General features: G+C 40.6%; 1 protein-coding gene across 2 annotated transcripts; it reads right to left on the bottom strand.

Annotated features, from left to right (window-relative positions):
• Positions 1–17,735: 17,735 nt before the first annotated feature.
• LOC126481470 (ADAM 17-like protease) lies at positions 17,736–165,416 on the bottom strand. 2 transcript variants are annotated; one of them, XM_050105247.1, is made up of 13 exons: positions 165,249–165,416; positions 149,892–150,030; positions 149,356–149,456; positions 113,098–113,219; positions 98,460–98,601; positions 62,168–62,358; positions 58,661–58,855; positions 45,704–45,842; positions 34,201–34,436; positions 23,079–23,287; positions 21,927–22,165; positions 21,007–21,122; positions 17,736–18,178 (listed from the first exon to the last, which is right to left on the bottom strand). In XM_050105247.1, exons 1-13 carry the CDS (start codon positions 165,337–165,339, stop codon positions 17,861–17,863), a joined length of 2,238 nt encoding a protein of 745 aa, XP_049961204.1. In that variant the 5' UTR covers positions 165,340–165,416; the 3' UTR covers positions 17,736–17,860. The 2 variants fall into 2 exon arrangements, with proteins under 2 accessions (XP_049961204.1, XP_049961205.1); XM_050105248.1 differs by lacking the exons at positions 149,892–150,030; positions 165,249–165,416 and adding an exon at positions 149,667–149,773.
• Positions 165,417–243,083: the final 77,667 nt, after the last annotated feature.

The raw sequence follows: 243,083 nt of genomic DNA, 5'->3' as shown, positions 1-243,083 counted from the left end.
ATCCTTACGAACGTATGTAATTGCCTGCTTTCTCACCGCTTGGAGCGCTAGTGTCACTCCTACTGTCATATGGTAACAACCTTCACTGACAACACTGCGTGTCGTGACAAAGTATATACTGTGGAGTCGCACCCAGGTATTTGTATGAGTTGGCTGATTCCGTCAGCGACTCACTGACATTATAGTCATAGGATATTGTGTTTTCCAGCTTTGTAAAGTGCACAGTTTTACATTTCTGAACATTTAAAGCAAGTTGGGAGTCTTTGCACCACTTTGAAATCTTATCAAGATCTGACTGAATATTTATGCAGCTTCCGGACAGTACTTCATTGCAGATAAATGTATCACATGCAAAAGGTCTGAAGTTACTATTAATATTGTCTGCAAGATCATTAATATACAATATGAACAGTAAAAATCACAGCACATTCCCCAGGGGCACACCCGAAGCTACTTCCAAGATAACACGCTGCGTTCTCCTTACCAAAAAGCCCTCAATCCAGTTGCAAATTTCACTTGATACCCCATATGATAGTACTTCTGACACAAGCGTGTGTATGGTACTGAATCATATCCTTTTCGAAAATCAAAAAACAGTTTTGTAGATCAGTTCTACTACTCTTCTTGTAGAAAAGTGACCTATGCTTTTTTCCAAGAACTGTGCTCGGGTTTTTGTACGAGGGATCTACGATCGTTTGTAGGTAGAAGAAGGGCTAACTCAACTGCAAATTCAGTATAGAATCTGGCTGGGACTCCATCGGGCCCTGCAGCTTTCTTCAGTTTTAATGATTTCAGCTGTTTCCCATCACCACTGACACTTATTTTTATTAACTTACTTCATATGGCTTTAAATACAGCATCAGATTGCATCAGTAATACAGCATCAGATTACGTCTGGTACATTTTGAGATAAAAAGATGTATGTACAGTACATACTGATTATAAGATAAAAAACTGATAACGACAAATGTATAAAGTATCAAGTCACATACAGTAAAATAATAAGCGAAGTATAATTCCATAAGGTGACCACGCAGTTTGCATACTGTACCGCTCAAGGATGGATGTCCAGTCCTTTCAGCCGGGTGGTAGCTTCTGCCTTAAGCAAATGAAGGCCCTGGAAGGTGCCTTTGAATTTCCTGAAAGGGCATTCAGTGGCAATGTGCTGTAATGTCTGTCTGTTGTGTCCACAGTCGCAGTCAGGTCTATCAACCACTGACACTAATACTTTCAGTGGTAAGAGGATTAAATTAGGGCAATTATCATGGGTTTTCCTTTGTAAAGGAACATTTGAAAATGGAATTAAACATTTCAGCTTTTGCTTTGCTAACCTCAATTTAAGTTCCTGTCTCATTCAGAGGACTGGACACTAACTTTGATGCCACTAACAGCCTTTGCATATAACCAGAATGTACTTGTGTTTTGTGAAACATCATTTGATAATATTCTGTTATTGTAGTCATTGAAAGCATCATGCATTGCTCTCTTGACTGACAAACACATTTCATTCAGCATCTCTCTGTCTAAACTTTGTTTTGCACTTAATAAGCAGCAATCTCTCTTTCTTTAGATGTTTCTTTATGAGGTGATTGTATACCACAGAGGTTCCCTCCTACTATGTACATATCTATCCAATGCATGGTCAACTATTCTTTTGAACTTGAGCCATGGCTCTTCTACATGCTCCTGCCCTGTCCTGAAAGTTTCAAGTTCCTCATTGGGATACGACGTACTGATTTTTTATCTAGTTTACTCAACATGTGTATCTTTTTGCTTGTTTTTGCTGTCCTTTGTACTTTGGTAATCACTGTTGCCACAACAGCATCATGGTCACTGATACCAGCTTCGATGTAGTCATCCTCAAAAATATCAGCCTTATTTTTGGCAACAGATCCAATATATTTCCACCCCAAGTGGGGTACCAAACTGCTTGTTATAGGTGGTTTTCAGGTTTTCAGAGAAGCCATTTAGTAATATCAAACAATGGAAAATCCAGGATGGAATGTAACAATATTAGAGGTGGAAAGTTGCTACTCACCATATAGCAGAGATGCTGAGTCACGATAGGCACAACAAAAAGATTCATACAATTATAGCTTTCAGCCACAGAGGCATTTGTCAGCAATAGCCCCGCACACACACACACACACACACACACACACACACACACACACACACACATACACATCTGCAGTCTCAGACAAGTGAAACCACACTGTGAACAGCAGCAACAGTGTATGATGGGAGTGGCGACTGGGTGGGGCTAACGAGAAGGCTGGGGCAGGGAGGAGTAGGGACAGTATGGCGGATAGTGAAGTGCTGCAGTTTAGATGGAGGGCAAGAGAGAAGTTAGTGGATGGGGGGGGGGGGGGGGGGGGAGGGGAGAGTAAGTAGCAGAAAGGAGAGAAATAAAAAGAAATGAAAAGACTGGGTGTGGTGGTGAAATGACGGCTGTGTAGTGCTGGAATGGGAACAGGGAGGGGTCTGGATGGGTGAGGACAGTGACAAACAAATGTTGAGGCCAGGAGGGTTATGGGAAAATAAAATGTATTGCAGGGTAAGTTCCCACCGGGGCAATTCAGAAAAGCTGGTGTTGGTGGGAAGGATCCATATGGCACAGGCTGTGAAACAGTCATTGAGATGAGGGATATCATGTTTGGCAGCGTGTTCAGCAACAGGGTGGTCCATTTGTTTCTTGGCCACAGTTTGTCGGTGGCCATTCATGCGGACAGACAGCTTGTTGGTTGTCATGCAGATAGGATTATAAGGCCGGGATCAGTTTTTAGATGGTGGACTGCGGTTCTTTTTGGGGATGTGCAATCAGTTTGCATGTTGAGGGATTTGGAGAACGATGGTGAGACAAGGTTCAAGGTTAATTCTGGAAAGTTAACAGGGGGTGGTTTGGAAGCAGTGGGGGTGGATCACAGTTGGATAGAGGAGTGAACTGAGTTAGGAAAGGTTCAATATTGGTCTTTGGTTGAGTCTGATTGGTCTGGTTGGTGGCGAAAAAGTGTTTCCACTGTAGAGACTGGGAGAAGGTCGTTAACTATTCCTGCATGATTGAATTTGGGAGTGGGTCCTGTTAACTTTACAGAATTTCTTAACCTCGAACCTTGCCTTACCATCATTTCCCAAATCCCTCAACATGCAAACTAACCTTACATCTGTAGAACGAACTGCAGTCCACCATCTAAAAACTGATCCCATCTTATAATGCAGACAAAGTCTCCACCACTGTTGTTTTGAACCGCAAGGATTATGTGGCGGAAGGACTCCATCAGAATTCAGATACTTACACCTACAAACCTTGCCACAGTGATGCCATTCCAGTAATCCAGTAGGATCTCCAGTCACTACTCAAATCCTTAGGCCCATCCCAGAACCTCTCCCCACAGTCCCTCTCTCTACTTACCCCCACCACTCCCCAAAGTGCCACCTTCTAAATGCTTCCTGAAGTCCATAAACCCAACCACCCAGGATGCCCCATTGTGGCCGGTTACTGTGCCCCCACTGAGAGAATCTCTGCTCTCATAGACCAACATCTTCAACCTATTACCCGTAACCTATCCTCCTATATAAAAAATGCCAACCATTTCCTCCAACGACTCTTCACAGTTCCTGTCCCTTTACTACATGGTGCCCTGCTCATCACTATTGATGCCATCTCCGTGTACAGTAACAGTCATAATGCCCATGGCCTTACTGCTATCGAACACTACCTTTCCAGACGCCCTATGGATTCCAAGCCAACAACCTCCTTCCTAGTCGCCATGACCAACTATATCCTCACCCATAATTACTTCTCCTTTGAAGGCATTACCTACAAACAAAGCTGGATACGGCTATGGGCACCCACATGGCACCATCCTATGCCAACCTATTCATGAGCCATCTAGAAGAATACTTCCTAACAACCCAGAATCCTAAACCCCTCACCTGGTTCAGATTCATTGATGACATCTTTGCTATCTGGATTGAAGGTGAGGACACCGTATTCAGATTCCTCCAGAACCTCAACAACTTCTCTCCCATTTCCTTCACCTGGTCCTACTCAATCCAACAAGCCACCTTCCTAGATGTTGACCTCCACCTCAGACATGGCTACATCAGTACCTCCGTCCATATCAAACATACTAACCACCAGCAATACGTCCACTTTGATAGCTGCCACCCATTCCATACTAAGAAGTCCCTTCGGTACAGCCTAGCCACCCATGGTCATTGCATCTGCAGTGATGAGCAGTCCCTCTCAAAATATACCAAGGGTCTCACTGAAGCCTTCACTGACTGTAATTATCCTCCCAACATTGTACAAAAACAGATCTCCCGGGCTTTATCTTTCCAGTCTCTCACCACCTCCCAAAGTCCCACAGTCCGGCCACAGAGGAGCATTCCTCTCATAACTCAGTACCATCCAGGACTGGAGCAACTGAATTATGTTCTCCGCCAGAGTTTCAATTACCTCTCGTCGTGCCCTGGAATGAGAAATGTTCTGCCCACTACCCTTCCCACCCCTCCTACCGTGATATTCCGCCGCCCACCAAACTTACAGAATACTCTCATCCATCCTTACACAACCCCTGCTCCCAATCCCTTACCTCCTGGCTCATACCCCTGTAATAGACCTAGATGAAAGACCTGACCCATACATCCTCCTACCACCACCTATTCCAGTCTGGTCACTAATATCACCTATCCCACCAAAGGCAGGGCTACCTGTGAAACCATTCATGTGATTAACAAGCTAAGTTGCAATGACTGTGCTGCATTCTATGTAGGCATGACAACCAACAAGCTGTCTATACGCATGAAGGGCCACCGACAAACTGTGTCCAAGAAACAAGTGGAACACCCTGTTGCTGAACATGCTGCCAAACATGATATCCCTCATCTCAATGACTGCTTCTCAGCCTGTGCCATATGGATCCTTCCCACCAACATCAGCTTTTCTGAATTGCACAGGTGGGAACTTACCCTGCAATACATACTACATTCCCGTAACCCTCCTGGCCTCAACATTTGTTAGTCACTGTCCTCACCCATTCAGCCCCCTCCCTGTTCCCATTCCAGCACTACACAGCCTTCATTTAACCACCACACCCAGTCTTTTAATTTCTTTTCATTTCTCTCCTTTCCACTACTTACCCCCTCCCCACCTTCTCTCCTCCCATCCGTCTAAACTGCAGCACTTCACTGTCCGCTACCATCACCATATTATCCCTCCTCCGCCCTGCCCCAGCCTTCTCGTTACCCCCACCCAGTCGCCACTCCTATCATGCACTGGTGCTGCTGCTCGCAGTGTGGTTTCACTTGTCCGAGACTGCAGACATGTGTGCAAGTTGCATTTGTGTGAGTGTGTATGTGTGTCTACTGCTGACAAATGCCTCAATGGCCAAAAGCTATAAATGTGTAAATCTTTTTGTTGTTCCTATCACGACTCTGCATCTCCGTAGGATGTCTTATCAGACTCACCACTAACAAAACTGTAATTTTCGAAATTGATTAAGGGGTGATTAAAGTCTCTACTGATGATTACAGTATGATTGGGGGACTTACATACATTAAACAGGGAAATTGTAAATAGCACCAAATTTCTGGGAGTTTGGATCCAGGATGACCTAAGATGGCAGAAATACACACAACACCTGTGTAGTAAATTAAATACCATTTATTGTACTATAAAAATTCTTGCCGGATTCACATGAATGCAAGTCATAAAAATGTGTAATATGCCCAAGCAGAATTGCTACTAAGATATGGTTTAATTTGCTGGGGAAATTCACCACCCAGCAAAGCTCTTTTATTGCACAAAAAAGAATTATAAGTGCCATGGTAGGCACAGCAGCTCGATCTTAATGCAAACCATCATTTAAAAAGCTTCATATTCTTCCATTACCATGTGTATGTATCCTAGAAACAATAATGTTTATAAGGATTAGATGAAAATAACAAGATTGCTCCGAAAAAACCAAAACATCCATTCATACAACACAAGGAATAATCAAGATTTACATATGCAATTTTCACATACAACACTAAAACAAAAAGGACCCATGCAAGCAGGAAAAATACTGTATAACAAACTACCTAAAAAAATTAAGGCAATAACTGGCATGCATAAATTCAAAACTGCAGTGAGTGACCACTTGCTACAGAACTGCTACTATAGTGATGATGAATTTTTGTCTAGATTGTAAATATGTGAAAAATTTAAATAGTTTATACAATTAAGGCCAAAATAAGAAATTTGTACATGTAGATTTATCTGTGTATTATACATGGTCTATTACATATATGTGAGTGTCTGTATAAACAAGGCCCAAAGTAAGAAATGTGTATGTGTAAAATTTATTTGTGTATTTGTGAAATGTTATTCCCATATGTTAGACTTATACTGCTATATACTGGAAACCATTAAACATTTTTTCTGTTAAACTTTATTGCAAACTATTTGACTTGTCCTATATCATTATGTACCCCTGTAAAATGTATGATTCACAGGACCAATAAATATACAATACAATACAAGTGAAGTGAGGTTTCCTCTGAAGTTTTCGGTTACATCAGGAGATGAATCTGGCGGGCAATAGAAGGATCTAGTTGTCATTTTATACCTACCCATGATACTGAGTCTTGCCCAAACTATCTTACATGCAGCTTCTATTTCTATGGATTTGAGTTTGTCTACTGCGACAACTACACCACCTCCATTTCCCAGTTGCCTTTCCTTTCGATATACACTTAAATTTACCCAAAAAGTTCAACTGCTTTCAGTTTCAGGTTTCAGCCAGCTTTCTGTGCCTAGTATTAAGTTCCCCATTTCATGGAAAATGGAAATGAAGTCCCACGCTTCTTGACAGAGCGTAGGGGAACAATGCAGGAGACCTGCGCCGCCTAATGGAGGTTGTTTGTCATTGCCTTCCTCGGACCATAATGGGGATGAATGATGATGAAGACAACACAACACCCAATCATCTCAGGGCAGGTGAAAATCTATGACCCTGCAGGGAATCAAACCCAAGACCCCAAGCTTGGGAAGTGAGAACACTACCGTGAGACCATGAGCTGTGGACTTCAAACTCTGGCACTTCGTTGCAAATCGTTTGGCAGTTTACAATTAGGATTTTAATACTCTCACCCATGGGAAGCACTTCTTTCAATTTTACACTGTTACTTCTGGGTTTCCTACCTTAATCATTATCTGGATTGGATAAAAATTCGCCTAATCTAAAAAAAAAAAAAAAAAAAAAAAAAAAAAAAAAAAAAAAAAAAAAAAAAAAAAAAACATTGTTTGCACCCCACACACAGTCAGCTAACTCAGTAGCCCCTCTGGAGTGTAGTACACGTCTGATCCATTTAGGGGGACCATATAGTTCTCTATCCTATGGTGCAAGTCCAAAAAGTCACAGCCTGGCTTGTCACAGAACCTTCGAAGTCTCTGGTACAGTCCTTCCGCTTGACACAGAACCAGAGAGCTGCAATCAGGTCTGGGGACAATGCTGCAGCTTATGAGCTTCATTGAAACTCCAAGTGCAAGGCTGGTCTTCTCAATCTTCTCTTCCAGTCCCCAGAATGACCTCAGATCCGAGACAACAAGCATCATTTGTGCCAACGTGTGCTACAATCTGCAGTTGGTTGCAACCTGTTCCCTCCTGTCAGACTAGCCTCTTCAGCATGTTGAAAGAGGCACCCAGGCACACATACACTGAGTGCACCTAGTGTCCTTTACTGCCTCTTTCTGCCATTCCACTATAAGGTACCATCATTCACTGTATGTTTGAATGTGGTGATTAACAGACCCCTACCTTTCTGCGTTTGCCTCCACTTGACACTGGACGAAACAGGTTTCCCCAAATCATGTGAAGTTAGTCCCACTGGCTCAGTTTCACCTTCAGTGCAAGACAACATCTCAAACTTGTTGATTGGGGGATCAGTGCAATATCCTGACTCCTCCCTTGTCCCCGTCCACCTTGCCCCCCCCCCCCCCCCCCCCTGCAGGTCTGGGGATTGGAATCGGCCTGAGGTATTCCGGCCTGTCGTAAGAGGCGACTAAAAGGAGTCTCTCATGTTTCGGCCTTTATGTGATGGTCCTCTGTACGGTTTGACCTCCATTTTTCAAAATTTTCCCGAAGAGTGAGCCCATTGGGGAAGGGCGCCTTACATGGTGCATACTGTCCATCATACACTGAGACCTCTCACATCCTTCATCGACATGGATCTGCACTTCCACTCATTCTCCAGCTGTTGGGTGAAGTCACCCTCCTAGGTGTGTTTTCCTCTATCCCCTGTGCAGTATCACTTTCTGCACTGATGACGATAATGGACTTCTTAGTTTGTCTGTGCCTGATATCCAGCACGGTAGCCAGTCCATTGTGGTGGGGCTGCCATGTACCCTGTTGGTTGTAGCCCGCTGACCACCCAGGAATCACTCTGCTGATGCCTGCACTGTACACTCCCCACATATGTCAAGGAGTAGATGCCCATCACCCTGGGGCATCGGGACTCCCGGAAATGGCATTCCTGCCAGGTGGCCTTTGTTGTGGCTGGGTGGCACCCGTGGGGAGAGCCCCTGGTTGGAGTGGGTGGCATCAGGGCGGATGACACACCGTGAAATGTAGTATATGTGGTGTCACCGCCAGACACCACACTTGCTAGGTGGTAGCCTTTAAATCGGCCGTGGTCCATTAGTATACGTCGGACCAGCATGTCGCCACTATCAGTGATTGCAGACCGAGCGCCGCCACACGGCAGGTCTAGAGACACTTCCTAGCACTCGCCCAAGTTGTACAGCCGACTTTGCTAGCGATGGTTCACTGCCAAATTACGCTCTCATTTGCCGAGACGATAGTTAGCATAGCCTTCAGCTACGTCATTTGCTACGACCTAGCAAGGTGCCATTACCAGTTACTATTGATGCTGTAAAACATGTACCGTCAAGAGCGATGTTCACCAATTATGGATTAAAGTTAAGAATTCCAGAAGCTACGTACGTTTTTTACTAGTCTCATTTCCGTGTCCTGTTCCGGACCTCATGCCAGCCTGCGTGAGCTTAAACGCGTGCCTTTCGGCTTCCTCCTAGTGGATTGGCTGTCTTGCCAGTCCACAACAGTATATCATATCTTGCTGGTGGTCAAACACCAGCAGTCTCTAAGCGGTCAAGGTCTAACTTCAATGCTAAGAAATACACCCCCAAATTGTAGCAGTGAGAAACCTAAAAAGAAAAAGAACCCCAAGAACCACGACACTGTTGTGGCACACCACCACTACCTACAAGCTTTGTGCCCGAGGATGAGGTGGATATTCTGATGTCCGCTGAGGACCTAGATCTTGCTGGGCCCTCAGACACAGTGGATGTCGATCACAGAGGTACTCATCTGGTGGCAGCCGGTGACCTTGAGGTGTAGACTGCCTCATTGAGTGTTTCGTACCTTCCCAGTCTCACGATCACGTAATCCTCCAGTGGAATTGCAGCAGTTTTTTACACCACCTGGCTGAGCTATGGCAACTGTTAAGCTATACATTTGCTTTCTGCATTGCCCTACAGGAAACCTGGTTCCCAGCAATGCAGACTCCTGCCCTCCACGGCTCTAATGGACATTACAGGAACCATAGCGACTATAATAGTGTGTCAGTAGAATTTGTGACTATGTCCTGAACTCAGTATGTATTGAACCTATGCCCCTTCAGAACCCTCTTGAAGTTGTGGCTGTCAAGATAAGGACAATGCAGGAAAAACCTGTCTGCAATGTGTATCTTCCTCCAGATGGTGTAGTACCCCTGAACGTATTGGCTGCACTGACTGATCAGCTCCTTAAACCTTTCCAACTTTAGGGATATTATAACATACATAACCCCTTATGGGGTGGCACCATGTTTCTGGCCAAAGTAGGGTGATCGAAAATGTACCATCATAATTCGACTGTGCCTCTTAAATACAGGTGCCCCCACACATTTCAGTGTGGCACATGGCACATATTCAGCCATTGATCGCGCGGTTTGCAGTCATGGCCTTCTCCCATCTGTCCACTGGAGAGCACATGATGACCTTTGTGGTAGTGGCCAGTTACACATCTTCCTGTCACTCCCCCGACGTCATGCCCACAGACACCTTCCCAGATGGGCTTTAAACAAGGCAGACTGGGAAGCCTTCACCTCTGCTGTTACCCGCTGAATCTCCCACACATGGTGCCACTGATGTTGTCATTGAGCAGGTCACTACAATAATCGTTTCTGTATGGAAAACATGATCCCTCATTCTTGATGGTGCCCCCAGCGAAATACAGTCCCTGGGTGGTCGCCGGAAATCGCTGAGGCAATTAAAGAGCATTGGCGAGCTCTACAGCGACAAAAGTGGTACCCTTCACTAGAGCAACTAATAGCCTTTAAGTGGCTCCATGCCCGTTTGCCAACTTATAAAATGATGGAAACAGGAGTGTTGGGAGAGGTATGTATCAACCATTGGGTGCCATAAGTCACCTTCTCAAGTCTGGTCGAAGATCAGATGTCTTTTTGGGTACCAGACCCCAACAGGAGTCTCTGGCATTAACATCAATGACGTGTTATCTGCTGATGCAAACGCAATTGCCGAGCACTTTGCTGAGCACTACGCTCGAGCCTCTGCATTGGGGAACTACGCCCCAGCCTTTCGCACCCTCAATGGCAAATGGAAAAGAAAGTCCTCTCGTTCACTACATGCCACAGTGAACCCTATAACGCCCCATTTACAGAGTGGGAGCTCCTCGGCACCCTTGCACGTGGTCCCGACACAGCTCCTGGGCTGGATCAAATCAGCAGACAGATGATCAAGCATCTCTTGTCTGACTACAAGTGACATCTCCTCATCATCTTCAACTAGATATGGTGCAATGGCATCGTTCCATCGCAATGGCGGAAGAGCACCATCATTACGGTGCTCAAACCCAGTCAAAACCCGCTTGATGTGGATAGCTACCGGCCCATCAGCCTCACCAACTTTCTTTGTAAGCTGCTGGAACGTATGGTGTGTCAGTGGTTGGATTGGGTCTTGGAGTCACGTGGCCTATTGGTTCCATGTCAGGGCAGCTTCTGCCAGGGTCACTCTACCACTGATAATTTGTGTCCCTCGAGTCTGCCGTCCGAACAGCCTTTTCCAGATGCCAGCATTTGGTTGCCTCGCCCCCCCCCTTTTTTTTACTTACTTACGTAAAGCATACAACACAACCTGGCAACAGCATATCCTTGCCACATAGTATGAGTGTGGTCTCCCGGGCCCGCTCCCGATTTTTTATCCAAAACTTCCTGTCGCTCCATTCTTTCCGTGTCCAAGTTGGTGCCTCCCATTGTTCCCCCCCAAGTTCAGGAGAATGGCATTCCATATTGCTCCGTATTGAGTGTCTCTCTATTTTTAGTGACTATTAATAGCCTAGCAGCAGCTGTAGGGCTGTCAGTCTCATTTTCTCTGTATGCGGATGACTTCTCCATTTCACACTGCTCCTCCAGTACTGGTGTTGCTGAGCAGCACCTACAGGGAGCCATTCACAAGACGTAGTCATGGGCTCTAGCCCATGGCTTCCAGTTTTCAGCCGCAAAGTCGGGTGTCATGGATTTCTGTCAGTGTCACAACGTTCATCCAGAACCAGAACTTTACCTTAATGATGATCCACTCTTTGTAGTGGAGACATATCGATTCTCAGGCCTGGTTTTCAATGCCCAATTGACTTGGCTATCTCACCTTCGTCAGCTTAAGTGGAAGTGCTGACAGCACCTCAGAGCCCTCCACTGCCTGAGCAACTCCAACTGGGGTGCAGATTGCTCTACACAGCTGCAGATCTACAGAGCCCTTGTTCAATCCCACCTTGACCATGGGAGTCTGGTTTACGGTTCAGCGGCACCCTCAGTGTCGTGTTTACTTGATCCAGTGCACCACTGTGGCGGTCACATAGCAATGGGAACTTTTAGAACAAGTATGGTGACCAGTGTCCTGGTGGAGGCTAGAGTCCCTCCACTGAAGGTTATGCGTGCACAATTGGTCGCCAGTTACGTTGCACATGTTCATGATTCTCCTGCACATCCAAATTACTGTCTCCTTTTCCCAAACATGGCAGTTCATCTCCCACATCGGCAGACCAGGTCAGGGCTTATGATTGCAGTTCGTGTCTGGTCCCTTCTGTCTGAACTGGAGTCCTTGCCATTACCACCTCTCGTCAATGTCCATTCATGTACACCTCCACGGTTTAGACCTAGGCCGCAGATTCTTCTGGACCTTTTGCATGGCCCTAAGGACTCCATTAACCCTGTGGCTCTCCGCTATCACTTCCTCTTGATTCTCGACATGTACCGGGGCCATGAAATGGTTTACACCGACGGCTAGATGGCTGATGGTCACGTAGGCTTTGCGTATGTTCATGGAGGACATACTGAACAGCACTCCTTGCCAGATGGCTACAGTGTTTTCACTGCAGAGCTGGCAGCCATATCTCGTGCTCTTGAGCACGTCCGCTCATGCTCTGGCAAGTCATTTCTCCTGTGTACTTACTCCTTGAATAGCGTCCAAGCTATCGACCAGTGGTACCCTCCCAGGCAACAAACTTGCCGACAGGCTGGCCAAACAGGCTATGTGGAAATCGCTTCTGGAGATGGGCATCTCCAAAACTGACCTCCTCTCTGTCTTATGTCACAGGGTTTTACGGTTTTGGGAGACGGAATGGCATAACAGTATGCACAACAAACTGCAGGTCATTAAGAAGACTACGAATGTGTGGAAGTTTTCCATGCAGTCCTCTCGCAGGGACTCAGTTGTCCTCTGCCGGCTCCGTTTTGGCCATACGTGGCTAACGCAAGGTTACTTCCTCTGTCATGAGGACCCACTTCGATGTCACTGTGGCTCACAAATGACGGTTATCCATCTCTTGCTGGACTGCCCATTTTTAGCCACTCTGTGACAGACTTTTAACTTTCCCAGCACCCTATCTTTGGTGTTGGGTGACAATGCCTCAACAGCAGCTTTAATTTTATGTTTTATTCATGAGGGTGGGTTTTACCATTTGAGCTAAGTTTTAGTGCATATCTTTTGTTCCTCTGTGTCCTCCACCCTGGTCCTTTTAGGGTGGAGATTTTAATATGTTGCAGAGTGGCTGGCTTCTCCTTTTTATTCTCATGGTCAGTCAGCCATGGTAATCTGCTCTCTTGTTTTGAACTCTTCTACATGTTTCTTGCATCTCTCTGTGGTTGTCTTGTCTGATTTTGTCCATTTTAGCGTTTGTTGCCCTTCTGTCATACTTGTTGTTTTCTCCTTCTTCCAGTTGCATTTTGTATGTCTCGATTATTTTACTCCCACCCTTGTGGAATTATTTTAAATGGGACAAGGGACCAATGACCTAGCAGTTTGGTCCGTCCCTCCCTCCTCTTTTACACCAACCAACCAACCAACCAACCAACCAACCAACCAGCCCACCTTGTACAGGATGCCCAGATCTACCATTGACACATCACTTCCAGTCAAGGGATGAGTAATGACAGATCCTGTACTTTCTGCAGAGGGACAGAATCCATGGGAAAGGGTAGTAGCTGAGGTACCTAAGATACTGGTATCACAAATACACGACTCTCAGGAGCTATTCCAACAAACCGATTTGCAGCAGCTGCCAATTGTTTGACAGTAGTCAGGGCGACTTCCAGCTGCTTGTGAATATCAATCAACTCATCCTATGTTTGAGACCAGCATTCACAGTGGGGCTGCATTTTGGCCGGTGCAACATATTACAAGACAGTGAACAAATCACTTTAAATTAAGCCCACTGGTTAAGTTTTAATCTGTTGAGCTAAAAAGTTTTAGGCAAATACACAAAAGACAAATACACAAAACGAGATTTCTATAAAGGCAACACAAAAAGCTGTGATAAAAATTACTAGTGACCTAAAACATTTAGAGGTTTATTATAGTTGTTATCAAACTTGAAAACAGAGTTAATTTACGATAAATGCAGATAATTTATAGAGCTACACCTCTGTAAGGGAAAACTGGAGGTAACACAATATGTTTGTTAGAATATCTGCTACAGTAACTAAATCACAAATGCCAACGTACTACAAATTGCTCAAAGGTATGCTTCCAAAAATTCTCAAAAATGCACAATTATTTGAGTTGATACATAATGAAATTCAGGGGAGATGTATTCTTTGGCAGAACTATGAATCACAAATGCTGATATGCTATGAAGTATGTTACATATCCAAAACATCAGTACTGGTGACATACAAAAATATAGTTTTGTAAGCATCTGAAAATTCTAACCCTCCATAAAATAGGCCCCATAGTCTCTTGGATGGACATTCTCCTGAACTGTAGTGGGACCGAGTGTAAGTGGCAGTTTAGGTTTCTATCACTCTGTAGTGAGACGTATGAATCACTCACTTCACTTGTTATTCAGTTCGCCATCACATGATTTCTGTGAAAAAGTTTTACACTTACCTACATTTTTCGTAATTTATCCTAGATATTAGTAGGTAAACATTTCAACATGTATGTGTTTTTGAACAGTAAGGTTTAAGTTTAATAGTTACAATCAAGCCCCTTGATTTAGATATTTAGTTAAAAATGTATTCTGTACAAAACGTAGGCTTCAGTCATGTAAACTGGAATTGTTTAAACTGGACCACTTACTTTGTCATGTTTAAAGTCTGCCTGCATTAGTGCACACTGTTATTCTCTTGCTGACTCCAAGAGGATACTAGGGAGGGTTGATTGAAGAAAGTGCAGCCCTTCTGAAATCACTAAAACTATTGAAGAAGTTCAAAAACAGGTAAATTTGAAGGAGGCCAGTAAACAGCTTAATGTTTCAAAAACAGCTTTTATGTATGTGTCCAATATATAGTACAGTACACCTGAGGATGCAGTAAAAACAAAACAGACCTACAATTTTGGGTAAAGATCTTGAAGAACAGCTGGTTTAGCACTGTCTTACTATGGAAGCTTCTTCCTTCATGCTTACTCACAATGACTTGTGAAGAATGGCAGCAAAATTGGCAGAAAGGAATAATAATGAACCTCCTTTCAGAGAGAGTTAGTCTTTCCCCTAAACACAACAAAACCAAACTCTCAAAAAGATAGTCTACAGGAACTTCACATATAAGAGCTGTTCAAGAAGAAACAAGCCGGAGGCAAAATTACAGAAACCAGTACCTGTATGTTAGAAGTATCGACCCTGACTGTTGAGACACTTGTCCCACTGTGACACAAGGCAGTGAATGGCTGTCTTATAAAATTCTCAGGGACGCGATGTTAACCAGATCCGCATGTATAGCTGAACGTTGTCGTCCAAGGTGAATCGTTTACCTCTCAGAGCCTTTTTTAGGGAACCAAAAATGGCGTAATCACAGGGATAGAGGTCCGGACTATATGGAGGGTGACCGAGAACCTCCCATTTGAATTTCTGCAGGAGTGCCGCAACTGTGTTGGCCGTATGAGGCTTTGCATTGTCGTGCAACAGAATGACCTCACGGGTGAGATTGCCTGGTCATTTTGATTCGATGACTTGGTGAAGAGTGGTCAAGGTCTGCGAGTAATGCTGGGCATTCACTGTTGTCTTGAGCTGTAGGAAGTAAATCAGAAGGGGGCCATCTTGGTCAAAGAAGAACATCAGCAGAGGGGCAAACGATTCACCTCAGGTGACGACTTCCAACTGTATGTGCGGAACTGGTTAACATTGCAGCCCCGGAAATTTTATGAGACATCCATTCACCACCTTGTGTCACAGTGGGACAAGTGTCTCAACAGCCAGGGTCAATGCTTCTAACATACAGGTACTGGTTTCTGTAATTTTGCGTCCAGCTCGCTTCTTTTTGAAGATCCTTTATAGCAGAGCTCTTGGATTCAGCAAAGAGAACACAGGGAAATTCCATAACCTTCAAGAAGATATTATATGTCCTTTGAAACTATATTATGTTCTCTCTAATGTAATACATTTTCCTAATTTTTTAGTATTTTTCATTATTTTTACAAGAAGTCCAATTTTGGCAGCTATTTTTGAATCTTGCTAATTGTAAAGTTCTCTGTGAAAATAATTTTTTCATAACAGCTTTTCATTGTATTTTCTGTTACTAAAATGTATATGGAGCATAACAATATAAATGGTACATGCTTTTAAAGAATAATTTATTATTTTCTATTTTAAAAATAAAAAATGAAATTGGGGGTCTACTTTTAGGCACTCTCTTCTCTTCCAGCTCCCTCACTCGTGGTAATTTAAGCTGTATTCTTAGCTTCCTGCCTAAGAACACCCACTGAAATCATGACATAGTTGGGGTGGGGGGAGGAGGTGGGGAAGGGAGGTCAAATGTTTGTGAAAAGAAGAGTTCAAATATCACTGCTGGTCACCTAATCAGCCACAAATGCGAAGGTGAGAGGGGGGGGGGGGGCATACAACAGGCCGTGAACCTGTTTCCTTTTCCACGGTAAAATGACATCTGTAGTCACATGGCTATAGTGTAAAGTATAGGTTCATAACGAAGGTATTCTTCATGTTAGGACCTCCTGATGATTAATCGTTGATGCATCATTGACTGATATTTGATTATAAGAAATTCTACCAAAGGTGACATGTTTATGATAATTCTTCAATACACCAAAAAACAACTTTAGTAAGGAAATGAATAAAAACATATATAGGAGTGAATCGTAGAGCTTTCCTATTGGTCTTCCAGTTCTGACTTTTCTTTGGTCGCTTGGTTAAAGCTCAGATGGTGTGGTGGGGCACTGCTAAACTCTGCATTGCTTGTTTCTGCTGCTTTGCAACTCTCCAAGGATTTAGTAATGTGATGCAGCAGCTTGTGGCATTTGTAGTTGCACTGGGAGCTATCATTTACTTCACATAAAACACCACAAATTCTGTGTTATGCAACTGTGAAACTACAGATTAGGTATTCAAAATGCCTACATCAACGAATACAGTACGGTTCTAAAACCTTGGAAGAGTGGCATGTCTGCAGATGATATTTGCATGTCTACTGTTGGTTAGTTTGCCATATCAGACAAAATTTTCCTTTTCGACTTATTTCTTTCACAAAATTGTTTGTGGCCCCTGATACATCCTTGCACAAAATCTATTTTCGAATCCAGGATTTGGGTTTCACCTTCCTTTTATTGAAATCTTTGTCACTGGCCCATTATAACTACAACTGACGCCCTACCGAAAGCTGTGCAGCTGCAATGAAGAGCGAAATAAATTGGTACGTTTGTCACACAAGAAAAATATTTCCTTTGTTATTTATAATCCAACTTCAAACTTGAAATTAAAACATTCTCGAAGGTCGTGGAATCCCAAAGGCTCATATCTTGCCAGTATAAATTTCGATAACAGGCAAAACTAGTCGAGACTCTCAATTCCCGAAATGGATGAACTGTCTATATACATAATTAAGTTTGTATGGAATCCTCAGTGCACGCGATCTACTCGCACAAGGCCAATTTTTATTATAATTTCAAAGTGTTCTTAGTTGCATGTGAAATGGATTGCTTTAAATTCTGAAACAGCAATACTAGTGTCTGATGCATTATCAACATCTAGGTTATTAGCAACAGGACAGCATTTATAAAAGAAAAATACAAAACTGTGTATCCGCTACAGATGAGGCAACAGCTCAAATGGAGAGAAAAGAGCAGGGACTTACCTTGTTGGAGTTATACCTACTTTCCTCTAATGAATTCTGTGCCTTAACCACTCCATCATCTCACTTGGTATTAGAAAAGAATGTCGCTGTTTGTTCTCAATAAATATATTTATGAACTTGAGGCTTACAAAAATGTGTCTACATTACTTCAGTACAAATCCAAAATGCAACAATGGGGAAGAACCACCACATTTTCACACATCTTATCTTTAGCTTATTGAAGTGATGTGGGAATATGATGCTGTGGTCCATTCTTCTGCTTTGTGATTCTCATATGAATAACACGATAACTGTCATCTCTAAAAAATTCACTACTGCGTCTCCATTCAAAACGTTCGTCATCCCTGATCCTACGACGACGATCTACGTAGCTCACAACACAACTTGCAGGAACCCATATAAGTGCAGTTATTAAGATGACCGTGCCAACTATGTTATCACGCAAGAATAATAAAACTTTATTTATATTGATGTCCTCTATTATATCCCAGAATCTTTCTACGACATCCTGAATGGTCTTCTCACACAAACCCTGAAAAAAAAAAAAAATGTTTTCTCAGTGTAAAGTGCAACACACAACACTGCATCAGTATTAAATGAGTAAAATGCAAGTTACTAAATAGATGGGCAATGTGGAATTTTGCCTGACAGAGGCTTAGCATGAGTTTTGCCTGGTACAGGGTTAGCATTTGTTATGTTAGGATATGCTGGGAAATAATATGAGTTAATTATCTACTTGACCTGCAGAACAGAACTTATTAAAATAGTCATGTTTTGTCTGTTTTGTTCAAATGGATAGCTTGAAATACCTTACTGACATAAACACCTTTCTTTGTTATGAATGGCAAATCACCAATCGAAATTAATCCACAATTGGCAAAGGATTAAAATTCATGTGAAGGATATCTCAAAATTTCAATAAAAAAAGAGGCCACGAAAGAAGTTCACAATATGGCATTGGATTGAATACATTTCAGGAGCACAAAACAAGTGAGTTTGCGTAAAGATTTGCTACTGTGAAAATACCAATCAATCAATATCAAAAATGAAACATGAATCAAAGAAGTGGGTGGAAGCAAGGTATTGGGGGGAGGGGGGGAGAGTTGGGTAGAAGCAAGAGGTATTGGGGTTAGAGGGGGAGAGTGTCTGCTCTATGAGTAGGTGAAAAAAAACGTGAAAGAGAAACTCATATTTCACCAGGACACTGTATCTGTCCACAAAAACGTTTTGACAGTAGGAAGCTCCAAAGTTTTGGGTATTAACTGTTAGAATATCAACCAAACTTGGCATCCTATGACTTTCACTGGTTTTCATATATGAATAAATTTTTGACTGGAAACATTTTGAGTCCAGTGAAAAGATTATGGAGCCATAAAAGAATACTTTGCTGACTCTCCAAAACCAGGGATGAAATCTACTCACTGAAAATTTGTTGAACGGAAGACATTAAACTTAAGGACTGTGTTAAAAATAAGTGTATCCTCTGCCTACAAAATACTGTCCTTCAAACTGCCAGATGGGAAACTTTGAATCTTATACTCTCAGGGACCCATTTACAAAAACATACACAAAGAGAATGTTCAAAAAAGATATTTCAACATCTATATGCATGCCCTGCAAAACCACGTGAAGTGCATGGCAGATGCTACTTCCTATTTTACCACACCTTAGAATTTTTTTCCATTCCATGTGTGTATGGAGTGCAGGAAGAATTACTGCTTAAATGCCTTTGTGCACAATGTAGTTAGTCGAAGACTATCTTCGTGACTCTTATGGGAGCAATACATAGCCATAGTAGTGTATTCTATATTCCTAACTTAATTCTGGTACTACAAACTTTGTAAGTAGGCTTTCATGAAGTAGTTGTCATTTTATACCATTTTTGTAAACATTTTTGGAACAGTGATCAATAAAGTATTATATTTTAACTAAAGTTCAGTCTTGATCACAACACTTATGTCTCAATAACATAGGTGACCGATTTCGGTTATATTTATATAACCATCTTCAGACCCATGGCTTCCTTGGAGGATGGTAGGCGGAACTCTACTCAGTTGACTTCGTAGCAGCTGAGGAGAGCTCCGCCTACCATCCTCCATGGAAGCCATGGGTCTGAAGATGGTTATATAAATATAACCGAAATCGGTCACCTATGTTATTGAGACATAAGTGTTGTGATCAAGACTGAAGTTTAGTTAAAATATAATAGTTGTCATCTATTTTCAGGTGCCTGCCATTTCAAGCCTAGTGGTATTTCAATGATGCTTCCCCATTAATCAAACAAAAATGTTACCATTTTGCTGTAAATTTACATACCAGTTCAATATCTCCTGTTAATCCTTTATATATGGATAACATTCATTTAAGCAATCTTCCTGGATGCATTGTCCAAGTGTTCTGTAAGCAACTTGCTTTGTAGACAGATTACATTTGCCAGTATGCTACCAACCAAAGTCTGCCATCTGCTTTACCTACTCTGACTGTGCCTGTATGATCGTTATTTTCACACCAAAAATTATCACTCCCAGACATTCATTTGTCTTGACTGCTACCAATTGTGATCCACTGATGTCACAGCTGCAAAGTACTATTTCTTTGGATTTTGTGAAGAGTACAATTGTACATTTATGATAGTCTGAGCAATTTATCAACCTTATTCATGCACAGTTTTTTCAAATTGTGCTTTATTACAGATAAAGCGATCATCTGCAAAACATTATGTATCCACATAATTTCCTTGGTCCATGGCTTTCAGGATGTCACATGAGAAAAAACACAAGTTAGGTTTCCCATGAATGCTGGTTTCAGAAGTTATGCTGGTCAGCTTCAAAGAGTCATTCTATTACAGATACCTTCTGATGTTCTAAAATTTACAATGCTATTGGACAGAAGTTCTGTAGATCACTTTTGCAACACTTACTACAGAAGGGTTTGTCCTACATTTTCTTCCAACCACGGGGCACAGTGTCACAGGATCTACAGTATATTTTATTTAATAAAGGAACTAATTCTGTATACGATCTGGCAAGGGTCTATGGGGCCATAGCCAGTTTCAGGAATTTCAGCTGTTTTTCAATGACAATGACACTAATACCTGTATTATTCATCCCTAGAATGAACTGTCCTACTAGATATATATTGATCATGTGTTTAGTGTCAACGTTGTTCTTTTAAACTTGAGCCACAGTTCCTCTACAAGTTCTGGTTCAGAGCTATGACACTATTGCCTCTTTATCTGGTTTACCAAACATGTCAATCTTTCTACTTGTTTTAGTTCCTTTCACTTCAGCACATTCAGCAATAAAAATTTAATTCTGGTTTGTGAATAAGCAATGTTATTTAATGAAAATCATATCGCACCTTGTTGCAGAATCCCTGAATACAAGGTGTTCCATCTGGAAGAATATCCATTGGATCCACAGGAAAACAAGTGTCATTCAGATTCATACGACAGCATCGTTTACAGGCATCTCCAACTGAAAGAAAGAGGTTTTGCGGTTTTATACTCTAGAGAGATGACGATGAGATGACACAATATCACAATATGAAAACATATTTTAGGTTCCCAAGTACTCTATATACAGGTGCATCATTATTAGTAGTGAAAATTGACACAACTGAAAAATAAAATAATAGAAGCAAAAATGGCAAACAAATAACACTGAATTTGGCAATACCGAATTTGGCAGAAGATAACACTACATTTGGCAAGAAATAACACCACATTTGACAAAAAATAACACCACATTCGGCAAAAAATAACACCACATTTGGCAAGAAATAACACCACATTTGGCAAAAAATAATACTAAATTTGGCAAAAATGAACATTACATTTGGCAAAAAATAATGCTAAACTTAGGAAAAAATAAAGCTGAATGTGGCACAGAACACCACAAAATGTGGCAAAAAATAGCACCAAATTTGGTCATAAAATAAAACATTTTTTTCCTGTGTCTAGTAATCACACATCACAAATAACTTGTGTACTGACCAATGTTTAATAGAATGTTAGTAGTTATTGTATACTCTCACCTGTCTCAGTTTTTGTTAATTGTGATACACCCTGTGTAACACTACTACACAGCACGAAAGATAGATAGAGGTAGATAGATAGATAGATAGATAGATAGATAGAGAGAGAGAGAGAGAGAGAGAGAGAGAGAGAGAGAGAGAGAGAGAGAAATGTGCTTAATAAGTAGTGTGTGAATACTTCAAGATGGCAGTGAATCAATACTGCAAAATGCCTGTGAATATAATGAGTATGAATAGTGACTCACTTGTGTCACACATACAGCTTTGGAGGCCCTGAGTTTCACAGTATGGAACACACTTTCCACGACGACACTGGCCCCTTTCGAGGCAACCAGTACCATCCTCCATAGGAGGACTACGAGGACATTCAGATGATGTTCCTGTGCAGCGCGACTCTTGCTCACATGTGGCGTACTGTGCATCACGACACTTGACTGCGACAGGCATGTACTGGCAGTTTTGGCAGCAAGGCGAATTCTTGTCACTGAGCATATAAGTAAACAACAAATGAATGTTTTAGTTGCAACAGGGTCTCCGGCCACCACAAATTGCCTAAATAATAATGTTCTACTACACTGGCTGTCACTGAATGTGTAAAAATATCTGCTTGTTTTGCTTACATTACTGCATAGTTATGGCTGTGCAGTCACTCTCTTATCCAAGAGCACCCATTTTCAGACTATTTATTCATAGTCTTTGACCACAATTTAAAAAAATACATTTTGATATGTTATACTATGCAACCATTTGTGAATGGCTTCACAGCTGAAACTGTAGACATGAAAGCAAAATAAAGTGATATTTTTATCCATCCATTGACAGCTAGTGTAGCAAAATGTTATTGGTAAGAAAATAAATGAATGTATAAAGATAAAAATCTTCACCCTACAGTTTCCAGATTATATTTATTCATACTTCGGCTTCAATGCATTATAACCTCATTCTCAACGCACGCAATTCATTTCTTTCATTTCAGGCTGTACAAGTGATGTAAATTCAAATGAATTGTTTGCACAGAGTGTGTACTTATAATGATATAAAACCAGTATGAAAATAAAGACATAAGCTAACTGCAGGGTGAATTGTTTTCTGTAATACAATGAAGAAATACAGTTTTGGGACCAGTTCCTTCCACCACAACAGAAACATGGAAAACGAAAAAGCGTTCAACGTAAGATAATTTATGAATTGAAATATGCAGAGAATTAGATGGCGAGAGAACTGTAAGGAATTCATACTATTTCATGCTTTTTTGTGGTGTTTCTTTTCTGTAGCACTGTTCCTCTGTGATTTGCCGCATAATGTTTCATGTGTTGTAATACAAATGCATGTTTCAACTGCCTGTTAACAAGGCCAATGAAGCTGGGGTTAGAAATATTTGTTTGTATAACACAAACCTGCAAACTGCTCCCTGATTACGACGGAGCTTGCAATTTTTATCACAACAGGCATCATTATCTTCTGTGCCCAGGAGACCAGCATCACATTCTTCATCTCCTTCCACTCTTAAATTTCCGCAAAATGATTCCTCTGGCTCAGAGAAACAACGGCCAGATTTAGCTTGGAGGACTTTACGAATGGAACGTAGACTGCAGGGTGAAAATCTCTACAAAAGTAAATATGAAGGCAGAAATGAAAATATATCCTTCTTAATACATGAATTCATTGGCAATATTTCTTCACATGAAGGATTAAGAGTCCATAAAAATCTACACACAAGTAGAGCAACAAAACAAAAAGTAAGTAAAACTTCATTAACAAAATGTGCAAACAAGTCAGACTCTCTTTTTCTATTCCAAAAATATGCATCACAAAACAAAACATTTATCTTTCACAGATTCAGATTTGCTTTCAAATGGTGTATTTTTATAATACAGTGTAAAGTACCCTAAGATGTATAGCTCCCCTGTGTTTTACCACTTTTGTTGTTATTGTCCTCGTGGCTTTCATTCTTAAGAATGGTTTGATACAGCTTGTCATGCTAATCTATTTTGGCAAGCCTCTTCATCTCTGCATAATATGTGCAACCTACATTCAGCCTCATTTACTTACTGTACCCACATCTTGGACTACCTCCACAGTATTTACTGTCTACACTTCCTTCCGTTACCAAATTCATAACACCGTAGTGTCTCAGGATGTTTCCTCTCAACTGATTCCCCCTCCCCCCCTTTTTTAGTCAATTTGTGCCATAAATTTCTTTTTTGCCAGTTTGATTCTGTATCACTTTGTTACTTATATGATCTACCTATCTAAACTTCAGCATTCTTTTGCAGCCACACATTACGAAACATTCTATACTCTTCTTGTCAAAACTGTTTATCATCCATGTTGAGCTTCCATACAAGACTACACTCAGTTTAAACCTGATGTTGAAATGTTTTAAAACTCCATGTTCTGCGGCGGAAAATGTTGTTGCTTTTTTTTCTCAAACAAACTTGTTTCAACACTTATATATCACTTTCAGTGGGCCTCGTTTTGAAACTGCATTAGTTTTAAAGATGGAACTGTATGGGCTGACTTGCTTCCATGTGTTTTATGGCTTGGAAACATGCCATGTTTTCCACTATATGGGATATCTCTGATGGTTTTTTTTCATGAGTTGTAAATACACACAATATTTTTTACATCTTTTTCATCATCTATGTCTACATCTGTACTCTGCAAACCACTGAAGTGTATTGCAGGTGGTACTTCCCTTTGTACCAGTTGTTAGAGATTTTTCCCATTCCATTCATGAACTGAGTGCAGGAAGAATGAATGTTTAAACACCTCTACGCACACTGTAATGAGTCTAATCTCATCTTTATACTGCCTACAGCAACAATATGTAGGGTGTTGCAGCATATACCTAGATTCTTCACTCAAAACTGGTTCTTGAAACTCTGTAAGTAGGCTTTCATGGGATAGACTGTGTCTATCTTCAAGCATCTACCAGTTCACTATCACTTGGTATGTAAATTTTCACACACAAATGAAATTTTGGAAAACTTGTGTGGTCACATTCATCGAGAAATGTCAGGTTGCATTATATTTCAGAAGAGCACTCTTGGTTCTCTAGATTAGTATGCAGTTCTTAGTCTGTTTGTAATGTTAAGCCCCTTTTGAAGATGAGACCCTGAATCCTGTTGAATATGTTATGAGGAGTGACTGTGACTTAATCTCTTCAAGCCTGTCATAGATCTGAAGTGCATGTTGCTGCTTAGCACTCAAAAGTTTTTAGTAAAAGACTTCCATCACACATTTTCCATATTGCAGCAACTTATTCAAAATTATCATCAATATTTTTGATGAAAAGCAATGGCTTTGTTGTTAAAAAAATACTGTCCATCAGTTCCGGAGCTTACCAAAAACTGGGTAAATTGTCTACATCAATTTCTTCTTGCCTGGGGTTCAGGTCATGGCAGGGCCAAAGGTGAGAATGCTATGGGGCAGTAGGGCTCTGCACTGAAATATTGTTTTCTTTCTGATGAAAAAGCCATGTTGACATAGCCACCTATATGAGTGAGTTTGATGTGTTTCACTGGTGATCATATACCCAGATGCTAATTACTCTGATCAGCAGCTCTTCCCAAGTAATATAATGTAATGTCCCATGGGTGCCACCTCAGCTGTCAAAACAGAAGCTCATTTCAGACTCCTTTTGGTCACCTCTCATGACAGATACGCATTACCATGGACGTATTCTAGCCTCAGATCCAGAGTAGGCAATTTTACACAAAAAGTAAGTCACACTTTAATTAAAGATGGCCAACATTTTATTACTTATAGATCTGATAACTGTACACTGCCTTGCTGTGCTGGTACTGCATACGGCTGAAAGCAAGGGGAAACTACAGCCATAATTTTTCCCGAGGGCATACAGCTTTACTGTATGGATAAATGATGATGGCGTCCTCTTGGGTAAAATATTCCTGAGGTAAAATAGTCCCCCATTCGGATCTCTGGGCGGGGACTACTCAAGAGGATGTCGTTATCAGGACTCCTGTCAATTGTTCCCTTATGCTCTCCCTGAAACTTTGTACAAACTTTGGTTCTATCAGTTTATTCAGGTCCCATCTCCTTAAATTCCCACCTTTTTGCAGTTTCTTCAGTTTTAATCTACAGTTCATAACCAATAGATTGTGGTCAGAGTCCACACCTGCCCCTGGAAATGTCTTACAATTTAAAACCTGGTTCCTAAATCTCTGTCTTACCATTATATAATCTATCTACATCTACATCTACATCTACATTGATACTCCGCAAGCCACCCAACGGTGTGTGGCGGAGGGCACTTTACGTGCCACTGTCATTACCTCCCTTTCCTGTTCCAGTCGCGTATGGTTCGCGGGAAGAACGACTGTCTGAAAGCCTCCGTGCGCGCTCTAATCTCTCTAATTTTACATTCGTGATCTCCTCGGGAAGTATAAGTAGGGGGAAGCAATATATTCGATACCTCATCCAGAAACGCACCCTCTCGAAACCTGGCGAGCAAGCTACACCGCGATGCAGAGCGCCTCTCTTGCAGAGTCTGCCACTTGAGTTTATTAAACATCTCCGTAACGCTATCACGGTTACCAAATAACCCGGTGACGAAACGCGCCGCTCTTCTTTGGATCTTCTCTATCTCCTCCGTCAACCCGACCTGGTACGGATCCCACACTGATGAGCAATACTCAAGTGTAGGTCGAACGAGTGTTTTGTAAGCCACCTCCTTTGTTGATGGACTACATTTTCTAAGCACTCTCCCAATGAATCTCAACCTGGTACCCGCCTTACCAACAATTAATTTTATATGATCATTCCACTTCAAATCGTTCCGTACGCATACTCCCAGATATTTTACAGAAGTAACTGCTACCAGTGTTTGTTCCGCTATCATATAATCATACAATAAAGGATCCTTCTTTCTATGTATTCGCAATACATTACATTTGTCTATGTTAAGGGTCAGTTGCCACTCCCTGCACCAAGTGCCTATCCGCTGCAGATCTTCCTGTATTTCGCTACAATTTTCTAATGCAGCAACTTCTCTGTATACTACAGCATCATCCGCGAAAAGCCGCATGGAACTTCCGACACTATCTACTAAGTCATTTATATATATTGTGAAAAGCAATGGTCCCATAACACTCCCCTGTGGCACGCCAGAGGTTACTTTAACGTCTGTAGACGTCTCTCCATTGATAACAACATGCTGTGTTCTGTTTGCTAAAAACTCTTCAATCCAGCCACACAGCTGGTCTGGTATTCCGTAGGCTCTTACTTTGTTTATCAGGCGACAGTGCGGAACTGTATCGAACGCCTTCCGGAAGTCAAGAAAAATAGCATCTATCTGGGAGCCTGTATCTAATATTTTCTGGGTCTCATGAACAAATAAGGCGAGTTGGGTCTCACACGATCGCTGTTTCCGGAATCCATGTTGATTCCTACATAGTAGATTCTGGGTTTCCAGAAATGACATGATATGCGAGCAAAAAACATGTTCTAAAATTCTACAAGAGATCGACGTAAGAGAAATAGGTCTATAGTTTTGCGCATCTGCTCGACGACCCTTCTTGAAGACTGGGACTATCTGTGCTCTTTTCCAATCATTTGGAACCCTCTGTTCCTCTAGAGACTTGCGGTACACGGCTGTTAGAAGGGGGGCAAGTTCTTTCGCGTACTCTGTGTAGAATCGAATTGGTATCCCGTCAGGTCCAGTGGACTTTCCTCTATTGAGTGATTCCAGTTGCTTTTCTATTCCTTGGACACTTATTTCGATGTCAGCCATTTTTTCGTTTGTGCGAGGATTTAGAGAAGGAACTGCAGTGCGGTCTTCCTCTGTGAAACAGCTTTGGAAAAAGGTGTTTAGTATTTCAGCTTTACGCGTGTCATCCCCTGTTTCAATGCCATCATCATCCCGTAGTGTCTGGATATGCTGTTTCGAGCCACTTACTGATTTAACGTAAGACCAGAACTTCCTAGGATTTTCTGTCAAGTCGGTACATAGAATTTTACTTTCGAATTCAATGAACGCTTCACGCATAGCCCTCCTTACGCTAACTTTGACATCGTTTAGCTTCTGTTTGTCTGAGAGGTTTTGGCTGCGTTTAAACTTGGAGTGGAGCTCTCTTTGCTTTCGCAGTAGTTTCCTAACTTTGTTGTTGTACCACGGTGGGTTTTTCCCGTCCCTCACAGTTTTACTCGGCACGTACCTGTCTAAAACACATTTTACGATTGCCTTGAACTTTTTCCATAAACACTCAACATTGTCAGTGTCGGAACAGAAAATCTGGTACCTTTTAGTATCTCCAGGGTTCTTCCATGTATACAACCTTCTTTCATGATTCTTAAACCAAGTGTTAGCTATGATTAAGTTATGCTCTGCGCAAAATTCTACCAGGCGGCTTCCTCTTTCATTTTTTAGCCCCGATCCATATTCACCTATTATGTTTCCTTCTCTCCCTTTTCCTACTCTCGAATTCCAGTCACCCATGACTATTAAATTTTCGTCTCCCTTCACTACCTGAATAATTTCTTTTATCTCATCATACATTTCATCAATTTCTTCATCATCTCATCATATGGGTATATATTCTGATAAGTCTAAGCTATGAACATAGTGTTCATACACTTCATAGTGAAAAGTTATGGAATCATCAACAATTAAATATGTTATTTTGGTATGCCTATCAGACAGTAATATTAAGTTTGCTACTATCTGTATGCCACTGAGGGCGCCGCCTGTGTATCATTCCAAATACTGCAGTAAGTGCCACTCTCCTCGCACCACATGAAACAGCTGTGGCACTGGTCTGCGCAGGAGCCAGTTCTTCAGCTTGCAACCAGTGCTGTGTTTAACATGAATACTGTTTGTACCATATTACCATGCCACTTATCAGATCCTCACTAACGACTTGTTTTCTCTTGGAATCCAGTTCAGCTGTTTACTTGTGGCTCTGGTCATGGAACTGAAGATCTATCGTTAATACCAGAGCTATCTCTCAGATTGATTACAAAACTTCCAATCTGCAATACAGCAGTAACTGGTGACCTTGCAACTCTTTCTGAAATTCTCTTTATGGTCTATCATACTACTGTAGCTCTTATGGAGCAATTGATGGTGTTTCGGAGATCACTTCCCTTTAATACTTCAGTGAAAGTTTAGCCTAACTACTAGAAACATTTCATTTATCTGGATGGGAAAGCTTGTTAATGGACACCAGTAGCAATGTCAGTTACCAAGGGCTGAGAGATCTCCTAAATGTGCTGCAGAAGCAACTATTTGCTGCTGCCTTGAACAGCCAAAGAACTGTTGGCATGTCCCTGAATTCTAACTGGAGGTAAAATGCTGCCTATAAATGTGGCATGTAGACTGTTGGATTGATGTGTGATCTTAGGCTATCCCAGTTTATCATGATCTTGAACTGCTCTTGGGTTTTCAGCAGGGTGGAATCTCCCAGATATTTTGGCAAAAGTCTTGCTACTATCCTCAGACTGAATGTCTTCCTTTGGGTGCCATCTTATACACTGATAATCCAAAACATTATGACCACTGTCCACCGCGATGTTGGATGCTGCCTGGTGGTGTTGCGGGCACGTGACACAGTAACAGAAGTATACAAGTAGAGCAGACACAGACGTGGGATCACCCTGGCAAAGATGTGGGCTGCAAATGGGAAAACCTGTTGAGATAAGTGATTCTGACAAAGGGCAGATTATTATTATGCTGAGCCTGTGAACGAGTATCTCAGAATGACAAAACTGGTCGAATGTTCACATGATATTGTCATGAGCATCTACGGAAAGAGGTAGAAGGACAGTGAAACTACTACTAGGCACTAATTGTTGGATGTCCATGACTCTTCACAGAACATTGGGTTTGGAGGGGTTTCTTCCCTGTAAAGTAGAATAGATAGTGATATGTGGCATCTGTTGAACATGGAGCTCCGCAGCAGACCATCCCTGTGTTCACATGCTGACCCAGCAACATTGTCAATTACAATTGCAGTGGGCGTGGATTCATCGGGATTCGACCATCGATTATTGGAAACGTGGTGGCTCTTCTGGTGAATCACATGTTTGCTTCATTAGGTCGATGATTGTCCTCACAAATGCCATCATTGAGATGAACAGCAGCTAGAAACACGCAGCACACCAGGATGGTGAGAGCAGTATTACGCTATGGGAGACATTCTCCTGCACTTTCGTGGAATCTGTGGTAGCAATCGAAGACATGCTGACAGCTGCGAACCACCTGCATTACTTTGTGCTTGATGTCTTCCCCGAAGGCGATCTCATCTTTCAGCAGTATGATTGACCATGTTTTGAGGCCGGAACTGCAATACAGTGGTTTGAGGAACTTTATAGTGAACTCATGCTGATGTCTCAGTGACCTGATGTAAATCCTATGAAACTGATCTGGGACGCTATTGGGTGCCATCACCATGTACACAAAGCAGTAGCTCATTATTTACGTGAATTACAGGACCTGTGCTTAGACATCTAACACCAGTTACCTCCACAAACCTACCAACAAACTGTCAGATCCCTGATACACAGAATCAGTGGTGTATTTTATTCCAAAGATGGATTAACAAGCTATTAAGCGGTCATCATTATGTTTTGGCTCATCAGTGTATATATGCATGCCACTGCTGTCAATCCTAAGCCCCCTGTAGCTGGTATGGCTTTGTTGACAAGGCAGAGGGGAAAGTGTGCCATCAGGACATGAGCTGTGGCCATGTCAGATGCATGCTTCAGCAGCATGGTAGATGGAACTTTCAGCATGATATACCTATTCTTGGATTCTGTTTCGAGGACCTAAGTAATCATTTTTCCAACTTGCTTTCAAGCATTGTTCTGTTGACAGATCACGCCAAGAAGTGAAGTGGTAACTGGGCTGTATTGTCAACTATTTCCCGCTGAGCTGTCTTGCCTTGAAGCAAGCTGTACCAGGGACTAGAAATCTCCACAAAGGAAAAGGGGAAGCTTTATGTTTAAGTTGTTAGCACCCTGGTATTGTATATCTTTGTTCCTTCTATGTCTGTCTCATATTCAGAATGGTGGTGGTGGGACTTTGGGGTTCACAGAATGATGCAGTTTTTTCTTCAGTCATCATTCTCAATTTAATTACTTTCTGATCTGTATTTGTCTTCAGTGTCCTATGGGTAACAGTAGGCATAGCATTGCCTGTGTGTGTGTGAGTGTGTGTGTGTGTGTGTGTGTGTGTGTGTGTGTGTGTGTGTGTGTGTGTGTGTGTGTGTGTGTGAGGGGGGTGGTGGTGGTGGTGGTGGTGGTGGTGGTGGTGGTGGTGGTGGTGGTATCACTATTTTGTTTTTTGCAATTCATTTCATATGCAAATAATACAGCAAATATGTTGTTGTAGCAACTCCTGAATATTCTTTTCCTTGGAATATGAATTGTGCTTTGTTACCTTCAACCACTTCAATCACTTTTCTTCTAGGAAAACTGTTCATGGTTTTTCTTCAAGGAAAACTGTTCATTCCCTATTTCACATCAGACTGTTCACCTGTTCTCTAGCTGAATTATTGGAGTGTTTTCATATGGGCACTGAAAGTAATTTTCCATAAGTATTAAGTGAATTATTTAAGACAATTTAGTCTTAGCATTCCCATGTTACTACCTTCTTGATTTGCATTTTAAAAAAATATATAGAGGGAGAGACAAAAAATATAGAAGACAACTCAAACTTTAGCGATGTTTAGATACCCAAAAGATTCAAACAGTGGCTGTGATAGGAAGATGACTAAGATTGTACGTTAAATGTGTGCATGGCCATTGACAAAGTGTGTGATGGGCACAGGAAGAATGCATACCTATTGCAAAAGTCACAGGTTTTAACATGTATAATTTGCAATACACATGTCCTTAGATCTAAATTTTGTACAATTCCCATAAAACATTTTCCCTGTTCTGTCATATATTTTAAGTGATTTTCACATTCTTGATAGAGAAAATTTATTTTCATTATTTGACCCACACTGCCACAGAGTTTGGAAACAAACATGAACATGAAGTGTTTGAACCGATAAATGGTAGTCAGTTCTGGGATTATGTGGAGCTCTTAAGACACATGGTCTTATTGAGAAGAATATATCAACAAAAGAAGGTGAACTGGGAAAAATTCTTCTGTGGCACTGAGGAGTCTTTGTGGAGGGGAAGGGAAGTAGCCAATTAGAGAGAGATTATGATACATAAACAGTTAACTGGACAGTTACAGAAAGATATTCAAAAGTCTGAGGAGGTACACGGGTAAAGACGTCTGGTAAGTGGTAGCAGGAAATAGGACCCACAGAATGAAAACAGATATGGAAGAGTGACCGATAGAAGTCGTCGAAACGAGGACTCAGCAGGCTTTCAAACCAATTGTCTCATAGGAAACATAATGAAGTTCATGGAAGAGGAATAGACCAGAAACTGCAAAAGTAATTAGTAATGAAATACCATGTCACATGCTTCTTCAAGCCAAATGTATGTTTTAAGCCAGGTAAAGCAGGATAACTCCATGTAGATACTTTTCAGAGGAGGATTGTGTTGTTCAAAACAAATTATCTTACTGTACACAGAGTACATGCTATGGTGAAATATGTGACAAGTCTAAACAAACAATGGAAAGTATGTTTGATTCCATTTGGAAACAAAAGAGAAGACAGTGTGGACCTGTTGAAGAAGTTTGAAATCTTCTGCTGTCAAGCCTCATCTTTGACACTGCTTAATGAGCACGTAGCCACGTGAAGCTCCCAGTTTTGGGAACAGTTTGAAAATCATTGAGATTCAGCTCCTATGCACTGATCTCAACAGACACACTGATCTAACGATAATCACCTAGTTATGAATACAGCCCTCCTACATTGCATATGAGTACCAAGTTTACAGAGGCAAATGTAAAGTATTTCTCACATTATTACATGATGTAGAAAATGGTTCATTAGTTTTAACACCAAACTGAGTAAATTACAATGGATTTGTATATGAAGCTCATAAGAGAGGACCGCTAAAGCAGACGTGTTTCTGGTCTATCAACATATTACTGATAGTATGATGACTTGTGGTAGCAGTCTTGTCTGTTCCAATTCCTTTAACTGCACTTAGTATGTAGCACAGTGTTAAAATTTTACTGATTTAAATATCTGAAAAAGATGTTTTGTTTTTTTAAAATTATGTTCAGCTGTAAAATGTGCATTAGTAACTGAAGCCACTGGCTACTTCACACAGTTATCACCATGTAAAACTGTAAAACATTAGTCACTGCTTTTAGTTACAATTTCCTAACTTGCCTTACATACAAAAGTTTTTTAAAAGTACAATAATAAATAAAATGATAACACATATGAATTGCGAAGGTAAAATAAAGTTAATATAAACTGTTAACGCGTCATACATGTACGGAGGATGCTGTAGATTGGTGTAACGTACATTGACACCAGTTGTGGTGTTAACTGTAAACAGCAGCCTCAGTGTGAACTCAACCTCTGCCATAAGTAGTGTAGTTGGGACTATGTGCATATACAAGTGTTTTTAATGCTTCAGTTTACATTTACTTACATGTATTTTATGACTGACTTCATTTAAAGCTTGATAAAAATAGCTTTGACAATGAGCAGTATATATGTTCCATTTATACTCATTTTGAGGCTTGTTGACTGGACCCAGCTGAAAATACATCAATACTAATTTGCTACACCTCTGTCATTAGTGGCAAGGATTGTCTTTACTCCATTAGAATTTCTATCTCCTTGTATGGGGGTGAGAGTTCACAATCACTGTGAATATGCTATTTCTTCACCATATCCTTTTTTTTTTCTTTCTTTCCTTTCAGGAGTACAAGTCCCGCAAGGTATGCAGGACACTTTTGTGAAATTCAAAAGGTAGGAGAGAGCTACTAGCAGAAGTAAAAATTGTCAGTGTGGCTCATTGAAATCTAGATTTTTGAGGCAAATGTTAAGGACTTGGCATTTTATACCATTGCTTTCTATTTGTTACTTTTAACAGAAGATAACATACTTAAAATTTGTTGATACACCAGGATGAAATGTTACTCAGCTTATTGTAGAATTTATCTTTTTTTCTGAAAAGCATTTGCAAATGTACAACTCAATTTACTACCAAACAAAAGAGCATACCTAATTTACTACCAAACAAAAGAGCATACCTGCTTGAATACTATCTGAAAGACAATTCTTTATGCCTAAAATGTTCTGCTTAGTTTTCTTTAGTTTCACCTGCTAACAGAGTTGGCGTAGAGAACCATAAGAATTGCTCAGTGAACTGTCATATCAGTAAAATATGCTTAGTTGGATGTATTTTTATAACACAATGTAATGGATCATTGATCTACATTATTATTTGTGTCTACTGAACATCAGGAATTAGAGAAACCTCTATTCTACAGAAGACTGAAAACACATTATTAGTGGATCTGGTGAATCTTCTAGAAATTGGGCTATAGATACTGAATGTTATACTCTGAAAATGTTTTCCATTTTTTAAATGCCACAGCTATATGCTGCATTCATCTTTAGTCAAACTCACCTTGTTATTGACATCATATCCACTGACACTGTATGTATACATCAGATATGATCCACCTTGGCTTGCACTGGGACTGCATTCTGGTATGTCAGGATCATGTTCTGAGCCCCAGTTATGTCCAAATTCATGAGCAGTAACGAGATCTGCTTCTCTTGTAATGACTCTTTGACCATAATGGTTACGACTTGAACTCAAACCTGAATTCAGATAGAGTGTGTAACCATTCTTGAAATATTCTGTAACAAAATAGTAGAGCACACTTTATAGTACTGATACCTATAATTACACAGAGGAAACTCCAGGAAGGAATATCAACAATGTAGGAAAGGACAGATTGCTATTTACCATAGAGAAGACACGTCAAGTTGAAAAATATGTCTTTGTATAATTTTATGCTATTAGGTGAAAGCATACAAGTACTCAAGTCTTAATTCATTGACAAGAAAGCATTCCTTCTTTATATATTAACTACAGAAAAGAAACTCATAGACTCATAGAATATGTGCAGGAAAATGATGTGTACATCATATTACCTACTATTCACTTTAATGGCTGAAAGCCATTAAGCATGTTCAACACACAGAAAGTGTTCACATTATGTCAAGTCTTTATCTCATGATTGTGTTCATTGTATACTACTGCCATGCAGAAACTGATAAGATGTTAGGAACTCAAATCACACATGCAACTGGAGTTCTGTTGTAGATTGACATTTAACTAACAGTCTAATATAATTTTTTTGATACAGCATTGTTTAATATGAACATGCAAGGGGAAATATTCAGATTCCTCTGTTAACTTCTTCCCTGTTCTACACTTTTTACCTTAAGACAATGCTACAAGAAAAATTGTTCAATCCAGCCTTGTTCCATGAAGTTCAGTCAGAACTTTGTCAAATACATCACCTTATGGATGTTGTCAATGCAAGAGGATGAGAAGTTGTTTCAGATGACTCTGAACACACTCTGAGCACACCCTACACATCCTAGTTTTGCAACAGAGTATGTGAAGGGTTTACTTCCACAACAGACTTGAACGATTGGGAGTCACCATCCTCAAGGATTGAATGTATCTGACAAAATGCAAGTCCACAGAACGTTTGAATATTTCTATCAATGCACACACCTCCAAGCGTCCACTCTAACCACTTTAATGCTTCATATATAAAATTTTGTAGCTTTCCTCCCACCCCCTTTCTACATGTGCATCAACTAGATCAGCCAAACTGCAACATGAGTGACAACATTGGGACACCAATTGTATATCTATCTTTTTCCAAATGTCAACACTAAAGACAGAGGAAGCACCATAAAGGGAAATATGGTCTCTCCTCATCAAGGTGCAAACCACTAAACCACAGTTCACTGTCACATTCCTTGTGTAAGTGTCTCTGCAGTACAGCATTTATGATGCTACTTTCCTTGGCTGCCCCAGAAAATCTGTTCATCCTTGAGGGAAGGTTTTTTGATGAACACACGTAGAACTCACATGCAATGCTCAAAACACTTGTGATTCCTTCTTGTCTCAAATTTAAAACAGCTCAAATTTTTTCAACTTACACACATCTGTGATGGAGGAGCATGTGTGGAGGCATGGGAGTCTCTCTGGGGGATGAAATCTTGTGCACACTTCTCTTCACTGATTTTTAAGGTCACTGTAGCAGGAGACCAGGATGGTGGTAAGTACACGTTTCAGAAGTAAAAAGAAGAGTATGAAATATGATGCCTCACAATTACCTTAACAAAAATAGAATATCTGACAACAACATGGAGTATCTGAAGGTTGGAGCCAGTAAGAACAGGGGATGTAAGTATTTTAAGTTCTGGGGATTATGATATCATCAAATGGAAAAAGTGAAGATGACATAAATAATAAAATAGAGCACGGCAATTACAACTGAACTCTGTCCTATGGAATAACAAAATGGACCAAACAAGTGATATATCATTCAGCTGTTGATAACGTCACTATGTAAAGAGCAGAAACATGACTAATGAACAAGTATCAGAGAAACAAGTAGCTTGCACTAGAGATGGACTTTAGGAGGTGAAGTTGTGGCATCTCCAAGCTGGCCTATGTACCAAATACCAACATAAGAGAGCCTATGGGTATCGATTAATCAATAATCAACACCATAGGGATGAAATGTCTAAAACTGTATGGGCACTTAGAAAGGGTGGATTAAAACTGATGGCCAAATAAAGTATGGCAGTGGAGCCTGGTGGATAGAAGAAATCATAAACAGCCTATGACAAGTTGGAGTTGCAAGGTCCAGGATGCAATGGATGCCAAAGGATTACAAGAAAGAGAGCGGCATCATTGTAGGAAGTGGAATACAGGAAGCGAGAAGAAGCACCAGCAGTAGAATACTCATAAGGTAGTGGTGGTGGTGGTGGAGACAGTAAATCAAGGAAGACAATAGTTCTAAGTTTACTGGTCTGTATCCTGAACTAATCAGCTGTTTTTTAATGTCAGGTATGAACAGTTAGACCGCTACCGATTTGAAATGCATAAGCTGACAAGTTATGTTAACAAGTATGCTGGCAGTCAAAACTCAGTGAATTATGGTTGATGTGTATGTTACTGTAGGACTAGCAGTTTTTGAAGACATTGCTTAGCATATCTATCATGCACTATGCACATTAAAACTGATAAGAACAGTCACAGCAGAAAAGAAGATATATCAATACTCAAAACCATAAGCAGTACAATGTAGTTTGCACTTTCTGGTCAGTGCAAAGACAATTTGTATTCCAAGATAACACTTTTGGTGTTGGTCAAGCAAAGACGCTGTGAGAAGCAGATAATTTCCTTAATTTATGAACAAATTTTTAATATCTAGGTAAAACGGGGTGTGGATGTTTATTGTACTGCTTCGATCAATTATTTTTTGAACCTGTTCTCATCAGAGTTCAACATTAAAAATTGCAGAGAATACAGAGGAAGTGTCAAGTGTAAAAATTAAACATTCCTCAGAAAATGTGTTTTTTTGAGCCCTTGGTATTTACATAACTCTTAATCAAAAATGGGTATAGAAAAAAAGTATCCTGATTTCAAATGATGACTCTGAACAATGGACAACTAGCTTTTTCATATTAGTAGGACACTGAACTCAAAAAGTAATTTATTGTTTGGGTAAACAGTGCTTCACTGGAATCTTTAAAAGTGAAGTTATTAGTCATGTTCAATCTTTTGACTTACTGAAACAGAAACTTCACTTACTTACGTGCTATACTTAAGATATCTTTACTCTCATTTGTGTGTAGCTCACTGTTACAGATACTTCATTCACCACTTAAATTTTATATTCATTCACTGATTGTGTTAACTCATTACATATATGAAACAGAAGAAGAATACCTGCATTTTTCAACCAGATTTTCGTTCACACTGGAACAAATAAATGATTGTAAAGGTAAATGAGAAAATTAAAGAATTAACTAGCAACTATAGGTAAGGCAATATGTCAGTGGATATACAGTACAAAAATACAAAATTGTACCAGCAATAAGCAAGATTTGAAAATCCGAGAAACCAAAATCTGCAAGGAGGGGAGTCAGGTCGAAGACATGGGAAGGAGACTGGCGTGCCGATGAAACAACAGTATGGAGTACCAAAGAAAAAGAAATGGCATAGGTAAGACAACAACCACATGAACAACAGAAAATAAAAATGGCATAATAAAAGGACTATACAAATTTGAAGGATGAAGAAGATAAAACAAAAAATGAAATGACACCAACAAGAGATGTCAGGTGATCAGTAAGAACTAAGCAACCTTGCTCTGAATATCTGGAAGGAAGTATTCAAACTGTTACACGGTAAAGCAGATACACTACGTGATCAAAAGTATCTGCGCACCTGGCTGAAAGTGACTTACAAGTTCGTGGCACCCTCCATCAGTAATGCTGGAATTCAATACGGTGTTGGCCCACTCTTAGCCTTGATGACAGCTTCCACTCTCGCAGACATACTGAACAATCAGGTGCTGGAAGGTTTCTTGGGGAATGGGAGCCCATTCTTCATGGAGTGATGCACTGAGGACAGGTGTCGATATCAGTTGGTGAGGTGTGGCATGAAGTCGGCATTCCAAAACATCCCAAAGGTGTTCTATAGGATTCAGGTCAGGACTCTGTGCAGGCCAGTCCATTACAGGGATGTTATTGTCGTAGGTCTATGGGTAAGATAGATACTGCCCACAGGACAATTAAAGAGACTTTTGGAGAAAAGAGAACCACTTGTATGAATATCAAGAGCTCAGATGGAAACCCAGTTCTAAGCAAAGAAGGGAAAGCAGAAAGGTGGATGGAGTAGATAGAGGGTCTATACAAGGGCGATGTACTTGAGGACAATATTATGGAAATGGAAGAGGATGTAGATGAAGATGAAATGGGAGATATGATACTGCGTGAAGAGTTTGACAGAGCACTGAAAGACCTATTGTAAGACATTTCCAGGGGCAGATGTGGACTCTGACCACGAACTATTGGTTATGAGCTGTAGATTAAAACTGAAGAAACTGCAAATAGGTGGGAATTTAAGGAGATGGGACCTGAATAAACTGAAAGAACCAGAGGTTGTACAAAGTTTCAGGGACAGCATAAGGGAACAATTGACAGGAGTGGGGCAAAGAAATACAGTAGAAGAAGAATGGGTAGCTTTGAGGGATGAAATAGTGAAGGCAGCAGAGGATCAAATAGGTAAAAAGATGAGGGCTAGCAGAAACCCTTGGGTAACAGAAGAAATATTGAAGTTAATTGATGAAAGGAGAAAATATAAAAATGCAGTAAATGAAGCAGGCAAAAAGGAATACAAACGTCTCAAAAATGATATCGACAGGAAGTGCAAAACTGCTAAGCAGGGATGGCTAGAGGACAAATGTAAGGATGTAGCGGCTTCTCTCACTAGGGTAAGATAGATACTGCCTATAGGAAAATTAAAGAGACCTTTGGAGAAAAGAGAACCACTTGCATGAATATCAAGAGCTTTGATGTAAACCCAGTTATAAGCAAAGAAGGGAAAGCAGAAAGGTGGAAGGAGTATGTTAGAGGGTCTATACAAGGGCGATGTACTTAAGGACAATATTATGGAAATGAAAGACGATGTAGATGAAGATGAAATGGGAGATATGATACTGCGTGAAGAGATTGATAGAGCACTGAAAGACCTGAGTCGAAACAACACCCCTGGAGTAGACAACATTCCATTAGAACTACTGACAGCCTTGGGAGAGCCAGTCCTGACAAAATTCTACCATCTGGTTAGCAAGATGTATGAGACAGGCGAAATACCCTCAGACTTCAAGAAGAATATAATAATTCCAATCCCAAAGAAAGCAGGTGTTGACAGATGTGAAAATTACCGAACTATCAGTTTAATAAGTCACGGCTGAAAAAGTCTAACACGAATTCTTTACAGACAAATGGAAAAACTAGTAGAAGCCGACCTCAGGGGAAGATCAGTTTGGATTCCATAGAAATGTTGGAACACGTAAAGCAATACTGACCCTACAACTTATCTTAGAAGAAAGATTAAGGAAAGGCAAACCTACATTTCTAGCATTTGTAGACTTAGAGAAAGCTTTTGACAACGTTGATTGGAATACTCTCTTTCAGATTCTGAAGGTGGCAGGGTTAAAACACAGGGAGCGATAGGCTATTTACAATTTTTACAGAAAGCAGATGGCAGTTATGAGAGTCGAGGGGCATGAAAGGGATGCAGTGGTTGGGAAGGGAGTGAGACAGGGTTGTAGCCTCTCCCCGACGTTATTCGATCTGTATATTGAGCAAGCAGTAAAGGAAACAAAAGAAAAATTTGGAGTAGGTATTAAAATCCACGGAGAAGAAATAAAAACTTTGAGATTCGCCGATGACATTGTAATTCTGTCAGAGACAGCAAAGGACTTGGAAGAGCAGTTGAACGGAAAAGGACAGTGTCTTGAAAGGAGGGTATAAGATGAACATCAACAAAAGCAAAACGAGGAATGTAGTCGAATTAAGTCGGTTGATGCTGAGGGAATTAGATTACCAAATGAGACACTTAAAGTAGTAAAGGAGTTTTGCTATTTGGGGAGCAACATAACTGATGATTGTCGAAGTAGAGAGGATATAAAATGTAGACTGGCAATGGCGAGGAAAGCGTTTCTGATGAAGAGAAATTTTTTGACATCGAGTATAGATTTAAGTGTCAGGAAGACGTTTCTGAAAGTATTTGTATGGAGTGTAGCCATGTATGGAAGTGAAACATGGACGATAAATAGTTTAGACAAGAAGAGAATAGAAGCTTTCGAAATGTGGTGCTACAGAAGAATGCTGAAGATTAGATGGGTAGATCACATAAGTAATGAGGAGGTGTTTAATAGGATTGGGGAGAAGAGAAGCTTGTGGCACAACTTGACTAGAAGAAGGGATCGGTTGGTAGGACATGTTCTGAGGCATCAAGGGGTCACCAATTTAGTATTGGAGGGCAGCGTGAAGGGTAAAAATCGTAGAGGGAGACCAAGAGATGAATACACCAAGCAGATTTAGAAGGATGTAGGTTGCAGTAGGTACTGGGAGGTGAAGAAGCTTACACAGGATAGAGTAGCATGGAGAGTGGCATCAAACCAGTCCCAGGACTGAAGATCACAACAACAACAACATTGTCGTGTAACCACTTCGCCACAGGCCATGCATTATTAAATGGTGCTCAATTGTGTTGAAAGATGCAATCGCCATCCCCGAATTGCTCTTCAGCAGTGGGAAGCAAGAAGGAGCTTAAAACATCAATATAGGCTTGTGCTGTGATAGTGCCATGCAAAACAAGGGGTGCAAGCCCCCTCCATGAAAAACATGACCACACCACAACACCACTGCCTCCGAATTTTACCGTTGGCACTACGCACGCTGGCACATGACTTTCACCGGACTTTGCCATACCCCCATAACCAACCCCCCCCGCCATCAGATCGCCACATTGTGTACCGAGAGTCACCACCCCACACAATGTTTTCCCACTGTTCGATCATCCAATGTTTATACTCCTTACACCATGCGAGACGTCATTTGGTATTTTTCTGGCATGATTTGTGGCTTATGAGCAGCCGCTCCACAATGAAATTGAAGTTTTCTCGCCTCCTGCCTAACCGTCATATTACTTTCAGCTAATCTCGATGCAGATGAATATCCAGAGGTGAAAGCCAGAAGGCACAGAAGTTGTTATACAGAGATCAGTGTGACACACACTAGACATAAAGAGGATTTCGACAGCTTGAGTGCTGCAGTGGTGACCTTTATTTTCAGTATGTTGCTACTAGATACACCTGTTACCTGAAGTGTGACTAAAACTTCACGGCCCTGTGCCTGCAGTGCAACATGATGCTCCATTTCTCTGGTGAGTGATTGCTACCAATTGCACAAACATCTCCGGTGCTGTGGTTGTGGTGGTTGTTATTGTGTCCGTAGTTAAGGAATCATTCCCAGCATATTTTAAGCTGTTGTTGTTGTGGTCTTCAGTCCTGAGACTGGTTTGATGCAGCTCTCCATGCTACTCTATCCTGTGCAAGCTTCTTCATCTCCCAGTACCTACTGCAATCTACATCCTTCTGAATCTGCTTAGTGTATTCATCTCTTGGTCTCCCCCTACGATTTTTACCCTCCACGCTGCCCTCCAATACTAAATTGGTGATCCCTTGATGCCTCAGAACATGTCCTACCAACCGATCCCTTCTTCTGGTCAAGTTGTGCCACAAACTTCTCTTCTCCCCAATCCTATTCAATACCTCCTCACTAGTTATGTGATCTACCCATCTAATCTTCAGCATTCTTCTGTAGCACCACATTTCGAAAGCTTCTATTCTCTTCTTGTCCAAACTATTTATCGTCCATGTTTCACTTCCATACATGGCAACACTCCATACGAATACTTTCAGAAATGACTTCCTGACACCTAAATCAATACTGGATGTTAACAAATTTCTCTTCTTCAGAAACGCTTTCCTTGCCATTGCCAGCCTACATTTTATATCCTCTCTACTTCGACCATCATCAGTTATTTTGCTCCCCAAATAGCAAAACTCCTTTACTACTTTACGTGCCTCATTTCCTAATCTAATTCCCTCAGCATCACCCGACTTAATTAGACTACATTCCATTATCCTTGTTTTGCTTTTGTTGATGTTCATCTTATATCCTCCTTTCAAGACACTGTCCATTCCATTCAACTGCTCTTCCAAGTCCTTTGCTGTCTCTGACAGAATTACAATGTCATCGGCGAACCTCAAAGTTTTTATTTCTTCTCCATGAATTTTAATACCTACTCCGAATTTTTCTTTTGTTTCCTTTACTGCTTGCTCAATATACAGATTGAACAACATCGGGGACAGGCTACAACCCTGTCTTACTCCCTTCCCAACCACTGCTTCCCTTTCATGTCCCTCGACTCTTATAACTGCCATCTGGTTTCTGTACAAATTGTAAATAGCCTTTCGCTCCCTATATTTTACCCCTGCCACCTTTAGAATTTGAAAGAGAGTATTCCAGTCAACATTGTCAAAAGCTTTCTCTAAGTCTACAAATGCTAGAAACGTAGGTTTGCCTTTCCTTAATCTTTCTTCTAAGATAAGTCGTAAGGTCAGTATTGCCTCACGTGTTCCAGTGTTTCTACGGAATCCAAACTGATCTTCCCCGAGGTTGGCGTCTACTAGTTTTTCCATTCGTCTGTAAAGAATTCGCGTTAGTATTTTGCAGCTGTGACTTATTAAGCTGATAGTTCGGTAATTTTCACATCTGTCAACACCTGCTTTCTTTGGGATTGGAATTATTATATTCTTCTTGAAGTCTGAGGGTATTTCGCCTGTTTCATACATCTTGCTCACCAGATGGTAGAGTTTCGTCAGGACTGGCTCTCCCACGGCCGTCAGTAGTTCCAATGGAATATTGTCTACTCCGGGGGCCTTGTTTCGACTCAGGTCTTTCAGTGCTCTGTCAAACTCTTCACGCAGTATCGTATCTCCCATTTCATCTTCATCTACATCCTCTTCCATTTCCATAATATTGTCCTCAAGTACATCGCCCTTGTATAAACCCTCTATATACTCCTTCCACCTTTCTGCTTTCCCTTCTTTGCTTAGAACTGAGTTTCCATCTGAGCTCTTGATATTCATACAAGTGGTTCTCTTATCTCCAAAGGTCTCTTTAATTTTCCTGTAGGCGGTATCTATCTTACCCCTAGTGAGATAGGCCTCTACATCCTTGCATTTGTCCTCTAGCCATCCCTGCTTAGCCATTTTGCACTTCCTGTCGATCTCATTTTTGAGACGTTTGTATTCCTTTTTGCCTGTTTCACTTACTGCATTTTTATATTTTCTCCTTTCATCAATTAAATTCAATATTTCTTCTGTTACCCAAGGATTTCTATTAGCCCTCGTCTTTTTACCTACTTGATCCTCTGCTGCCTTCACTACTTCATCCCTCAAAGCTACCCATTCTTCTTCTACTGTATTTATTTCCCCCATTCCTGTCAATTGCTCCCTTATGCTCTCCCTGAATCTCTGTACAACCTCTGGTTCTTTTAGTTTATCCAGGTCCCATCTCCTTAAATTCCCGCCTTTTTGCAGTTTCTTCAGTTTTAATCTACAGGTCATAACCAATAGATTGTGGTCAGAGTCCACATCTGCCCCTGGAAATGTCTTACAATTTAAAACCTGGTTCCTAAATCTCTGTCTTACCATTATATAATCTATCTGATACCTTTTAGTATCTCCAGGGTTCTTCCATGTATACAACCTTCTATCATGATTCTTAAACCAAGTGTTAGTTATGATTATGTTGTGCTCTGTGCAAAATTCTACCAGGCGGCTTCCTCTTTCATTTCTGTCCCCCCAATCCATATTCACCTACTATGTTTCCTTCTCTCCCTTTTCCTACACTCGAATTCCAGTCACCCATGACTATTAAATTTTCGTCTCCCTTCACAATCTGAATAATTTCTTTTATTTCATCATACATTTCTTCAATTTCTTCGTCATCTGCAGAGCTAGTTGGCATATAAACTTGTACTACTGTAGTAGGTGTGGGCTTCCTATCTATCTTGGCCACAATAATGCGTTCACTATGCTGTTTGTAGTAGCTTACCCGCATTCCTATTTTCCTATTCATTATTAAACCTACTCCTGCATTACCCCTATTTGATTTTGTGTTTATAACCCTGTAGTCACCTGACCAGAAGTCTTGTTCCTCCTGCCACCGAACTTCACTAATTCCCACTAAATCTAACTTCAACCTATCCATTTCCATTTTTAAATTTTCTAACCTACCTGCCCGATTAAGGGATCTGACATTCCACGCTCCGATCCGTAGAACGCCAGTTTTCTTTCTCCTGATAACGACATCCTCTTGAGTAGTCCCCGCCCGGAGATCCGAATGGGGGACTATTTTACCTCCGGAATATTTTACCCAAGAGGACGCCATCATCATGTAATCATACAGTAAAGCTGCATGCCCTCGGGAAAAATTACGGCTGTAGTTTCCCCTTGCTTTCAGCCGTTCGCAGTACCAGCACAGCAAGGCCGTTTTGGTTATTGTTACAAGGCCAGATCAGTCAATCATCCAGACTGTTGCCCTTGCAACTACTGAAAAGGCTGCTGCCCCTCTTCAGGAACCACACGTTTGTCTGGCCTCTCAACAGATACCCCTCCGTTGTGGTTGCACCTACGGTACGGCTATCTGTATCGCTGAGGCACGCAAGCCTCCCCACCAACAGCAAGGTCCATGGTTCATGGGGGGGTATTTTAAGCTAGTGAAGGGAAACCTAAATGAGGAAGGCCACATGGGGTTTCAAACATGATTACTCATAAATATGAATGTGGTGCACCAGTGTATCTTCTTACTTGGTCTGTTTCAGTTGTTTCTGTCATCTATTATAGGTATCACAGACAGTTAACTCATCAATGCCTTCAACTACTGTCAGTGAAACTATTTTACTGAAGTATATTAAATTACTATAGTGAAAATACTCAGGTTATTAATACAGTGGGTTGAAATTACACTTAAAAAGCACTCATCATGCAAGAAAAAACACAATATCTGACTAATGAGAGTCCATTATAAATGACATTCTCAATTCATAACTATAAGATGTTAAATGGCCTCTGTGTTAGAAAATTAGTTTATCTTTTGCAGATACTTTGTGTGGTATCAAGCATTGTGTGTTGAACATCTTGTTAAAACAGTGGAAAAATATGCAACTATCAGAAAGCACTAATTCAAAAATCAGCCCATCAACAATGATACCAAATGTTGAATTCTCTCTCTCTCTCTCTCTTTTTTTTTTTTTTTTTTTTTTTTTTTTTTTTTTTTTTTTTTTTACACATTTCCAAACTAATTTTCAACAAGACAGCCATAAATTGTTGTAACTACAGCTTCATTTGGTGTCTCAATAAACATGCTCTGTGCTGAACTACAGTGGTCTAAGCAGGCTTACGGAACAGGAGTATGCAAGCTGTTTAGTGTAGTCAGAATCTAACCTGGTGTGCAAATGCCTCCAACTGAATTCCTTCTTGGTGAACCCACATATGCGAGCCCTAGGATACCTCCTTCAAACTTTAGGTCAGTGAAAAGATGGGCTAAACAGAAGTCCTTATGGCTGTATTCACGACTAAAAACCTAAACATTACACCTCAATCATAAATTTATCTACAACTATTTTCAAACAGACTTCAAATTTAGAGACTTCAACATTAAAAATCCAATGATTTTTTTTGTACAACACAGAAAAACAATCACTCAGGTACCTCCTGGATGTATAAAATTAAGCAACATAATGAATGAAAACTTTTGAGGTATTTAACAGGGTGCCACAAGAAAATCATATGTAAGTGAAGAATAAAACAATGGAGATCTGTTAATATCAGAAATGATAAGTAAGAAATGAAGGATGAAAACTATTGATTCCCTGGTCCTCCTTTCCTACAATTCACTCCTGAAGCAAAGGTCAACATTCTTGGAGGTAACAAATATACACCTGAAGCAAAAAACTTCACACAAAAAAGAGGCTCTAATTGGAATAATTTCTGTTATGACATCCCACATACATTTTTTTTCAGATTAAGTCTTTTTGCTGTGTACCCTCTGTGCTGTGAATGTATGATCCTAATACTTTTGCTACTAAGATGCTGCACTGTCATATTTAGCATTGTTTATTGTGACTGTATGACAGTGACTTTAAGCTGATCTGAGTAATGCATCATATTTGTTTCACTGTACAAGTAGTTACTATGATCATCACTTTTATTCACAATGGAGAATCTGTACATATTTTGTAAGTTTACAGCTTTCATTTCTGCTTAAGAATACAGTTATTGCTTTCCAACAACTTAAATTTCATATTGTTGCATTTTTCTCCAATTTTTAAGATATTCCATCAAAGCAATGGGCTCATACCACATGTGTCTCATCTGAATAGGAACTACAAAAAATGTGCAGGAACAGGAAAATACCATTATTATTATTTATCGCATATTACAGGTAGCATATGGTGATTTTCTGCAGGTTTTGAAGTTTCACAAATGTGTATGGGGAATGTTACATGCAGAAAGCTTGTAACCATTCTGCCTTCAGTATATGCACCACTACCACTACCACCACCACCACCACCACCACCTTTGGAGACAGCACTGTGTGTGACAAATTTTGCCAGTGGTTAAATGCTAATTATTATTTTCTCGTGTTAGTACAATTTACTGATAACACTACAGTTTCAAGGCATCTTGGCTACAGCTTAATTTATTTCCACTGTTTTGTGGCCACTCACTACCAACATTAGCAGTAAAACATGCAAGCCACCTCGCCACAGTAAGTTCCATGGTTGACAGGGAAGATGATAAGATAAGAGACTCTCAATGCAAATGAGACTTGTTTTCAGCATCACAGGCAGCTGTGTCCATTCTAACAGCCACACTATGGAAACTGTCCTCAAATGTACATCAAAATAAAAGGCTCCTTTAAAACTCTCAACAATCAGGTCTGAGTTCCTTAATTTCCTATCTTATTGCAATTTGTTTAGCTTTAACCTTCATTTTGTAACTAAAAGATTAAGGTCAGAATACAAATTTGCTCTTAGAAAGGAGTTGCAGTTTAAAATTTGGTTTCTAAATTTCTGTCACCACCACATAATCTGACTGAAACCTTCTGGCATCTCTAGATCTCTTCCACAAATACAATGCTCTTTCTGATTTTTAAACCAATTGTTAGCAATGACTACATTGTACGGTGTGCAAAATTCTATCCAGTGGCTTCTCCTTTCATTTCCCCCCCCCCCCCCCCCCCACTCCCTGTCAACATTCATTTATTATTTTTCCTTTTCTTCTTCTTCTAAGCTTCTTCTTATTTCCACCCAAATGGAGGATGAAACATTCCACACTCTAAACTGTATACTGCCAAATTTGTTTCCTCTGATGACAGCATCTTCCTGAGTAGTACCTGACCAAAATAAAAAAGGGGGAGCTATTTTACTTCCAGAATGTTTTACCCAGCAGAATATCACCACCAAACACACAGAAAAGCTATATAAATCCACCTAGCTTTATGTTGTCCATAGTACTAACATAGAAAACCCATACTGGCTAATGTTACAAGCTCAGATCAGTCAATCATCCTGACTGTTATCCCTGAAAATATTTGAATGGCTGTTGCCTCTTTTCAGAAACTATGTACTCATTTGGCTTCTCCACAGACTGCAGATACTCCTCCAATGAGGTTGCACCTGGAGGACAACTACCTGTTTTACTGAAGCAAGCAAACTACACTACCATGAGTATTTCCATGGTGCACGAGAGGATGTTTGATTACTGTAAAAACAATTTAAAGACTATTGGCACAGCCATCAAACACCGGAGAATTGACAGAACTTTTTGAAAACTCAGAAGAAAACATCCAAAATCATCAGACAAATTAAACACACGCACCATCACAAACAATTAGAGGAAACTGATAATGATTTTAAAAGAAACAACACGAGAAACTCTTATAGGACATTTAGGGAAGAACTAGCAACCTTCAAGCCACCCTCTCTTTGTTTGTGGCACCCTGACGGAACACTTGAAACGAACACAAAGGCAGATTGTGAAATCCTGAAACAGCATTTCGAGGAGTTACACAACTGTGAACCACCAGCAGACAAACTTGACTTTCATGTTGCGACCCCAAACCAGGATTCAGCTCCACCTACGCATGAGGAGATACGAAACATTTTATCACATCTCAAAAACAACAAAGCACCAGGGGAAGATGGTGTAATTGCCGACATGCTCAAGATTGAAGGTGAACTCTTGACTGACAGACTGAAAACTATCATTGCAAATATATGGGAAAGTGGAGTCATACCAGCAGATTGGAAAACTGCTTTGATTCACTCTCTACACAAAAAGGGTGACAAGATTGATCCCAACGACTATCAACTCATTTCACTCCTACCAGTTGCTTACAAAGTGCTCTCACATGTTCTTCTCAGCAAATTAGAACAACGGACAGAATATACGATCGGTATCTGTTGAAGTCTGCTCAATTAATGAAGTAGTTTTGTTATCTACATCATATTATCTGCCAACATCAATCCTACGCAGAACAGATCTGGAACCTGAAGATGATACTGCAACGCTGTCAGTCGAACAGCACAGTAGTCAGCTTCGTAGATTTCAAGAAAGCATACGACTCAATTCATCGCACCAGTCTGTTCAATACACTTCGTGAATATGGTGTAGACAACAAAACTACTTCATTAATCGAGCAGACTTCAACAGACACAACCTCAAAGTAAAATTCATGGAAGAAGTTTCTGAACCTTTTCAAATTAGGGCAGGAGTGAGACAGGGTGATGGGTTGTCCCCACTCCTCTTTGATCTGATACTGGACAAGATTATCAAGACATGGGAAAAAGAAATACCTGGAATAAATATGGGAACAAAGAACAAACAAATCAACATAAAATGCCTTGCTTTTGCTGATGACCTAGCAATAGCTACACCATCGAGAAACTTCATGAGGTTGCCATCAAAACTGGTCTCCAAATTTCTTACAAGAAAACATAATTCATGGACTCCACTAGTTCAAACCTGAAACCACTTGCCACAAAATATGGTGACATCAAACAAGTTGAGAACTTCAAGTACTTGGGTGAAACGATCAGCAACACTGGCAATGAAAAGTGGCTCACAAAACACAAGCATAAAAATTACGTAAAGCTTATACAATGACCTGGAACAAATACAATAAGAAATTGCTATCCACCCAAGCCAAACTTCACCACTATCATACAGTCATTCTTCCGGAGGTGCTCTACGCAACTGAAACATAATCATTAACCATCAACATCAAGGGCATTAAGAAAATGGAAAGGCAAATACTCAGGAAAATATTTGGACCCAAGATTCAAGGTGGTACCTCGATGTTCAAAAGCTCTGAAGAACTGTACTCAAGGACTGAATGTTTCACGTCAGTTGCACAGAAAAGATGATTGAAATTCTACAGACATTTAGCAAGAATGGACACCTCTAGAATTACCAAGAAAATCTTCTTTATCATCAAAGGAACTCGCCAAACCAGAGCACGCTGGCTAACAGAAACCCAAAATGACCCCACGGAACTCAGTATTGACCCACTAGAAACCACACGGGCTGTGTACAGACAGAAAATCAACTCTAATAAGTTCAAAACGAAAAACCTCACAGAAAAGAATCTGAAATTGAAAAACGCACGGATACAAGAAAGAATACAGGCCCATAGTGAAAGGATGAGGACGTTTTGGGAAGAAAAGAAGAATAAGAAAGCTAAGAAGACCAATGCTAACTAATGGTTCCACATGCTCCTTAGACTGTGAACTGAATAAATAATAAATATAATAAAAAGACTATACAGTACTTGATGGTGAAACAAAATACATGAAACATCATGTGCATAAACACCATGCAAATGAAGATCAACTTTCAGTGTAGCTCCATCCGAAAGAAATATTTTTGAGATAACATATTATGGATTCACTTTTGATCAACATTGTGTGTGGGTCAATGTTATCACTGCTGTGACTTGTTACACGTGAGGCATCAAGTTGGAGCCCGAATGACTACATCAAGACTGAAGATGCCCCCCTCTCCCCCTTTCCTGCTCCTCTCCATCCAGTGTGTGGGGGAAGAAGACAACTTGACACAGCCAAGTTGACACAGAACCTGTCACAAAAGACCAGAAGATGACAGGAGTGACACTCAATGAAATATTCCATCTTTTGCAATGAGCTCACCCAATTGAAAAGAAGAAGATTTCCTCTGCTGATAGCTAAGGTTTTCTGGGATGAAAAAGGGATTATTCTTATCTTGTTGAGAATAAAATCCTAATTGTCAGTTACTTATGCCAGTCACATTGAAAAAAGAGAACTGTCACTCATCATGACAATCCCCATGCTCACAAAGGTGCTTTAGCAATGAGACAACAGAAGAATTTGACGTAAGAATTGTTGGAACCTCCACATGTGCACCAAATTCGGCATCCCCTTTACCATCTACATTCAAGTAAATTTGTGGCCAAGATATATTTCAAGTCTAATGGAATGTTTATAACAGTCACACTATCCAGAATCACACCTCTGGGTTAGATTCTAATCACTGGAAAGAGGGTATAAAGGGCATGTATCTAGAAGTGTACTATGTCAAAAACTAAATGTATCACTGAGATAAGAAAGATGTTAAGTGAAAAAATTTTCTACCTTTTCTCTTTCACATAATGCTGGTTCCCTCATATACATTGATGAACCAAAACTTTAAGACCACCTGCTTAATAGCATACTGGTCCACATTTTGAACACAATACACAAGTGATTCTTCACAGAATGGTTTTGACAAGTCCTTGCTAGATTTCCAGAGGTATGTGGCGCCAGATGTCTACAACCAGGTTACACAATTTCCGTAAATTACGGGACGATGGTTTGTGAGTGTGGAGTTGCTGCCCGATAGCATCTCAGATGTGTTCCATCATGTGTAGCTTAGTTGAATTTGGGGCCCAAGGCATCAACATTAGTTCACTATCATGCTCCTCAAACCATTGCAACACAGATTAGATTACATTAGATTAGATTAATACTAGTTCCATGGATCATGAATACGATATTTCGTAATGATGTGGAACGAGTCGAATTTTCTAATACATGACATAATTAGGTTAATTTAACAACATACTTAAGTTAATATAACAACTTTATTTTTTTTTTGTTTTTTGTTTTTATTTATTTTTTTTTCCTTAATTTATATCTAAAAATTCCTCTATGGAGTAGAAGGAGTTGTCATTCAGAAATTCTTTTAATTTCTTCTTAAATACTTGTTGGTTATCTGTCAGACTTTTGATACTATTTGGTAAGTGATCAAAGACTTTAGTGCCAGTATAATTCACCCCTTTCTGTGCCAAAGTTAGATTTAATCTTGAATAGTGAAGATCATCCTTTCTCCTAGTATTGTAGTTATGCACACTGATATTACTTTTGAATTGGGTTTGGTTGTTAATAACAAATTTCATAAGAGAGTATATATACTGAGAAGCTACTGTGAATATCCCTAGATCCTTAAATAAATGTCTGCAGGATGATCTTGGGTGGACTCCAGCTATTATTCTGATTACACGCTTTTGTGCAATAAATACTTTATTCCTCAGTGATGAATTCCCCCAAAATATGATGCCATATGAAAGCAATGAGTGAAAATAGGCATAGTAAGCTAATTTACTAAGATGTTTATCACCAAAATTTGCAATGACCCTTATTGCATAAGTAGCTGAACTCAAACGTTTCAGCAGATCATCAATGTGTTTCTTCCAATTTAATCTCTCGTCAATGGACACACCTAAAAATTTGGAATATTCTACCTTAGCTATGTGCTTCTGATTAAGGTCTATATTTATTAATGGCGTCATACCATTCCCTGTACGGAACTGTATGTACTGTGTCTTATCAAAATTCAGTGAGAGTCCGTTTACAAGGAACCACTTAGTAATTTTCTGAAAGACAGTATTGACAATTTCATCAGTTAATTCTTGTTTGTCAGGTGTGATTACTATACTTGTATCATCAGCAAAGAGAACTAACTTTGCCTCTTCATGAATATAGAATGGCAAGTCATTAATATATAATAAGAACAACAAAGGACCCACGACTGACCCTTGTGGAACCCCATTCTTGATAGTTCCCCAGTTTGAAGAATGTGCTGATCTTTGCATGTTACGAGAACTACTTATTTCAACTTTCTGCACTCTTCCAGTTAGGTACGAATTAAACCATTTGTGCACTGTCCCACTCATGCCACAATACATGAGCTTGTCTAGCAGAATTTCATGATTTACACAATCAAAAGCCTTTGAGAGATCACAAAAAATCCCAATGGGTGGTGTTCGGTTATTCAGATCATTCAAAATTTGACTGGTGAAAGCATATATGGCATTTTCTGTTGAAAAACCTTTCTGGAAACCAAACTGACATTTTGTTAGTACTTCATTTTTACAGATATGTGAAGCTACTCTTGAATACATTACTTTCTCAAAAATTTTGGATAAAGCTGTTAGAAGGGAGATTGGACGGTAATTGTTGACATCAGATCCATCCCCCTTTTTATGCAAAGGTATAAGAATAGCATATTTCAGTCTATCAGGGAAAATGCCCTGTTCCAGAGAGCTATTACACAGGTGGCTGAGAATCTTACTTATCTGTTGAGAACAAGCTTTTAGTATTTTGCTGGAAATGCCATCAATTCCATGTGAGTTTTTGCTTTTAAGCAAGTTTATTATTTTCCTAATTTCAGAGGGAGAAGTGGGTGAGATTTCAATTGTATCAAATTGCATAAGTATGGCCTCTTCCATTAACAGCCTAGCATCTTCTAATGAACACCTGGATCCTACTATATCCACAACATTTAGAAAATGATTATTAAAAATATTTTCAACTTCTGACTTTTTGTTCGTAAAGTTTTCATTCAATTTGATGGTAATTCTGTCTTCCTCTGCTCTTGGTTGACCTGTTTCTCTTTTAATAATATTCCAAATTGTTTTAATTTTATTATCAGAGTTGCTGATTTCAGACATGATACACATACTCCTGGATTTTTTAATAACTTTTCTTAATATAACACAGTAGTTTTTATAATTTTTGATAGTTTCTGGGTCACTACTCTTTCTTGCTGTCAGATACATTTCCCTTTTCCGGTTACAAGATATTTTTATACCCTTAGTAAGCCATGGTTTGTTACAAGGTTTCTTACGAGTATATTTAACTATTTTCTTGGGGAAGCAGTTTTCAAATGCATTTACAAAAATGTCATGAAATAAATTATATTTTAAATTGGCATCAGGTTCACGGTACACCTCATCCCAGTCTAACTGCTGTAGGCTTTCCCTGAAATTTGCAATTGTTAAATCGTTGACTGAACGTACTACTTTGGAGGACTGTTTAGTATTGCTGAATGGAGCTATGTCATATATTGTAACTAGCTGTGCACCATGATCAGAAAGACCATTCTCAACAGGCTGAGCATTTATCTGGTTAAACTTATCATGGTCTATAAAGAAGTTATCTATCAGTGAGCTGCTATCCTTTACCACCTGAGTAGGAAAATCAATAACGGGTGTCAAATTGAAAGAACCGAGTAATACTTCAAGGTCATTTATCCTATTACCCTCTTTCAGAGAATCTACATTGAAGTCCCCACAAATAATAATTTGCTTCCCCCTGTCTGACAGATAGCACAACAAGGAGTCCAAATTTTTCAGAAATAGATGAAAATTTCCTGATGGGGACCTATATACAGTTACAATTATAAATGTGCCTTTATTTAATTTAAGCTCACAGGCACATGCTTCTATATGTTTCTCTACACAAAACTTTTTTGTTTCTATACATTACTGGCTTTGTGACACAGGCAGTTATCCTGCTGGAGCCTGCCTTTGTCATCGAGGAAGACATCAAGCATGCAGAGATAGAGGTGACTCGTAATAACAACACTGGCCAATAGTAAAAATGTAACTGGGATGAAATAAATATTTGTTAACTATGCTGACCATGCTGATAATGAAAATGACAATAAAAACTTGAATTAGCTCTTGTTCCTAATTTAAAGACGAGTGCTATTTATTACAATTATATTTTATTAGCATTCACGGTCAATCCCTTACCATACAGGTTTCAAAATCCAGCTGATGGTAGACAGAGTGATGAAGTTTCTGGCAATAATAGCTATGTGTATTTTGTTGCTATTTTTAGCCTGGGCCCTTAGCAACAAGGGGAAGGGGAAGAGGATGAAGAAGAGAAAGGGAGGAGTGGAGCATGTTTCTTTTAAGCATAGTTTCAGTCTGTTACAAGCTGTGTTGTGTTTCCGCGCTGCAATAAGAATGTGTTACTGAAGTGTAATCATTGCATGTGGTTACTGTAATTCATGTGATTGAATTTGCCTCACAAATGGGTAAGTAGTTCTGACAATTTCTGGTATATTTGTGGACAGACCACACTGCAATCACAAAGGAGGCCACTAATGCTATGTAAGAGGAAGGTGTACAGACTGTACTATTGCTATTAAATCAGGGAGCAGGACAAGCCCTGGGCTCCTCATGTATGTTGCGTTCGTGGTCAAATCATAAAAGATCTTCCACAGGTTTTGCAACACCCATCATCTGATGAGAACCATCAAACCGAGTAAATGATTGTTACTCCATTAACACATGGTATTTCCTAGAAGGAACCGTCTTTCTTGACATATCCTAACATACTGCTGGCCATGAGACCACTTCCTCATGGAGACGGACTGGTCTGTTCCTGTCCCACCTGATTTGTAATAGTGACGAGGGTGGTAGTGAAATTAATGCTGCACCATCACCTTTAAAACCCAATTCTTAAATTTGGGGTGTAATGATTAATGTACAGAGATTCACAAAATAACACAATGTGACCTTAATGACCTAGAGAGAGATCTAGAACAGCTGAAAGATAAAGCTAAACTGTTTGTGTCTTACTTGGGCTACAATACAGCTACACCAAATTCTGTTGCTTCCTACGTCTCTGGGATAGCTGCACCAAAGCACTTTATTATAAAGAGACAAACTTGCCTAAGCATTGATCACTTGAACCAGCATCTCACAATCTTATGCATGAAGCATTTGTTAAAACAAAGAACATAAGCCTCCAAGTTCTTCACATAAAATTGACCTAATGAAAAACTTCATTAAGGCCATGGACAAAACTGGGGAAGCATTTATCTATTTGCACAAGAAATGTCTACGTCTTAGTGAGGTGAAAATAAAAGAGGAAATTTTTGTCAGTTCCTGGATACACATACTGTGCAAATAAGAGCATTTCAACACCACCCTGACCGGTGATGAAAAGTTAGCTTGTGATGCCTTTGTCCAAGTGTCAACAAACCTTCTAGGAAATAAGAGGGCAGAAAACTGAAAGGATCTTGTAGCAAATCTTCTGCACTGCTACGATAGACTGGGGTACAACATGTCCTTGAAGTCCCATTCCCTAGATTCCCACTTGGACTTCTTTCCTCACAACTGTGGTGCTGTAACCTATGAGCATGAGAACATTTCTACCAGCAAATTTCAGACATGGAAATGAGATGCCATGGAAAGTGGAGTGCATCAGTGTCAGCTGATTACTGCCGGGCGCTAAACAGGGAATCACCAACAGGCAAAGCGGTTGCGCCTTCTCTGACATTCCTCCAAGGGATAGCACAAAAGCATAAGCTTATATAGGCAATAATGTTAAGTTATCATAACTTTGAAATAAGAGCTAAACTTATATTTTCAATAACATTTTCGCTATCAGCATGCCTGAAAACATAAAGATTAGCTGTTTTCATGCCAGTTACGGAAAAAAGTGAAATTTTTTCGGCGAGTGTAATGTTCACATAGTCCATTGCTCTCATGATGCCTTTGCTTACTACCCTTAGTCCATTGCTGTCATGATGCCTTTGCTTACTACCACAAGCCCCATGGAAGCCCTGGTGAATGTTCTCTATAGCATGATGCCGCCCCCAAAAGACTGCATTTGTGGCGAGGTGCCTTTTTAAGCAGCAGCTATTTGTCTGGATGATGGCATATCAGGGCATGACCATCGACATGATGTAACAAAAATCATGATTCAACCGATCAGGTGACTCATTTCTACTGATCAGGTCCAGGCTTGATGATTCCATGTCCATTGCAAAGGTAACTGACAATGTTGCTGGACAACATGCGAACACGTATGGCTCGTCTGTGCGGAGTCCTATGTGAACAATGTGCACTGAATGGTGTGCACTTGCACTTACACTGGCTTTGTACTACGTCATTGTATTTGTCACAAATTATCACTTCTTCTACTTTACACAGTAGCAAGCCTCTGACCACCTACTGCCAGTTTTACCATCTGACACCCACTTTCCATACATGCTCACAACATTAGCATGCAAACAGCTTGTCAGCTTCACCATTTCTGAGATGTTTATTCCCAGGTTCCAGGTCAAAACACACTGCCCTTTGTCAAAGTCCCTTATCTTAGTGGATTTCCGCATTTGAGACCCTTACTATCACTAGAATGATTCCCCACTCACTTCTGCTTCACTTATAGACTTTCCTTAACATGTCATGTGCCATCAAAACCACCAGGTGGTACTCAGTTTTGACTCATCACTGTATATACTACCTTCTTGAGGCCACATATGCTTAGCAGCTGATGAAGTCACCTCTAGAATCTTCTGTAAGAGGAAGCCATTGTTGCAGTGTGGCCAAGGCCATTTGAGAATATAATAGCCAAAAGTCACTGGCACGTGTAAATCACTGCCACTTGTTGTGCAGATCTTCTGGATGTTAAGTCGGTGGTTGCAAGTTGTGGTCATAGTCTATTAACAAAAAAAGGATGAACATTCAATTGCCTGGCCACCTGCCTAAATCTGACCAGCCTCCAGTCTGCCTACAGCTCTCAATACAGTTTTTTTTTTTTAATCAAACTGTTCTACCATGCTGGCTATGTCTGTTGCCTTCTATCAGTTTTACAACATCAATTGCTGTTCTATTCTGAAATATTTAGTTGCCTGTTTATATATAGATGACAAGAATATTACAGTGCAGCTGACTGGCGCATGGTGTTTTTATCTAGGACTGCTGTAGAAACAACGAACTCAATTGTCATGTAAACTGCTTCATGGTTCCCACATTTATGATTACATTTTTGCCTTATCCATAGTATTTGGAAGCTAGTGCACATTAAAAACTATTCACTGGTTAAGAAAGAAATCAACTCTGATTTGGATATAAGCTGGCAGCCATCTGGCCATTGGGTTCCGTTATGATGGTAAAAGTTACCTACCATTCATTTCATGACTGACACTAAAATTATGAAGCTCTCAGTCAATACCACAGAATTATAAACAACAAGTGCTATTAAATAAATGTAAACAAAAATATAAGGAGTGTTCAAATGAAAAGGCACGAAACCCTGTAACAACCAAACTGGTTGAAATTTCCATGTGTGGCTTTGGGATAACAAAGCGAGACATCTAAGGCCATGAATGTAGTGTGCAGCTTGGTTGCACATTTGTCACCTCCCCCTAAAAAATTCAAAGCTGTACCCTCAGCAGGCAAGGTGATGCTCACAGTCTTTTTTGACATACAAGGTCCGATACTCATTGAATTCCTCAAGCATGGCAAAACCATAAATAGTGACACGTACTGTGGGACACTTCGTACACCATGCAAGTCCATCAAGAGCAAATGGCCTGGGCTGCTCATGGAGGGAGTTATTACCCTCCATGATGAAGTATGTCCACATGTCTCCGAGGTCACACAAAGTATAATGGTCAAGTTGAAGTGGGAGCATCCGCCCTACAACCGGGACATGTTGCCCTGTGACTTCCATGTCTATGGTCAACCTAAAAAAACATCTCAAAGTGAAGGGCTTCAACATGGATGACAAATTGAAGGACACAATGGATGACTGACTTCTGTCACAGACACAAGTATTTTGGAAACATGGAATCCTCGTGAAACAGTGGGATAGTTGTGCTCAGGCCTGTGTTAATTACTTTTGAATAAAGACTTCAATTATAAACACAGTGCTGTTTCATACCTTTTCTTTTGAACACTCCTCGTATAAACATAAAAAGTTTCCTCTATCATGAAAAGTACATTCCTTCTTCCCAGGTATTAAGACACCTGGTTAAGGTAATAATGACACCAAGGTCCAAATCATGACATTCTTCAAAATTTAGAGAACACAGAAAAATCTGTAATCACATAGCTATAACTTTCCATGCTAATTTTACACGGCAAAGCATGCTGAACATCACATTTTGCATTATAAGTTAAACTATCATTTCAAAATATGAAGCAACATGTATATGCCACATTCTATGACTGACACTGCAGTAAAACAATATGAATCCACTATTCGATATTAAAGGCGAACACTAAAACTAACTACGTACCTCCAATAAATTCCGGACATCCCATTTCTCTCTAACCATATTGTAATGAGCTTCTCCACCACGCACTCTGGTAGGTTCGCTATGGACAACTATCTTCTTTATTACAAATCCCATGCCCTTGAAGCCATCATTTTCTTGGCGGTCATGCCATGTTGTGTCATTGTAAATCTTATGAACTCTATCTATCAAGCTAATCTGGAAAAAAGAATCCCTAGTTGTTATAACTGCAACAAAGAAATTATGATTTTCTACAACTGACTAATTCCATTAAATATTTTTTTAAATCCAGATATTTGGTATCACATTAAATATTTCTATAGCAACAACGTGGAAAGGCTAGATTGCTGTTCATCACATTGAGGGGGCATGGAGTTGCTGACAGGCACAACAAAAGGGGATACTAGTATTCTTTTTTGTTGTGACTATCTGAAACTCAACGCCTCCTCCATGTGGTGAGTAGCGATCTACCCTTCCCATATTGTTGGTATTCCATCGTCTTTCAATACTATAAATATTCGTATAACTGGCCATGCATGCCACAGCAAAATTATTCTGTTAAATACTGCTGTTTACTGTGTAAAATCTGTAGCTTTGTGGCTTAGTGGAAAGTGTCAGACTACTAATTTTTTGACACTAATTGCTTCTTTCACCTCTGCTTCTTTCATATATGTAATAATGCAACTTTTGTAAAATGAAGAAACTGCACAATAGTTGCTGAATTGACAATTTTTTACTGCATAAACATCCAGTTTCAGAAAAATCATCGGTTTTTGGGATTTTTCAAGCTCCCCCCTTTTTACCCCTTTTGTTCAATGACCGCATTAGGGCGAGGATGACCTCATATGGTTAAGTGGTTTTTTTTGTAAGTGATGTCCTGTTCTCTCTTATTTTATTTTACAAATTTTAACTGACTTTTTTTAAAAAGCTTGAGGATCATCTTACATTGTCTTGTAACACAATATTTTAATTATTATAGTTTACACCAGATGGAACTTTAAGTGTTTTGAAATACATCATGGATGCAATAAAAGATAGTTAATTCAGCAACTGTTGTGCAATTTCTTCATTCTGCAAAATTGACTTGCACAGTTATGGCTGCCCCACAGGAAGAACTCTTAGTAAAAATGCAACATTACAGTGTGGTATGCATTTCATGTGAAACTGTAGGTCATTTTAGTCCTTTCCACCCGAATTCACACTTTCATGGTGTGGTTGGTTGGAAAGGATAATATAATGTTGTACTGTCAACAATTATTAGTAATGCCATGTCTATGCGTAGTAATTTTGTGTTAAGTTTGTGCTAACATGACTGTGTGAGTTAGGTGTTTACTGCACAACTTTGGTCTTGAATGGACACTGTCATGTGCTAACTCTATCACTATTTTTCATGCATTTTTTTTGTGTGAAACTTTAGATTCACATTAGCTATGTTACATTCAGGTCTAACAGAATATCAGATTACTTCCCTGTTAGAAGATTCTGATCTGTGAGGCATACTTCCAGTGTTTACTGTAAATAATGTATCTTTCAGTGGCCCTTTGCTGGTTTTTGTAGAGAAACTATTGTGGTGAAAACCAGACTGTGAAAATGAGCATCATGAATCATCTTAAATTTAAGGTGTCTTTGAGAGAGCCTCATTTGATCTATCCAGACAGAAGGAGGAGGGCAGGAGAATGTGAGTCAGTGTTAGACGATGAGCTAGGTATCTCAAAAGAGGCAAACATATACGAACCTCATCCAAAACCAGGTCTGGACAATAAGCCCATAGTGGCTGATATTTTGTCACAACAAACTTGTCAATGGCAGAACCAATACAGAGTGCATAAAATGCAGCCAGCGCCTGCCATGCAAAGGAAAGGGACTGTTTCTACCAGTCTTCACCATGAATTTTTATTACAAAAGTTAAACAATGGAAAAGTCTGGATGGGATGGCAACAATACGAAAGGCTACATGTTATTCATCGCATACAAGGAGGCATTGAGTGGCAGACAGGCACAGTGGAAAAGATTGTTAGATAAAATTCAGCTATTGGTCTAAGTTCTTCAACAGAAGCAGACAACCCCTTGGCTCACGGCTCTTATCCATGCAATAGACTGATGCTACACATGTCCCTTGCATTCACCCACTACCACCTACTGCCGTCCTGTCACAGGTGTCTCCTACCTCATCAAACGCACAGTCACTGTGATCTACAAACTTAGTTGCAACCACTGTGCTGCATTCTACATGGGCATGGCAATTAACATGCTGTCTGTCTGTACAAATGGCCACCGTCAATGGTCAGGAGACAGCTGGACCACCCAGTTGCTGAGCAATTTGCGCAACACAAAGTGCTTGATTTCAATGATTGCTTCACATCCTGTGCCTTCTCTACTTCTCTCTCTACCCATTTGACCCTGCCTGAAACTCCAACCCCTCAGCACAGCCTACCAATGCTGCATCTTGCAGCTCACTGTCCTGTCCCCACCATATACCTGTATGCTCCCATATGCAGCACTGGCACTTTTCCCCACCCACACCTGCACTGCTCCCCACCCAGCACCTCTTCTGTACCCCAACTACTCACACCAGCAAAGATTGCTGCTCAATTCAGATGCATTCGCAGCTGGCCTCAGTGCCTGTAGATGACAGCAATCATGTGGTTGCAAGTTGCGCTTGTGTGAATGTGTATGAATTTTGTTTTCTACGACTTTCGAAGGACTTAGTCCGATAGCTGAATTTTATCTAGCAGTCTTTTTCAATATGCCTGTATGCCCCTCAATGCCTCATCTATGTGGTGGGTAGCATCTATCCTTACATACTGTTTCTGTTACAAATGTTACAAATTTATGTGATTACTACATGCTTATGCCATAAAATATAAATTGTTAATTGTATAACATTTGGCTAGCACTTCTGCGAAATAAAAGTAAAATAAGAACAAGCTTTTATTCATTACTGATCTCAATAATATTAAATATGTTGCAGAAAGTTAGAGGACAACAGAGCTGAAATAAAATCTGACCCTACACACTAATGTGCTAGTGATTTTTCCATTAAAGTTTCCATAAAAGAATATCTTGACTATATTTTTTCATCATCTAATATGACAAAATATTCAGAGAATTCAATGTAAAGCACATTTTTTTTTTTTAAAAAAAAGGTCTCCAGAATGGAAAGGGCAACATATAATTGAGGAAAATAATTAAAAGGTTGGAGGAAGACAAGAGTTTATCATCTCCAACTGAATCATTTCTAATGGGGTGCAAGGTGTTCAGACCTGCAGGTCAACAACAGCTTTACCCTACATAATGTCTACAGATAACAGTGTATATCTTATTAATGGCCCCAGAATGTGTTCTTTACTGAAATGGCACAAATAAAGTTCAATTCTGGCATCTCATAATAATGAAGGGGATTAGATAATGTTAATACAATTCTTCTGTATCATCTAACAAATATTTCTTAAACATAATTCACTCCTAAAATATGTATTTCTATGACTATATTAGTCTGTAAAAACAAACCAAATAATTTATTGTAGTCTTTGTATTACTGCCTCCCATTTCCTGATAAAAACGGTAATCTGCAACTAGAAGCAATGGACATCTTGTCTTTGTGGGTGTGTATTCGTATTGCTCCGCCTGGCGTTTGTATCTGACTACTACTTCTTCTTGCTCCTCATCTTCTTCATAATCATCATCATCATGGCTATGTCCTGAAAGGAAAAAAAAAAAAAGAAAAAACTTTCTTTATGAAGATAATGAAGACATATTTAAATGAAGTAGGGAAAAAAATTTGCTCAAGATTTACAGTCAGTGAGTATTCCGTCAAATATACATTGAGCTTGTCAATGATATACTGACAACAAGACTTTCATATTAATTTTACCCCAGAAGTTTATGTGTACAACAATTCTATAGTTTCCCAAAGAAATTAAGAAAGGTGTTTAACTGCATTGCAAGTCACATAAAATTTGATTCTTTTGATCACAGTCTGAATCACGAAAAAATATTTACTTTCATGTCATAACTTTCTTCAGCTGATGAGACACGTGTGAATAAATTCTGATAAGTGTGTAGGACCGCAGAGATTTTTCCACGGGAAGGCAGGATTCTAAAATCAACATTTTCAATACAACTGAGTCGGTGAGTTTAAAAACGTGTCATACTAAATTTTACATGACACACAAAACTGATAATTATCCACAAAGTATTTTTTGTGGGTAGATTAGTTTGTACCTAATACATACTCCACACTGAACATATTTTTACATTATTACTATCACTATACATTAAAATCACCTTTTTTTTAACTTGATGATTTAGAATTACATTCTATAAAAATGCATACATCAAGATGATACAGTGTTTTTGTTTTAAATTATATTATCACATTATTAAATCCAGCATATACCTTACCTAATAGTCAACAGGTTAGGAAATAAAGATATGAAACCTTTATAAAAGATATTTAATAATAATGTTACACTGACAATGAAAATAAAAAATTTGTGATAGAGAAAAAGCATTAGAACTGAAAATACTGTGTAAGATATCATCAAATATAACTAACAAAAAATTGCCATGACTCATTCACATTGGAAAAAAAAAACAACTTTGAAGTTTATAGGCAACAAGTTCAACAGAAATAGAGCACAAGCTCGAATCTGGATAAGAAGCTGCCCGTGGTCTTGTCAAAATTTCACGTCAAATATAAGAAATATCCATTGCCAGTATTTGGCTAGCAAGAGAACAGTAGGGAAAATGACGGCTTAAAGTTCCTGATCATAAGAGTAACAAAAAGTCCAGGCAATGCACTAATTTTGATGAACTACAGAATTATGGTTGTTTAAGTCATTGCTCAAGGTAAACACTCAAAATAAGGAAAAATCTGGAGTGAAATAACAATGTGAATAATGATAAATTGTTACTCACTACATACAAGAAGTGTTGAACAGAAGAGAGAAACATAATATAAATAATTTAGATCAAAGTATAGGAAGAACCCACCTAATGACTCGACGTGTGCCATGGGACAATAGTGCTCGTATATTGAACACTTGTGAGGAAAACTGTTTGGGTTACTCCTTCAGTTGATGTATTCTTTATAATTGTATGTTGAATGTAATAAATGCCACATAGCTTTAAAATCCTGATATTCATTTGGAAACACCCAGTATTCACTGCACTGGAATGTCATAATAAGCAAAACCTGATTTACCAAATATTGTTAATTATGTGGTTATGTGTTATGTGACTTTTATATTATTATTTATGTTGATTGTCTTGATAATGTAGTCTCACTTAATAACTACTTTAAATATAAATTAATTGTGGTGATGTAACCTATATCACATGTACAAACATTGTAGTGAAGGAGTTGCACAGAAATAGAAAATCACCAAAAACAAACACATTACCATGCCTGCTACAGCGTATGAAAGTCGTTAAGGAAAACAGCTTCCTGCCATCTCAGAATGTATAAATATAGTTCTTGTGTGGTACACAAGTGATTCTTATACCATTCTTCCTGCTAAACAGTGGAAACTTACGATGATGATGATGATGATGATGATGACGATGGAGGTGGGTACCGATCTTGCATTATTCTCTCCAAATTAGAAGACAAAGGCTCATTTATATTGAATTCTGGAGACTGGTGGCCAGGGGAGAGCAACAATTCGTCCTTGTGCTCACAAACCAGTTCTGGATGCTGTGACAGGGGTCCTGTCATCTTTAAACACATCACCACCATTGGGAAACAAATATTTTACGATTGGATAAATCATTGATAGTAATGAGACGTTGGAGAGTAGTCAAGGTGCCCATGGAATACCGTGATATGGCAGCCCAAATCATTGCCAGCCCCCCACCACACTTGTCTTTTGGGATGTAAACTCAGCCAGAAGTTGGAAATAGCATGATATAAAACATATATGATCAAGTGACTTTTTGCATTTCCAACAGTCTAGGTTTTATAACTTCAGCACCACGTTTTCCTGTCACAGACATCTGCATAACTGATGATCAGTTGTATAATTGCAGCTCGCCGTGTAGTTCCCTACTTGTGGACCTCACTTTGTGCTATTTGATGCTTACAAAGTTTTTGAATGTGACATTCAGTTCTGTAGTGACTTTTGCAGCTGTCCTCTTCTTTTTGCATCACAAGCCTCTTCAGTGGCCTTCGGTCATGATTACTCAATACACTCGTTCTTCCATGTTGTGGTTCAATGGGTCATGTTTTTACACTTTCTATGTATGCAGTATAAATCTTCAATATAGTGCCTCTTGAAAAAAAAAAAAAAAAAAAAATTTCAGCTGCATTGGTTATGAGGTACCCACTATATGAGCACTAACAATTGGCCCACTTTCAAATTCACTTAGCTCACACATAATGCATTCACAGCTGAACATGTCATAGAATGAAATAATCAAACAATGGAAAATCCAGGATGGAATGTAACAATATTAGAGAGGGAAAGTTGGTACTCACAACATAGTGGAGATGCTGAGTCACGATAGGCCGAAAGCTATAATTGTGTGAATCTTTTTGTTGTGCCTATCGTGACTCAGCATCTCCACTATATGGAATGAAATAACACACATATGGCTGTCACTCCCACCTGTTGGCTGTTTGCTGTACTAACTAAGGTTGGATTTGAAAGTTATTTATTGCATTACTCAGGGCAGTGATCCTCCCATAATCCCGATTTAAGAACAGCTAATTGCATGCCAACACTGCCATACATTTCCAAATAATATGGCAGATTGGATAAGGTGGGCTACAATTTGGAAGCATAATTATATGCCCTAAAGGGGAGAAACATGAGAGAAAGAGTGATCATTCTGCACTTTGTCACAGTAGTTGAAAGGGTGTCAGATGCTGCAGAACTCATGGATTGTAAATGCTATAAAGCGAGACTACAATGTTTTGGGCCAGTTCACTAAACCAGATGAGGGGATCCTCAATCTGTTAGACAATGATGAATACGAAGCAAATGTTCAAAAATGTGGAAAGTACACAGATACTGCGAAACTCACTATTTCTCAAATGTCATGTCAAATAGCGGAACAGCTTTCAAAATCTTCTGCAAACTTACACATTCTGACGCCCCCACGGTACAATATGTAATGCTGATACACAGCTTTGCTTTGTTCCCCGACAAGAATAGAACAACATAGTGCAACAGTAATGTATGGTTTATATATAAATACAAAGGCCTTTCACAAAATGTATGAGAGCACCATAATAAATTATTTCATGGTGGCTAAATGACAGCAGTAAAGAAGCTCTACCAACCAGATGTAACTAAGGAGGAGAAGAAAATATTACTTTAAATAATTATAAATTCTGATGAAGTCACACTATCAGAGTAAATTTACTAAATGAACAACGGAAAAAATGTTTACTGAAGTCATACAAGAAATTTAATTATTTCTTAAAAAAAAGTCTAATGGATTTCGTTCGATAACTAAAAATCTACTATGAAATGTGCCAGTATAAATACAGAAAGGAAAGCTCTGGCAGGATACTGACAATCCAATACTTCTGGTATTCACTGAGAGCCAGATGTGCATTATCTCAATCCGTGACGTGTGTAGTTGTGGATGCATTATACGGAGCAAAGTGAATTCAAAAGTGGGCCACTTGTTGGTGCTCATTTAGTGGGTACCCTAAACAATGCAGCTGACGTTTTTGGTGTTTCAAGAGCCACTACATCGAAGATGTATACTGCATACACAGAAAGTGTAAAAACGTCACCCACTGAATCACAACACGGAAGAATGAGTGTATTGAGTGATCGTAACAGAAGGTCACTGAAGAGGGTTGTGATGAAAATAAAGAGGACAACTGCAAAAGTCACTACAGAACTGAATGTCACATTCAAAAACTTTGTAAACACACAACAAAACAAAGGGAGGACCATAAGCAGTGAAGCATGGTAAGCTAGAATTATACAACCGCTCATCAGTTATGCAGATGTCTGTTATAGGAAAACATGGTGCTGGAGTCATAAAACTTGGACTGTGGGAAATGCAAGAAAGTCACTTGATCATATATGTTTTGTATCATGCTGTTTCCAACTTCTGGCTGAGTTTACATGCAAAGAGAAAAATGTGGTGGGCGTATGACAATGATTTGGGGAGCCATATAATGGTATTCCGTGGTCACCTTAATTACTCTCCACAGTCTCATTACTGTCAATGATTGATAGACCATTCTGGCTGATCTGGTCCATCCTATGGAGCAATATTTGTTTCCCAATGATGATGCTGTGTTCCAAGATGACGGACCCATGTGCATGTAACTCACATCATCCATGACTGGTTTGTGAGCACAAGGATGAATTTTTGCTCTCCCCTGGCCACCGGTCTCCAGATTTCAATATAACTGAGCCTTTGTCTTCTACTTTGGAGAGAATAATACAAGATTGGTATCCACCTCCATCATCATTACCATAAGTTGCCACTGTTTAGCAGGAAGAATGGTATAAGAATCGCTTGTATACCATACAAGAACTGTATTTATCCATTCTGAGATGACTGGAAACTGTTTTGCACACCAATAGTTTTCCTACGCTGTAGTATGCATCATAATGTGGTTTCTTTTTGGTGTTTCTCTATTTTTGTCCAACTCCTGTACTACACTGTTTGTACATGTGATATAGGGCACATCGCCACAATTAATTTATATTTAAATAAGTTACTAAATGATACTACATAATCAACACAGTCAACATAAATAATAATGTAAAAGTCACAAAACACATAATCATATAATTAACAATATTTGGTATATCAGGTTTACTTATGATGTTCCAGTGCAGCAAATAATGGGTGTGTCAAAATGAGTATCAAAGTTTTAAAGCTTTGTTGCATTTATTACATTCAACTTGCAATTACAAATAATACATCAACTGAAACAGCAGCTCACACAGTTTTCCTTGCAAGTGTTCAATATGAACTCCATCTGTCACACTGCATACATAGAGCCAATAGACGAGTTCTTCCTATACCATGATCAAAGTATCTGGAGTAACTGTTGCAACAACTGCTTCAATCCCATTTCTTAAGTTGGGCATATCAGCTGGTAGCAGAGGCACATGCCCAAGGTCCTTTATGACCTGAATGTAAAAATCAAATAGAACCACATCAGGTGAACGAGGAGGCTGTGCAAAACAAGCTCTGCCTTCTGGCCCCATCTGACTAATCCAGTGGTTGGGTACTCCATCGTTTAACCAATCGTGCTCTGAGGTGGCATACCACCCTGGTACCAAATAAAGTTCTATGATTCAGCTTCTTCCAGTTGTAGAAAGAGCCATAGTTCTACTGGATTGAGGTAAGAAACTCCAGCTGCAGTTGCTTCACCAAAAAAGGAAGGCTCAAATGTTGTTGTTGTTGTTGTGGTCTTCAGTCCAGAGAATGGTTCAATGCAGATCTCCATGTTACTCTATCCTGTGCAAGCTTTTTCATCTCGCAGTACCTCCTGCAACCTACATCCTTCTGAATCTTCTTAGTGTATTCATCTCTTGGTCACCCTCTATGACTTATCCTCCATGCTGCCTTCCAATACTAAATTAGTGATCCCTTGATGCCTCAGATCATGTCCATCGACTGATCCCTTCTTCTAGTCGAGTTGTGCCACAAAATTCTCTTCTCCCCAATTCTATTCAATACCTCCTCATTAGTTATGTAATCTACCCATCTAATCTTCAGCACTCTTCTGTAGCACCACATTTCGAAAGTTTCTATTCTCTTCTTGTCCAAACTATTTATCGTCCATGTTTCACTTCCATACATGGCTACACTCCATACAAATACTTTAAGAAATGACATCTTGATATTTAAATCTATACTCGATGTTAACAAATTTATCTTCTTCAGAAATACTTTCCTTGCCATTGCCAGTCTATTTTATATACTCTCTACTTCAACCATCATCAGTTATTTTGCTCCCCAAATAGCAGAACTCATTTACTACTTTTAGTGCCTGATTTCCTAATCTAATTCCCTCAACATCACCCAACTTAAATCGACTACATTCCATTATACTCACTTTGCTTTTGTTGATGTTCATCTTATATCCTCCTTCCCAGACACTGTCCATTCCATTCAACTGCTCTTCCAAGTCCTTTGCTGTCTCTGACAGAATTACAATATCATCGGCGATCCTCAAAGTTTTTATTTCTTCTCCATAGATTTTAATACCTACTCTGAATTTTTCTTTTGTTTCCTTTACTGCTTGCTCAATATACAGATTGAATAACATCGGGGAAAGGCTACAACCCTGTCTCACTCCCTTCCCAACCACTGCTTCCCTTTCATGTCCCTCGACTCTTATAACTGCCATCTGGTTTCTGTACAAATTGTAAATAGCCTTTCGCTCTCTGTATTTTACCCCTGCCACCTTTAGAATTTGAAAGAGAGTATTCCAGTCAACATTGTCAAAAGCTTTCTCTAAGTCTACAAATGCTAGAAACGTAGGTTTGCCTTTCCTTAATCTTTCTTCTAAGATAAGTCATAGAGTCATTATTGCCTCACGTGTTCCAATATTTCTACGGAATCCAAACTGATCTTCCCCGATGTCAGCTTCTACCAGTTTTTCCATTCGTCTGTAAAGAATTTGTGTTAGTATTTTGCAGCTGTGACTTATTAAACTGATAGCTCGGTAATTTTCACATCTGTCAACACCAGCTTTCTTTGGGATTGGAATTATTATATTCTTCTTGAAGTCTGAGAGTACTTCACCTGTCTCATACATCTTCCTCACCAGATGATAGAGTTTTGTCAGGGATGGCTCTCCCAAGGCTATCAGTAGTTCTAATGGAATGTTGTCTACTCCCAGGGCCTTGTTTTGACTTAGGTCTTTCAGTGCTCTGTCAAACTCTTCAGGCAGTATCATATCTCCCATTTAATCTTCATCTACATCCTCTTCCATTTCCATAATATTGTCCTCAAGTACATTGCCCTTATATAGACACTATATACTCCTTCCACCTTTCTGCTTTCCCTTCTTTGCTTAGTACTGGGTTTCCATCTGAGCTCTTGATATTCATACAAGTGGTTCTCTTTTCTCCGAAGGTCTCTTTAATTTTCCTGTAGGCAGTATCTATCTCACCCCTAGTGAGATATGTCTCTACATCTTTACATTTGTCCTCTAGCCATCCCCGCTTAACCACTTTGCACTTCCTTTCAATCTCATTTATGGGACTATGTATTCCTTTATGCCTACTTCATTTACTGCATTTTTATATTTTCTCCTTTCATCAATTAAATTCAATATATCTTCTGTTACCCGAAGATTTCTACTAGCCCTTTTCTTTTTACCTACTTGATCCTCTGCTGCCTTCACTATTTCATCCCTCAAAGTTACCCATTCTTCTTCTACTTTATTTCTTTCCCCCAGTCCTGTCAATCATTCCCTAATGCTCTCCCTGAAACTCTCTACAACCTCTGGTTCTGTCAGTTTATCCAGGTCCCATCTCCTCAAATTTCAACTTTTTTGCAGTTTCTTCAATTTTAATCTACAGTTTATAACCAATGGATTGTGGTCTGTGTCCACATCTGTCCATGGAAATGTCTTACAGTTTAAAATGTGGTTGCTAAATCTCTGTCTTATCATTATATAATCTCTCTGAAACGTTCCAGAATCTCCAGGCCTCATCCATGTATACAACCTTTTTTCATGCTTCTTGAGCCAAATGTAGCTATGATTAAGTTATGCTCTGTGCAAAATTCTACCAGGCAGCTTCCTCTTTCATTCCTTACCCCCGTTCCATATTCACCAACTATACTTCCTTCTCTTCCTTTTCCTACTATCGAATTCCAATCTCCCATGACTATTAAATTTCCGTCTCCCTTCACGATCTGAATAATTTCTTTTATCTCAGCATATATTTTATCAATATCTTTGTCATATGTGGAGCTAGATGGCATATGAACTTGCACTACTGTGGTAGGCGTGGGCTTCGTGACTATCTTGGCCACAATAATGCGTTCACTATGGTGTTTGTGGTAGCTTATCCACACTCCTATTTTTTTAAATTCATTATTAAACCTGCTCCTCCATTACCCCTATTTGATTTTGTATTTATAACCCTGTATTCACCTGACCAGAAGTTTTGTTCCTCCTGCCACCGAACTTCACCAATTCCCACTATACCTAACTTCATTCTATCCATTTCCATTTTTAAATTTTCTAATCTATCTGCCCAATTAAGGGATCTGACATTCCATACTCCGATCCATAGAACGCCAGTTTTCTTTCTTCTGATAATGTCCTCCTGAGTTGTTCCCGCCTGGGGAGCCGAATGTAGTACTATTTTACCTCTGGAATATTTTACCCATCATTTAACCACAAAGTAAAGCTGCATGCCCTCGGGAAAAATTACAGCTGTAGTTTCCCCTTGCTTTCAGCCGTTCACAGTACCAGCACAGCAAGGCCATTTTGGTTAGTGTTACAAGCCCAGATTAGTCAATCACCCAGACTGTTGCCCCTGCAACTACTGAAAAGGCTGCAGCCCCTCTTCAGAAACCACATGTTTGTCTGGCCTCTCAACAGATACCCCTCAGTTGTGGTTGCACCTAAAGTACGCTATCTGTATCACTGAGCATGCAAGCCTCCCCACCAATGGCAAGGTCCATGGTTCATGGGGGGAGGCTGAGACTGGGCACAAAAAATCTTCAATTTAGGGGAGTCTTGCTACACCTGTACCATCCCGTGAAAATTTTCTGATCCCCGATGTGCACATTATGTGTGTTCACATTTGCACTTAAGTGAAATATTGATTAATCGTCAAAGATGACATGATCCAAAAAATCTTCATCATACAACAACATCATGTTTCCAAAGCTATGACATTAACTGCTGTACCTTGGGGGATCAGTTATATCTCTTATTAATTTATTGGGAATAAATCTCTCAATTGCTGCTGATATTTCTTCTTTGACTTTAAGCCACATCTGGTCTGCGCTTACATAGTTAGTTTGGAAGGAGTGAACACTGGCACTTAGGAAGGTGTCAGGCAAATTTTTATCTGCATCGCTTTAAACATATATGTTTTGCATGTATTTTTGGTGGATTTGGGTATTACAGTATTTATTCTCTCTACAAAGATCCTGTGGTCAATAGTCCCTGTATCCATCATGGTATTCCTCATTTGTTCACGATTATTTGTTGCTAAGAGATCGAGTACGTTTTTGCAACCATTTACACTTCAAGTGGGCTCCAAAAATAATTGTTCAACATCATTTTCAGAGAAAGCTTTTAGTACAATTTCAGATGACATTTTATGCCTAAGTTTAATTTTAAACATGTATTTTCACCAACACATTGAAGTCATCACCAACTATAATTTTATGAATTGGGTACCTGTTTGAAATGAGACTCAAGTTTTCTTTGAACCTTTCAGCACTTGTATCATTTCAGTCAGGTGTCAGCAAAAGGAATCAATCATTAATTTATCAAAGTTGTCAAGTGTAACCTCTATCCATAGTAACTCAAATGACATACCTTCTTCAATTCACAACAAGATGAACTACTTCTAACATCAACAAATCTCCACCACCAACTGTATTTAATCTATCTTCTCTGAACACCATTAGGTGCTTTATAAAAATTTCAGCTGAAATTATCTCCAGTGTTGCCAGCTTTTATTTCCTGTAACAATTTGAGCTTCAATTCTTTCTACTAGCACTAGGAGCTCTTGTTCTTTCCCAATATAGCTGTAACAATTTACAATTAAAATAGCGATTGTTGCTATGTCTACACTCTTCCTGTGTTTGACTTGCACTCTTTGAGACTAAAGCACTTTTCGCATTTTCCCATGACCCTCTATAACCTAAAAACAGCTCAGTCCACTCCACACATCCCCCGCTGTCTGTGTAGCCACCTTCTATGTTAAATCGACCCCTGACCAACTAAGCAGAATCCAATATCCCACTACCCTATGGTGCTAGTCAAGGGATCTGCAGCCTAAATGGTCGGAAAGCTGTCTGAACCTCTGAATCAGACCCTCCACTTGGCTTTGTATCAAAGGCGTGCAATTGGTAGTGTCAATGATGCTACACACACACAGTGCCTACTTGACTTCTTCTCTCCTTGACAGCCATATCTTAAGAGGGTCCATTACGTGCCTAACATTGGAGCATCAATCTACTAGTAACCCCACCGTCTTTGAAGTGCCTGAATCTTGCATGCTGGGAGGCTGCTTATGAAACTGGCCAAGAGGGACGCATTTTGATTTGGCTGCTGGAAAGTCTTTCACTGCCTACTATACCTTGAAATTACCTCCCACTTAACCATGGGTGAGGAACCAAGCTGAAGGAGAGGTATAGCTACTGAAGCAAAGCTAGGGACTGCTTCACACATTATGATTTCTGACAAGAACTGAAGGTTATAGAGCAACAACCAATACAACTAGTTTTCACTGAAAGTTGGCAATATCTCATCAGAAGAAAAGGGTAAAAACAGGAATGAAGAACACGGTTTAGCATCCGGTCAACACTATAAATGGAGCACAAGCTCAAACTGGGGTAGGAAATTAGCTGTGCCTTTTGATTAGACCATCTCGGCATTCATATAAAGCAACTTTGGGAATAACTTTGCTTCACAGGAGGGAATAGTGCTCATGTTTTATAATTTATGAACATACAATGCATATCATGTAATTTTTTTATTACTGATGAATTCTTCTCGGGTTATCAGCTGAGTGGTGGCATCGTCTTGTCGCAACGTTTCAATGAGTTTCCTATCCATCATCTTCTGACGAAGTGATTATTATTTTACTGAATGGTTTCAGCTGAGCTACACCATAATCACATACAAAACTGGTTGGTTGGTTGGGTGGGTGGGTGGGTGGGTGGGTGGATGGATGGCTGGTTGCTTGGTTAGTTGGAGGCTGGGGAAGACCAAGCAGTGAGGTCATTGGTCCCATGATCCATGGTGGCAGAAACTATGGGAGGAACAATGCCAACAGCACAGTCCAATTGATGGGAAAGGAAAACAGGCAAACAAAGAGGAAGAAGGAATCTCAGAGTGGTCAGAAGAGTAAAGAACGAGACGGGGAGGGAGAGTTGGGGAGGGTGTGGGGTGAGGCCGCTTGAGAACAGTTACATGTGATGGGGCACTGGCACCACCGCCAACCCATCCTGATCCTCACACCATACTGGGATCGTGACAGAACGAGGTATCATCAGAGGAAGAAGACACAAGAAAAGATGAAACTAAGTGGCACAAAACACTAGACTAAACATAGAGAAAATATATATATATAAACAAAGATGATGTGACATACCAAACGAAAGTGCTGGCAGGTCGATAGACACACAAATACAAACATACACACAAAATTCAAGCTTTCACAACCCACGGTTGCTTCGTCAGGAAAGAGGGAAGGAGAGAGAAAGACGAAAGGATGTGGGTTTTAAGGGAGAGGGTAAGGAGTCATTCCAATCCCGGGAGCGGAAAGACTTAACTTAGGGGGAAAAAATGACAGGTACACACACACACACACACATATCCATCCGCACATACACAGACAAAAGCAGACATTTGTAAAGGCAAAGAGTATCTCTTTGCCTTTACAAATGTCTGCTTGTGTCTGTGTATGTGCGGATGGATATATATGTGTGTGTGTGTGTGTGTGTGTGTGTGTGTGTGTGTGTGTGTGCGCGCGCGCGCGAGTGTATACCTGTCCTTTTTCCCCCTAAGGTAAGTCTTTCCGCTCCCGGAATTGGAATGACTCCTTACCCTCTCCCTTAAAACCCACATCCTTTCGTCTTTCCCTCTCCTTCCCTCTTTCCTGATGAAGGAACCATTGGTTGCGAAAGCTTGAATTTTGAGTGTATGTTTGTGTGTCTATCGACATGCCAGCCCTTTCATTTGGTAAGTCACATCATCTTTGTTTTTAGATATATTTTTCCCACGTGGAATGTTTCCCTCTGTTTTATATATATATTTAAAAACAAAGCTGATGTGACTTACCATACGAAAGTGCTGGCTGGTCGATAGAAACACAAACAGACACATACATACACACAAAATTCAATCTTTTGCAACAAACTGTTGCCTCATCAGGAAAGAGGGAAGGAGAGGGAAAGACGAAAGGATGTGGGTTTTAAGGGAGAGGGTAAGGAGTCATTCCAATCCCGGGAGCGGAAAGACTTACCTTAGAGGGAAAAAAGGGGTATACACTCGCGCGCGCACACACACACACACACACACACACACATATCCATCCGCACATACACAGACACAAGCAGACATTTGTAAAGGCAAAGAGTTTGGGCAGAGATGTCAGTCGAGGCGGAAGTACAGAGGCAAAGATGTTGTTGAAAGACAAGTGAGGTGTGAGCGGCGGCAAATTGAAATTAGCGGAGATTGAGGCCTGGCGGGTAACGAGAAGAGAGGATATACTGAAGGGCAAGTTCCCATCTCTGGAGTTCTGACAGGTTGGTGTTAGTGGGAAGTATCCAGATAACCCGGACGGTGTAACACTGTGCCAAGATGTGCTGGCCGTGCACCAAGGCATGTTCAGCCATAGGGTGATCCTCATTACCAACAAACACTGTCTGCCTGTGTCCATTCATGCGAATGGACAATTTGTTGCTGGTCATTCCCACATAGAAAGCTTCACAGTGTAGGCCGGTCAGTTGGTAAATCACGTGGGTGCTTTCACACGTGGCTCTGCCTTTGATCGTGTACACCTTCCGGGTTACAGGACTGGAGTAGGTGGTGGTGGGAGGGTGCATGGGACAGGTTTTACACCGGGGGCGGTTACAAGGGTAGGAGCCAGAGGGTAGGGAACCTGCCTACACTGTGAAGCTTTCTATGTGGGAATGACCAGCAACAAACTGTCCATTCGCATGAATGGACACAGGCAGACCGTGTTTGTTGGTAATGAGGATCACCCTGTGGCTAAACATGCCTTGGTGCACGGCCAGCACATCTTGGCTCAGTGTGACACCGTCCGGGTTATCTGGATACTTCCCACTAACACCAACCTGTCAGAACTCCGGAGATGGGAACTTGCCCTTCAGTATATCCTCTCTTCTCGTTACCCGCCAGGCCTCAATCTCCGCTAATTTCAATTTGCCGCCACTCACACCTCACCTGTCTTTCAACAACATCTTTGCCTCTGTACTTCCGCCTTGACTGACATCTCTGCCCAAACTCTTTGCCTTTACAAATGTCTGCTTGTGTCTGTGTATGTGCGGATGGATATGTGTGTGTGTGTGTGTGTGTGTGTGTGTGTGTGTGTGTGTGTGTGTGTGTGTGTGTGCGCACGTGAGTGTATACCCCTTTTTTCCCCCTAAGGTAAGTCTTTCCGCTCCCGGGATTAGAATGACTCCTTACCCTCTCCCTTAAAACCCACATCCTTTCGTCTTTCCCTCTCCTTCCCTCTTTCCTGATGAGGCAACAGTTTGTTGCGAAAGCTTGAATTTCATGTGTATGTTTGTGTTTGTGTGTCTATCGACCTGTCAGTACTTTCGTTTGGTAAGTCACATCATCTGTGTTTTTAGATATACTTTCCGCACGTGGAATGTTTCCCTCTATTATATTCATATCATTAATTTGAACCCAACAATTACGTTTGTTATTGTCACTGTTGCATTTCGAAATCTTTCCTGTCATCTTATTTTCTCTTTCTGTTTTTGCAAGTACTTTCACTTTGTATTCAACTTCTCCTCTTTACCGAATCTACCATACAATTTTATCCCGCCCATATATACTCAATAATACGTAACCCATTTCCAAACCATAACCAAAAAAATTTTTTCTTCTTCCGCTTTCAACAATACTGCTGCTACAAAATCCACCGTTTCCAGTTCACAAACAGTTCCTTCAGCTATTAAACAGCCATTTCGGCTAGTTCCAATAACTTTCGCTTTTTTTCCATTTCCGTTTTTCCCACATCACTGATCTTTTTTTAGCCACTTCCCACAGGTTTTAACGTCATTATTTCTTCTTCAGACAATTGTTAGTCTCATTTTCACAATCTGCCACCACAAAACCACTCCTTTCAATACATTTACATGCAGGTTTTTCGAAATTTTCCCGAATTGCTCCACCCTTTAACGTGTTTTGGCGGCAACACAACCACATAACCTTTGTGCACATCGTTGTCTACCAACCCAAATTCACCACAGGATCAACATAGCCCAGCTATAACCAACACCTTTTCGCCTTTTTTCATACCAGATCTCCAGTTGCTTTCAAGTTCACCTTATCTCTCACCATATATTTTTATTTTCATTTTCATTTCAGCCTCATGTTACACTTTCCACCTTCTAATACCATGTCACACTCACAACATCCCCACAACGACCCCATTAAGTTTTATTTACATTCCCTCCACAAACATGCCTTCGCCCTAGCCAGATTACACTCCCATATTTTATTTTCTCAGGCTTGTCTGACATTTGGCATTACCCCCAAAGGCCTCACACTTAAAGTCCCCATCTCTGGCTGTAATCCTTCTTTCCATCAGTCCCTATACCAGTTCCAAACTGAACAATCCATTGCCCTCACCCACCTAATCCTTCACCTACACATCAACTCAGCCAATGAACACACCCGTCAACTCCTATCCTTATTAAGAGTCCTCAATCTTTCCTCTCCCACATCCACACCAGCTATTCAGAGCATCCTCCTACAGGCCAACCACAAATTAGAACAGCATGCCACCCTCCACCTCAAAAAACTATCCAATCTCCTGGTTTCCCACATCCGGAAAGGCAACTCAATCACCCTTCACAACCTTTCCAACAAACCTCAACCTCCTCTCATTGCACACAGACCCAGTCTCTCCCATCTACTCAATCTCCCACTTCCAGCTCCACTCCCCCCAAAACCTCAAAATTCCAATCAACACAATCTGGAACCACAACACCCTAATTCAGTAGTTAACCTTTCCTCCAAACCTCCCCCCAATCCGAAACCTCTGTCCTATCCAAAGGCCTCACCTTCAGCCCCACTCCCAGATTCAACCAAACAGCCCTTGTCAAAGATTTACTGTCCTACACCTGAACTCTCTGCTGGAAATATCACTTTGCCACGAAGAAAAATGTTCCTAATCCTAATCCTACTCCTAATGGTCCAGCTCCCCAAGACACTATCCAAATTGAACCCTGCCTGGAACAGTTCCGTCCTCCGTCACAGTGGGACCCACCTCCTCTTCCTCAAAATCACCCTCTCCAAACTTTCCAGGAATTTCTGACTTCCAGCCTTGCCTCTCAATCCTTCTTAAAAAGCCTTAATCCTACTCCCAACATCATCACTGCTGAAGCCCAGGCTATCCGTGATCTGAAGGCTGACCGATCCATCGTCATTCCTCCGGCGGACAAGGGTTCCACAACCGTGGTACTTGATCGTCGGGAGTGTGTGGCTGAGGGACTGCGTCAGTTTTCAGACAACACTACATACAAAGTTTGCCAAGGTAATCCCATTCCTGATGTCCAGGCGGAGCTTCAAGAAATCCTCAGAACCTTAGGCCCCCTACAAAACCTTTCACCTGACTCCATCTACCTCCTGACCCCACCAACACCCCGCACCCCTACCTTCTACCTTCTTCCTAAAATTCACAAACCCAATCATCCCGGCCGTCCCATTGTAGCTGGCTACCAAGCCCCCACAGAACGTATCTCTGCCTACGTAGATCAACACCTTCAACCCATTACATGCAGTCTCCCACCCTTCATCAAAGACACCAACCACTTTCTCGAACGCCTGGAATCCCTACCCCCAGAAACCATCCTTGTAACCATTGATGCCACTTCCTTATACACAAATACTCCGCACGTCCAGGGCCTCGCTGCGATGGAGCACTTCCTTTCACGCCGATCACCTGCCACCCTACCAAAAAACCTCTTTCCTCATTACCTTAGCCAGCTTCATCCTGACCCACAACTACTTCACTTTCGAAGGCCAGACATACCAACAATTAAAGGGAACATCCATGGGCACCAGGATGGCCCCCTCGTATGCCAACCTATTCATGGGTCGCTTAGAGGAAGCCTTCTTGGTTACCCAGGCCTGCCAACCCAAAGTTTGGTACAGATTTATTGATGACATCTTCATGATCTGGACTCACAGTCAAGAAGAACTCCAGAATTTCCTCTCCAACCTCAACTCCTTTGGTTCCATCAGATTCACCTGGTCCTACTCCAAATCCCATGCCACTTTCCTTGACGTTGACCTCCAACTGTCCAATGGCCAGCTTCACACGTCCGTCCACATCAAACCCACCAATAAGCAACAGTACCTCCATTATGACAGCTGCCACCCATTCCACATCAAACGGTCCCTTCCCTACAGCCTAGGTCCTCGTGGCAAACGAATCTGCTCCAGTCCGGAATCCCTGAACCATTACACCAACAACCTGAAAACAGATTTCGCATCCCGCAACTACCCTCCCGACCTGGTACAGAAGCAAATAACCAGAGCCACTTCCTCATCTCCTCAAACCCAGAACCTCCCACAGAAGAACCCCAAAAGTGCCCCACTTGTGACAGGATACTTTCCGGGACTGGATCAGACTCTGAATGTGGCTCTCCAGCAGGGATACAACTTCCTCAAATCCAGCCCTGAAATGAGATCCATCCTTCATGAAATCCTCCCCACTCCACCAAGAGTGTCTTTCCGGCGTCCACCTAACCTTCGTAACCTCTTAGTTCATCCCCATGAAACCCCAAACCACCTTCCCTACCCTCTGGCTCCTACCCTTGTAACTGCCCCCGGTGTAAAACCTGTCCCATGCACCCTCCCACCACCACCTACTCCAGTCCTGTAACCCGGAAGGTGTACACGATCAAAGGCAGAGCCACGTGTGAAAGCACCCACGTGATTTACCAACTGACCTGCCTACTATGTGAAGCTTTCTATGTGGGAATGACCAGCAACAAACTGTCCTTTCACATGAATGGACACAGGCAGACAGTGTTTGTTGGTAATGAGGATCACCCTGTGGCTAAACATGCCTTGGTGCACGGCCAGCACATCTTGGCACAGTGTTACACCGTCCGGGTTATCTGGATACTTCCCACTAACACCAACCTGTCAGAACTCCGGAGATGGGAACTTGCCCTTCAGTATATCCTCTCTTCTCGTTACCCGCCAGGCCTCAATCTCGGCTACTTTCAATTTGCCGCCACTCACACCTCACCTGTCTTTCAACAACATCTTTGCCTCTGTACTTCCGCCTCGACTGATATCTCTGCCCAAAATCTTTGCCTTTACAAATGTCTGCTTGTGTCTGTATATGTGTGGACGGATATGTGTGTGTGTGTGTGCGAGTGTATACCCGTCCTTTTTTCCCCCTAAGGTAAGTCTTTCCGCTCCCGGGATTGGAATGACTCCTTACCCTCTCCCTTAAAACCCACATCCTTTCGTCTTTCCCTCTCCTTCCCTCTTTCCTGATGAGGCAACAGTTTGTTGCGAAAGCTTGAATTTTGTGTGTATGTTTGTGTTTGTTTGCGTGTCTGTCGACCTGCCAGCACTTTCATTTGGTAAGTCACATCATCTTTGTTTTTAGATATATTTTTCCTACGTGGAATGTTTCCCTCTATTATAACCATATCATTAATTTGAACCCAACAATTACGTTTGTTATTGTTGCTGTTGCATTTCGAAATCTTTCCTGTCATCTTATTTTCTCTTTATTTTCTCTTTCTGTTTTTACCAGTAGTCTCACCTTGTATTCACCTTCCCCATTTTACCGTAATACAATTTTATCCCGCCTATATATACTCAATAATATGTAACCCACTTCCAAACCATAACCAAAAAAATTTTTATTTTCCACTTTCAACACTACCGTTGCTATAAAATCCACCGTTTCTAGTTCAGTAACAGCTGCTTTCACGTCTTAAACAACCATTTCGGCTTGGTCTTTAAATATGTCTGCTTGTGTCTGTATATGTGTGGATGGATATGTGTGTGTGTGTGTGCGCGAGTGTATACCCATCCTTTTTTCCCCCTAAGGTAAGTCTTTCCGCTCCCGGGATTGGAATGAATCCTTACCCTCTCCCTTAAAACCCACATCCTTTCGTCTTTCCCTCTCCTTCCCTCTTTCCTGATGAGGCAACAGTTTGTTGCGAAAGCTTGAATTTTGTGTGTATGTTTGTGTGTCTGTTGACCTGTCAGCACTTTCATTTGGTAAGTCACATCATCTTTGTTTTTTATATATATATATATATATATATATATATATATATATATATATATATATATATATTTGTGTGTGTGTGTGTGTGTGTGTGTGTGGGGGGCGCGGGGGGGGGGGGGGGGGGGGGGGATCGGCCAGTGCGGAGGTGAGGTCGACAGCCTCCTCTCCCAAACCAATTTCGATGACAACCGAGGGACTTGAAATCTGAAAGGAAATTCAGGTACTCCAATATAGAAGGTTGGGTTGGGTTGTTTGCGGGAGGAGACCAGACAGCGAGGTCATCGGTCTCATTGCATTAGGGTAGGATTGGGAAGGAAGTCGGCCGTGCCCTTTCAAAGGAACCATCCCGACATTTGCCTGGAGAGATTTAGGGAAATCACGAAAAACCCACATCAGGATGGCTGGATGTGTGATTGAATCGTCGTCCTCCCGAATGCGAGTCCAGTGTAATAGTCACTGCGCCACCTCGCTCGGTAATATAGAAGGATAAACCACTTTTGTGAAGAAACCGAGGTCAGACATAACCATGTGAGGGTCCTCTGCTAATGCCCTGGACAAGGAGAGTGAGAGGACGTATTGAGTGCAAAGGACCAAATGATGAGGGTAGACCAACAATGTGTGGAGCACTGTGAGGGGGTGTCATGCAACTACAAAGGGGTGGCAGCTCGTTATGGAGTCAACCTGTTATGGCTGATATGAAGATGGCAGCGGATGATAGATTCCCACCAAGAGCATCAGAGGGAAGAACACCACATGGAGGGAGTCCCTGTAATTGCACGAAGTTTATTGGGCAGGCAGTGACCCCCCCACCCCCCTCCAAGAGTCAGCCAACAACTCAGTGAAAAGGTATTTGATGTTGATGCCAAAAATCTGCCCGCAGAGGGGTCACAGATAATGGGGGCAAGGGCTGACCTCCCAACCCGAGTCACGTGACCAGAAAACACATTACCCAGTATACCTAAGTGGCCAGAAAACCAAAGGAAATCAATTGGACAAACAGCACAGTCAAGATTGGTGAAAAGATCATGGATGTGAGACACTAATGGGTGCTGGAAAAAGCACTGGACAATGGCCTGAAGCCCATTCATAGACAAAAGTCTAACGAGGGAGGACCATTTAATAAAGAAGAGAGTCCAAGAAATGGCCTCAAGTTCTGTGGTAAACACCCTTTAGGTGGCAAGCAAATGATAGTGTTCCATGTAAAAAATAACAGCATCCTGAAGCTGAAAGAGCTGCTGGAACAAACAACGAAGCACTGGAGCGATGGAGGATTTTGAATCCCGGAAGAGATCTACCCCAACCCAGAGCTAGAGGAGTGTTTGGGACAGAATGGTGGGAATAGGACAAAGAGCAAATATGGAAATGGCAACAGAGAGAATTGAGGTGATGCTCAACCAGTAAATGCACCTAAGGACAGACGATGGTTTGGTGACATCCCAAAACATGCAAAGAATAGGATAGGAAGAGGACCAGGGAATGAGCAGATAGCAACAGCATAGAGTATCAGGAGTTGGTACCACTGAACCTTAAGGGGTGAGGAGGGGGGAGGGGGGGATCCCCCAACATCAATCAAAACAATCGACAGGACTTGTGTGAAAGGCACCATTGGTCAAATGGATACAACGATGGTGGAGGTCAAGATGAGTGGTGTGGAAGGGCAGCTGAACCATAAACTTAACAAAAATAGTCCAGACAGGACAAGAGTAAGGCCTGATAAAGGTGGAAAAGAGCCAGAAGATCAGCTTCCCAAGAAGTTTGAGCAAGGAATCAAAAGGCACTGAGTTTATGGAAATTGCCACTCTTCAGCTGGCAGATATGGGGCAACCAAGTAAGCTTGTTGTCAAAAAGAAGACACAACAAATGGAGCTTGGGGACCACAGTTAGGCATTAGGCATCTAGGCAGAGTTCCAGAACAGGATGGATCACAGTACGGAGACAGAGCTACACCACTGCTGCGATTTAGGAGGGGAGAATTAAAAACCATGTGATACAGCTCACACAGAAGTGCACCAGATGACAGCCCAGAGCTGTCGCTCCACGGAGGCCACCAAGTGGGAACTAGCCCAGATACAGAAATTGTCCACATACATAGCAGGTGTGAACAACAATCCAACAAAGGCCACGAATCCATTAGTAGTGATGAGAGAAAGAAGTACACTTGATGCAGATTCCTGTGGAATGCTGTTCTCCTGGTTCCCTGGACAGTTGAGAATGGTGCCAACACGAACTTTGAATGACCGAAGGGACAGGAACTGGTGAATATAAATTGAGAGAGGGACCCGAAGACCCCACTCATGGTGAGTAAGTAAGATGTGATCGCCACAAGCCATGTTGTAGGACTTATGAATATAAAAGGAAACTGCAACAAGATGGTGTTGATGAGAAAAAGCCTGCTGAACTGTGGTTCCTGATTGAAGCAGATGATGAATCAGAGGCTGTCCCTCCCAAAAGTTGCACTGGTAAGGAGACAAAAGATCCTGAGATTCAAGGACTCAACAGAGACAACAAAACACCACCCATTCAAATAACCAATAGGGGACTCTGGTCAGACAGATCGGCCAGTAACTACTGAAGGACAATGGCTACTTAGTGGACTTAAGGACAGGAATCACAAGACTGTCCCTCCACTGACAGGGGAAAACAACTTGGAACCAAACATGGTTAAACACCCGGAGGGGATATTGTCATTGTGGAGGGCTGAGATGTTGAAGCAATTGGCTATGGGTGGAATTGGGGCCAGGGGCTGAATCATGGGAAGAGAAGAGGGCCAAAAGACATTTCCATTCAGTAAAAGCTTCATAGTAGGATTCCACCTGACAAGGGTCCTTTGTTAAATCACTAAGTGGGTCTAAGGCTTCCATCCAGTCCCTTGTGTGGCAGTTGAAGACAGCAAAGCGGAAGCCAAAGTTTTAAATTTCACTTTGAAGAAATCATTCACACAGGAGAATCATGCCATTCACCTAAGGACAGACTCCCGTATGGATGACATAGTAATAAGCATACCTAAAAGTGAACTCTGTCCAAACAGACCATAAAGGCCCAATGCTACCAACCAGCCTCCGTGTCACCCTCAGCCCACAGGCATCACTGGATGTGGATATTGAAGGGCATTTGGTCAGCACACCACTCTCCCGGCCGTATGTCAGTTAATGAGACTGCAGCTGCTACTTCTCAATCAAGTAGCTCCTCAGTTTCCCTCACAAGGGCTGAGTGCACCCTGCTTGCCAGCAGTGCTCGTCAGACTGGGTGGTCCCCCAACCTAGTGCTTGTCCAGCCCGACAGCACTTAACTTTGGTGATATGATGCAAAACAGTGTTGCCACTGCAGCAAGGCTGCTGGCAATAAGCATCCCTAGTGTAGAGAAACAGCTGAAAAATTTGAAAACAAATAAATCAACAGGTCCACATAATATTCCAGTTTGCTTTTACAAGGTGAACACTAGAGCATTGGCCCTTTACCTCGCCTGCCTTTATCGTGAATCTATCACCCAGCAAAAAGTCCCAAGTAACTGGAAAAAAGAGTAAGTGACTCCTCCAGTATATATAATAAATAAAAAAATAAAGGACCTGCAAAGTCAAATACGAATATCACTATCTTCAATTTGCTGCAGAATAATTGGACATATTCTCAGTTTGAATATATTAATCTTTCTTCAGACTGAGAATCTCATGTCCACTAATCAGCATGGTTTTAGAATGTATCATTTGTGCAAAACTAAGCATGCCCTTTTCTCACCCGAAGTACTGCGAACTATGGATGATGAGCAACAGGCAGATTCCATATTTCTAAATTTCCAAAAAGCATTTGACATGGTGCCGCATTACAGGCTATTAAGGGAAGGTATCAGCATATGGTATAAGTCCACAGCTAAGTGAGTAGCTCAAAGACTTCTTAAGTAATAGAACCCAGTAAGTTGTCCTCGATGGCGAGAGTTCATCAGAGAAAAGGGTATTGTCATGAGTGCCCCGGGGTAGTATGACAGGACCACTGCTGTTCTCTATATACATGAATCATTTGGCAGACAGGGTGGGCAGCAATCTGCGGTTGTTTGCTGATGATGCTGCAGTGTACGGTAAGGTATCTAAGGAAGATAGAAGACAACTCAGATAAAATTTCTAGTTTCTGTGATGAATGGCAGCTAGTTCTAAATGTGGAAAAATGTAAGTTAATGTGGATGAGTATGAAAAACGAACCTTTAACATTTGGTACAGTAGTGTTAGTGTCCTTTTTGACACAGTCAGGTACTTTAAATATTGGGTGTAATGCTGCAAAGTGACATCAAGTGGAATGAACATGTGAGAACTGTGGTAGGTCGACTTCAGTTTATTGGGAGAATTTTAGGAAATAGTGGTTCACTTCTAAAGGAGACCACATGCATGACATTGATGTGACCTATTCTTGAATACTGCTCAAGTGCTTGAGATATGTACCAGGTCGGACTGAATGAAGACATCAAAGCAATTCAGAGATGTGCTAGATTTGTTACCAGTAGGTTTGAACAACACATAAGTGTTACAGAGATGCTTCAAGAATTCAAATGGGAATCCCTGGAGGGAAGGCAATGTTCTTATCGAGAAACACTATTGAGAAAATTTAGAGTACCAGCATTTGAAGCTGAATGCCAAATGATTCTACTGCAGCCAGAATACATTGCACATAAGGACCACAAAGATAAGATATGAGAAATTAAGGCTCATACAAAGGCATACAGACAGTCATTTTTTCCTCGCTGTATTTGTGAGTGGAATGGGAGAGGAAGTGACTAGTAATAGTACATGGTACCCTCCTCCATGCACCGTATGCAGGCTTGCAGAGTACCAATGTAGATTTAGAAGTAGATGTAGAAGGGGCAAAGCATAAGTGGAAAGCTTCAGCCCACTGTTTCTGGAGGAGGAAGATGCTGATGCTGAAGCCAGTGCAAAAGGGATCGAAGTGTTTCACGAGAACCATTGGATCCACACAAAGGCTCCTGGGTGTGCAACGTCCACAATGGAAAATAGCCATTGACAATCTTGGGGGGACAGAGTGTGGTCCATACCCATGACAAAGAGAGAGAGATGGACCTAGTGAGGAGGCAAAGCGTTCCCAACACACCCACTTATTCTTTCAGCTTTAGTGCGAATGCATTTAAAGTTAGTAAGACCAATGGAGGACTGGTTCTGCTTAAGGCACTGCAAGGCTTGATGGTGATCATGGATGCCAATGGCAATGGCCATGCTCCACAAAGGGACTGGTGGTTGGTGGAAAGAGGCCTGTTGAGTGGGGGACGGCAACGTCAGTGATGTAAATAATTGTACTGGACATGTCACAGGCAGCTTCATCATTACAACCTGACAAAGAGGTGGTAAACATAACCTGGGAGGTAGATAGAAGCCAATCAGTGAGAAAAATCTATGACAGAGAAAGTGTCATAGGTGGCATTAAAATGTGTAGGGGAACCATCATTAACGAGGCACAGGTCATGGCCCACAAGAAACTAATCTATGAGGAGACCTCTGATAATGAAAAAGCACTGTTCCACAAGGGGTCATCACAATTAAAATTCCCAAGGAGCAGGAGAAAGGAGGGAGTTGCTGAAACAGGACAGTTAGGGCAATCCTTTATTGTATGACTATATGATAGCGGAACAAACACTGGTAGCAGTTACTTCTGTAAAATATCTGGGAGTATGCGTGCGGAACGATTTGAAGTGGAATGATCATATAAAATTAATTGTTGGTAAGGCGGGTACCAGGGTGAGATTCATTGGGAGAGCGCTTAGAAAATGTAGTCCATCAACAAAGGAGGTGGCTTACAAAACACTCGTTTGACCTATACTTGAGTATTGCTCATCAGTGTGGGATCCGTACCAGATCGGTCTGACGGAGGAGATAGAGAAGATCCAAAGAAGAGCGGCGCGTTTCGTCACAGGGTTATTTGGTAACCGTGATAGCGTTACGGAGATGTTTAATAAACTCAAGTGGCAGACTCTGCAAGAGAGGCGCTCTGCATCGCGGTGTAGCTTGCTCGCCAGGTTTCGAGAGGGTGCGTTTCTGGATTAGGTATCGAATATATTGCTTCCCCCTACTTATACCTCCCGAGGAGATCACGAATGTAAAATTAGAGAGATTAGAGCGGGCACAGAGGCTTTCAGACAGTCGTTCTTCACGCGAACCATACGCGGCTGGAACAGGAAAGGGAGGTAATGACAGTGGCATGTAAAGTGCCCTCCGCCACACACCGTTGGGTGGCTTGCGGAGTATAAATGTAGATGTAGATGGGTGTAAGTGGCCTAACAGGAGGGAGATAGGGATTGCAAACTGTGACTGCAGAGTCCAAGTGGACCCAGATGGCAACCGCTTCCAATGTGACGCAAAGGGGGATCCACTACTAACAATCTTCATATGAATCAACATGAAAACATCACTGAAAGCCCTAAAAGGGCCTATCCAGTTCTGACAGAAAGCATGGAGCCCACAAGGATGGAGTGACATCCATAAACAGGAGGCTGCATGGGGAACTGACCTCTGGGGGTACTGGAGGGACCTTGTCCTGGGACTCGAGTTTCTTCTTCTTCTTCTTCTTCTTCTTCTCCTCCTCCTCCTTCATAGGTCAATGAGTGCAGGGCCCAGAGAGAACACACACACACACACACACACACACACACACACACACACACACAGAGAGAGAGAGAGAGAGAGAGAGAGAGAGAGAGAGAGAGAGAGAGCCAGCCCTGTGACCAACTCGTAGCAGCAGGCATCTAGTGTGGGAGACACAGAGGGGGGAGGAATGGTGTGCGGCCCGTCACTAGCTGGCACCGAAGGAGGGCCAGGCAGTGGGAGCAGCACCCACAGGGGAGCACATGGAAACTGCAGTGGAGCAGTGGAGACGGAGAGGGAGAGTGAGACTGGGATAAGGAGGAGGGAGGAAGGGGAAGTACAAAACAGAGGCAAAGTTAGATATCATAGACACAGGATGAACAGAGTTATATTACTGATGAAATTCTGTGTAAGATACATAATCAAAGGCCTTATACTCCTGTATCTTCTTTTCCTTCTTATAAATCAGGCAGTCTGGTGAGTGTGGAGAGTGGTGATCACAAAAATTAATGCACATGGGTGGTGAAACACTGGGCCTTCCCTACAGAGTGAGTTACTATATTCACCGCATAGACAGTCCACTATACAGTGGGAATACTTGTGTCCAAAACGCAAACACCGAAAACACCCCATGAGTGGTAGGCCATCACACTGATAAATATAACCTTGATCTTCTGCAGGATGGTAGTCTCCTCAAATTCCCAATTTTTCTTATGGCCTTTCTGAACACGCCGAACAAAATGAATGTCCAGCTGTTCCAGACTGGCCCAGAGTTCCTCATTGGTTTGAAGGATGAGGTCTGATTGGAAAATGGCTCCCTGAACCATATTCAAAGACTGGTGAGGAGTAACGGGCACTGGAATGTCATCAAGATGGTCACAGGCACATAGGGCCACAGACTGGCGGCACAAGAATTTTCGATCAACAGCGAACCCTACCACATCTTTCTCTGAGAGTTCACTTTATCAAACATGTCTTTGACAGTTTCTATGAGAAATAATGACTTGGTGGCAGTGAAAGTGACCTCTTCAGTCCTGGCGCAGACTGGGTAGTAGGAAAAGAGTTTTTCTGTAGCTGGCAAGCCTGGCCCTCCTCCTAGGAGGTAACCAGGAAGGGAAGGTAGGGTCATCATATGATGCAGCATTCAAAGATCCAGTCCCAACTAAAATGATGGGCATAGAAGAATGGCCTTGGAGCTTAATGCATTTCATACACAATGTTTGCCCTGATACCACACACTCCAATCAGAGGCTCTCCCCATGGAGGCTGTTGCCGAGAGTCCCAAACCTCCAGAACAGAATGACAAGCAACCACTCCTAGGCATACAAGGGGAGGTAGCAGCTCACGTATTAGAAGTGTAATTGCTGTGTAGTCAGGGGGCTCAACCAGAAGGGTACACAATGACCCCACCACATGGACTGGCTAATGAGCTGGCTATATAGCACTAATGGACAATGGCCTCAAGGAAAATATGGAAGAGGCAGTAGGGATACATGCTGAAGATGCTACTTAAGGTGTTATTTCCCAGTCAGCTCACACTATGGAGGCAAAATAGAGAAGAGATCAAAACCAAAAGGGGAACCAAAGATGCTGGAAAGGGAAGGGGAAGAAAGAAACAAGGGGAACAAAACTGTAAAAGATGGCAGAAACCAGGAGGAGAGCCAGGCTGCGATAAGCAAGGAGAGAGAGAGGAAGAATGAGGCAAAGGAGAAGGAGCGAGGACAGGGAAGGAGGCACAGGGAAGGGAATACACCCTGAGAAGGAAGAAAGAGTCGTAATAGTGAGGGGTTCCGTGTACAGCACGCACAAACTCTCAAAAGAGCTGTGAGTCACCTGGGTGATAAAATATGGACAGAACAGTACCTATCACTGGCATCAGTTGTTACATGTTGTCAAAATATCGAAGTTTTGACAGTACACACCAACTGATGTCTGTGAAACCATTTAATTACAATAAAAAAGTGATCTTGATAATGCTTTATTCATCAACTTGTTTTCAGATCCATCTACCTTTAGTTATATTGACATAAAAGTGATAATCAACAGGGGATGCCAATGCGGCAAAGTGTACACTTGGAAGATATTACACACACCTGAGAAAGTCGCAAGAAGCACAAACACCACCACCATCACTAGCACCACCAACCCTGTAAATCAGCCACTGTGGGGCATTGCGTAAAAAACTGGTAATACCAGGGACAGTGAAAGAAGCTTATAAAGACAGGGGATTCTGTTCCAGCAAGGTTATGGACCCTGATCTTGGCATAGTGACAGCAGAGAGTGAAGTTGGATGTGGACTGAGTGATGGCCCCTTCAACAACTCCCCCCCTTGCCATTCCTCACAGCACTCACCAACTGAGAGCAAGGTCACAGAGTGTTCCTTAGCAGTCGCTTGACGTTAGCAATAACGTTTATTGTTGGAAATTTGAACAAAAATAATTATTCAACCTGGCAAGACACCTGACATCTGAGAAGACTTCAAACTATCCTCTCTGGTGAAATCTTCAATAACAATCTTGTGCTTCTTGTAGATGACTCTTATCAATGAGAAAATTCTATGTGGTGAAAAAGTAGAGCAATATTCAGCTAGATCTCAATAAAATATCAGTCTATCACTAAAGACTGCTACTAGGTCTTAACTCAGAGAAATGCAAAGTTCAAATGTAATAGCGTAGCATTGTGTGACTACAGGATTAATGATTAACAACCAGACTCTGTTATGTTATACAGTTATATGGGAGTAACAATGCAGACAGATATGAAGTGGGATGACCACATAGGCTCAGTTGTAGGCAAAGAAAGTGGAAGGCTGCAATTTACTGGCAGAACACTGGGCAGTTTGACTACATACAGAACACTTGCAAGCCACACTTAAATACTATCAAAGTGTATGGAAACCACATCAGATCATTAGCAAGGGACACAAGGATATACAAAGAAGGACAGTGGAAAGAGTCATTGGTTGTTCGAGTGGCAAGAGAGTGCAGTAGAAAAATATCAGCTGGTAGACAACAGGAGCAAGATACAGTACATCTCAGAAAAACTGGACTAGAAATCTTCAAGAATTATCTTTTGGGGCAGAAATTATGAAGTTTCTTCAACCTCATACACATTTATTCTGAACAGATCATGAAAAGAAAAGTTAGGCATATAATAGCTCACACAGTATACAAACAGTTTCTCTTCCCATATTTCATCAGGGAATTGAATGGTATGAAACCCCAGCATGATAAACAGTATCCCCTGTCACAAACTTCACAATGATTCTCAAGACTATAAGTGTAGATGTTCGGAGAAAACACGTGCCTCTGCAGCAGCATTGTAAGTCCTGTATACCTTAAAAGACAGATGAAGGTAAAATTGAATGGAAACTAATATGACGTAGTCAAGTGTTATAATTTCAACTGCCAGTAAAGGTCTTCTGTCTGTTACCAGAAAAATGAAAAGAAGGCACTAAGAACAAAAAATAAATCACTATAAGAATAAAGTAATAACAGTCTAGGGCATTATTAAACAAGACTAATAACAGATGAAGCAAACAAAATCAAGTTCCAAAATGACAGAAGTGGTGGTAGTCTACACTGAAATTATTGGCTACCAAATTCAGTGATTATTTCTTCAAAGTGAGAGCAACCACTGTACCTATTACAGATGCCTTGGATTTTTTTTTTTTTTCAATGATACTTTTCACACTACTTTCCAAAGTAAAGCCTGTAGTGATCTTACAAGGAAAACATTAAGCCCCTTAAAGATGCAATTATTTTGGCTAAGATGAACCATGAACCATGGACCTTGCCATTAGAGGAGAGGCTTGCATGCCTCAGCGATAAGCATAGCCATACCGCAGGAGCAACCACAACGGAGGGGTATCTATTGAGAGGCCAGGCAAACTTATAGTTTCTGAAAAGGGGCAGCAGCCTTTTCAGTAGTTGCAGGGATGATTGACTCATGGCCTTGTAACATAAACCAAAGCAGCCTTGCTGTGCTGGTACTGCGAACAGCTGGCCTTGCTGCGCTTGTACTGTGAACGAGTGGCCTTGCCATGCTGGTGTTGCAAACAGCTGAAAGCAAGGGGAAAAACAGCCATAATTTTTCCCAAGGGCATACATCTTCACTGTATGGTTAAATGACGATGGCATCCTCTTGGGTAAAATATTCTGGAGGCAAAATAGTCCCCCATTCGGATCTCTGGGCGGGAGCTACTCCGGAGGACATCGTTATCAGGAGAAACAAAAATGATGAGAAACAAAATTGATGTTCTACGGATCAAAGCATGGAATGTCGGATCCCTTAATCAGGCAAGTAGCTTACAAAATTTTAAAAGGGAAATGGTTAGGTTAATGTTAGATACAGTGGCAATTAGTGAAGTTTGGTGGCAGGAGGAACAAGAATTCTGGTCAGGTGAATACAGGGTTATAAACACAAAATCAAATAATGGTAATACAAGAGTGGGTTTAATAATGAATTAATGAATGAAAAAATAGAATTGCGAATAAGCTACTACAAACAACATAGTGAACACATTATTGTAGGCAAGATAGACACAAATCCCATGCCTACCACCTTAGTACAAGTTTATATGCCAACTAGCTCCACAGATGATGAAGAGATTAAAGAAATGGATAATGCAATAAAAGAAATTATTCAGATAGTTACGGGAGATGAAAATTTCATAGTCATGGGGGACTGGAATGCAGCTATAAGTAAAAGGAAGAGAAGGAAAAGTAGTGGGTGAATATGGACTGGGGTTAAGAAATGAAAGGGGAAGCCACTTGGCAGAATTTTGCATAGAGCAAAGCTAACACTTGGTTTAAGAATCATGAAAGAAGGCTGTATACATGGAAGAGGCCGGGAGATACTGGAAGGTTTCAGACAGATTATATAATGGTAAAACAGGGATTTAGGAATCACGTTTTAAAGTGTCAGACATTTCCAGGGACTGATGTAGACTCTGACCACAATTTATCGGTTATGAACTGTAGATTAAAACTGAAGAAACTGCAACAAGGTATGAATTTAAGGAGATAGGACCTGGATAAACTGAAAGGACCAGGAGTTGTAGATTGTTTCAGAGAGAGTATTGGTGAATGGTTGAGAACAGAAGAAAGAAATACATTAGTAGAAGAATGGGTAGCTTTGAGAGCTGAAATAGTGAATGTAGCAGAGAATCAAGTAGGTAAAAAGACAAGGGCTAATAGAAAGCCTTAGGTAACAGAAGAGATATTGAATTTAATAGATGAAACAAGAAAATATAAAAATGCAGTAAATGAAACATGATAAAAGGAATACAAAAGTCTCAAAAATGAAAGTGACAGGAAGTGCAAAATGACTAAGCAGGGATGGCTAGAGGACAAATGTAACAGTACAAAAGCATTGTCATTAGGGGCAAGATAGATACTGCCTACAGGAAAAGTAGAGAGACCTTTGGAGAAAAGAGAACCACCTGTATGAATGTCAAGAGCTCAGATGGAAAACCTGAAGGTGGGAGGCGTATCTAGAGGATCTATACAAGGGTGATGTACTTGAGGACAATATTATGGGAATGGAAGATGACATAGATGAATATGAAATGGGATATATGATACTGGGTGAAGAATTTGACAGAGTGCTTATAGACTTATGTCGAAAAAAAGCTCTGGGAATGGACAACATTTCATAAGAATTACCAATGGTCTTGGGAGAACCAGCCAGGACAAAACTCTTTCATCTGGTGGCCAAGACCTATGGGACAGATGAAATACCCTCGGACATCAAGAAGAATATAATAATTCCAATCCCAAGAAAGCAGGTGTTTACAGGCATGAAAATTACCAAACTATCAGTTTAGTAAGTCACAGCAGCAAAATACTAACACGAATCCTCTACAGGCAAATGGAAAAACTGGTAGAAACTGATTTCGAGGGAGATCAATTTGGATTCTGTAGCAATGTTGGGACACACGATGCAATACTGACCCAACGAATTATATTAGAAGATAGGTTAAGGAAAGGCAAACCTACATTTCTAGCATTTGTGGACTTAGTAAAAGCTTTTGACAATGTTGACTGGAATACTCTCTTTCAAATTCTGAGTGCGGCAGGGGTAAATACAGGGAGCAAAAGGCTATTTACAATTTGTATGAAAACCAGATGGCAGTCATAAGTGTCAAGGGGCACAGAAAGCAAGCAGTGGTTGAGAAGGGAGTGAGACAGGGTTGTAGCCTATCCCAGATATTATTAAATCTGTATATTGAGCAAAAAGTAAAGGAAATGAAAGAAAAATATGGAGTAGGAATTAAAATCTATAGAGAAGAAATAAAAAGTTTGAAGTTTGCTGATGACCCTGTAATTCTGTCAGAGACAGCAAAAAGCCTGGAAGAGCACGTGAACGGAAGGGGCCTTGTCTTGAAAGGAGGACATAAGATGAACATAAACAAAAGCAAAATGAGGATAATGGAATGTAGGTAATTAAATCAAGTGATGCTGAAGATATTAGATTACGAAGTAAGACACTTAAAGCAGTAAATGAGTTTTGCTATTTAGGGAGCTAAATAATTGATAATGGTCGAAGTAGAGAGAACATAAAATGTAGACTGGCTATGGCAAGAAAAGTGTTTCTGAGGAAGAGAAATTTGTTAATATCAAGTATACATTTAAGGATCAGGAAGTCTTCCCTGAAAGTATTTGTATGAAATATAGCCATGTATGGAAGTGAGACATGGACGATCAAGGGATCATCAATTTAGTACTGGGGGGAAGCGTGGAGGGTAAAAACTGTCAGGGAGACCAAGATATGAATACACTAAGCAGATTCAGAAGGATTTAGGTTGCAATAGTTATTTGGAGATGAAGAGGCATGCACAGGATAAAGTAGCATGGAGTGTTGCTGCATCAAAAAAGCCTCCGGACTGAAGACCACAACAACAACAACAACAACAACAACAACAACAAGATGCTGATGCCTCTAGCAAAATATTATAATACAGTGCAGACTTGATAGGACCACTCTCGAGTTATTTTTGTAGTATCATTGACTCAGGGCATATTTCATACATGCTATAGTTAACACAATATTATAAAAAAAGGAATGAGCAGATAACTCTAATTATGGCCTAGTTCCTTCTCATCTTTTCAGAAAGTTTTGTGAATATAGATTATTATCTTTGTCTAACTTTATTTATATATGACGTATTGGTAGAACCAAACAACAAAAATTATGTTGCCTGCATATTCCAAAAACTTGTTGAGGCCTTTGATTGTCTGGACCATAAAGTTACACTTGTTAAATTTAAACATTATGGCTTTAGCGGCAACCTTCCCGTATAGATACCGCATCACCTTCATAACTTATTTGCTCTTTTTCCTTAATACTTTAAACAAAGCATTTATGTGCTTCTACACACAATCTAATATAATTTGTTTTTTTTTTATTTATTTACACGTCAAGTTCCATAGAACTAAATTGAGGAGGAAATCTCCAAGGTCATGGAACATGTCAGTACATGAAATTACAATGTAAAAGCAATAACAGATCAAAATAAAATGTTTATGAACCCAAAAAATGTCAAGCCATAAGTTTAAGTAAATGTAATCAAGAATACAACAAGAATAAGCTTTATTTTTTTAGGAATTCCTTGACAGAATAGAAGGAGTGACCCATGAGGAAACTCTTCAGCTTCGATTTGAAAGCACGTGGATTACTGCTAAGATTTTTGAATTCTTGTGGCAGCTTAAGGGAAAATGGATGCAGCAATATACTGCACACCTTTCTGCACAAGACTTAAGGAAGTCCGATCCAAATGCAGGTTTGATTTCTGCTGACAATTAACTGAGTAAAAACTGCTGATTCTTGGGAATAAGCTGATATTGTTAACAGGAAATGATAGTAAAGAATACATATATACTGAGAGGGCAATGTCAAAATACCCAGGCTAGTGAACAGGGAGCGACAAGAGGTTCGCGAACTTACACCACTTACTGCCCGAACCACGCGTTTCTGAGCCAAAAATATCCATTTGGAATGGGAAGAGTTACCCAAAAATACAATACCATTCGACATAAGCGAATGAAAATAAGCAAAGTAGACTAATTTTCATGTTGAACGATCACTTACTTCAGATATTGTTTGAATAGTAAAAATGGCAGCAACAAGTCTTTGAACAAGATTCTGAACGTGGGCTTTCCATGACAGTTTACTATGTATCTGAACACCTAGAAAATTGAACTGTTCAATTTCACTAATCATATGCCCATTCTGTGAAATTAAAACGTCAGATTTTGTTGAATTGTGTGTTAGAAACTGTAAAAACTGAGTCTTACTGTGTTTCAGCGTTAGTTTATTTTCTACAAGCCACGAACTTACGTCATGAACTGCAATATTTGAAACCGAACCAATGTTGCACACAACATCCTTCACTACCAAGCTAGTGTCATCAGCAAACAGAAATATTTTAGAGTTACCCATAAAACTAGAGGGCATACCATTTATATAAATAAGGAACTGGAGTGGCCCCAACATTGATCCCTAGGGCAACCCCCATTTGACTGCACCCCACTCAGACCCCACATCACGCTGTGAATAATGACCTTTTGCTGTACGTTGCTAAAGTAAGAGGTGAACCAATTGTCAGCTACTCCCTGTATTCCATAATGGTCGAACTTCTGAAGCAATATATTGTTATTAACACAATCAAACACCTTAGTTAAATCAAAAAATATGCCTAACATTCAAAACCTTTTGTTTAGCCCATCCAGTACCTCACAGAGAAAAGAGAATATAGCATTTTCAGTTGTTAAACGGCTACTAAGGCAGAACTGTGCATTTGATAGCAAATTGTGTGACATAAAATGATCAATTATCCTTACATACACAGTCTTTTCAATAACTTTAGCAAACACTGATGGCGTAGAAATAGGTCTAAAATTGTCTACATTATCCATTTCTCCCTTTTTGTGAAGCGGCTTTACTACTGAGTATTTTAATCATTCAGGAAAGTGACCATTCCTAAAGGAAAACTTACAAATATGGCTAAATACAGAGCTAACATGTGCAGCACAGTACTTTAACATTCTGATAGGCACTCCATCATATCCATGAGAGTCCTTGGTCTTCAGTGACTTAATTATTGACTCAATCTCCCACTTGTCTGTATCACAGAGGAGTATTTCACACATCAATCTCGGAAAGACGTTCGCCTACAGAGTTATACGATTCCCTTTAGAAACTAAATTTTGATTTAATTCACCAGCAATGCTCAGAAAATGGTTGTTAAACACTGTACATATATCTGATTTATCAGTAACAGAAATATTTTTACTATGAACTGACTTTATATCATCGACCTTGTGCTGCTGACCAGACACTTTCTTCACAACTGCCCACATGGTTTTAATTTTATCCTGTGCATTAGCTATTCTATTTGCATACCACAAACTCTTTGCCTTCCTAATAACATTTTTAAGCACCTTACAGTACAGTTTGTAATGGACTACTGGAGCTTGATTGTAACTACTTCTTACATTTTTATATAATTCCAACTATGTTCTATATGATATCCTTATCCCACTAGTCAGCCATCCAGGCTGCCTTTTACTGCTAGTACCCCGTTTAAAATGTTCTAATGGAAAGCAACTCTCAAAGAGCATGAGAAATGTGTTAAGGAAAGGATTATATTTGTCATCTATATTATTGGCAAAATAAACACCATGCCACTTTTGTTCCTTGATGATGTTTAAGAAGCTCTATTGCCGTTGGGTTAACTTTCCTACACAGTTTGTAATTATATGTGACATTTGATTGAGTACAACAGCATTTTAGTGCTAAAATTTGTGCATCATGGTCTGAATGCCATCCACCATTTTACTAACAGTATGCCCATCTCGTAATGAAGAATGAATAAAAATGTTCTCTAAGGCTGTGCTACTGTTCCCCTGCACCCTAGTTGGAAATGGCAAAGTTAAAACCTTTTTAACATAATTGAATTGATGAAAGGAGAAAATATAAAAATGCAGTAAATGAAGCAGGCAAAAAGGAATACAAACGTCTCAAAAATGAGGTCGACAGGAAGTGCAAAATGGCTAAGCAGGGATGGCTAGAGGACAAATGTAAGGATGTAGAGGCTTATCTCACTAGGGGTAAGATAGATACTGCCTAAAGGAAAATTAAAGAGACCTTTGGAGAGAAGAGAACCACTTGTATGAATATCAATAGCTCAGTTGGAAACCCAGTCCTAAGGAAAGAAGGGAAAGCAAAAAGGTGGAAGGAGTACATAGAGGGTCTATACAGGGGCGATGTTCTTGAGGACAATATTATGGAAATGGAAGAGGATGTAGATGAAATGGGAGACATGATACTGGGTGAAGAGTTTGACAGAGCACTGAAAGACCTAAGTTGAAACAAGGCCCCAGGAGTAGACAACATTCCATTAGAACTACTGACAGCCTTGGGAGAGCCAGTCCTGACAAAACTCTACCATCTGGTGAGGAAGATGTTTGAGACAGGCGAAATTCCCTCAGATTTCAAGAAGAATATAATAATTCCAATCCCAAAGAAAGCTGGTGTTGACAGATGTGAAAATTACTGAACTATCAGTTTAATAAGTCACAGCTGCAAAATACTAATGCGAATTCTTTATAGACGAATGGAAAAACTGGTAGAATTCGACCTCGGGGGAGATCAGTTTCGATTCCGTAGAAATGTTGGAACACGTAAGGCAATACTGACCTTACGCCTTATCTTAGAAGAAAGCTTAAGGAAAGGCAAACCTACGTTTCTAGCATTTGTAGACTTAGAGAAAGCTTTTGCCAATGTTGACTGGAATACTCTCTTTCAAATTCTGAAGGTTGCATGGGTAAAATACGGGGAGCAAAAGGCTATTTACAATTTGTACAGAAACCAGATAGCGGTTATAAGAGTCGAGGGGCATGAAAGGGAAGCAGTGGTTGGGAAGGGAGTGTGACAGGGTTGTAGCCTCTTCCCGATGCTATTCAATCTGTATATTGAGCAAGCAGTAAAGGAAATAGTTGTATTGCATATATGATTATGTGACTTACATGACGTCAGCCATGTAGCAGCTCCATTATCCTTTTGTCTTACCTTCCCCCTCTCTAATATAGCCACATGTCCTTGGCCATGAAGTTTCATCTCCTGCATGCTGAGCCCAACTAAAACGAACATCTGATGCCCGATAAGCAATCATAGACTGCCTTTCTTCATCAGGAATGTGCCGCCAGGCTGGCTACAAATAACAGAATTAACATAATTTTCATCAACCATATTTATTTATTTATTTGCAACAGTACAATTCTAGAATCTATCAAAATTTTAACACATGTTCAGTAAAAGTGATGATTATGAAAAAGCATATAAAAGGTGCAGTTCACAGAAAAATGCTGATAAGCATAATAATTGTCAACAGATCAGTTAATGACAAATATGATTTAATGCAGGTTTTGGTCAATACTTTTTCATCCCAAATCTTCCTCCAGTCACCTGGGACTGTCCACTGTATGAGAAATTCAAGCTATGGGAAAAGTTAATCACACAACACAATCAATTCAAAATCTAACACGAGTTCTGTCTGTTTCTAGTGATTTATTTATTGTATTTTATCCATAATGGATGCAGCTATTTATTCCCACCAACTTCAGCTGCTTCTAAAAACTGGATTTGTTTGTAAAAGTTATTTGATAGTTTGTGACACAGTCAAATGGCAGTGTAATATTATTTTATCTTCTTCAATAAAATTCTTCAGGGTATCAGACCGCATCGTCATAATTTAAAATGCGCCAACGTTTCGGCCAGCGTTGCAGCTAGCCTTCATCAGGGCCTTACGTTAACTGCTAAATGAACACACTTGGTTCCTTAAATAGCTGCACGAGAAAACCTTGTCGTTACTTGATTGGCTGTAAAAGGAGGAGGAGGAGGGGTGAAAGGTATGCTTTATTGGTGTTTCCTTTATTATCTGTCATTGGCTGAAATAGCTGTTTTCTATTGGTCTTTATATTAATCCACCCCATTGGAGGAGACGGACGAATAGCGGACAGGTGATGGCTGTGACGTCACACTGTTTCCATGCTGTCCAGAAGCCGGCTGCGGCGTGGCATTGCTTTGTGTGCTCGTGACCACTACTGCGGCTCTCCGCGTGTCTGCATGGGCCGCCACGGCTCCGCCGCCGCTCCGTAGCCCTGCTATTGCAGGCAGCCAAGACCTCGGAAGCTTGTACCCGTCCTCTCTATTCATGTTGGCGGGTCTTTTGGCTATTTCTATCGCCTCTCTAATCTTTCTTTTGAAAGTGAGAGGCTGTTTCGCCAGAACGAGGGCTTCTTGAAAAAATATTGGTTTCCCGCACTCGTCTCGGTGTTCCGCCACTGCTGACTTAGTGTGTTGTTTCAGGCGGATGTATCTTTCATGTTCCGAGAGCCTTGTGCTAATCGGACGTCCCGTCTCACCTGTGTAGGCTAATCCACACGCACAACCAATTTCATACACGCCAGCTGTGTGTAGTTTGTCAACTGCATCCTTGGTAGAACCGAGCATGTCTGATATTTTGTTTCTGCTTCGGAAAATTGGTTTGATGTCGGCTTTTCGTAGAATTTTGCCAATACGTTCGGTGACCCCTTGTACATATGGTAACACACCAATGCTCTGTGCCTCCTTCTCCTCTTCCCTATTAGTCATCTCCCTTGTCGACATGGTGCTGTCTATCATCTGCTTCCCATAGCCATTAGTTCCGAAGATGGACCTGAGGTGTTCAAGTTCTGTCTTCAGATGTTCTTCGTCGCTTATCCTGTACGCTCTCTTCGTTAGAGTGTGCAGGGCGGACTTCTTCTGCGTGGGGTGATGGTGGGAGGAGGCGTGAAGGTACCTGTCCGTATTGGTTGGTTTCCTGTACACTTTGTGGCCAAGTTTACCATCAGGTTTTCGATAAACGTCCATGCCGAGAAAACGCAGCACCCCGTTCTTCTCTGTTTCCATTGTAAACTGAATTTTCCTATGCTGTTGGTTAAGGTGCTTGTGGAAGTTCTGTAACTCCTCTTCTCCGTGCGGCCAGATAACGAAAGTAATCGACATAGCGAAGCCAACAATTTGGACGTAATAGTGCAGACTGGAGGGCTGTTTCCTCAAATGCCTCCATGTAACTTGTCAGTACCTCTCACAACAGCAATTGTTAACCATGCATTGCCACTAACTACTTCTGTTGTAGTACAAGAAAATTGAATCTTGCAACCAACAAAAGTAATACGTCCTTGTAGTAACTCCTGTTGACCAGTCTCATTTGCTGTAATTGAAAATGTATCCACTGTCTTGTACACTGGAAGTCTGCTCCTCCTCATGTATCTTCTACGGCGGTACGGCATGGCGATGTGTAGCGTGCGGCTGCCTCGAGTCGAATGAGCCTGCAGCTGCCTCAGGACCGGATGACGCCACTGATAAGACATGACAGCGCCAGTTATCAGCGCCGTTGCGCAACGACTTCCTTATCGCAACTTGATTTTCCAGCAACACGGGCCTAGTAATACTAGGGCCCGTGTTGCCCGGCTGCCTCGTCCAGCGGCTAAGTCCCACTCAAGGTCACCCGCCTTACACGGCGGCATACGACCAGTGCAAAGAGTTACAGTAACTCTTTGCACTGGTTGTATGCCGCCGTGTAATGCGGGTGACCTTGAGTGGGACTTAGCCGCCGGACGAGGCAGCCGGGCAACTGTAACTCTTTGCACTGGTCGTATGCCGCCGTGTAAGGCGGGTGACCTTGAGTGGGACTTAGCTGCTGGACGAGGCAGCCGGGCAACACGGGCCCTAGTATTACTAGGCCCGTGTTGCTGGAAAATCAAGTTGCGATAAGGAAGTCGTTGCGCAACGGCGTTGATAACTGGCGCTGTGACGTCTTATCAGTGGCGTCATCCGGTCCCGAGGCCAATATTTTTTCAAGAAGCCCGCGTTCTGGCGAAACAGCCTCTCACTTTCAAAAGAAAGATTAGAGAGGCGATAGAAATAGCCAAAAGACCCGCCAACATGAATAGAGAGGACGGGTACAAGCTTCCGAGGTCTTGGTTGCCTGCAATAGCAGGGCTACGGAGCAGCGGCGGAGCCGTGGCGGCACATGCAGACACGCGGAGAGCCGCAGTAGTGGTCGCGAGCACACAAAGCAATGCCACGCCGCAGCCGGCTTCTGGACAGCATGGAAACAGTGTGACGTCACAGCCATCACCTGTCCGCTATTCGTCCGTCTCCTCCAATGGGGTGGATTAATATAAAGACCAATAGAAAACAGCTATTTCAGCCAATGACAGATAATAAAGGAAACACCAATAAAGCATACCTTTCACCCCTCCTCCTCCTCCTTTTACAGCCAATCAAGTAACAACACGGTTTTCTCGTGCAGCTATTTAAGGAACCAAGTGTGTTCATTTAGCAGTTAACATAAGGCCCTGGTGAAGGCTAGCTGCAACACTGGCTGAAACGTTGGCACATTTTAAATTATGGCGATGCGGTCTGATACCCTGAAGAATTTTACTGAAGAAGACAACGGCCACGGAAGCCTAAGCTTACATTATTTTATCTGTTGCACCCTGACATCACTTCTGATACACATGCAACATTCATGCAGTTCTGCAGCCTGAAAATGTTCAAACCTTCAAACTTCATGAAACACATATCACAGAAAAGGTGACAAGCAATCACACAAATGTAAAATAAATCTAGAAGTATATTTCTTTATATGCACAGAATAATGATATGAATATAATAGAGGGAAACATTCCATGTGGGAAAAATATATCTAAAAACAAAGATGATGTGACTTACCAAACAAAAGCGCTGGCAGGTTGATAGACACACAAATTGCTTGTGTCTGTGTATGTGCGGATGGATATGTGTGTGTGTGCGCGAGTGTATACCTGTCCTTTTTCCCCCCTAAGGTAAGTCTTTCCACTCCCAGGATTGGAATGACTCCTTACCCTCTCCCTTAAAACCCACATCCTTTCGTCTTTCCCTCTCCTTCCCTCTTTCCTGATGAAGCAACCGTTGGTTGCGAAAGCTTGAATTTTGTGTGTATGTTTGTGTTTGTTTGTGTGTCTATCAACCTGCCAGCGCTTTCATTTGGTAAGTCACATCATCTTTGTTTTTATCTATATCTTTATATATGTCTTTAAATATGTCTGCTTGTGTCTGTATATATGTGTGTGTGTGTGTGTGTGTGTGTGTGTGTGTGTGTGTGTGTGTGTATACCCGTCCTTTTTTCCCCCTAAGGTAAGTCTTTCTGCTCCCGGGATTGGAATGACTCCTTACCCTCTCCCTTAAAACCCACATCCTTTCGTCTTTCCCTCTCCTTCCCTCTTTCCTGATGAGGCAACAGTTTGTTGCGAAAGCTTGAATTTTGTGTATATGTTTGTGTGTGTTTGTGTCTCTTTCGACCTGCCAGCGCTTTCGTTTGGTAAGTCACATCATCTTTGTTTTTTGATATATTTTTCCCACGTGGAATGTTTCCCTCTATTATATTAATATCTTTATATGCACAGTTATAAATGCACACTGTTACACCAGTTCACAAAAATCTTTGGAAAGTTTACATTCTCTTTTGTGTGCACCTGTCCACAACTCAATGCTTGTGCTATTCAGTGACCGGTCTTCTTTATTCCTAAATTATTTACTTTCCTTACTATATTTGAACACAGATATTATATGCTCAGAAATTCATCTGTGGAGTAGATGAAGTTCTCAAGCAGAAATGATTTTAATTTGATTTTAATAATGTTTTAACAGTGTGACAGCATGAATTCACAAGGGAAGTGGTCAAATAAGTTTCATGGCTGCATACTGTGCTCCTCGGTGAGCTATAATAAGGTTGAGTTGTTTATACTGTTGTATTTATGAAAGCTACTATTCTATTCAAATTTCTTCACAACAAACTTCATAAGACACTAAATGCAATGTGCACCTATTAGTATGCCTAGTTTTTTGCCTGCAAGAGGTTCAAGGATGGAACTAGATGCTTTACTTACATCAGATTTCAATATAATGAATATTTTGCACCTACATGTGGAATTGATCCAGCATTATACAACATTAATAAACGAAAGCAAAGTACTGAGTGACAGACAAAACTATTTGCTTTAACACAATAAAAAATATAAAAAATTTCATTATGAATCTGTTGGTAATCTATTAAAACAGACACACACATTATTCAGATATAAATTGATATTAATTACCATGGTGATCGCAGAGGCAATATCTGTTTCTGTTATGCTGTATGCTAGAAAGCTGCCTATTGTGAGTTATATAGATCTGTTCATAATTAAACACTGTCTTCTTTCTGCTTTAAAAATAATATTCCTTCCTAACTTATTGTAAGCAGAAGATGTGTCCAACATATGCCTTTAGTGATACTTGTTTTACACTCATAAACTAGACAGACACAAGGAAAATCATGGATATTTAGTATCACACGATCCAGAAACACTACATTATTTCCAAAGTTCCCTAACTGAATACATTGATGAGACAAGTTCATCACCACTTATAATATTTTTATATGTAAAAAACTATGCAAATTATAGCAAATTTAATAATTGTAATTTACTTATCAAATTCACTGCATGACAACCTGAAATGCTAAGAAAATAAAATGTATCTGTTTATATTATGGCATGTGAGTGCAATGTTTTAATTCACCAATATTACAAGCAAAAAAATATTTTGCAACTAAGCAAATTAAGCCAAAATATACACTTCTCCTCAGTATTATGAAATCAGAGCAGTGTTGGCACATCCATTATCTGTTTCCAGACTCAGTGACATTAAATATTCAGTGTTTTAAAAGTAATGTTTAATTAATTTAAATCAACCATTAAAAAGGCTTTTACCACTTGAGTATGGTGAATTTATGAGTTTTGTGGCCACTAGATAGAAGACTGTTGAAAGAAGATTTGGAATTACTGGCCACATAATTGTTTTATTAATTTTAAACATGTTTTCATTGAATATAACAATTTGCAAAAAGGTTTCAATATGAATTTTGTCAGTAACAAGAGAGCCAATAGAATTCTAATGTGGTTTGTAGGTGACAAATGACTGCAAGAAAGGTAGCTTATTTCTTCATACATGGAGAATTTTACTGTTTTATCTGCAAAATGAAAATGGCTGCAGTATAAAAATTTTCATTGTAATGAACAAGGCAATGTGGCATCTGTGACACTTTATAAGTAGATGCAGCAGTGCTGTAAGATGTTTTGTGTCTCAGTCGCAGTCTTGGCAGTGAGGTCAGCAAGGAGTACTGGAGACAGAATATTGTGCCACCCATTGGCTGCACAGAGTGTGAAAGACTTTAAATTTTATGCTATCTTTATTCTTTATTTGCTGGTGATATCCATTCGCAGACTGCCAGATGGGGGTTAGACACTGAAGCCAGCTGAAACATTATGTTTCGCAGTGAGTCACAATGTGCTGCAGTGAACTAAAACCCATTTCAATTAATTTCTCATGCTAATAAGAAACCAAACAGAAAACTCTGGATAGTTTCTTTTTTTTCTTTTTTTATTTTTTTTTTTACCACTTTTCAATGATTACAGAATCATTTAATGAAGTTTAATTTACAATTTTCATTAAATTAGTGTGCTTTCAGATTTTGAAATTGAGTATCCACATGTGATGGTCACTTAGTACGGTAGTTCGTTGTGTTCATCTCCAATGTACTGGTCACTTTACTGCAGGCCTATGTGAAGTATGCTGATGAACTGTTAATGTCAAAACTGTTTTTATTTATTTCTTTTCTGTGAGGTCACCATTCACAAGTAAATTCAATTTTATTTATTAAAATAAACATCTTTCAACCACAAATATGTTTCCCTTTCTATTACTTAACCATCCCTTTTTTTCATTTTATTTACAAATGTTTCTGAATTTGCTATCTCGTCAACTGCTGGGAACCTTACAAAAAAATCTAATGATTATACAGCCAAGTTAACCATAGTGTGATAAATGCAGCAATGCGTTACCACGCCTTTGACAAGTGTTCAAACGAAAATTTCAACTTCTGCTATTTCGACCACAAGTTTTAAGATTAATTGCAATAGTCAAAAGAGAGAGGAGAGCCCACAGAGTGAGGTGGCACAGTGGTAAAACACCGGTCCTGTATTCGCACAGATGACAGTTCAGTTCTCCATTCACACATCCTAAATCAATTAAGGTGAAGGCTAGAGTGGTTCCTTTTAAGGGCACAACTGATTCCTTTTCTAGCCTTCCACAATCATAATTCACACTCTGTCTCAAAGAATCTCGTAACTGACAGAGTATTAAATCTTCCTTACTTTATTCTAGTTACTTTTTTTTTGTATAATAAAAAGCATTTGCCTGGTATGGAGTTATGCCTGAATATTATCTTGTACGACACCAGTAAATGAAACTGTGTGACATATATTAACTTACCAATTTTTATATCCATATGTTGGCAATTACTTTTATAGCAAAAGCAGTTGAACATAAATGTTCCAGTAAGTGTGCTATAGGGCTGTTACAGTTTTTTTCCTTCAATATGTACTTCCAAGAATGTTCTTGCCTTCCTCTGAGAATGCCAGACAGGCATAAGAAGATATACAGTTTAACACGTAATTTAAAGTATAATTTTCAATTTTTTACAAGTACAATAGAGCATAGCTACCTGTGGATGACATATCTGCAGTGATAAGCACTCCCTTGCCCTGTAATCTGAAGGCCTCACAAAGGCATTTACAGATAAGCAGTACCCCTCAAACCCAGACCACAAACAGGTTTTCTGTGCAAATCTTCACACACTCCCAATCCTCCAGCCACCCCCAAGAATCTGCTGCAAAGGAATTCCCCCTCATCACCCAAGTCACTCTGGACTGGAACAACTGAACTATATCCTTTGTCAGGACTTTGATTATATGTCACCCTGCCCTGAAATGAGAAACATCTTGCGCAAGATCCTTCCATCACCCACCCAACCTCTACAACATTCTAGTCCATTCCTATGCCACCACCACTCGCGACCCCTTGCCACAGGGGCCATATCCCTGTGGCAGACCAAGGTGCAAGACCTGTGCAATACACCCACCAAGCAACTCTTACCCAAGTCGTGTCGCAGGCTTATCTTACCCCCTCAGATGCCAGGCCCCATGTGTAAGCAGTTATGTCATACACCAATCCTGCTGCAAACACTGCATAGTCTCTTATTTTGGTATGACTACCAACCAGTTGTCCACCAGGATGAATGGCCACCACAAAACTGTTGTCAAGGGCCAAGTTGACCACCCAGTGGCACAACATGCAGCTGAGCACAACATGCTCAATTTCAGTGCTTCTACATCCAAGCCATCTGGATGCTTCCCTTCACCATCAGCTTATCTGAACTTGGGAGTTATCATTACAACACATCCTTCACTCTCATAATTGTCCTGGCCTCAATCTCAGATAATCCACTATCCCTGCACCCTTCACCTAACAGTTTCCCCTCTCTCTATCCTGTCACCTCCTCTTATCCTCATCCACATCTCGCCTTCAGAACGTGGCACTTTCCACTGGCTGCTACAACTGTACCTGCCACCCCTCCCTTCCACATTCCTAGTCAGCAAACCGGCCTTCGTCCGAGCTGCCAGACCCAGCCCCAGTCTCTCTCCCTGACTCCCGCCTCCCTCTCACTCTACACACCTCACCTGACTCTACCCCCATGACAAACAGCCCAACTCTCGTGAAATAGCACTGGCACTGTCTGTCTAGCTGGCACCGTTTAGGAGCACAGTAATGTGCATGCATGTTGGGAATATGTGTGTCTTTGTGTGCTCTAGCTCGTCAAAGGATGACTTCAAAAGCTAGTTTGTTTTTATGTGGGCCTATGGACAACCCAACGCTTCTGGTTTTCAGTGAGCAGTCCCCTTTAAGCCTAAAGTATTTAATTATATTGAAAGAGTTAGCTACATTCTGTCTGTTTCATGTAGAATAAGATCCAGTTTAATATGTCAACTTCTTGCAAAAATTGCAACACCAAGAGGATGCATGCGACTGATATGAACTTGATTCATTCAATCATCATGTACAACACGCACTCGCAACCGCAACTCGCAAACATGACTGCAGTCTCCGGCAACTGAAACCAGTGTGGTTTCAGTTGTTTGGGACTGCAGTCATGTGTGCGAGTTGCATTTGCGTGAGTGTGAGTGTGAGTGTGTGTGTGTGTGTGTGTGTGTGTGTGTGTGTGTGTGTGTGTGTGTGTGTGAGAGAGAGAGAGAGAGAGAGAGAGAGAGAGAGAGAGAGAGAGAGAGAGAGAGAGAGATCTATTCTTGCCGAGTCCAATGATCGAAAGCATTGTTACATTCCATCCTGGATTTTCCATTGTTTGATTAAATTATCATGTTCTGTGGATCCCATAAAGAACAACCTTCAGGGATATTGAATAAGACAAGGTATACATCTATAATCTGTCTATGTATTAACAATAAACTATCACTACAGTACTTGCTGCTGTTCCTGCTCAAGGTAAAACTGTCATAAAACAAAAGGCTGGTTTGAACACCACAGTGATTGACTAAGGGTGGTCCTACTGAAGGTGATATACATGTGCCTTCTTTGAACATTTAAACTGACTTATCCAGTCAGTTATGGTGGGAGGTACAGTTTGATGTGAACTCAAAACCACAGTGCAACTCGGCCTTTGTGACATTAACAATTACTGTCAGAGGATTAAAGAAGTGATGGTGACAGATAAACATCCTAGGACCAGGCAATGAATCTGACACCTTTGCATCCACAGTCTGGCATTTACACACTGAGCCACACTATTCATGCCTATGACCCCTAAATTTAATCAAGTAAACTGTAGAGATAAGACTATCGCTTGATAACAGCTGTTGCCTACTGAGTTACATTAAACAGCTTTTGTTTGTCTCCTGTTATGAGCTTAATATTTACTTTATTACAATGGTACTTTTATCTCCTAATTTTTTTTTTTTTTAACAATTAGCTGAAAGAATTTCCCAGTCCCTGAATCTAGGCATACAGATAACCTGAAAAAGAGATGCTAAAGAGAAATTTTTAATTTTCTTTTGATTTGGTAGGATTCCCAATTTCTTGCTTTATATTAGGTGAGGGATTGTTAAATAGCTTTGCATCAGAGCACATAATTATGGTTTGAATCTAGGTAAAGAGGCAAAGACTCAATGAAAATTATTTTTGCACCTTGTTTTCAGATTGTGTACACCACAGTTCAGCTGAAACTGATTTTTGAATCAAAGTATTGGCAAATTTCAAGATCCTTAAACAGATTTCTGCAGAAGTAAAGCTGTGATGACGTGTCATGAGCTGCGATGGGTAGCTCAGATAGTAGAGCACTTGCCCACAAAATACAAACGTCCCGGGTTTGAGGCCCAGTCCAACACTCAGCTTTAATCTGTCAGGAAGTTTCACATCAGCACACACACTGCTGCAAAGTGAAATTTAATTCTGTATACGGTAATCTATTTGCACAATATTCTTGCTGCTCACTTCTGCTGAATACATGCTTACTTTACTTAAAGTGCACTATCCTAGATGATAATTACATGACAAAGATTGGGTAGGCCCATATGACAGTGCACAAATGGTTGTGATTAGAAATCTGTATGTAGTCCCTCACTCTGAGAACTCATTGTATGTTTAAGTACATATAAACTGTGATCGGAGCCTCTAAATGCTTTGACAAGGAAGGCCTGTGGAATTTCTCTCCATTGGTTTGTATGCTGTTACATAATGCATCAACAGTGGTTACTGGAGGATATTGCTTAACAAGTTTGTGACCATACATGTCCCAATCATGTTCAATGGGCAACAGGCCAGGCAAATAAGATATCCATTGCTCTTCAATATGTTTGCTCAGTCTTTACCACAAATTATCAGACATCATTCTGCTGGAAGATAATGTGATGACACCTGATATCTGTCCACAATGTCATTAAATGTCATCACTACTGTTGTGTTTAATAGGTAAATGGCAACACTTGCAGAGCAGCTTCTGGGGGTCACCACTGAAAAACCTAGATTTTGCCATTAAGCTCACCAGCACACTGTTGCCCAAAGCAGTGGAAGGTGGAAGGAATCTGCTGAATACACAATTAACTTTACTTTATGTGCACTATCCCAGATGATAATTCCTTAATAAGGAATGGATAGGTCTATTTGACGCCAAGCAACCATGTACAGGACTAGCAGTTGTCAAGTCCCTTATGGCCATATGGACAAGAGGCAGTCAACCCACTCACAAGGGGAAGAAGGCCTCAGACACGGCCAACCGATTCGGCTCAGATTTGGTAGGTCGCTTGTATACAACCTAAAATGAAGGACTCTAAGATATTTTAGATCAACACCCCCACATTTTTGAGAAAATCATCCCTAAAGGTTATGACAAGCAATCGACTCAAAATTGGCGGGATCGATAGATAATTGTAAATAAAGCATTTTTCATCATCAGGTATGGGGTCCGAAAACACATACTTTTCCAGAAATCGATGCAACAAACTGTTACAGCTGCCGCTTCTGTGCCCACATAGTAAACTCTTTTCGCCCACAGTGGCGATAGCGCAACAGCAAGGTAACTGCCAGGGAATCGGAAAACCTGGGTTCGAATCTCGAAAAAACCTACTGGATGTTGTTCTTTTCGTTTGTATTTTTCCATATCTCAATTGATAGGGATATGGGTTACTAAGGTAAGTAAAAATAAGGAATGATAATAATAAGGTAGGTAAACTAATTTCTCAAACGCCATGAGTTGTGTATAGTATTAAACTTTTACGTCTTGTCACATGAAAACAACTCCGAGTAAAAGTGCTGTGAATTCCTCACGAGGGATCACAGACAGCCAAGCCGGCGATGCTTGTTTACAGCAAGGTATGGGACAGAATGCACGCGAGGAGAATTATGTTGTCCCAGTTGCCTCTTCGTCATATAATAGCTGTGAACCTGGAGGAGAGAAGGTGTCCAGCACGAGCCTTACAGAAGTCAATCAGAAGTAGTTGTTTTAGTCATTAGGCTCCCACGAACCGTGCGGATACTTGTAGTAATTTTTCCATTGTTTATGCGCCGAATGAAATGCGTTTTGTGAATGAATACAGTGTTCTTCTGTAAGTAACATATGACGAGTACTGTATGTAGTTTGTAGTAATTAGCTCATCTGTTTATGCCGTAGTAACTAGTTATTGTTTGTTGTGTCATATCTTTCAGGTGCATAATCTGAATAATGGAGGACGTACACCCTTCGACTAGCGCTGTAATATGTAGTTGGGAGCCTGTCACAGACGATGGCAAGCGGTAAGTTACCGACGCTGTGTTTTGGTTTGTAAAAGTGTTGCAAGACAGATGCATTACCAATGCACTACCGGAAGCTGGCAGTTCTGTTTCTCGGCATTCCAGATTGATAGGAGCGGCTATCGTCAAGCGATTTTTGGAGCTGATGAACAAAATGACTTTTGTTGATACTGAAGACTAAGCAGAAAGATATCCCGACTAGTGAATCGCAAAATGGCCACAACACTTTGGAAATCTCCACGTCACTGGGAATATGTACTTCATCTGTTGCCAATGAGTATTACAAACCGATTACTAAACGATTGAACTACGGCACTATACCCCTTGAAGTAAAAGTAAAGGCGGTAACGCTATCCATGTATCATTGGAACTTACAAACACTGCAAAAGAATGGAGCAACAACAGCCCTGAAAAGGAAGAAGAACTTAAAAATGTGGGAAAGTGATACCGTGAAAGGAGGGACAAGATAAATAAATGGATATATGACCGATTTGTCGAATCTCGTTGTTGTAATGAGAATGTAACAACGAGAATACTTCAGGAGTGGGCTGCAGGTGCAGCACTTCAATATATGGCCAACAAGGATTTTACGTTTGCTGCATCATTATCTTGGGCAAGAAATTTCAAATCTGAGTATAAAATTCGTCAACGGCACGTCACTAACTACATCTCTCATAAGGAGGCATAAAATATAGAAGATATACAGAAAGTGGCAGCTCTTTTCAGCATGCAAACGGCGTCACGTATGACCGGTTTTAATCGTGATTATGTGATCAACACCGATCAAACAGGATGCGAGTATCGGCTGAACATTAGACGCATGTTATCACATAAGGGAGAAAAACGAACCCTTGTCGCAGTTGGTAGTAAAAACAAACTAACACATTCGTAGATGGCGCAGTATGCCATCACAGCCACTGGAAAAGTGTTGCCTAAGGTTTTCCTGTGTTTACAAGAAACAAATGTTACATTTGGTCCTCAGGTTATAGAAGAGATCAATCGTTTAACCGACTCGTTGAAAAATGTTTACATTACCTGCTCCAGATCCGGGAAACTGACAAATGCGATTTACAGAACATTTCTTGAGAATGTTTTAAAACCATATGTTTCTGATAACAAGTTTTGTCTAATATAATATTGGATTCCTGGAGTGCAAAAATTAATACTACAATATATGACACATTGTTCATAGATGGCGAGGGTCAGCTGACGTGCACAGTAAAAGTAATACCACCAAACTTCACACCTGTGCCGGCTGTGTGATGTTTATTTCTATCACCAGGTTAAAAACTTTATTTCCCAGTTTCAAAATTGCAGTGTGCTTCTGGAAACCCAGCGGGAATTGCACAACCGCACGTATGCAATAATATTCACAGCATAATTCATAACCAACTTTCAGCACAGATTTTTCAGGCAATGATATCGTATGTGTGATATGCATCAAAATTAATTCCCGAAAAAGACATATTTTTAAATGTAAACCAAGTTTATTTTCCGCCGACTCTTCGGAAGGAACAGTGTAGCTGTCGAAAGATTGGGTTCATTAGATGTTCTTGGTGCCGTGAGTATATTTGTTTCAAGTGTTTATATGACAAATACCATCCATCTAGTTGTTCGAAGAAAAGTAAGGACACGTAAAAGTGACTGGAAGAGCCGTTGTAAAGTCACCTGGAGCAACATTTTAGTTGTTTACTATCCCAAGAGGTTCGAGCAATTTATTTACCTACGTTATTATTATCATTCCTTATTGATTTACTTACCTTATGAACCCTCCTATCCCTATCAATTGAGATATGGAAAAATACAAACTAAAAGAAGAACATACAGTAGGTTTCTTCGAGATTCGAACCCGGGTCATCCGATTCCCTGGCAGTTACCTTGGCCTTTGTGCTATTGGTGCTGGCAGCGAAAAGCGTTTACCCTGAGGGTACAAAAGTGGAAGTTGTAAAAGTTTCCGACATCGATTTCTGGAAAAGTATGTGTTTTCGGACCCCATACCTGATGGTGAAAAATGCTCTATTTACAATTATCTATCGATCCCGCCAATTTTGAGTCGATTGCTGATAATAACCTTTAGGGGTGATTTTCTCAAAAACGAGGGTGTGTTGACCTAAAATATCTTAGATTCCTTTGTTTTAGGTTGTACACAAGCGATCTGCCAAATTTGAGCTGAATCGGCTGGCCATGTCTGAGGCCTTCCCCTTGTCAGTGTTCAAATTGCACAGTCCAATTCCAGCCAGTTGCCTGACATCAACATCATCTATTCACTGATTCCACTCAAATATCATTGACCTTGAAGATTGCCTTGTTTGAACCAAAATGTCACACATTATTATCAATGTTCCAGTCACTGATTATTCATTTCTGCTCAAGCTTGCTCATATGTTAGCACCGATTTGTGAAGGGCAGGATTCATTAGAAAATCACAACTTTTACTTACCTCTATATGATACGTTTCATCTGCAACATGGACTGTAGCAGTCATCATTCCATCCTCAAGATGCGCTGTGACATCAGAAGTTACTTCACCAAATACTCGTCCATGATAAAAATTTTCATGATCTGGTAAAAGAAAAGTGTATTTCAGCATTGACTATTTACAGCTGTATGAGGACACACAGGTAGGACATTCATGGTCACAGGACATGTACATTAGTATGTTCTGCAGAAATGATAAGTATTTGAACCACATAGCCTATGGGTTCAAGGTCAACATCGGTATCACAGCACAACACTACCTACTGGTAAAATGTGCCTGCAGCTCTCATTGTTGCCATAAACTGAAGATAATGGATCAATGTGACTTGAGCAGATGTGCAGGATGCCGTGCAGATAGGCACAAAACATACCATCAAATCAGTGAGTTTGAAAGAGGGCACACAATTGGCATGAGGGAATGTGGTGCTTCCTTCTGGGAAATTGCTGCTCATTTGGGATGAAGTGTCTTGGGAGTGCAACGGATGGGTGTAGAGGGGTTTACAGAAGGCCGCGAACATGATGAGATGGATCAGGTTGGACCAACCAGATCACCCCTGAGAAGATTGACATCTGATCCAAATGGCATTGCAGGACAGATCTACATCCTCATTGGCTCTGGTGCAACAATGGAACAGTGTAACACATCATACACTATCAGGGGAGACAGTCCATCACTGTTTATTATAGCATGGGTTACATATGTATCATCCATTTCTCTGCCTACTTTTGACGAATGTGTAGAAGCATGCTAGATGGCAATGGTGTATGATATGATGTCACTGGGGCCAGAAATGGCATCATATAGTGTTTTCGGACAGATCCAGATTTTGTTTGTTTGAAAATGACGGCTGCTTCTTGGTTTGCCACAGGCAGGGGGAGTGGCATCACAGTGACTACATTCACACACGACATACAGTGCCAACTCAAGGTCTTAGGGTTGGGGATGCTATTGCGTTCACCCACAAATCACAGTTGGTGCTTGTCAAGGCCACTGTGACTAGTGTGACCTACGTGAATGACATCCTTCAGCCTGTAGCTGTACCCTTTCTGCACAACACCCCAGATGCCATTTTTCAGCAAGACAATGCATGTCACATCTTGCTGCATGAACGCATGCCTTCTTGGTGTCACAGGATGCCGGCCTTTTGTCCTAGCCTACCAGATCATCAGCCTTGTCACCAATCGAAAATGTGTGCGGGATGGTGAAACGATGGGCACAGCGCTGTGACCCAATGCCAACCACCACAGATGAACTTTGAAACCAGGTGAATGCAGCGTGGATGGCTATACCACAGGATGCCATTCGTGCATTATACATGTCAAAGCCATTACACATGGAACAAGTTACTAGGGCCCATGGTGGACCTGTGCCTGATAGGCAACAGGAAACATGCTGAACCGAGGTGACTGAAATGCTAATCATTTCTGCAGAACATGCTACTAATGTACATGTCCTGTGAATATAAATGCCCTACCTCTAATCATTCAAAGTGTTCTGTCTTTTCTGAACATGAGTGTACACACTAACTAATCAGCTTTTGTGTTTCCATACCCATGATGGAGAAAATCTTACAGATCTATTGCAAAGCTTATGTATATGTGAACTTCACATTAATAACAATATTGAAAGATTCAACTGGTTATTAATCTGTAGCATTTTTTTCAGACTTTCAAAAGTGAGAGGACCAACAGTTAAAATACTGGACTCTCAGAAAAAAATTCTCTTCCTATTTCAGATTCTGACAAAAACTCAGTATTTCAATGACTATCCACACTTCTATGTTAGCAGCAAGGAAACCACTATTTCAAATAAAGCTGTTGCTTTCTCACTTACATTAAATAGCTTAATATTCACATGACTCCATAGGTACTTTCCAAAGAAAGTATTTACCCACTCATGTCACAACAGAGATTTGTTTACAGTACACTAAGAGTTGTTATGCAGCTTTAGAATGAGCATGGCTACTTGCCATGAAGTTAAAAGTGGAGAAACAATATACTAAATTCTGGATGAATGGATGAGAGTTTGAACCCTGCACCTCCTGAATGAGAGACCAGTGCCTTCGCCACCACTGTCACCTCCCTCAGTAGGAGCACTGAGTAACATATGACTTACCATAAACAGAGAAGGAAATACATCCGTATCCATCCACTTAGGAAAAGCAAAGTATGTTGCAGCTAGTTGTAATTCTCATGAAGGCTTTCACTGGATGTATAGCAATAAATATCTGGGACAATTTATTCAAAATGTTTCACAACGTATATTGGACAATGTCCCATTCACAAAATACAAAAACATGGAAATATCAGCAATGGTTGGTCAAAAAAGTATAAACCGTTTGAATGTTCTCTGCCCAGCACAGAAAGAGAGTCATATGGCATTGTTAGCTGAGAAACCTGCCAAGGGGCTGGTTAAGCTACCTAACTGGAAAGTACTATCAGTGCACAATGGCCCCTTTCCATTCTATTTGTAAAAGTTGAGTCTTAAGTGTATCTTTGAGGGTAGGTGCCTGTAATGGATGTCTGTGTTGTATGATGAGAGAAGTGATAAGATGAAACCTACAGCCAGCAATCAACCTACTCCTCTTGAATAACACCAACAATGTCACATGTCCTCATTTCGTGAGACCTGTGTTGAGGTTTGGAATTCAATCCAGGACAATAGTTTGGTGATATTAACATGCAAGGTCTATATAATAAGATAATGTTTTGGAGAATGATTCCCATGTGTTATTTAAATTTGCTGTTTGGTACATATATCACTCTGGTCTTTAGATTGCATTAATCTATGTAGATTCCATAGGTTTTTTTGCTTTATTTGTCAGAACTCTTTGAAGATGTTTTCTGACATTGTTACCTTATCTGATACCTTTATCAACACCCAATGGTGATCAACAATGGCTGTGCTTATGACCAGTACTTCCTATCTGTATTGCAGTATATGGTAATTACACGATCTATTAATATCTCTGTACCTCTACTGCACCTTGTGGGATTATTTACTGGTAGATTAGATAATAAGTGTTGATTCGATCACTGAAATTCCTTGTATAACAGCTTTCTTTCAGTGTGTTAATATTTAGATCACCTACAACTATTATGTATGTGAATTGCCTAACAGCATTGTCTAACAGAACTTCAAGCTCCTTTAAAACAAAACATTTACCCAACTGTCTGGTGATCTGTATATCCCTAATATAAATCACTTTTCCCCTTTGAATGTTGTCCATACTGCTGCTGATTCAAATAGTATTTCTATACAGTTGTCCACTGCCCATGGTATGCTATCCCTCATTTCATCATGTACACATACTGCAACTACTCCACCTTTATGTTGACATCTGCAGTAGTAGTCCACTTTTTCATATTCTTGTATGTTGTAAACAATAATTTCATTTTCTTTTACACCATGTTCTGTCACAACAAATATATGTGATAATTATACTGTTACTAGTACTTCTATCTCATCTAATTTACGCGAAACATTGTGTACCCTGTTGCCCAATACCGCACTCCATTTTGGTTAAACAGCCACCATGTGGAGAAGACTGACACCAACATGATAGGGATCATGAGAATGATTAGTGGCTGTCTAGAGAAACACTACCCTACATTGGCTACTAGTTTTGATCCATATTGTTGCCCCTCATATTCACAGACAAGAAAAGTAAGTAAAGGAATTCAACCAAATTTGAGGCAGTCCCCATATTCCACTGCACAGTGACATGGCTGATGGTTCTGTACAGAGGGTAAAGTCATGTCCCCCCCTCCCCACCCACCCCCTACCATTAGCAGAACTATTTTTGAGGGACAATTTCGCAGTTAATGACATGTGGAGGAGAACAGTGAAAAGTCTTATAACTGGCACAAGCTCAATCTATTATTGACCCTATTTCACTGCTACCAGAAATGAAACTGCCTCACCACATACGGAAAACCCTCAATAAAATAATAATGCCACATGGCATCTATTGTGACTCAACCTACAAATGCGAAAAAACAGTCACTGAACCACAACTGCAGAGAACCTCCTCGCCTGTTAATCACAATGTTACTGAATGCCCTGTTACAGCATAACCACAAGAAAAAAAGTGATTTCTTCGAAGCAACGCACTCTGTACTGGACTGGATTAATGGCTTCAACTTTAAAATTTAAAATTATGTATACACAGTTTGTTATGATTTGTTTTATCCTTGTGACTACACTGTGAAACTTTGTCACTTTGTTTTCTTCTTCTTCTTCCTCCTCCTCCCCCTCCTCCTTTCACTTCACCCTCTTTGGAGTATGGTGAATCAATCATTTCTTTGCATGTTTCCCCTTCCTTTGTGTCCAGTATTTCTTCATTCTCTCTGACCTCCTCCTCTCCATTTCTCTTCTGAGATGAAGGATTTCAACTTCATTTTAAATCTGCCTTGGAACCTTATTTTTGTCTTTAGTACTTATCTGAGTTATTCAATCGAGTAATGACTTTTCTGAAACTTTTAATTGTCTTAGGACTTTTTCAATTTCTGTAAACCAATTAAGTTTGGTTATTCATTTATGGAAGAAGCCAAAAAATCATTTAGTTATCTATTGAAGTTCATTATGAGAAGATGTACATAAAACTTGTCTTTTTTCGCACAGTATCTAACAAGGGAACCTCCCCATCGCACCCCCTCAGATTTAGTTACAAGTTGGCACAGTGGATAGGCCTTGAAAAACTGAACACAAATCAATTGAGAAAAGAAGAAGAAGTTGTGTGGAACTATGAAAAAATAAGCAAAATATACAAACTGAGTAGTACATGTGCAAGATAGGCAACATCAAGGATGGTGTGAGCACAGGAGTGCCGTGGTCAGTGTGAGCAGCTGCAGAGCGAGAAGTCCTTGGTTCACGTCTTCCCTAGAGTGAGGAGTTTACTTTCTTTATTTTCATGAAGTTATGATCTGTCCGTTCATTCATTGACATCTCTGTTCACTGTATTAAATTTAGTGTCTGTGTTTTGCGACCGCACCACAAAACCGTGCTATTAGTAGACGAAAGGACGTGCCTCTCCAATGGGAACCGAAAACATTTGATCGCAAGGTCATAGGTCAACCGATTCCTCCACAGGAAAACACGTCCGATATATTCTATATGGCACTGGTGACAGCATGTGTGTCACATGACAGGAATATGTTGTCGACCCACCTAACTTGTACACTTGGCGAATGGGTAAAAAGATTCTTCTATCTTGCCCGATTTAGGTTTTCTTGTGGATGTGATAATCACTCCCAAAAAACTGATGAAAACATAAGTGTGTCACATAAACTGAAAATAAAAAATTAAACTTTTCACTCGAGGGAAGACTTGAACCAGGGACCTCTCGTTCCGCAGATGCTCACGCTAACCAAGGGACCACAGCACTCCTGTGCTCACATCATCCTTGATGTTGCATATCTTGCACATGGATGACTCAGTTTGTATATTTTGCTTATTTTTTCAAAGTTCCACACAACTACTTCCTGTTTTCTCGATTGATGTGTGTTCAGTTTTTCAAGGGCTATCCACTGTGCCAACTTATAACTAAATCTGAGGGGGGTGTGATGGGGAGGTTCCCTTGTAAGAGTTTCTCAATTTTTTTTGAGTGTTTCATTCTTAATCTACACTATTTCATTATTATGAAATTTTGTTCTTACGATTTTTCTTACATTTTCTTTTATCTGAGATATTGGGCCCTGGGCTTGGGACCTGTAATAGCACGTTCACTTTCTTTCATATACATTACTTTTATGTGTTATACCTAATCTATGTACGCCATATACTAAATAAATAAATCATTATTTGAAAATAGGTTTCCTCATAAACTAACAGAAAGTACATTAAACACTCAAGAAAAAAAGGGGGTGGGGGTAACTAGAAGGATTAAAATAGCTTGTGAAAGGAAAAGTGAACCATGTGTGCACTCATATCGATTCTGGCCACTTGATCTTCTCTAGCGATTTTTAGCAACAGTTTTCCTTTTGTCCTATGAGGAAGCAGCCTCACAGGTCTTTGAAGGATTTAATTACATGCATAGCTCTCTGCTGCATATTGCCTTACTGGCTGTTCCACATGGAAACAAACGGTCACACACCCAGCATCGAGGCCCGCTCTGTGTTGTGATTGGCGACAATTTAGCATGCAGAGTGTGGCAATCCTGTCTGAAGAATCACTGCTTTCCTCTACCTTCTTGTTGTGGGTGGTCAGTAGTTTCCATTTCTGTTATCTTAGTTAATGTGACTGCCAGCAATCCTTATTTCACCATGATCTGGCAAAGAAATAAAAGGTGAGCACCTTGTTTTGTGTACCTTTAAGTGTTGGAAATCTCTCTTCTTTCACTGAGGCCTTCTCACTAAAATCTGTTTTGGATTCTTGGCCCAGCTCTGTGTAGCTTTCTCTAGTGGTTGTTATTTTGGCCTGTATTTTTAATGCGGATCAGCATTCATGGTAATCAGAACTTGCCCAATTTATTCTTAGGATAGTTGTAAAAGGACGCATATTTAGTCCAGTTCTAGTTCAGTTACTACCTGATTAAGCAATGTTTCTTTAATTGTACGTGTGTGTTATTTTGAATGCTCAGATGTTCAAACTCATAAAATCTTCTGTATTTAAAGCACCCATTTGCTGATTCCTAAAAATTGTTTGTACATTTTATTCTGAATGTTTAGGTGATCAAATTGTTTTAAGAAATTTCTATTTTCAATTGTCTGTTTACCTTAAAGCTCTTGTGGGTTCAACGGGCCCAGTTTCTTTTGCTTTAAATTTATTATGCCAAGGTCAGAGACCCATGTACAATCTTTAATTTAATTTTGTTACATAATTTAATGAGTACTCTGTGTACAATTTACAGCCTGAGCTGAACCAAGCAACTGTGTGATGCGTAGGCTTAGGTCAAGCTGGTAATCTTATGTTGGCTAATGCATTCATTTTCAGCTCCTTGTAATTCTGTTTCAAAACTGTTTAACAGTTCATCTGTTTTCTGTTCTTTTGTCAATTCATTTTCTTATCAGGTTATGGAAATTAAAGGATTGCTTGAGTTACATGTTTCCAGAACTTTAAAATTTTCCACACAAATTTTAGTATTTTCTTGGAATGTTTTTCAAATGGTGGTTATTCTATAACATCATTCTAAATAATTGCAAATAGTCTTGAGTGCCTCTGGGGAAAGTTCTTAACTTTTTGAGATCTCTAACACTTTCTAAAAATGTAAAATAAATAAATTAATTAATATTATGAACTGATTGTGTTTGGTACACCCAGCACCTTACCACTTCCAGATCCAAGCTGTCTACCATTTCAATGGCAGCAATTTGTGGTGCTGACTGTGTGTGATTTTATAAATAAATAAAAATTATGGTAGGGAATAGGCGGTTTTGTGTTGGCAAAGTGTACCGCTTGTTTTGCTGGTTTCAGGTGACTGTAAAGCTGGAATTGGCCATGGACAGGAAACTGTACACCGAGGTACTCTACTTCACAAAAAACAATTTCAGTATGAGCTTGTGATACGCGGGTTACCATTGGAAGGCAATGTGATTGAGTTAAATTAACACTTGTGTGGCACACTAGACCACCACCCCTGTACTACGTCTGATAACACAGGCAAGGTATGAGATAGGTTCCATACCTTTACAGGCTGAAGTTAAAATATCTTTCAGGGGAGCTAGTGACATCTGTCAGTAGATTCACACGAGAATTGCAGACCACTACTAGCTTCATTCGCATGATGACACTCGTTTGAGTAAGATGTTTCATTTTGAGGTGCTACAGTGGATAAAATCAAGTATCTTGCAATGTTTAAGTTTCTGACAAAAGAATGACTTGCACCAGCTGAAATCAAAGTTCGCTTGGATGGTGTTTATGATGATGCTTCCCCTTCATACTCCACAGTGAAGGGATGGTCTAAACAGTTTTGTCTAGGCAGACAGAGAGCATTCAAATGTTTTTTATTCCAGTTTTTGATCACAATATCAATTCTTTTGACAATGATCGGTTTCATTCCATGATGACCATCCTCAGATCTCAGTACTGATTTTCTGCTTCAGTTTACAGAGCCTTTTGACTCAGTTGCAAGCCGGGCATGATGCTAGTTTCACCAGCTGCGATATAGTCGCATATTCAAACAGTGATCCAATACTGTCAAATGTTTTTTATTCCAGGCTGGAATAGTTGCTAACAGAAACAAGTGGTGAGATTATAGACCTCTTGTGGTCAAATGTTCATTTACCAAACCCTGGGCCGAGCTTCTTCAAATGGCCAATTCTGTGATATTTCAAATTATTTACCTGTTAGCCTGTGGTAGACTGAGCAGAATTATAGTAAATGCTCTTGTTAAGGGTGAGTCTTTGGTTCACTTGTGTAAAAAAACTGCTTGACAAAAGTTTATTAGTAGAGTTAAAAATGAACTGGCCAATCAACATTTTTATTATGTTCAAAATCAGAGTGAGCCACTTGTATGATATATAGTGGATGTTCAGACAGCCATATTAGCTGTTTGCTTTAGGATTTTTGAAAGAGAAACAGTAATATTCTAGCAAGTATGCATCTGGAAAACTGGTCTTGTGCACTTTCCACTAATAAACCAGATACCTTGGCCAAATTAGATAAGTGGTGAAAGATATAGAGAACGTTCAGTTTAGTGGTGATAAGCACAGCACTTGTGAACAAATGTTTGAGCACTTTTTGCTAGAAACATGTCAGCTCATAATAAGGGAAAACAGTTTGAATCTGATAGTAGGATTAGTTTCCACTGTAGTCAGTTAGGTCACCTAGATTGAAACTGTCTAATACTGCAAGACAATGTAAAAACGAGCTGATGCCATTGGTCGGTAGCTCATGGTAGGAACTGTGGTGGGCAACGGAAGGTTTGCAATAAGGTAATAGCCCTTTGTTAGCTCAGGTTTATCCTTTGTTTGCACCACCTTAAACCATTAACCGTAGGCCGTGCTTGATTCGAGTAGCTATGTTTCTCTGCTAGATTATCAATAGTACTGTCAGCATGCTCACATCACTAAATTATTTTCCTTACAACTGGTTTTCAAGCAATGTGGTGCTGTAATGGGGGATCATTGCCTGTGTTAGGTAAAGTCTGCGCAGGTCTAAGTATTAATGGGTTATCCTGGCCAATAAGGTTTGCTGTTGTGAAAGGATTGTCCACTGATGTGTAGCTAGACCGTGACTTTATGCAGAAAACAGGCTGTGTTTTAGATTACATGAGCAAACAATATTATTTTAAATTCCATCCTCACAAAAGACATTTGTTGTGTAATCATGATAATATCCAGGGTGTTTTAGTGCTGAAGATAAGGTTGTTCCTTTTGATGTGGCTCATCTCAATGAACCACAAGCTCACAATTACTCGAGTTACTTAATCTATTTCCCTGTGTCCTTACCAACAAATTAGGGGTCACAAATAACACTGAGTACCAAGTTCAGCTTATTGACCAAATTCCTGTCCATCAAGCTCCCTATTGTTTCTCTCCTCCTAAAATGAAGAAACTACATAATATCATAGATCAACTTTTAACAGATAGGCTGAGGCTATCATTTCTGCCAAGGATGTCTCGTTTTTCTAGAGTCAAAGCCCAACAGCACAGGTCATCAATTGGTGGTAGATTACCTGACCCTGAATCAAATGGTGGTATTGTAATCATTCACACTGGCATCATCTGTAAGTGATCCACTTGATTTGCTGGAGCTCAGTATTTTACCATTCTCAATCTTAATCAGATCTATCATCAGGTGCCATTGATTAAAGAGTCAAAGCCTTTTACTAATTGGAATTTGTTCAAATATAACTGTATCTCTTTTGGTTTGGTCACTGGGGCAACCGTGTTGTGATCTTTGCTGGATTGTGTATTAGGTGAACTTAAGTTGAAATATGTTTACAATTATCTAGATGATGATGTGATGGATTAATTGTGAAACCTTCCAAGGTTAATTTGGCCCATCAGGAAATCTCCTTTTTGGAATACATTATCCCGTCTGATGGCATCAGGATCACACTAAGGCCATCTACCAGTTCTCTCTACCTGAAGTTAATAAAGGTGTGGCCAGATTTAGAGGCATGATGAATTTCTTTAGGTAATTCACTGTCTACAATTGACCATGCCTTTAACTCATTTACAGTGCAAGGAAAAAAATTTCAGTGGGTTGAAAATGGCCTCAAGTAATGCTCCTGTCTTAGCCATTCCAATTTTGAGTGCAGGGTTTATTCTCCAGATTGAAACCTCTTATTCGGGAATAGCCATCACATTACTTCAGTGTTATAATGTTGAATGAAAGCTGACAGCCTACACTTTTGAGGGCCTAATATCCACTGAAATTAAATATTCGGTGTGTAAGCTGGAAGCCCTGGCTATCTTGTTGGGCCCAGAGAAACTTAAATTATATCTCACACATAAAATGGATAGGATCACCTGCAAAGCTGTTGAGGTTTCTGTCCTTCATTTCCAAGTTAGACATTTCAGGAGTACTGAAACAACATAACAGATGCTCTAAGTTATATGTTTCAGTGTGAGCTAGAAACAATTGAAACCCTGCAAGTCAGCCAAGAACCAAGGAATCTGCATTTGTTTCTACTGCCACGTGTGAGAAACAGTAATTACTCAATGATCTGATGGAGAACCAGGATCAAGCTGCTCAGTTAAGTTACATAAAATGGCAACTTAAGGACGGGCAACAGGTTTCGGGGTATTTTAATAACAAAGCCCTTTTGTGTTACTGTACCCATTATGATGATAGATTGAAGAATTGTCTTCCTAAGGAACTGATTCCAGCTGTTTCTAAGTATTGCCAGCAATCCCTGTGTGGGAACTTACAGAACCATCATGAAAATTTAAGGATCATTTGACTTGGGGGAGTTTGAACTCCTGTATTAAGAAGTTAGTTAGCCAATGTCAGGATTGTAGAATGGCTAAGCCTAGTTCTAGCACCCGCTGGGGCTTCTTACATTCCAGCCAATTGGAGAGGCCCAAGGATAAGCTTCTTGTTCATGGGGCTCTTTTCTCATACTAAGAATAGCAACTGATATATTTTTGTGGTGGGTGACACATTTACTGGTTTTGTTTGGCTACTTCCAAGTATATCTATGACACCTGGGGTACAGTCCAACATCTGGAAGAAATACTTTCTGTTTTTGGGGCACAAAAGGTTCTAGTAAACAATAATGCACTTATCTTTTTGTTCCATAAATTTAAGTCTCTCATATCAAGACTACCCCTTATTACATGCAGCAGTCATTTGCAGAGTGAGTAAATCTTAATGTGAAATCATCCTTATTATTTGTCATGCCCAATCTCAGGCAAAGTAGGACCAATTTATCAACTGGCTTAATTTTGCCTTTAATATAGCAGTGCATGTAACTCGTATGACAACATCCAGTCACCTCATTTGTATCTAATCTGAGGCTGGTAAATGACATCCTTGCTGAGAATATTAATTCCATTGGCATTAATTAAAATTGGCAATGTACAAAGAACAATAATTGCTTTGTGCACCGGGTGGAGGCTGCAAGGTATAACAGAGTCAGCCGTCCTGTCTCGTTAAAGGTTGGCAACATTGTCGCCACCCCCCCCCCCTTTTTTTTTTGAATAAAAGAGCTTTTGGGCACAGAATAAGGGTTAACAAGTGTTCCACGAGAGGTGTGGACTTGCAGCTCTCTGAAGGAATTTGATCAAACATGTGACTCCCTGCTGGTCTTATCTCGCTAAATGTTCAAAATGCAAATGGGAATAGCTCACCAACGATGGAGGCTGCTCGCCATGTGGTGGTTGGCAATTGTTTACCATGAAAAACATGTCTACATCATTTGATGTATCACTGCTTCCCTCTAACTCCATGGGCATGTGTTGCATCATCTGAGTCAGTACAGTTTCGCATTTCTACTGCTTTGATTGATGGATGTGATCCCGCCAGTATTCCTTACTTCACCAAGGTTTATTGTCTATCTTTCACTAGTGGATTTTCTTTTGACCTTTTTTTTAAAATACGGATTGGTTCTCTCCACCTCGGCCAAATTTAGTTCCATTATTACCTGATTAAGCACAGAGATTGGTTCTTTCAGATTGTATGTATGGCTTGTTTTGAATGCTCAGGTGATCAAACTTTTCCAAAATCTTTTGTATTTAAAGCACTCATGTGCTGACTCTTTAAAATTTTGTGTGTGTTTTACACTGAATGTTTAGGAGTTCAAACTGTTTAAAAATATTTGTATCTTCATTTGTCTGTTTACCTTAAAGGTCTTGTGGGTTAAAAGGGGGACAGTTTCTCTTGGTTTAAATTAATTATGCCAACACCAATGATCCCTATACGATCTGTAAAGTACTTCTGTTCTATAATTTTTAAGCATATTCTATGCACGTTCCAGAGCTTCAGCTGAGCCAAGCAACTGCATGATGCATGGACTGAAGTCAAGTCGACAATCTTAGTTGGCTAATGCATTCATTTCCAGCTCCTTGTGATTCTATTTTTAAAAAATGTTAAACAATGCTTCTGTTTTCAGTTCTTTTGTGGATTATTTGAAACATTCACTTTCTTACTTATTACACAAGTTAAAGGATTGCTTGACTTAAACATTGACATAATTTTAAAGTTTTCCTCAAATGTTCAAATGGTAGTTATTCTATAATATTCTAAATAACTGTGAATAATTTTTTGAATGCTCTGGGACGAGCTTATAAATGTTTATAAGATTTAAGATCCGCTAAAAATTGAAAATAAAAGTTATAAAGGTATAAAATGTCTGAGTTTGGTACATCCAATGCCATACCACTTCCAGGTCCAGGCTCCCTATTATTTCAAAAATGGAAGTTTATCTATTGGCAATAACAATAAAGATTCTGCAGTAATTGCACACCACAAAAACTATTCATTATCACTACGAAAAGTTATTAAATGATCAAGGGACATGCACATTATGTCAGAAATCAGTAATTTCAACAAAGATGTCAGTCCATGTGGAATATACTGAAATGAGAAACAGGAGAAAAGGTCATGGAACGGGGTAAAATCACTGTTGGTTTAAATGGGAGATCTATAAATGACTCATCACAGTTAGCAGATATGTTTAATAATCATTTCTTAAATGTGATAAAAAATATAAGGACAAACAGTTCAAGAGAAACTGAAGCTGTATGGTGAAAAACCAAATTTCACAAAATTGAATCAAAGATGTCTCACCTACTTCCTCTTCTGAAATTAATAAAATTACGTGTTCTTTCAAAGCTAAGGGCTCATCAGGATTTTCTGATGTTTGCAGTGTAATACCAAAGACTTGTTGTCTTTCCTTAAATTTGTTACGCACCACTACCTCTGAGCATTTTTTCCAGCCTGATTGAAAAGCTCAATAAGAAAGGTTATTGGAGTTATTAGGGAGCAAGTGTATTGCATCGCTAGCGACAGCGTAGTTAAATCTGACAGTTTAAAATCATGTAATTTGTTTCTAAAATGGTTCAAAGCAATAGTATCTACAAAAATCTAGGTTTCACAAAAGTTTCCCATTCACTGAAATTTGAAGACCCAAGTTTGAAACTTTAATAGTATACATCACACAATGAAACACCATCAGTCATTGTTTTGATGTTACTTTATTGTATTGCAACCAGTTCCATTTCATTTATTTACATATATAAGCAGCCTAAGTACCACACATCATCTATCAGAAGGATGGACATACAAAAATTTAATAGTATATGTGTTTTGATATAAAATCATTGTGTAGACATTTCTGTAAAGTTACATTAAATATATTTTAAGTTGTCAATATTTTACAGAAATGTTACATCCACTGAATTTGAAGCTACAGTGTTGAAATTTTAATAGTACATGTGTTTTAGTATAAGAATATTCTGTACAGGAATTTCTGTAACATTACATACAGCATTTTATATTATGGTGCTAGGATGGTCCAATAGTTACTGACACTGTAAAATGTCACAACGACGTTTCAGGATTGTGAGCTGGGTGGTGTTGTGAAGAATCACTTCTTTGGATTTCATGGAATCAGAAATACAGTGGTATCAACAACACATTTTATTCAGCAAGTAATAAACCAGCAACTGAACGTGATGTCATGATAATGTGCAGTGATCCCAGATGGCAAAATTCGCCTCATCGAAATCTGTGCATTTCAGCAGCCAGAATGAGGATGCCAGATACAACAGTGGCCACTGTAGATGTGGAGTGTAAATTTCTTAGTAAGCACATGGTTACAACATATGTTTTACGAGCAGCAGAGTGCACGTGTGGAGGTCACCCCACAGTACGTCATGTGCGGGATGTATCCAGGCACAGATCACGAACCAGGGTCCCCTTGGCGGTGCCCAGGAGTCGAGTGATGGCAGCCTGCAAGAAGTCCCAGCTTGATGGCATCAGTTCAGGCCCCAGCAGCATCAAGCATAGGTACAAGCCAATAGATCAGCACCAATCAGAGGCAGTAGCTAGTAGCTAACGAGACTTGATGCGCACATCGGGTTGACGGCTGGCATGGAGTAGTTCTTGGTGTAGGCAGCAGTCAACAACAGATACTGTTAGGTCTGGATAGCGAGTATTTATGCCAGATTTGGCCAGCTCTGTTTCGACTGGGGTGCACCTCCAGTCACATAGGGAGGTCCAGGCAGCACAGCGTTAGGGCGTCTTGCAGCACACTGTCTCAGCAGTATTCCAATCCTGGCAGCAGAATTTCGAAGGCAGCATGCTGGCCTGCCTGGATACAGGTTGTGAAGCTTTCTGGGGAAGATACTGGTGTAACACTCTTTCCCATTTAGATGATTCGACCCACTGAATTGCAGGCTTCTGCTAAATCTGTGGATTACTTAAATTTTACATCTATTTACACTTTTCGCTCCAACTGTTTTTCGACTCCACTAGCCTATCCCAATTCACAATGTCCAATAACTGATATGATTAAGACTACTTAAGACTCCAGGGGTGACTCACATAGTAGATACATGGTGGACAGGGAATTCAGGAACGTGGGTGGTTTTCCACGATACATAGTAAAGGCTGCACACGCAAGAACCAGGATCAAGGTGGCACTTAAAATTATACTTCTGTAACCATGATTTTGTGGTGTATCAACAGAAGTACCATTGTATATATGGAACATTTGCTCTGCAATAATACACCCCTTTTGCACTGCTGTACACTCATCTGGAGAACTGAGTAAGTTTGTAACCAAGATGTTGTTCGGGAAGGTCAGTTTCTTAGCAGGTAATATTTCCAAAGGTTTGTCGGGCAAATGCAGTAGCAGTAGCTCCTTTATAGTTGCTGGGAGCCATGAAGTTAGTCCCGAGATGCCGCATGTCATACTGTTACTGTTTGTTTATATACTGCTGTCCCACAGTTCCAGCCATTCTGCACTCTTAGACTGCCTTTGCTCATAATAATTTGTGACAACTACCACTGGATCATATACTGATTACACCCATTGTGGACCTGACTTCTGAAAATAAGGTTGCAGTGCACGAATGTACTGTGCGCATCCTTCCATCCCTGTCCTTCCTAAAAACAAATCTATTTCACGTGGCTCTGTAGCAATCTTGATCAACCCGGTCAGGCACATTGTGACCTGTTATATTTGGCAACACCACAGTTCCTGTGTTGACATTAATACATGACTTTTTCTACCTGGCATTACTAGAATCATCTCCTTTGTCTTGACTTGCACAAACTTTCTCAGTACACCTCATCTTACAAAATGTGGGTGAAATACTTAGCATTTGTATCAGGCATTCGTAGCTACTACTGCATGAACAAAATGTAAAACTAAATCAGCCAATGAGGCATTGTCAGATAAAATGAGCGGCAACGAGTCTGGTAAACCAAAATTTTGCTGCTCACTCAAAGTGGGACAGTGCACCAGAATATGGGCCACTGTCAACCGGGTGCCACACTGACACTAAGGCAGGGTGCAAGAGGTAACCATGAGTTGCCCAAGCGTGGCCAATGCAGAGCCGGCAGAGGCCAACTGATTCTCTGTGAGAGGCCCGCATGGAAGACTTCCACACATTCGTAGTCTCCTTAATGACATGCAGTTTGTTGTGTGTACTGTTATGCCCTTCAGTCTCCCAAAGTCAAAAAAACCTGCGGTGTAAGTCAGAACGCAGGTCAGGTTCAGAGATGCCCATCTCCAGAAGTGGTTTCCGCGTAGCCTGTTTGGCCCGACTGTCGGCAATTTCATTGCCTGGGATGCCGACGTGTCCTGGGGTTCACACAAACACCACTGAACGACAGGACCGGTCCGAGGCATAGATGGATTCCTGGATGGATGCCAAAAAAGGATGGCGAGGGTAGCACAGGTCAATAACTTGTATGATGCTCCGGGATTCAGTACACACAACAAACAATTCCTCGGGGCATGAACGTATGTGCTCAAGAGCACGAGATACAGCCACCAGCTCGGCAGTGAAACATTGCAGCCATCGGGCAAGTAATGCTGCACAATATGTCCTCCATGGACATATGCGAAGCTGACGTGAGCATCAGCCATCGAACAGTTGGTGTAAACCACTTCGGGGCCTCGGTACTTGTCAAGAATCGAGAGGAAGTGGCAGCAAAAAGCCACAGGGTTAACTGAGTCCTTAGGGCTATGTGAAAGGTTCTGGCGAAGCTGTGGCCTAGGTGTACACCATGGAGGTGCATGTGAATGGACCTCAAGTATAGGTGGTAAAGGCAAGGACTCCAGTTCAGAAAGAAGGGATCGGACACAAACTGCAATTGGAACCCCTGATCTGGGTCGCCGATGCGGGGATGAACTGCCGTGGGTGGGAAAAGGAGATGGTGATTTGGATGCGCAGGAACACTACAAATGTGAGCTACATAACTGGCCAGCAGTTGTGCACGCCTAACTTGCAACGGAGGCACTCCGGCTTCCACAAGGACGCTGGTCACCGGACTCGTCCTAAAAGCTCTTGTCGCTAGGTTAACACCACAGTGGTGCCCTGGGTCAAGTAAAGGCAATGCTGAGGGGGCCGCTGAACCATAAACCACACTCCCATAGTCAAAGTGGGATTGAACAAGGGCTCTGTGGAGGTGCAGCAGCATAGAGCGATCTGCACCCCAGTTGGTGTTGCTCAGGCAGCGGAGGGTATTGAGGTGCTGCCGGCACTTCCACTTACACTGACGAAGGTGAGGAAGCCAAGTCAATCAGGCATCAAAAACCAGTCACAAGAATCGATATGTCTCCACTACAGCGAGTGGATCATCATTAAGGTAAAGTTCTGGTTCTGGATGAAGGGTACAATGCTGACAGAAGTGCATGACACATGACTTTGTGGCTGAAAACAGGAAACTGTGGGCTAGAGCCCATGACTGTACCTTGTGGATGACTCCCTGTGGGCACTGCTCAGCAACACCAGTACTGGAGGAGCAGTATGAAATGCAGAAGTCATCTGCATACAAAGAAGGTGAGACAGACGGCCCTAGAGCTGCTGCTAGACAATTAATGGCCACTAAAAATAGAGAGACACACAATACAGAGCCCTGCGGGACCCCATTCTCCTGGATATGAGGGGAACAATTGGAGGCACCAATTTGGACATGGAAATTACGAAGCAACAGGAAATTCTGGATAAAAATCGAGAGTGAGCCTCAGAAACCCCACTCGTATAATGTTGCAAGGATATGATGTCACCAGGTCTTGTCATACGCTTTTCGTAAACCAAAAGAGACGGCAACCAGGTGTTGACATCTGGAAAAGGCTGTTCAGATGGCAGACTCTAGAGGCACGAGAGTATCAGTGGCAGAGCGACCCTGGCGGAAGCTGCCTTGACATGAAGCCAGTAGGCCACGTGACTCAAGGACCCGACCCAACCACCGACACATCATACATTCCAGCAGCTTACAAAGAACATTAATGAGGCTGATGGGAATAGCTACCCACATTAAGTGGGGTTTTTCCGGGTTTGAGCACTGGAATTATGGCACTCTCCCACCATTGTGATGGAAAAGTGCCATCGCATCAGATCCGGCTGAAGACGATGAGGAGATGTTGCTTGTAGTCAGATGACAGATGTTTAATCACCTAACTGTGGATCCGATATGGTCCAGGAGCTGTGTCGGGGCAATGTGCAAGAGCACTGAGGAGCTCCCACTCCTTAAATGGGACGTTATAGGATTCACTGTGGTGTGTAGTAAATGAGAGGACTTTCCCTTCCAACCACCGTTTGAAAGGGCAAAAGGCTGGGGGTTAATTCTCTGATGCAGAGACACGAGCATAGTGCTCAGCGAAGTGTTTGGGTATCAATGTTCCTGTGTGGGAGAAATTCAACTGTGACAGCAGAGGTGAAAGTTTCCCAGTCCGCCTGGTTTAAAGCCCCCCTGGGCAGGTGTCTATGGGCTTGATGCCAGGGCAGTGACAGGAAGACGAGAAAGTGGTCACTACCACACAGGTTGTCATGTGCTCTCCAGTGGATAGATGAGAGAAGTCCTGGGCTGCAAATTGATAAATCAATGGCCGATTAACTACCTCGAGCGACACTGAAATGTGTGGCGGCCCCAATTTAAGAGGCAGAGGTCGAACTGAGACAGTAAAGTTCTGACATCTCTGCCTCGGCCAGTAAGCACATTGCTACGCAACAAGGGGTTATGGGTGTTAAAATCTCCCAAAAGTAGGAAAGGTTTAGGGAGTTAATCAGTCAGTGCAGCTAATACACTCAGGGATATACACCATCTGGAGGAAGATATACATTGCAAACAGTTATTTCCTGTGTCATCCTTATTCTGACAGCCACAGCTTCAAGATGGGTTTGAAGGGGCACATTTTCACTACAGACTGAGTTTAGGGCACAAATGCAAACTCCACCTGACACTCGATTATAGTCACTGTGGTTCCGGTAATATCCCTTACAGCCACCCAGGGCAGGGGTCCGCATTGCTGGGAACCAGGTCTCCTGGAGGGTAATGCAGATAGCAGGGGTAAAGCTTAACAGTTGCTGTAGCTCAGCCAGGCAGTGGAAAAAACTGCCACAATTCCACTGGACAATGATGTCATTGTTAGACTGGGAAGGCATGGAATATTCAATGTGGCAGTTTACGCCTCAGGGTCACCTGCTGCCACCAACTTTTTGCCTGAGCAATCTATATCCATTTTGTCTGAGGGTACAGCGAGATCTAGGTCCTCAGCAGATGCCAGAATCTCCACCTCACCCACAGGAGCAGAGCTTGGAGGTAGCAGTGGTGTGGGTGCCACTGCAATTCCCTTGGTCTTGGGAACCTCCTTTTTGGATTTCTCTTGCTGTTCCTTGAGTTTCCCTAGCTGGGAGGACTTAACTGATTCAGTCTCTAGGACTGAGGATGAGCATGAAGCCTTGCAACCAGCTGCTTTTGGGCTCTTCAGCCACTAGCAGGTGTCATCTTTCCAACTTGCAGAAACCTGGTAAGGGAATGACCCATTCCTAGTGAGAGCAGCCAAAGACGTGATACACTTCTCCGGCTTAGAAGTGGGCATGGACGTCCCTGGTGGATGGGAGGGTGTTGCTCCTGAAGTAGGTGGTGCGGAGCAACAGGGAGGGAAGTGGCCCCCACCATCATGGGGGCAGGTGTAGTCTGCTGGCTCTGAGAGGTGATGGGTTGGTGGAGCTGATGGGGCTAGAACTGTTGTAACTGCAGCATAAGATGATGTCATGTGTATAGAATGTAGGCGTCCAAATTTCCTCTTAGCCTCAGTGTAGGTCAGTTGGTCCAGGGTCTTGTACTCCTTGATTTTCCTTTCTTTCTGGAGAATCCTGCAGTCTGGCGAGCAAGGCAAATGGTGCTCTCCACAGTTGATATACATGAGAGGCGGGGCACATGGATTATTGAGATGTGATGGGCATCCACAATCTCAACATGTGATGCTGGGAGTATGGTGGGAAGACATATGAGCGAACTTCCAACATATAAAGCACCGCATTGGTAGAGGGATATAGAGTTTTACATCACAGCGGTAGACCATCACCTTGACCTTGTCAGGTAATGTATTACTCTTGAAAGCCTAGATTAAGGCACTGGTGGCAACCTGATTATCACTTGGACCGTAGTGACACACCAAACGAAATGTACACCTTGCCGTTCTAAATTGCCGCGTAGCTCATTGTCGAACTGTAACAGAAGGTCCCTGTGAATTATGATACCCTGGACCATATTTAAACTCTTATGGGGCATGATGTTTACAGAAACATCCCCCAGCTTGTCACAAGCAAGTAAAACCCGTGACTGGGCAGAGGACGCTTTTTTGATCAAGACTGACCCAGATCTCATTTTGGACAAGCCATCTACCTCCCCAAACTTGTCCTCTAAATGGTCAACAAAAAACTGAGGCTTCATCATCATGAAAGATTCCCCGTCAGCTCTCGAACATACAAGCAACCGCGTGAGTAAGAGCCACTGTCATCCTTAGCCTGACGTTCCTCCCATGGTGTGGCCAGGGAGGGAACCGTTTTGGGGTCATACTTCTGTGCATTGAATTGAGTCTGTGAATGCTTAGAGACTGCTGGTGTTTGACCATCAGCAAGAGATGATGTACTAAACTTCATCATGTGTCATCCGCCCTGATGCCACCCACTCTGACCAGGGGCCCTCCCCAGGGGTGCCACCCAGCCGCAGCAAAGGCCACCTGGCAAGATGGCCATTTCTTGGTAAGTCAACTAGTCCATGGTCTTATGCTCCATGATTTTCCGCTCATTTTGGAGTACCGTGCAGTCTGGCAAACAGGAGGAGTGCTGTTCTCCACAGCTGATACGAGTGGGAGGAGGTGCACATGGAGTATCTGAATGCAGTGGACATCCACAGTCTCGACATGTGGCACTGGAAGTGCAGCGGGAAGACATGTGGCCGAATTTCCAGCACTTTAAGCACCAAATAGGGGTAGAGACATATGGTTTAAAGTCACAGTGGTAAACTATCACCTTGACTTTTCAAGCAATGAATCACCCTCAAAGGCCAAGATGAAGGCACCGGTAGCAACCCCGTTGTCTTTTGGTCCCCTGTAAATGCGCCAGGTGAAATGAACACCACCATTCTAGATTGGTGTGGAGCTTGTCGTCAGACTGCAAGAGGAGGTCATGATGGAAAATAATCCCCAGGACCATATTGACGCTTTTATGGGGAGTGACGGAAACAGGACTATCACCCAGCCAGTCACAAGCAAGTAACACCCGGGACTGGGCTGGGAATGCTGTCTGAATCAAGACTGCGCCACTTCTCATCTTGGACAACGCTGTCACTTCCCCAAACTTATCCTCAAAATGTTCAACAAAAAATTGAGGCTTCTTATGTAGAAAGGAGTCCCCGTCCATTCTGCTACAGACTAAATACAGAGGCGAATATGGCTCTCTTCTTTCTGTAGCCCTACGTTCCTCCAACGGTGTAGCGAGGGAGGGAAACAATTTAGGGTCCTATTTGTCAGTATTGTACTCAATCTTGCCCTTCTTAGAGACTGCTGGCACCATACAGTCACCTGCAATAGATGATGTACTCTAATCGGGGGGGGGGGGGGGGGCGCTCTGTTGCTGGATGATTTTTCATGATAGATTGTAATGATGTAGAATGAGTCAATTTACATTCGCACTGCAAATTAATTCTTCTACGGAATAGAAGTTGTCATCAAGAAGAAACTTTCTCAGTTTGTTTCCAATTTTTACTTTGCTATCTGTCAGACATTTTATATCTCAAAGTAAGTGATGAAAAATTTTTGTTGCAGCACTGTGCACCCCTTCTTGTGCTAAAAAAAATCTTAATATGGAGTAATGAATGTCATTTTTTCTTCTGGTATTTTGATAATGCACATAATAGTTCCTTTTGAACTATAGTGGATTATTTCCAACTAACTTCATGAGGGAATAAATATACTGTGAAGCAGTTGTCAGAATACCACCTCTTAAAAAAAAATGTACAAAATAATTGTGGGTGAGCACCACATATTATTCTTAAAGCATATTTTTGCATAACAGAGACTTACTTTCTTAAAGATGAGTTACTTCAGAACATAATCCCACATGATATTATTGAATAAAAATATGTCAACTTATTAATTTGTCTCTCTCCAAGATTTGCAATGATTTTAAGCACAAATGTGGTTGAACAAGATGTTTTTGGATTTCCAAAATGTGATTTTTCCAGTTTAAACTGTCATCAATACTGATCCTTAAGAATTTTGAAGTTTCCATCCTATTTATTATTTCCTCATCATGTGTTGCACTTATCATCAGCGTAGTACCCTTACATGCGCAGAACGGAATATATTGTGTTTTTTTTTTAAACTGAAAGTGAGACCATTCACATAAAACCAGTCAATGATACTTTAAAGAAATTTTCTTTGCAATTTCTTCTGTTTCTGTATCTACAGGGTGTACTTGAAGTCTGGGAACACTTTCAATCATTTATTGCACAAGAACCAAACATTGTACAGATATCATACATGTGTCATTTTGAAGAGAAACCCTGAAATTTTTTTTTTTTTTTTCATGTAGACTGCCACAGCATACTTTGGTAATTTGCCGATAATGAACGCTAATCGCAAACATGGTGAGTTCAGACGCGGAGCAAGCTTCCTGTGAGTGTGTTGGAGTTCGACAAAAACAAGTGTGCTACAGCTGTTCAATGGATGTTTGGAACCAAGTACAGTAAGACGCCACCAACAAGGAAGGCCATTTACCACTGGCACAACAAATTTGTTACGAAGGGTTGCTTGTGCCCGCTAGGAGAAGTGGACGTCCCAGTGCGAGTGAAGTGAATGTGGAGTGCGTACGAGATACATTCATAAGGATATTCCTACCTGGATATATTGCAGCAATGGCTGATGCCTCAAATGCAATTGGACTCTCCGTTCATCTTTCAGCAGGATGGGGCTCCATCCCATTTTCATTGTGAAGTTTGTGGGTACCTGAACACGGAGCTGCTGCATCGATGAATCGGCTGTGCTATAGAAGGGGACAGCTGTTTCATGAAATGGCCTCCCCGATCACCAGATCTCGCTCTGTGTGACTTTTTTCTGTGGAGATACATTAAAGAACTGGTGTATGTACCGCCTCTACCATGCGACGTAGCAGAGCTTCGGGTGAGAATACAGGAAGCGACTGCCACAGCCAGCGATGCCATGTTGAGATGGGTATGGCAAGAATTCGATTATCATATTGACGCCTTCCAGGTCACTCATGGCTCACACATCAAATGTTTATAAAAAAACTGTCAGAGTTCCTCTTCAAAGAGCAATATGTATGACATCTGTACAATGTTTAGTTCTTGTTGTTGTTGTTGTTGTGGTCTTCAGTCCTAAGACTGGTTTGATGCAGCTCTCCATGCTAATCTATCCTGTGCAAGCTCCTTCATCTCCCAGTACCTACTGCAACCTACATCCTTCTGAATCTGCTTAGTGTATTCATCTCTTGGTCTCCCTCTACGATTTTTACCCTCCACACTGCCCTCCAATGCTAAATTTGTGATCCCTTGATGCCTCAGGACATGTCCTACCAACCGATCCCTTCTTCTAGTCAAGTTGTGCCACAAACTTCTCTTCTCCCCAATTCTATTCAACACCTCCTCACTAGTTACGTGATCTACCCACCTAATCTTCAACATTCTTCTGTAGCATCACATTTCGAAAGCTTCTATTCTCTTCTTGTCCAAACTGTTTATTGTCCATGTTTCACTTCCATACATGGCTACACTCCATACAAAGACTTTCAGAAACGACTTCCTGACACTTAAATCTATACTCGATGTTAACAAATTTCTCTTCTTCAGAAACGCTTTCCTTGCCATTGCCAGTCTACATTTTATATCCTCTATACTTCGACAGTCATAAGTTATTTTGCTCCCCAAATAGCAAAACTCCTTTACTACTTTAAGTGTCTCATTTCCTAATCTAATTCCCTCAGCATCACCCGAATTAATTCGACTACATTCCACTATCCTCGTTTTACTTTTGTTGATGTTCATCTTATATCCTCCTTTCAAGACACTGTCCACTCCGTTCAACTGCTCTTCCAAGTCCTTTGCTGTCTCTGACAGAATTACAATATCATCGGCGATCCTCAAAGTTTTTATTTCTTCTCCATAGATTTTAATACCTACTCTGAATTTTTCTTTTGTTTCCTTTACTGCTTGCTCAATATACAGATTGAATAACATCGGGGAAAGGCTACAACCTTGTCTCACTCCCTTCCCAACCACTGCTTCCCTTTCATGTCCCTCGACTCTTATAACTGCCATCTGGTTGCTGTACAAATTGTAAATAGCCTTTCGCTCCCTGTATTTTACCCCTGCCACCTTTAGAATTTGAAAGAGAGTATTCCAGTCAACATTGTCAAAAGCTTTCTCTAAGTCTACAAATGCTAGAAACGTAGGTTTGCCTTTCCTTAATCTTTCTTCTAAGATAAGTCGTAGAGTCATTGTTGCCTCACGTGTTCCAATATTTCTACGGAATCCAAACTGATCTTCCCCGAGGTCAGCTTCTACCAGTTTTTCCATTCGTCTGTAAAGAATTCGAGTTAGTATTTTGCAGCTGTGACTTATTAAACTGATAGTTCGGTAATTTTCACATCTGTCAACTCCTGCTTTCTTTGAGATTGGAATTATTATATTCTTCTTGAAGTCTGAGGGTATTTCACCTGTCTCATACATCTTCCTCACCAGATGGTAGAGTTTTGTCAGGACTGGCTCTCCCAAGGCCGTCAGTAGTTCTAATGGAATGTTGTCTACTCCTGGGGCCTTGTTTCGACTCAGGTCTTTCAGTGCTCTGTCAAACTCTTCACGCAGTATCGTATCTCCCATTTCATCTTCATCTACATCCTCTTCCATTTCCATAATATTGTCCTCAAGTACATCGCCCTTGTATAGACCCTCTATATACTCCTTCCACCTTTCTGCTTTCCCCTCTTTGCTTAGAACTGGGTTTCCATCTGAGCTCTTGATATTCATACAAGTGGCTCTCTTTTGTCCAAAGGTCTCTTTAATTTTCCTGTAGGCTGTATCTATCTTACCCCTAGTGAAATAAGCCTCTACATCCTTACATTTGTCCCCTAGCCATGCCTGCTTAGACATTTTGCATTTCCTGTCTCATTTTTGAGATGTTTGTATTCCTTTTTGCCTGCTTCATTTATTGCATTTTTATATTTTCACCTTTCAACAATTAAATTTAATATCTCTTCTGTTACCCAGGGATTCCTAATATCCCTCGTCTTTTTACCTACTTGATACTCTGCTGCCTTCACTACTTCATCCCTCAGAGCTACCCATTCGTCTTCTACTGTATTTCTTTCCCCCATTCCTGTCAATTGTTCCCTTCTGCTATCCCTGAAACTCTGTACAACCTCTGGTTTAGTCAGTTTATCCAGGTCCCATCTCCTTAAATTCCCACCTTTTTGCAGTTTCTTCAGTTTTAATCTACAGTTCATAACCAATAGATTGTGGTCAGAGTCCACATCTGCCCCTGGAAATGTCCTACAATTTAAAACCTGGTTCCTAAATCTCTGTCTTACCATTATATAATCTATCTGATACCTTTTAGTATCTCCAGTATTCTTCCATGTATACAACCTTCTTTTATGATTCTTGAACCAAGTGTTAGCTATGATTTAAGTTATGCTCTGTGCAAAATTCTACCAGATGGCTTCCTCTTTCATTTCTTAGCCCTAATCCATATTCACCTACTATGTTTCCTTCTCTCCCTTTTCCTACCATCGAATTCCAGTCACCCATGACTATTAAATTTTCGTCTCCCTTCACTACCTGGATAATTTCTTTTATCTCATCATACATTTCTTCAATTTCTTCGTCATCTGCAGAGCTAGTTGGCACATAAACTTGTACTACCGTAGTAGGCATGGGCTTCGTGTCTATCTTGGCCACTATAATACATTCACTATGCTGTTTGTAGTAGCTTACCCACACTCCTATTTTATTTATTCATTATTAAACCTACTCCTGCATTACCCCTGTTTGATTTTGTATTTATGACCCTGTATTCACCTGACCAGAAGTCTTGTTCCTCCTGCCACCGAACTTCGCTAATTCCCACTATATCTAACTTTAACCTATCCATTTCCCTTTTTAAATTTTCTAACCTACCTGCCCGATTAAGGGATCTGACATTCCACGCTCCGATCCATAGAATGCCAGTTTTCTTTCTCCTGATAACGACGTTCTCCTGAGTAGTCCCCGCCCGGAGATCCAAATGGGGGACTATTTTACCTCCAGAATATTTTACCCAAGAGAACGCCATCATCATTTAACCATACAGTAAAGCTGCATGCCCTCGGGAAAAATTACGGCTGTAGTTTCCCCTTGCTTTCAGCCGTTCGCAGTACCAGCACAGCAAGGCCGTTTTGGTTATTGTTACAAGGCCAGATCAGTCAATCATCCAATCATCCAGACTGTTTAGTTCTTATGCAATAAATAATTGAAAATGTTCCCAGACTTTATGTACGTCTTGTATATGCTTTGGCTTATTACAATACTAGTGCAATCTACAAAAATAACTAATTCTGATTGTTGTACATTATACAGAAGATCGTTTACATATACGAGAAACAGTAGTGGACCTAAGATTGAACCGTGGGGCACCCATAACTGACTACTCCCCAGTCAGAAGCATGTCTCTGGACTATATTGCTTGAATTACTAAGTACAATTTTCTGCATTCTTTTGGTTAGATATGACATTATCCATTGGTTGGCTGTACCGTCAAGTCCCATAAAACATCCATTTATCTAGGAGAATGCTGTGATTCACAGAGTCAAATGTCTTAGAGGGGTTTCAGAACATAAGTACTGGCACTATTTTATTATTTAATGCTTGGGAAATCTGGCAAATGAACATGTAAATGGAATTCTCAGTACAGCAACCCTTCTGAAACCCACACTGTGATTTCCTAAGGATTCTATTGTTGTTAAGGTGAGATACTATTCTAGAATACACAAACCTTCTCAAAAGTGAAAAAGGTCAGTAGTTATTGACATCTCTTATCACCTTTCATAAACAGGGTTTAGCAACAGTATGTTTCAGTATTTATGAAAAATGCCTTGGATTAGAGACACATTACATATTGTGGATAAGACCGGGCTTATGGAAACAAATATCCATCAGAAACTCCATCAAACCCTGATGAACTTTTATTTTTGAGTGTGTGTATAATTTTCTTAATTTCAGAAGGAGAAGTTGGTGACACATTTACATGATTGAATTTTAGGAGAGTTACATTTCAACATACTGTTGTAGTTTTGCTCTTTAATTGTTTCTCTCTATGCTTTCTACTATACTTAAGAAATTGTTATTAAATGCATTTGCTATCTACGACTCGTCTTTTATAGCCCTTCCATTCAGTTTAATAGTGATGTCTTGTTCTGTGGCTGGTTGCCCTGTCTCCTGTTTCACTACATTCCATATAGCCTTAAGCATGTTGTCGGAAGTACTGATTTCTGATACTACATGCAAATTCCTTAATTTTTAATAACCTTTCTTGGTAATTTTGAGTAGTTTTTATAGTATGCAACTACCGCAGGATCCCTACTTGTTCTTGCCAAAAGATACATCTCCATTTTCCTTTCACAAGATACATTAATCTCACCCACCCCCCACCCCCCCATTACCCACGGTTTTTTACCTGGCTCTTTAGCGTCCGTTCTGAGTAGCTTATGTGGAAAGCTATTTTCAAATAATGTACAGAATTTATCATGGACTAGATTAATTTATGTTAGCATTTGGTTCATTATAAATTACATCCCAGGCCATCTCCTGTTAACTATTTCAATAACATTTGTCCTGGAATCATTAATTACTCTAATTGATTTTCACTGAGAAGTAACCATACCGTAAGGCACTTTGTTATTTATCGTAACTAACTGTGCTTCATGGTCAGAGAGAGCTTTTGTTACTGGGTAAACAGTTGTTTTCTTGCACTGAGCTTCATGAAAGAAAACATTGTCAATTAGGGTCCTACTATCTTTATCCATCCATGGAAAATTAATTACTGACATCAAATTTAAGGATCCAAATAAGGTTTCCAGATCATTTTTCTTATTAGGATCCATTAGAAAATCTACATTGAATCACCACAGACTGTTAATTGCTTGCTGCTGTCTGACAGATAGCACATTAAGGAATCCGGATTCCTCAAATAGTGGGGACCTACATACCGTTACAATTAAAAGTAGACTATTTTCAGTATTAATACACAAGCACAAACCTCTGTGTGCTGATCACAAAGAAAAACTACTTTTCTCAATGTTTCTAAACTTGTGTTCTGTCTTAATAGATGTAACAACTATAATACAGGGTGTATATAAATGAATATTGGAGTTTTGACATGTTATAATATTTATTATATTAAACTTACAGTTATAAATGATATGTCAAATGAAAGAGCAACTCATACAGTTTCACCAAGAGCCTTATAAATGTTCAATGTAAGCACCATTTGTCACACGGCACACATCAAGTATATAGCCGAGTTCTTCCCAAATGTCGGTAAGTGTGTCTTCAGTGATAGTAGCAACAGCTGCTTCAATCCAGTTTCTTAATTCAGGGAGGTCTGCTGGTAGTGGAGGCATTGTGGCCTACCCAGCACTTGGGTACAGTGAAGTTCAACCAATCACATACTTCGCTATGCCAGTGAGGTGGCGCACCATCTTGCTGGAAAATGAAGTTCTCTGGCTCATCTTCTTCCAACTGAGGGAAGAGTCATTGCTCTAGTGTATCAAGGTGAGAAGTGCCAGTTACTGTAGGTTCACCAAAAAAGAAAGGCCCATAAACTTTCTGCTAGAATATGGCACAAAAAACAGGTTCACCAAAAAAGAAAGACCCATAAACTTTCTGCTAGGATATGGCACAAAAAACAGTCATTTTAGGGGAATCTTGTTGCATTTGTACCACCTCGTGAGGACCTTCTGAGCCCCAGATGTGCACACTGTGAGTGTTAACATGTCCACTAGGGTGAAAGGTCGATTCATCACTGAAGACAACATGATCCAGAAAATCTTCATCATGAAACAACATTTCATTTGCGAAGTTGGAACATAATCCATGGTCTGCCGGCTTTAGAGCTCGTAATAACTGAATGGTAAGGATGTAGTAGTACGTATTTTCTTAAAACTTTCCAAACAGTCGACACGGGGACTTGTAATTCACGACTAGCTTTCCGGACTGATTTCTTTAGGCTACGAGTGAATGACTCTCTCACTTGTTCAACAGTCTCTTCACTAACTCTTGGTCGTCCTGTGCTCTTCCCTTTACAAAGGCAGCCGGTATCTTCAAATTGATGATACCATCTACGAATGTTATTATCACTTGGAGGATCACAACCAAACTTCAGCTGGAATGCATGTTGCACAGTAACTACAGATTCAGTCTTTGCTAACTGCAAAACTCAAAATGCTTCCTGTTCACTAGTCGCCATCTTTGCTACTACCGCTGTCTAGCGGATTGCGATAGAAACATTGCGTGCTGCGTATGTACAACTGAAATATTATAAAGCGTTAACCCCGATATTCATTTATAAACGCCTTGTACTATGAAAAGGATAGTTGCTACTCACCATATGGCGGAGATGCTGAGTCACAGAAAGGCACAACAAAAAGACTGTCAAACAAAGCTTCTGATCCAACAGGCCTTCATCAGGATTTTCTGGATTTTCCATTTTTTATATGTAACATCTCCTCTTTTTCCCATGTTAATTCTGCATGAGTAAGCTGAAATAATGTAATCTCTTCTATGTAACTTATCTACCCCTGTGGTTATGTGGTGCTCAGGCAGGCATAGGGCATCTGTCTTATCAGAACTCTTCAAATTTTCTGAACAGACAAGAAGCTCTTCTGCATTACTAATCAATCCCTTAATATTTACATGAGATAAGCTAACCTTACTTTCCTGTGCATTGTTAAGCACAGCATTTTAAGCATAAAGTATCATAACCATATTTCATGCATCTGTGTGTCCTTAATAACTGTTTCTCACAATCATGGCACATCCTTTTGCAATCCCATTGTTACATCATTCCCTTCTACCACAATGCTGATCTTGAAACAATAGGACTGGAACACTAACAAAATCCTGGAATGTTCCCTGTTGCCTGATTTAATTATATGCCATAGCAAATTATGCTATTCTGCAGCCATATTTTGCTGACGTGGTCATTATCATCAATGATTTCATATAAATGACATTCCATCTAATTTACAATGAGAAGAATTAGTTCTTTCTCCAGATGATTCTCATACTGTAATCAGTCTAAAAACAACACAGCAACAGAAGAAATGATAAACAATCTTCTTAAAAGTATTACTGAGGGTGTTTTTGGAAATTGCCTCATTCTTAATTTCAAAAACACACAGTGTATTCATTTCTACACATATAGAGGTACCACACTAATGACAAATGAATCACATGGTGAGGAAACAATAATTAAAGTGGATATTTCAAAATTTTAGGTGTCTGTATTGGTGAGAACTTGGAAAAATGAGAAATTGGAAAAAAAATTCTAAACTCTTAAAACAACTCAGTTCACCCACATTTTCACTTCAAATAACTACAAACCTTGAGGGGCGAAATCAGTAAGTTAACATATTTTGCATATTTTTATTCAATAATGCTTTACTGAATAATGTTCTGGGGTAACTCATCTTTAAATAATGTTCTGGGGTAACTCATCTTTAAGAAAGAAAGTGTTCGTTGCTCAGAAACATGCAGTAAGGACAATATGTGATATTCACCCATGATTGTCTTGTACATATCTGTTTGAAGAGTTAGGCATTTGACCACTGTTTACAGTATAAAAAGAATAATAATATACATAATTACAATATCAGAAAGCAAAAAGAGACATTCATTAGTCTGCCACTTCATCTAACTGGGGTGAAATTACATTAGGTGTTCCACAGGGTTCAATCATGGGTCCCCTTCTGTTCTTGAAATACGTGAACGACCTCCCTTCCTATCTGAAACAGGAAGCTGAACTGACACCGTTTGCTGATGATACAAGCATCATTCTTAATCCAATAAAAGAAAGACCAACTGAAAATGATACAAATAAGGTCTTTGGAAAAGTCATTAATTGGTTTTCTGCAAATAGGTTTCCTCTAAATTTTGAAAAAACACAGTATATCCAATTTTCTGCTGCAAAAAATACAGTTCCTACAATAAATATAACACATCAACAGAAGTCAGTATACAGAGTAGAGCATACTAAGTTTTCGGGTGTACATATAGATGAGAATCTTAATTGGAAAATTCATATTTTGGATCTTCTAAAGCGACTAGGTTCAGCAACTTTTGCAATCAGAATAATTGCCAATTCTGAGGATATATAAATTAGGAAGCTAACATACTTTGCATACTTTCACTCTCTGATGTCATATGGAATAATATTTTGGGGTAACTCAACATTTAGACAAAAAATATTCACTGCTCAAAAGAAAGTGGTTAGAATAATGTGTGGGGTTCATAGTCACACATCTTGTAGGCATCTTTTTAAAAGATTGAGAATTCTTACAACAGCCTCACAGTACATTTACTCACTAATGAAATTTGTTCTCAACAAAATGGACCAGTTTAAAAACAACAGACATTCATTATTATAATACCAGAAAAAAGAAAGACTTACACTATCCTTTACTCAACCTATCTTTGGCACAGAAAGGGGTAAAATATGCCGCTATAAAAATTTTCGACAAACTACCAGATGAAATAAAATGTCTCATAGACAGCAGTAATAGCTTCACAAATAAATTGAAATCATATCTCCTTGACAACTCCTTCTGTACCATAGATGAATCCTTGAATAGGAATAAATAAATCTATAAATACAGTATATGCATTTTGTGCCATTTAAGGGAAAGGGGTAAATAACAAAAATATTAATCTTGAAATCTGATCTTGTTTCATATGTGCATTTCTTGTGCACTTGACATGTTCCACCATACCACGTGACTGATCAATGGAACACGCAACTAACCAACCACATTGAGGTTGTCTTTAGCATAAAAAGTGGTGCACAATGCTGTCACCAAAAATTTTGGTTACTTACTTGATGACATAACATGTCTGACAGACTACAGAGCTGCATGTGAAAACAAAATGAAAAAGTTTCTTGCTGATAGCTCCTATTCTCTAGGACTTATATTTATGTAATATATAAAAGATGGTGGGTAAGAATTATTAATTCACATCTGCATTTAAAGAAATTACAAAAAACTTGTATATGGTCAGCATTTGCATATTAATATAAAATGACTCATTCCACTTCAATATGATTAGTCACACAAATGAGCCATGGAATATAAAGTAACTCATTTTTTCCAACAGTTAAGAAATGAATGAATTCAAATGTGGCCTATGTCTTTTGGCAATGATTTGCATGAAGGGCATCCCAAAGAGGTAACCAAAGACAAAAACACTGAGAGTGCACAATAAGCTGTGGTGACAGTTGCATGAAAAAGCTGACCTCATAGGCTTATCAAGAGAAAGAGTGTGGTGTATTTTCTAGAAAGAGTTAATTATGAGGAATCTTTGTAGAAGCTGAGTGCAGTTTTGGTTGAATGCTAAAAAAAAGCAAATGTGGAAAGAAATCCACCCAATGAGTGCAGATGTATTACTGGGGAGAAGGCATGGATCCACTTCTTCATGCTACATATAAAACAGCATCCAAGGCAATGGATGGAATCTGGTGTACTAGCAGCAAACTAGGTGAATTTGGTTACAACTGCCAAAGAGATTATGCCCAGTGTTTTCTAGCCTGCTCGATTATTCTCATCAACTGACTTGCAAATGGTGAAACGATAACTGGCAAACACTATGCAAATATTATTGACCAATTGAATGAAAAAATATGTTCCAGGTGTGCTGTTTGCTTTCTTTCTGGCTGGCAAATCCAAAGTGGGCATTTTATTATTTGTTTTGACTTCAATTCTGAGTACAACATTAAAGACCTGTTGAATTAAGATGCTGTAAAAATCCTGTAATTTATACTTTTGATGAAACCAAATTGCAAATGTTTACTCTACATAGCATGTCTCCTGTGTAGCTGGTTTCACAGTGCTTCCCCTTCCAAGTGCTCCATATACAAGCATGTCTGTTGTCTTGCCATCAATTTCTCACTGGGCAGCTTGAAAGACTCTGCTAGAGAAACTCTCATGAAGAGGGATCCTGTGTCAAAGCTGACAAGAAGATAAGAGCGTTGAATGTAACCTGAATGAGCAACTACGCAACTTCCAGTGAGTTAAGGATCTGGTCCTTCAAGTTCTTGACAAGACTACATGTTCAGATACGAATGTTACTGATGATGGGCCAAAGTGGTTTGTCTTCCTATGAAGGAATGAAGGTTGGTGGATACATAACTTCCTGGTAACCTCATTCAATACATTGGACGTTTGAAGAACTTTCAGTAGCTTCTCTTAGATATTCCTTGTTGGACCTTTCTTTAGTTTTCTATATTCAGAATCGGCTAGCAGGCATCTCACCATTTCCACAACGCTATACTTTGTCAACAATACAGTTGCTTTGCTGGTACGCATCTTCCCTCAGATGTCACACGGCCAAGTTTCCTTTTCTTGAGAAGCTGTTCCTTGGCAACTGTGCATGTGCAAAGACAGACCATGTTTCCTGCCTAAACTTCCCTGCCTTTAGAAGATTTAGGCATGTCCTTCTTGAGAAGTTTACTTTTGGCAGTTGTGTATGTGTGAGTAGAGACCACTTTTCCTGCCTGACCTCCTCGGGAATCACTGAAAATAGCTACATGGAAACCATATGGTTTTTTTTCCAATATTTAGGCAAGATATTGGTGATTTAGCCCCATGGAAAAACAAACAGACTTCCTTCATCTAAATTACATATATTGTAACATAATACTTGCGATATAAATAGAAACAAATGGCAAACAGCCATTTTTTGTTATGTTGGCCATGAAAAAAATGGGCTGCACAATAAGACACAATATTTACTACAAAATCACTCATGTGGATCAGTATCTGTAAAGTGGCAGTCACAACCATCCTGTGTATAGAAGAGGTATTCTCAAAATCCTAGTCTGCAGGGCTCGGAGCAGGTCATGACTTTCAGCTTAATAACCAGACTTTAACACTAGAAAATTGCTGGGCTTTGGATGAACAAGCCAGCTGGAGGCAGAGTGGTCATATCCATTCACCTTTATAGTATGATGACATTCTGTGGGCAATATTATTGGCCACAATGTGAAAAACACATTATGCCTGCCGATAAAAATTAAATCACTCATGGACAGGATAAAAAGAACTTCGGATTCTGCAGGTTTGGAGTGTTTATCCAATCCCTTGTGACCAGTCATACAAGGTGTGTGACAAAAGTGATGAGACTGACAACACTGTGAGTAATCTGACACCACTTTGTTCTACTTGCTTAAGGTGGTGTCTTCATCCCTTCCAGACTCTCAGTCCAGAGTTTCAGCTCCATATAGCCCTCACATAATTTTTTAGAGTGCCAGTGAAGTTGTGTTTTTGTTGTGTGTTATGAAAATGGAACAGCAAAATTTAGAGGAATGTTAAGCCATCAAGTTTTGTATTAAACTTGGGGAGTCAGAGTGTGACCCTTGAAAAGTTGAAACAGGCTTTTAGGAAAAATTCTTTATCAAGAGCACAATTTTTTCGCTGGGACAAATCTTTTTTGAAGGCTGACGAAACAATGAAGATGAACCTCACTCAGGTAGACCATCAACTTCAAAAACTGACAAAAATGTCAAACGTGTGCATGCTTCTGTGAGATCAGACTGACATTTAATAGTAAGGACAATGGGTGACTTGTTAAACTTATACCATACATCAAATTTTGACCGAAGATTTGCACTCTGCAGATAAGTGGATGCTATATCATGACAACGCCCCATGTCACACGGCCACTTCCATCACACAATTTTTGATCTCCAAAGACATTCATGTTGTTTCACAGTCCCTCTAGTTACCTGATTAGAGTCCTTGTGACATTTTTCTTTTTCTGAAACTGAAAAATGTCTTAAAAGGATACAGTTTTAAGACTTTAGAGAACATTCAAAAGAATGTGCCTAACATGTTAAAAGCCCTACCAGTTGCAGCTTTTCAGCCCTGTCACCAAAACTGGGAATAACAACTCTGCCCAAGTACAGTTGCTGAAGGAACTACTTTGAAGGGGACAGTACTATTGTTTGAAAGACAAAAATTAATGAATGAATAAATAAAAACTTTGTAGATAAAAATCAGTTTCATTAATTTTCTCAAACACCTGTATGCCAGCCAAATATTCAGAACTATGGAACAACCACACAAATCAGAAGTTGCAAAACATTGCTTGGCAGCTGAATTTTGACCAAATGATGGTGCGTACTCAGATTTTTTACTTCTGGGAGTCACTACAAAAGAATCCATTAATGTTAAAACTTCACAAGACATTGTTACTCAGGGTGTCATCGAAAGAATCGTATGACCTTACACACCATCTGCTCAAAAGCCAGCAGGCCTCGACCTGATTATGAAAGTGATAAAGTGGCACAATAGGGTACATCTATGACTGCTGGCAGTACAAGGACAGTGACAGTAAGCCTAGTGTGACACCAGGCTCCAAGCCTATAACAACAGATGACTTGTACTATTAAGGAAATAGTGGATGCCAGCAGTTATAAAAGAGCACTCCAGCCTCGTGGCATCAGTGTGCCTGATGACAATTTGGACTGTTGCTGAAATACTATCCATATGTGGCCATTTGCTCAAAACTTTTTTTGCTCATAATACACCATGTGAAACTTAAGAGTCACTAAGTATATTAATTTTGTTACCCTTGGTCATTGTTTCTGCTGTGTTACCATTTTGGTTTGATCTGTCACACTTAACATCAACAGCTTCCAAAAAATATATGGCAATAACAAAACAGCATACTTACTTTAAAAAAATCTAACATTATCATCACAACTGCATTTGGAGAAGAATAGAGATAACAGGGTTTAAAAGTACGTCAATTAAAAAAAGAAAAAGAAAGAGAAGTAACAAGTATTATATTTTATTATCTCAACACCCAACATCAGAAATTGTCAAGTGTGACCGCCAACACATTAACGACAAAAAATTTGGTCAACATTCATCTGGATAGAATAACAAACCACAACATAAAACTTTGGCATGCACCACCAATAATCAAATATTTTTCCATGCATGGGAGATGTGATACTGCTGGATCATACTGCTAGCACGCTTGCTTGATATTTAGAGTTATTTAGCTCAAAGACATGCTAGGAAAATATGGATGTTAACTCACCAACAAAAACAGGTTTTTCTGTTCCTTCACTGTCAACTGAATATGCCTTAAATTTGGAGTGAAGAATATCCTTCCTCGGACTCAGTATCAGACGGAAATCTCTAAAACAAAAAGAGGCAAATGTCTAGCCCAATGTAACAACTATATGTGAGCACCTCATGAACATTCATTTCCATAATTATCTTTTCCTGTAAATACCCTTTATCAAATGTGATTAAATCTGCAGCTTTCCTCATCTTCTACACACACACACACACACACACACACACACACACACACACACACAAAAAAAAGTAAGTTCTTTCTATTACCTTGCACACTCACACGAAAAACTTTCAAGACATGATTTACACTTGAGCTCATCAGACGTAAAGCACATTACCATACAGAAACAGTTTGCTTTCTGAACATACAACTATACCTGAAAATAAAGAACAAGAATGCAGACCAGCAAAATATACTCTGTTTAAAATCTTAATCAACATGAAAATCAGTGACCTGATACTTATTACTGTAATTAAATAACTGGATACTACCTTCCCAGAGTGCTGAATGACACCTCTTTTATTTTATTGAATGGATGTGGGCTTGGATTTGTTCCTCTTTTCACAATTGTGTGTTTGAAATGTGAAGTGTGAAGGGTCTCAAAGTGCCTCAGGTTTTTGTAAATAGAACCTGGAAAAGAAATATTTATAATCAGTTTTATAGATTCACTAATTTTAATATAAGCAGCAACATCTGGGCCTAAGCAAATGCATTAATAGGAAGTTACAAACAAAGGAGCAACTTTTGATGTACTCGAATCCTGTTTCCCTAAGCAACTTGAGGTAAATGGCAGGATGCTTTCTACTGTAAGATCATAACTAACAGCTTGACTCATTCTTGTCAAACAAGGAGTGTAAGTATGTAAATGACTATATATATAACTCACTTTTCTTGTTCAAAGCTCTGTAAATATAATCCATGAATGATTAAGAACGCCGGCCAGTGTGGCAGTGTGGTTCTAGGCACTTCAGTCTGGAACCGTGTGACCGCTACGGTTGCAGGTTCGAATCCTGCCTCAGGCATGGATGTGTGTGATGTCCTTAGGTTAGTTAGGTTTAAATAGTTCTAAGTTCTAGGGGACTGATGACCACAGATGTTAAGTCCCACAGTGCTCAGAGCCATTTGAACCTTTTTTTATTTTATTAAGAACTATAACATTTATAACAATGACAACAACAACAACAACTACCACCACCACGTACACACACGCACACATTCCAACCCCCCCCCCCCCCCACACACACACACCCCCCCACACACACACACACACACATAACGCATCAGTCCAGATGACTTTCTTGTATCCGATGAATGTTTAGTGACAGTGTTCTTTCACCTCTACTAATTTCAGTGTCTTGTTGTGAGCAGTGAGCAGAGGTCTCATGTGTGGGTTGCTGGTTCTTCAGCCCACACTGAGGAGATGTTTTTGAACCGAATGCTTGTTCGCCAGTTGTTACTGTTTTACACAGAACTGCAGAGCTGTTTACCGCAGTGTGACCACTTTATCAGCTGTTGTAATACATGAAGACTGCTGACAACACAGTTACACACTGCAGTGCACTCTGAGGGCACTAGTTTCTTCCAAATATGTTGTTCACCATAGATCCTTGACATAGGAGCACATGACAACCACAATAGTGTGAATTGAACCTAACAGTACAAAATGTTGGCTGTGGCCTGTCATATAATGATGTGAAATGCAAACTCACATATGCACAAACAGAAAAAGAAAGGAGCATTAATTTGTTTTGCATCTGCATTATGTTTTGGAATGTAAAATGTGATGACAGTATGACCTTTAGGATAGCTTCAATGTTAAGTGAGGTTGCACAATGACAGCTTGGTTGTGAACTGGTCAAGTAGTACTGAAGCTTTAATTAAGCTCAGTTACTACACAAAATTGCAGGTGGAGTAGTCTATGAACTGGGCATCAACCATCTGACCATGAGCAAAAGTGCTAACATTGTTTGTTTTGCTCATGTTGCATTTATCTGTAATGCTAACAGCCAATATAAGGTCTGACAACATCTTAGCCTTATAACATACTAAGCTATTCTACCGGGTGATCAAAAAGTCAGTATAAATTTGAAAACTTAATAAACCACGGAAAAATGTAGATAGGGAGGTAAAAATTGACACAGATGCTTGGAATGACATGGGGTTTTATAAGAACAAAATAAAAGTTCACAATATGTCCGACAGATGGCGCTGGACAGCAAAACGTCAGTGACTGCAATCGTGTATAAAAGGAGCTGTAATGAGAGAGAGAATCAGTTGTGCCAGCAGTCGCAGCATGTTGACGTTACCTGAAAAGGCGCTTTTAGTGAAGCTGTATTATCAGAATGGGGAATGTGCTAGTTCAGCGTTACGATCCTATCGCCTTTGGAAGGGGATTAGAACGGGTAAAGGTCCGTTGACAAATGCAGATGTAGCGAGAGTGATTTCGAAGTTCGAAGCCAGGAATTGTTTAGACGATCGACCCCGTAATGGCTGACCGAGCACAAGGTGTAATGCTGCTGAGACAGTTCAGGAAGAAATGGAGACTGTAGCGGGTTCGTCTATGCATTGGGAAGTCAGTGTTCGTGCAGTCTTAAGTCGCACCGGCATTCCATACACTACTGTTTGGTTGGCACTGAGGCGTACCTTCCAATGCTATCCGAACAAAATCCATAGGCATCATGAACTGTTACCTGGCAATTTAGTGAAGCGGAGGGCATTTGCGGTGTGGGTGTTTCAAAAGATGGTGGAAGATGATGATTGGTTGAGTAACGTGTTGTGGACCGACGAAGTTCATTTCACGCTCCGAGGGTCTGTCAATGCCCACAACTGCAGAATTTGGGCTACCGAAAATCCTAGAACTGTCGTGGAAACTCCATTGCACGACGAGAAAGTCACAGTATGGATTGGATTTACCACATCTACCGTTATTGGGCCTTTTTTCTTCGAGGCAATGTGTGATCCTGGTTTTGTAACTGCTACCGTGACGGGTGAGAGCTACGCCGATATGTTACAGAATCGCATCATCCCCAGCCTGGCTGATAAACACCTGCTGGAACGTATGATGTTTATGCAGGATGGCGCTCCACCCCATATTGCTAGATGCTTGAAAGATCTCTTGCGCGCATCGTTTGGTGATGATCGTGTGGTCAGCCGCCACTTTCGTCATGCTTGGCCTCCCAGGTTCCCAGACCTCAGTCCGTGTGATTATTGGCTTTGGGGGTTATCTGAAGTCACAAGTGTATCGTGATTGACCGACATCTCTAAGGATGCTGAAAGACAACATCCGATGCCAATGCCTCACCATAACTCCAGACATGCTTTACAGTGCTGTTCACAACATTATTCCTCAACTACAGCTATTGTTGAGGAATGATGGTGGACATATTGAGCATTTCCTGTAAAGAACATCATCTTTGCTTTGTCTTACTTTGTTATGCTAATTATTGCTATTCTGATCAGATGAAGCGCCATCTGTCGGACATTTTTTGAACTTTTGTATTTTTTTGATTCTAATAAAACCCCATGTCATTCCAAGCATGTGTGTCAATTTGTACCTCTCTATCTACATTATTCCATGATTTATTCAGTTTTCAAATTTATACTGACTTTTTGATCACCAGGTATATTGGTTCTGCATGACTTTGGGGTATGTTGAAAGAAGGAATCATAAAACCAGGAGAGGAAAGTACAGGAAATGTAAACAAGGAAAGGACAAAACAGCTGTGGAGTACAGAAGAAGTTATTTTGAAGATGGAGGAGAGAAGAAAATTCAAAAACAAAAACATGAAGACACAAAGAAACTGTACTGAAACCTGAATAATAAACTGTGTAAAGAAACACAGCAGGCTAGGAGGCTAGGGAAAAATGGCTAAAAGAGGAGTGCAACTTAGTTGAGGTACTGGAGAGAAATGGAAAATAATACACTCCTGGAAATGGAAAAAAGAACACATTGACACTGGTGTGTCAGACCCACCATACTTGCTCCGGACACTGCGAGAGGGCTGTACAAGCAATGATCAAACGCACGGCACAGCGGACACACCAGGAACCGCGGTGTTGGCCGTCGAATGGCGCTAGCTGCGCAGCATTTGTGCACCGCCGCCGTCAGTGTCAGCCAGTTTGCCGTGGCATATGGAGCTCCATCGCAGTCTTTAACACTGGTAGCATGCCGCGACAGCGTGGACGTGAACCGTATGTGCAGTTGACGGACTTTGAGCGAGGGCGTATAGTGGGCATGCGGGAGGCCGGGTGGATGTACCGCCGAATTGCTCAACACGTGGGGCGTGAGGTCTCCACAGTACATCGATGTTGTCGCCAGTGGTCGGCGGAAGGTGCACGTGCCCGTCGACCTGGGACCGGACCGCAGCGACGCACGGATGCACGCCAAGACCGTAGGATCCTACGCAGTGCCGTAGGGGACCGCACCGCCACTTCCCAGCAAATTAGGGACACTGTTGCTCCTGGGGTATCGGCGAGGACCATTCGCAACCGTCTCCATGAAGCTGGGCTACGGTCCCGCACACCGTTAGGCCGTCTTCCGCTCACGCCCCAACATCGTGCAGCCCGCCTCCAGTGGTGTCGCGACAGGCGTGAATGGAGGGACGAATGGAGACGTGTCGTCTTCAGCGATGAGAGTCGCTGTTGCCTTGGTGCCAATGATGGTCGTATGCGTGTTTGGCGCCGTGCAGGTGAGCGCCACAATCAGGACTGCATACGACCGAGGCACACAGGGCCAACACCCGGCATCATGGTGTGGGGAGCGATCTCCTACACTGGCCGTACACCACTGGTGATCGTCGAGGGGACACTGAATAGTGCACGGTACATCCAAACCGTCATCGAACCCATCGTTCTACCATTCCTAGACCGGCAAGGGAACTTGCTGTTCCAACAGGACAATGCACGTCCGCATGTATCCCGTGCCACCCAACGTGCTCTAGAAGGTGTAAGTCAACTACCCTGGCCAGCAAGATCTCCGGATCTGTCCCCCATTGAGCATGTTTGGGACTGGATGAAGCGTCGTCTCACGCGGTCTGCACGTCCAGCACGAACGCTGGTCCAACTGAGGCGCCAGGTGGAAATGGCATGGCAAGCCGTTCCACAGGACTACATCCAGCATCTCTACGATCGTCTCCATGGGAGAAACTGTACTGAAACCTGAATAATAAACTGTGTAAAGAAACACAGCAGGCTAGGAGGCTAGGGAAAAATGGCTAAAAGAGGAGTGCAACTTAGTTGAGGTACTGGAGAGAAATGGAAAATAATACACTCCTTCGTCCCTCCATTCACGCCTGTCGCGACACCACTGGAGGCGGGCTGCACGATGTTGGGGCGTGAGCGGAAGACGGCCTAACGGTGTGCGGGACCGTAGCCCAGCTTCATGGAGACGGTTGCGAATGGTCCTCGCCGATACCCCAGGAGCAACAGTGTCCCTAACCTTTCTATTACAATTTAATACGTCAATATGGCAATACTTATAATAACATTGCATATGTTTTTCACCCATTTTTTAGATCCTGAAAATTATTTACATACTACATTATACTCATATTTACGTTTTTCTCTCAGTATTCATGTCCTCAAGTTATTTACATATCACAATATGTTCAATTACTTACAGTACCTCTATCACAGTAAAAGTACAATTTTTCATTCATACTCTTCTACGTTATAATATTCTTTTTCCATTAAATAATCCTTTAAAAGTTTTTGGAATGTCTTTTTGCTCAGACTGTCCAGCAAACGTTTTGGAAGGCACTTTATGAGTTTGATACCTGAGTACTGAGGAACGTTTTCAGCAACTCTCAGTCAGTGTTGCATACTTCTCAGCTGGCCTGTATTTCTTGTTTTATATGTATGAACGTCTGTATTTCTTTCTAGTACTGCATTTCCTTTTATTAATGATATTATTGTTTTGTAAATGCATAAAGAAACATGTAATAATGTCTTTCATAATTTTTGTTTTGGTTTTGATTCTTTACCCATATCTATGTTATAGTCTCCACATGTTATAACATCTTTCATTTCAATCTTCAGTAATAATTTTTCTAGTTTTTTACAGAAATGTTGTAATATTACCACTTGGGGACTTGTATACACAAATAATTCTGAGCTGGGTCATTCCATGTTAACGAGACTTTGTGACAAAAAAATTAAAATGACAATATTTCAAATATAATCTTAAAAATGCCTAGTTAAAAGTACATTTGTTCATTGCAAAATAATCATGACTATGAAAAAATTAAATTTTTACCTTCACTAAGTGTTTAAAGCGCACTACTCTATGGCACCACGGAGAGGTATGGCTCTGAGCACTATGGGACTCAACTGCTGTGGTCACAAGTCCCCTAGAACTCAGAACCACTTAAACCTAACTAACCTAAGGACATCACATACATCCATGCCCGAGGCAGGATTCGAACCTGCGACCGTAGCGACGGAGAGGTATGTTTTATGCTATTTCCAGATGAATATTAGTTGTGTTATCTGTGGCTGATTGTTCTATTGTTGCAAAGAATATTGAAGTCAACATTGTTATAGCTCACAATAATTCGTTTTGTTGAGCTAAGCTAATTGCATTTCTTTATTTTGTTAGTTTTATAATATATGTGCAGCTTGTAACACCCGTAACAAAAAAGATACAAAAGTTTAGTTTGTAATCTAGTAAATTTGTTCTGTACAATACCTTTCTGTAAAAGTGAGGTTATGCACATGTTTCACAATATCATACCATTACATGGCATTTTGAAGGCTTATTTAACACTCTTAGAGCTGTTACGGGTGTTACTAATTTTTGTATCGGGTGTTACTTAACACATGCATAACACCCGTAACTTGAATTGGAAGGTTTAATGCCACCTTCATCTTTAGTAGGCCTAGGCCCTACATTTAAATTATAACCAAAGGGTATTATTATGAATGGAAAAAGTTTTTTAACTATGTTTATTACATATGACAACATTTTTAAGCTTGAAAACAAAAATTTTTATTCCTCTGCATACACTTGTTTAAGCACTGCACCTACATTATAAAAGTTAATTGGGGCATTAACCTGAATCAACTGATGTTCTCCTAAAAAGTTAATTAAGCCCAAAATTCTTTAGATTACATATAGTTTATGTTTTCCATTCTAACTTTCCCAAGGACAACAATATTGCTAACCTCAGTTTTAAATTTTATATAGGCCCAGTAAACTGCTTATTGAGGCAAATTCTAGTCATTCATAAGAGCCTACAATTTCATAAGCATACTTGAGTCTTTGAGCAAAGCTGTTCCAAGCAATCACAAGGAATTATTGAACGAATTAAGTTGTAATTCACAGAACGAAGACTGTTTTTGGGTCATGCCAGGAATGTCAAATTAAATTGAGCACATTTATCCCAGAAGGCTTTGACGTAACTAAAAAGATTGTCTGGCAGCAGTGGGAAAATGATGCGAAACATCGTCCTTGTCTTAGTGAACATTCAGGGAGCTGCAATGATGTCTGGTTGACAAATTGCCGCAGTTTAAAAAACATTGCTATGTGAAGATAAAGCAGAGTGATTTCATCAAAGGAAAGAAAAACAGCCTTGACGCTGAAGAATGTGTTCTTCAAATGGACTTTGCAGAGAATTATGCTCTAATTTCACAAGATGAGGTACAGAGTGCACACTGGGCACATTCACAAGTAACTATTTGCACTTTCTGCATTTAGTTTGCAAACCATGAAGTCAGGTCCTATGCAGTCATCAGTAATGACCTTTCACACACAAAATATTTTGTGTGGACTTTTCTTAAAACAGTTATAACGGACATTAAAAAAGAGTTTCCTAAAGTTAAGAGTTTTTATATTTTCTGACAACTGTGCTGGGCAGTTCAAAAATAAATATACTGTGTCCAATCTATGTTATTTTGAGACAGACTTCGGATTGACAGTTGAGTGGAATTTTGTTGCCAGTTCACATGGTAAAGGAGCCATAGATGGCATTGGAGGTGCACTGAAGAGGAGCGTGTGGACAGCTGTTAGATCTAGGAAAGTTATTATTAACAACGCAATTGACTTATGACTACACTCTGATGAGCTTTTCTAAAATTAAGGTACTATGGGTTGATAAGATAACAGTGGAGCATAACATTCCTGTTGTTGTTGTGGTCTTCAGTCCTGAGACTGGTTTGATGCAGCTCTCCATGCTACCCTATCCTGTGCAAGCTTCTTCATCTCCCAGTACTTACTGCAACCCACATCCTTCTGAATCTGCTTAGTGTATTCATCTGTTGGTCTCCCTCTACGATTTTTACCCTCCACGCTGCCCTCCAAACATTCCTATTTTGGATGAAAGGTGGAAAAATTTACAAGCAATTCCTCAAATCCCGGGCTGCCATCACTTTCGGCCTTGTAACACAACTGATTTGCTGGTTTCAAAAACAGCAGAGTCATTAATGACAAGGGTGTCAGTATTTAGCACTGAGGAGGCCAAAGTTAAAACATTACATGCAAAAGATGCATAAACTTCTATGAAGTGTGCAGTTCTGATGATTCTGATCAGGAGACTGTTTCACTATCTGAATCACAAGACAATATTGGAAGTGCTTGTGAGTTAAACCTAACTAATAAAATTGAAAAGTCTGATTTAAAATTTGGGTTATTTATCTTGGTTGACATTCCAAGTGACAAAAAGAAGCCAACCCTATCCAAAACTCAATACCGTTACTTGGGAATCTGCCAGAGTGAGGTTGATGAAGAGGAGGATGTGAAAATAATGTTTCTGAAGTCAGTAGGAAAAGGTAAAACACATTTTAAACTAGATGAAACTGATGTTTGTTTTTTGAGATTCAGTCAAGTACTATCTAAGGTAACAACACCAGAAATCAAACAACAAGGTAACCATTTGTACTAAGAGTTCAATTTTGAGTTGGATGTTGCGGAAAAAGATTATTAAATGAAGTTTTTAAATCAATCAATAATAAGAAAACATTTTTGTCATAAATTTATTAGGCCTACAAAATGAGGTAAATGTTAAGTAAGTAACGATATCTTGGCCTAGTTGTACTATAAAATTGTAACAAAATTTTTGTTAATAAATAGCTTTATCCTTCAAATATGTTTCCTTAAGTACATACTTTTATTCCAAATAAACTACAATACTTCTTTTCTTTTTATGCAATTGTAAGAGGTAAATTTATTCCTTCAAGAATCAAATCTGATGCATCTATGTAACACCCGTAACAGCAAAATATATACACACACTAAGTTATGATGTCCAAAAAAAGAAAAATTTATATTTCAAAATAAAATTTGGGGCAATACCTCTTAACAGGTGTTTTACAAGAATAAAAGCTTCATCAAGTTTGCAGAAATTAGAGAATTCCCTAACTCATAACAGGGGCCAGGTCTGCTTTTGGTAACACCCGTAACACTACTTTTTTGATTAATAACCAGAACAATAAAACAATTCCAGTATCAACATTTCTAAGATGAAATATAATGTAATCCTTAAAAGTTTTCAATATTAAATTCAATAAATATTTTTCCTTAGATTATTTTTCCTGATTTTAAGGTGTGTACATGTAACACCCGTAACTGTGGAATTGCCCAGCTCTTCACTCACTACGCCAGTAATTTCAAAATCTTTTTCAATGCAAGCTGGAAGAATTAAACATTTACAGTATTCAGTATCCTGTAGACTTCCAATTTTCTTCTTGTACATAGCAACACTTCCACCTTTATGTTTTGATCTACAGAAATAATTAATCAAATCATAGTCTCTTTTTAATAGGCTGCTAAGTTCTGCTTCATTTAGCCCACGCTCACTGATGCGTTATATATCCAGTTGTGTTTCATTCAGAATCACTTCCACTGCAAGTTTTTTGTTGCCTAAGTACTGAATATTTTGGTACAAGATTTTAATGTTCTTTTTTTCTCTTTGTGAATCCTGAGTTTCTGAATATCTGTTGCAATTGGAATTTGGTATGTAACAATGCTGTATTCGTATCTCATCCTACTTCTCATTCGTTGGCTGTGGATAAAGTCTTTTGCTAAATAGTGGGGAACTGCTCATATTCTCTGCGAAGTCTGCATTGGTTTTGTTTCTATTTTTTCAACTTTTGAAGTTGTTAGTTGTATGCTTTGATGTATTTCACAATCTTTTTGTGGTGCTGTGTGTGATGGTTCCTTTATTACATTTAATCCACAATCAGTAGTTTCTATTGACACATTGCGATCTTCCTGCTTCCCCCCTCCTCCATCTTCCTGGTTTTTTGATTCTATAGAAGATTGTTCTACTTCTGTCATGATGGTTACTGCTAAGTTATGAGGGGGTATCAATATAAATGGGAATTTTGTTCCTGAACATCAACAGTTGGTAGGACTGGCCCCATACCTCTGCTATGCTTAGGCGGAACAGTTAGAAGTGAGGAGAGTGTACTGTTTGACATTTCCCACCATTTCGTCAGTAACACTCAATGTCTGAGCAACAGGTGCACCCCTCCACTGCGCAAAGCACAATTATCAAATTTCTTGTTCATGAAGGAGTTACAGCAACAGACATTTGCCAAAGATTGACAGCACAGTTCGGTGATAAAACATTATCAAGGACGCATGTGTTTAACTGGCATAAAAGTTCAAGGAAGGACAAGAACGAGTGGAAAATCAGATGCACGATCACCAGCATTACAAACAAAACATTCCTGTGGTTAAAGACATTAATGATGACAATCAAGGGGCGAGAGTATCGGAAATTGCACAAAAAGTCGGAATCTGTTATGGGAGCTGTCAAGCAATCATCACAAATCATCCATAAAGAGTTTTCCAGATGGGTCCCTAAACTTTTGACCAAAAATCTGAAGTTGAGACGTTTGGAGGTCTGTCACAGGCTTACAGCAAGGCTTGCAGAAGAAGGTGATGCATTCTTGAGTTGGATTGTCACTTGCAGCAAAACATGGGTTCACCACTACATTCCAGAATCCAAACAAGCCAATAGGGAGTGTAGGAGGAAAGGGGAGGCAGCACCAGTGAAAGTCAAGACTCGACTGTCAGCTGGCAAGGTGCTTTCAACCATTTTTCTCTATCAGTGAAGTATTTTGCTGATCGATTTTATTGTATGAGCGACGCACAATCAATGCTGTTTAGTACTGCGAACTGTTGAACAGGGCGAGAAATGCATGAGGGCATCAAAAAGCTGCCCGTGCGGGACAAACGCATTTCCAAAGTGGGAGACTATGCGGAAAAATAAATTATAATTGCCTTGAGTTTTTCAATAAATTAATTTAAATAAAAATTAAAATCCCATTTATATTTGATCCTCCCTCATATTCCCCATGACTATGGTCTGCTTTTTGGTTGTTATTGCATATTTTAATTCTCTGCACAGTCTCTTTCTTCTTCCTTTGTTTATACACAATCCTTGCCATGTGAAATCTTGTGTTCTTAGGAATCTGTTTACATTAAGTACTGTGGCACGATTGTATTGTTCACCTGCTTTTACAATGCACTTGTTCAGCTGATATATGACAATTTGTCTGTACCCTGTCTTGCTGGTATGGAATTGTACACGGTATCACCCTTGTGTGCAACATATTCCTGATTAACTCTTCTACAGCATTTCTGAAATTATAGGTTTTCTTTACTGTCATCTGATCCAGTGGAGACTATCAGTGTGCCTTCTTTTCCTAGGTATTTTATTTTGCTATGAATGTCTCTAGTAGCTTTGTTAAATAATGCACCTGGTTTAACAAATGACGTTAGAGAGAGCATTTCTTGTGATAATTCATTTAACAGGCTTGCACACTTTCTGCTGTTTTCATTAGTTAACATAAGAACTTCAGTTTCTGGCATAGCTGTATTACATTGATTCCCCAATAAATTTAAATAAAAAAGCATCAATGAAAGTGAGAAGAGGAAGCATGAACTGGATAGAACAAGGAAAAGGAGTAAGATAAGGCTGGTGTCTGCCTCCAACTCCTTTCGGTCTATACTTTAAATTATGACTGCCCATTGCCCATCAGATAACAAAGGGGTAAAAATTGGTGAAAGAAGAATATGGTGTCTGAGGTTTGCAAACAACATGGTCCTCCCAGTAACTGGTGAAAAAGAATTACAGGACATAGTGGTTACCACAGAAGCCAAAGGAAAGAGTTATAGAATTAAAATCAATACAAAGAAAGTAATGGCACTAGAAGGAAATAAAAAGGTAAAGATAATGATGAATGAAGAAGTATTAGAACATGTGAAAAGCTTTAAATGCCTCAGAAGTCAGGTTGAAATGGACTGGAAGAGAAGTAAAGGAAATAAAGCTAGAAAACCAACTGTAAAAGAGGTGTTTTATACGAAAAGGAAAATTTTCCGCAACAACATTGATACAGACTTATTAAAGAGGCTAATAAAATGTTTTATATTGTGTGTGCTCCTGTGTGGTACTGAAACGTGGGCACTGAGGAAGAAAGACACAGCACGGCAGGAGGCTTTTGAAATGTGGGCATGGTGGATGATGGAAAGAATAAGTTGGACAGATAAGAGTGAAACATGGGGAGGTACTAAGAAGAGTGAGCAAGCAAAGACCAATACTGGATGTAATACAGAGAAGAAAATGAAACTGTGTTGTTGTTGTTGTTGTTGTGGTCTTCAGTCCTGAGACTGGTTTGATGCAGCTCTCCATGCTACTCTATCCTGTGCAAGCTTCTTCATCTCCCAGTACCTACTGCAACCTACATCCTTCTGAATCTGCTTAGTGTATTCATCTCTTGGTCTCCCTCTATGATTTTTACCCTCCACGCTGCCCTCCAATGCTAAATTTGTGATCCCTTGATGCCTCAAAACATGTCCTACCAACCGATCCCTTCTTCTAGTCAAGTTGTGCCACAAACTTCTCTTCTCCCCAATCCTATTCAATACCTCCTCACTAGTTACGTGATCTACCCACCTTATCTTCAGCATTCTTCTGGAGCACCACATTTCGAAAGCTTCTATTCTCTTCTTGTCCAAACTATTTATCGTCCATGTTTCACTTCCATACATGGCTACACTCCATACAAATACTTTCAGAAACGACTTCCTGACACTTAAATCTATACTCGATATTAACAAATTTCTCTTCTTCAGAAACGATTTCCTTGCCATTGCCAGTCTACATTTTATATCCTCTCTACTTCGACCATCATCAGTTATGAAACTGTATTAGTCAGAATTAAGAAAGAGGGAGGAGGCTTATGAAAACAGTTTTAGAAGGGTACATGGAAGAAAAGAGGAGACAAGGGTAGAACAGAGTCCTGATCCTGGTGATGAGATCCTGGATAGCAGCTCTCACAGCAAGGAAGCAATAGGTCACAGGAAATCAAGATGCAAAGGACTCGTTAATATTACAGAAAACCAATGATGATATTACATGACCACTACGCAACTGATGACCCTGCCATTTAGTACCTTTACTTACTTTTGAATGCATTACGGGAACAGCAGTGATCAATGTCTTATAAATAATTACTATTAAAAACAGTCTTGATCACGATTTATTTAACAAGGTGACTGGTTTCGACCACTACTGTGGTCATCTTCAGACCATTGAGTAGGAACCTCTTTCTGTTGGATTCTCCAACAGAAAGAGGTTGGATTCTCCAACAGAAAGAGGTTCCTACTCAATGGTCTGAAGATGACCACAGTAGTGGTCGAAACCGGTCACCTTGTTAAATAAATCGTGATCAAGACTGTTTTTAATACTAATTATTAGTACCTTTACTCCCCAAACCAACCAACCAAAGGACCATTTACATGGGACCACTGGGCTAAACTAAAAAAGGCAGAAGGAAACACACACTCAAACTAGCAAAACAAGCAAACACATCATTAGCAAGTCCAGTTACACATTCCGCATGTCCTATGGAATATGATACTACATATAAAATGTAATGCATTCTATTGCAAAACGCTGTTTATTTACAGGTATCCACATATACACACAGTGTGAATCATATTATACTCCTAGATAAATTGAAGTTTTATGGTGTTGATGGTATAGCCAACCAATGGATCATGTCATATCTAACCAAAAGAATGCAGAAAATCGTACCTAGTAGTAATTCAACCAACAGAATCCAGGGACATAATTCTGACTGGAGATAAATCACACACAGGTTTATCTGAGGCTCAATCTTAGGCCCACTACTGTTTCTCATACACGCCTATGTAAAAGATCTACCATCTAATGCAAAACAAACAGAATTAGTTCTTTTTGCAGGTGACACCAGTATTGTAACCACTCCCAGTATACGTACAGAAATGGAAGAAATGGTGAACAATGTTCTCAAAAGTAACATTGACTGGTTTTGTGCAAATGGTCTCACCCTGAAGTCAAAAAGACACATCACATCCACTTATGCTCCTCTAGGGGTACTGTATCAGTGATGAGTGTAACACATAGTGATGAAATAATACACAAGGTGGAAACTTCAAAATTCTTGTGTGTCCATATTGATGAGAATTTAAATTGGAAAAAGCACATTTTGGAAATCCAAAAACAACTTAGTTCAGCAACATTTGTGTCTTAGAATCTTAACACATTGGGGGGGGGGGGGGGGGGAGGGGGGGAGAGGGGAGTGAGAGGAAGGGAGAGAAATCAGTACGTTGACATATTTTGCTTATTTTCATTCAGTAATGTCATATGGAATAATGTTCTGGGGTAATTCATCTTTAAGAAAGAGGGTCTTCATGCCCAAAAAAGTGCTGAAAGAATAACGTGTGGTGCTCACCCGTGATCATCTTGTAGAAATCTGTTTAAGGAGTTGGGCATTCTTGCTATTGCTTCACAGTATATTTATTCCCTAATGAAGTTTGTAAATAAACCACTACAGTTCAAAAGGAACAATGAGGTACATAATTACAATACCAGAAGAAAAAATGACACTCTTTACTCAACATTAAGGCTGTCTTCAGCACAGAAAGGGGTGCAGAAAGCTGCAACAAAAATTTCTGACCACTTACCTAGTGATACAAAATGTCTAACAGACAGCAAAGTAAAATTTTAAAATAAATTTAAAAACTTTCTCCTGGCCAACTCTTCCTATTCCATAGAAAATTGCTCTGTTTGTAATGTGTTAAAGGTGATGGGTAGGAATTGCTAACTCAATCCGTATATCTTGTTTTCATTTCGGGAAAAATAATTATATGGTGATGTTTAGAGTACAAATAGATGTAGAAATTAATTTGCAATATGAATGTAAAAAAGAGTCGTTCCACGTCATGACGAATTAACGTGCAAAATGATCCATGGAACATGAAAGTAACTAACTTATTAACTATGTAGCTAAACTACCAACGGATGTACTGCTCATGTCGGTTCAAGAAATAATTAAATCAACACATTTTAAACGGCAATTTAAGCACATGTGATACGTACAACACACTACAAAATCAAATGTTATTTGGGTAACATACAATACTGGTTTGCAAAAATACAGCCTCAGTGAAATGTGAATACTACTAATTTTCTTTCACCCAGGGGAGCTCTGGAGGAATACTCATTCAGTTATTCTAAGGCAAACTGGAACTCTACATACGTAATGAAAATGTAACTGCAGTTACTGTCCCGTCATGCGGTAATGAGTGTAGTATGAATAGTGTACTATGTTGAAAGATAATGAACATCCTTTTGGTGTTATGCTAACATAACTATTATCATTGTAAAATTTTCTGGGAATAATTAAATATTAGATCGTATAATTTCACTTGGGATTGCCCTGTCGCATATACTACCATATAATAGCGGTAATATAAAATTCATTTCCATGCATTACCGCCTTGAGCACAAGAAACTTGTTAAAACTCCTGTCATAATATTGACTGTCGAGAATTGTTCCATTTACAAGCTTGTTTTGCTTACCGTCGGCGTCGTTCACTAGCTGACAAAAGAGAAACAATAACATAACTTTTCTGTGCCCCACCCAGCAAATAGTGTACGACCCGCTCCACATTGTCCCAAGTGTCACTCAATTTGTTTACATCTCGCTTGCGACGCTTGGTGTTAGGTTTCAGCGTCGTCTGTCATACGAGTTTGTCAAGCACTGTGAACTTCAGTAGCAAGTAAACTTTCGTAATTCCTTGCAAGTTCTTTGACGTTCGATCAGCTTCTAGTAAATCGACTTCCGCAAGTTTCCACAACTTCCAAATGTAGTTAGCGCAAGGTTAGATTAGATTAGTACTTGTTCCATAGATCATGAATACGACACTTCGTAATGATGTGGAACGTGTCACGTTAATAAAAGGTGTCTATACAAGATATTACATTAGACAAAATATACATGACACTCCTTAATTTTTTTTGTGGAGGTTGGGAAATTACCCACTTACTATATCCAAAAATTCATCTAATGAGCAGAAGGAGTTGCTATTAAGAAATTCTTTTAATTTCCTTTTAAATGCTATATGGCTATTTGTCAGACTTTTGAAGCTATTAGTTAAGTGACCAAAGACTTTTGTGGCAGCATAATTTACCCTCTTCTGAGCCAAAGTTAGATTTAACCTTGAGTAGTGAAGATCATCCTTTCTCCTAGCGTTGTAGCCATATACACTGCTATTACTTTTGAATTCGTTCGGATTGTTAATAACAAATTTCATAAGTGAATATATATATATATATTGTGAGGCTACAGTGAAGATTTATAGCTCTTTAAATAAGTGTCTACAGGATGATCTCGGATGAGCTGCAGCAATTATTCTGATTACACGCTTTTGTGCAATGAACACTCTTTTACTCAATGATGAGTTACCCCAGAACATGATGCCATACGAAAGAAGAGAATGAAAATAGGCGTGGTAAGCTAATTTACTCAGTTGCATATAGCCAAAATTTGCAATGACCCTAATAGCATAAGTAACTGAACTCAAACGTTTCAGCAGATCCTCAGTGAGTTTTTTCCAGTTCAACCCCTCATCAATGCATACACCTAGAAATTTTGAATATTCTACCTTAGCTACCGATTTCTGATCGAAGTCTATATTTATTAATGGGGCCATTCCATTTACTGTGTGGAACTGTATATACTGTGTTTTGTCAAAGTTTAATGAGAGCCCATTTGCAGAGAACCACTTAATGATTTTCTGAAAAACATCGTTTACAATTTCACCAGTTAATTCTTGTCTGTTGGGTGTGATAGTTATACTTGTATCATTGGCAAAAAGTACCAGCTTTGCATCTTCGTGAATATAGAATGGAAAGTCATTAATCTATGTTAAGATCAGCAGAGGACCCAAGACCGAACCTTGCGGCACCCCATTCTTGATTGCTCCCCAGTTTGAGAAATCACCAGTTTTTTGCATATTATGTGAACTGTTTATTTCAACTTTCTGCACTCTTCCAGTTAGGTATGAGTTAAACCATTTGAGCACTGTCCCATTCATAGCACAGTACTTGAGCTTATCTAGAATTATTCCATGATTTACACAATCAAAAGCCTTTGATAGATCACAAAAAATCCCAACAGGTGACTTCTGGTTACTCAGAGCATTTAATATTTCATCAGTGAAAATATATATAGCATTTTCCGTTGAAAAATCCTTCTGGAAACCAAACTGACATTTTATTAAAACTTTATTTTTACAAAGGTGTGACGCTACTCCACAATACATTACCTTTTCAAGGTGGTAGAAACAGTTTCTTGCATCTTTCTGCAAGTAGTTGTAAGCTGTTACAGTGTTAAAAACTAGAAAGAAGTGTACCCTAAAGACATTGTAAAAATAGTGAGTTCAGAGTTCTTAGATATCTATGCCATATCCTGCACAATCCTGAAGAAAATTATCCCGCAGCTTGTTCAGCCACTAGCTATAGTAATCAACAATGTTTATCCTTCGGCGTCTTCCCTGATTTCCTGAAACTGGCAGGGGCTGCATCATTCTACAAAATGGTAACTCATGTGAAGCTTTCTCTCTCTCTCTCTCTCTCTCTCTCTCTCTCTCTCTCTCTCTCTCTCTATATATATATATATATATATATATATACTCCTGGAAATGGAAAAAAGAACACATTGACACCGGTGTGTCAGACCCACCATACTTGCTCCGGACACTGCGAGAGGGCTGTACAAGCAATGATCACACGCACGGCACAGCGGACACACCAGGAACCGCGGTGTTGGCCGTCGAATGGCGCTAGCTGCGCAGCATTTGTGCACCGCCGCCGTCAGAGTCAGCCAGTTTGCCGTGGCATACGGAGCTCCATCGCAGTCTTTAACACTGGTAGCATGCCGCGACAGCATGGACGTGAACCGTATGTGCAGTTGACGGACTTTGAGCGAGGGCGTATAGTGGGCATGCGGGAGGCCGGGTGGACGTACCGCCGAATTGCTCAACACGTGGGGCGTGAGGTCTCCACAGTACATCGATGTTGTCGCCAGTGGTCGGCGGAAGGTGCATGTGCCCGTCGACCTGGGACCGGACCGCAGCGACGCACGGATGCACGCCAAGACCGTAGGATCCTACGCAGTGCCGTAGGGGACCGCACCGCCACTTCCCAGCAAATTAGGGACACTGTTGCTCCTGGGGTATCGGCGAGGACCATTCGCAACCGTCTCCATGAAGCTGGGCTACGGTCCCGCACACCGTTAGGCCGTCTTCCGCTCACGCCCCAACATCGTGCAGCCCGCCTCCAGTGGTGTCGCGACAGGCGTGAATGGAGGGACGAATGGAGACGTGTCGTCTTCAGCGATGAGAGTCGCTTCTGCCTTGGTGCCAATGATGGTCGTATGCCTGTTTGGCGCCGTGCAGGTGAGCGCCACAATCAGGACTGCATACGACCGAGGCACACAGGGCCAACACCCGGCATCATGGTGTGGGGAGCGATCTCCTACACTGGCCGTACACCACTGGTGATCGTCGAGGGGACACTGAATAGTGCACGGTACATCCAAACCGTCATCGAAGCCATCGTTCTACCATTCCTAGACCGGCAAGGGAACTTGCTGTTCCAACAGGACAATGCACGTCCGCATGTATCCCGTGCCACCCAACGTGCTCTAGAAGGTGTAAGTCAACTACCCTGGCCAGCAAGATCTCCGGATCTGTCCCCCATTGAGCATGTTTGGGACTGGATGAAGCGTCGTCTCACGCGGTCTGCACGTCCAGCACGAACGCTGGTCCAACTGAGGCGCCAGGTGGAAATGGCATGGCGAGCCGTTCCACAGGACTACATCCAGCATCTCTACGATCGTCTCCATGGGAGAATAGCAGCCTGCATTGCTGCAAAAGGTGGATATACACTGTACTAGTGCCGACATTGTGCATGCTCTGTTGCCTGTGTCTATGTGCCTGTGGTTCTGTCAGTGTGATCATGTGATGTATCTGACCCCAGGAATGTGTCAATAAAGTGTCCCCTTCCTGGGACAATGAATTCACGGTGTTCTTATTTCAATTTCCAGGAGTGTATATATATATATATATATATATATATATATATATATATATATATATATTGCTAAGAGGTGGAGTCCCTCCACCCCCACAGAGACATGATGGCCAGCTCAAAAGGTTTACTTATGTCTGGTTAAGGTTAACTATTAATAAGCACTCATATGGAGAGAGATTGGATAGAAAGTCGAACGAAGGGTAGCGGTTTGAAGGGCAGGGGGAAAAAAGTGACATGGGGGAAAAAATCTCTGATAGTTAGGTCGGGTAGTAAGAGCAGTTACGGATATCTTGCTGACTGCGAAAGTTCATGCAAGGGTAGGTTAAGTTAATAGCAGGTATCGTGCAAGAGGATACTGTGTCAGTGCCATTGGTCATTATAGTAAAAGGAATCCCGTGCAGCAACGCAGTGTGTTGCCTTCCGCCCTCTGCTGTGCCGTGTCGTTAATGACACAGCATCATCAGGCTGGTGATGAATGGTGGCAGCTCGCTGTTGGTCGGTGTCCCCTGTTACTGCATGGCGCATTTCTGCCTCAGTTGCTCCTCGAGCAGTTCTGCTTGCTCGGCGTACTGCACTGCAGATACATCAGAGAGCTGCAAGCGCATGCGTGATATATGCTGCCCTTTTGATTTCTCGTTCCCTTGACAGGGCTGCCCCACGACGGTCGGCGTCGCTGCCATTACCGTTGGGGTTGCAGCTGTCTTCTTGGCGCCCTTCCCCTGCAGTGCTGCTGGGGCAGCAGGTGGGGAACGCTAAGAGGTTGCAGGAGCGTTTGCAGGGGTTCAAGGCCTTTCTACTGGGAGTACGTCTTGCGTAAGAACTGCACGCAGTTGCCTCAAGGCCTCTCCTTGTCTGCAGCCATGGTGGCTGCAGAGGCAGCCCTCTCAGCCACCACAACAGCTTTGAGGGCTGCCGTGGCTTCCTCCACGGCGGTGCTGAGGTCGATGCCGCTGCCCTTCCCGTCCGTCCGCCTCTCGGCGGTCGTCCTGGCTCCTGGCGGGGGGAAGCTGCTACTGCGGTGTTCCTCTGCTGGGCCAGGCAGATCTGCATCTGTCATCTTCGTCACTGGCGTCGTCGTCTCTTCCTCTGCGTCGTTGCGGCCGCGACCGCCTCCCCGACTTCGGCACGACTGTGGCTTGAAAATGCTGGGCAGCCGCGCCAGCTGGCGACGTGCAGGCCACCACACCGGGCACAAGTCGTCAAAACTTCTCTGCCATGGTCACAGGCGCGGCTTCTGTCGTGCTCGCTGGAGCAATATTTCGTGACATCGCCCTCGCCCTGGCACGTGAAGCACTGGGGCTGGGAGTCCATGGGGGTCGGGAGAGCTTCTGTCGTAACCAGGAAGTACAGCAGCTTCCGCAAGCCGAAGATGTCGCCCTCGCCGTCGGCGTTTGCACGGTCACGGCATAGAGCGGCGCCCTCTTCCTTTTCGTCCAGTTGTGCAACCTTGCGGTAGTGTTACCAAACCCGACTCGCAGCAGCCCTTCCCGGACCGCTGCCTCGTGACAACACCAAGGCAACCCCTTTAGGAGTGCCTTGGTCGCCTTCTTCTTCTGTGGGGAAAACATCTTCTCACGCAACGGCGGAGCATCGACAGTATGGGAGGACACAGCGCCTCTGCATTTGATGTACTAAGGGGGAACAGGCTGCCACTCATCTTCTTAGGTCTTCCTGGCTTGGTCGGCAGACTCAGTGAGTCACAGAACTGGAGGCCACTTCGTGGCAGCAGGTTTCTTTTGCTGTGGGGCACAGAACACGACAACTTGCTGGCGTTGTGAAAACAACACAAGACAATTTGCTTCTTGCAGCACCCACAGCACAGAACTTCTTCATGAGCTATCCTAGAGAAAGCATAGCATACAGCGGCAGCGATATGCACACCTCCCTGGCTCAGGTCGAAACTCAAGTGAAGCGTCCAGTTTTAGATGAATTTCAGTAATCTCAATTTTAGCTAAGTTATGGAGTCTGTGATAAAACACCAGATACTACGTTACTTTGAAGACAATAAACTCTATTAGGATCCACAGCATGGCCTTCGCAAGGGAAAGTCAAGAGTTATAGCAGCACTGAACTTAATTACAAAGACAAGCCAGAAGTCTGAGAACAGAGAAAAACTGTGTCATGGGCATTCTGTGTCTTCAGTAAGGCATTTGACTGCTTCTCGCAGAAGATGATGCGTTATAGGCTGAAGCTTTATAGTATTGGAGGTGTCATTTCGACAACTCTTCAATCTTATCTTGAGATCCAAAGGCAGGTAGTTTCAGTGCATGGAGATATCTCCCAAGAACAAAAATTATAGCATGTCACACCACAGGGATTTCTCATAGGACCTCTTGTTTCTCATTTATGTCAGTGATATAGGCTGTAACAACCACATGCTACAGTGTGCTAATGACACGACCCTTTTTCTCACAAGAAAAACAGCTGCACAAGCTCTACAGGCAACATATGTGGTTTTTGAAAACATCAAAGAACGGTTTGCGAAAAATGAAATGAAAATGAATGAAGAAAAAACACATCACCTGGTGTCCAGCCTCAACAACTTTGCATATCAGGACAGTATAAAGAAAATCAAACTGCTGGGCTTCATGACTGGCAGAAAACTAACAACGAATGAGCATAAAATATATGTGTACTCTAACCTCTCCTAATTAATATAACTTATGAGGAGACTAAAGAATGTATTAATTGACCAATGTATTATGACAGTGTATTATGTACAATTTTACAGTCCCATTAATTATGCCTTGCTGTTATGAAGATGCTCTTCAGTTTGCAAGAACATGTTAATGCTACAAAAAAAAGAAACTGTCATCATCATCAGTTCAAACAAAATACAGGAGTACTGGAAGCCTATATTCATCCAGTTAGGAATTATGACCATTTTTAGACAGTATGTACTTTTATACCTCATCAGTGAAAAAGAAAACCAAGGGGTTTTCAGCATAAGGCAGAAATACATAATTATGACGCACACAATAAGAGAAATATTGAAATATCAGGCTGTCGACTATCTGAAACACAAGATAGCTCTCCAGTGGTTGCTCTAAAAATGTTCAAGTGCAATGTATGCCACTAGGATTATTAAAAATGAACATTGCACAGGACTTGAAAAAGCACCCATTCTGCTCCATTGGAAAATTTTTCAACAGTGACCAGAGTAATTGCACAGAATATGTTACTTTCATCTTTTACATCTGTCCTTATTTTCTTTTTACATTATATGAAAAATTGTGAAAATTCATATATATGTATGTAATCTTGACGTAGTCCGTCTGGTATGACTGGCAAATGACACAGATATAACAATAAAACACTAAAGAACTTGCCAGTTACTGTAAGTTTTTCTGAAACTTGCAGAAGTTTTGTATGTTATCAGTGGTATGAAAATAGCACAAAGATATCTGGGTCGATCAAATATACCATTGAGACCCAACATATGTAACTGCCACCTTCAGGCAATAAAGTGCAAAGTGTATTTACTGATTACTTTGTTTTTGCATCTACATCAACATACATACTCCGCAAGCCACCATATGGTGAGTGGTGGAGAATATCCCATCATTTCCTTTCCTATTCTGATTGCAAATAGAGTGGGGAGGAAAAAGAATATCTACACTCCTAGAAATTGAAATAAGAACACCGTGAATTCATTGTCCCAGGAAGGGGAAACTTTATTGACACATTCCTGGGGTCAGATACATCACATGATCACACTGACAGAACCACAGGCACATAGACACAGGCAACAGAGCATGCACAATGTCGGCACTAGTACAGTGTATATCCACCTTTCGCAGCAATGCAGGCTGCTATTCTCCCATGGAGACGATCGTAGAGATGCTGGATGTAGTCCTGTGGAACGGCTTGCCATGCCATTTCCACCTGGCGCCTCAGTTGGACCAGCGTTCCTGCTGGACGTGCAGACCGCGTGAGACGACGCTTCATCCAGTCCCAAACATGCTCAATGGGGGACAGATCCGGAGATCTTGCTGGCCAGGGTAGTTGACTTACACCTTCTAGAGCACGTTGGGTGGCACGGGATACATGCGGACGTGCATTGTCCTGTTGGAACAGCAAGTTCCCTTGCCGGTCTAGGAATGGTAGAACGATGGGTTCGATGACGGTTTGGATGTACTGTGCACTACTCAGTGTCCCCTCGACGATCACCAGTGGTGTACGGCCAGTGTAGGAGATCGCTCCCCACACCATGATGCCGGGTGTTGGCCCTGTGTGCCTCGGTCGTATGCAGTCCTGATTGTGGCGCTCACCTGCACGGCGCCAAACACGCATACGACCATCATTGGCACCAAGGCAGAAGCGACTCTCATCGCTGAAGACGACACGTCTCCATTCGTCCCTCCATTCACGCCTGTCGCGACACCACTGGAGGCGGGCTGCACGATGTTGGGGCGTGAGCGGAAGACGGCCTAACGGTGTGCGGGACCGTAGCCCAGCTTCATGGAGACGGTTGCGAATGGTCCTCGCCGATACCCCAGGAGCAACAGTGTCCCTAATTTGCTGGGAAGTGGCGGTGCGGTCCCCTACGGCACTGCGTAGGATCCTACGGTCTTGGCGTGCATCCGTGCGTCGCTGCGGTCCGGTCCCAGGTCGATGGGCACGTGCACCTTCCGCCGACCACTGGCGACAACATCGATGTACTGTGGAGACCTCACGCCCCACGTGTTGAGCAATTCGGCGGTACGTCCACCCGGCCTCCCGCATGCCCACTATACGCCCTCGCTCAAAGTCCGTCAACTGCACATACGGTTCACGTCCACGCTGTCGCGGCATGCTACCAGTGTTAAAGACTGCGATGGAGCTCCGTATGCCACGGCAAACTGGCTGACACTGACGGCGGCGGTGCACAAATGCTGCGCAGCTAGCGCCATTCGACGGCCAACACCGCGGTTCCTGGTGTGTCCGCTGTGCCGTGCGTGTGATCATTGCTTGTACAGCCCTCTCGCAGTGTCCGGAGCAAGTATGGTGGGTCTGACACACCAGTGTCAATGTGTTCTTTTTTCCATTTCCAGGAGTGTATGTGTCTCAAAATGAGACCTAATCTCCCTGATCTTATCTTCATGATCCTTACGTCCTTCCCTACTATAATACTTCCTCATTTCACTTCATATTGCTTTGCAACATTAAACCTAGACATTTAATCGATGGAACTGTGTCAAGGAACACACTACTAATGCTGTATTAGAACATTATGGGTTTATTTTTCTTACTCATCTACATTAATTTTCAGTTTTCTACATTTAGAGTTAGCTGCCATTCATAACACCGGCTAGAAATTTTATCTAAGTATTCTTGTATACTCCTACAGTCACTCAACCCTGACAACTTCCACACAACACAGCACCATCGGCAAACAAGCGCAGATTGCTGCCCATCCTCTTGGCCAGACCATTTATGTGTATAGAAAATAACAATGGTCCTGCCACACTTCCCTGAGACACTCCTGACGATGCCCTTGTCTCTGAAAAACACTCGTCATCGAGGGCAACATACTGGATTCTGCTACTTAAGAAGTCTTCGAGCTACCCACATATTTGGGAACCTATTCTGTAAGCTTGTATCTTTGTTAACAGTCGGCAATGTTGCACCATGTAAAATGTTTTACAGAAATCTAGGAATGTGGAATCCGCCTGTTGCTTGTGATCCGTAGTTCACAGGATATCATGTGAGAAAAAGGAAAGCTGAATTTCACACGAGCAATGCTTCCTAAAACCATGCACATTTGTGGACAGACGGTTTTCCCTCTCAAGGAAATTTAGTGTATTCGAACTGAGAATACATTCAAGGATTCTGCTGCAAACCGATGTTAAGTATATTAGTCCGTAATTTTGCAGGTCCGTTCCTTTACACTTCTTACGTATGGGAGTCACCTATGCTTTATAGAGACGCTTTGGACTTGACGCTAGGCGAGAGATTCACGATGAATGCAAGCTAAGTAAGGGACCAATGCCTAGACTACTCTTTGTAAAACCGAATTGGGATTCCATTAGGATCTGGCGACTTGTTCGCTTTCAACTCTTTCAGTTACTTCTCCATGCCAGGAACGCTAATTACTATGTCCTCCATACTGGAAGGGTAAGTAGAATGGCCGAACATATCTTTAAATTTTAGTTGTTTTTTAATGTTAGCGTAAATATTAATGCATTACATTTCTAAGAAAAGTAATAAATATTGTTTGCAAAGGTCTCAGGCTAATTAAAAGTCGGTCTTTTAGGAGTATAGCTTGTTGCAATGTTGTATCCTGTTTTGGAATACTTGGAATACTTGATTGCACAATGGACAAGAGAGGTTCGAAACTTGCGTAGCATATACTGGGGTTGCACCATGACATCTATGTAGTCTCCTCTTCTAGTATAGGCCCCACATCCTGGTAGGACTACTGGGCTGTGAATGAAACTGCTACCAAGATGACAGCTATTTACACAAGACATGAGCGCACCTGTTATACCAAACTGCCACTTACAGTCATATTCTTGGCAACACCACTGGAACCCAGTGGTGGAGAAATCCCCTTGCTTGAACTATGCATTACCACTGTACATTAAGGTTTCCCCAAGTGATCCTTGTCTGTCTTGCAATAATTCAAACGCTTTGTTGTGATAACTAAAATAACAACACCCTGCACTCGCCAGCTACCAGCAGATGCTGAAGTATTCCATCACATATTCTACAGACTTGCACATAAAATGGTAGCAACACTACATAATAAAGCTACAAGTGTTACAATATTTTAGAAACTGACTAATTCATTTTCAAGTGTAGAAAATGTTACACTACGATAACTATTTGCAAATAGAAAATACTATATGTTAACGATACTATACAATATGAATATGAGCCTTGTTACGGAGATGACAGAAGAACCTGAAAGTAGCCGAGTTTTGTTGGTCGTTGTGGCTGATAGTTATTATTAACTCTTCCAAATAGTAAATGGTAAAATATTTTATCTTTTTGTTCTGGCTGTTTGTAATAGGACTTTGTCTTTCCCTTACAGTTAGCTTTAGGATCCTCATCAATAACATCATTCACAATTCCAGGATATTTTTCTTCGACATATAAAAATGCGACACATTTCCCAACTGCTAATTTATCTTTCAACATTCTGTGTTGCTGGACATCATCTTGCACACTAGAGGGACTTTCAGAATCACCATCAGATTCTAACTCCCTTCCATCCTTATTTTGGGGTTTCTTTGGCCCAGGCTAAAGTATCCCCATATATTGCAAAAATGTGCAACATTTTCCCAAATTGTTAAATATGTTATCTGAATCGTATTTCACTCAAATGGCAGCATCTCACCTTTTTACCTTGCACTGCTATTATGCAAAATTACACCCACTTCATTTTTACCTTAACAGGCATGAATCTTCCAGAAAGGAGCTATTGGTAAGTAATGATTGCTAAAATATCAACAGCCATCATCAAATCCAGTGCTGCCAATACAATATTACTTTGTAGAGCTGTAGGCACCCCGGTGGTCCCGGTTGCCTACGGTGGACTGGATGGCCGAGTGGTGACCTCTTCAGTTGTCAGGATGCTAGGAAACGCCAAAGAAACATTATTAATTCATAACACCTTTATTCCTGCCGAGTACAATGTGGCTTGGTGATATCAACGACCTTCCCGAGTCCTCGCTGACTCGTAGTGCTGACACCAGCTCCGGGCGGCACGTCTTGCTAGCGCAGAGCCGCATGCTGTGACGTAGCGGAGGAATGTCCTTACTTTGTACTTCAGCCGAGCGTGGCTGGTGGCGCCCGGCTGGCCAGCCGGCTCGGACAGCAGGAGGCTATGCACAGTAGGCTTCGGGTTTGAGTCCCGGCGCTGTCGGCACAAGAGGCGTTCTCGTAGTGCGGAGTGTACTCTGTCCTACCCCATCTTCTTCCCTGCTCCTCCTGGTGGCACGTCCGCGGTGGACGGGCGGTAGGGGCTGCAGTCCCCCAGCTTCGTCGGCTCATCACCTGGTTGTGACAGCGGATGCACAGGGCCTAGGCCCCGCACGATCTCGATGACGGCTCACTGATGTGGCCAGCATTGGCGGCGAGCGAGTCTGCCGTGATGTCTGCTAATGCTGGGTTGTTGATTGACAATGGCAGCAGAGAGGACCAGAGCTAGTACTGTCCCCTCACGTCTGCTGCTGGATGGGCCGCCCTTACTGCAAAATCTCCTGAATAAAGATTAACATGTCGATCACCGAGCTGAGCGCTACACAGCGACCCAGTACACATCTAACTGAAAGTCTAACTACGAGTGCCTTGTTGCTATCAAAGCTGGAGTATTTAAAGGAAGCACGAGCGACGTCCTGACGTCATGCTCGTTTGTAATGAATGCATTCGTTCCACTTATACTGCTGATTCATCTGTCGTACTCGCCCCTTAGTTGTTCTTGCGACAGAGTTACGTGTTGCTACGGCAGACTTACGTGAAGTTGTGAAATGCAGTACAGCTGACACTATACCTCTGTCTTGCACTCTACGAAAGTCTCTGTCTGACACAAACCCGCGTGCTAAGCAATTCTCTATCGCCTGTTGTGTGTAAGCAGGCCATTGCCCGTGCGTGACGACACATTCCGATATACAGTCCTGGAAATGGAAAAAAGAACACATTGACACCGGTGTGTCAGACCCACCATACTTGCTCCGGACACTGCGAGAGGGCTGTACAAGCAATGATCACACGCACGGCACAGCGGACACACCAGGAACCGCGGTGTTGGCCGTCGAATGGCGCTAGCTGCGCAGCATTTGTGCACCGCCACCGTCAGTATCAGCCAGTTTGCCGTGGCATACGGAGCTCCATCGCAGTCTTTAACACTGGTAGCATGCCGCGACAGCGTGGACGTGAACCGTATGTGCAGTTGACGGACTTTGAGCGAGGACGTATAGTGGGCATGCGGGAGGCCGGGTGGACGTACCGCCGAATTGCTCAACACGTGGGGCGTGAAGTCTCCACAGTACATCGATGTTGTCGCCAGTGGTCGGCGGAAGGTGCACGTGCCCATCGACCTGGGACCGGACCGCAGCGACGCACGGATGCACGCCAAGACCGTAGGATCCTACGCAGTGCCGTAGGGGACCGCACCGCCACTTCCCAGCAAATTAGGGACACTGTTGCTCCTGGGGTATCGGCGAGGACCATTCGCAACCGTCTCCATGAAGCTGGGCTACGGTCCTGCACACCGTTAGGCCGTCTTCCGCTCACGCCCCAACATCGTGCAGCCCGCCTCCAGTGGTGTCGTGACAGGCGTGAATGGAGGGACGAATGGAGACGTGTCGTCTTCAGCGATGAGAGTCGCTTCTGCCTTGGTGCCAATGATGGTCTTATGCGTGTTTGGCGCCGTGCAGGTGAGCGCCACAATCAGGACTGCATACGACCGAGGCACACAGGGCCAACACCCGGCATCATGGTGTGGGGGGCGATCTCCTACACTGGCCGTACACCACTGGTGATCGTCGAGGGGACACTGAATAGTGCACGGTACATCCAAACCGTCATCGAACCCATCGTTCTACCATTCCTAGACCGGCAAGGGAACTTGCTGTTTCAACAGGACAATGCACGTCCGCATGTATCCCGTGCCACCCAACGTGCTCTAGAAGGTGTAAGTCAACTACCCTGGCCAGCAAGATCTCCGGATCTGTCCCCCATTGAGCATGTTTGGGACTGGATGAAGCGTCGTCTCACGCGGTCTGCACGTCCAGCAGGAACGCTGGTCCAACTGAGGCGCCAGTCCGGAACCGCGCGACTGCTACGGTCGCAGGTTCGAATCCTGCCTCGGGCATGGATGTGTGTGATGTCCTTAGGTTAGTTAGGTTTAAGTAGTTCTAAATTCTAGGGGACTGATGACCACAGTAGTTAAGTCCCATAGTGCTCAGAGCCATTTGAACCAACTGAGGCGCCAGGTGGAAATGGCATGGCAAGCCGTTCCACAGGACTACATCCAGCATCTCTACGATCGTCTCCATGGGAGAATAGCAGCCTGCATTGCTGCGAAAGGTGGATATACACTGTACTAGTGCCGACATTGTGCATGCTCTGTTGCCTGTGTCTATGTGCCTGTGGTTCTGTCAGTGTTATCATGTGATGTATCTGAACCCAGGAATGTGTCAATAAAGTTTCCCCTTCCTGGGACAATGAATTCACGGTGTTCTTATTTCAATTTCCAGGAGTGTATGTGCAATCCTCCTACCTCTTGGCTAACGTACTGCCTCTGGCTCCCGGCATAGGCAACGAAACTTTGACAATATTCCATGTTTCCAACTCTTTACTATTCCGCGACACTACAGAACTCACAGACTTTTACATCGTTCTTTGTGAATTGTGAATGCATACTGCCACGCTGTGTCCACACTTATGACATAACTTTGTCACAGGGAAAAAATTTTAAAATTTTTTCTGAGCAGTGGGCCAAAGCTCCCCAAAAGCTCCCTGGAAAGGCCAAAGTAACCCCAGCATATGGTACAATATTCCTAGAAAGTTTTTAATCTGAGCAAAGTCCTCTGGTTTTAGTTCATTCAGTAGTGTTTCTTGACAACTTAAATATGTACGCATCTGTATCTGTTTCTTCACTCAGACATTTCTTATTTAGAACATAGCTGCTAAGGTTCAGTGACTGTGTCAGAATTATATTGTAACAAATAAGCCCTCGGTCACAAATATTAAGTCGAAATAGACCTGGTTTCAATGCTACTATGAGCGCAGTCTTCAGAATTAGACTAACTGTACTAAAACTTTAGGTATATAGGACATTAATAAAATTAAAGTTTGTACTGACTCGAAAAGATGCAGTACTTACAAGTCACATATTAAAAAAGATCTCAGCCGGAAAGGAGACGTCATGAACACTTGTCAGATGGCGAGCCGCTAAGGACTGCTCGTACTGTGGACAAGGAATGCAAGAAGACTGAGGTGTTCACTATAGAAAGTGTGGGCAAGTAAACATGGTGTTGCTATGAGTGCCATCTAGTAGCCACAGAAACAACTAGGCTACTGTACATTCAAAATTAGACACATGAAATTGTGATGCAGCTGATTCAGGCATAACGTAAGCATTAATAATAACAGGATGAAGTTACATATTTATCTGCTTTAAATAGAGATACATTTTGTAACGTAAAACATTAGTTATGACATACAAGAAAACAGCAAAGATGTGACAGGAAAACAACATTTCGGTAAACTGCATGAGGAAATCTGAATCAAAGATCAATCAATGGCTTTATACAGTCAAAAAAGTTTTTATTTCGCAGCTGCAGCTGTTCGTTGAGAATGAGGCCATCATGACGAGTGAGATGTTTGAAAATCTCCAATTGCTCTAAGACATCTAACCTACGCCCCTTCTTTTCGGTATGCAGAATATTGTTATCGCCTATGGCTTTAGGCACGTGTCCAGTAATTAAGAGATGATTGGCAAAGGATGAATTTAGGGGACTGGTGCCGTTCTTTCTCAAAATATGTTCTTTATATCTGACGGTGAAAGCACGTCCGGTTTGCCCTATATAATAGGAGGAGCAGGTATCGCAGATGATCTTATAAACGCCAACTGTACCAGCAGTCTGATGGGCTCGCTATGGGCAACCCTCTAGCCGGCATATTCGCTGACATCTTTATCAATTCCTTGGAAAAAAAGCTGTTTAACCATGTCTCAGCCGCTTCACTAGGTATCCTTTCTTACACAAGATACGTTGATGATATTCTAGTCATCTATAACGGACCCGCCGATATATTTAAACTTTTTAATGACCTCCATGAAAAATTTCTTTCACTATTGAACTCGAAAACGATAACCGCCAATTAAATTATTTAGACTTGACGCTTACAATAGAAGACAATAACATCACTTTCAATATTTTTCGAAAAGAAACGTATACTGACCAAATCGTGCCTGCTTCCTCTTTTCATCCGCAGTCTCAAAAAATGTCCTTTTTTCACTCTGCTGTCCACCGAGCCACCTCCATACCACTTTCAACAGAAAGGTTTAATGAGGAGATTAATTTACTTAAAACCATAGCAGTCAATAATGAATATACGCCTAACATAGTGGACGATATCCTAAAAAAGAAAACTGCAAGAACTACCACGCTCAACACCTCATGCACTGAAATTAACCCAAAAAAACCTATTTCTATTCCTTTCATAGGACCCATTTCCTATCAGATTCAGCACACGCTTCGCAACAAATACAACTGCAATGTTGCCTTCTCTATTAATAATAATCTAAAGAGAAATTTCATTCATAATTTGAAATCCATACGCTCCCCTACAGAAAGTTCTGGCGTTTATAAGATCATCTGCGATACCTGCTCCTCCTATTATATAGGGCAAACCAGACGTGCTTTCACCGTCAGATATAAAGAACATATTTTGAGAAAGAATGGCAACAGTCCCCTAAATTCATCCTTTGCCGATCATCTCTTAATTACTGGACACGTGCCTAAAGCCATAGGCGATGACAACATTCTGCTTACTGAAAAGAAGGGGCATAGGTTAGATGTCTTAGAGGAATTGGAGATTTTCAAACATCTCACTCGTCATGATGGCCTCATTCTCAACGAACAGCTGCAGCTGCGAAATAAAAACTTTTTTGACTGTATAAAGCCATTGATTGATCTTTGATTCAGATTTCCTCATTTTCTTGTATGTTGTAACTAATGTTTTACATTACAAAATGTGTCTCTATTTAAAGCAGATAAATATGTAACCTCATCCTGTTATTATTAATGCTTACGTTATGCCTGAATCAGCTGCATCACAATTCATGTGTCTAATTTTGAATGTACAGTAGCCTAGTTGTTTCTGCGACTACTAGATGGCGCTCATAGCAACACCATGTTTACTTGCCCACACTTTCTATAGTGGGCACCTCAGTCTTGTTGCAACCCTTGTCCACAGTACGAGCAGCCCTTAGCAGCTCGCCATCTGACAAGTGTTCATGATGTTGCCTTTCCGGCTGAGATCTTTTTTAATATGTGACTTGTAAGTACTGCATCTTTTCGAGTCTGTACAAACTTTAATTTTATTAATGTCCTATATACCTAATGTTTTAGTACAGTTAGTCTAATTCTGAAGACTGCGCTCATAGTAGCGTCGAAACCAGGTCAATTTCGACTTAATATTTGTGACCGAGGGCTTATTTGTTACAATATATTTCTTATTTTCTTAACCTTTTGTTTTCCATCAGGATTTTTGTTTCTTGATAATAATGTTACAATGGTGATGGTTGCTCTGGTTTCTAAGCATGAGATTTTAAATATCCATACACATATCTCAAGATGCAACTCCAGTAGAAACACTTCTACAAGTACTTTCTGCAAGTTCTTGAAGTTAACTAGCCCAAGCAACTTGCTGAAGGTTTGGTATAAATTAAAGACATCATCAAGTGCTTGCAGAAGTTACATGTGGAAGTTACTTGCTAGTGGTTACGTATCAAATTGGAGACCTCTCAATGGCACACATGTGTGTAAAACTGTAACAGTCGTTGGTGAAGCTGCCATATTGGAGAGGTGCAATCATACTTACCTGTAGTTTTTTGGTTTGTGGCTTTAGGTTGATCCTTTCTTGTAACAAAATTGTTGAAAGTTACATTGGATACAAATGCAATATTCGATGGGTGACAGGACATGGCATTCAGTTCCACAAGAAAATTAAGTATGCCTAAATATATTGTGAAGAAAACGATATTAGAGAAACGCTAATATTGATACAAATATATTAATAATCCTTTCAGATTTCCTCACTCACACCAAGAGCTACTAAAGAAACTGGTGCATGCAGTATGAATGGAATACTGGGCCCCACTAAGATGGTGTTAATTGAAGTGATCATTTTACAAAAGGCAGCTACATGTTTTGACCAGGACCTGATAGGACTTGATATAGAGCTGCTGGAAGATTATTCTCCACCAATGTACTTACCCTTCCTGTATTTTTGCAATTGAAAATAAATCAGAGAAGACAACTTGTTGAGAACACACCAACTGTTTCTAAAGTAAAATCATCTATTAAATGGCATACAACTAGTGTTCGATGGCGCAGGTATACTGGAAAGAATGTAAGCAAGTTTATTTCATGTAGCAAACCGAAAACGCTGCAGACATTGCAAAGGTGACGGATTAGCCAAATATGGAAAGTGTAAGGCAGAGAAAAGTTGCTTCAGGGGGCTAACCAGTTTATTATGGTATTCTAGTTTCTGCGCAAGAACCAAAGAAAGATGATACTATACAAAATGAAATTAATTATGTGCCCTAAATGTTTTGTATTAGTCCGTTCACGATGTTTTATGAATGCAAAGGAACTGTATCATTCCAAATAAAGCTTTTATTTACAGCTTTTCTGGATCTTCAGTTGTTTTAGCAAAATTGGGACCACATCTGTTACTATCCCGGTTACCTATGTTTTGCCCTTGTGGTACTGAATAATGAACAACTTGATGAGTTATCTTTGCATTTTATGGAAACAAGATTAATGTGACAGCTGAAGTGCTGGTTTTGGGAGAGTGGTGATATTATAAATCAGACTGTGACACTCTTATAAGACAATTTATTTAGAATTACAGAAATTATGTATTTATGCCAAACTATATGCAGTTGTAGCTTGTAAATATTATTGATAGAGTGTTTTAATTTGGTTTCAGAAAAGGAATAATATAAAACATAAGTACTTTGTGTGAACCTGATATCAGTTATTCCAGATGTGATACAAATATTTGAACTGAAACATCTCACTATAGAAAGTAGAAGATGAAATTTAAGTGGCGTGAAAAAAGTGGAAACCATGGCAGAATTGATCAAAATACTGAAGAAAAGAAACTGTAAAAATGGCAATCTCAAAAGTGCACTGTAGGAATATTTAAGTCGTTTCATTTCAGTCTTTATTGTTACTCAGGTGAAAAACAGTCATACTAAAGAGCAATTAACTAAACAATTCACCTTCACTATTCATTTTTATTCCTCAAAGGCATACAGATTTAGTACTGAGCTCACTGAATTATGCATGAAATGATTTTGTGATGAACTGTTTGATGAATGCTGGGATATCGCTGTATCATGATGAGCTGCACTCAGCACTGTAGTAATGTGAGCGCAGATCATCTGGCCGTCTGGCACTCTAAAATACCAATCGCATCACTTTATTGTAGTGACATCTTTGCCAATTTATTAAAGAAAGTGGAGGAATCCATTTTTTGCACAGACTGAAAGAACTATCTCTATTGGTAAATTCTTCAGAAAATGAATTTCAAATGCTTCCTTCGTGACTGAGTTCCAAAAGAAAGTAGTCAGCGCTAGAATTTTTATATTTTCATGCCACACAGAGTGATTGTTGTCGATACTGTATTCTCCAAAAGCTGTGTGTACCTATGGTGTTCAATGCATCTTTCATGGGCAGTTCATTGATACGTATAATTAAACAATTTGTCAGAGTACATTTAATGTCCGGTTGGTTATATGGTTGAGTTTCAAATTAAGGAACTTCCTGTAGGGCAACTTGTTCTACTGAATAGAATAGTATCTTCATAGAGGCACTTAATAATTTAGACTGTTTTATGATTAATGTTATCATTGTAATATAACAATCTTTAGCGATGTTAAGTCATTTCATTGCATTGCACTTAAATAAAGGGTACATCTTTCATTTGTTTTCACATCTCAGAGCTCGCTTGAAATTATACTCTTTTCTTCTCCTTGCAGCTTCTTTGGCATCACGTGAAGTCCCAGTCATGCCACTTTCATAATTCGTTGTTGTGATAGACAATTTATAATCCTCTGCAGATTTATGAAAAGGTCTATTGGTTGATATGGAATAATCTTCTAAAGCGCTGCACTATTAAACTGATCTAAATAAGGGTTACCTGCCTCACTGACCAATGAGATATTGAAAGAAGCTTCACACATCCTATAACAATTACAAACACCCTGTATCAATCAAACTACTTTCCAAAGACTCTAAGGCCCATGAATTAAATTGGAAGATGTACACATCAGTCACTATCTTCAGATACCGGAAACCAGTAGCCCAGAATCCATAACGGAAAATAGGATGAGTCCATGGGCACAATCAGGAATGATACACTGACCACCTAAAATATTACCTACACCTGCTTAACAGCATTAAGCATCGTGCTTCGCCTGGTCTGGGACCTCATGGCGTTTTTACTGTCGTTTTCTTCACATTCTCTAGCTCTTCTTGGATTCTCATGATGTATTTCTTTACTTCAGTACAGCCTGTGACCGTTCTTATGACTACTTTGTGTATTCCCCCTCTTGTTCCCGTCTCTTTTACTCTGCCTCTTGTCTCTTCCTTTCTGCTTCTTGCATGAATTGCATGAAAGCCTCAAACTGATATCCACTGCTAACATCTCCAGGACTAGTTGAATGACATTCCATCATTCTGCAACCTTTCGTTCGTGATTCTGGCCTGCCAGTCTCACTAATGGTGTGTCTCGTACCACTCTGATGTGGTCGCACGTTCACGTTTGTCACCTGACTGAGACACATCGTTGCACTCTGGAGGTTCTATGTTCGACATTTCTGCCCAGTCTGCAACTGCATTTACCTGATAATCCGATGTAATATCTGCCTGGTCACCGATAGTAATTTTACGTGGACCCATGGTTAAAAAAAAAAGAAAAACAATTATTTTCGCTACTCTGCAGCAAATGTGTCTTGCTTCTTGTAAGCATGCACTCTAATTCTAATCCAAACAAATTTAAAAACTACACATTCCTGTGCCACACAGATTCTACTCTAAATTACGCTCCAGTGAGCTACTGACTCCTAGTTCCTGACAATGAAATCAAATAATAGCACACTTGTCTATACTCACAAACGAAGATCTCAATCTATCCTAACAAATCAGCACAACGCCATTCGCCATCAGAAACAAACAATCAAGTGACACAGAAGTCACAACCAAAACATGAAAACATGCACAAACAATAATTAAATATTAGTACTATATCTAGGCGACAGCAATGCGAATCTGTTCTACCCAGTGCACTACATTAAACATGGGGAACAGAAACTACACTATGCAACACTATCTACGATCTGACGGTCACAGAAGGTGCCATCAATTCAAAATTCTGCGCGAGGGACGTCAAATTGAATGACTACACTAGGCAATGCGATCTGATAGTCACAGAAGGTGCCATCAATCCGATATCCTGGCAGGGTCGCCACATTGAAAGTTAACCAATGGGGCTTACTATATAAAATGATTGAGAATGAAGCAAAATTTACTTTACTGACAACATTTATTTTCCCAAAACAAAGACAGGCATAAATTATGCCAAACAAGTTATGACTGAATCCCATAAACAATTAACAGGTGGTTTAAGACCACAGTGGACAAGGATCCTGGGTGACAGAAGTGAGTCAAGTACTCTGGCCCTAAAAATGTGGATAACGCAATCTGAATTGATCTGATGCCGAGCAGACTTTGATTGTTCAAATCAACAGAATTTTTTCTATACAGGTGCAGCTGAGGGCAATGAAGATTGAGATCTGTGTACCCTGACACTGCCAGAGCAGCAATACATTACCCTGTTTGCTTCATGCAACAATGTAATTTGCAGCTGGTGAGATGCATGTGGCGGAGGCGAGACGTGAGGTGGCACCTGTTAAAGAAATGCAAAAAATCTCACAGTCTAGCAATTAGGCAAGTGGATTGCAATTTACTCTCTACCAGAGCCCTGAAATAACGGTAGATCTGATTGTGTGACACACCCATTCACTGGTTGTACTAAGGACCAATTGGGCTCACCTATATGACAGAGCACACAAGGATACCAAACGCCAATACTGGTAAACCAGAAACGAACAAGTGTGCCCTCAGCAAACGAGTAGTCCAAAACATTTGAAGTCACACTGTCGGTACAGTAAGAACTTCATCACAGGCTCCCCAGTCTAAAATACTCACCTGTGAAGTCAGTCTCAGGAGAGGTGCCAAGCACCAACCACACATGCCAGAGCATCGACCACAAGATGCTTCCAGACCAAAGTCCAGCACCCAATTGCTTTGCGCCTCTTTAGAAAAAAATACGTTTTCGCGCAAAGCGCACGAACGACACTGCCTTCACGTCATCTTGAGCCAATCACAATGCTCTAGAAGCGTTAATTTTCCCCTCTCACATGATAGAACAAACTTCTGTCGAACCAGGGCAAGAGTTAAGAAACCTGCATCTCTGAAAAAGAGAAACTACCAATTATAAGCTTTTTAAGTTTTTGCGGAGGGGGAAGATAGTTTTCTCCGAAGTCGTGTCACATCCTACGGCAACAAGCAAACAGATACAATCTTAAATATCTTTATCCAAATCGCCAGTGCCTTGGAGCTTGTTAGTCCCAGCTATGAAGTGTAATAAAGATTTTCTCTCTAAGTATCTCTCAGACGCTGGAGTTTCTTATACAACCAAGGCAGCCGATGGAAGTGTGTCACAGGCCTATTTGCAGTACTGGCGTAAACGAAAATTTTTATTGTACGCGGCTCTGCACACAATGCCCAGTTTACTACTCCACTGTGTAGACGCGCCCCTTCAGCCCGTCGCCCCCATCTCAGCCTTCGGCTGGGGCCAATGCAGGTATAGCGCCATTGTTCTGACCTTTCTCGACAAGGGGCTGCACTGTCTGCCCTGTACGGCTGTGGGCCTGTCCAGCAATATTTACTAAGGGATGGGCTCGCCACCAATTGCTTCCAACTCTCAAAATGTCGTTTCTACAAGATAAGAACCACAAAAATACCTCATGCTTTTAGCGCTCTACCAGGCTCCATCAACATCTGCTCAGCCCGTTAACTTTCTAGAGTCTCGCTCAAGGTGCGTCAGGTTGTAACAAAATCTTTAATAATTTTCTGTACAGGAAAAATAGGTGAGAGGATAACTTGTCCTCTCTTAGTATTCAGGCGAGTGTCAATGGAAACATCAATGGTGTAGCAACTATTATTCTCCTTGACACAGGTGCAAGTGTATTGGTGATGAACGCACAATTTTTCAAGAATGTAACACAAATAAAAAGATTGCCGATTTTGCGTGACACGAATTGCAAAGCTATAGGAGCGTTTGGAAAGAAGACATAAATTATAAAGTACCAGACAAAGGTTGCGGTTTCCTTTGAAAATGACAGCGTTATATGCATGTTCCTATTAATGGAAAACTTATCAATACCAGTGTCACTGGGCCTTGAATTTTTACGGGACAGAGAGGCTATAATAGAGCTCTCCTGGGGAAAGTGTGCACTTAAGTACCAGCAGCGACTAATAACATTGAAGCTGAATTGGGTGTTTGTGTGAGCCTTCCACTGATAGGAGGATTAGACGTATCTGTCGGCAAACAAAGGTTCTACATCTACATCTACATCCATACTCCGCAAGCCACCTGACGGTGTGTGGCGGAGGGTACTCTGAGTACCTCTATCGGTTCTCCCTTCTATTCCAGTCTCGTATTGTTCGTGGAAAGAAGGATTGTCGGTATGCTTCTGTGTGGGCTCTAATCTCTCTGATTTTATCCTCATGGTCTCTTCGCGAGATATACCTAGGGGGGAGCAATATACTGCTTGACTCTTCGGTGAAGGTATGTTCTCGAAACTTTAACAAAAGGCCGTACCGAGCTACTGAGCGTCTCTCCTGCAGAGTCTTCCACTGGAGTTTATCTATCATCTCCGTAACGCTTTCGCGATTACTAAATGATCCTGTAACGAAGTGCGCTGCTCTCCGTTGGATCTTCTCTATCTGGTACGGATCCCACACTGCTGAGCAGTATTCAAGCAGCGGGCGAACAAGCGTACTGTAACCTACTTCCTTTGTTTTCGAATTGCATTTCCTTAGGATTCTTCCAGTGAATCTCAGTCTGGCATCTACTTTACCGACGATCAACTTTATATGATCATTCCATTTTAAATCACTCCTAATGCATACTCCCAGAGAATTTATGGAATTAACTGCTTCCAGTTGCTGACCTGCTATTTTGTAGCTAAATGATAAGGGATCTATCTTTCTATGTATTCGCAGCACATTACACTTGTCTATATTGAGATTCAATTGCCATTCCCTGCACCATGCGTCAATTCGCTGCAGATCCTCCTGCATTTCAGTACAATTTTCCATTGTTACAACCTCTCGATACACCACAGCATCATCTGCAAAAAGCCTCAGTGAACTTCCGATGTCATCCACAAGGTCATTTATGTATATTGTGAATAGCAACGGTCCTATGACACTCCCCTGCGGCACACCTGAAATCACTCTTACTTCGGAAGACTTCTCTCCATTGAGAATGACATGCTGCGTTCTGTTAACTAGGAACTCTTCAATCCAATTACAGAATTGGTCTGATAGTCCATATGCTCTTACTTTGTTCATTAAACGACTGTGTGGAACTGTATCGAACGCCTTGGGGAAGTCAAGAAACACGGCATCTACCTGTGGACCCGTATCTATGGCCCTCTGAGTCTCGTGGACGAATAGCGCGATCTGGGTTTCACACGACCGTCTTTTTCGAAACCCATGCTGATTTCTACAGAGTAAATTTCTAGTCTCCAGAAAAGTCATTACACTCGAACATAATACGTGTTCCAAAATTCTACAACTGATCGACGTTAGAGATATAGGTCTATAGTTCTGCACATCTGTTCGACGTCCCTTCTTGAAAACGGGGATGACCTGTGCCCTTTTCCAATCCTTTGGAACGCTACGCTCTTCTAGAGACCTACTGTACACCTCTGCAAGAAGGGGTTCAAATTCCTTCGCATACTCTGTGTAAAATCGAACTGGTATCCCATCAGGTCCAGCAGCCTTTCCTCTTTTGAGCGATTTTAATTGTTTCTCTATCCCTCTGTCGTCTATTTCGATATCTACCATTTTGTCATCTGTACGACAATCTAGAGAAGGAACTACAGTGCAGTCTTCCTCTGTGAAACAGCTTTGGAAGAAGACATTTAGTATTTCGGCCTTTAGTCTGTCATCCTCTGTTTCAGTACCATTTTGGTCACAGAGTGTCTGGACATTTTGTTTTGATCCACCTACCACTTTGACATAAGACCAAAATTTCGTAGGATTTTCTGCCAAGTTGTAATTAGGAATAATGATGAACAAAGGGAGATCTCCATGCAAAATACTGCAGTAAAACAAACCCTGTCCTTTCCCTTTTGTGTTATCCCACTATATGTTTGTGTACCCTTGTGTATTTGTTTTCTTCCTGTCTCTGTGTACTGTTTCATAGAACTTTTTTCTCTTCTAATACTAAGTTACATTCACTATTATGAGGAATACTGTTATCCTCAAATACAATTGGCATTAATAATGTGTTATTTACTTTGTAAAGATGTTTAGACATTATTTATTCTGTTTTGTTTTAATGCTCATGTGTGAAGTTGATGTTTCAAAATTTATTCTGATCTTTTATGTATCTACTTATCTCATAATTCCTGTAACATTGATGTATATGTTTATTTCTATTCTGTTGTAAAGCCTGTACTACAGATGTTATCTGTATTGTTATGTTTTTAATGATGTATTTTGTACCTTTGTTATTGTATTCTTATGTTATAAAATTGTAATTGTCACCAGTTCATGATATTATTAACTTGTTAGTTACATTTCACTGCACACGTTTCTGTTGGTCATCGTATATGGACAATATGTGAGAAGTTGGGACTGTTAGTGTTTGCACGTGTGTTACTAATTCAGCAAGGGACTGGATAACAGCATTGCTGGTTCTAAGGACAATTCCAAAAACTTTGTGAGTGCACAAGTGGTGGTTTATGGACTTGCTATATTCTCCGCAAGACTCTTCGATGGTGAATGTGCACCTGCACAATCGCAACAGATGGCTGCTGGCCATCTCTACAAGGACTACAGTGGGTCTGCACCTCTGGTGGCCCACCAATACCATTATCTCTACAAGGACTACAGTGGGTCTGCATCTATGATGACCCACCAACGCCATTATTTCTACAAGGACTGCAGTGGGTCTGCACCTCTGGTGGCCCATCAATACCGTAATATCTACCAGGACTACAGTGGGTCTGCTCTGTGATGACCTACCTACCAATACTCTTCAAAATTTCGACTGACTCTGCTGTGGGTTTGCTCTGTTGTGGACCAATACCTGTCTCCATGTCCAGAGTCAGCACTGTCTTTTCGTTGGAAGGACAACACTACTTCTTCAAGTCTGCATGGAAATCCACTACTTCTGTGTGCATTTTCTTCTACTGCTCAGACTTTGAAAAAAAAGAAAAACACTGTAATTCTACTGTTATGTACGATTAGGACTGTCTTTATGGACTGTGAGAAAATTTTAGCTTTTGACCAACATTGTATCAATAAGTGTGTGCATTTGATTTCTTTGTTATTGTAATTATGAAAATTTTTTTTCAAATCATTATTGGCCACTGCCCAAAAAAAATTTGTAAAATTTTTTGTGGGGAGCATGGGGGCTATGTAAGTAGGTTGTTTATGTTTTCTCTATGTAAGTAGGCTGTTTATGTTTTCTTATTGGCAACGTTACGTAGCACTCAATATGAAAATCACTGGCTGTGCTGTGTGCAGTCTGTGGCTGCTTTGCATTGTTGTAATACTCGCCATTGTAGTGTTGGGCAGCGGCAGCTGGATGTGAACAGCGCGTAGCGTTGCGCAGTTGGAGGTGAGCCGCCAGCAGTGGTGGATGTGGGGAGAGAGATGGCGGAGTTTTGAAATTTGTCATGAACTGCTATATTTATATATGATGATATCAAGGTAAATACATTGTTTGTTCTCTATTAATATCTTTCATTTTCTAACTATCCCTATCAGTAGTTAGTGCCTTCAGTAGTTTGAATCTTTTATTTAGCTGGCAGTACTGGCGCTCGCTGTATTGCAGTAGCTTGAGTAGCGAAGATTTTTGTGAGGTAAGTGATTTGTGAAAGGTATAGTTTAATGTTACTCAGGGCCATTCTTTTGCAGGGATTTTTGAAAGTCAGATTGCGTTGCGCTAAAAATATTGTATGTCAGTTTAAGGACAGTCATGTATAATTGTTCAAAGGGGACGTTTCAAAGTCAGTACATAGAACTTTACTTTCGAATTCATTGAACGCCTCTCGCATAGCCCTCCTCACACTACATTTCGCTTCGCGTAATTTTTGTTTGTCTGCAAGGCTATGGCTATGTTTATTATGTTTGCTGTGAAGTTCCCTTTGCTTCCGCAGCAGTTTTCTAACTCGGTTGTTCTACTACGGTGGCTCTTTTCCATGTCTCACGATCTTGTTTGGCACATACTCATCCACTGATCCTCAACACTATCTGTACTTGAGCCAAAACTTTTGTGTTGAGCCGTCAGGTACTCTGTAATCTGCTTTTTGTCACTTTTGCTAAACAGAAAAATCTTCCTACCTTTTTTAATATTTCTATTTACGGCTGAAATCATCGATGCCGTAACCGCTTTATGATCGCTGATTCCCTGTTCTGCGTTAACTGTTTCAAATAGTTCAGGTCTGTTTGTCACCAGAAGGTCTAATATGTTATCGCCACGAGTCGGTTCTCTGTTTAACTGCTCAAGGTAGTTTTCAGATAAAGCACTTAAAAAAAATTCACTGGATTCTTTGTCCCTACCACCCGTTATGAATGTTTGTCTCCCAGTCTATATCCAGCAAATTAAAATCTCCACCCAGAACTATAACATGGTGGGGAAATCTACTCGAAATATTTTCCAAATTATCCTTCAGGTGCTCAGCCACAACAGCTGCTGATCCAGAGGGCCTATAGAGACATCCAATTACCATGTCTGAGCCTGCTTTAACCGTGACCTTCACCCAAATCATTTCACATTTCGGATCTCCGTCAATTTCCTTCGATACTATTGCACTTCTTATCGCTATAAACACGCCCCCCCCCCTTCACTGTCCAGTCTGTCTCTGCGGTATACATTCCAATCTGAGTTTAGGATTTCATTACTGTTTACATCTGGTTTGAGCCAACTTTCTGTCTCTAGTACTATATGGGCGTTGTGACCGTTTATTAATGAGAGCAGTTCTGGGACCTTTCTATAGACGCTCCTGCAGTTTACTATTAGAACATTAATATTGTTATTCCCTGTTGCACTTTGCCTACTCCTACCTTGCCGCGTCTCAGGAGGTGTCTTGTCGGGTCTAGGGAGGGAATTCTCTAACCTAAAAAACCCCCATGTGCACTCCACACGTACTCCGCTACCCTTGTAGCCGCTTCCGGCGTGTAGTGCACGCCTGACCTATTCAGGGGGACCCTACATTTCTCCACCCGATAGCGGAGGTCGAGAAATTTGCACCCCAGATCCCCGCAGAATCGTCTGAGCCATTGGTTTAAGCCTTCCACTCGGCTCCAAACCAGAGGACCGCATCGGTTCTGGGAACGATACTACAAATAGTTAGCTCTGATTCCACCCCGCCTTCACCTATTCCGCCAACCGCCTGTACGAACTGAGGATGACCTCTGAACCCAGACGGCAGGAGTCATTGGTGCCGACATGAGCAACAATTTGCAGTCGGGTGCACCCAGTGCTCTCTATCGCCGCCGGCAGGGCCTCCTCCACATCTCGGATGAGACCCCCCGGCAAGCAGACAGAGTGAACACTGGCCTTCTTCCCCGACCTTTCCGCTATTTCCCTAAGGGGCTCCATCACCCGCCTAACGTTGGAGTTCCCAATAACTAATAAACCCCTCCCCCCGTGTGCCTGCTCTAACCTTGCTGAATGAGCAGCCACTTGTCCACTCACAGGCAGAGCGGGCGATGCCACACGGCCAGCCTCCACATTTACCCTCCGCCTCGTGCGCCGCGAACGCTGCTGAACCCGCCACTCCCCTTGGGGAGAGGGTGGCCCAACCGCGCCCGGTACCCGCGAAGATGTCTCGACACACGGAAGAAGAAGTGACAAGTAAGAGAAATACAGTTAATACTTAAATTAAGGTAGCTCGCTGCACAGCAGACGTGAAGCAGACGGCAGTTACGACGACACTGATGGTGTTCAAAGTATCATCACCCACAAGAGTGTCATACTGACTGAAACAATTATACACCCAGTACCGTGAGTGACATAGGCGCAACAATAGAGGAGAAATTGAAAGAGGCTTCTTGCATTGACGCTTCACAGGCTGGACAATTAATAAAATTGCTATCCACATACCATGAAGTATTTATAGATCGACCAGATATCATAATAGGATATGATTATGATGTGAAACTCTATCCCTATAAGACCTATTGTAGGCCTTCATACTCGGCCCCCTGGACAAGGAAAATGAAGTAATGAAGGAAATCCAAAAAATGCAGGACTAGAGAATTATTGAAACATCAAATTCACCGTATAGTGGCTCCTTGCTTGCCATAACCAAAGCAAATAAACGTATAAGTTTAGTTATCGATGCACAAGACATCAATAAGATTATTGTGCCGTGTGGACAAGGCCTGAAAACCTCAGCAAACAAATTCAGAAGTTCTTTGGCAACAAATATTTGACTTTACTTGATTTGCATTCCTCGCTTTGACAGATGCTATTATCTGAAAAATCTAGACAATATACTGCTTTTGTGTTTGGAGGCCGAAGCTACCAATCCTCTTTTCTTCCCTTTGGCTTGACTATTAGTGCTGGTATGTTTATAGCAGCCTTAGATAACGTAGTAGGACCCCAGCTATTATCAAGTCACAACATATGTGGATGGCCTTTTGCCAGCGACAAACTCCTGGAAAGAAACCTTGAAATAATACAGAACGTGCTGGACGAGTTTCTACCAAGAGGAGTAACTGTAAATTTAAAAAAATCCAAGTTTACTCGACAGGAAATAAGATTCTTATGTTATATTACATTGCCAAAAGGGATAAGGCCAGATCCAAGCAAAATGGAGGCAATTGTGAATTTTCCGTAGCCAGGGACGAAAAAGCAACTCAAAAGTTTCATTGGGTTAGCATAATTTTTTCGAAGATTTCTGACGACTCAGCTTAACGCTTAACAGACAAGCGTTGCTGAGCATGTTAAAGAAAACTGCACAATGGTGCTGGACATCGCAGTGCAAGGAAGATTTTGACAATATCAAGGAGGCATTCGTTAATGCGCCGATTCTCCATGAGCTGGATATGCCAAAGGATTTCTTCATTGCCTCAGACGCCTGAAATTATAGAATTCAAACTGAACACATAGAATATAAACTGGAAGTCAAAATGATCGCATTCACCAGTAGGGTACTAACCAAACGTGAACGCTTCTACATAGTGACCGAACTTGAGGCACTTGCTGGAGTATTTGCCTTTAAAAGATTCCTTTACAATGTTTATCGGAAGCATGTTAACGTCCTGCGTGATCATTAGGCTTTGAGCTTTATGTTAACTTGCAACTTACTGCATGGAAATTTAGCTCAATGGACATTAGCTCTACAAGAATATGACTTTGTAATCAGGCACGTTCATGGACCTGATAATGTAGTTGCCAACGCATTATCCAGGCTACCGCATGGTTTACCAAAGTTTGCAGCCTTAGTTGAAAACTCCACAGAATACAAAATCTTACTGGTAAGGGACAAAGCTTATAGAAAAAGATATCTAGCGTTGTGGAAAAAACTTAAGCAATGCCAAGGAAGTGATCCGATATCTAAGAACATCATATTGCGTCAGCAAAATGACAGTGCTCTCCACCAATATTATCAGTTAAGCAACGATATTCTGTTTTACAAATCACCCAGTCTTAGCACTCACTGGCGAGTGTGTATTCCATCAACCAGCTTGAAGACCTAATTTGGTTAACACATAGAGCATGGGGGCATTTCGGCAATATCAAATGCGCAATGAAGATGAATCAGCATTGTTACTATCCAAATTGAAGAAAAAATGCGACAACTTATAAGAAGTTATGCCAGGAAGTGAAACCGAACAATGTATGCAGGGAAACTGAACTACATCCCATTATAGCACGACACCTGGGACATATCGCAGCTATCACCCTTGCAGGAACTCTACCAACTGCTAGAGGGCAAGGAGGGGGGGGGGGGGTGATATATGCTAGCAATGTATTATTTGTTTACTAAATATACAAAAATGTATCCACTCCGAGCGTCAACTGCCAGCAGTATTGGGAACAGGTTAACAAACGATTGTATCAAGTTTGCCAGATGTCCAACTGCTGTGTGAACTGATAATGCTACATATTTCACTTGAAGAGAGGTGGAAAGATCTTATGGAAGAACATAACATTTCACCGTTTTCTCCCAGGAGTAATACAGTCGAGAGAACGTTTAGAGAACTTACGCCCACAATATTCACCTGAATAATTTATTGGAAATCTACAATAATCTACCGCACATATCAACCGGTTTTACACCAGATGAACTAATGAACGAACAGAAGAACGAAGTAAATGAATGGGCTAATGCCATAACAAAGATCCAAGAAGAAAAAATAACACGTCAGGAGAAACTGGATATGGCATTACAGAACATAAGTCGCCAGGCAAAACTCTGCAAGACGAAATTTGATTAAAAAAAAAAACTTACTAACAAACAGGAATACTGTGTTGTTGAGTTGGTATTGCCAAGAGCGCATCCCAAGGCATCGATAATCAAGGGGAAGAACAGAACATGGCAATGATTGTATAATTTAAAATAATCTCAATCCCACATGATGGATGTTATGTACTAGCAGACGTCAGTACAGTGGACCTAAAGGGACTGTGTTGTCATGGAGACATTAAGAAATATTTGGAGTAGGAAATCACTTTTGTGTCTCTGTAAAGAGAATAATATATCCACTGGAAATGCGCAATTGCACAAATGTAAATACGTAAATAGTAGTTATAGTGAAAATGTGATCATAAGTAATTTCATGAATTTACATGTACTAGTTTGTAAGCTCACTTGTCAGTAGTTACACTGTAGTATTCATGAAGTGTAAATCCCATAAGGGGAGAATAATGTTTTTATGATAAAATTTTTAATTATTCTGAAAAGACATTCACTCGATAGAAGTTAGTGTAAATGCTATCTCAGTAAATATAATTTTCTTATTTTTTCTATGTACATTAAAGAAATTTCCAATATACACATATCAAAAAAATTTTGTATCAGCATAGTTCCCAGAGCTCCTGAAGATAGACGTTGACTGTGGATATTGTATCACAGACACAGTCCCTTTGACTGTTCAGAGATGTCAGTAAACCCGCCCAAAGATCTAAACGACCATGCTTGAGCAGCGCCTATTAGACGGAGGGGGTCCGATAGCCGATCAGTTCTAGTCATTCCACCAGGAAGGAGGTACTGGCTCATGTTGTCTGTAGTTCAACCATGCCTAGACGGTCAATACCGCTGTTCGATCACGTCCGCATTGTTACTTTGTGCCAGGAAGGGCTCTCAACAAGGGAAGTGTCCAGCCGTCTTGGAATGAACCAAAGCGATGTTGTTCGAACATGCATTATGTGGGGCCGACGTACGCCACTGGTGGTCATGGAAGGCGCCGTAACGGCTGTACGATACGTGAATGCCTCCCTCGACCGATGGTGCAACCATATCGGCAGCATATTGGCGAGGCATTCGTCTTCATGGACGACAATTCGCGCCCCCATAGAGCACATCTTGTGAATAACTTCTTTCAGGATAAGGACATTGCTCGACTAGAGTGGCCAGAATGTTCTCCAGATATGAACCCTATCGAATATGCCTTGGATACATGGAAAAGGGCTGTTTTTGGACGACGTGACCAACCATTCTGAGAGATCTACGCCGAATCGCCTTGCGAAGTGGGGCAATCTGGACCAACAGTGCCTTGATGAACTTGTGGACAGTGTGCCACGACGAATAGAGGCGTGCATCAGCGCTAGACAACGTGCTACTGGATATGAGCGGTACCGGTGTGTACAGCAATCTGGACCACCACCTCTGAAGATCTCGCTGTATGTTGGTACAACATGCAATGTGTGGTTTTCATGAGCAATAAAAAGGGCAGAAATGATGTTTATGTTGATCTATATTCCAATTTTCTGCACAGGTTCCGGAACTCTCGGAACCGAGGTGATGCAAAACTTTTTTTGATATATATATATATATATATATATATATATATATATATATATATATATATATATATATACAGGGTGGTCCATTGATAGTGACTGGGCCAAATATCTCACGAAATAAGCATCAAACGAAAAAACTACAAATAAACGAAACTAGTTTAGCTTGAAGGGGGAAACCAGATGGCGCTATTGTTGGCACGCTAGATGGCGCTGCCATAGGTCAAACGAATATCAATTGCGTTTTTTAAAGTAGGAACCCCCATTTTTTATTAAATATTCGTGTATTACATAAAGAAATATGTATGTTTTAGTTGGACCACTTTTTTCGCTTTGTGATAGATGGCGCTGTAATATTCACAAACGTATAAGTACGTGGTATCACCGCCAGTGCGGACGGTATGCTTCGTGACACATTACCCGTGTTAAAATGGACCGTTTACCAATTGCGAAAAGATCGATATCGTGTTGATGTACGGCTACTGTAATCAAAATGCCCAACGGGCATGTGCTATGTATGCTGCTCGGTATCCTGGACGACATCATCCAAGAGTCCAGACCGTTCTCCGCATAGTTACGTTATTTAAAGAAACAGGAAGTGTTCAGCCACGTATGAAACGTCAACCACGACCTGCAACAAATAATGATGCCCAAGTAGGTGTTTTAGCTGCTGTCGTGGCTAATCCGCCCATCAGTAGCAGACAATTTCCGCGAGAATCGGGAATATCAAAAACGTCGGTGTTGAGAATGCTACATCAACATCGACTGCACCCATACCATATTTCTATGCACCAGGAATTGCATGGCGAAGACTTTGAACGTCGTGTACAGTTCTGCCACTGGGCACAAGAGAAATTACGGGACGATGACAGATTTTTTGCACGAGTTCTTTTAGCTACGAAGCGTCATTCACCAACAGCTGTAACGTAAACCGGCATAATGTGCACTATTGGGCAACGAAACATCCACGATGGCTGCGACAAATAGGAACATCAGCTCCCTTGGCGAGTTAATGTATGGTGCGGCATTATGGGAGGAAGGATAATTGGCCCCCATTTTATCGATGGCAATCTAAATGGTGCAATGTATGCTGATTTCCTACGTAATGTTCTACCGATGTTACTACAAGATGTTGCGCTGCATGACAGAATGGCGATGTACTTCCTACATGATGGATATCCGGCACATAGTTCGCGTGTGGTTGAAGCGGTACAGTACTGAATAGCATATTTCATGACAGGTGGATTGGTCATCGAAGCACCATACCATGACCCGCACGTTCATCGGATCTGACGTCCGCGGATTTCTTTCTGTTGGGAAAGTTGAAGGATATTTGCTATCATGATCGACCGACAACATGCGTCAGCGCATTGTCAATGCACGTGCGAACATTACGGAAGGCGAACCACTCGCTGTTGAGAGGAATGTCGTTACACGTATTGCCAAATACATTGAGGTTGACGGATATCATTTTCAATATTTATTGCAATAATGTGGCATTTACAGGTAATCACGCTGTAACAGCATGCGTTCCCAGAAATGATAAGTTCACAAAGGTACATGTATCACATTGGAGCTACCGAAATAAAATCTTCACACGTACCTATGTTCTGTATTTTAATTTAAAAAACCTACCTGTTACCAACTGTTCGTCTAAAATTGTGAGCCATATGTTTGTGACTATTACAGTGCCATATATCACAAAGTGAAAAAAGTGGTCCAACTAAAAAATTCATATTTCTTTACGTACTACACGAATACGGAATAAAAAATGGGGATTCCTATATAAAAAAACGCAGTTGATAACTGTTTGATCTATGGCAGCGCCATCTAGCGGGCCAACCATAGCCCCATCTGGTTTCCCCCTTCAAGCTAGACGAGTTTCGTTCTTTGTAGTTTTTTCGTTTGACGCTTATTTGGTGACATATTTGGCCCAGTCACTATCAATGGACCACCCAGTATATATCAACACTTACGTAAACGCACACACGTGACGGATGTCAGTTACATGTCAGTTCGCGTGTTTGTCTGTATCCGCATTCGCTCTGTTTGGAGCATTTTATTTTTTGTGTATCGTTTTGGGTACGTTGTCCTTACACAACTATCTTTGCCATTTGCTCTCGTGAGCTTTTCTCTTGTTAGGTGAACCGAACACGAACGTCTGTACCATAATCTGGTAATAATTCTAACAAGAATACGAATGAACGAGTATAAATGAACATAAATAAAATTATGCCATCAGATATGGAAATGTGTTGGTATCTACACAGTTCAGTTATGATCCTATGGTCAGAACAATGTAGAGGATTCCAGCATTCATCCTGTCATATTTTTTTTGGCAGTATTTGATCTTTGTTGTCATTTTATTACGATATGGATCAATATGAACATGAACAAAAATCATGACTTTGTAAAGTGTCACTTGTATAGAAGATTGCCTATTGTGTGGTTTATGAAACATTAGCAGTAATCAGGACAGTGAAGCGTGTCTCACAAGAACTGTGAAAGATCTAGTGGACGCGTGAAAAACTCTGTTTGCTTTTAAGGAAACTGATGAACAGTGATTATGGCTGTGATCAGTCAACATATGAACGCAAATAGAGTGTTAATGTTAGCCGCAACGACATGGACGTTGAATAACTGTTAACAGTATAAAATTTTATATAAAATTCATATTGGGTGACAAATGAAGCAATTAAAACAATAAAATCTTTTGTAGCACTTATTTCCGATTTGTCTAATTTTTAGGTTTAACCCTACTGGACTAGAAGTAGATAAACCTCCAGCCAATCCATCACAACATTGCTAGATTGTGCGAAATCGTGGTAAAATTCTGACGCCCCTAAACCAATATACTGTATGTGCGAAGCACAGCACTACAAAACACGCTTCTAGAGAGGTCACCAATGAAATATTTATAAAGGAAAATCGCCAAACAGGTGTTGTTGTCAAGTCTTTGAAGTAAACACTCCAAAAACGAATTAACGGAATCGAGATTTTGATGGCTGCAGCTGTACAAGTAACGATATATCTGATTGTCTATAAATAGAGTGATAAAGGCCTGAAGATGGTGTTATTGAAATACCGAAACTGGTTGTCTAAGGAAAAAAACTTTTCAAAACATACGCCTGTTTGGCATTTTATCTTGATGAATATTTGATCGGCCGCTATCTCGTATCCACAATGGATCAACATAGTGAAAAGTATGAGGCCTGAAAGGCAGACCAGCCCTCTAAATCAGATGTGTGGGGTATATCCGCGAACACCGATGCTTGGAAGATTGTTGCGGACACCCTACCACCCAGCAAGGACCGAGAAAGTAGCATTAGAAAACGTGTCACCATTTCCGACCTGGTGGATGACAGAAAACACACTGCTGCTATATCAGTTCTGGGCGAGGGGTCTCCCACTTGCAGTAATAACGGCAAACTGACACCAACACGTCGGTGGAAATGTCAAAGACTGCTAGAAATACGCTGACGAAAGAAAATATCGCAACATCAAGAAGGAGTTGTGCGAAATAAAGGGAAGTTGTTAGGCGTCTTTCTGCACCTGCATCAGTCGCACAAGAGTGGCACTAGTAGCGCCACTATGAGAATGCAATTCAGGTTTGCATTAAATACACGCTGTAGCGGTCGTAAGCATTAGTTACCTTTGAGACTGGGGGTGATTAGCTGGTGTTAGGTAAGACTGCCTTTAAGGCGACAAAGACACCATTATCAGCACTCACGTATTTTGAACGAGGTCGTGTAATAGAGCTACGAGAAGGTGGATGTTCCTTCCGTGATATTGCAGAAAGACGTGTGCAGGAATGTAGGCCACTGTAAATGATTGCTGGCAGCAGTGGTCACGAAACTGACCGATAGCAGGAAGGCCGGGCTCCTAATGGCCACTTCGCGCTACCAAGCGGGAAGACCACCGAGTTCCATGTTGTTTAGATTAGATTAGATTAATACTTGTTCCATAGATCATGAATACGACACTTCGTAATGATGTGGAACGTGTCAGATTAATAAAAGATGTCTGTACAAGATATTACATTACACAAAATATTGCATGACACTAATGTTTATGTTGTTGTTGTTGCTGTTGTTTTTCCCTTAATATATATCTAAAAATTCAGCCAATGATTAGAAGGAGTTGTCATCTAGAAATTATTTTAATTTATTTTTAAATGTTAGTTGGCTATCTGTCAGGCTTCTGATGCTGTTTGGTAGGTGACCAAAGACTTTTGTGGCAGCATAATTTACCCCTTTCTGTGCCAAAGTCAGATTTCACGCTGCATAGTGAAGATCATCCTTTCTCCTGGTGTTATAGCTATGCACACTGCTATTACTTTTGAACCAGGTTGGATTATTAACAACAAATTTCATAAGTGAATATATATACTGTGAGGTTACTGTGAGGATCCCTAGATCCTTAAATAGATGTCTGCAGGATGACCAAGGGTGGGCTCCAGCAATTATTCTGATTACACGTTTTTGAGCAATGAATACTTTTCTACTCAACGATGAATTACCCCAGAATATGATGTCATACGAAAGCAGTGAATGAAAGTAGACATAGTAAGCTAATTTACTGAGATTCTTACCACCAAAATTTGCAATAACCCTAATAGCATACGTAGCTGAGCTCAGATGTTTCAGCAGACCATCAATGTGTTGCTTCCAGTTTAACCTATCATCAATGGACACACCTAAAAATTTTGAAAATTCTACCTTAGCCACAGACTTCTGTTCAGAGTCTATATTTATTACTGGAGTTGTGCCATTTACTGTACGGAACTGTATATACTGTGTTTTATCAAAATTTAAAGAGAGTCCGTTTGCTGAGAACCACTTAATAATTTACATTTACATCACTTAGTTCTTGGTTTTTGGATGTTATTACTATACTTGTATCATTGAAACACGTATGTAACATAGCAGCGATGGCGAGGCATTGTAGCATCTGTGACCAGAGAGTATGCGCTTGACCGCGCGAGTGTTGCGAGCGGTTCTCAGTCTGTCAGTCAGTCGTTGCGAGTCTGTAGCTCTGTCTAGTTGAGGGCAGTACGCTAGTAGTCGTCATGCAGAGCGGACGGTCGGTGGTAGCAGTCCAGTGGGATTGCGTGATGTGGTCTGGCGACAACACTGGTCAAGATGCTGAATGAGGTATACTGTTAATTAAGATAATCATCGGATAATGTAAAGTTTAACTATTGTAACTAATTTTCAACAAGTGCCCCCAATAATAACTTTGATTTCAAAAGCAATTTTACATAAAATTTTCATTTAATTGAAGTAACTATTTCGTTCCACTTCCCCTAAACAAAAGTTTCAGTTTTCAATTAGATCACAAAAAAAAAAAGGGAATATTATTATTTGCAATGCAGTTCCTCCAAGCGGTGCGCAACAACAAGAGCAGAAATTTGACTAGGTGTTGCAATGAGGTAAGAATTTAATTTTGATTTTTGCACAGGGCCAAAGACCGATATTTCGGTTGAATTGAATCATTATTATCACTGAGATTTTCTTATCACTGAATGGACTTTAATTTTTTATGAAGAACTTATACTTGAGTCAGATTGCGATTCTCACTTTTATTGTCATTAAATTTAATTGCAGGGAGGTTACGTTTGGCTCCCATTCATTTATTATTTCTGTCTTTAAAATTTCAGTGGAGAGGTTACACTTAGCGCAATGTCCATTGGCATTCCATAAATAATATTTCTGTCGTGTAAATTTTTGTGGGGAGGTTACACTTGGCGACACCCAGTCCAGGATCGTATTTCGTTGAGAGTCTGTTGAACAACAGTCAGATATCTGCTCTTGTTTGCTTAGATATAATTAGGATTTGGCGCAACGCTTTTATTAACTTGTGACTTTCTTTCTACAGGTCAACGGCAATTTGTTGCTCTATTGTATTTGTGTGTTGTTTTTGCATTGTGCTTATTTGTTTTGTGAAAAATTTTGACTATTGTAAAAATGCCGCGAAAGACTGTGAATAGTGTATCGCGAGGTATTATGAACGAAATTACCGACTTAAACAGCGTGACCGATAGTAATTGTGACACGCAGTGTAATGATGACAATCCTGCGTTCACTGACAATCAGTGCGTTCTAACAATTAGTAATGATGTAGACCTTAATGATGAACAAAGGAACTCGATTGTGTCTTGTGTTGATTTGACGACAATTGATGACGCGGGGCACACTATTGTAATGAGCGCTGCCCTGCTTAACACAACCGATTTACTAAATTCACGTGACGAGCAGACAAATTTGTCTAATGAAAATGAACAGATCACACAAAGTAGGACAGATTTATTTAATTCCGAAACAATGACTGATAGTATACATTTCACTGACAAACCTTTTTGTAAATCTCAAAATGACCAAATGGTTACAGAAAGTGAAACAATTCCAGATCCACCATTAAACAGCACTGAGAATAGAAATGCTGACTTTGAGTCGAATCCAATTATGGCATTGTTGATACAAATGACTAAGCAGTTTAATGAAAGATTTGATAACAATTCCAAACAACTTAGTGAACAGGACAAAAAATTTAATAAAATTAATGAAAAACTTGACAATAATGACGAAAATCTCAAACAACTTAGTGAACAGGTCAGACAACAGAATGAAAAATTAGACGACAATTCCAGACAGCTTAGTGAACAAATTAGAGCCGTTGCCGCGCAGTGCCATGACACTAAGGAACAGTTGCGCGCGGAAATTGAGGCTTGTTCACAAAAAAATAGCGAAGAAATTAAGTCTGTTGCGCAGGAATTAAGGGAAATGCAGACAGCCGCAACAGAAACACTCAGAGACGAAATTAGCGGAGTCGCTAAACAATGCTCTGAAAAAGCTACACAATTACGGGATGAGTTTAAAGCAATGACGGTAGAACTTTCGCGCACAATGGACGCAAAGATAGACGCGAAATTCGAACAACAGAACACTCAGATTAACGAGCGCTTTAATCAGCACATACAGAACAGTGATACGCGTTTCCGCAGATTTATTCAAGATCAAAACAAAGTAAAACGACAAGTCATGGAAACAATCACTGCACAAAGACAAGAGGACAAACGTAAAATGTTCGCGAAAGCAAAAACGTATGTAGACAATAATATTACAACAGTGTCCGACAAAATTAATACCATAGAACAATTGAACGCGGAATTAAGGGATGAAATTTCTGATCTTAAATCAAAAACAGATACACACACAGTAAATATTCAAACAGTGACAGATAGATTCGAACAATTAGATCTAACACAGGATTGCGATGTCATCAAAGCTGATGTTAAAAAACTGAGCGAAACTACGCGTAAGTTGCAAAAACAGATTAATGCGTCTGATTCTAAAACCGACGATCAGGTTAAAATACTGACTGAAAAATATGATGAATTGGCCAGTCGTATTGATGCTATCGAAAATACTAATGACAATAAATCAGACGATACTGCACCGGTTTCATTTATCCAAACACCTGAATTTCAAAATTTACAGCAGGCAATTAATGAGATTGATTCGTCTAACAACACGTTACGTAGGAAGTTGTCAAATTTACAACAAGAAGTAACAGAGATGAAAAACACTTCAGTTAATAACATACAGCAGACGCCACGTTGCGAGCATTTGTCAGAGTCACGCAGCGTGTATAATGTGAACAATTTACAGAGACTACGCGACTTAAAATCCGAAAAGCCACGCGACTTAAAATCTGAAAAGCTACGCAACTTGAAATCCGAAATGACACAGACGAACAGATTCACACACAAACCTGAACGTGTTATCAAACTGAGTGACGAGAACGTAGATTTCGAGCAATTTGCATTTGTAAGAAAATGTAAGGAATTTAATAATGACAGCGTACAGGTACACGATTTGCACTGTATACGACAATTTATCTTTGTACATTCACCGCTATTACCTGTAATGCAGAAACTAGCTTTGAACCAGAGGCGACAATTTGCTATTGTATTTTCATCAGCATTGCCTATAATGCAGAAACTGGAATTAGCACGGATACAACAATTTGCCTTTGGAATTTTACCGCTATTGCTTGCAACGCAAAAGCTAAAATTTATTTGCAGTGCGTAAAAGACCTCAGGGGATTCATTACGCTTTAATGAATATGTGCCTTAGCGAGCATAGGGCCCCGAGCTGTAGTAGTGCTATTTCATCTAGTTTTCTGCACTGCTGCCTTTTCTTCTACTATCCTTTATATCTATCAAAACTGCTCTTTAACTATTGCTCTATCTAGAATTAAGAAATATTGTACTGAAAACCCGATATGACAAATCTTTTACCGAATGTGACAATTTTCAGCAGGCACTCCCGTAATGACAACTACCGCCGTAACTTTATTAACAGATAAAATCGTAATCATCAGTATGTACAAAATTTTCGGCAGTCGCAACCACATTTTTGTAACAATAGATGTTTTTCACCACAATAGCATGAAAGTCAACCGCTTAGCATACCTAACCAACAATGCAGTCTACAAGGTCAACCAGGCTTTAATGTTTCGCCGCGTGCACGTATAGTCCCAGCTCCAACAAATGGTAACGCATGGCAGCAAAGAAATAACTACGTACAGACAACACTCTATTTCAACTCGTATCGCAATACACCGTATAGGAATGACTATCACGACAGACGTAAAAATAATGAGCACAATTCTCGGCGTACATTTAATAACAGTCGATCTTATGAGTAGCAACAACATCAGCAACAACAAATAATCATGAATGAAACAGACAATAGGTGTCATCCATAGCGTAACACGTCAGTAAGAAATAACAAAGCAGTTCATATAGTGGATATGCCACAATATTCTCCCGTAAATAACAGCACGTACGATAGAATTTGACCAGACACAGTACAGATTGCATATTCCAATAACGTAAGCAATAATTTAGGCACGCAGAATCTTGTTCACGAAAATGTTATTAATTTTGACGCCATCCGACACACGTTTGCATTAAAGACAGAATTACGACGTATGTAGACGACATTCTTATCGCAGAAGCTAACTGGTCTGAACACAATCTGATTCTTGAACAACTGTTACAAACTTTTCATGCTCAAGGACTTACAGTTAATCTTAGTAAATCGCACTTTGGCAAAACTTCTATAAAATTTCTTGGACACGTGATTTCAGCAGAAGGCATTGCGCCTGATCCAGAAAAACTTCAAGCTCTACGTGACATTACTGTTCCTACAACAACAAAGCAATTATGCAGTTTTTTGGGCTTAATTAACTTTTTTCGTAAATTTATTCATTATTCCGCTTTAGACACACCCAGATTATGTCAATTAACAGGTAAAAACAGTATTTGGTCTTGGGATAAGCAAGCACATTCTGAATTTATGAACCTGAAACATGCTTTGTTGAATGCACCACTTTTATCGCACCCCGATCTTACTAGAAATTTTTCCATTGCCACCGACAGTTCCAACACCGCTTTAGGCGTACATATTTTCCAGGAAATTGAAGAAGATGGTTCAACAGTTATTAAAAACATCGCATTTGCAAGTCGCATTTTGTCACCCGCTGAATGAAATTATTCTGTTACAGAACTTGAAACATTATGTGTTGTATGGGCTTTTACGAGATTTAGGCACTTTCTTTATGGCAGACATACCACCGTCTACACAGACCACAGAGCAATACAATTTTTGCTTTCAGCTAAATTTACTCACGACAGATTAAGCAGATGGAAACTTTATTTGCAAGAATTTAATTTTACGATTGTTCACATTCCCGGCACACAAAATGTTATAGCAGACGCACTATCGCGTTCTCTCGGCAACAATCAGCAAGACGTAGCAACCAACTTCTGCAAAACAAATTTCAGTGTCATGTACATTCAGCAAGTCGCATTTGAAAACTTTATTTCATCGTCACTACAGGACATAGCGCAAGAGCAAAATAAGGACAATGTGTGGAAAGAAATTAAACACCTTTGGCAAGATAGGAAAAATGTTACGATTAGGAACCACTACACTGTACGCAATGACATTCTGTTTCGCCGCTCTCATCCTGACAGCAACAATTGGTTATTATGCATTCCTGACGAACTGGTTAACAAATTAATTTGGTACACTCATTTAAGTTACGCACATTACGGAGCACGAAAATGTTTTCTTATACTGAGATAGAACTCTTATTTTACTAACATGGAGAAACGTATACGACGAGTTTTAGCGTCTTGTAAAATTTGCCAGAAAGCTAAATCAGACACCACTTCACATATTCCTCCATTATATCCCATTATACCTGTTAAATTAAGACACATGGCCGCAGTAGATATTTTTGGTCCGATTCCGAGAACTAACAGAGGTTTTTGCTACATCTTTGTCGCTGTTGAGCTCACTTCAAAATTTGTTACTTTCACTCCATTACGTAAAGCTACTGCTTAAACTGTTTCGAAAGCATTTGTAAAACATTTTCTATTTCATGTAGGGCATGTGATGAAAGTAATTTCTGACAATGGATCTCAATTTCGTAGTAGCGTATGGACACGCATGTTACGAGCCAGAAACATTTCTCCGATTTATATATCCAAGTACCACGCTTCTTCGAACCCTTGTGAACGGTTAATGAAAGAAATTGGTAAGCTGTGCCGAATATACTGCCACAAAAGACATATTGATTGGGATACACACATACTCTCATTCCAAGATGTAATTAATTCCATTCCAAATGAATCCACTATGTTATCTCCGTCTGTTATACTGAAAAACGTTGAACCACCAAACAAAATTAAAGAATTAGTAAACTTCCGTAAATAAAGTCGACTAAGACACCACGAAATAATTGACATTGCGCTGAACAACATCAAACGTGCCGCAGAGCGCCGGAGAAGACGGCAAAAACAGGTTTGTAGACGCCGAGACTTTCACGTTGGACAGAAAATATTAGTACGTACACATTATTTATCCAGTAAATTAAAAGGTAAGTGCAGTAAATTTGAACTTCTATACGCAGGTCCATATCGGATTCGCAGCATCCCTCACCCCAATGTTGTACACGTCGAAACTTTGAGAACTAGAAAATCGAAAGGCAACCACCATATCTCAAACATTAAACCGTTTATTGAATGAAGACACTTTATGATTCAACACACTATGATGTCATTTATTAATGCAATTATTTCACTTGACTAATTACTGATGATTATCGTATTTTTTTCTTGGCAAGTGCCCGGCAAGGTAAGGTTAGCAGGTCGCTTTTCTTGTCGTTACACATCAGACCGTGCACATTTTCCACTTTTTTTTGTGTATATGATTGTATTCCAGTTTTGTTTATATGCACTGTGAAATAGTTAAGATATAACACACACCAGTTGACTTTGACATTTTTTTTGCCTTATGACATCTCAACATCGTGACTGTTTTACATTTTGCTGCTGCATTGTATTATTCTGTGTACATTTTTGCATCTGAACACTGTCAATGTCTTTGACATATTACGTTTTCTGTCATGTTATGCTGTATGGTTAATTATGTCACCATAAACCAGTCATTATCTAGTGGGTATATGATTTAAATGCAGGACATTAATCTTTGTTCATCAATTTCAGAAAGAAATGATGCGTGTAAGAAATAAATTCAACAGAAATAGGAATTTCACCTACGGAATAAACGAAAGAAGATGCAATAACTTTATGAGGAAGAGTAAATGGATCAGGATTAACAAGCATTAACAAGAATATACTATACTCATCGTAGAATAGCAGTCTTAACTAATTATTTCTTTCAGAATACAAGGTGATTGATGCAGGCTGTCGGACTGAACTACACATCTTAGTTTTAGTGAAGACATATGCTAGAGATAAGGAATAGTTGTGTAATGAGTAATGAAGTGATATTTTTGCAGATGATAATGAATACTGATGAATAATGATGAAATATATGGTATTATGAATAATGAAGTTTTTATTTACAGGTGATGATAATAATGAAGTTATGATAATATGGATAATGAAGTGATTAATAATGAAGTTTTTTTCTTTACAGATGAGGATAATGTTGGAGTTTTATATTTATGCTATGTAGTTATTTAAGTATTTGTTGCAGTTTGTTTTGACAGCAGGTGTTATATTGCATAGTAGGATGACGGAAAGTTTTGGAAAGGACAGCTATGGAACACATTTTATACACATTTCACTACTTGTTAATTCGAAGTTCACTACTTTTCAGCATAGTGTGCGCTTCTTCTTTCAGGTCAATAATCCATTTTGTATTTTTTCCAGGAGATGCTTGTCATGATACTTACTAAAACTGTTACTTATTATACCTGTTCTAGTACTTGCATTTTTATTTTTTTTACCCATTTGTGTTTACCATTTATAAATGTAATCACATATACTGCCTTGTTACATAACCTTGCTACAGCTGACTCATGACGAATGACGTTACCTATCCTCATTTGCAGCAATAGGTCAAAAGCAAAAAGTGTTATGCCTCAGCAATTAATTATCGATATCAACGCAATGCATTGCTAACAAAAAAATGTATTAACAGTCCCAAATAGTGATACCAGTTTGAGAAAATTCTGAATAATACTGATTAGCTCTGAATAGTATGTCACTTGAGTAATGACTTCTTAATGAGACAACAAAAATACACATATATATAAAATAATGCTTAGTAACTGGCTAGTAATTGCCACTGTTATTGTAATGAGACTACTTATAATCCCCATGATTATTAATGCTATGACTATAATTAACTGATTTTTAATAATGACTTCATAATGATCTGAATAATAATGAATGAGGAACAATGCTTTATACTATTCGATACCTGATGGCCACTGAGTGCCAATAATTAGTGTCACTTAATGAATTGTTATTAATTATGCCATTAATTAGCTCTTGTTTTCAATGTTCATACTTTGTAATTGGAAATGAATGTGACTGTTTAATAATGCTTTGTAATTAGAAGAAGGCTAATGATTCTTACTAGATTGGAATGACACATACTTAATTAACTATGCTATTGTCTCATAATGCTTTGTGATTAGGAAAAAGCTAATGATTATTACTATTGGAAGACAAATGATTAATTAATTATGCTATACTTTATAACTGGAAATGAATGCGATTGTTTCATAATGCTTTGTAATTAGAAGGCTAATGATTCTTACTATATTGAAATGACAAATGATTAATTAACTATGCTTTATAATTGGAAATGAATGTGACTGTTTAATAATGCTTTGTGATTAGGAAAAAGCTAATGATTATTACTATCGGAAGACAAATGATTAATTAATTATGCTATACTTTATAACTGGAAATGAATGCGATTGTTTCATAATGCTTTGTAATTAGAAGGCTAATGATTCTTACTATATTGAAATGACAAATGATTAATTAACTATGCTTTATAATTGGAAATGAATGTGACTGTTTAATAATGCTTTGTAATTAGGAAAAAGCTAATGATTATTATTATTGAAATGACAAATGATTAATTAACTATGCCATACTTTGTAACTGGAAAAGAATGCGATTGCTTCATGATGCTTTGTAATTAGGAGAAGGTTAATGATTAATACTATATTGAAATGACAAATGATTAATTACCTATGCTATACTTTGTAACTGGAAAAGAATGCGATTATTTAATAATGCTTTGTAACTAGGAAAAGAAGATTACTGATTCTATGTAAAACAATTAATGAACATTTTTCTGTAATACTACATACATGGTACAGAAATGTTCAATAACTGGGCTATGAATGCCGCAAACTACTACTGTAGTTGACAATATTATGTGACTTAATGTCCTTCACCTTATGAGCTAACTACCCTGAATTACTGCGATGTCCATTTGTCCTGTTTATCCTAGAGATCATGGAGCACTATATTTGGTTTTGCACTAATTCTACGTTGATGTGCCGTGTAAGAGCGTGGTGTTGACACGACATGCTGTCCACCACCGTGAGCGATGAAGACGTTATTATGGTCCCACTGTTTGGTGCACCTAATATACTGCCAAAATAAAAAAAAATGGAATATTACTACGAGAGTTCAGTGTCTTGGCTATGCTGATAAATTCTGAGGGGAAAAGAACTTCAAGTTGTGTCACTTGGTGTTGTACTTCTGTGGAAAGATATGGACTTTCAAAACAGCTGTGTGCAATCTAAAGTGCTACAACCATGATGCAATCCTTCCCTTTCCTATCCTAATTCTTGTCACATAGTGAAAATCATTTTTGCTAACATTATTTATGTTCATGGCTATACATTTTTTCAATTCGCTAAACTCCAGTGCGAGTACACTTATGTCACTGGTCGACATGATTTTTTTTGCTATTATTGCCAGAATGCTAAAGACATTTTTTTGATTTGTTCTGAAGTACAGTATATGTGCACTTTTGTCTTTTATATTGTATATACATTTTTTATTTTCTGAACTACAGTGCATGTGCACTTCTGTTAGGTGTTAATATGTTTTCTACTGAACTTCAGTGCCTGTACACTTTTCTCATTTTTCAATATGATTTCTACTATTCTGTATATTCAATACTTTAATGCGTATGCACTTATGTCATTTGTTACTAATTGTACATACATTTCATCAATTACTGATATGTTCTCAACTGCAGTGCATGTGCACTCATGTCACTTGTCAACATAATATTTTGCCAGTCTGTTTATTTGTTCTGAATATGCTAAAGAATTTTTTTTTCAGTGCCTGTGCACTTTGTTTCTGTCAAATAATTTGTATATACATTTTTCTGATTTGCTACTATGTTTTGTACTCACATTTTGTCTTTGTCTGATATATTTTGTACTTAGTGCGTGTGCACAACATTTAAATATTCTGTAAGTTGTAGAATTTTGTTAATTAAAGAAAAATTTTGCCGCGCTTGGCAAGTCCAAATTACTCACCATCGCTGCCAAATTTTTGCCCCCCCAGTGGAGGGTTATGAAACACGTATGTAACATAGCAGCGATGGCGAGGCATTGTAGCATCTGTGACCAGAGAGTATGCGCTTGACCGCGTGAGTGTTGCTAGCGGTTCTCAGTCTGTCAGTCAGTCGTTGCGAGTCTGTAGCTCTGTCTAGTTGAGGGCAGTACGCTAGTAGTCGTCATGCAGAGCGGACGGTCAGTGGTAGCAGTCCAGTGGGATTGCGTGATGTGGTCTGGCGACAACACTGGTCAAGATGCTGAATGAGGTATACTGTTAATTAAGATAATCATCAGATAATGTAAAGTTTAACTATTGTAACTAATTTTCAACAAGTGCCCCCAATAATAACTTTGATTTCAAAAGCAATTTTACATAAAATTTTCATTTAATTGAAGTAACTATTTCGTTCCACTTCCCCTAAACAAAAGTTTCAGTTTTCAATTAGATCACAAAAAAAAGGGAATATTATTATTTGCAATGCAGTTCCTCCAAGCGGTGCGCAACAACAAGAGCAGAAATTTGACTAGGTGTTGCAATGAGGTAAGAATTTAATTTTGATTTTTGCACAGCGCCAAAGACCGATATTTCGGTTGAATTGAACCATTATTATCACTGAGATTTTCTTATCACTGAATGGACTTTAATTTTTTATGAAGAACTTATACTTGAGTCAGATTGCGATTCTCACTTTTATTGTCATTAAATTTAATTGCAGGGAGGTTACGTTTGGCTCCCATTCATTTATTATTTCTGTCTTTAAAATTTCAGTGGAGAGGTTACACTTAGCGCAATGTCCATTGGCATTCCATAAATAATATTTCTGTCGTGTAAATTTTTGTGGGGAGGTTACATCATCAGCAAAAAGAACTAACTTTGCATCTTAATCAATGTGGAATGGTAAGTCATTAATGTATATCAAGAACAGTAAAGGACCTAAGACTGAGCCCTGTGGGACCCCGTACTTGATAGCATCCCCAGTTTGGGGAATCAGGTGTTGTTTTAACATGTATGGCTTTGTGGCATCGTACTGCATCTGAAGCAGCAATTTGAACAGCAGTTGGCACCTCAGTGACACAATGAGCTGTTACAAATCGGTAACTTCAAGGACTGCTCCGATCCAGACGCCCTTTACTGACCCCAGATCATCGCCATCTGTGACTGTAGTTGTGTCAAGCGATAGCTCATTGGAGGGCAGGGTGGAGCTCCGTTGCGTTCTCTGATTAAAGCTGGTTCTGCCTCATTGATAGTGATGGCCGTGTGTCCGTTAGGAGACCAGTTGAGGGTCTTGCAACCTGTTTGCGTACTAGACACAGCAGGAGCACTCTCGTGGTTACCCCACGCATCTTGATTGCACATTTGTACGTTAGTCTGGTGATTCGACCTGTTGTGCTGCCATTCATGAACAACATAACAGTATAACGCCCGCCCACATACCGCTCTTGAAACCACACATGATCTGCAGAGAGCCTACTCGATCACCACATCTGTCTCAAATCGAGCACATATGAGACGTCATTGGATAACTCCAGCATTATCTACAAACAACATTAACCATCCCTGTATTGACCGAAAAAGTGCAACAGACATGGAACTTCATCCCACAAACTTACATCCGGCACCAGTACAATATAGCGAATGCACGTTTACATGCTTGTATTTAATACTCTAGTGGTTACGATTGTTAATTTACCAGAATTTCGCATTTGCAGTGGCTTATCTCGCGTTTCATTAAACTGTGAGGATAACTTAAATATGTCACCTACACAAATGTATTCCCGAAATTTCATTAACCTACCTTCATCATTTTTTGGCATTGCAATTTTTTGCTGTCAGTATATCGAAACTGTCAGCAATCAGTTGCATAAAAGAAATTTTATTTCATTAACTTCTTTCCAGCATTTAGTGCCCTTCTTCAGAAGCTTATAGCTATCACATCATTTGTGATAGTTATAGCCTTCTGAAGATGGCACTAAGTGTTTGAAACATCTGGTTTCAGATAAGTTCGATATACGAGATGTGGCTAGAAAAAAACCGGACTAGTACTGGTGAAACAATAAAACGAATGCAATAAGGCTGAAAGTCGCGTGGCCTGTCACGTGACTCTCGCTCCGCCTACTGCTCGAGTTTCATCTGCCTCCTGCACTCAGTCTGCCCGTGGCGTCTGTTTTAAGTAATTGACGTTTTGTCTGTGCGTCGGAAAATGTTGAGTGTACAGAAAGAACAGCGTGTTAACATCAAATTTTGTTTCAAACTAGGAAAATCTGCAAGTGAAACGTATGTAATGTTACAACAAGTCTACGGCGATGATTGTTTATCGCTAACACAAGTGTTTGAGTGGTTTAAACGATTTAAAGATGGCCGCGAAGACACCAGTGATGACACTCGCACTGGCAGACCATTGTCAGCAAAAACTGATGCAAACAATGAAAAAATCGGTAAACTTGTTCAACAAGATCGCAGTTTAACAATCAGAGCAGTGTCTGAGTTAACAGGAGTTGACAAGGAAAGTGTTAGGCAGATTCTTCATGAAAGTTTCAACATGAACAAAGTGTGTTCAAAAATGGTTCCAAAGTGTCTCACAATTGAACAGAAGGAACGCCGAAGAATGATTTGTTCTGACATCCTGGAAAACATTGAAAGTGATCCCACCTTCTTACAAAATGTTATTACTTGCGATGAATCGTGGTTTTTTACTTACGATCCCGAAACTAAACGCCAATCGATGCATTGGAAAACTCCTGGTTCTCCACGACAAAAAAAGCACGAATGTCAAAATCGAAATTCAAGGCAATGATGATTGTTTTTTTTGACATCAAAGGGATTGTGCATATTGATTGGGTACCAGAGGGACAAACAGTGAATCAGCATTACTACATTAGCGTCCTGGCTACCCTACGTGAGCGAGTACGGAGAAAACGGAACGATTTGTGGAGAAAAAAGTAATGGATCCTTCACCAAGACAATGCCCCAGCTCACAGTGCGTTGTCAGTGAAGACGTTTTTGGCAAAACACAACATTCCCATCTTAGATCATCCACCCTACTCACCTGATTTGGCCCCCTGCGACTTTTTTCTTTTCCCTAAAGTCAAGTCAGCTTTGAAAGGAACTAGATTTGAGACTGTTGAAGCAGTAAAAGAAAAAGCGACGGAAGTAATGTATGGACTTACCGAAAATGATCTGCAGCATTGCTATGAACAGTGGAAAATTCGTATGGAGCGGTGTAGAGACCGAGGAGGAGAGTACATTGAAGGAGATAACATGAAATTGTAAATAATTGTAAATAAATGTTTTTTCCAGCATCAGTCCGGTTTCTTTCTAGCCGCACCTCGTACACAACTACAGTTGCTGAAGATGAGTAAAACACTAATTTGCTACAAATACACACATAGCTTACGAGGAACTCCTCCCAAGTATTCAGAGATAGGGGAACTCAGGGCGGAACGGGATACTTAACGTTTAACAATTTCTATAAAATAATGGAACACAAGGAAACACTTCTTAAAGTGTTTAAAAAACACCTTGTAATGTAACCTAATGTACCTTATTTTAAAATCATTTAAAACAATACATTTTGCATTTTTTACAATTTTTCAAAGAAAGTCTTGCATATTTCACGTTCTGCCCCACCCACGGGGCAGAATGGGATAAGGGTATTTTTTGTTATATTATTGCATAAACGTTGAATTTGAATTACAAATATCGTATTAAACTATGACAAAATGTTGCATAATAGGCAATTCAAACTAAGGAATGTGTAATTTCAACAATTAAAAAGTCATTCTTCAAAATAAGAAAATATTTTAATGTCATTCTGAAAAATGTACAATGCTTAATAACCACCAAACCACTAACTACTAGCCCTTTCGACAATAGTCACAAATCAGTAATTCCTCTTCATCTTCACTGTCTATGCCAGCACATGAATTGTGTGCCCACTCTGGCATGCGACCCAGCCCTCATTAGAAACGGAGTAGAAGTCCCCACAGTAGAGACACTCAGCATCCTCTCTCTCTGATTCTCTCTTCTCCATCACTTCTTCCTTTTATTTTTCTTAAGGTCTTTGATGTCCTCTGTTTCGGGTTTTTTGGGTGTACGGTTTGATATTTTTGCCTTAAGTTGCACTGCACCTGACGTCCCTGTCATGACGTTGTTTATATTTGTATACCCTCCTTCTTTCTGTAGACCTAGTTTATGTGCGACAGCATTCTGCAGTTCCTTCTTAGAAGGAGAATCTGTTAATATGATGGTTTTTCCTTTTCGTCTTGTAGTCCGCCGAGTATTTTGACATATTAGTGGGATTGGAATGATAGCCTCGGGTGATATCTGGAAAGCTGAGCTGTTTGGCGAACGTAACTGGTTGGGAGAGTCTGGTATCCATGAACATTCAGGCTTGGTTTGCTTTCTACTTGCATCAAAATATGACGGAGCAGAACGGGACACTATTTCATTCTGCCCTGTTCCGTTCTGCCCCAAGAGCACTTTTGAGGTTAACAACTTTTATGGAGTGTAATAACTAACGTATTTAAATGCATTAAATAACTAAAGTATAACAAATGTCATGCACTTTAAGGGAATGTGTCATTTTAGGGTATACAATTAACAATTAACAGCTTACCTGGAGTTGAAATTCACCAAACGTTAGAACAACGCAAGCGGTAACGGGACGGACAACAATTCACTTAGATTTCGCACTTCAAACTAAATCAGAATGGCTGCCCTCACTGCCCTTCAATTCGGAGAAATAGTTTCATGCCCATACAGCAGGTTGCAACACTGTCCAGTCCAGAAAAGAGCAATTTCCCATTGTGTCACGCTATCCCGTTCTGCCCCGAGTTCCCCTAATGCTGGTACTCCAGGGGTAGCATACCTGATTGGAAATCAAAACGTCACCAGTCCGTGATTCGAACTGCAACATTGCTTAAACTTTGAATAAAAATAATCAGCAATGGCGGCCGAAGATTTCCGGCATGAGAAGTCACCCTCATTCTGTCAACGGCCTTGTCAAAGACAACAGAGCAGCGAACAGCTGTTCAGGGCACTCTCTGGCCCATGGAGGTATAGGGGGAGATGGCACTACGTATCCCAGCCGTACTACGTTTTGAAGCCATGGGGGCGTGGCTCACTGCCATGACACTCTGACCAAAACATTGCCAGTGTGCTATAGCGCTGCGTGTATTACAGTCGCTAATTGCACCATATACGCATGTAACGTCATCAGATTGGTTGTTTCAAAGTTTTTGTTTAAAATAAAATCTCGTAAAGGCAAAATTCCGCATTCCTTCTGATTAAAAATAGTTTTTAATGTAATATTAGGAATAGCTAGCCTTCAATGTAAACGATACAATTTTGTTAATTCAGTAATAAACGTGTATCACAAACTAAGTAATAGAAACTGAAAATTAAGTTAGCTAAACCCTCCCTCCAAAGCCCCATAAATACATCTTGTTTGTAATACGTACTGGGACATTTCATTTACGTATACTACTGGGAAACACTGTTCATTACCACCAATATTTACTGAAAGACGGTACATAGAATGGCAAATCCACACAGTGTCCTGTTTAGGCCTATACTTTACGCCAGTTAATGTAGTGTTAGCTTTTAGTTTGGTACATGATGAAGACAAAGTGAGTTACTCAACACTTCGATTTTCGACGATACGTACGTATTATACTGAAACGTGAACTTGAAAACTAAGAATTTAATTCTTTGAATTAACATACCTTTTGCAAATGTTTTGGGTGTGTAGGGAAAACTGATGGTACAGCATTTTCTCGGAGCCTTACTGTTGAAGGGGAAGTTCGGTCTATGTCCTCTTCTTGGAAATGCTGAGAACATATAGTCCTCCATTTAGATGCACGCCAATTCTTCCTCCTCACGGCATTCTCCCACAGAGCTTTCCGACTTTCAGTTTTTCGGAAATCTAAAATCATACAGGAGAAAAACACGCTATAGTACAAGTACCGATGTAGCACACGTTCATTCACAATGAAGTTGTAAAATCACACTTAACGAGACAACTTACACATGAAATGTTATTCCCTTCGATTTAGCATCACAATCAGAACGATTCGTACATCCGAACACCACACAAGTCACCATAATAGCGCGAAATCCTTCCAAAAGCGAGCGACAAGCCTATGCACACAAGCATACAGCAGTAATGTTTTGGTCGGATTGAGATGGCTACCCTCGGCTTCACATAGCTTCACAGCTGCGACGTCTCGGCGTGTCCCTCTATTCTTACCTCCATGCTCTGGGCCTTGGGATGGGAAACTGCCGCTAAAGGCGGAAGAATCAACAATGATCAACTGCATGAGGGATGCAGAAGGCAACAGATACAACTGTATTAAAGACACTTATCGTGTATCCACAGGACATCTGACCTGTAATTGAAAAAGTGTCATGATGATCTCTCCATTGGCAAAAGATTTCGGAATAGTCCCCCATTTGGAACTCCGGGAGGGGACTGCCAAGACGGAGGTGACCATAAGAAAAAGATTGAATAACCAACGAAAGGATAAAGTTCTACAAGTTAGAAGTTTGAATGTGGTAGGGAAGCTAGAAAATCGGAAAAGGGAAATACTAAGGCTCAGTCTACATATAGTGGGCATCAGTGAAATGAAGTGGAAAGAAAACAAGGATTTCTGGTTATATGAGTATGGGGTAATATCAGCAGCAGCAGAAAATAGTAAAACAGGTGTAGAATTCGTTATGGTTAGGCAGACAGGACAGAGCGTTAGTCACTGTGAACAGTTGAGTGACAGTCTTGTTCTCATTAGAATCGACAGCAAACAAAACAACATCGATAGTTTATGTAAACATGCCAATGTCGCAAGCTGAAGATGAAGAGGTAGAAAAGTATATGAGAACACTGAAGGGGCAGTTCAGTATGTACATGGAGATGAAAATCGAATAGTCATGGAGGACTGGAATGTAGTTGTATGGCAAGGAATAGAAGAAAGGGTTATGGGAAATATGGGCTGGGTAGTAGGAATGAGAGCGGAGGAAGACTAATTGAGTTCTGCAATAAATTTCAGCTACTAATAGGAAATACTCTGTTCAAGAAACACAAGAGGAGTAGATGTATTTGGAAAAGGTCTGGAGATTTCAGTTAGATTCCTTTATGATCAAATAGAGATTCCGAAATCAGATACTGGACTTCAAGCGTACCCAGCGGCAGATATACACTCAGATCACAATTGAATAGTGATGAAGAACAGGCTGAAGATTAGGATACTAGTCAGGAAGAGTCAAAGTGCAAAGAAATGCACTATGGGAGGTCTAAGAAATGAAGAGATACGCTTAAAGCCTATAGATACTGTGATAAGGAATAGCTTAGTAGGCATTTCAGTTGAAGTCGAAGAGACATCTCTAAAACTGGCGGTCACTGAAGTAGGAGAGAAAAGCGTAGGTACAAGGAAGGTAACTCGAAGAAACCATGGGTAACAAAAGAAATTCTTCAGTTGATCGACGAAAGAAGGAAGTACAAAAATGTTCAGGGACATTAAGGAATACAGAAATACAAGTCACTTAGAAACGAAATAAACAGGAAGTATAAGAAAGCTTCGGTGAAATTGCTACATGTGAAATGTGAACATATCGGAAAAGAAATTATTGTCGATCGGACTGACTCAGCGTATAGAAAAGTCGAACCCACCTTCGGTACAATTAAAATCAAGGGCGGTAACATTAAGAGCCCAAAGAGAATCCCACTGCTAAGTCAGAGTAAAGAACAGATATGTGGAAAGTACATTGAGGGCCTCTACAGGCGGATGATTTTTCTGATGACGTGATAGAAGGAAAAAAAGGAGTCCATTAGGAAGAGATAGGGGATCCAGTATTAGAATCAGGATTTAGAAGAGCTTTGGAAGACTTAAAATCAAATAAGGCAGAAGGGATACATAACATGCGATCGGAATTTCTAAAATCATTTGGGGGACGTGGCAAGAAAACTATTATTCACGTTGGTGTGTGGAATTTATGAGACTGGCGATATACCATATGACTTTCAGAAAAACATCGTCCACACAATTACCAAGATTGGACGAGCCGACAAGTGTGAGAATTATCGCACAATCAGCTGAACAGCTCACACATCCAAGTTTCTGATACGAATAATACACAAAAGAATGGAAAAGAAAATTGAGGATCTGTTAGAAGATGATCAGTTTGGCGTTAGGAAAGGTAAAGGCACCAGAGGGGCAGTTCTGAGGTTGCAGTTCAATCCCACAGCCACGAAAATAATAGACAGACTCTAGTCTTTCAGCAATTTACACATATGTCTAGTACCAACATACATAGTTTTATCAATATAAAAATAGGTAGACGCGTCGCTCCTTGCTGCAGCCCATGGTTGATTGATCAGATATGTCCTGTAGGTGGTAACATCTCGGGGTGAGGAATTCTCCAAATTCGTCGCCAGGGATCGTAGAGCAGAATCATTTAAGACAATAGCAGCAGTAAGTCATGCTTGACCCACCACTTCTTGAATGTCCGTAAGGGAAAAGTCCACTCTGCCACCATGGAAAACAGCAGGACCATGGATAATGTCGATGACTAGCCGCACACAGCTTAAGTCATTGACGTCCGCCATGGCCCTGTTGTTTACCATGGTGGCAGAGTGGACTTTGTCCTTACGGACATTCAAGAAGTGGTGGGTCATGCATGGGTTACTGTTGCTATTTTCCGCATTGATTCTGAAGATAAATCAGGACACCTTCATAGGGTTTGTCGACATGGAAAAGAGTTCGACATAAGTAGTAGGGAGATGGGCTTACGACTCCACTTTTGATATCAAATTGATACGTAAACTAATTAAATTGATCAGTTAATTACCCCCACCCCCACCCCCCTCCAAACACGCACATCCCCGCCCCTGACCATGCCCTCCCCATCTCCGGATGACGTCACATGTTTTTCTCAGCCTGCATGTGGGCCCCAGCCCCCTCTCCCCCAACCTATCCTATTGGCGGGAATATCGAATTTTGGCGAGAATTTCGAATTTTGGTGGGAATTTCTTTGTCCCAGGGCTAAGCTGACATCCCCTCCCCCTCTCCCAGGAATTGACAGGAAATTAAAATTGGCAGTATCCTTTCTGGGACTCAAACTCTAGTCCTCCTGGACAGACAGCCTAAGTGGACCCATCTAACACAATTATATCGCCAGAGGCGCTGGGAACTGACAGAAAATTAAAATTGACAGTACCCTTTCTACACTCGAACCCTGATTCTACTGGACGGAAAGCCCAAGTGCAACTCCCCCCCCCCCCCCCCCAACACATGGATACTGTCCAGATGAGGAAGAGGAAGGTTAGGTTAGGGTACTTTACTTAAGAAATTGATGCAAAGATCGGTCCTAATTATGTAATTAATCACAAAGATCAAGCCTAACTACGCAATTCCATGCATAGCGCTACACAAGGACGGCATAAAATCGCAATTAAACTCAAAAACTGACGATGCCATACAACTAGAGTTATCATGCTGGGAAAAAATTTCGCAATACCACTCGGACCTCTACCATGCACCTACAAGCTGGCGGGAGAAAGGCAGGGGTGTAAGGTATTATATTTATTCTTTTTGGTGGGAAATACATTCATCTGACAAGATGCTGTTGTTGGATAGAGAGGAGTTTAAAAAGTGTATTACCTATAGGTACACAGTATCTATCGCTGTTTGATGTCGGAGTTCACTACAGACGCCTACTCAAAAACAATCCTGCAGACCAGATAATCGAAGCCAATACAGAGAAAAACGCGTCACAGTTTCAATTACACTTCAAAATTCTTGCGAAAAGAACCAGCACTCGTAATGAATAGGTCATAACGCAGCACATGTACGGGGGAAAATCGTTGTGCTAACAGACTGCAAAGGGGAAGGTAGTTGAATTTGCGTTCTCCTTGTTGTACAATCACAAACTGCGGAAAACCCAGGTCCTCTCCCTCCCTCCCTCCTCCCTCCCTCCAGCCACCTACTTGTAAGACACATGCTTCTTCAAACGGCCAGATGCTCCACAGAGCGTCTCTCGTTCCCACTACCACTCCTTTACGCACCAAGCGTTCCTCTAACTTCTGCAGTCGCTCGCGACACACGGCCTGCCTTGAGGCAGCGCCCCTTAGCACAAAAAGGAAATTTACCAGCGTAACTCCACCCACCTGGAGAACAGTCCAGCTGGTCCGTAGCACTCGGCTTTTCACTATCTGGCCGCCGCCTTAAGGCGACGCTCCTACGCCAACACAATAGCGTGTATAGTCAACTAAACAGTAGGAGATAAGAGGACGGCTGTCCAAGTGAAACTTGTTTGTCTAAAGTATAGTGACACAGACGCCGCTAATGGTCAGGGGGCGCACCTGCGGCGGCGACCTGACACAGACTAGGCAGGCTCCCAATGCCTCCAATAGGCCTCTCGTTCTGCGATGGGAAACACCTACATCTACATCTACATCCATACTCCGCAAGCCACCTGACGGCTTGTGGCGGAGGGTACCTTGAGTATCTCTATCGGTTCTCCCTTCTATTCCAGTCTCGTATTGTTTGTGGAAAGATGGATTGTCGGTATGCCTCTGTGTGGGCTCTAATCTCTCTGATTTTATCCTCATGGTCTCTTCGCGAGATATGCGTAGGAGGGAGCAATATACTGCTTGACTCCTCGGTGAAGGTATGTTCTCGAAACTTCAACAAAAGCCCGTACCGAGCTACTGAGCGTCTCTCCTGCGGATTCTTCCACTGGAGTTTATCTGTCATCTCCGTAACGTTTTTGCGATTACAAAATGATCCTGTAACGAAGCGCGCTGCTCTCCGTTGGATCTTCTCTATCTCTTCTATCTGGTACAGATCCCACACTGCTCAGCAGTATTCAAGCAGTGGGCGAACAAGGGTACTGTAACCTACTTCCTTTGTTTTCGGATTGCATTTCCTTAGGATTCTTCCAATGAATCTCAGTCTACCATCTGCTTCACCGACGATCAACTTTATATGATCATTCCATTTTAAATCACTCCTAATGCGTACTCCCAGATAATTTATGGAATTAACTGCTTCCAATTGCTGACCTGCTATTTTGTAGCTAAATGATAAGGGATCTTTCTTTCTATGTATTCGCAGCACATTACACTTGTCTACATTGAGATTCAATTGCCATTCCCTGCAACATGCGTCAATTCGCTGCAGATCCTCCTGCATTTCAGTACAATTTTCCATTGTTACAACCTCTCGATATACTACAGCATCATCCGCAAAAAGCCTCAGTGAACTTCCGATGTCATCCACAAGGTCATTTATGTATATTGTGAATAGCAACGGTCCTATGACACTCCCCTGCGGCACACCTGAAATCACTTTTACTTCGGAAGACTTTTCTCCATTGAGAATGACATGCTACATTCTGTTATCTAGGAACTCTTCAATCCAATCACAGAATTGGTCTGATAGTCCATATGCTCTTACTTTGTTCATTAACGACTGTGGGGAACTGTATCGAACGCCTTGCGGAAGTCAAGAAACACGAAATCTACCTGGGATCCCGTGTCTATGGCCCTCTGAGTCTCGTGGACGAATAGCGCGAGCTTGGTTTCACACGATCGCCTTTTTCGAAACCCTTGCTGATTCCTACAGAGTAGATTTCTAGTCTCCAGAAAAGTCATTACACTCGAACATAATACGTGTTCCAAAATTCTACAACTGATCGACGTTAGAGATATAGGTCTATAGTTCTGCACATCTGTTCGACGTCCCTTCTTGAAAACGGGGATGACCTGTGCCCTTTTCCAATCCTTTGGAACGCTACGCTCTTCTAGAGACCTACGGTACACCGCTGTAAGAAGGGGGCAAGTTCCTTCGCGTACTCTGTGTAAAATCGAACTGGTATCCCATCAGGTCCAGCGGCCTTTCCTCTTTTGAGCGATTTTAATTGTTTCTCTATCCCTCTGTCGTCTATTTCGATATCTACCATTTTGTCATCTGTGCGACAATCTAGAGAAGGAACTACAGTGCAGTCTTCCTCTGTGAAACAGCTTTGGAAAAAGACATTTAGTATTTCGGCCTTTAGTCTGTCATCCTCTGTTTCAGTACCATTTTGGTCACAGAGTGTCTGGACATTTTGTTTTGATCCGCCTACAGCTTTGACGTAAGACCAAAATTTCTTAGGATTTTCTGCCAAGTCAGTACATAAAACTTTACTTTTATTTAACGTCAACAACTCTTTCCTGCAATCTGTTAAAAAAAGGAAAACTCAGTTGCAATGATAATAAGTGTCCTCTTTCCATAAAAATAGGCAAAGTCCATTTTCTTCTAGTTTTATGAGCAAATCCGCTATAGTTTTTATATTCGACTGCAGGATACAATCGACATCTCATTATTTTGTGACGTCCACCGAAGTGCACCGATCACAAATGATCAGCAGAGACATGTCCATCATGTGTGAAGTCAGGAAAAAAAAACTTTTTTGCCGTGAAAATAACCGATCACCAAAGAGTGTCCTCGTTATCTCGTAGCAGTCATCAGAGTAAAGAAAAAGCGAAAATATAAACTCCAAAGAAAAAAAATCTATGTTAAGTAATTTCTTTCAGCTTGTTGAACAAATTACATGACCTGAACTTGTCTCTCGCGTTCAGTGTCTGTAAATAAACCGACATCCGCGTGTGTATTGCAAAGATTTCAGACAGTCTTTCACGCCATTGGCTTACATGTCGGAAAAAACACGTTCATTTTACGTTCGACAACAAGAAGCTATAATTCGAGAGGACGTAACTGTTTTGTACACTGTGGCAGGCCCCCTTTTACCAGTGCTATACCATAGCATACTAGAGTTTACGAAACAAATCGTGAGAGCCTGTCTCATCTAGTGTAGGTGGGAGATTAAAATTTCGTTAAAAGACATCGCCACAACGAAAAAAAAAGAAAGAAACGCTTGTCAAGAATCATTCCGTGGTGCCCTAGCCATTTCGTCCACCCACCAGGTGGCACGTCATTGATATTAATTTGATAGGCTAAGTAATTAAATTGACCATGGGAGTCAGTTTACATGGCTAGTAATTTTTCTTTTTCGGTAGTCAGACTCACCAGGTAGGTCAAATGGGAATCCATGGAGGGAAGACGATGTTCTTTTTGAGGAAGCTGACTGCAGATGGATTCTACAGCCGACACCATATATTTCGCGTAAGAACTGCACTATTAAAAACACCATCGTATCGACTATGTTACCATCACCCCGCATTAAAAGTGGTCTTGAGTCTACAAGCACACCCACGAGTAGCTGATATTTTACGCTTTTGGGCAGAAACGCTGTCTGCGATTTGGAATCAAGCCTATCCATTCTACCACGTACTTGGGTTGGGTTTAATGATTACAGCCACTGGTGAATCATATTCGTACCACTCTCATATCTCGAAACGAGTAACTTTTTATCGAACCTGTCTGCTAAGGATTCCATATAGCAAGAACTCCAGCGCTATTTTTTATACATTCCCTCTGCATGTTTGTCGTGATTGAACTCGCTTCCACAGACCAGTGTAAAGTTTCATCACCTGTACTGTAGGATGACCATATCCAACACACTATCAGTCTAAAGAGAGGGTTCCTGTATTGTTCCTTTATAAACAGTTTAATACATTGTTTTTTCTGTTGTAACACACCCAATCAGTGGACACCACCATACTCTCTGTTTTTTTCTACAAGGACTTAGAGATCTATGTCAGCTGTAGCTAAACAGACATTAACACGTTGCGATCCTCTGGCTGTCACAGAAAGCTGAACATCGCATGGCATAAACTGTACAGCTACCATAACACAGGCTGGTAGAACTAAAACACAGAGGCGACGTTTCTCATTCACAAAAATGTGGAAGGCGTCGCAACATATGGAAACTGGAAGAATTCGCGGTATGGTAGAGCGCTTCCCACAGCTATTCGACAGTGATGACCTTTACATTTAATCTCATCTTCCGCATCGCCAGGGTAGCGGATGTCTCATTGTTCCATTTCTAAAAGCATTGTTCCTTCATTTTGTAGTCATGTACATGATTACTGTTCCGGTGTTGACCATCGCCGGAAGGTGCTGTTCACAACACGCGAGGGGCAGTACAAATAAAAAGAGGTATTGTCACTTTCTTGATCAAAAAGACATATGGAAATGGGACCAGTCTGTGGCATTGAGGAACGCTACCAAACAACTCTATGGAGGTGGTGACCTCTACATTTAATCCCATGCTCCACAGCGACAAGCAGCAGATATCCAGTGTACCTCCAAGGCTTCCTCCATCTCAGCCGACTGGTGTCAGTCAATCATTAGGTAATCATCAGCGTACCCAGTGGACAGTGAGAATGGGAAAGACACCATTGACGTGGGAAGATGTACTATAATACACACTGCAGTTGATAGCGAGAACAATTTTACCCATAAGTTGGAGAGAGCTATATCTACCACATTCTGCAACCCACGTAGAAAAAGAGCGAGCTGAGTTAATACTATAGGACCGTGTTTCAACCACTCCTCGGTGGAAATGGGAACATGTTGTAGAAGCTCCGCCACCTGTGTACGATGTGTAAGATCGGCACCAAACGAAGCCTGCTCCTGCAACATGATGTAGTATAAAAAAAAGTACGAACAGTTATGATGGTGTTTCTTATCGGGGAAATTAGGAAGACTCAGCATCATACAGGTGTTGCAGTCTGAAGCAGATCCGTGTTCCTCAGGGTCCATTCACGTCTATCACTATTAAATATTTATCCATTGGAGCAAGTGGCCAGTGATCGACAACGCTTGCCCAGACCGGAGTAAAGTTTCATCACCTGTACTGTACGAGAACCATCTCCCACAGGTAAATCAGTCGCAGAAGAGGGTCTCTGTTTCGTTGTTTGATACACCGCTTTTTCTGATGTAAAACGCTTTGTACACTACCATACATTTTGTTCTTTATTTCCGCCACGACTTCGATGTCTGTGTCAGATTCTAAACTGACATTAAGACGTTTTGGTCCATTGGCTACCCTCAGAAAACTAGACAATGTGTAAATCATATTGGTGCTGCTGGTCCCACAACACACCCACACGCTGGGTGGTTGAAATGAAAGAGTCACATCATAAGGAAACTGGAAGAGTTTTGAGGCATTGTGGAGCGTTTCCAAACTGCTGTCCAAAGATGACTGGCGACCTCTACATTTAAACTCATCATTTACAGTGATTGGATAGCTGATGTTACTGTGTTCCATTTGATTGATTCCTTTTATTGCTGCCATGCAGGCGATCACTGTTTTGGTGTTAGCCATCCCCAGAAGGTGTTGCCTCCTCCACCAAGACTCTTTCTCCATTTCTGTGTGTATGCTTGTGAGAGCCTTTGAGTGTGGATGTCTGTGTAAATATATATGCCTGTGTGTAAATATTTTCTGTTTTTTTTTCTAAATAAGTACCATAATATCTCGGCACCACCATATAAGTAGTATGTGCTGGGGAAAAAAAATTATAAAAATTATTTAAAAAAATTAAAAAAGGGCAATGTATATACTACATAAAAGATTTAAAAAATTGAGCCAAAATCATCAAAAAGTTAAAAAATGTAAATGAAGGAAAAGAAATAGTTTACTATATTTCACACATTTGCACTTCATTTGCATGTGTCATTGTATGAGTGCATGTGTAAATAGATTAGTTTTTAAGTTTCACCTGCCGCTAGCTATCCAAATCATACTAATTTTAAGTATGAGTTCTACCCAGTTCATTTTAGTGCAGCTGTTTGGGATGAACATTTTAGGGCCATCCGCTTCATTGTATTATTTGTAAGAAAGCTGTTTAGGATTTCTTATTGGTAACGCCACCTCTGTATGAAAATCACTGGCTGTGCTGTGTGCAGTCTGTGGCTGCTTTGCATTGTTGTAATACTCGCCATTGTAGTGTTAGGCAGCTGGCTGTGAACAGCGCGTAGCGTTGCGCAGTTGGAGGTGAGCCGCCAGCAGTGGTGGATGTGGGGAGAGAGATGGCGGAGTTTTGTAATTTGTCATGAACTGCTATATTTATATATGATGATATCAAGGTAAATACATTGTTTGTTCTCTATTAATATCTTTCATTTGCTAACTATCCCTATCAGTAGTTAGTGCCTTCCATAGTTTGAATCTTTTATTTAGCTGGCAGTAGTGGCGCTCGCTGTATTGCAGTAGCTTGAGCAGCGAAGATTTTTGTGAGGTAAGTGATTTGTGAAAGGTATAGTTTAGTGTTAGTCAGGGCCATTCTTTTGTAGGGAATTTTGAAAGTCAGATTGCGTTGCGCTAACAAAATATTGTGTGTCAGTTTAAGCACAGTCATATATAAATTCTTCAAAGGGGACGTTTTATATGTCGACCCTTAGCCTAGGATACCTCACTGGAATCTTCTGATTTTTCTTGTAGTTTGTGTAATTAGTGTAGATGTTGTTTATTGCTAGCGCGTAATTGTAGAGAGAATCTCCTTTGTAGTTGTAGCCTTTCATTGTTGTACAGTAAAACAGTTGTGGCATGCATGTAGATTTGCACCAAGTATTTCGCAGCTGCGCTGGCAATTAAGTAGACATTATTTCCATTGCTATGTTATTTTATTTTGCTCTTCAAATTGTGCTTTTCTGTGTTATCGTGTGAAATATTGTGACAATTATGGCGTGTGAAAAACGTAATACTAGGCTCCAAAGTAAACTGAGAAATGACAGTGAAGACGAAGGCAGTGTGTTAGCGCCGCAGAGTAATGAATTAACTAATGTTCAAAGTAGTAATTTGGTAATTGCGCATAGGGAAATGGAGCGGGCGGCAAACAATGGTGTAGACAGTGAAACAGGTAGTGAACAGGGAAGCGTTATCGATCGATTGGTCGGCAACAGCTCGCCTCAGGAATCGGGAATGACAGAACACAATATCGCAAATACTGTAGATTCAGGTTTTGGGTCATCACCGTTTTCTCAAATAAGTCAAGACACATTTTCTGCTTGTCAAAATGTGAATGTTGCCGGTGCAAATGCACTGCCGAAAAGCGTAGAGAAACAGATTCCAGACACTAATACATTATTATTGCAATTAATGCAACAAATGGAACAAAATCAGAGACAAATGGGACAAAATCTTAAAAAGTTAGACACAGTGGAACAAAATCTTAAAAAGTTAGACACAATGGAACAACACCAGAGACAAACACAGCAACAGTTAGACGCAATGGAACAAAATCTTCACACCACGCTTGAACAAACACGTGAAGATTTAACTACTGAGTTACATAACATTGAATCGAAATGTCAAAAAGTCTGTAATGACGTAAAAACACAAATTTGTGAGCATTTTCAACCTATTTTTTCGCGGCATGAAAATGCATTGCAGAATCACGAAGCAGCCATAAAAGAACTGCAAGCCATTGTTCATGAAAATCATGAGACCTTGTGGGCTAAAATTGACTCAGTTGCATCTACCGATTCGGTTACGCAACTTGCAATAACTCAGGAAAACTTAAAGGACACAGTAGATTCGATTTCAACACAAATGGACACAGTAGATTCGATTTCAACACAAATGGACACTCTGAAACTTGGTTCAGAAAAACACACTGAGGAAATGTGTTCACTATCGGAGAAAGTATCCGAACTTTCGGATCAGGTCACTAACTTATCTACAAAGGTAGATGATGATCTGAATGACACAAGACCTGTAGCCTTCACTGACACTGAAGAGTGCGAACAAATTAGGAAATTCAAACAAAATCAGAATCAGATTAATACGCAACACCAAAGAGAAATCCGGGAAGTACAAGATCAGCTGACACAGTTAATACAAGAATTACGTATTTCAGAGGATACTCGCGCCCCAGTACGGGAAGAGGGACACAGAAATACGGAACAGCCATAAAATAATAACACAGGGTATTTCGGAAGTTATGAAAGAAATTGGCAAGGTGCACCGAATTTTGAAATGGAACCGCCGACACGACATAACAATGACCGATATGCTACTCGCCGACACGATGATTTTGACTATAAGCTGTTCATTACTACACGTAAATTCAAAACATTTAAAAATTCTGGCAACGATATTCATCCACAAGCATGGCTCCATCAATTCTCTCATTGTTTTCCTCCCAACTGGTCATTAGAGCACAGATTAGAATTTATGTGTGGCTACTTAGAGAATGAACCAGCTGTAAGAATGCGATCGGTCATTCACGATTGCCACAGTGAAGGAGAGTTTTACCATGCCTTCCTCTCAGCATATTGGTCTCAAGCCACACAAGACCGGGTAAAACATAGCATCATAATGATGAAACGTTTCGAACAATCTGAATTTTCCAGTGTTATGAAATATTTTGAAGACATGTTGCATAAGAATCAGTATCTTTCAAACCCATACAGCCCCTCAGAACTCATCCGCATTTGCTTAATCAAACTGCCTGAACATTTACGACATATTATTTTGGCAGGACGTTGCAAAGACGACATTGAAGCATTTCAGGGACTCTTACAAGAATTAGAAATTGACACTGACAATCGCGGAACGCGAAACCAGGAACACAACAATTACAGGTCACATCCGTCGCAATTCCGCGATGAAAGAAGTAATAACTTGACACGACAAGGCTATTCTCACAACACAAATCGTGACCAAAACAGACACCACCCATATGACAACCGTTGGCAGAGTAGTAATAGTTACAGAGAAAGATCGCACTTCCGTAATTATGAATATGACAGAGATAACCACAGAAACAGACAATATGGGAACCAAAACAATTATTACCGGGGGAGACAGAATAACTTCAGACGCAACAGTTCAGCGTGGAGTTACGATTCAGGGAGAAATTCTCCACCACATGACCAACAAGGAAGAAACTACGGAATCTACCGACATGACGACAGACGATATGATCATAACGACAGGCGTCAATTTCATCAGAACTGGCGGGATTCTAACAGAGCTGGGCCCTCTCGGCAAGGTGAATTTGTAGAAGTTAGGTCTCCTAATGCCAGTAACGACGCGCGGCAACAAAGAGACAGACAATGACTCGCACCGCAGGCATACACGTGCGCCGGCTGGCTCCGAGAAAAATAACATTATATCTGGTACTGCTAATGAGATTTTAATGCAACATTTTGGTTTACTTGAAAATACATTCTGGATTTAAAGTACTTTCTGTGAGATACCAGATGACACAGTGGTTAGTTTATGTGACAGCTATACGATTTTATCACGACGCTAATAATGAGTGACAATATACAATGTTGCTTTTGCGGTGTTTCTGTTTTATATCTGCACAGTTTTCTGAATTCTTCTGGAAAGAAAAACATGTTTTAGTAGTAACTTTTGTGGTATAGCTACAATGAGACTGCCGTTTCCGTAGCACAACAATACGTTACTGTACAGTACTTTCTTCATCACGCCAATAAGCATAATAACTACGATATCTATACGCAAAGAATTTCACTTTTGTTTATGATGAGGTAAGTACATTGACTTCTGCAGAACTTAGCTTTCGGAGGACGATAACTACGACACTTCCACAGAGATTATGTTACAAGACGCACAGTTTAGCGCTACAGTACACGTATTTGAGTGATCAATTTTATACTTAAAACATTTATTTTTAAAGATTTTTGAATTAGAAAGAAAGTTTTCCGTGATATATTTCATTCCATTGGTGTAATCTGTAACACCTGAGGGTATAATTACATTGATCCTCAGGGGGGTACACGCTTACTTTGTGTACCATGTGTGTGGCAACCACAAGGAACCCTAGCTAATATGGTATTTGCTTATACAACTTTACACATCGGTACCATATTTCTCTAACACACAAATCACACAGCTATCTGATCATGTAACTGAGAGATAAACTTTTTTATTACATCAGTGACAGATGTTTACGCAATTACACAGTTGGATAACTTCACACTTATGAAATTGTATTTTGTCTGTACTTTGTGAAATGCTCATATTTTTTCGGAACCATTGTGATACTATGAGAGCTTTGAATGATATATTTGGTAAGGGAGCATGATTTTAAAGTACGTTTGAGGTAGATGACACTATTGAAATGAGCAGAGAATTTTTTTAGGTTTTGAAATTATTGCAGAAAGCTACGACGTTTTTGAGATTTGACTGAAGTGTTATGATGTTATTAATACGACGACGATGTGTACTATGCTGTTGAGATATGTTTATGATCAATAAGATGATGCTACCGTATATGAGGAATAAGAAGTATGTTGGAAACCAAGAATCGTACTTTAAGAGTTATGAAATGTGCGTAAATTCGTGACTGTATCACAATGCTGACGAATGTTTTATTTGGACACTTATATTTATAGGATTTTCTTTCTACAGAATTGCAACGCTAATTCTTGACCTGTGAAATATTTTTATGTGAGACTGTCACTGTAGCGGAAACTGCTGTCGTAAACATTTCCGTAAGAAAGTTAAGTGACCACCTGCACGTAATGCGTCGCGGGCACCCACCTGGGTGACAGCCGCCCGAAAAAAAGCCATTAGCCTTACAGCGGCACAGGTAAAAAAAACAAAAAAAAAACAAAAGGGGGGGCCATTATACTCGCTATTGACATTTCCTTGTCGAAAGCATACTGTGGAGCTCGTAATTTATGATATTTACTGAAATGCTTATAAACTGATGGGAAATATTCTTACATTTGCAAACCTGATTATGACAAGTGTCTTTCTACGAGAGTTGAGAGCTACTGACTTACGAAATGCCACATGACTATTGAATGATATTTTTATGCTTTGGTTTGCGTAATTGCTTATTTCATTTGACATCTGTTTTTCAGCTGTGTTGCAGCATTGGTTTCATAAAATAAAATTAAATGCATTTGCTAATGTGAACACTTTCTGTCAACAGATCTATTAAATAATTATTTTATGATCCACATTCTTTAAAAAAGGAGCACTTGGAAAGGAAAGAACAATAAGAAGGAACTAGTAACAGTAACACATAATTTTCTTTTCAAGTACATGGTAATATTTTTTTTACAATAAGTTGTTGTGGTGCACCACTTTAATTACTTAGACATTAAGATGTGATTATACATTTGCCTTATCTGCATTGTTATCTTTAGTGTACTATTTTTTCTGCTTGAGCTATGTCATGTTTCGATATAAGCTGCTGTTTGCCAGGCATAGTGCTACTGAACTTTAATTTGTGTTACTCTGCTAAGCCAGATTTATTTTTTTTTTTTTTGCTGCGCAGTGTCCTATATTAGTTGTAATATTGCAATTCCTTTGGCATTTGTATTTTTGTCATTGATGTTTGTGTTAATTGTTTTGTGCTGCTGCATTGCCTCGTCCCTTAGTTTAGCATCTGAGCTCAGTAGATTTAAGTTAGATTAAGAGGGGGTAGACTATAGAAGAGAATGAGTTGCGATGAATTGGAAGAAATGCATTGAAAAGTTATACAAAAAACGGTACAGAAAACAGGTTTAGGTAGGATTTTCTTGGAAATAAATGTTGAGGTAAGAAATGTGTGAACATATAAATACAGAAAGCATGCTTAGATAGAATTTTTTTGGTGGAAACAAAGGATGAAATAAGAGGAAAGATATATGAAGTTTTGGGTTGGATTGCAGTACCAAATGTTACACTGAAAACGAACCCTGTCCTTTCCCATTGGTGTTATCCCACTATGTGTTTGTGTACCCTTGTGTATTTGTTCTCTTACTGTCTCTGTGTAGTTTCATAGAATTTTTTTCTTCTTCTAATACTAAGTTACATTCACTATGATGAGGAATACTGTTATCCTCAAATACAATTGGCATTAATAATGTGTTATTTACTTTGTAAAGATGTTTAGACATTATTTATTCTGTTTTGTGTTAATGCTCATGTGTGAAGTTGATGTTTCAAAAGTTATTCTGACCTTTTATGTATTTACTAATGTCATACTTCCTGTAACACTGATGTATATGTTATTTCGATTCTTTTGTAAAGCCCATATTACTACAAATGTTATCTGTATTATTATGTTTTTAATGATGTATTTTGTACCTTTGTTATTGTATTCTCATGTTATAAAATTGTAATTGACACCAGTTTATCAAACTAAGTAACTTGTAAGCATTCATTTCACTGCACACATTTCCGTTGGTCATAGTATATGGACAATATGTGAGAAGTTGGGACTGTTAGTGTTTGCACGTGTGTTACTAATTCAGCAAGGGACTGGATAACAGCATTGCTGGTTCTAAGGACAATTCCCAAAACTTTGTGAGTGCACAAGTGGTGGTTTATGGACTTGTTATATTCTCCGCAAGACTCTTTGATGGTGAATGTGCACCTGCACAATCGCAACAGATGGCTGCTGGCCATCTCTACAAGGACTACAGTGGGTCTGCATCTTTGATGGCCCACCATTACCATTATCTCTACAAGGACTACAGTGGGTCTGCACCTCTGGTGGCCCACCAATACCGTAATCTCTACCAGGACTACAGTGGGTCTGCTCTGTGATGACCTACCTACCAATATTCTTCCAAACTTCGAATGACTCTGCTGTGGGTTTGCTCTGTTGTGGCCCATTACCTGTATGCATGTCAAGAGTCAGCACTGTCTTTCCGTTGGAAGGACAACACTACTTCTTCAAGACTGCATGGAAATCCACTACTTCTGTGTGCAATTTCTTTTACTAATGAGACTTTGTGAAAAAAATCCTGTAATTACTGTTATGATGAATGATCAGGACTATCTTTATGGACTGTGAGAAAATTTTAGCTTTTGACCAACATTGTATCAATAAGTGTGTGCATTTGATTTCTTTGTTATTGTAATTATGAAAAATTTTATCAAATCATTATTGGCCACTGCCCAAAAAAAATTTGTAAAATTTTTGTGGGGAGCATGGGGGCTATGTAAGAAAGCTGTTTAGGATTTCTTATTGGTAACGCCACCTCTGTATGAAAATCACTGGCTGTGGTGTGTGCAGTCTGTGGCTGCTTTGCATTGTTGTAATACTCGCCATTGTAGTGTTAGGCAGCTGGCTGTGAACAGCGTGTAGCGTTGCGCAGTTGGAGGTGAGCCGCCAGCAGTGGTGGATGTGGGGAGAGAGATGGCGGAGTTTTGTAATTTGTCATGAACTGCTATATTTATATATGATGATATCAAGGTAAATACATTGTTTGTTCTCTATTAATATCTTTCATTTGCTAACTATCCCTATCAGTAGTTAGTGCCTTCCATAGTTTGAATCTTTTATTTAGCTGGCAGTAGTGGCGCTCGCTGTATTGCAGTAGCTTGAGCAGCGAAGATTTTTGTGAGGTAAGTGATTTGTGAAAGGTATAGTTTAATGTTAGTCAGGGCCATTCTTTTGTAGGGAATTTTGAAAGTCAGATTGCGTTGCGTTAACAAAATATTGTGTGTCAGTTTAAGCACAGTCATATATAAATTGTTCAAAGGGGACGTTTCATATTAAGTTATTTCAGCTGCTTGAGGTGGAAAATGTTTAGAGCCACCCAATTCAAAACATAAATTAAGTCTTCTGTTTGGGTGGAATTTCAATAGTAATAGTATTAGTGTAAGAGAAACTATACCTCTGCAATAGCTGTCAGCAGTATTGCAATGTACAGCACAAAAAATTTTTTTCTCTCAGTACTATTATTTTTAAAAGCTAAGAACTGTAAATAAAAAATTTCAAACAGTAACAAGAACTGTGAATTTAAGAGCAATGTTACCTTGTGTATTGTAAAAACAACAAGATTTGTGGATGTAAAGCTGTATTACTAATGTGACTATTTATATCTGAATAAAAAATTGTTATTCGTTACCATACGTCTTTGTTGTTATTTCACAAATCCCTACCCTTACAAATGAATTTTAAAGGCTGTGCAAAATGCACAAGATATTAGTTTAAAGCATGAGGGAGGCGATGTTTAAGACAGAGGAAAACAAAATACGGGGGTTGGAACTTAAATAATGGCAACTATTTATTCACAACCGATTCAAAAGAGTTACATGTTTGCACCTGTTACTGTCATTCAAAGTAGTCACCAGCCTTGTGTAGAATCCATATACTGTTAGTAGAGCCTGTTCTGTTGATGGTGCGAATGGAGCAGTCTACTGCCTGTCGAATCTCTGGAACAGTTCTGAAGTGAATGCTACGAAGTGGTTCCTTCATCTTCGGAATCAAATCAAAGTCACAAGGACTTAAGTCCAGGGAGTGTGGTGGATGGTACAGTACTTCCCAGACCCATCGATCAAACAGAGCAGCCACAGCTTGTGCTGTATGTGCTTGCATATTGTTGTGCAAAATGATGCATGGGTTGCACAGAAAGTGTCACTGCTTCTCTTGAAAAGTTGTTCTCAGGTGATGCTCCAAAAACGAATAGTAATACTGTACATTGACAGTCTGCCGTGGAGGAACGTAATGTGTTAGGATAACACCATCACAGTCGTACACGAGAATCGCCATAACTTTAGCCTGCTTCATTCGCACCATCAACAGAACAGGCTCTGCTAACAGTATACTACCCCTTCCGCATTGTTGGCAACAGGTTCTACACAACGCTGGTGACTACTTTGAAGGACAGTAACAGGTGTAAACATGTAACTCTTTGTATAGTTTGTGAATAAATAGTTCTACTGTTTAAGTTCCAACCCTCGTATATGTAATGACTGCATGGGATTTCGCTTATCATGCTGTACGTACAGGTTTTTGAAAACAAGAGGCGCGTGATCGTGTCTGCCTCGAAAGACATGTAGCAAACATGGCTGAAACTATATCTCCTGTGCTTTAACAAAGCCACAGACATAAGATCTGGGCAAGGCTACGTACTATCAAAGTAGGAGCTAGGTAGACAGAAATAAAAAGACAGAATGTGAGGTAAAAAATTCATTTATTTTCGTTAATCGAACTTAAAAGTAATTTTATATTTCCACAAGCAGACAGAACACCATTTTCACACATCTTCTTTTTCTTCTTGTTGAGCTTATGGATAGCAGGATACCAGTAGAATTCCAGGTTTGGAATATATGCAAACTTGAAGATTCGCTGCATCCATGTGAATCCTCGCGTTTGACATACATGATGGTCTCAGGATGATCGAATGTTCGAAGTGACGTCATCATTTCTTTATAAGGTATACCAGGATCATCCCAGTGCAGTCTGTGAAAGAAACATGTTAGCCACTTTGCACTCTTCCGTGTTTTAGCACAGTTCACATGCTTGAAAGGCGTCGGTGATGCAATTCTTGCTGAGACTGTTTCTATTATACCAGCATTTCTGTGTATGCTATGAGTGCAACATCTTTAAATACTGTAACGTATATGCAACAAATATGTATGTAATGTAGCTACAGCCAACATTGCCTACGTTTGTTGGTGAAATTGGACTTGATAAGCAACCTGAGCTATCAGTAATCGAAATCTGACCTGCATAACAATATGTGCGTGTTGTATGAGTGTTAGTTTCACTTTCATTTAAGCCCTCAACAGATCGATACATTAAAAAATTAAAACTAACATTCGGATATGCTATCTGATTGCGAATTTGAATACGAATTTTCAAGTGATACAGAATCTGACTTGTGAAATGGAATTTACTGGATTAGAGTAGGTGGTCTATCAGTATCTCTGTTTTAGCCCTACGTTTTGCACTCACCTCTTTAGATGACTGTTTTTTTCCATGTGGTTTACAGCAATTCGCAGCAGCATGCAGCAGCAGCGGCTAAAGCTTATTGTTACTAAGAATGAATTTAATAAAAATGAGTTTGATTGGGTACTGTCAACTACTAAATAACTTTTGAGAAAAGGTTTGATTTAATTAATAATTGCATTTTAGGCTCATGATTGTTATTCCAAGTTTGCAATAATCCCATGTTTTGCTTGTCAGTGAAAGAAGCCTCATTATTTTCCAAATAATGATTATTATTCTCAACATCTAAATAATATGCTTTGTTACTAAATGTTATTGTAACTTTGAAATTGAAATTATTTGTTAATCTGGCACTCAGTCATTATTGACTCATATATCATTTGTCATTGTCATTATTAATATTTGTTGATGGTGATTCTGAAGATTTAAATAGCCTTAATTAATGAAATTCCTTCTCAAAAGCTATTTAGTAGTTAATAGGACCCAAGCAAACTCCTTTTTAGTAAATTCATTCTTAGTAACAATAAGCTTTAGCCGCTGCTGCTGCATGCTGCTGCGAATTACTGTAAATCACGTGGAAAAAACAGTCATCTAAAGAGGTGAATGCAAAACTTAGGGCTAAAACAGAGACACTGATACACCACAACATGTCATTTACTGTAATCCAGTAAATTCCATTTCACAAGTCAGATTATGTATCACTTGAAAATTCATATTGAAATTCGCAATTAGATAGCATGTCTGAAAGTTAGTTTTAAATTTTTCAAGTATCGGTCTGTTGAGGGCTTAAATGACAGTGAAACTGACACTCATACAACACGCACACGGTGTTATGCAGGTTAGATTCCGTTTACTGATAGCTCAGGTTGCTTACACAGACAAAAATTTATTATTTAAAAGCGGAAGGACAAAGGAAATTTTCTGTGGAGACAACAGTGACCACTTCCTTTCACAAGGTAGTAAATCTGTTTCTCTCTTTAAAGGAACACTTCAGCGAGGGTTGTGACGTATTTACGAGCCCTCGGCTGGAGTTAGACACAAAAAAGGTGAACTAGTAACAGCGTCCTGAGCTGGGCGACGAACTCATGCTAATGCCTTTGGCCTTGATCGCCCTTGTGTCCAGCTAAAGAAAAAAAAGCTAAAGAAAAGCTAAAGAAAATAAAATAAAATGCTTCAATCTCGCCTCGTTGTCTCTTGAAAGCTTACTGTGGCGTCGTAGTTTCTTCCTTGAGTAGGTACTTGTTGTTAACATAATCAAGAAAATACATCTTAAAACTTACACATTATACAGAAAATATACATATTAGAATACACTTGAATATACACAGCTTATTCAATAAATGGTATTATGTGTGAAATATGATGGAGATCTTTACTCTTGTGAGTACATAAAGTTTCCAGTAAAACCGTATTGTCATGAACAATGCAACGAATGTGATATGGTGCATTGTACATCAGGAAAAATTTCTTACTAAGAGAGAGATGATGGCTCTTAACCAATACCTTCTGATTAATGGCAAATTTTATTACTCTGATCCTTTTAGACAGAAATTTAATTCTTCATTCTGCTGCCTCTCTTATTTTGTAGAGTGCAAGATTTACAACTTCTCTGTTCCTTAACTTCCTTGTTGCCAGAAAGGGTAGTATTTCCATGATCATATCCAGTGGCTGTTAAGTTCTGAGAACTAGGATGGGAGGCAATGATGTGGAGTCATGTGGTAACTCGATTATTTGAATTTCAGCTTTAGCCCTCCTCTATAGTGTGCATGAATGATATATAGTGGCACTCTAAATTTATGGTGAGGTTTGACCTGGAACTTATAATTAAAGCCTTTAATGGTGACAAGACGATAGGTGAAGACTTCAGCATGATTTGTGCATCGTCCTCTGGTCATGGTTATGCGCTTTCTACTTTGCCATGGATTATAAGATCTATTTCTATGACCTTATTAGTGTTCTGCCACGAATCATATTCTAAATTTAATTCGTCACAGATCCTAATCTGTGAGGTGTAAGGATTTTGTTCTCTTAGAAACATAGACAATTAGCATCTTCCTCTTGAGGAAAGATCCATTCCTCAAATTGTAGACAAACAAGTTTACCCTCTATTTCTAGTTCTACTTCTCCTGTGTTGAAGTTTATGTGCCCTAAATAGTCTACACCTAAGATCGTTTGAGTGGACAGGAGGGGCACAATTAAGAAGTTTGCTGAAAGACTATAACCCTGACACTTAAAATCTATGATCGTTTGTCACCTCACATTTGTGTCTTTTGCAAGGAAAGTATTGGACAGTCTGCTACTTTACAACACTGACTAAACATGACGTGATTTACAATGGAAATAGGACTGTCTGAGTCTAAAACTGCTGAAAAATTGGTATCCCCAACAGCAAATTGTCCTCTAATAGAAAATCCCTTGGATCTTCGAAGAGTACAAAGTTTAGTGTTGTAGTGTCATTGCCGTTTCTACTATAATGTCCTATTGCTACTGGCTGTGCTAGTCACAGGATTTGGTGACCTCATTTCAACAAATTCACGCAGATTTTGCTGCTTTACATCATCGTTGGGTTGCCAATCTGTTGTTGACGATGGCAATTGTTTTCTGTGAAAATTGGGAGCAGAATTATTATGACTATTACTCTAATTAGACATTGCCCGACCTCGATATGCGTTGCCATGACTATCAGATGGCAAACCACATTGATTGTTGTAGCTATCTGTAGATGGTTACCACCATTGAGAAAACTATACTGATTTGCATTATTATAATGCATGATCTGGGGAACATTGCTTCCCTAGAAACCGTCACTTATAATTGTTCCTTCTATTACCGTTGTTTCTAAAAATTTTCTTACCATTAAAGTCTCCATTCTGGAAATTTCCATTGCGTCTGTTTCTTTGGAAATTGCGGGTTGCCATTGAATTGTTGACTGGGCACACTACCTTGATCATAATGTGTTTTCTGATGGTTTTGTTGGTCGTAATTTTTGCGCTTGTTAGGACTAATGTCAAAAGCTTGCTTCGGCTGATTGTTATGTGAAAACTGTGGGTTCTTTGCAAAGTGTTGCGAATAATCTTGTTGGTATGTATGATTTTCGTAATTATAATGGTCATCTGAATGGCCATTGTTACCGTTCTGGTTCACAGAAGCTTACATTTGCTGATTATTTCTACTTTTGCTATTATTAGAGCCATGCCTATTGAAGTGATTGTCATCATCATCTTCTAGTTCTTGCAAAATATCTGTGAACTCGTCAATATCGTCTTTGCATCTGCTAGCTACAATGAAATGTTTTACGTAGGTGGGCAGTTTTGTTATGCAAATACCGCTAAGTTCTGCTAGACTGCTCAGATTGTCTACGTACTGGTTTCTACGCACCATGTCCTCAAAGTACAATGTTGGGGTGGTAAATTCCGATCTTTCGAACGGTTTCTGGTTCAACATTCCCGTTTTTACGCGTAACTGCGTTGTGGGAGACCAATATGCCGTCAAGAAGGCGTGCTTTAAATCTGCCTTGGGAACTAGTTCACCAGTGATCGCTCTTTTTTGGGAACCGTTTATTTTTACTCGTTCACCGTTCATTGTGTTTGGTATATGATTCTTATGAAAAATTGAAAATTAGTAGCATAGGTGACTGAAGATGGAAGGCGCCAAGAGGGGACACTTGCCTCCCCCCTAGAGTACATAGTTTTTATTCATAACAGAATTCTCACACACTTCTAATTTTCGCGATTCTGCAAAACATCTCGTTTAGCCAACTGTAGCATTATGTGCCCGATCGCAGTGAAATAATACTGTATAAGGTGGCGCACGAAAAACCGGCCCCGAGTACAGACTGCTCGCCAGTTACGCACGATTTGTTGTCCACTACGAGCAGAATAGACAAACATGTTATAATTAGACAGTGAAGAAATAAAAAATAAGCTCATGCAAACAACTTCGAAACAACAGTTGACGACTGGTAAGCGACAATGAGCAGTCTAATACTCGGGGCCGATTTTTCGTGCACCCACCCTGTATCACTGAAATAATATTGTAGGAGTATTCTTTTTGCAAAGTGTGACACCACACAAAAGATTATGAAGTGCGGGCTTCATTCGTTTGTACGTCGGTCTGCCTTCCGTAACAATGAACATGCTCTTTTACCTTGGATAAAAAAAAGACGGAAAATGGCCACTCGTGTGTGCCGTGCCGACGTCCTTTGCATGTGCAATAACAAAAAATCTTGCCTTTTTACAAGTATTTCTTCTGCTGTTTACAGAAATAGTGAAGTAAGCTGATACGCCGTTTTGTTACCTGAAAGATGTACGTATTACATGCCACGTAATTTTTATGTAGTTTACTTAATTATAAAATACGTTTTACTTACCGCTCGTGGACGCTGAATAGAATACGAAAAGAATCAGAAGTTCAGAATTCAAAAAAGGTTTGAAATAAATCTAGAATGGGCGTGCGAAGCGAACGAAACGAACAACAAGAGAGTAGTCGGCAGAGGAACTGCGACAAGTGGCCACGCGAAGAAGGACTGTGGTTCAATTCTTTTATCTTGGCGGTTCGTGCATGCCCGCCCAGACGCAGGGGACTGCTGCGTTGCCAGTTGCACGCGCCAAGAGAAGCAGCGCCATGGTATAGTACGCAAACTTACGATTAGGGGGGAGCGCGCAGTTTATGAAGTAAAGCCACCACGGCCGCATTAACCCTTTCGCTGCTGCAGAGACGTGCTCCCCTCATTCCGCGCCGTGCGTGATTTTGCCATCACTGCACTGCTGTTCAGATACATGGTGTTCCGACTGCTTTGACA

Source organism: Schistocerca serialis, chromosome 5 (assembly GCF_023864345.2).
Source record: "Schistocerca serialis cubense isolate TAMUIC-IGC-003099 chromosome 5, iqSchSeri2.2, whole genome shotgun sequence".
NCBI lineage: Eukaryota > Metazoa > Arthropoda > Insecta > Orthoptera > Acrididae > Schistocerca > Schistocerca serialis.
This window is presented reverse-complemented; position numbering and strand designations above follow the sequence as displayed.

Coding starts and splice junctions, on each gene's coding strand:
- LOC126481470 (XM_050105247.1), bottom strand. CDS start 165,339: ATGTGGAGCGGGTCGTACACTATTTGCTGGGTGGGGCACAGAAAAGTT. Junction 113,220..149,355: donor AGAAAAACCTGTTTTTGTTG/GTGAGTTAACAT, acceptor TTCTTTTACCAG/ATCATGAAAATTTTTATCAT. Junction 21,123..21,926: donor AAGCTGTATGTGTGACACAA/GTGAGTCACTAT, acceptor TCTTTCTTTCAG/TTGGAGATGCCTGTAAACGA.